The 239,580-nt window shown below is 37.8% G+C and overlaps 6 protein-coding genes and 3 long non-coding RNA genes across 15 annotated transcripts; 4 read left to right on the top strand and 5 right to left on the bottom strand.

Moving 5' to 3' along the window:
• Nucleotides 1-13,056: 13,056 nt before the first annotated feature.
• On the bottom strand, nt 13,057-19,758 carry LOC114253591 (phospholipid scramblase 2). Its single transcript, XM_028188527.2, has 5 exons — nt 19,366-19,758; nt 17,565-17,740; nt 16,443-16,696; nt 14,061-14,196; nt 13,057-13,250 (listed from the first exon to the last, which is right to left on the bottom strand). Exons 1-5 carry the CDS (start codon nt 19,450-19,452, stop codon nt 13,154-13,156), a joined length of 750 nt encoding a protein of 249 aa, XP_028044328.2. The 5' UTR covers nt 19,453-19,758; the 3' UTR covers nt 13,057-13,153.
• Nucleotides 19,759-24,329: 4,571 nt separating this feature from the next.
• On the bottom strand, nt 24,330-194,439 carry Mitf (transcription factor Mitf). Of its 4 annotated transcripts, none has more exons than XM_089739546.1 (14): nt 104,145-104,703; nt 56,633-56,925; nt 38,501-38,600; nt 37,855-37,965; nt 36,872-36,973; nt 35,095-35,226; nt 33,745-33,916; nt 32,363-32,604; nt 31,885-32,007; nt 31,466-31,580; nt 30,499-30,623; nt 29,773-29,878; nt 28,857-28,988; nt 24,330-28,567 (listed from the first exon to the last, which is right to left on the bottom strand). In XM_089739546.1, exons 2-14 carry the CDS (start codon nt 56,686-56,688, stop codon nt 28,404-28,406), a joined length of 1,680 nt encoding a protein of 559 aa, XP_089595672.1. In that variant the 5' UTR covers nt 56,689-56,925; nt 104,145-104,703; the 3' UTR covers nt 24,330-28,403. The 4 variants fall into 4 exon arrangements, with proteins under 4 accessions (XP_089595672.1, XP_089595671.1, XP_089595673.1 ...); XM_089739545.1 differs by having other exon boundaries at nt 104,183-104,703; XM_089739547.1 differs by having other exon boundaries at nt 104,300-104,703.
• On the top strand, nt 111,583-111,977 carry LOC149499502 (uncharacterized). Its single transcript, XR_016325666.1, has 2 exons — nt 111,583-111,703; nt 111,902-111,977. It is a non-coding gene; the product is annotated as an uncharacterized LOC149499502 (long non-coding RNA).
• On the bottom strand, nt 141,406-144,039 carry LOC149499501 (uncharacterized). Its single transcript, XR_016325710.1, has 2 exons — nt 141,977-144,039; nt 141,406-141,868 (listed from the first exon to the last, which is right to left on the bottom strand). It is a non-coding gene; the product is annotated as an uncharacterized LOC149499501 (long non-coding RNA).
• LOC149499500 (uncharacterized) lies at nt 144,080-146,172 on the top strand. Of its 2 annotated transcripts, none has more exons than XM_089739833.1 (2): nt 144,080-144,336; nt 145,459-146,172. In XM_089739833.1, the coding sequence occupies exons 1-2, from the start codon at nt 144,201-144,203 to the stop codon at nt 146,085-146,087; spliced, it is 765 nt and encodes a 254-aa protein (XP_089595959.1). In that variant the 5' UTR covers nt 144,080-144,200; the 3' UTR covers nt 146,088-146,172. The 2 variants fall into 2 exon arrangements, 1 of the variants encoding a protein (XP_089595959.1); XR_016325709.1 differs by lacking the exon at nt 144,080-144,336 and adding an exon at nt 144,664-144,794 and having other exon boundaries at nt 145,459-145,564.
• On the bottom strand, nt 144,329-148,021 carry LOC149499499 (uncharacterized). Its single transcript, XM_089739832.1, has 2 exons — nt 146,909-148,021; nt 144,329-145,240 (listed from the first exon to the last, which is right to left on the bottom strand). Exons 1-2 carry the CDS (start codon nt 147,202-147,204, stop codon nt 144,373-144,375), a joined length of 1,164 nt encoding a protein of 387 aa, XP_089595958.1. The 5' UTR covers nt 147,205-148,021; the 3' UTR covers nt 144,329-144,372.
• Nucleotides 194,440-196,308: 1,869 nt separating the features above from the next.
• SNRPG (small nuclear ribonucleoprotein G) lies at nt 196,309-198,107 on the top strand. The gene is made up of 3 exons (XM_028188430.2): nt 196,309-196,472; nt 196,657-196,804; nt 197,840-198,107. Exons 1-3 carry the CDS (start codon nt 196,441-196,443, stop codon nt 197,888-197,890), a joined length of 231 nt encoding a protein of 76 aa, XP_028044231.1. The 5' UTR covers nt 196,309-196,440; the 3' UTR covers nt 197,891-198,107.
• A 2,928-nt stretch (nt 198,108-201,035) lies between these two features.
• LOC114253488 (solute carrier family 12 member 9) lies at nt 201,036-227,977 on the top strand. Of its 3 annotated transcripts, XM_089739539.1 has the most exons (21): nt 201,077-201,276; nt 201,399-201,453; nt 202,504-202,649; nt 205,110-205,232; nt 206,751-206,885; nt 207,930-208,064; nt 209,256-209,458; nt 211,188-211,392; nt 211,829-212,008; nt 213,143-213,232; nt 214,328-214,529; nt 215,376-215,577; nt 215,962-216,093; nt 216,667-216,774; nt 217,353-217,501; nt 217,924-218,109; nt 223,234-223,403; nt 224,628-224,740; nt 225,309-225,397; nt 226,415-226,523; nt 227,459-227,977. In XM_089739539.1, exons 3-21 carry the CDS (start codon nt 202,529-202,531, stop codon nt 227,537-227,539), a joined length of 2,733 nt encoding a protein of 910 aa, XP_089595665.1. In that variant the 5' UTR covers nt 201,077-201,276; nt 201,399-201,453; nt 202,504-202,528; the 3' UTR covers nt 227,540-227,977. The 3 variants fall into 3 exon arrangements, with proteins under 3 accessions (XP_089595666.1, XP_089595664.1, XP_089595665.1); XM_089739540.1 differs by lacking the exon at nt 201,399-201,453 and having other exon boundaries at nt 201,036-201,276; nt 224,631-224,740; XM_089739538.1 differs by lacking the exon at nt 201,399-201,453 and having other exon boundaries at nt 201,036-201,276.
• Nucleotides 219,595-220,763, bottom strand: LOC149499498 (uncharacterized). The gene is made up of 2 exons (XR_016325667.1): nt 220,551-220,763; nt 219,595-220,352 (listed from the first exon to the last, which is right to left on the bottom strand). It is a non-coding gene; the product is annotated as an uncharacterized LOC149499498 (long non-coding RNA).
• Nucleotides 227,978-239,580: the final 11,603 nt, after the last annotated feature.

Below are 239,580 nucleotides of genomic sequence, written 5' to 3'. Positions count from 1 at the left end.
ATATTCCATTAGGAGGGACATTTCAGAACCACAGCTAGGAGTGAAATGTCCGAAAATTTTTATATTGTCTCGAATTTAGATTTTCACGGAGGTCGCGACCTTTGTATGTAGTCTATTGATTGTGTTCAAATGTTTTTATTTTTAGCTGCATTGTACCTGCAGAGAACGACAGACAAACGTGGCCGCACACGTATCAAATACATTCAGATCTTAATTTTACTGCAAACCTTTATTTGCACCCGCAAATTAAGTTGCTTATATGCTTGCTAGATAATTTGCATTGCTTCGACATCAGGGCTTTTAAGCTACATCAAATTTTAATAATGTTCTAGTGCTATGATATTATATGGACATAAATAATTTTGTTGTAGCTTAAACAGCAATTTGAAAGATACAAATTATAATATTCGTAGACAAAAAAAGAAATCCCTTTTATTGTTGTTTATTATTTTTGATCTAGATGTAGTTTAGTCTAACTTTAAAAGTATCTTGAGGTTTTTACTGTTTTGAAGAATACTAACCCCAAAAGCCCGGTTTCAGGAACTTCACTGCAACCCTGAAATGTATTATTCCGTATTCGAAAAACGCTGCTGATTTCGTTAATAGTTTTGTAAGATTATATTAAAGTTAGACAGCACGACAATAGGTTAAAATGTATTGCAAGATAGTACATTTTTTTTTTTGTAAATGCAAATGTAACTATAACAAAAAAAAACCGATAATCCTAAAAATTTTAATTTAAAAATATTCGATTACCAATAATAAACTAATAACGTATGGGGTGCAGTTTGTTGTGACGTCAGATTTTGTGACAAATTCGCGTTGATATCATCACATAACGTTTATCTCTAAGGCATCGCAAGTCCTGTTCAAAATCGGAGTCAATATTGTTACGGATTCGATAGTCGGGCCTTGTAAAGTATGGGCGCTCCAATTTAAGATTTTATCTTGTCTTTCATAACCGAGACCGCGAAAATGAAATCGTTTGACTTAAAAAAAAAGAAACAATAATATTTTGAATTTTCCATTGTGACATCTATCAATAAAGTGACGACGGGTATCATTACGGATGGACCATAAATCACAATAAAATTATTAGCAAATTGACCAATAAAATTGCCTTTTTATTGGATGATAATTTATCAATGCCGGTCCTATTTCTTTTCATAGACGCGTTCAGTATCGGCCGTAGATTTATTTATTATTTTTTGTAATCGGTGTAAATCCTACATTGTAATTAGTAGTGAACTGTGAGTTTAAGGTTTACGTTATGACGCCATGACGGTTTCAAATTTCAATCCATTAAACAGTAAACTTAATTTAAATGCTTAATGTCATTGAGGTACCAGAATATTTGCATTCGTGCTTGCATTTTTCTGATCTGCTACTTATCAGGCACAAGTGTTTAGCCGCGCTGCCAAAGCCTTTAAATAGGCTAGCCTTATGATCTAGTGTGCGGCCAGAATGAATAGTACAAATTTACCAAAGAGAATTTTAACGGTGTTTGGTATTAAAAAAAATACAGTACAAATTATTGTTAAGTAAGATGATATATATAAAAAATTATAATATATTTGATACACACGGGTACAATGCGTAATACAATAATAACAGTCGCACTGTTTGTTATTTAGTTAATAATTTTATGAATATTATAATGTACATAGACGAAACCGCAACCTGTCTTTCTCACTTGTAGTATATTAATGAGTGAAGGAGACAGAAATAGTTTATTGTTTTGAACACCTATACAAGTATTGTGAATCGAATTTTAATTAGTTATTAAGCTATAAATAGTTTTAGTCTTTAATACTATTGTTCAAAAAAGTTATTTATCAATGAGAAAATTGTCAATAAAATATAATGCTTCCTTATTCAGAACAGCTAAGTGGTTTTGTTGGATAGTTATATCACATTCATAGCATATTATTTTCAATCGTATTGACTCTGCACGTGTATTCAACAAAAGTTAATTTTCAAAATGAATTAAATGTCTGAGAAAGAATTGCCTGACAATAACCATAGATAAATTCATTGTGAAGTGAAATTCACCCTTAGAATCGACTTAATTTACAAGGCCATTTTGGACGAAAGGTAATTAGAAGTAAAATCAGGCGATAGAATCAATTATATTCATCCAATATAAAATTAATTGAAGTGAAAAATACCACCAAACAATGCATGCGACTTAGATACTACTTACTTGCATTATTTTTTTCTAATTTACATTTGACAGTGACAGTTCGTTCTGTCAACGTCATCAGATTCGCGCTATTGCGTGCACGCACGTTTACGATTATTTTATAGAGATATATAGATATTTTAAATGATTCTGCGTTACGTGTAACAGCCGATTTTGTTTGAATAAAACCTTGTTGGAGTCATCTCTGTAATCGAATAAAAAATAATCGATAAAGCGTTATACTTGAGTACGTAATTAAATTAGTTTAAAAGCGTTAAAATTCGATTCACAGTGACCGATTCAATATTTAAATGAAAACATTGAATGGCTGTGTTTCAAGACATTGTTTGTTTGTTGAATTATATTTCCTTGTCTTAGAAAACACAAATTCAAGGATTCATTTAAATAAAGCTTAATATGACATAGCCATGTGTATTCTACAACGTAATATTTCAGTACGAGCTCGGCTGTCTCTCTCTTGCTAGGCGTTATTCGTTCGAGAGCGACAGTGTTAGAAAAATTTATATATTTTTGTGTTAATTTTAAGTCAACGCTAAATTTCAAGCTTCTCGTAATCAGTGTCTAGTCAATGTATAGGTAATTTAATGAAAACGATCTCATTTATATTTTCTGTAGACATTCCAAAGAAATTAAGTTGTCTTTTCACGTGTATTCAATCGAGCGTCCCGCGTGTGCTGTGTCACAATGCTAACACGTCGACTGTCGTGTAGGTCACCGGTGTCCTACGCGGCGCACTGAAGTAATTGTATCGATTCAATCATCTTACTACGCTGGAATATGTAGTAGACTCTAGGAGAGACGAATCCAATGATACCGAGATGAGTCTGTTTCTAAGATACCTAAAAGTCTAAAATATACATTAAAACAAAAGAAGGCAAAGCTAGGCATGCCAGGCGTCAGTGTTGACCGCGGTAACCCCCCTACCTCATCCGGGTTCTGACCTCGGAGGGGATCGGGTAGGGGAGTCGTTTAGTTGACCGGTCGACGGTGTATCGCGTCCCGACCCGGCAGGCTGGTTCTGGTCCAGCGGGGTATTCCGGGACACCAGCGGCACCGTCTGGGCGGCCCGACGGGCTGCCGTACCGAGACGGCCGACGTTTCAGAGCCTTCGATTCGCCTCGAAGGCTCCGTCGGCTGGGCGTCCTTGGGGTGAGCCGCGCTGTCTGGTTGTAGTGTTGACCGCGGTAGCCCCCCTACCTCATCCGGGTTCTGACCTCGGAGGGGATCGGACGTCGGGTGTAAGAGTGCAGGGGAGTCGTTTAGTGGGTGGGCTCTAAAATCCTTGGGCCCGCGGTCTGCTCACAACACCATGCAGATCGTTGAGTCTCACATACCCCGCGCGCCCCTTTTGCGCGGGGACCTCGTAGGAGGTTCGGCCCTCTACCCGAAAAAAAAAAAAAAAAAAAAAAAGGGGAGTCGTTTAGTTGGTAGTGCCCTGAAAACATCCTTGGGCTCGCGGTCTCGCAGTTGCGGTCCAGTCCCACATACCCCGCGCGCCCCCTAGGCGCAGGGACCTCGTAGGACGTTTACAATTAAGTTGTTTATTTTTGTACCGACATATTACTATCGATATTTTCTCTGATCGTAGTAATATTATAGTTTAAGAATAACACACTCATAACGTTGCACGTAGCCTGAAATTTATTTAGGAAAGATTTCGTGAAAAAACTAGATACATATATAAATTGATTTTTTTTAAATAGTTGTTTACTTCGGAAACTTCAAAATGTTGATCGAATCACATTGCAAACTAAGTTTCAACACAGACTAATTATTCACGCAAAATACAATGAGATTTAATTAGATTGCCATAAATTAAAGACATCCTGCTTAAAACATAATTATTGATCAAAAATAATTCTCATTACAACTTCTCCATCGAAAATAGCACCGCTACTTTCATAGCTAATCATTCGTGACGTCAGAAACATAGAATACAAATTAAGAAAAAGTTAAATAAATTCTATCCATAAATCGATACCTGCAATCAAAAACATTGTATCTTATTTTGTTAGAATTAAATATATATAAAAGAATAGGGATACGGGGATCATAAACATTATATTCTTTGTGTTGTTTATAAATCGATTTGATAAAATCAGTTACAATGTTTTTCCTTACAGCTGTTGAAATTGTTCTACGTGTAGTTAAAATGAGTCGACTATTATCAAAGCCGGCAATGTGACTTTTGGACAATTATTGGTAAATCAGAAAAACGAATTATTGACTTTGTATTCCATTGGCAGTCACAAAACTCTTCTGAACGACATCTTAGATAAATAACAGGTTAAGTTAATACTTTTAATGCAGGTTTTGAACCGTATTCTTTGAAGGAGACGATTATATTCAAATCAATCTGTATCGTCATATCAATAACATTTTTTTGTCCCAATTCACAGATTGCCACCTTTGATAATAGACGACTCAAATGCATCCTTATTAAACAATTAGAACATTAGTATAAGTCAGTCTGATGATAAATATTTTATGTTATATGGTATTTTTGAGCTTATAACTAATATAAAGTAAAGGTTTCACCGCTCCGATTATAATTACTGAATGCTCGCTTGAGAAATGAGAACACAGTGAAAAGACGACTTAAAAATAGTATATATAGTTTCTAAATTCTATAGTTTCAAAATAAGTGCGACTGTGAAAAAACAATACGGATTGATTTAAACTTTATTTAATTTCTGTAATGTATTGTTTCTAGTCAAATTATTTTATGTAATTTTACTGATGTGGATGATCAGAAATTTTCAATATGATAGAGGAAGACTATTCAGAATAGAAAATAAAACTCTAAATGTCAAAATCAAATGTTTTGTTTGTGGTTAAAAGTTTAAATTACGAACATTGGATTTTGACGTTTCGAGGTTAAAGGTTTTTTTTTGAGTTTATGGCCTGGTATCTAGACCTTTAGGCCAATGGTTAAAGGTTTTGTTTGTCAATGTTGCTAGAGTTGAAAAATATTTCGCACAGTCTGTCTTGTTATGGTGCATTGTTGTTCGACATTCGTTGTGAAATTAATATATTAATTAGTAATATAGCAATACTGACAAATAATTCAAATGTGTTAATTATGACAGCTACGGAAAGACCATTACGATTTCTGAAAATGAACGAATTTAAATAAAAAAAATCGATTATCACAGTTACAATTGAGTAGATAACATAAATTAATAATTAATGGCCATCCACATCGGTTGAAATGAAAATTAAAATTTATTAAATAAAAGAAATACATTCTGGCTTTAGGAGAGAGCCAAATTTATGCCTCAATACACGTAACAGCACTTTACGATAGAACATCTTTGAAAAATGACATAATTAACAAAAGTAAAAAAAAACACAGTATAAAATTTACGAAAACAGGAAATTTTTTTAGAGAAATACACTAATCCAATTAACGCCCAAAATACATTGATACATTATTCATTATTACCACAATTTCTTCTTAAAGACATTAACTACAATATTATTTTATAATGGTCGTATGGAAATTTAGAAAAAAAGTGTTATTTCCAAGAAAACAATATTATAAACAGGAGTCGGAGGTTCATTTTGTTTTCGTGAAACCTGTTTTTGTTAAAGTGAAGTGTTGTCGCGTGTGTTGTGGTCGGTATATGTTCCTAATTCCGTCTGTTTGTTACGTGTTTGTTTTTCATTGATTGAGCGAAACATTTCTACCATATTCAATAAATTAAATATACAAATATGTCAATGTTTTTCTCGTTAAGCATCCGAATGAATAAGTAATTGGTTTTTTTTTTCTTTGTTTACTTTACTTTTTTTTTCTTTCCTATCTATGCTGATAGCCTTGAGAGGCTATTTCAGCTTCGCTTTGACGTGTAGGTGAGCTCGCGGGGCTCAAACCGGGAGTGTTGCTAACACTGGCCCTAGTAAGAGCAGTGCTTCGCAGAATCTACCACCGGATCGGAAACGCGACCCACTGAGAAGATTCCGCGAGAAACTTAGTGGGCTTTTACTTTACGTTACACATTCTAAGACGCTTGCAACTCTTAAATATTAAGTATTATTTAAGCTTGCAACACGTCGAACTGTCGTGAACTTATTACGTACCTAATAGTGGTAGGACCTCTTGTGAATTCTCACGGATAGGTACCACCGCCCTGCCTATTTCTGCCATAAAGTAGTAATGCGTTTCGGTTTGAAAGGTGGGGCAGCCATTGTATTATGAAAATGAGAAACTTATATCTTAAGGTAGGTAGCAAATTTTACGTTGTAGATGTCTATGGGCTCTGGTAACCACTTAACACCAGGTGGGCCGTGAGCTCGTCCACCTAACCAATAATAATAATAAAAATTTATGTTGTCTGCAGTTGTTGATAGAAACACGACCTTTCTTGGACAACTTCGCCACTGTCAATCCTACGAAAGATTTCAAGCACACCAAATTGTCGTGGCGCTTAGAGATCGCATACACTCTTCGAGAGCTTAAAAGGTTTTACTAACCTCTAAATATGTACGTACTTTCTGTAATTTTGAGGTTTTAGGGCTAGAGAAACAATCACCAACTTCGCCAGTTCAGATGTTTTGTGTCGCATTTGTGTGATACTATTACAGCAATTCAGTTTTCTTTATCATTTCATACAATTTTACGAGATTATTCAACAAAGCTTGGCGCGATAATGAGAAAATACAATAGATCATATATGAAAATAACAGAATTCGAAGGATTCAAATACATTAAATAGTATTATTATTCGCCAATAGATGTCGGGAAGAGTTGATTATTGAAAACACGAATAAAACAACATTTTCTGAAAATAAATCGTAGCTAGATCGATTTATCGCCCTCGAAATCCCCTGTATACTAAATTTTATGAAAATCTTTGGAGCCGTTTCCGAGATTCAGATTATATACATATACCTAGTCAGGTCATAAATTCTGTCACATGTTTAATGTAAAATAATTGAAACAAGTTTATTCATTATGTAACCATTCATATACCAAAATGAACTTAACAAAACATAGATTCTTATGACACTAAAGTTTATTCAAAATGACCTCTGTGATTTTGAATACAGGCCTTCAATCTGCGCGGCCAGTCGTCTATCGCAGCACGAACGAGGTCCATGTCAATATCGGCGGCTGCCTTAATAAAGGATGTCTTGAGTGACTCCAAATTGGGATGAGGCTTTGAGCACGCCTTTTCCTCCAAGTGTTGCCATATCTTGTAATCTAACGGATTCAAATCTGGACTGGAGGAGGGCCAGTCTTCGTGCCGGATGAAGTCGATTTCACGCGCCGCCAGCCAGTCTTGTGTGCTCTTCGCTCTATGAGCTGGCGCCGAATCTTGTTGGAATACCCAGTGCCTGTTATTGAACATGGTATGAGAAACAGGTTCCACAAGGTTCGTCAGGACTGTATTTTGATACACAACTGCATTCGTTTTTACACCTTTCTCACAAAAATGTACCTCTGTTAAGCCCCAATAAGAAACTCCCAACCATACCATGAGCGAGGATGGAAAATGACCTCGTTGGGCACGCGGAATACGGTTGCTCGCTTCTTCACTACTGTGTGCGTACACCTTATCATTTTGTTTGTTGTAGCTCTCTTCTACGGTAAAATTTTTTTCATCCGAAAAAAGAATTTCCCGATTTTTTTTTCCCGCGTACCGCTTCACCAAAGCGCGGCATCTCTTCAGTCTCAGGTCCATTAGACGAGCATTCAAACGATGTCCTGTTTTTCTTCGATATGCCCGAAGCCCTAAGTCTTCATTTAACACCCTTTTCACTGTGGTTCTTCTTAACCCCATCTGAAGGGCCAACAGTTTCTGCTTACGTTTGAGATTTCGTTGAATTCGCGCCTTCACAGCTTTTATCACTGCGGAGTCCTAGCAGACCGAGGGCGACCACTTCTTGACCTGTCATCTACACTGGAGTCTTCATTGTATCGTTTGATGGTACGATAAACGAATCTTTTGGTTATATTCAAATTTTTCAGTATGTTAAAAATTTGAATTTGCGCGTAACCGCAACGACGCAACGCAATAACTGCAACACGGTGTTCTTTAAGCGTCTACTCCATATTTAAAAATAAGTAAAATTCTAAAAGTATACATTTTTATTTTCATGAACAATTCGAAATTCGAATTCAATAAACTTTTTTGTGGCCAGCATTCTAAAAGAAAAGTTTTTACTGTGTGACAATACTTATGACCTGACTAGTTATACTAATTAATATACAAGAATTGCTCGTTTAAAGGTTTAGATTAGTTCTTTTAAATCGTGTCAGGTGATTTTAAAGTTAATAAAATATTTTATATGTACATTAAAAGCTTTTAAAATAATTAATATACGTACTTTAAAGGTAAAAACAAACGCGTTTAAATAGCAAATCGAATTAACGATTAATCATTTTTGATGTGAAACATCTATAGCCGCACGTAAAACCGATTTTTGACGTGGCGACGCATGCCGTGGCGACGCGTCGCCATGCGCAATCGACTGTGCGATTCTCTCCCACTCGATCCGGCGTTAAACCATCTCTCTCGCTACACTGAGCTCGGATACCTATAGTGTATACTCCGTAGTGTATACAGTGTTGTTTACTACAGTACACATAACCTGTGTTTTACTTGGAAACAAATTATTTTTTCGTAATATTTTATTTTATCATTATGACATATTTAGTTCCTATCACAATCTGTTCTTTTCTGCATATTACTTTTACAAAATAATGTCGATGTTTCACATCTGCCAAGCGTCCCGTGACGGCTCACTTTTTTTTTTAGATTCTGTTGGTCAGCATTAAGAGCGAAATTATAAAATAATCGTATTATCATAGGGCCTTAATGCGTGGAAAATTTTCACTTAAAGTTGACGAAAATGACGAAAACGGACGTACGTAAGTACATATCAAGCTACATAAAACCGTGCTAAAAATGGAACCCCATTCAAACTTCAATAAATAAATCAAGTAATAATGTTAAAGTACAAAAAAAAAACATGAAAAACACTCTTAATTAAAGATTATGTACGCGTCAACTGTCGGCTTAGATTGATAACACAGAAAAAACGGGATTCCGAACGAAAATCAGTGGTTTTTTTTAATAAATACAGAAAAAAAAAGCGACATCCATTAAAAATCGCGTGCTGAGGGTTCCGCGTGCGGCGCATCTGTCGCCCGTACCGACGGAAACGCAGTGAAATTTTAGAAAAATGGGTTAAACCGTCAACAGAACAACATCGCAGCGAGGGGTTAAGTTTTGTAACATAAAATGTCAACATTACACGGATGTTAACCCGACGGTCGTGACACGGTCGTGCTTCGTTATTTCGAAAGCTTTTAAAGCGTTTGGGGTTCATAAATATAATAATTCATAAGTTTATATAAATTTTTTTTTGTGTAAGTATGTACAGTTTGCAAAATAATTTCCAGGATTCGGTTGTGTAATGGATAATCAATTTTCAATAGTCTAGATGAACATGTGCTTAAAGACTCTCACATAAGAATCGTCAAGTCATACACTCACACGCAAAGCAAACCTGAAATTTTAAAGCTAATTGTAGCTTTACCACATAAATTTCTAATTACCTTGACTCACTGCCACCAGGAAGACTTTGCGTGTACCGCATTTGTCTTATTAAAGCGAATTATATGGTAACACGATTCCCTTGAGTTTTCATGGCATTAGAAAACAAAACAACAATAACATTTGTCATATAACATAATGACGCTGGTCTGTGGTTTGTTGTATCATTGAATAGATTTTGAAATGCGTCATGTTTCTGCTGTCTGCTTTGACGTAACCGTCAGCATTGGATGATCTATATATTAATACGTGAAGCAAAAACTTTGTATCCCTTTTTACGAAAATTGCGCGGACGGAGGACGTATGAAATTTTCCACACTTATAGAGAATATAGAGAAGAAGTGCACATTGCTAATTTTTTTTTAAATAATGCATAAAAGATACATTAAATCAATAAAGAAAACATTACACACACCACATACCATGTATTTGACGCACACACGCATGCATACTATTTATTGTCAGACTTTTGTTCTTGACATCTGTGGTCAAATTGAGAATAGATTAAATATTGTTTGTCTTTATTAATATTTTTTTATAGTGTAGCCTTGGCGAAATTTGTGATTATAGTATGTGTACAAACTTACAATTCCAATTAATTATACTCGAATTTCGACTACGGTGGGACCTCTAGTACTTATTAAGGGACAAGATGAGATGGCACAACATCGCCACTTCGATAAAGCGGCACGACACGAGAACCCTCTCATCGTGGCCGCCGGTAACTACATTCCCGATCCTGCGGACTGAATGGAAAGCAGTCGACGTGGCCCAAAATACGTCATCTCGGATCCTCCCGATCCACTAACGGTGCTTTTAGGTACTTCAAGCACCGGTCACCGTTCTCGTCGAACCCGTCGCTTGCGACGAAGGGCTCGACGAGTAAATTAACTCTCAGACACAGCCCACTGAGTTTCTCGCCGGATCTTCTCAGTGGGTCGCGTTTCCGATCCGGTGGTAGATTCTGCGAAGCACGACTCTTGCTAGGGTTCGTGTTAGCAACGTCATCAGGTCATTTGTCACGACAAAAGTCATGGATGGAGCTGACCAGGACCTTCAGGCATGAAGAGCACGACGGGAGGTGGAAATCCTTAAACAAGGTAATCTACTGGTGGTAGGGCGTTTTGTGAGCCCGCAATGGGAAGTATCACTACCCTGTCTATTTCTGCCGTGAAGCAGTAATACGTTTTGGTTTGAAGGATGAGGCAGCCGTTGTACTGTAAAAACGGAAACTTTAGATCTCATATCTCTCATATCTCCTTTTTTTATTGCTTAGCTGGCTAGATGAGTTCACGGTCCACCTGGTGTTAAGTGGTTACCGAAGCTCATAGACATCGTTTTCAACATTGTAAACATTGTTTTAGCGCCTATTGTTTTTACATACGAAGCAGTGTCAATTCAAACCTAAATAACTCCATACCAAAAATATTGTTAGCTTGTAAGGCCACTTTTGGGCTGACGGCCTCATATCTAAATTAGTTATGTGTGGGCTTTGAAGATCAGTGGCGTCTTTAGATCACCGAAAAACACATTGAATTCCTGATGCCATAATTCCGGTACTCGGACTGTTGTCTTTTTGTCGTTTGGAATTGCAAACTTAACGTCGCGTATTTCACTAACTTTCTATTTATCAAATTCAGATTCTCTCTAATTCAGATTCTCTGTAATTTACAAGATTTAAATGGGTTTTTTAATTCTGTTTTTTTTATTGGCCTTGTAGGCAGACGAGCAAACGGCCCACCTGATGGTGAGTGGTTACCGTCGCCCATGGACTTCAGCAATGCCAGGGGCAGAGCCAAGCCGCTGCCTACCGCTTAATAATGTCCACAAGCCTCGTTTGAAGAAGGACATGTCACAGCGCTCGGGAAACACCGTGGAGGGGAGCTCATTCCAAAGCACCCGGCTTTGCGTAAGTGGCAAAAAAGACCTCTGGAAACGCACTGTGGATGACCGCAGTGGCTCCAGATAATATGTGGATATAAAGGGCCATGCATTGCCTGGTCGTAAAATCTGTTGTCACCTGTGGAAATCAATGGTACTAGAGGCTAGAGCACACCAAAGCATAAGGACATATCTGATAAAAACTCCCGTAAAGAGCGAGCGATTCTAGTGATGTTTAGATTACAGATTACAAAAAGAACAGTCTTTTTAGAGTTATACAAGTAATGCATTTTGCAAAAACGCCGGCTGAACTTTAATTTTTACCAACAATAGGTTATCAATCACTTGCCAAAATTCCAATCTTGACATTAGCCCTTCTGTTATTTTGTCGAACATTCAACAAAAAATTCAATTTTTTCCCAAAAAATGTAATTTCGCAAATCCCTTTTGAAATAAAAAAAAAACAACTCTAAATCATTTTCTAAACACGTATTGTTGATCTCTTTTTAAACCCTTTTTGTGCAGTGCACGTGACATACGCGCGCCACTTTTTATATTATACGAAAAAATAAAAAAAAACACACACACAAGAAAAAAACTTTAATGCCATAAAGCGTAGCGTACCCACTGACCTACATACACTTAAACCCCATAGCGATTTTCCCGAAATCAGTAAAAAGCACCCCATTATTACAACTTTCAACATAATTGAATTCAATCCTTTGGAAAAAGGGTTCAACGAAATACCTAATATAGGGATTTTTTTGTATTTGCAACATCCGACTGTCATTGTTCGCGCCAAAAATTACACGTTCTGTCAAAATTTCGCGCCATTTAGTTCGGACATCTGCCGTGATGAAAAAAGTTTAAACACAATGCAAATAGGGGTGGTGCGGACGACATTAATTTTTAGGGGGAAAATGACGTTTTTGCGATCAAAATAGTAAAATGCATTTAAAATATAACGAAACGGTATGTCCCCTTATTTCAATATTAATGTCCGAAATGCATTTTTAGTGGAACGTTGGTTGAGCTACTATTAATTTTCCATGCGTTATCCAACGTTATGCGGCAACAATGGCTGCAGATGGTTGCAATTTAAATCTAATGTTTATTATTCCAAATTAATTGCTCACATTTTTTTTTTTATTGCTTAGATAGATGGACGAGCTCACAGCCCACCTGATGTTAAGTGGTCACTGGAGCCTATAGACATCTACAAAGTAGATGCGCCACCCACCTTGAGATATAAGTTCTAAAGTCTCAAGTATCAACAACGGCTACCCCACCCTTCAAACCGAAACGCATTACTGCATCACGGCAGAAGTAGGCAGGGTGGTGGTGCCTACCCGTTCAGACTCACTAGAAGTCCTACCACCGGTGAAATTAAACAAACAAAAGTCAGTATTGAAAAACAGAAATTAAAAACACTTTATTCAGTGAAACATCCGGAATAATCGATCCAATACAATGTACCTATTACGTAATTTCAAAACAATATTAATTAGGCATCATAATACATGTAATCCATTAGCAAAGTGGCAGCGAGTAATAACGCTTTTTCCTCCAGCGTCAGATTCCTCTCGAACGCCACGCCGAATCTGTAAAAATCAACGAACAACACTATAAGACAATATCGGTGACAATCTTTAGTCTTACATTAAAGCTGAATTTGCACTTCCGTAGATATTTGGCCTGGTGTTTTGTTTTTATGTTCGTATATTTTCTTTCTCGGGCTTGTTTAATGCTAAATATTAGAGAGGATAGAGCATATTAGAGAGGATTAATTCAATTAATTTATATCTAACTTGCCGCGTCATTATCAATCGTGCCTTTAGAATTGATGTGGCTTAACTAAAAAAATGAAAAAAAATAGTTTTTTTCTTTGTACGACTTAAATCCTAATGTACCCTATCAGTTCATAAAATTAAACAGTTTGTTTTAGTCTAGAAAAGGACATAGTACTCTTTCTGTCTCTTTCAAATCAAGCTCATACCTTAATTAAAGTATTAAAATCGAAAAACAAATAAAAAAAATACAATTCCTCGATTACATTTTTGGCGTTCTTTACTGGTGTTAGGACCTCCTGGGAGCCCGCACGGGTAGGTACCACCACCCCGCCTATTTCAGCCGTGAAGCAGTAATGCGTTTCGGTTTGAAGGTTGGGGCAGCCGTTGTAACTATACTTGAGACCTAAGAACTTATATCTCAAGGTGGGTGGCGCATTTATGTTGTAGATGTCTATGGGCTGCACTTAACACCAGTTGGGCTTGTGAGCTCGTCCACAAATCTAAGCAATAAAAAAATAAAAACACTAATTTTGTGTGAAGTTATTTCATTTCTTTATGTGCTATTTCATTTATATATCCTTCGTTATGCGCGAATCGTAATAGTTGAAATACTATCTATACCTGTCAGTAACCGGTGCCAGGAACAATGCGTGCGTGACTCCCTGCCAACGTTTGCAGGTGCCGCCAACAGGAGAGCCATCAGCCCTGAAGATGTCGAACTTAATGTCCTTGAAGCAGCTGATTGTTATCAACGGACCTGGCAGGAATGTAGATTTGTCTTTTAGTTATCTATATATTAATACGTGAGGCAAAAACTTTGTATCCCTTTTTTAAGGAAATCGCGCGGAAGGAGAAGTATAAAATTTCCCACACTATAGAGAACGAGTGCACAATGCTAATTTTTTTTAAATAATGCATAAAAAATACATTAAACCGATAAAGAAAATATTACACACACTAACATGTATTTGACACACACACACACACGAATTTATACTATTTTGTTTATTGTTAAAATCTGTGGTAAAGTTGAGACTAGATTACGAGGGCTGCACTAAAAGTATCGGGAATGGAATATTTCCACTGTTCCTGTCATATTAAAATCTTTTTAATTGAAAGCTCCTTGGTTTTAAAAATCGAATACCATTTATTTATTTAAAAAAGGATTCTCGGTCTTGTCACGAGGTTTTGTCAAACTTGTTTAGTCGTTGAGAAAATGGAACTGACTCGAGAAAATTCTAGAGCGATGATTTATTATGACTTTCGAAGTGGTTTAACACAAAAACAGTGTGTTGACCGGATGATTTCTGCATTTGGTGATGAAGCCCCATTCAAAACCACAATTTATCGCTGGTTTGCTGAGTTTCAACGTGGACGTGTCAAGCTCAGTGATGATCCCCGTCAAGGTCGTCCAAAAACTGCAGTCACCCAAGAAAACGTTGATGCTGTGCGTAAGCTGATTGAGGAAGATCGACATGTGACATACCGCGAAATTCAGGCAACTTTAGACATTGGCATGAGTCAAATACAAATAATCTTGCATGAACAATTAGGTGTAAAAAAGTTGTTTTCCCGATGGATACCGCATTCGCTCTGTGAAGAGCAAAAACCGGCTCGCGTTACTTGGTGCGTCAGAACTCTCGAAAGATTCCACGCAGGATCCTCAAATGCTGTATACAACATTGTATCAGGTGACGAATCCTGGATATACGCGTACGAACCCGAAACAAAAAACCAGTCACGAGTTTGGATGTTTGAAAATGAGTTAAAGTCAACAAAAATTGTTCGTTCACGGAGTGTTGCAAAAAAAATGGTGGCCACGTTTGTCTCCAAAACCGGCCATGTTACGACTATTCCTCTTGAGGGACAAAGAACGGTTAATGCAGAATGGTATGCTAGCATTTGTTTGCTACAGGTCGTTTCTGAACTCCGTAAAGAGAACTGCAACCGCCGCATCATCCTCCATCACGACAATGCGAGTTCTCACACCGCGCACAGAACAAAAGAGTTTTTAGAGCAAGAAAACATAGAATTATTAGACCATCCGCCGTACACCCGACCTAAGCCCTAATGATTTCTATACTTTCCCTAAAATAAAGAATAAATTGCGTGGACAGAGATTTTCATCACCTGAAGAAGCTGTGGACGCCTACAAAACGGCCATTTTGGAGACCCCAACTTCCGAATGGAATGGTTGCTTCAATGATTGGTTCCATCGTATGGAAAAATGTGTCAAATTTCGCGGAGAATACTTCGAAAAGCAATAAATACATTTTTAAATAGTAATGTTGTGTCACTTCGTTCATTTCCCAAAATTTTCAGTGCCGCCTATGTAATATTGATTTCTTTAATATTATTTGTCTATAGTGTAGCCTTAGGGAAATCTGTGATGATAGAAGTATGATATAGTCTTTGACAATAGAACCATAATAATGTTCAAACTGATTATTTAAATTAATAATTATTAGTCGAATTTCAACTACCGGGCGACCACTAGTCTTTGGCAATTACCCGTGCGATCCAACAAAACTCCTCACGCTAGTACATCCGAGTGCTTAGTGCGAGTTTTTTAACGTTCTCGATATCGTAAAAGTTAACTCAAATTAGTATGGAGTTGGAACAGCGCCTCTCGCGGCAAACGTTTCAACTCCATACAAATTTCCAGCAGTTTTAAGCAGTTAAAACATTGTGGTTTGTAGGGTTGGACAGCCGTAGACTTAGAACTGAAGGTGAGTGATTCCATTTGCATTATCTATGTCTATGGGCTCTAGTAATCACTTGAAAACAGATAGGCCAATGAGCTGGTACTATCGTACAAGCAATAAAAAAAAGACGAAAGAAGTAAATTAGAATAATTCGGTAGAATGAATATAATATGTTATTACCACGACGAGATGGATGATTAGTAATGTTGCCATGGCGGGAGCCAGGGCCGCAAACCTGCATCTTATTTTTTTTTTTTTTTCAGTCTTTGTATTACTATAGTTTTACACACAAACGTACCCCGTATCCAAAACACCACATCGCGTTCCTTATTCCGGATCACGTACAGAGGTTTGACCGCAGTCCATTGCTGTTCGACTGTGCCGACCAGCTGTCCTGGTGGCGAGAAGACCTGGAGCCGTTGTAGCTGGCAGGGCAGCACCCTGGCCGTGCAGGCGTACGGACGAACGATTCTTATCACTTCGACACCCTGAGCGTTATTGACGCGCAGCTGAAGCGGCCGTAGACCATAGAACAGGTAACCAACCCACCAACTAGGAAATTAAATTATGTTATGGTCTCATTGAAAAAAACAAAAAGAGATTATTTTGTTATTGCTTAGTTAGACACCCTGGGTGTTATTGACGTGCAGCTGAAGCGGACGCAGACCATAGAATAGATAGCAGACCCACCAACTAGGAAATGAAATTATATGGTCTCATTGAAAAAAACAAAAAGAGATTATTTTTGTTTTCTTAGCTAGACACCCTGGGCGTTATTGACACGCAGCTGAAACGGACGTACCATAGAACAAATAGCCGACCCACCAACTAGGAAATGAAATTACGGTCTCTTCAAAAAAACTATTTTTTATTGCTAGGGTGGACGAACTCACGGCCAACCTGGTGCTATCGAAGCCTTTAGACATCGACAGCGTAAATGCCGTCATCCACCTCGAGACATGAGTTCTAAGGCCTCAGTTTTTACAGTACAATTACTTATATTTATTACAGCAGGCTCTCGCAGGCGCTTGCACCACGCCTTTACGGATCCATCAGATCCAATAACCTTTGCATTAGACGCCTTCAGCTCTAACGCTAGGAGCAGGCTTAGGGACCCCGGTAACCGTACTCGTCGAACTCGGCAAAAAGTTCGACGTGCAACTAAACCTACACATCAGCCCGTTGAGTTTCTCGCCGGATCTTATCAGCGATTCCGATCCGGTAGTAGATTCAGTCGCGAAGTTGCTACGCTTGAGTTATTAGGTCTCCTTCGGAGGCGCTCGGGCAGCTATTAGCAAATCCCACCCCTCCTGGCTGAGCCTTTGCTCGTCCACTTGTCCTGGTGAAACTGGAAAGGCCTCCGGGCCACCAGTACTCCATCAATTCTAAAAATAATAATAAAAAAAACCATTAATATTACCTATTTATTTCCTCAATAGAATAAAGCAGCTTTTGATCAGGCGTTCGCACGTAGAACCTGTTCTTCTTGCCTCGAAGAAAGAGCACGTTCTTCACCCGGAGACGTTTTGTGATGAAGAGTCTGTCCACTGAAGCTAAGTCTTGCAGAAGAGACGGCGGTGACGCTACCACCGGTATCTGTGACGTGGAATACTATGTTCTATTAAGCTCGTTGACTAATTTTCGCCAACAAATGCCAATCACTATCTGTCATGTTCCAGAGGCCTTACAGTGTGAATTACGAGATAGAATTAATGATTGATACGCAACGTAGCTTTTGAGATCTAAGTCTGGCAACACGGTCTTAAGAAAAAGAGACTTGGACTTTTTGGCGGGAACGCGAGGAGTGAAGTTGTGTGATTTGTTTTATTTTGTCTAGTTAGTGTTTCTTCAGGTTTAAATGTGTAATAATGGTGGTTTATTAACTGTTTAATATCTGTGAAAGTGCACAAATGTGGGAAAATGAAACAAAGCTGCTGGACGTAACTTCTCGGGTTCCTCCAAAAAGTCCACTGAAAAAATCTCAGTAAATGACCACCATTTTACTGCGATTATATTTCATCCCATATCATCTCATTTCATTAAATTTCATCCCAGTTGATTAATGTCTCAAATTAATCATCTTCATTTCATTTCACTCCATATTATAATTTTTCATAAAATTAAGAAAATAAAGTAAAATAAGACATGACTTAAAAGGTCTTAGTTACCAGGTCATAAAATCTCTTAAAAAAAAAAAAAGAGACTTGTCAAAAAAATGTGAAAGCAACCGGTTATAACTTTTTAGTTTTACTTAAGTTAATATTGTAAATGTGCTAAATACACGGTCATACGGAAGAAAAGGTCGTATTAATCGATAGCAAGTATTCAAGATCCGTCACAATGATATCCAAGATTGCAATGTTTCAAATCGAATACTTTAAATATGTTTATGATTAGTTCTAATGTGTTCAATATATGTATAAACGGAATGGTCTTTGATTCATAATAATCAAAGGTCTCTAAAACGAGATGGATATAAATTATACTAGAATCCGAAAGAGCAATTTTACCAGAGTACATTCGATGCTATAGTTACTCAAGATTTTTTTAATTAGGTCTTCTGAACATCGAGCAAAATCGAGGGACTGCTAAATAAAAGCCTTCGCAGAAGGCACTTGTATAAAAAATTGAAATAAATAGTCAAATTGTTAGGATACTGAAATAAAGATGCATAATAGTAATGATAATTGCTGTGGTCCGAAAGCCTTTCCAGCTTCATCGCCAAGCTTCAGCCGGGAGAGCAGGGCTTTTAATAAACTGCTTGAGCGCCTGCGAAATAGGCCTACCAGTGAAAGGGCAACTGCTTAGCGAGTGCAACTACTATCGCATGGTAATCGCGACCCGCTGAGAAATTGCTGGTAGGACCTCTTGTGAGTCCGCACGGGTAGGTACCACCATCCCATCCATTTCTGCCGTGAAGCAGTAATACGTTTCGGCTTGAAGAGTGGGGTAGCCGTTGTAACTATACTGAGACCTTAGAACTTATATCTCAAGGTGGGTGACGCATTTACGTTATACCAGGTGGGCTGTGAGCTCGTCCAACTATCTAGGCAATAAAGAAAAAAAGAAAAAAAAATGCAACTAAATACCACACCGCGACCAGTTCGACAAATACGGCGACCTATAGTATGGTTGCTGTCAGCGTCAAAACCTGAAGAGTCCATCGTGAGAGCGGCTCTGATGGATCCAACAGGACAAGAAATTTAAGGCCTAATTAATACCTGTAATTGTTCCAAGACGTTCTCGCTGACATCTTTATCCACATCCGGGAACTGTTCGTGGACTGGTATTGGCGCCGCTTGCAACATTTTTCGTGTCAATTATCTTCAATTCATTTTTTTACAATTTTATTTGTAAATCGTTATAAAAGTTCTACGTACTGGGAATGTCAATAAAAGCTTATTGTCAATTATCATAGAGCATAATTCTTTAAGCGTATATTAAGAAATAGTTTTTTAGAACGATAACTCTCGGTTTGTGGTTTTTGTGGCTAAAACATCAGGTTAGTTCTATTGGCATTCATAAAGTTCTGTAGGTTTTTATTTAGAATCAGATCTTTTAGAATACCCCAGGAATTTTCTGTTAGTATTAATTATTTATCTAGATCCGTTATGGCTTTTGTACTTAAGTAAAGGTACCTAACAAATAGAAATACAAAATCGGAATACTTTAAGTGTTAGGTGGCCACGATAAGATGGCTCAAGAGCAGTGCTTCGCGGAATCTACCATCGGATCCGAATTGCAACTCACTGAGAAGATGAGTAAAATATTAAAGCCACGGGGGTATTACGAAAGTACTTACTTCACACGCTTTCTTTATTTTTTTATTATTGCCTAGATGTGTGGACGAGCTCACAGCCCACCTGGTGTTAAGTGGTTACTGGAACCCATAGACATTTACAACGTAAATGCGCCACACACCTTGAGATATAAGTTCAAAGGTCTCAGTATAGTTACAACGGCTGCCCCACCCTTCAAACCGAAACGCATTACTGCTTCACGGCAGAAATAGACAGGGCAGTGGTAACTACCCGTGCGGACTCACAATAGGTCCTACCACCAGTAAGAAATGCGCTAAAAAAACAATAGTTCTCGTAGGGACTTTCTACTCAAAAACAATATTCAATTTAACTGAAATTATTACCATTATTGCCATAAAAATAGACAGTTTATGTGTTTATCTGTGATCCCTTTGTTTCCATTTTATTGTCGAGATTTATTTTGATAATCTTTTGTATGAATTAAACAAAAAATCTCGATGCAATATAAATCACATAGCATTACGCGTATGCATTTTGTAATAGAAGTATGAAACGTTAAAAAGAATGCATTCAATGCAAATCCGCTATTATTATTGAGAATGGGGGAACTCATTTAAATTTGTGTAAAAAAAAATTATTTGTTGGAAACTGTATCGCTTTTATCAATCGAACGCATTATAATATCGGCTAATACAATGGTCGGTCGGGTGACTATGAATCGTTGGGATACTAGACATGTTTAAATATTCAATTATAGTGTTTACAATTCACTGGATGAGTGTTTACGGTCGGTAATGAATTTTTTTTATATGTCTTACTCTGCTAGCCTTGAGAGGCTATTTCAGATTCTCCTTGACGTGTAGGTGAGCTCACGGGGCTCAAACCTGACGACGTTGCTAACACTGGCCCTAGCAAGAGCCGTGCTTCGCGGAATCTACCACCGGATCGGAAACGCAACCCACTGAGAAGATCCGGCGAGAAACTGAGTGAGCATGCCACGTCCAAACCGCTCTTTGTTATAATGAACTCGCCGGAATGAAGCTAACGTCACCTGTCAGATTAGAAGCGTCCTTCTTGCTTTTCCCGCGCTTTCGGGAACTCACAAAACTGTTCCAACGTTACGTTAAATTTGTGCATTCTTTAATTTAGATACTTGTATCGTGTTACAATAATGGTTTAATAAGAAGTTGCGATGTTTTCTTAGTACAACATTACACTATTTTATTACAAACGCTTTTATTTAACGGGTTCCCAACACGTTTTTCCGATCAAAGTAGTCTAGTCTACCTGTGATAGTGTCGCTTGCAACACGCCAAAATATTGAGAACTCCATAAAAATGAAACCGTAGTACTTGGTGGTAGAAACCGATAAATAATGGTGTACCTATCTAATGTAGATAGCCCAGATTTCTTTTTTCTCTATTTGACTGACTCGGTGCTGCAGTAGATAGTGCCCGTAACGGTTGCGCCGAGGGTCGTGAGTACGATTCCCACATCAGGCAAACATTGTATGATGAACAGGTTCGTTTGCTCTTTATCTGGGTGTTTAAACATATATAAGTATTTTTATCAGTCTCTGGTACCTATAACACAGGGAATCCTAAATTGATGATTTATATATTTAATTTATACCTAACTAGCTGACCTGGCAGACTTCGTAGTGCCTCAATCGATAAATAAAATACACATCAAGGGGACACATCAAAGGAAAAACAGAATTGTTTGTTTTTATATAATTCCGAGCTTTTTTATATTTTCTCACCTTTTAAACCTTCCCTGGACTTCCACGAATAATTCAAGATAAAAATTAGTCAAATCGGTCCAGCCGTTCTCGAGTTTTACGGGACAAGCGACCAGCAATTCATTTATATATATATATATAGATTAATAATTAAATTGTTTAAGGAACGAAACAAAAGTTACTGGACAGCTTCACAAAAGTAGTTCCTTATGAAATCCGTACAACAAGGAATTCGTGGTCACACCAGTATCGTAATGCGGCCGCGCACGCGCCGCCCCGCGCTACCATTTTATGCAAAAACGCAAATTTCGTACGAAATTTGAAACGGTCCATTGTGTACGCAGCGTGAATGAATAAAAATAATTGCGAATTTCTATTTTTGAGGGGACCACGATGCGTTTCCGCGGGAGCGTGCCGGAATTAACGACAGTTTTTATGCAAGCGACATAATATCTGAATAAGCGGGGATTTTTACATGATCAGATTGTGCATTGATTATTTGTAGCCGTAGAGATCGGTGGAGTCGTATGCAGATCGAGAGCTAAGGTCGAACGTAATCTCGTTTCAAGTTTTGTGCATTTAATGGGGCGTGTGCGATTATTCTTTGCTTGTAGTGTAACAGAACTATTTCTACTGTATATATTCATGAAATTAGCGTATTGTTGTTATATCTGTACTTCGAATACTTTTTTCAAACAAATAAAATAACGCGGATAAAAACCTTTTTATTGGTATTCAATTATCATACACATGATTTCTCCTCCAATACGTTCTTTTGAATGCAATTAAAAAAAACATTACGTACACGAACATAATGGCTTTGAATGTAACTAGTGGGATTTGCATAGCAGTGTCGTTGTAGCTCACTGCACGGACCTCTACCTTATCTTGACTGACTGCTATACAATTTGAGCTCTAAGCCGATGTAATAGTTTGCGACATTTTGTATTTTTTTTAAGTGACATTGTTTGAGAAAGTTCATGTTGGATATTGTAATTTGGTATGATCATTAAAACTTTTTTTTGGAATTTGGAATTCGCGTTTGATCTCCTTTTTGCCTTTTTCACGGAGTTTCGATTCTAGATCTTAAAGAAAACTTACCGTATATTAATAATTTGAAAGGTGGAAATTAAAAAAAATTGTATTTATGTATTGTGAAGAAGCCAAAAGCTTCAAGCTTAAGAGATCAATAACTTAACTTTTTTTAAAGCCCTTCCAGTTTCACCAGGACATGTGGGCGAGCAAAGGCTCAGCCAGGAGGGATGGGGTTAACAGATACCCGAGCCCCTCCAAAGGAGACCTAACAACTCAAGAGCAGCTGCTTCGCAAATGAATCTACCACTGGATCGGAATCGCCACCCGCTGAGAAGATCCGGCGAGAAACTCAACAGGCTGAAGTTTAACTTAGGTTGCACGTCGAAAACTCTTTGCCGTGTTCGACGAGCACGGTTACGGGAGTCCCCTAAGCCTGCTCATACTTTTAGAGCTGAAGGCGTCTAGTGCTGAGGTTAATGGATCTGATGGATCCGTAAGGACATGAGTAACTTAACTACTGTAGCTTACATACACTTTATTTAGATTGTTCGCGTTTTATTTAGATTGTTGTACATACACTTTATTTAGATTGTTCCATAAATAATGTTCTTTTAGTCTATACGGGTGAAATAATTCACGAATCATCTAGTGTTGAGCTTTGGACACGAGGTAAATCTAATCATCGCATTCTTTTTTTTTATTGTTTAGTTCGATGGATGAGCTCACGATCCACCTGGGGTTAACTGGTTACCGGAGATCATAGACATCGACAAAGTAAACGCCGCCACCAACCTTGACTTAAAACTGGAGCGCGTATTTTGCAGGTTTTCAAACGCTCTATCACTAGTGATAAGGTAAATTTATACATGTCATTCGTGAGCATGACTTGAGTTCGAATTTCCCTTCAAAAAAATTGCACATATTTCAAATCTGGACTGGTAGGACCTCTTGTGAATCCACGCGGATAGGTACCACCACCCTGCCTATTTCTGTCGTGAAGCAGTAATGCGTTTCGGTTTGAAGGGCGGGGCAGCCGTTGTAACTATACTTGAGACCTTAGAACTTATATCTCAAGGTGGGTAGCGCATTTACGTTATAGATGTCTATGGGCTCCAGTAACCACTTAACATCAGGTGGGCTATGAGCTCGTTCACCCATTTAAGCAATAAAAAAAAAAAGACTAAGAGCGTCGTACAACTGCGGGCGTCTTCAAACTGGAACACGGACGATTATGGACGACGATATCATGTTGCGTTGTTGCGTTTGTTAGGAGTCGCTAAAAGCCCGTGGAGCCGTGAAGTACTGCGCCGATCAAAACAACAGAAGATTCGTCGATCTATTAACGGTGCTTTTAGGTACCACAAGCACCTGTTACCGTCCTTGTCAAACCCGTCGCTTGCGACGAAGGGCTCGACGAGCGAATTAACCCATAGACACGGCCCACTGAGTTTCTCGCCGGTTCTTCTCAGCGGGTCGCGTTTCCGATCCGGTCGTAGATTCTGCGAAGCACTGCTCTTGCCCTAGCAAACGGGGCTCACCTACACACGTTAGGGTGAAGCAGAAATAGCCTCCCAAGGCTATCAATCAGCATAGGTAGGAAAAAGAAAAAGAACATTCACTTTTTTTACCCTTCAGCCGGGAACGAACATTTTAAATAAAACACCAATTTTATTCTTGCATTCAATTATTGCATTCAGTTTTTTTTTTTGTACTTCACATTTTTGTATCTTTCTCTTTTTATTTAATCTCATACAATATTAAATAACATTCATAAATAAAACGTGTTTCCCGCGCTCGATTTGACGTGCACTTCGCCATATTGCCATATCAAAAATATAATGATTACATTCACAAAAAAAAAGTAGAAAATATGTTTGTATGTATATGTTATGTAATTTTTTGTAGAATTTATCTATACAACTTTTTCTAATAAAACATTAAAAAATTATTATAATTATTAATAATTTTTAGACGATCATAAAATCGAGCGACACACAACCGCACGCATCATCACCATAAATATTTTGATAACAACAAAAAAAAACGATTGAATTTTTTTATTTAACCTATGGACTAAACATTAAAAATAATTAAATTGATCACTGTTTCATTAAAAATCCTTATAAATATAGATAATACGTTTTGTTCTTGGCTTTCATCATATCCGTACCAGTGTAAGGCTGTATATTTTTATTTTCCTTTATTTTTTGTTTTTTTCATATATCAATTCCATTAAAATATACTTCGAATAAATTACAAAAAAACCTCAAAGAGAACAATTTCTTTTAATTTAAAGCCAATCAGTTGAAAGACGAAAAAAAAAAGCATTAAATTTATTTTTAACTAAATCATTATTGCTAAGTTTGAATTCTCATTCATTCTGTCTATTCAATATCAGTTTTTGTGTGTACTATATTTAGTATTTGTATGACGGATATAGGTAGGTCGTCCATCGGAGCGACAAGGCACCGTCAGACTGGTGCGTGCAGGATGAAGACAGAGTTCCTTGGAGTCGATCATCATATTTTCATCATCATCATACGATTCGAACGTGATAAAAAAAAAATCTTTTACTAACCTACACCTCTAACATTGACATTGACATTAGTTGCCTTTACGGGCGGGCGAGCTCACGGCCCACGCGGTGTTAAGTGGTTCCGTAGTCCATGGACATCACAGTGTGACGCGTCGAGACACGAAGCCACTATCGAGGTTACATAGTCTATACGTAAAAATACATTATAAGCTTTACAGTTTAATCAAGTTTTTTGTATAAAAAAAGAATACATTATACATTGGGGAATACATTGGGGAATAGAGACTACAGTTAGAATAGGACAAATCTGGGATGTCACAATACTTTTGTTGCGTTGTTAAATTTAACTTTGTTGAACTCAAAATGACTTTTATTTTGTATTTAAGAATATTAAATAGTTTAATTTAGTCATCAAAGTTTTGTATCTCATTACAGATATTAAAAAGTTAATTACCTAAAGTTAGGTACCTAACTAACAACTAAACAGTGCCAGCCCTAACGAAAAACTCTATTGTCCCCATACGTGACCCGATTCACCCCAAAGACAAGATGAATCGGGTCAGGCCGATATTTTCAGTTTTTGTGTACATTTTGTAATGAACTATGTATAATAATTATGCAAAGTTTTAACCCTCCGGAACCATTTTAATCTCAATTTTATTAGTTTAAGAAAAACCATTGAAAATTTGTATTAGATTTGGAAAGGGTCCCAATTCCCCCAATCTACGGTATTGTACACGTATTGTTTAAAAAAAATATCATAATTTTCGGAAATTTATTCTCTACACCCTGCACGTGAGATTTATTGTAATTATCGCCGGTCCAATTCAGATTTTAATCGATTTTTTTTGTTTCTATTCGATGACAGCTCTAAATGTCACTGGATCGATTAAATCACGTAACATTACAACAATCGTTTTTATCGGTGACGAGAATCCGCAGAATCCTAGAGTTCGGGATGATCATCATCTCAAAAATTGAGGCCGTCAGCGCAAAAGTGGCCTAACCCACAATTTTTCATAATCACGCTTATAATTATGTATATTGCAATTTATTTAAAATATAATAAACTAGTGACCCGCCCTTGCTTCGTTTCGGAAACATGAAATGTTATTATTGATTATTTACGACATCACATTAGAAACCTCAAAAACAACAGTATTTCTCCACTATTTAATGGACGTTATTATACATATGACCCTTCCTCTTCAATCACTCTATCTATTAAAAAAACCGCAACAAAATCCGTTGCGTAGTTTTAAAGATTTAAGCATACATAGGGACAGACAGATATAGGGAAAGAGAAAGCGCCTTTGTTTTATACTATGTAGTGATTTTGATGGAAAACCGGCCTATCCATAGTTTCACCCATAGATAACAGATGGCTCTGTAAACAGTATTTTTGCGCGTATTGTTTTTTGCCTACTCAAATTCAAATTCATATGAAAACTTAAGCCTCACTGCTTCATAATAACTATGGTAAGCTTGGACCACTTTTGCGCTGACGGCCTCAATTAAATTCTAATTTCACAAAATCTTGCAATCTCTCCAGCCTCCGTAACGTGACGTCACATTTAAAAAAAAAAACATAACAATTCATTTAACTTAAAACGTGTTATATGTAACTAGTGATCCAAGAAAAATATTACTATATATTTACAGAGCGCTTTGTTAAATTCAGCTCAGAAGGCACATAAATACAATGCAAACAGCATTATTAATTTCACGTTAAAATAAATACGTTTGACGTATGACGTACATACATCAATAAACTCCATCTAAAAATATTTATGTGTATATTTATATTATATTTTATTATTTTATCACATTAATACTTATCTGTACATGATTGTGTGTCTTGGTTAAGACACGTGTACATACACACAATTGAAGACATTAGTGGATGAAGGGGTTAAGTACAATTTTTTTAATTTTTGAGTTTTTACAGTGAATGGAGGTGTTATGTGCCTATAAACCATATTAGACCTTAAAACTTCGGGTTCAAAGGCTATTTTTAGAAATTGCATGTGATGAAGGAGTTATGTAAAAAGAAAAAGTACAATTAACAAAAGTTTGCTGCCCGTTTTCTCAAAATTAACAAAAAGTATCATATCGCCTTCATCCACTCGTGTCTTCAATTGCAAAACTTAATGCACGTTTGTACGTATTAACTAACGGTAAATTAAATTCGAAGCGGAATTAATCGGATTTTCAACAAAAAAAAACATTGTAATAATTTGGAAGACTATGACGGATAATAAGATAACTTTTCAAAGTTGAATTTTAATATGCACTAAATAACACGTTGTAATATCAAGCTACAACAAACAGAAATGTGTGCGGTATCAAAAGCACCGTATCTCAAAGCGAGCTTTGGACGAGTTTGGAAAGAAAAAAAACTTAAATACTATAAAAATATATTAATTCTTTTGTGCGTTAATATCACATATTGAGAAGAAGATGCCTTAATTCAGCTTTTATGGCAACACTGATACGATTGACCGATTATGAATCGATTTTTTGTCTCTCTCTAGAATCATAATCATTTAATAGATACAATATGCGGAATAAGATTACATATTTTTAAATAGTTCTTTATACCACTTTATTTTTTTTACTATATTGCATAAATGTTACGTTCATCATATGAACAGTTTATTGTCTTATGTTATTCTTATTTTTTTTTTACTAACTTAGTAGGAAATTCGTATGCTGGTAACTTCGCTTTAAATAATATACTCATGTTTTTCCTTTACGTAATTAAAAACACCTTCAAAAATCCGAAGGCGCCTAAAAATACAATTAATACCAATTTCACATCAAAATTTTCGACTTACTTGAGTTACAATAAAAATTTCATCAATAGCAACACTGAGCTTTTCGATCAACAACAAATATTTAATTAACAAACGACGCATTAACTAATCACATTACTTATATTGAACATTTCTTTATATTATTTAAATAGACAATATATTTCGTATCGAAATAAATGTTGTACAAGGAGATAAAGGAACTTCACGGAAGACATATCGTGTTCACTTCACTTTGGAAGATGATGGCAGCACCGGTTTAGTTCACACCTCGGCCAACAGATGGCGTTGTTCTAAATTTATGTCCCTACTATTATACACTAGTATTCACTTTGATTATGTCCTAAAAGCACCAAAGTCGTGTTCTTTGTTATCATGCCCCGAGGTCCATGTCGAAGCAATGCTGCCGAGGATGCGAGTGGGGCGAGTGCGGGGCGTGGTGGTGGGGACCTCCCATCAGGAAGCTCGGGAGGCAGCCTTCAGTCAGAGCTCCGAGACCTCCGAGGCCTAGTGAGCTTTCGGACATTAAAGACGAACCTAATAGAGACAGGGAATAAGTTAGTTTTCTGATTAGATTTTTATTTTCATGGCCTATAGCAGACCTTATGACTTTATGATGAATTCACAATAGTCGTAAGTGAATCAGGAATCAGATTTTTTTCTATTGCTCTTGTAGGCAGACGAGCTTATGACCCACCAGATGGTGAGTGGTTACCGTCGCCCATGGACTTCAGCAATGCCAAATAGCCATGTACTTAATACTTCTTTAAAGATCAGCAATAGAATTTTATTTGACAATGACTAATTTCTAAGTAGATATACTAACAGTTGCCGGTGTTGTGTGGGAACCCTGCGTGATCGTCGTGTAGCATTGACGATATATTCCGGTCAGCCGCCTCGGCCACTACGTCGCTCAGGCACAGCTGCGAGGTGGGCGACGAACACAGCATCGGGTCACCTTTAACAAGCAATGATAATTATTCGTTAGTATATATAGTTTATAATGGCGCAGTGTATTATGAGAACAAGTCACGCCTAATTTTTAGGGACATTTCCACTATATCTTCAGGTATAAGTAAAGAAGAGAGTTATCGCTCTTTCAGCAGTAGATATGGTTTAATGTGAACAGAAGGCAATTGTGAACGCTTAATAAATTAACTTATTAATAACTTAATAAGTATACTCGGTGTAAAGATGGATTTCAATGTGCATGAAACCAGGCCGACTGTCATGATCAGCAAAAACCCAATGTTACCAATCACAGCGATAAGACCGCCAATTGTAATTGTTTGTGTTTAATGTATCGCACTGTTTATTTGTTTTTGGTGTACAATAAAGAATACTCTCTCTCTCTCACTCTCACAGCATGCTTAATTCAATTTATGTGTCAAAGACGATGGAAATGAAAGTAATGAACAACGCCATTAGGCGTATTCTTGAAAGACGGTAACCGCTGACCATCAGTTTCATCTGCTTTTTTTTCCTACCTATTCGCTGTTAGCCTAAGGGGCTATTTCAGCTACGCCCGGACGGTTAGGTGAGCTCACGAGCTCAACCTGAGAGAATTTGCTAACACTAGCTTTAGCCGGAGCAGTGTTTAGCAGAATCTACCGCTGGATCGAAAACGCGACTTACTGAGAAGATCCAGCGCGAAACTCAGTGGGCTGTGTCTGTGGGTTAATTCATTTGCCTTAGAAAGCAACAAAGAACATATTATAGTTTATTACAAATGTATCGTATACCTTGCGTGACTGGATTGTGTGAGTCGTCATCCATAAGATCTTCTATCTGCGCGAGGTTGAGTGCCGCGCTGCTGTCCTCGGGCCCCAACAGTGGAGACAGACGCATCTGTTTAACATTGAACATATTAATGTCAGGCCAAATATAGATGTATGCGCTATAGCTAGACATTCTTGAGCTAGACTTCTGGACTCATCAAAACTGGTAGGCAAGCCAGTTGGTTGGCGTTCTAAGCAGATGAAACAATAGCTATTGTATTTTCGACGCTAAAAACACGCACAGAAGAATCAATATCGAATAAACGTCCACACATTTTTGTTCACACATATTTATTCCAGTTCTATTAAGAAAATACCTCTACATTAAATGCTGATGGATTTTATATAAAAATTAGAATTTTATCCGAGTTTTATTAAGTAGCATTAATTCAGGCAATGTTTTCTTAAAACAGAATTAGAATTGTTTTACAGTATTTTTTCATTTATTTTTAGAATAAATGATTAAATATGATGTTATCTCTTAAGAATATAATTTGTGATTTTTTTTCTTTTTTTACAGTGCAGGACAGGTAAAGTTACGAAGCCAATCTGACCATAGCATCCATAGACATTACAGTGGACGCGCCCTTGTGGTGATTCCAGAAAAAAACAGCCAACCGGTAGTTTCACAAACACACCCCTAACAACAATGTCCTATTTTTTGAAACCGATATAGCAAAAATTACATACCTTGATATCCTTATGACTAAACAGGTTCTCTGAAACTGGATCTAGGCACAGATCCGGTTCTAGACATCCCAACGAGAGGCCCTCGTCTCGACTCAGAGGCGAACAGGATCCTAACTTCAGACCGTCTGCGAACAACACAAAAAAATCAAAATTAAGAAAATTTATTAATAACGCCATCTGTGTACCAGGGAAGACAGTTTTTTTTATCACATACATTATTATTATATTATGTTGGATCGGGGTAAAACAGAGGGCTCACCGGATCGGAAACGCGACCCACTGAGAAAATATAGCAAGAAACTCAGTGAGCCGTGTCTATGGGAAAGTTCGTCTGGGAAAGTGCCAAAATACACCAATTTCTATCGCAAACCCATTTTGCGTTTCAGTTGTACGCTGGGACATTGTCATGTACGACTGTGCAAGTCTACGGGCTGATATCGAGGGACATATTTTTTTTTGTTTTGGAACGAAGTTCCTTATGTGACGATGCGGAGAGGTACCCTAACCGGGAAAAACGTCCGTAACGTAAGATTTATGTTTGTTACCTCATAACTTTCTTCTTACACTTCTACTTAATATATCTTTTTTTATGATTAAAGTATGACTGGTGGCCCGGAGACCTTTCCAGTTTCACCAGGACAGGTGGGCGAGCAAAGGCTCAGCCAGGAGGGGTGGGATTTGCTAACAGCTGCCCGAGCGCCTTCGAAGGAGACCTAACAACTCAAGAGCAGCTGCTTCGCGAATGAATCTACTACCGGATCGGAATCACGACCCGCTGAGAAGATCCGGCGAGAAACTCAGCGAGCTGATGCATAGACGAGTACGGTTACCGGGATCCCTAAGCTTGCTCCTAGTGTTAGAGCTGAAGGCGTCTAATGCAAATGTTATTGGATCTGATGGATCCGTAAGGACGTGTCTAAGACGGGACATATTACGAATTTCCAAGGACATATCAAGTTTAGCACACCTAAAGCGTCCAAGGCTGAGAGGCATTCCGTTGAGGGCATGTCCCGGAGTAAGTCCGGGGGCTGCTCGTTAAGCTCCATGAGGGGCGCAGGCTCCGTCTTCGGCAGTACCACCTCCTGGATATCATAAAAATTAATTGGTATAGCTAATATTTATTTGACTCCGTTCTGATTTGGAATGAAACGAAAAAGCGACACTTGGTTACTGGAACCCATAGACATCTACAACGTAAATGCGCTACCCACCTTAAGATATAAGTTTTAGGGTCTCAAGTATAGTTACAACGGCTGCCCACCCTTCAAGCCGAAACGCATTACTGCTTCACGGCAGAAATAGGCACCTACCACTAGTAAAAAAAGAGACAACCGTCATACGTCAATAGATTGTCTGTCTCTTTCTAAAGTGAAGTCTAGTACGTACTGGCTGCGTGGGCGGCGGCTCGTCGCGCGGCGCGGCGGGCGCGGCGGGGGGCGCGGCGTGCGGGGGGGAGCCGTCCCCGCCCGACACCGGCAGCCCGTGCACGCGCGCCAGACGCTCCAACTCCTGCAGAACAAACAGTATAAACTAACATAATCGTTTGTCTTCTTTACCTATTCGCTGGTAGCCTAAGGTGCTATTCCAGCTACACCTGGACGAGTATGTGAACTCACTGGATCAACCTGAGAGAATTTGTTAACACTAGCTATAGCGAGAGCAGTGCTTCGCAGAGTCTACCACCGGATCGGAATCCGACCCACAGAGAAGATCCGGCGAGAAACTCAGTGGGTTGTGTCTGTGGGTTATTGCTTAGATGTTTTTTATTGCTAAGATGGGTGGATGAGCTCACAACCCATCTGGAGAAGCGGTTACTGGAGCCCATAGACATCTACAACGTATATAATAAATAAACACAACGGACCTGTATCCTGAGCATCAGCTTCCTGTTGTGGAGTTCGATCTGCTTTCTCCGCTGCTCGCTCTGCTTGAGCCTGTTGACCTCGTCTCGCAGGCACTTGATGTAGTCGACGCTGCTCTTGAGTATGGTCCCCTTGTTCGGCCTCACGTCCCGGATCACTTCGTAGAAGGGGTCATTCGTTTTCGGCAGCAGCGTACCAAGCTCCTTTATCCGGTCATTTATATTGAATCTCCGACGGCGCTCGACTTGAAAAGAGGGGAGTACATTCGTTTGTCGCTCTAGCCACCGATTTTGGGTAGGCTGTTAGGAATAGAGTTAATTACTAGAATTACTACTGCAAAGATGCCTCAATGAGGGTCTCCGCGCTTTAATTTTTGTGGGACCTTTTCCTACCTATGCTGATAGCCTTGAGAGGCTATAAACGCTCACGGGCTCAAGTCGGAGTGTTGCTAACACTGATCCTAGCAAGAGCAGTGCTTCGCAGAATCTACCACCGGATCGGAAACGCGACCCACTGAGAAGATCCGGCGAGAAACTCAGTGGGCTGTGTCTATGGGTTAATTTGCTCATCGAGCCCTTCGTTGCAAGCGACGGGTTTGACAAGGACTGTGACCGGTGCTCGTGGTGCCTAAAAGCACCGTTAATGGATCGGGAGGGTCCGTAATGACGTGCTTTGGGCGACGTCGACTGCTAACCATTCGGTCTACAGGATCGGGTATGTAAAGGGGGCCCTGATAAAGTATATTTACACATTTGCATTTTACTCAATAATCGTTTACAAAACAATAATCATTTTCCAACACTGATGCTGGAGCTGCAATGTAACACATTGGCAGCTCCTCCGACAGACATAGGTCGTTAACCTGACGTGTCAGCTAATTTTAAGTAGCGATCCATTGCGTGCAAAGCATTAATTTTAACTACCGTAGATTGGGGGGAATTTACAATGCTACAATGCTTTTGTGGTATTAAAATTATATGAATTGAAAAGGACTTTTATATACATAATGTGTATGATTATGAACTAATTTAATTTAGTCATCAGATCTTTGTAACTGACTAAAGATATTGAAAAGCAAATTACCTAAAGGTACCTACCTAACAACTAAACAGTGCCAGCCCTATCGAAAAACTCTATTGTCCCCATACGTGACCCGATTCACTCCAAAAGCCAAGGTGGATCAGGTCAAGCTAGTTTTTTAAGTTTTTGTGTATATTTTTCAATGAACTATGAATAATAATGCATCATATATGAAATTTTTAATCTTCGAAACCGTTTTAATCTCAATTTTATTGCTATAACCCTAAGAGAAACCGCTGAAAATTTGTGTTGGAATTGGAAAGCATCCCGATTCCGTCCAATCTCCTGTAATAATAAAACTCACTCATGTTGTGATTGTCTTTTTTCTGTCTGTCTTTAGCGAGCGCGTGCATGTCCGCATCGGAGAGCATCGCGCAGTCCCCTGCCACGGAACTGGCGGCCGAGGGGGGGCCCGACGATGACAGGGGTCCGGCGCCGCTGTCCAGGGATAGTATGTCTTCTAGGAACTCGTCAGCCTGTAGGAAGTGGATAATAGTTAGGTAGTGAAAGCTACTACTGGCCGCTGTGAGGCTTTGATCTCGATCAGGACACCGCACATGTGATTTTAAGTATCACCTAAGCTCATGAGAGTTAAGGAGTGCCACTGCTTTCATTGATATGGTTAGGAGAGGCATTCATGTGACATTCGATGACAGTCAAAGGATTAACAATTGTTACCGATAAACTGCGACCTAGCACGCTGCGAACAGACCCCCCCCCCTCCTCCGCCCTCATCTCGCCCCTGCCCTGCGTGGCAGGGAGCTTCTGCCCGGGTAGCGGGGTTTGCCCCGAGGCCCATCCCATGCCCCCCCGTAAGAGGATACGACGACCCGCATTCACGAACGAAGGAATAAAGTCGTGTTAAAAAAAACTAAGCCCGCAAAACGCGGCATTTGTGTACATTTAAATTATAAGTAAGTGTATTTCATATGTGTAATATTCATCATATTTTCATCCAAAAAACTCAAAATGGAACATGATAAGATAATAAAGATTATTTATAGTCAGTCAGTGTCAGGATATTACCATGTTAAGACATTGAGTAATCATTCTCGTAGGCATGAGATAACCTATCTTAGGAGTAAGGTAGGACAACAAAAATGGAATAGCTTGCTCAGTAAAATATTATTTTCAGTTTCATTATTTTCATTTCATAATTTCATATCAAATTCTCTTAATATGAACTAAAGGATGTGACATCCGGTGCTTTCGTATAGAGCAAGGATGAAAAACCAAGCAAGCCAAGCTTTTTTAAAATTGAATTTATTTTATCGACTTTTTCCCATAAATTCCTTTTTCTGTTATTTTCTTGTTTGTTTTTAATAAAGAAATAAAGTTTCGTATTTTTTTTATTAAATTGGTGGACTAGCTCACAGCCCACCTGGTGTTAAGTGGTTACTGGAGCCCATAGACATCTACAACATAAATGCGCCACCCACGTTGAGATATAAGTTCTAAGATCTCAGTATAGTTACAACGGCTGCCCTACCCTTCAGACCGAAACGCATTACTGCTTCACGGCAGAAATAGGTAAGGCGGTGGTACCTACCCGCGCGGACTCACAAGAGGTCCTACCACCAGTAGAATCGTCCATGAAACACGTTTACGATTGCATCTAACAGCTCCGAACCATTCTCGGACTGAGCGTACTGACCTCCGAGTTATTAGTGCCGACAGAGCACATTCCTGGGCTGAGCAAACTCGAAGACGGTCGGTCTGGCGATGCCGGTGGTTTGGCACCGAGCTCAGGCGCTGACTGCGTGGGCGGACCACGTGTCGTCGCCACCTAGAGACATCGCAACAACAATTATACGTCTGCGTGTTAAAACAAAACACTCCTTCGAAAAATTATCCGATGAAAAATCATCTTTTTATTGCTTAGATGGGCGGACGAGGCTACAGTCCACCTGGTTTTGAGTTGTCACTGGAGTCCATAGACATCTACAACGTCAATGCCACCTTGAGATATGAGTTGTAAGGTCTCAGTATAGTTACAACGGCTGCCCCACCCTTCAAGCCGAACTGCTTCAGGGCAGAAATAGGCAGGGTGGTGGTACCTACCCGTGCGGACTCACAAGAGGTCCTACCACCATTATCGTCGTCATGTGTTAATGTGAGAGAGTTTACTTTGGTAATCACTTCACACTGGACGTGCAGTGAGGAAGCTCACCGCAATGCAATAATATTTTTTTATTATCTATTTATTATATCTATTATCACTATCATTCTTCATCATCAGACCCCAGTCGTCCACTGCTGGGCATAGCCCTCTCCGAATTTACACCTATGAGCCTGGTCTTCGGCTCCCCTCATCCCTTTCCTGCTGGCCACCCTTCACGAATCACAGCATTACTGGCACTAGGGGCACGCCTATACTACGCTTATCGGTCCGCGGTCCTCACTCAAGAAACCTTTTTATTTATTCGCACATAGTATATGTGTATGGTTTTACGAAAAAATTCCGAAATAATACTCTTTACTGACGAAAAACGTCAACATAAATCAATCAAAATTATGACCAAGCTTGTTATTGTGCTTTTTTTCATGACATTATTATCCACTATTTTTAACCAACATCAAAAAAGGAGGTGTGTTACCTCTAAAATTTTGACTGGGTGAATCGATTTTGATGATTCTTTTTTTATTAGAAAGCTGACACTTCCCGTGTGGTCCCATTTAAATTTAGTCCAGTTCTGATAATGGCATTCATGAGAAAACTATAGAAGTCTTAAATTTGCATTAAGTACGTGCGCGACCAATAGATGAATAACTCAATAACTCAATATCACGCGAACCGATTTCGATGATTATTGTTTTTAGTGTATATTAATCTTTTTTGGAATATCTTTCTTTTTCTATTTGAAGTCGGTTTTTGTTAAAGCATGTCTATTTACAATTATACACAATCCGTTCTGAGTTATAACAAAATATATTTTAATAAATTTGAATTAAAAATAGTGTAAGAAAAAATGATTTTATTGTAAAAAAAAAGCGTGGGGTGCATGGTATCAGTAGTTATAAAATTTTTATGAACAGATATGAGTAGAAGGGTTATTTAGATAATATCCTGAAAAGCACCCCACGCTTTTTTACAATAAAATCATTTTTTCTTACACTATTTTTAATCCAAATTTTTAAAATTTATTTAAATTTTTTAGCTTGATTTTCTAGAAAAGCGTATTTTTTTAAACTACATATTATTTATTTTTCATTTTCTACTTTAATTTCAATTTATTCAATTTCTTTTTTAAATATTGATAAATTAAATTTTAATAATTTTCATCGGTACTTAATAAGTATGACAAATTTCTAGTTAATCCGACGTTTTGAAGGGGGGTCAAAATCATGTTCAAAGATTCCGTTACATACTAACATACATACGTCTGAAGCTAATAAAAGCGTATTAAATAAAACAACCAAACTTCACTGACCTGTGTGTGTGGTTGGAAGGACTCGCTGAGGTACTGTCGTACCTGACTCTTCTGCTTCTGTATCACGTGATACCTGGTGGGGTTCTCCAGAACTGTTCGGACCTGCAAACCGTAAATATACTCTGAAGACCTGATTACCTGATTCTTAAATTAATTTCCAGCTAACCATCAAAAGAAGCATGATATAGAGCGTTTGAAAAGCTGACAAAATGACAGAAAGAACGCAATTTACTATTTATATAACAATTTCGTTAATTAGCAAATGTCTTGCAGCTTTAGACATTTTATTCCACTATGTCACATAAGCATATCGAGAGGTAAAAGTAAATCAGTTAGTTATATATTTCATATTATATGTAAACGGTATATATATGTTTATTGTATGTATATATTTTCTATAATAATGTATTGTCTATAGTACACCGCAAACATACCTGCTATATTTGCATACATGTTTTATATTTTCCAGAATTTCTGTAAGTTAAACGGTTGTCTGGAAGAGATCGCTTTTAGCGATAAGGCCGCCTATTGTACAAATGTATTTGCTTTTTGACTGTTTTTTGAATGTAAATTGTGTTTTGGTGTGAAATAAAGTGTATTCTCTCTCTCTCTCTCTAAAATACTATTTGGTTTAAGCGGCATTTATCTTTGCAATTAAAGGTGCGTTTTATTTGTTATTAGCATCAACAGTTCGATGTTTTTAGTTGAACTTCAATTAAGTTGACTCCATTCAAATGGCTGAAGAAGTTTTATTTTTGTTGTAATTTTTTTTCCAGATTTTAAACTTTAAATGGCACTTCTGTAAAGTAGCAAAAATGTCGCTTAAACCAAATAGCAATGTAAGCAGCGGCTCGGCTTTGCCCCTGGCATTGCTGAAGTCCATGGGCGACGGTAACCACTCACCATCAGGTAGGCCGTGTGCTCGTCTGCCTACAAGGGCAAGAAAAAAGAGTCTTTCACCGATCGATAAGTACAGCATTTACCTGTAGGACTTGTGGCGGTAATTCGACGTGTGGCGTAATCCTAGGCACCTCCGTCGGCGAGGACTTCTTTTTATGCTCTTCATTGTCTTTGGATTGTCCAGCTTGTTGGTTCTGAAAATCGTATGATATATATTTTAGTTTGCTCTCCGACCTTAAGTCGTCGTGGCCTAAAGGATAAGACGTACGGTGCATTTGCATGTAGCGATGCATCGGTGTTCGAATCCCGCCGGCAGGTACGAATTTTTTCAATGAAATACGTACTTAACAAATGTTCATGATTGACTCTCACAGCGAAGGAATAACATCGTGTAATAAAAATCAAACCTGCAAAATTATAATTTGCGTAATTTGCGTAGGTACCATCACCCTGCCTATTTCTGCTGTGAAGCAGTAATGCGTTTCGGGTTGAAGGGCGAGGCAGCCTTTGTAGTGTTAAAAGTGAGACCTTACAACTTATGTCTCAAGGTGGGTGGCGGCATTTACGTTGTAGATGTCTATGGGCTCCGGTAGCCACTTAAAGCCAGGTGGGCTGTGAGCTCGTCCACCCATCTAAGCAATAAAAAAATAAGCCTTATGCACACCCGGAAACTCCGAAAGCAATTTTGACTTAATTGCAATCAATTTATGGTTTAAATTCGTTACTCACTTGTGATTCTCTTCGCAGCTGCTCCTGGGCATGTTCTCGCATCAACTGTTGCTTCAGTTGTGTGCGAGATGTAGGCGTCAGGGTCTTAAACGTAGGCGGGCTGGAACAAACGAAAATCAACATTATATTCAACTGCGGAAAGCGGTTCTCCAGGTGCCTAAGACCGGATATACGTCATGTTGGCTTAAGAACTACTTAATGTGCAGAACTCTAATGAACAGGGTGAACATTAATATAATTTATCTATACTAATATTATAAAGCTGAAGAGTTTGTTTGTTTGAACGCGCTAATCTCAGGAACTACTGGTCTGATTTGAAAAATTCTTTCAGCGTCAGATAGGTCATTAATTGAAGAAAGCTATAGGCTATATAACATCACGCTAAGATAAGAAAAAACACCCATAAATAATGTTTCAAATTCTGGGGTTTTTTCCCTTTTGAGAGCTTCCGCTGCGTGCGCTGCGGAAACGGTTAAAGTTTCGCTAAAATAATGTATGACAGAATTGTTCCCCTTCAAAAGATCTAAAAAAAAGTCTGCGACAGCATATGTCTATATGTTAAGGTTGGCTCACTATAACGTTTTTTATGCTAACCAAATTTGTTCTAAAATAAAACATTATTTCTGAAGGTGTTTTTATAAATATGATATTAATCCCTATCCAAATAAATATTCATTACAACATTGAAATACCAAAATCATTTGAAGATAGGCTTTGACAATTATAGATTTTTCTGGATTTCTCCAGGATCCCATCATCAAATCTTGATGATTACAGGATCATTTGGGAAGTCTACCCCATCTAACAAGAAAAAAATTATAATTATCAGAATCGGTTTAAGCATTCTCGATAAATCGGTGAACATACATAGATAAAAAATTATCGAATTAATAACTTCCTCTTTTGAAGTCGGTTAAAAAGCGTGATTTTGGTACCTTAAATACCTCCTTAACATTCTCTAATATTAAAAAATATTTTCACTTTCTACGTAAATGAAGAGGCGGGTAAAATTTAGCGTTATGCCAAAGTAATTATTCCACACGGACGAAGTCGCGGGCAAAAGCTAGTTAAATATAAAAGTTATTATTTTTTTTAATGAATTCGGAACAAATAATAGATTACTCCAAACTAGAACTCCATGTACTATGGAAACCAGAAACAATTTGGCAGAACCAAACAAAGAAATGCATTTAGAATCTAAATAAAATCGACATTCCCAAAAATTATGTATGTACAATAATTAATATACCGTACGACCATATAAATTTTAAAGCACACATTATTAAGAAGCAATATCAATGTTAATATCGAGTACTACAGTCGAAATGTTCAATAGAAGCCGTTCCCACGCAAGATAGTAACCCAAAAATAGTCCATTCAGGTCGCCTAGTAGGGATGGCAGCTGACAGTTACAGGCGAACAATGCTCGATACATATCGGTGACGTGTGTGCGTGCATTTCAATGAGATGGGAAGCTCACCAAAGCGCTGCACGGCACAAGTAAGTCGTCGCGGTATTTTTTTTAGGAAGGTCGTATTACTGGTGGCCCTAAGGCCTTTCCAGTTTCACCAGGATAGGCGGACGAGCAAAAGCTCAGCCAGGAGCGGTGAAATTTGCTAACAACTGTCCGAGCGCCTCCAAAGAAGACCAAGCACCTCAAGAGCATCTTCTTCGTGAAAATGTCTAGGTCATTAGGTTAGGCATGCAAGCGCATTGCACACTTTAACCCACAGACAGAGCCTATTGAATTTCTAGCCGGATATTCTCAATGGGTCGCGTTTCCGATCCGGTGGTAGATTCTGCGGAGCACTGCCCTTGCTAGGGTCAGTGTTAGCAACGTCTTCAGGCTAAAACCCCGTGAGCTCACCTACTCGCTCGGTTAGGCTGGCATAGCCTCTAAAGGCTACCAGATTAGGTAGTAAAGGGAAAATTTTACACTTATTACATTGATGCCTAACGTAAAATATAGTTGTTAACGAAATGATTCCAAGACGCGAAAAATAAAATCGAAAATCGGACTTCAATACCACAATTTCAGGGACTGATTGCTGTCACTAAAGCAATTCAAGCTGCGAAATTCGCTTCTCACGACATCGCAGCTCTGGCAGACGTTTTATCAATTAGCATGCATTCTTTGCTTATTACTAATGTACGTTACCAAAGGGCATAAGTACCATTGCGTTTATAGCGACTTCTTATTGTTGGTATACAATAAATATAAATACATGTAGTATGTATATTTATAAATGTATATAATCCAAGGATTGGTACACCGCGCGTAATTCGTTTCCAAATGATTCTTGTCTGGAAGAGATCGCTCTTAGCGGTAAGACCGCCAATTGTACTTCTTTTTGTATTTAATGTTTCGCAGTTTTTTTTGTTGTACAATAAAGAACCCTCTCTCTCTATCTCTGTCTGTCTGTCTCTCTCTCTCTCCATCTCTCTCTCTCTCTCTCCCTCTCTCCCTATCTCCCTCTCTCTCTCTAAATACATTTTATGACGTTTTCGCTTTGTATCTTTCGCCATCTATTCTACTAAGCCTAAAACTCGAAAATGATTATACGGTATCGGCATCAGTTGTAAAGATCGTTCAAATTGATAACGTTACCAACTGGTATTAATTAGTTTATTTTTATCTATACTAATATTATAAAGAGGAAAGATTTGTTTGTTTGTTTGTATTGAATAGGCTCCGAAACTACTGAACCGAATTGAAAAACTCTTTCACTGTTTGGAAGCTACACTATTCCCGAGTGACATAGGCTATAATCTTTTTTGAAAAAAAAAATTTGGGTTCCTTACTAAAGCTCCAATAATGTAACCCAAGATGTAAAAAAATTACCTAAAATATTCTTTACATCGTGTGCCCTGCGAAAACTATTGATGATAGAATAAAATAATGTACTACGAATTTGTAGAACACATTAAATATTATTTGCAAAAAGTGTCGTGACAGCATATGTCCAACTATTATAGTTATGCTGCAATGAGTGTTCTTTTATTTAAAAGCGGACAGCTAACGAAAAAAAAAAAAAAAAAAAGTTTGTCCGTGAGCTGATCAATCTGTATATAACTATACTATATAACTAATAGCTATTAGAAAATTTCTCTATTTCTATATATTCATACTTAGAATATTTATCTTTAACTATGTTGAAGCTCAATTGATAACCCAAATACTTTAAACTATCTATACTATACTAATATATAACTATAAAGTGGTTTTTACGGATGTTCCGTTATAACTACTGAACCATGCGTCCGATTGACTTGAAACTTTGTATCCATGTAGAAAATACATGTACTTAATGGATAGGATATTTATATGAGTGTTGGACTCGCTAATAATAATGTCAATAAATAATAATGTTAATTTTAAATGCGCATCGAAGCGAGTACGGCTAGTAATCTAATAAAAATAAAAATCTTCAAATATTTCGATGCCACAAACAACAACGTATTTATATGGACAATATTTCCCGATACGCGTTGTAGCCCGCTGTCACTTGAAACCAAACCTTGACCACAGCTATTTCTGGTAAACGAGCCTAAGCTTTTGATTTGTTATATCAATCGAAGTTCAAGTTCACTAATTGCCGGTTAATTGATGCTCAGAAATATCAAAATTACATGAATGGCCTCGACAAATATTTTGCGCGATAATTAATTTTGAACAACGCACGTCTTCTTTTGAAACAAAAGTCGATTGTGACTTGGTAATTTTATTCTTAATATCAAAATAGGTCAATTTAATTTTGAATTAAACAAACAAGAAACTCGAATGTTTGTGGGTTCGTCTTCGTTGGGTTCATGGACTCGATCGAGTTGAAATTTTGTGCAGTTGCTTTTGGCATTTTGCCATTCGAGTGACACGTTCTCGTTTAAGGTAGATAGCCGGAACGTCGCTTCGAGAAATGAACGAAGGCGGTCTGGTTTAGCCATTGAATACTTCATTTGAGGTCTATAAAATCAAAGGCAGCTAAACGCCATAATGTCGTAAAATGGATTAACAATGGCGCTATCTTGTTTAGTTAGTTGAACACGCTTTAGTGCTATCATGTTATAACAAATGCAGCTAAAACTCTAACAAATTCAGTTAAAAAAAAAAATTTTTACTCTGTACTAAGTACTAATAAACGAAGTTTTATCATTTAAAATTCAAATTATTAGTAATATTCTCATTCTTTATAAATCTGCTTTAAAATAAAGAATATCGTGGCTATCCGAACAAAGTTATTTCAGCTTCTCAAACCGGGAGTGTTGCTAACACTGGTCCTAGCAAGAGCAGTACTTCGATGGATCGGGAGGATCCGTAATGACGTGTTTAGGGCCGATTTTTGTAGTTTACCTGAATATTTGATAGACTTGGATGTAGCTGCCTTTAATTTTATAGGCCTCATTTGTTTATTAGCTTTCAATCGAAAAATATAATTAACAATTTTTATAATACAATACGAAATGGTAAGGGAAAATTAGTAATTTGTAGAAAACTTTTAATTCGTTAATAATGGAATACGTTTCATTTTGGCGGGATAAAGTATTGCCTGTGTCAGTTACTCACAAGTTCATTAACTATCGGCCGATCTGTAGATTAATATTTATTATACATAGCAGATATAGCCGGCGTTGCTTGGATCATGTCGCTTGCAATAGAAATCGTATAAGTATCGTACAATATTTGTGCGAAACTACATTCAAATTTTACGCGCGTAATTAGGCTGGGATTTTTCCCTACCTATTCGCTGTTAACCTAAGAGGCCGTTTCAGCTACGCCCGGACGGGTAGGTAAGCTCACGGGCTCAACCTGAGACAATTTGCTAACACTAGCCCTAGCAGGAGCAATGCTTCGCAGAATCTACCTTCGGAAACGCGACCTGCTGAGAACACAAGACAGATTAAACCAAAAATAATTTAGCTATCCATTTAATCATAAAGCGAAACTAAAAAGCAAATGCTTCAAGGGCTCGTAATGTTTGATACAAACAAACTAATAAATTTACCACGCCGTCTTATATTATCTACAGCACGACAAACCGTAATGAGTGACGCGACATGTATCTAAAAGTTCCACTTGACCCCATGACTGTACCAAAACATTTCATCAATTAATATATTATTGGGGACGCGTACGTTCAAAATCGCGAAATGCTACACTTGCCGAATATCAATAAGTTAAAAAATTATAATGTAATAGAGATATCCATGAGTTTCGTTTGCCAATTTCAAGAATAAATCCTTGAAAATATAATAAGAAATTTTCGATTTAAAGTCTTTTTGTTTTGTTTATTCATCAGAGTGAATTCGATAAAGCGAATGAGGAAACAACACTAGTCGATATCAATTGTATCATGAATAACAAAGAAAACAAAAACAAAATGACATCTGTGGTTCACTTGTCTAGTGATTCCAATCTGAGGACTTTTTGGCGGGAACGCGAGGAGTGAAGTTGTGTAATTTGTTTTATTTTGTCTATTTAGTGTTTCTTCGGGTTTAAATGTGTAATAATGGTGGTTTATTAACTGTTTAATATCTGTGAAAGTGCACAAATGTGGGAAAATGAAACAAAGCCGCTGGACGTAACTTCTCGGGATCCTCCAAAAAGTCCACTGAAAAAAATCTCAGTATAGGACAACCATTTACAGAGATTATATTTGATCCCATGTCATCTCATCTCATTTCATTTAATTTCAACACATCTGATTAATGTCTCAAATTAATCATCTTCATTTCATTTTATTCATTTTTCATAAACATAAGAATATAAATTAAAATAAGACATAGCAAACGTCTTAGTTACCAGGTCATAAAATCTCTTAAAAAAATATTTCCAATCTATATTCCTTGCTCGGTACTAACTAATATTTTAATGATTTTATTTCGCACTACTTGTTAGTTTACAGACATATTAACATTTAGCATAAAAGGCTAAGGGTGATTCTTGCTGTTAAGATGATAACCGTAAATTATTGAAAATTTTTTATAATGAAAAATTAGAAATTTGAAACAGTTAAATTTCAAAAAAAATCTAGCATACGAACAATCATGAAGGAACGAGGAGAGTTTGAATTGAAAAAAAATCGCTCACGTAATTGATTGATGGAGCCTAAATATTCTAGCGAGCTTTGTTGAAAGCCCACTTCCGCTGTATGTTGTATGTTTGTCAGCTGATGATAATTAATAAATAACAAAAAAAAAACATTCAAATCTTTAGAAAAACGGCCAACCAATTTGAAAGCGTTGAATGTGGAACCATTGTCTGTTTGTTTGTTGGTTTCGTGTTGAATATTTTTATTGTTTTTTGTCGTGTCGGCTGTCAACTTTTAATGGTTTAAAAACTGACTGTCTACACAGAGATGTTAACGATTTTGCAAAAGTACGCGTTGCCAAATCAAAATCCTAGGCGGGTGCCACAGTAAATGGAACGTCTCAAGCAAACATTTAGAAATACATGTCCTTACGTATGATTTAACAAAAGTTGCACACACCTCAACCGTTCATTGTTAATATGTTTGTGATTTTCATAAACCAGTGTCGTTCGCGTGACAATTGAGTTAACGCGCTACCTCACACGTAAACAGTATATTTGTTGGTGAACTGAGTGGATAATACTATATACCACTTAAGTGAAACTATTAGCTTTGAAAAGTGGCTTCGTTGAGTTTTTTTTTTTTTATTGTTTAGATGGATGGACGAGCTTACAGCCCACCTGATGTTAAGTGGTTACTGGAGCCCGTAGACATCTACAACGTAAATGCGCCACCCACCTTGAGATATAAGTTCTAAGGTCTCAGTATAGTTACAACGGCAACCCCAGCCTTCGAACCGAAACGCATTACTGCTTCACGGCAGAAATAGGCAGGGCGGTGGTACCTACCCGCGCGGACTCACAAGAGGTCCTACCACCAGTATAAAAAGGCCAAAGTTTGATAAGGCACTGCACTGTAAGAAGAATATGGTCTCACCTGTCACTTATCACTGGTAAGTGCTCGAACGAAGATGGTTGCAAATGTAAGCGTCTCAGTAACCATGCGAAGAAGGACTAAATTACTAAAATTATCAAAACGGGTATTTTTCCTCGATTGTTATTACTCTTTATCATATTTAGATAGAACAGTGATAAAAGTGCGTATCACGCGGCGTCTCGACGGCGATTGGATCGCTTCAACTAACGTTACTGATAGGGACAGGAAAGAAATCACTGAGAACTGAAACTAAGAATTTAGCTGCGATAAATTTATTTACTTGTTTCACTTGTGATCATATTTTTTGACAAGAAATAACCGAGATAAATTTTGAGTTCAGGCCTAACAAAATAGTGAAACTGAATCTATAATGTAATAAAGTACACATCAGGACATTTTAATGGTTTAGGTTATCTACTTAAAGACTGCAAAGGTATGGATAAATAATGTACTTTACTCTTAAAATATATTGTAATTTAATTTATTATTTAATATATTATTGTAATTTTAATAGACTATTAGTTAAGTAACAAGTACTGTGAATCGATTCTGTACATTAATCTCTGGGTAACAGATAATTTGTGGAGAATGAGCATCGATATTGTTGCGCCGGTAAGAGTAACGCCATCTACCGCCGAATAGTCGTAGAACGTATATCGAAGGATCTAGTAGCACCTAGAGCGCTCAACAAATACAACGGCATCTATTATCAGGTAGCGGAAACACAATACTCGAAATGTGTGGAATATTTTCGATAATTCTAGAGATGTGGTATCGGCTATAAAAGCGTTGTAGAGATGGCACGCAGTCAGTAATCGGAACTACTCGAAGCGAAACAGCGAACGGATCACCTGAAGCGAAGCGGAAGAAGCGAACTGAGAATTTTAAAGTGTTTGTTGAGTGTTTTAAGGGCGGAAGTTCGGCGATTTCCTCCTGACAAAAAAAAAGTGTTCTAAGTGTTGAATACAGCGTTAACTTGTAATGCGATAGAATTTTATTTATCGCGAACCCCAGCGCGTAACAATATTAATTGACAAATAGGATAAATGTATGGCCTTTTTTCCCAGCACACGAAATGCTACGTGCTGCCTAGAAGCTGATTTTCTGTTAACTCTTCCAAAATATTGATTATACTACAGAGTACGCTACGTTATTACAATTATTTTTCTAAGACTTTAGAAATATAGGATAGGGCCTGATTAGGACCAGATTAACTTAAAGAGGTAAAATGAAGATACACGCTACAGATAAATAAAAAAGACATTTTCCCGCATTCTTGAACAACGTCCCCAAGGGCTCTATTGTCAAAGACTATTTATTATACTTCACAGATTTTGCCAAAACTACACTATAAACAAATAATATTATAGACAAACAATATTAATCTATTCTCAATTTGACCACAGACTTTAAACAATAACAAAAGTTTGACAATAAACAAAGAGTATATATTTATATATGTGTTGTGCCATATACATGGTAGTGTAGTAAAGTAGTGTGTAATGTTTTTTTATTAATGATTTAATGTATTTTTTATACATAATTAAAACAATATTAACCTTCTGGACTCCTTCTCTATATTCTCTATAAGCGTGGGAAATTTCACTCTTCCGTCCGCGCAAATTTCGCGAAAAGGGATACAAAGTTTGTGCTTCAGGTATTAATATATAGATTGAAAACACATCATACAGATGACAGCAGTCGATGACGATGTCCATCAGACTGTAATCAAGCAGGAGACTGTTTAGTTTCGCACCCGGAAACTATTGCCTTCCTGTCATTACGATAATCATTGCTGTGATGTTACGGCATCGTACTATCGTAAACAACTATTTGAAGATCAAGGTTTGAGGTTACGAACGGAAAATAAAATCAAAATGCTATTTCGAATTATGATCTAAACATTGAGCAAATAAGGAATTACGTAAAAAAATTCGAAGTATGTTGTAATGTACAAAAATATTTATGATTAAAAACTAATAAAAGTTTACTAAAGTATTTTACTAAGGTTCAATGAGGAACAAATGATTGCTTCGCAGCCACCAAGTGTTGTTGCTACAAACGAACGTATGGGAAAAAAACGATTCGAGTCGCATAAGCGAGGGAGAAGCAGACAAACTATAATACGTTCTTGATGATGATGATGATTCATCCGACCGATTTCGGCCATGGCGACCACTTTGACTCCTATCCGTCGATTTGGCGCTCGTGTGCTCGAAGATGGCTTATATAGAGGCTTATATCCATACAGTAAGATGGCTTATATCCATACAGAGGAGGGCCGCTCGGATTGTCGATAATCCCATTCTCTCGGATCGTTTGGAGCCTCTGGGTCTGCGGAGGGACTTCGGTTCCCTCTGTATTTTGTACCGTATGTTCCATGGGGAGTGCTCTGAGGAATTGTTCGAGATGATACCAGCATCTCGTTTTTACCATCGCACCGCCCGCCACCGGAGTAGAGTTCATCCATACTACCTGGAGCCACTGCGATCATCCACAGTGCGTTTCCAGAGATCTTTTTTGCCACGTACCATCCGGCTATGGAATGAGCTCCCCTCCACGGTGTTTCCCGAGCGCTATGACATGTCCTTCTTCAAACGAGGCTTGTGGAGAGTATTAAGCGGTAGACAGCGGCTTGGCTCTGCCCCTGGCATTGCTGAGGTCCATGGGCGACGGTAACCACTCACCATCAGGTGGGCCGTATGCCCGTCTGCCTACAAAGGCAATAAAAAAAAAAAAAAAAAAAAAAAATATATATATAGCCCATCTTCGCGGCAAAACTCCTTGCGCATTAAAGGCACGTAAGCACGCCGTTCTTATAATTATAGGTTATGGCAGCAGGTGGGCGGGCCTTCAACTGGTCGCGTTTGTAATCAAGGTCAGCTTTACGCTGATCCTCGAACTCGCGTACTTTGCTGTTCACCATCCTACGCCATTCTGGCCGCTGTGCTGCCAAGCGCTCCCATTGAGAGGGCTCTATATCACATCTCTTCATGTGTCGTTTCACGACATCCTTGTACCGCGAATTAAATAGGTCTCAATATACGTTTTTAATGTTATTTTAATTCTATTACCCTCCCGATGTTACGAGCTAGCACGCATCGCTAATTTGATGATTTGATGATGCTATGATGATACCATAAATTTGTTTTTGGTACAAAATTATTTTAATTTTAGCGTAAGCATTTAGTTTGAATTTCGTGCTTTCATCGCTAATTCTGTACGAGCTGTTTTTGCGTTTCTTATAGTATACTAATTTAGATTTCGCTTATCACGGGCGTTGACTAATTGTTTGATGTCTTTATTACTGCAGAGCCTCAGCTTTAACCGCGTCGACTTAACGCCTGAGTCACAAGTGGGCAGCAATAAAATTTTCGTCGCGAAACCCTAACAATCTTTATTGTCTGTTGGCAAACCTTGCCGGTGTTCGAAATGAATTTAGTGTGCAATACTTTTTATTTATTTATTTTTTGTTGCTTAGATGGATGGACGAGCTCACAGCCCACCTGGTGTTAAGTGGTTACTGGAGCCCATAGACATCTACAACGTAAATGCGCCACCACCTTGAGATATAAATTTTAAGGTCTCAAGTTTAGTTACAACAGCTGCCCCGCCCTTCAAACCGAAACGCAATACTGCTTCACGGCAGAAATAGGCGGGATGGTGGTACCTACCCGTGCGGGCTCACAAGAGGTCCTACCACCAGTAAATAACACATTCGTTTCATGGGTCTTTGATTAGAGACGATCGCCTCATTGGTCTATTCTTCTTCTTCTTCTGAGTCGGTCTCTTCATTGCTGAAGGTCGTGTCTAGTTTTAAATGTTGATCACTCGATGCACTATGCTTCTCCACCTCTTCCTGTCCTCGGCGGTCTTCATACCCTCGGTTATTGGCAGCCCCGTCAGCGTCTTTACCAGATCAGACCAGCGGGTTGATGAGCGTCGGCGTGATCTTCTCCCGTCAATCTGACCTACTACCATCACCTTCTCTAAGTTATACTCTAAATTACCTATTGATCGGTGGCTAACAACACAATGCCACTTTGAGTACATTCATCTATACTAATCTATACTTCTATACTAATATTATAAAGAGGAAAGATTTGTTTGTTTGTTTGTATTGAATAGGCTCCGAAACTACTGAACTGATTTGAAAAATTCTTTCACTGTTTGGAAATTACACTATTCCCGAGTGACATAGACTATAATCTTTTTTGAAAAAATTAGGTATCCTTAGTCCAATAATGTAGCCCAAGCTGTAAAAACATTACCTAAAATATTCTTTACATCGAGTGCCCTGCAAAAACTATTGACGATAGAATAAAATAATGTACTACAACTTTATAGAACACATTATTGTTAACAAAAAGTGTCGCGACAGCATATGTCTAACTATTATAGTTACGCCGCAATAAGTGTTCTTTAAGTAAAAAAAACTTCAGAGGTGTCAAGGGACACCCGGATGGAACGAAGTTCCTTTCGATTAATTAGTGAAGGAATTGTAATTTTTTTTTAAAGTTATAATAATAAATTATGGCATTATGAAGAAGAAAAAAGCAATACTATGAACTAAATTACTATTGTTGAAACGCTATCTCGAGAAACTGTACTCATTACGCGGACCAATCGGATACGAGCAATGTCACGCGATAAGCGCCTACACGTTGATTGGTCAGAATGACGGATTTAAAAAGTGTCGTGACAACTTTTCGTAAGAATTTTTTCCGTCTAGCCCCCTTTCACAACGCGCGATAAGGAACTTCGTTCCAAAAAATAAAACGTCACATATTGTTGAAATTTTTGTTAAAGATCCAAGCGGAGCCGGAGCGGGCCGCTAGTAGCGTGTAAACGAGGAAGAGAACGCGAGAGAAACTAAACAAAGAGCGTTTCGTATGTCGATCCTCTCAATAAACACAATTGTATATTGTAAACAATTCAATTTAAATAAAGGCTATTTGGTTTAAGCGACATTGCGCTTAACACGCAACATACCTACATCTTTGTAATTAAAGGTCCGTTTTATTTGGTATTAGCATAAACAGTTCGATGTTTTGAATTGAACTTCAATTAAGTTTACCCCTATTCAAATACCTAAAGAGGTTTCATATGTTATATTTTTTCTAAATTTTAACCTTTAAATATGTAGCTCTCCAGTAAGGCCCTTGTAGGCAGACGAGCATAACCCTCATGGTGAGTGGTTACCGTCGTCGACTTCAGCAATGCCAGGGGCAGAGCCAAGCCGCTGCCTACCGCAAATAACCTTTCACCCCTAGATATGAAAAAAAAAAAACGATTTACTTAACGTTAGATACAGTTCCCACACACTTGGATGATGACAATTAACACGTTAATTGCGTTGTGGTACAAGCATTAACCGAACTGCGATTTGATTAATAAGTTAATTTTTGAGACCGCCAAAATAAATCTGTATAAGGCAAAAACAAATATTAAATGTATGTAAACAAATATGAAACAAATAATAAATGTAATAATTAAATAATTTGTACTTTTTGAGAAAGCATGTTGCTGATAACTCTATTTCTGTAATCTGACGAATCATGTTGCGGATAATAACATAATATACTTTTAGGTTAGGAATATTGTGTACTTTTTTTTTATAATAAATGTAATAAATTCAAAACAAATAGTACCTCTTACTCATTTGTTTTTCTAATCTATTCCCTTTTATTTTTCTTTGTGTTTAATAATATTTTACTTTCGGTCAGTTTTATTTTTAAAGAAAAATATTATGAATAATATTGAAGAATATGTAAGTCAAATTTAGATAACTACGAAAACCGATTCATATTAAGAGATTGATTAAACAAAATACTATACATATTCTAATAGTAAATTATGTAAAAGATTGTTTAAAATAAATTGTTGAATTATTATTGATAAGATGGATGGACGAGCTCACGGCCCATTTGGTGTTAAGTGGTCATCTGAGCCCATTGACATTAATCAAGCTAATGCCGCCACCCACCTTGGGCCATGAGCTCTAAGTCTCAGTTTATTGTATACACGCTTAAGTATATAGATAACTGGCTGTACCCGCCCGCTTCGCTGGGCATTTAAAATAAAAATTGTTATTTCTCACCCCTACAAAGATTCTCATCATTAACGCCCCCGCAACTGGTATAGGGAGTCCAACACTCATTTAAACATTAGCCTATCCATTAAGTACATGTATTTTCTACATGGATACCAAGTTTCAAGTCAATCGGATGCATGGTTCAGTAGTTATAACGGAACATCCGTAAAAACTACTGTAGATTTATATATTAGTATAGAAGTATAGATAAGCGCCCAGACAAAGAGCAAACAAGCCTGTTCATCACACTCATGTTTGCCTGATGTGGTAATCGAAACCACGACCCTCGGAGCAACCGTCAGGGTCGCTAACTCCTGCACAACCGACTCAGTCTTTAATTAACTTGTTTTATTTACACCAGGGGTTCCCAAACATATTTTGTCTACTGCTCATTTTGAGAATAAATTAATTTTTAGCTACCCCATTTTTTCACCTCCTTAAAACCACTATAACGAGAGCTCAGTAGGTGTCTAGGAGTAATCCTAGATTAAGTTACAAATCGCCTGCCAAACCTCTACTCAACGCCCCCATTTTTTTCTGAGTCAGAAAAAAATTCTGAGTCAGAAAAAAATTCTATCCCGATCTATCGAAATCTAATTACCCTTACCATTTTGCTTATTTCTGCCGTGAAGCAGTAGTGCGTTTCGGTTTGAAGGGTGGGGCAGCCGCTGTAATTATACTTGAGACCTTAGAACTTATATCTCAAGGTAGGTGGCGCATTTACGTTGTAGATGTCTATGGGCACCAGTAACCATTTAACACCAGGAGGGCTGTGAGCTCGTCCACTTATCTAAGCAATAAAAAAATATCTTTACTCTTACCCTTTAGTTAGTTGGTCGTTACCCTTTAGGCCTGCAGCGCTCGCAAGGGGGCGTTATCGCCTACTTTAGGAAAGGCTGATTTACACCTAAGAGTGTGAAGTGACTGTACAATAATAAAACAATAAGCGACAGCGTCAATTTAAAACACATTCGCGTCACAGCGGTCCGCTCGTAACTCGATCCGCACGCCACCGACCTTGAGAGCCGGCGACAAAATGACCCTCTTCCTACGACCAAGGACGTGTCTATGCGTGAGAGTGGTCGCCATCAGCGGTGGTCACGGTGACTTGTTTTAGTGACTTTGCGTTTTCACGTGATAGTTGTATGTACTCAAATTAATAATGCGTTTATGTAATTTACGTGATCGCTGCCGGTGGGGCGTATTGTGAATCTATCGCTTCTACTGCTGCGTAAGATAATATACTATTACAAAATATTATTGAATTTACGATCTTATCATCATTATCATTATCCTGCCCTTCTCCCAGTTAGCTGGGGTCGGCGCAACATGTTTTCTCCTTCCATACTCTTCTATCATATACCATTTCTTCGCTCACTCCCCTCTTACCCTTATCGTCTTTCCAATCCATCCATTTATTTTCAGGTCTACCTCTTCCTCTATATCCTTCCACATTCATAGTTAACATTTTCTTACCAACCTCATTTTCATTTCGTCTCATCACATGTCCATACCATCCCAAACGCGCACTTCTCAGCTTCTCTGCCACAGGTGCCACTTTCAGACTTCCTCTAACATATTCATTCCGTATTTAGACATCTCGGTGTTATCCATTCTTGTTACTCCACACATCCATCGCAACATTCGCATCTCTGCTGCATGCAATCGCCTTTCATCCGAATTTACGATCTTATGTACATACATAATCACATCATCAAAAGTCTAAAAGATAATTAATTTTTTGCTATTATAATTTTATACTCTTACATAGTGTTACTATTTTTATTAATCGATTACATCCCTCCAACTAAGGTCCTCATAGGGTTCTTTTTTATTTATTTTCGACTCCTAAGCTTGTAGTTTGGGTAAATTGTGAGCATTACAGTTTGGTCGTGAGAAATTCTTTAGAGAATTCTTTTTTTTTCACTACCTATTCGCTGGTATCCTAAGCGGATATTACAGTTTCGCACGGACGAGCAGATAGGTCCAGCCTGAGCGAATTTGCTAGCGCCAGCTCTCTCAAGAGGAGTGGTTCGCAAAATCTACAACCGGATCGGAACCGTGACCGACTGAGAAGCTCCGACGAAAAACTCAGTGGGCTGTGTCTATGGGTTAATTCGGTGGCCGGTGCATGAAGAGCCTAAAAGCACCGAGAGTGAATCCAGAGGATTCGATCCGATACGACAAGTTTGAGGGGACGACGGCTTCGGGCTGCCCCTTGGCCTGTTAGACGATATTAGAGAGACTTTGAGGCCATATCGCACTATGGCATGAACACAATATCTTCACCAATCACTTGACTCTCAGATCGCGATCTGGTCTACTCACACACAGCAACTATACATGAGTTAAGTACACAAAAACGTTATATTAAAAATATTTTCTCAACGAAAAAAACCTCATGAATGAACGTCATAACAATTATACCACTTCGATAAAGCGGCACGACACGAGAACCCTCTCATCGTGGCCGCCGGTAACTACATTCCCGATCCTGCGGACAGAATGGAAAGCAGTCGACGTCGCCCAAAACACGTTATTTCGGATCCTCCCGAACCACTAACGGTGCTTCTACCCGTCGTTTGCGAAGAAGGGCTCGACGAGTAAATTAACCCTCAGACACAGCCCACTGAGTTTCTCGCAGGATCTTCTCAGTGGGCCGCGTTTCCGATCCGGTGGTTGATTCTGCGAAGCACGGCTCTTACTAGGGTTCGTCTTAGCAACGTCGTCAGGTTTGAGCCCTGTGAGCTCACCTACTAGTTAAGGTCACGCTGAAATAGCCTCTCGAGGCTATTAGCTTAGGTAGGACTAAAAAAAAAACAATTATATGCAAATGCTATAGGAATATCAGCTTAATTACAACTCGTGACAGGCACAAAACAGCTTGCATCCGGCGTTTCTGAACAGTATCCGACACGTTGACAACGATCTTTTGATTCAATTACAATTATAATAAAATTTATTATTGCCTTGAATTACGTTATTTAACATCAAATCCAAATTATGTAAAACTCAAGGTTTGGCTGATCGTGGTTGAATTGTACAAGACGTTGTGAGTATTTAATCAATCAAATATTTCATAGGAACGACTACATTATATTAATAAGACCGCATAAATATTATAAAAACCAAATAGTTTCTAATGAAACCTGTGGCCTAAAAATACGTCCAGTTTCTACATTTTAACCGATTTATATTAAGAGATTAAAAACTAAAAACTGTTATTAATACTAATAGTAAATTATAATAATTAAAAGGTTTTTTAAAATAAATTCTTTAATTATTTTTTAATTTTTTAGTTGAATTTCAATTTTTTCAATTTATTTTTTAAAATTGAATTGTTTTCAGTCCTTAATAAGTATTCCAAATTTCGAGTTAATCCAACGCTTTGAAGGGGGTCAAAATCATGTTCAAAGATTCCGTTACAAACATACATGCGTCTGAAGCTAATAAAATCGTATTAAAAAAACGTGGGGTGCATGGTATCAGTAGTTATAAATAATTTATGAACAGATATGAGTAGAAAGGTTATTTTGATGATATCCTGAAAAGTATTTAGTTAGTTTTTTAAACTATTATTTATTACTCTTATATTATATGTTTATGTAGAAAAAAAATTGGTAACTGTCAACTTTTTGCTTTGACGGAGTCGCATCTCGCCCGGTGAGTAGAAAAACAATCAACACACGGTTTCTCTTATAGGCATGCTCCGATCTATGTAATGTTTCATTAAGTGTAGCAAAACGAAGCATCTCTAATCTATTTTGAAAACTATTGTGGCGGGTAGCCATCATACAACGCAAGATAATTGACAGATGCCTGAATCTCGCTTACGACATTTTCAAGATAAAGCGCATATATACAAGTTCCGAACAACAACATTCGGACCGTCGGTCTACCGAGCAAATATCACCAGCTCGGTGGAAGGTCTTTCCTTTCTTCGTTAAACATCTCCAAACTATTCATCATAGAAGCCGCCACTCGCCACGCTTGTAGTATCAAACGAATGACATATACGCATAAAAATGTCTCAATTCTCGTTGCTAATGCTGAAACGACACGCTTATTTATACTAATTTGTGACACAATTGATAACAGCATTACGTGTTAATTGTAATCCTGCTACAGTCGACTTTGCACTTACATACATACGTGTACAAAGTCAAACAATTAGGATACTTTTTTTACGACTTTTTAGTTTTAGTACTATCACTTTGAAACAAGCATAATTTTTTTTAAATTGTATTTTAAATCGTCGTGGCCCAAGGGATAGGACGTCCGGCGCACCAGACGGTGTTGAGTGATGCACCGGTGTTCGAATCCCAGGCGGGTACCAATTTTTCTAATTAAATACGTACTACTCAACAAATGTGCACGATTGACTTCCACGGTGAAGGAATAACATCGTGTAATACAAATCAAATCCGCAAAATTATAATTTGCGTAATTACTGGTGGTAAGACCTCTTGTGAGTCCGCGCGGGTAGATACCACCACCCTGTCTATTTCTGTCGTGAAGTAGTAATGCGTTTCGGTTTGAAGGGTGGGGCAGCCGCTGTAACTGTACTTGAGACCTTAGAACTTACTTATATCTCAAGGTGGGTGGAGCATTTTCGTCGTAGATGTCTATGGGCTCCAGTAACCACTTAATACCAGGTGGGCTGTGAGCTCATCACCGCATATAAACAATAAAAAAAATAAACTTTGAATGGTGCTTTTATATTAATTCTCTAGTGCGTTCTGTGTCAAAAAAAAACCAAGTATTCTAGAATTATGTTTTATAGAAAAATAGACGGTAGTTAGCACAAACATCAAATTTTGACGGGTAACAACTTAGTCGTGCGTGACGTTGCGAAATAATACATGCAATGACAATAACAAACGCGAAATTAAACCGTAAAAGCAGTTGTAATTATATCTACGACTCGAGAAAACTCGACCAAAAGCTTTAGTGCTTCTATAGCTATAATGTGTCGGAGTTAGACCCAAACGCGGTCGCACCGCTAGTCGGGCCACGGACGACTCGCATTCGCGTGCAACGGCTTAACAAACTAAGTAGTTAGAAATATATACTCACTCTTTCTTATTGTTGACTACAATGACTAGCTTCACCTTCCGAGGGCCCTTGGTCATTTTGCAGATATCCTTGCTGTTTTCCACCGGGCCCTGGGTCAGAATTTTTAATAGAGGAATGTTTTCGTATGTCTTCACACAGCAGCCGGAGGCCCAGCTCCGTATGTCACCTTTCTGACATCCTAACTAACTATAACCATTCTTTTCTTTAGACATCTCTCTGTATTATCACTTTGCTACATCAATACTGTTCGTTTTAGCACTTTCACTTTTATCACTAATTTAATACTGAAGATACTGTTGAAAAAAAGAAAAACGTAATCACTACACCTCGAGTCGATTCTGTATATTTATTGAAATATAATTACATAATAAATAACGATTTAGATAAAGCGTTGATCGATGCAGTCAATGACGTTCTGTTCGATATTTCGTAATTAGATAATGGAGATTTAAGAATTAGATTTATTCGACACGCGAATTACAGAAAATTTAATTCGTTTGATAAATTCAATAAACAAACACAACAGCGCTAAGAACGTACGGATAAAAATGAAGGTTGATGAATGTTTTATGCGCGCTAGTACCGCGAACGATATTATGTAATGTTTCGTTGAATGTAGGTGATCTTCTCTCCTTGGCGACAATTTTTATCGAAATGGCACAGAAACCGTATACGAAAGAACGCAACGACGTCGAGATTCACCGTGATGTATTATGATGTATGACCCATTCTGGATTGTAAAGATTGTGATAAAGCGCTTCTTGATACGGTCCGTCTACGTGCAGGCTGAATGTTAAATATTTAAGACGACTATGTCAGCTCTTGCGGGATTTATTAATTTTTATTGTTTTTAATGTTACGTGCTTAGTAGAGACTATAGACGTCACAATACGAAATTTAACGACCAATACGCTGACTCAATGGCAACCTTTCGCACTGAAATCACTTGACAACTTCGCATCGAAAACTGGAAAGTGCTGGTCGATATATTGTTCATACCTAATCGTTGGTAGTCTATGTATTTGGGATTGGTATTTAAATGCCAGCATACCCTTGATTCGAGTACATTGGGCGTTTTATCAATTAAGCCACGACGACTTCAATTTTCTCCCGAGAATTTTGAGCCCCCCACCTTAACTGAGCGTTTCTATGCTCGTAATCAACAGCTTACGGAGCCTACAGAGTCTCGAATTCAATAAATTGCGCACAAAGATATATTAAACAACTCAATATAATAATATGTTTTTTTTTGCATTCTTTGTCATCAGACTGCCCACGGCATGTAACGCTATGTTTAGGACACTGCCAGAAATATTCCTGGTAACTTGGAACGGTTAATGGGGATAAGGAAAGTGGAAGGTAAAAGGCCAAGAAATTGGAGCCCCAAAAGGCTCTTTTATTGGACGGATCAGACCCTACACCAAATGGATATCCTTACCAACAACACAGTTCACCAAATGGACGCATACTGTTGAAAGAGTGTTACGGAGTCTCGATCTTCAGCAGTGAAGGAAAATGGACCACACTGATGGCAATATACAATGACGATATACCTTCCGCAAATCCGGAGCTCGTGATAGAAAATAACATTTAAACGACCCCAAAAAATATCAAAAGTGGCGTATACATATTTATCTGACACGCCATAAATTATTATTTAAAAGGAAAATTCTCATGAATGCGTACAAAAAGTATTACGTGGGGATTACTGAAACGTCTCAGATTAAGTATTAGTACAACGGTACTGATTATGATTTTAGAATGTTAATCCTTCCAGTATCATTGATTTTTATTAACGGATAAGACTAACAACAGATAATGCTAATACAGCAAGATTAAAACCTATCATATCTTAGCTAGGCGTCTTTGATTTCTGAACGAGACCTGTTTTGGTATTAAATCTTGCACGTTTCGCTGTTTTCGTAATCAATTTTTCTGTTATTTCATATAAAATTTAAACATAAGTAATTAATCGTGCAATTTATCGAGGCTATTGTTTTATTTTCAAGTCTACGCATCTTGTAAACTGTTCAGATTACAAACAACAACAATTTGCGTTATACACATTGTTATTATCCAATCCCCGCCATTATCCATCCGTATCCATAGTCCATTCTCGCATATTATAAGCTCTAGTTATCACTGCATATACGCTGTGCCACATCTTTCTATGGACTGTTATATCATAATCAGGCGGGTCGTATCCTCTATCTTTTTTATAATGATAAAAAAACCAAATTCGCTTACGCTTACTTGGAAATGAACAAAAAGTTTTCATAAATTACGCGTTACAGAGCTAAATATGACATTAAATTTCTTTATCTATTACGACTATGTGTCGAGGGTCATCTTGGAAACCTGAGCGAGTTAGTACCAGTTTATTTCTCGAAGACAGCTATGACTCTAGTACAATATATCCTGACTTCGATATTTACATTGCGGCCTCTAAATATTGCGGGAACCATTAACACATTTGAAAAAACTTGATGCTATCTGCGATAAATAGCAAATAGTCATACGCAAGAAGAAAATGAGAATAATATAAGAACAGGCCCAACAGCGGATATCGAGAGAAGCATACATTCAGCATTGGACAACATTAAATAAATTTAAAGTACATTACCGGAACGTGATCATAATGATTTCCTTAATAAGGCAACGATAAAACTGTAGTACTTCAATACGCAATATGAAAATACAATGTCCGCACAAAACCGATTTTAATACTGAAGAAATAAATTGATCAATCGAGAACCGAGCAGAACTAGAAACAATGAGACATCGACATTCGTTTGCTGCTACTGAAATGTTATTTATTTCAGTTTACGCACGCTAACAGACGACAGTGGTATTAAACTATGCAATTAACTATGAATTGGTCACAATCTTACGACCGTGAGCATTTATTGTGCTATAGCTAATCCTGGTTAGACGGACATTTAGTTTATGCCATTAGCAGCGACGGATCCCCCCATCTCCCGAAACCTATAATTTCAGCACTATAATTAGACGCAAGCTTATTAGTAAATCCTGCTTTTGCAACACCCAAAACATTCTTTTTCATCGACATTAAAACACTTATATAGGTTATGCCATTAGCAGAGACAGATTCCCTCTATGTGGCGATGCCTATAATTTTGGCACTATAATTAGACGCAAGCTTATTAGTAAATCCTGCTTTTCGACACCCCAAACATCTATATATTAATACGTGAAGCAAAAACTTTGTATCCCTTTTTACGAAAATTGCGCGGACGGAGGAGTATGAAATTTTCCACACTTATAGAGAATATAAAGAAGTGCACAATGCTAATATTTTTTTAAAGTAATGCATAAAAGATACATTAAATCAATAAAGAAAACATTACACACACTACATACCATGTATTTGACGCACACACGCATGCATACTATTTATTGTCAAACTTTGGTTCTTGACGTCTGTTGTCAAATTGAGAATAGATTAAATATTGTTTGACTTTGTTAATATTTTTTATAGCGTAGTCTTGGCGAAATTTGTGATTATAGAAGTATAAAATATAATCATAATAGTGTAAAAACTTACAATTCCAATTAATAATAGTCGAATTTCGACTACTGCGGGACCTCTAGTCCTTTTTAATCGACATTAATACACTTAGGTATATAGTTTATGCCATTAGCAGCGACAGATTCCCTCTATGTCCCGATGTCTATAATTTTTGCACTATAATTAGACGCAAGCTTATTAAGTATATCCTGCTTTTCAACACCCCAAACATCCTTTTTGATCGATATTAAAAAACTTATAAGCACACTTCACAGTGCACATAGCATGTGGTACGGGCCTAGTATCGCAACTTCTTTTATGAGAAGAACCCCAGCTATCACTAGCCTGTGAGAGCCATATAAGGCATAATTTAAAAACGTGATAATCACTTAACCTTGATCTTAAACGCTCAAATCAAATTTATATTGAACTAAGTGTAATAACAAACAAGGATATGGATTAGTCTACGCAGAAAACGTGAAAATAATGTCGAGCGACCTACAGACAAACAAGTTTGGTACAGATGTGGACGACCTCATGGCCTACATGATGTCTCATAAATTAATTATTTCATAAATTAATTAATTATTTTACTGGTGGTAGGACCTCTTGTGAGTCCGCGCGGGGAGGTACCACCACCCTGCTTATTTCTGCCGTGAAGCAGTAATGCGTTTCGGTTTGAAGGGTGGGGCAGCCGTTGTAACTATACTGAGACCTTAGAACTTATATCTCAAGGTGGGTGGCGCATTTACGTTGTGGATGTCTATGGGCTCCAGTAACCACTTAACATCAGGTGGGCTGTGAGCTCGTCCAACCATCTAAGCAATAAAAAATATATATATATTACTTATCGCCCATAACACACAACAACATTAATTCCACTACTAAGTTTCAGAATAAAGGATAAATGAAGCTTCAGTTTTACTGTAAAACTAACTCTTCAAACTATTATGTTGCGGAATTAGACTGGACGGACCGAAAATGGGCACAATAACTACAACTACTTAATTCTGCAGGTTTGGTTTTAATTATAATTTTCTTCACAACAATGAAAGAATAACATTATAATAAAAATCACTTGAATAACCTCATCCTGAAGGATGCCAAGACCGGGTAAAGTTGAGGAGTTTAAGTTGGCGGACCCTGGCATTAGACCGAGAAAACGCTAGGAATGAGAAGTTATTTCTTCACAGTGGAAGCCGTTTGCCAATACATGTTGGTATTTAGGCCACGAGCATTGGTTCCCATAGCTGTGACGTGAAGATTCATTGAGCTGACCCAAAGAAAAAGACACATAAATGGTATTCCCACTATCTGTCAATATAAAATGAAATAATGAATGAATGTAATCAGATCGACTAACATACTTCGATGTACGAGTTATCTTAACATTTCTATGATTTGAAATAATCAAAGTAATTATCATTTTATATTTAAATCATCTAACTCTAAATATTAAAATTATCAAGATTAGAATATTTTTGTTACATACAAATTCCCCAGATTAATAATAATTAACACCCAAAAATTTCTAAACATCAGGTACATTTGCAAAAACATATTATATTACGTTTTTTTATTTTTACTATCACTAACCTGAATTGTGCACTTCCTGTGATATGAAAGAAATTAAAATTTATATTATTTTATCTGATAATTGATATGCATTGCCGTAATCAAGGTACAAAATCATAATAATTAATGATTATTACGACACGCTAGGTAACTAAATTGTTAACGGTGAGTGTTGATTTTGATAAGGATAAAAAAATTAGAAAACATTGCGGTTTTTTTTTCTTTCAAAATCACGTTGACGTAGAAGAATACAGAAATCATCTACTAAATGTGCAAGCACCAATTCGCGACTAAAAGAGAGATTGACTAAGTGTTGAACATAATAATAAATTGTTTTTTTTCTAACAATAGCTTCAAGGGGCTATTCTGGCCTCGCCTTTGTTTATGGGCAAGCTCATAAGGCTTAATTTGAAAGGATTTGCTAACTAACATATGTGCTTCGCTGAATCTACCTGCGGATCGGAATCGCGACCCACTGGAAGATTCACCGACGCTCAGTGGGTTGATAATTACGAAATCAAGAACATCGCTGAAGAATCAGTCTGAGTTCAAGTTTAGGATTCGATGTGTTTGTTTTGATTAAGTTTATGTTATTTTCCTCCTTTTAATATAGACAACGTTATATTAAACGCTAACACTAATATATTTTGAGTGCTTTTATATATGTAGTATGTTTGTATTTTTGTGTATATGCATGTGTTGAATGCCTGTATTTATTGCTTTTATTGTGTATATTCGTGTGTATTTTATTGTGTATGAGTGTGTCCAATTAACTTATCAATGCTTTAAGATTTAAGTCCGCCAACACTTCATATGTGACAGAGAAATAAATAAATAAATTCATTTTTCGTGCGAAGGTTCAAACCTCGGTCCAATAAAATAAAAACGTTGCCCATCTAAAATACGTACATAAAATATGATTGATACCACTATGATTGTTTACATTAAATAAGATAAATTAAGTCAATCAATTTAGACAAGACTACTACCCGCAGACGAGGGATGCCAGGGGCAGAGCCAAAGCCGCTGCCTACCGTTAAGTACTCTCCAAGTATTCCGCTTCACACCATATAAAGTTTTAGTTAGATATTAACAAGTTGATTTGAATACTAGCTGCACCCGTCCGCTTCGCTGGGCATTTAAAATTAACATTATTATTTCTCACCCCCACAAAGATTCTCATCATTAACGCCCCCGCAACTGGTGTAGGGAGTCCAACACTCATATAAATATTAGCCTATCCATTAGGTACATGTATTTTCTACATGGATACCCAGTTTCAAGTCAATCGGATGCATGGTTCAGTAGTTATAACGGAACATCCGTAAAAACCGCTGTAGATTTATATATTAGTATAGATTTTCCTTCAACAAACGTGATGCTTAATAGCATAAAACAATTCTGAATGTAGACATATTCATGACTGTCAAGACTTTAAGCGTAAAATAATCAATCATCGAGATAAACACTGATACGCTGACCTACCTTCCGTAATCAGGAATATTGTAATACTTTAACCGGAGTAGAGAGTTTTTACGATACGAATTCAAATATCTATATATTAATACGTGAAGCAAAAACTTTGTATCCCTTTTTACGAAAATTGCGCAGACGGAGGAGTATGAAATTTTCCACACTTATAGAGAATATAGAGAAGAAGTGCACAATGCTAATATTTTTTTAAAATAATGCATAAAAGATACATTAAATCAATAAAGAAAACATTACACACACTACATACCATGTATTTGACGCACACACGCATGCATACTATTTATTGGCAAACTTTTGTTCTTGACGTCTGTTGTCAAATTGAGATTAAATATTGTATGTCTTTGTTAATATTTTTTATAGTGTAGTCTTGACGAAATTTGTGATTATAGAAATATAAAATACAATCATAATAGTGTACAAACTTACAATTATAATGAATTATAGTCGAATTTCGACTACTGCAGGTCCTCTAGTTCAATAGAAAACTGTTTATTCAATAACGTCTTTAGCTTCATTTTAAACGATAGCTTTTAGTGTTACGATTGATCAGTTTATTTTTTGCGGCTAACAGATATTTTCTGTACAAATATCATGAATCTTTCTTTATGTTTAACCTGTGTGCGTTTCTAAGCCATTCGCCCGATTGATATGAAAATTGGAACAGCTGTCCTTGGCACATCAACGAAGGTATCCGTCATATCACCATCAACATCAGACAGACGGTATGCATAATATAATTCCAACAAATGTATCATATGTTTGTCATATCGTCGCTGTCAAACCAAAATCTGCTATGTGCAAAAACTCTATTTTGAATTAACGAGTAAAAACATTTTCGTATAAAATTTTATATGAAAGTGAATTTTTAAGAACTATATCTAAAGAAAGCTATAGATAAATATTAAAGCTATAGACACATAGCAGTTTTTTTTATACGGTAAATAGAGCTGTGAACTATACGAAAAGGTCAAAAAGTAAAAATCTCAAAAAGTGCACATAGCAGATTTTGGTTTGACAACGACGATACGTCATATGGTTTAAGGAATAATTGATCAAAATTATAACTATACTAGCTGACCCGACAAACGTTGTATTGCCATATACATGGACCACCCTTAACATTTAGGTATGAAAAATAGATGTTGACCATTGCAGAGGAGTTTGGTAACAAAAACCGCGACACAAGAATTTCAAATATTAGATATGTTTACCCTAACTTTTTCCTGATAAGTTCTTATTAGCGTTTCTATGTTTGTGTTGCATTTAAGACTTTATTCCACCCATTAACTGAATTACTTCCCTATTTCATTTACACGGCTATTACCATTTTATAGTTCAAAATGTTGGATGTGATTGAAGTTGTTTAAAATGGTGTCAAATTTTAATCATTAAAATACTTTTGAATCAAATAATATATCTATAAATTTGTTGTTAACAAAAACTAGTAGTTAAATAAACAGAATCTAGCTTAACTAACAGCTATCGCTTAAGACATTAGCAAAACAAGACGCAATGTTAACTCATTATCTATTTTCTAACAACTTTAAGATTGGTTCAAATTTTCCGAAATTACGAACCAATTATTAAAAAAATAAAAATAAAAACACCAAAGCTACCAATGGTTTAACCTCTCAAAGAATACCTTATAGGAACACTGAATGTTTTGAATTAAAATATTTAAACTACCTTCAAGACTAATTAAAGTAATGTTAGTACAATAAGTGCAAGTAAAGTCTTAAAGAAATTGTCAATAAAACCTCTTTGCCTTGAGCCACCTTAGAAGTCGGACTATATTCAAATAGATGAATGACAGATCATATGATCTGCCCTCGTGAGCTAGATAATTGAAAATAAAACAAGTCTTAATGGCGCACGTGACAACAATTTATTTATGAAAGAACTTTACTATCTATTGCATACCAATATTGAACGAAATACGTGAGTAGGACCTAATTTAGAATGAAGCAATATTGTATTATATAAAGAAGCAAAGAAAAATAAATATGTAACAATATTCAATCAACAATGAAAAAAAAAGCCAAACCAGTCCACGAGTATGAGCGGGATGAAGTAGATATTACGAAAGGTTTTGTAATTTATTATATTAACACTTTAGCCTTTTCAAGCTAATTGCAGTTTTTGGAGTTTACTCCTTTAGAATCGATTTACATATATAGGCCCGGGGTATGAAAATTATGGGGACCAAAATCGTACTAGCATGTCACACGAAATGCGTTATGCGCATTTCGTGTGACATGCTAGTACATGCGCCGGCAGTCCGCCACAAAGCCTCGTACTGATCGCGCGTTTCTCTCATTATTGTATTTTCATATATTTGTTAGTCGTTTGTTTTGTGTCTCGTTAATTTGTTAATAATCTGTAGTGTATCGTGTTGTCGTAATATAGAACTATTTCTCGTATTGTTTCGTTTAATTTTTTATATCCAGTAAACTCCAGTCGTGCGTCGGAGCGGACACACACACTTTTTTTTTTTAAATATTTCATTTAAAATCTAAGTTTCGTTTGAATTTTATCCAAATTTTGGAACTAACAATGACGCCAAATAAATCACGTCAATAGACAGCGATTCGGCTCTGCCCCTGGTATTGCTGATGTCCATTGGCGACGCTGACTGATCACCATGAGGTGGGCCGTATGCTCGTTCCGTCTACAATGTCAGTATAAACAAAAATAATAAAAAAGTGTCAGTCACATAGACATTAAACAAAGAATGTAAGAGAATCAATTGCAAATGAGAATTATTGATTCACCGCAACCGTCTGTCTACCAGCGCTTGTACGACAAAAAAATATAATACTTCTGGGAAAACTTTATTACCCTTGCAATTTTATTACAAAATTCTGATAGTTTTACGAAGTCGGTATTTCCTAGTCAATTAAGTTTTTCAATTGCACGTTAGCCTCTAAAACTGTAAAATGATCATTAGCAGTTTTTATGGTCCCATTTTATATTGTACTAGCTGCGCCCGCGGCATCGCTTGCAACAAAATGCTAATGTTATTTTTTTTTTATGATGGAAGTATTACTGGTGGCCCAAAGGCTTTTCCAGTTTCACCAGGACAGGTGGGCGAGCAAAGGCTCAGCCAGGAGGGGTGGGATTTGCTAACAGCTGTCCGAGCCCCTCCGAAGGAGACCTAACAACTCAGGAGCAATTGCTTCGCGAGCTAATGTTCGTCGGAGTTGTCACGTCGCTATTATATGTGTAAAAAGTTTTATATCAATTCGAGGAGTGAAAAGCGATTTGGCTTAAGTGACATTTCGCTTAATACGCGAAATTCATCCTTGTAATTAAAGGTCCGTTTTATTTGGTATTAATATGAGCAATTCGATGTTTTTAATAGAACTTCAATTATGTTACCCCATTCAAATAGCCGAAGAAGTTTTTTTTTATCATGATACTAGCTGACCTGGTAGACTTCGTAGTGCCTCAATTGATAAATAAAACACCTAAAGTTTTGTATAAAATAAACTTAAAACAAACAAAAGGAATCCGTCCGACGGGGGGCGCATGAAAGAAAAAACAAATTTATTATTTTTATTTAATTCCGAATATTTTCATATTTATCCTTTTAAATCTTCTCTGGACTTCCACAAATAATTCAAGACAAAAATTAGCCAAATCGGTTCAGCCGTTCTCGAGTTTTAGCGAGACTAACGAACAGCAATTCATTTTTATTTTATATATTATGTTTTTTTTTTATTGCTTAGATGGGTGGACGAGCTCACAGCCTACCTGGTGTTAAATGGTTACTGGAGCCCATAGACATCCACAACGTAAATGCGCCACCCACCTTGAGATATAAGTTCTAAGGTCTCAAGTATAGTTACAGTTAGTAGATATATAGATTTTTTACAAACTTTAAACTTTGGATAGCTTTGCGGTAAAGTTGCATAAATGTCGTTTAAACAAAATAATACTTTCAACCCTCGAATTCGTTTTCGAGTTTTTAGGTGAACACACATAGACACATACATTTTCTTCTATATAGATGCTGTATTATTTCTGAAACGGCCACCGAGATTACCAGTAAATGCATATTGTGAACATTCAACGTCAGATGCATTTATCTTATCAAACACAAATGGGTCATATTTGTATGTGATTGTTGACATACTGTGTGTTTCATTATCCTTGATTTTAGTATCGATATATTTTCTATATCACGCTTGAGTTTCTTTTACACTTTACCTACTTATTCGCTGATAGTCTAAGAGGCTATTACACGGTAACAACTCACCGTCAGGTGGGCCGTATGCTAGTCTGCCTACAAGGGCAAAAAAAAGAGCAGTGCTTCGCTGAATCTACCACTGGATCTGAATAGCGTCAATGGTCCTTGATGCGAATGCAAATTCTTATCAGACGTCTTGATATCGGTAAAAATTACGTTCAAAGATTACATTACATACAAACGAACATAAATACATACCCAACTAATAAAACAAAATTACAAATAAGCCTACAATTAATATACCAACACTTTGCCTATTTCTGTCGTGAAGCAGTAATGCGTTTCGGTTTGAAGGGTGGGGCAGCCGTTGTAACTATACTTGAGCCCTTAGAACTAATATCTCAAGGTGGGTGGCGGCATTTACGTTGCAGACGTCTATGGGCTCCGGTAACCACTTAAAACCAGGTGGGCCGTGAGCTCGTTCACCTATCTAAGCAAAAATAAAAAATACATTTTTCAATTTTCATTAATCCAAAGAGATACGCGAAATGCGATTAATAATTTGGTTTTCACTTCCCGTGTAATAAACATGCTAATTCTACTATAACACTACGACTAATCCTATGCTATGACTACAGCATAATGATTCATAATAATATTCTGTTTGTTAATTACACAATAGTTTTGATGACGTGATGACGTAATAAGATCAATTTTTGATTCATAATTTGTTATTTCAATTTGTCGTAAATATTTTTTGATTTATCCGCTTAACATCAGATGGGCTGTGAGTTCGTACACTCATATAAGCAAAAAATTATATTAACAAAAGTTACCTTGAACTACAAAACTATTCTAAACTAGCTGACCCCAGCAGACTTCGTAGTGCCTCAATCGATAAATAAAAGACCTAAACTTTCGTCAGACGGGGGACACATCAAAGGAAAAACAAAATTGTTATTTTTATTCAATTCCGAACATTTTCATTCATTTATCTACCTTTTAAACCTTCTCTGGACTTTCACAAATAATTCAAGACCAAAACCAGCCAAATCGGTCCAGCCGTTCTCGAGTTTAGCGAGACTAACGAACAGCGATTCATTTTTATGTATATAGATATTATTTTTACACTATTTACCCAAAAGTAACGTGAATTAAATTTACTTTAATGCGTTACAATATACATATTTTCTAGACATTCCCTGGCGTTATCTATCTCAAACTTTAACACTACTTTAGTTCACAACTTTTAATATAACTAACTCTGTGAATCGTCACCCGTGATAGTTTTATTTTGCAGAATAATGACAGAAAAACTTAAATGGAGAATAGTCGTATTTAGCTTGAAACAGAGCGAGAGCGAGAGATAGCTCTATCCCTTTTCATTGAATCCAGATTTAAAAAAAAATACAACTAAATACTGAGACCCATAACTCCGTCACAATACGAGGGCATACTGGTGATACATCATCGAACATTCAAGCAATCTAATCGTGACGGCTGCCGTCAGAACGCAGATTTTAAAAATGTATGTTATTTATCGTTATCACACAAAGATAAGTGGATTTTGATTTTGACATCCAGTTCCTTACGTAACCGAGAGGTTTGAGAAAACGAACCGAAACATTCGCGGGAGAAGAAGAAAAACGAGACACCCAAGATGTACCCTTTACTGGTGGTGGGACCTCTTGTGAGTCCGCGCGGGTAGGTAACACCGCGCTACCTATTTTCTGTCGTGAAGCAGTAATGCGTTTCGGTTTGAAAGGCGGGGCAGCTGTTGTAACTATACTTGAGACCTTAGAACTTATATCTGAAGGTGGGTGGCGTATTTACGTCGTAGATGTCTATGGGCTCCAGTAAACACTTAATACCAGGTGGGCTGTGAGTTTGTCCACCCATCTAAACTATAAATAATAAAACCCTGCCTATATTTCGATCGGCCACAGCTCGAAATGGGCCCTAACATTCATATATTTAAAGTTTTTTAAATCACACAAAACCTTTAAACATAGACGGCTTGCTTCTAAACAAATTCGAAATAAATAACTAGAAAAATCTCAGTACGTTACAGACATCGCACCGTTTCGATCTCAAAATCCGGATGAAACTGAATATGAACACCACGTAATTGAAACACGTAAGAAAATGCAAAGAGAAAAACTGACGTTTCTCAACCTTTATCATTGACTTGAAGAACGTAAAATTATAACAATGTTTCCCAAACTTCGCTCGCGACATATTTACTATACGATAACAACTCACTAACGTATTTCACGCGAAACGAACAGTTAACGTAAGTTTTAACTTTGAACGTTCTAAATAATATTAAAACATTTTTGCCTATTACATCGTTGTCCTCGTGGAAGACAAAAATGTAACGAGCCAATAGAGTGGTTAAATTGAAAACGATTTGCTTAACAAAAACGTACACGTAAACGTCTACGGTAGAAATTTAACTAATTTGAGTTAAACACCGTGAAGATGAGGACGCAGCGAATAGACAATTCAAAGAGAACCCTCGAAACGTATGCGAGGTGGTGACGGACACGGGCCTCCTTAGTTTGGACTGAATTTAGGCGTTCAGAATGTATGCAAATTGTAGTTAACGAAAAACGAGCTTGTAGCGTTGTGGATTTGCACACACACGCGGATATCGGAACGGAACGTAATGAATATTTAAAAAAAATATAATATTAAAAAAAAAAAAACAATATTTAAAAAAAAAGACATGCCCGCTGAGTTTCTTGCCAATTCTTCTCAGGACGGAGGCTAGTTCTTGTGAATTGGCGATAGTTCTTTTGACGTTCAACAAGTATGCACTTTCATTTATGTTGAATAATTTTTTTTTTATTTGATTTGATTTGATTTGATTTAAGAGAACGATGCATTCTAAGTAAAGACGCTTCGAAAATAATTAACTCAAAGTCATCAAGGAAGATTCAACAAAAAAACCTTGAAGAATAATTCAATTCTCAACGTTCAAATACAAGTTATCATTCCGATAGATAATCTCGTCTTATAACACTACATCTTGTGCGTCTAAGATAATCAAGCAGACAAGATAAACACTAAGACAGACATTTCCTAAGTGGATTAATAAAATCTGATAGCTACGAGGATTAACAATAAAAACTCTCGAAAGATGGTTTTCTAGATAAAAGTACAAGACATTACGAGGAAGTAATTTAACTGGAAAACTAATTAAGCTTATCCGTCAAGTAAAAGATGTAACGAAACGAAAATGAGGTCGCAATTAATTAAGTTTGAGGCTGGAGGCAACCATGAAAAGCAACAAGGCCAGGAGATGAACTAAAAAAAAAACATCTCAAGAGCAAACAATTTTCACAGCGTTCACTTTATCAAATCGACATAGTATTACAGTTACCGTAATTTACATAAGGCTTTTAAAGATTGTTGGGTTGCTAAAATTCAGAGAAGAAACTTACATAAATAGATGTGAATCGTGTCTTTTAATTAAAAAAAAAAACAATTTAAAAACAATTGCGATGAAAACGATAGATCTATTTGACCTATTAACACAGAAGATTCCGATGACGGCTTAGGGAGCCCTATAAGATAATTAATCCCATGGTAATCACGACAGATACGTCCGACGTAACCGAACTTGATTTACTTACGAAAAACATAACAAAATCGACTCGAGTCTTTCACATCACACCGGTATGTTACATACATATGTATATACGGAATACGGCGACGCGTTATGTCACGTCAAAGCACCGACTAAAACTGATTACGATGGATTGTTATCAGGTTAAAAAAAAAAAGAAAAAAAAACATACAAATAAAATACGAACTTGACGATAAATTATACTTTAAGACTAGTCGCGAGCATCGATAGTGAGAATCTTTTGTTGTACGCGGACGCATAATCTTGTAATCTTAATCAATGCCGCTGTCAAATTGCACTTGAAACATTTGAAACGTAATAAAACCGTAAGCGGAGGTGATTGGAGGTTCAGATCCAATCTATTTTTATACATGTCGCTGTTTACGCGACAAGAAATGAAACATCGCGGACTGTTTTGAGTTTTAAATTGACAATATTATATTATTTTTAGTTTGCCGTGCAATCTTATCCTTGTTTTTGGAGTGAGTCTTGAAAAATAAGGATAAGATTGCACACATCTTATCCTTATATTGAGTTAAACTTTGAATGCGCTTGTAGAAAATATTCGAAATGACCGACAAAAATATCAAAACGATATCTTTGGTTATCGTAGCTAGAGGCATTACTATGATTTTAAGACAAGCATCGATTTTAATAAAATCGATAATCCAAATAAATCCGAATAGATCCAAATAAAGGCAAACATTTGTATGTGTTTTAATGAATACATACAAATGTTTGTTTGCCTTTAGAAATAAGTTAAATGAAACTAGTAAACAAATTGACTCAGCAATAGCCCATAAATTTGATGCTATTTAACATATTTATACTGCATTCGTCAACGTCATAATGTACAAGACAATCATGCTCGCCCTAACAATTGATTTCAAACAGCTGCGGTCGGCACGCGAGATCTCTGCAAATAAACCTCATTATGTCTCGCATGCATATACACGAAGCCAGCTAATACTGTGATTGCTGTAAAGAATGCTAACCTAACAACAACAGTGCCAATAATTTAATATTGTACATCAAAAATCGACTTACGAATCCAAAATCAAAGTCGCTATCCACTGCGCAGAATACAGGAATGAATGGAGGAACATAATCCGAACAAAAGTGCTCCGCAAAGGTCACGATCCTTAGCACTGAGGAACACGATGCAAGGAGGAGGATGAGGATCAAAGATATGCAAAACGAAAACAGAACAGTACATGTAAATAGACACGTTTGTTTTATGCTATTGAAACACAGGCTGATACATTGACTCAATGTTTTTCAGAAGGTAGAAGAACTAATAAATATAATCATCAATCAAGGAGAAGCTGAAATAGCCTCTCAAGGCTATTAGCATAGGTAGGAGAAAAAAAAAGAAGATAAGTGAAGGAAACACGCACAGCTAGCTCTGTAACTATGCAAAGCCAATGAAAACAAAGTGCCTGCTCACGATTTATCTGAAAATACAGCCTCAACCCGAATTCCGTGTTGTGTAACATTAAAATATTGTATACGCAAGACGCACGCTTCAGATTTTGTATGCTAAACGTTCAGGATCACGTTATTCATGATTTTAATATTTGCGTTTACAAGTAGATTCTCTCGTTCGACTAGAACGGGCTTGCAAAAAGCATGTACACGATAATTGATGTGAAAGCGTCGCGAATGTTAGGAAAATATTGCGAAAAACGCATAGTCGATTTTTGTTAAGAGCAATTTTTTTTTTTTTTAAATCGTTTCGTTTTTGTTAGCTCATTGGACTCACCCTCAATTATCACTTATGTTTAAGCGATATTCCATGACATCTTTTAGCATTTTAATAAATATGTCTTATAATTATAAAATCTTATAATTATAATTGATTATAATAGTTTGTTCGTGATGTGAAAAAAAAATCTGTTTTATTCTATTTTATATGTAAAATACCATATTTAAATGAGAAGTCGGTGATTTATCGGAAACAATCCTCTTTCGAGGAATCTTTTAAAGTTTTTCAACTTTCAAACTTTACATCTTATCTGAGAATTTATAGAGTTTAGCTATAAACTAAGACAAACTTACATTATTAGTAGGTAAAACAGTAAAATAATAATTTTATGAATATGCTAATATTTAATGGATTTTTAATTTGTCTTTGTGGGCTGACGAGCTTACGGCACACCTGATGATGAGTGGCTCCCGTCGCTCACGATCGTCAACAAAACCAGGGACAGAATCAATTCGCTGTCTACCGCTATGGATTTTTGTGTACACTTATCATTCGAATGTAGGTTTAAATTTAGTTTTATTATTAACATTTCTAGTTCCTACTTTAGTAAGTACCCTATATAGCAACCGAATATTCTTGAAACTAATTTAAAAAAAAACATGTCGAGTGAATAAGTACAATTCATATCTGCCTTTGTTTGTGATAAAAATAAATAAATAATGACACAGAATAAAACAGAATAAGTCTGCTGTAATGTATAGCCAGTGAAGGGATGAAGAAAGAATATATTCTTGAATCAAAGTCTGGTGAAAAAAACTTTAACCTAATCAAGGAATGACTTAGGCTCTGGAATCACTGTAGGTAATCAACGTAATAAACAGTAATAAACTGCTTATAGTCTTGGTATATTTCTCTTTGATACAGACGCCAGATAGCATCATGGCCCATGCTACCTTGCGCCATGAGATTGGAATCTCAATTGTTTCGCATTAGTACTTGTTGGAAATAAGGTAATAAGGAGTTTTGCATTTTATAGTACAAATATAAAAATACGTTAAGATTTTGCGTTTACATCATCCTTTTCGATAGAGGGTCACCGGGTTAGAGATTCGTGAACTCACCTACTCGTCGGGTGAATCTAGCATGACCCCTCGAGGTCACTAGATTAAACAGGAAAAAGAAAAGAAGAAAAAAAGATAGAGGCTTGATGAGTTACTCAAATTTCGTGATCAATATTCGAACAGGACAAGCGCTTCATTTAGCATGTTCAAGATTTCTCGTGGTTAACAAAACAGTTTATTTTTTTTATTGCTATTTATTGACACTGTTATCGTCATAGATGACGACTACGGTCGGAATCGCTTCGCTTGCTTGTTCGCGCGAATGCGTCTCTGACATAACGCCCGAGTCCTAATGAAATATTTTAAATTCGGTCACGATTTTAATGGCGATACGTGAAATGAGTTATCACGAAATCGTATGAAACTCCAGAGATTTGTGCGTGAAAACTAAACGGTACGTGTATGTGTGTCAAGTGAAGATAATTCTGATATCAGATGACACAAACAGTAGGTTGTCGGTTTTACTCATTATTTAAAATAGTTGCTTAGTCCGCTGAGTTTCTCGCCGGATCTTTTCAATGGGTCGCGATTCGGATCCGGTGGTAGATTCAACGAAGCACTGCTCTTGCTAAGGCTAGTGTTAGCAAATCCTCTCAAGTTGAGCCCGTGAGCTCTCTTACCCCTTTTATTTATGCATAAAAATACATTAGATCAATAAATAAATAACATTACACACACTACCATGTATTTAAATATAACACATATACACATATATATACTCTGTGTTTATTGTCACACTTATGTTATTGTTTTAAGTCTGTGGTCAAATTGGGAATAGATTAATATTGTTTGTCTTTAATATTTATTTGTCTATAAGCTAATCTAGACGAAATCTGCTATTAAAGAAGTTTAATAGACTTTGATAATAGAACCAATAATAATTTTCAAACTTCAAATAATTATTATAGTCGAATGTAGACTACCGGGGGACCACTAGTAGGTACCTATAGTTGTTTGTATGCGGAATATTTGAACGTTATTTTCACAAAACTACAATACGTCCGTTTAGTTTGAAAATTAGCACGCGCATCAAGGACCGATGATAATGCAATCATTTTATTCGATCTAATATCCTGACAGTATCGACGTGATAAAAAAAAAACGAAATTATAATTTGCGTAATTACTGGTGGTAGAACCTGTTGTCAGTCCACACGGGTAGGTATCATCACCGTGCCTATTTCTGCCGTGAAGCAGTAACGCGTTTCGATTTGAAGGGTGGGGCAACCATTGTAACTATATTGAGACCTTAGAACTCATATCTCAAGGTGGATGGTGGTATTTACGTGGTAGATATATATGGGCTCCACTTAAGATCAGGTGGGCTGTGAGCTCGTCCACCCATCTCTGCAATAGAAAAAAATAATAAAAAAAATGATTTGTTCGATTTGCTATTTAAAAAAGGTTTTTTTAGACCTAAGATGTAATATATACATGTGTACGTATAGATCATCGCACGTGTTGAAACGCAATTAAACTCGACATTAACGAACCTATTTTGTGGAACAACAATGTCAGTGGTTATATCAGGGAAAATCTGAAAAAACAATATGTTGACAAATCGTGTGTGGCGTCACGACACGCCTCAGACGCACGCTTGCCTCCGAGAGTACCTTACCTTGTAACATATTATAGTTGTTAGATCGAGTGCTAACACAAGATATGACATATTGTAAGAACACGCATAGATATGCATACATACAATGGCAGTGTTGATAAATTTTAGAAATTGATTATAATTTGAATTAATAAATTGAAAATTGAATTGTCTTTTTTTTATTGCTTAGATGGGTGGACGAGCTCTCAGCCCGCCTGGTGTTAAGTGATTACTGGAGCCCATAGACATCTACAACATAAATGCGCCACCCATTTTGAGATATAAGTTCTAAGGTCTCAAGTATAGTTACAACGGCTGCCCCGCCCTACAAACCGAAACGCATTACTGCTTCACGGCAGAAATAGGCGGGGTGGTGGTACCTACCCGCGCGAACTCACAAGGGGTCCTACCACCAGTAAGTAAGTAAGTCTAATCGTCTCTCTTCAAACGAGGTTTGTTTAGAGTACTCGACGGTACGAAGAAAATGTCTTCGAGTACATTTGTAAAATCATTTAAGTATTACGCATGTTTAATTTAAGCATTCTTCGAAATCAGATTGAGTTAATATTTACGCTACTTTGTATGCTGCGTCACTAGGCAATAGTACAATACTTAGAAAAATAAATAAAAAAAACTACTGCGATATATATAAACTATTTTATCACTGACAAACAATATTAATGTTACATTATGAATTACAGAAAAATAAATTCACTGCCTGATAATAATAAGCTTCAAATAAGCCGTTAAGCTTGGCACCGCAAAGTAAACAACGTAAAACACATGTAAACGTCGCTTTAGTAGTTGTTAAATTTCGACAACGATGAATCATATCGAGAAACGCCATGTTTTTTTTTTTTTTATTGCTTAGATGGGTGGACGAGCTCACAGCCCACCCCATGTTAATTATAATAAAAAAAGTGTTCTGTGAATTATTCTGTTGTGGGATATTTTACTTTATGTGCTAGGTTGCCGCTACCTATAAAAGGCGCTACGGAAAAGGTTCGTGGAGCTCTTGCATTTTGTGACACGATTCCCGTAGACAAAACCCACTGAGTTTCTCGTCAGATCTTCTCAGGGTTGCGATCCTATTCGGCGGTAGATTCTGCGAAGCACTGCTCTTGCTAGGGCCAGTGTTGTTAGTAATTCTCTCAGATTGAGCCCGTCAGCTCACCTAACTTCACCCGTCAACGTGGAACTGGTACAGCCAGGCTACCAGCGAATAGGTAGAAAAACAATAACGCGAACACATACAGAAGCTTTCTCGGTTTATTACACCGTATATTTCTTCCGCGAAGACTATATTGAAAGAATATACCCAGTATCACTCTCACGTTTGTCCCAAGTCCCAAATCAAATGACAGGTCATAATATATTGAAATCCGTCAAAAGGTTTAGGCTGTGTGGAGCGTGCCAAAAATTTAGACATACATACGCTTGAAAAACATAACCCTCTTTCCTTCGGCAGTATGGTAAATAAATAATAAAAAAAAATGCCACGATGTCTGCTTTTCTCCAGGATACGTGCTTCGGCAATGACGATGCTTACAAATCGACAACATATCAGAAAACACCTCTTGAACAAACACAAAACTAAAATAATGAACCCAAACAAAAATTTAACAGTTTTTTAAAAAGAAGAAATTCCACAACGACATCCTTGTAAACTAATGTCAGAATGATAGATCATCAGACACAATCTCGCAGCCTCCGCACGAAGATAAGATAAACGAACGACAACTCGTATCTAAAATCGAATTAACCGAAAAAAACAATTCGGCGCTTAGCAACAAACACGCTTGCACTGCGATTACATAAGAGCGTGTTGTTTCGAATGCGGAAAGGATTGTCTTTGCAATGAATTGAATTAGGGAATGCACTGAACGTAGCACGAAACTCGACCGACGATTTCTGTTCGTTATAGAGCCTATGGACATCACAAGGTATCGCAACGTGGAAGGAACGAAACCACGCGGCCGATCACCTAGCCGCCGGTATGACTAAATAACCACCCTAACTGAGCTGCCAGTAGCAACCGTCCTACGAGAAGCTGAGAACCGAGGTGGAAAGAGCTCACACTTCAGCTTCAAAGACACGACCTTCAGTAAGGAAGAAAGCGACGAAGAAGAAGATGGATGTCACGACGTGAATATTCCCGCAACGCACCATAAGACATGAGGTTCGAAGTGTCACCTTCAAAACCGGAACGCATGGCTGATTCGCGGGAGGAATGAGCAAGATGGCGATACTTCCTCTTACTTTACGCATTTTACGCAAATTGACAAATTTCGTGGGATTGTTTTCAATTACGATGAACACGCATGAGTACATTGTTTTTTCCTTAAAAAAATTGGTACCTGTTCGTGGGATCTGAACACCGGCACAGTGGTATCGCCCGATACGGTTAAGCCAAGCGACTTATCTTTTAGACCATGACGATTTCTAAAATTTAATTCTGAATTTTCATCGTCTAATTTACTGCACCTGCACATTAGCATTAGTCTGATCGAATATGTATACCACTACATAGATATCCTGTGACCAGTCGCCTTGACGACCTCTTGAGCGTTATGCAAACACCATGTTCATTCAGATCAATCGCGTGATCTGACATATTCAAAGACATTTACAACTCAACTTAAAATTTTGTCCAAAGACTAATGTATAAATGTCCACTCCTGAATCAGCATATACATATTTATCTAATACATTTTATATATAAAAAATATCCTTCTGAGATAATTAGGTAGTTAAATGATTCGCGCCAGTATTAAGCGTATTTTTTCTTAATAAGTATTTAAATTAATTAATTAAACTTTAATCTTGTGTTTAATTACGAATGGTTTTAAAATGGCAAATAATGCAATAAATAATAGTTTATTTCTGAGACCGTTCGGTTCTGTTTTTAAAGTTTTGCTTTAATTGGTTGTAGTAATTAAGCTGCATATACCTAGACTTGTATCTCTTTATAATTTAAGTTATATTAATTTGAAAATATTCCCATACGCACCCCCTAATGTCACTCGATTTTATCTCAAGCGCCGGTCACCGTCCTCGCCGAACCCGTCGCTTGCGACGAAGGGCTCGGCGAGTAAATTAACCCACAGACACAGCCCACTGAGTTTCTCCTCGGATGTTCTCAGTGGGTCGCGTTTCCGATCCGGTGGTAGACTCTACGAAGCACTGCTCTTGCTAGGGTCAGTGTTAGCAATACTCCCGGTTTGAGCCCCGTAGGCTCACCTACTGTTTCGGTGAATCGAGAATAACCCCTTGAGGTTACTAGAATAGGTAGAGGAAAAAACTTGATTTCAGATATCGTATAATAATTATTTAGGAACTAAGACATCAATGATGTTTCATATAATTAGAAAAGAAAATGCAATATTTAATGTAATAATTCTTTTTCTTTTTTTAATTAATAACTTAAAATGTAACCGTATTTAAAAAAAACGAATGGAAAATCTAATAATAATGCATTGTACATATTGGTGCTTGAAATATGTTCCAGACGCAAAAACTGCAGCTATTTATTCTAACGTAGACCTATTGCTCAGTATTAATATTTGCGATTCTATTATTAAAACTTTATGTAACCTACGTAATATTTATATTATTACAATAATAATAATAAACGTTTATCGAGCAGCACGTGTGCAAACCGCTTTAAGCGACTTACGACGTATTGTTCCGAATCGACCTTCACAAAATGGCTTTCGATCTAGAATAATGTAATAATTTTCCTTGTGGGCATCCTTGTAGTATTTCACGTTTTTAATTTAAGTGGCAATTGAACGAACCTATCCATACTAATATATAAATATACAGTGGTTTTTACGGATGTTCCGTTATAACTATTGAACCATGCATCTGATTGACTTGAAACTTGGTATCCATGTAGAAAATACACATACTTAATGGATAGGCTAATGTTTCTATGAGTGTTAGACTCTCTACACCAGTTGCGGGGGCGTTAATGATGAACATCTTTGTGGGGGTGGGTGAGAAATAATAATGTAAATTTTAAATGCCCAGCGAAGCGGACGGGTACAGCTAGTATTGTAATATATCTTTACGTGATTGTCACTCGCCTCATGTAAATTTCGGTACATAATGAAAGAAGAAAATAAACTAAAACTTATACGTAATCTCTTCGTAACATTTTCTATATATCTTCCTGAGCGCCACAAACGTAATCCCGATCCACTAACGGTGCTTTTAGGCACCTCAAGCACCGGTCATCTTTCTCGTTGAACCCGTCGCTTGCGAAGAAGGGCTCGTCGAGTAAATTAACCCACAGACACAGCCCACTGAGTTTCTCGCCGGATCTTCTCAGTGGGTCGCGTTTTCGATCCGGTGGTAGATTTTGCGAAGCACGGCTCTTGTTAGCAACGTCATCAGGTTTGAGCCCCGTGAGCTCACCTACTAGTTAAGGTTACGCTGAAATAGCCACTAAGGCTATCAGCATAGGTAGGAGAAAACGTACTATATCGGATTTATTTCAAAATTTTCATTTTATACTTTATATTTATTTAATTAACAAATTTATTTAACAAATATTTGGTCGATTGGACCAAATATTATATATAAATATATAAATAAACGCTAAACTAAATTGTCGGCACTGCTCTAATTAACATTAAAAATACCTAACATTGAGGAGACTCCTCAAACCTAATCCCGATGGGGCGAGACAGAGATGTACTTTGTAAATGCAATGAGGCAGGTAGTGCCAGGAAAATTAGACGATACTAATGCCGATGTTCTTTTTAACACATCATACGCCGGTGGCATCTGAGACATTCCAAGACTGACTGCTGGCATGGTATCGACCGCATAAGACCTGAGCCGCGGCGCTTGTTTACAATTAATGAGTACGAAAAGAAAATATAAAAAAAAATGTACATTTACTGCATTTACTTTACTACAAGTACATTTACTGGTGGTAGGACCTCTTGTGAGTCCGTACAGGTACGTACCACCACCCTGCCTATTTCTGGCGTGAAGCAGTAATGCGTTTCGGTTTTAAAGGGTGAGGCAGCCGTTGTAACTATACTGAGACCTTAGAACTTATATCTCAAGCTGGGTGGCGCATTTACGTTGTAGATGTCTATGGGCTCCAGTAACCACTTAACACCAGGTGGGCTGTGAGCTCGTCCACCCATCTAAGCAACAAAAAAAAAACATTTTCGTATAACAATAAAAATGAAGATCGGCGCAATCATGGCTACAGTAAGCAGATTACAAAGCAAAATAAACACGCGTTATATCGCAAGAACTACAATATTTTAAGACGGGTATCAACACGCATCAATGTGTTCTAAATGTCACATAATAAGTGGATTCGACTACATATCTTGGCTAAGAAAAAAGTGCTTTACTCCCGAAGAGGAAAACTATAGAAAATTCATAAATAATCCTCATCTACAGGACTTTTATTAGAGTGAGGCCCTGAAAAGTGAATCAGTATTAACTTAGAAGACATAACGAAACCTTAATCTTCTCAAGTCCGGAAAGATCGAACATAATGCACAAACCCATAAACAATAAGCCACAAATGGAGCGCGAAATCTCCGAATGTTTTTTTTTGTAGATATTTTATTTTAGCTAATAATTGTTACTAATGAGGTCATGACGACCTTAGTTTTTGTATTTCAGTCAACTTTTAACGTTCACGGACACGAAAAACATTATTTCTTCGAGTACAAAGATGTACAACAGTATTATGGGTAGGTTGTGTACAAAAAATGCCTTACAGAAATTGTTCTAAGCGCCTGGGGACGCGCCTGTCAATTTTGAGTTTCTCATCGAGAACCGTTAAAATAGAATTTCCTTGCAACAAATTTGTTAATAGCTCAAAACAAATGGCAAATCCTATATCAACTATGCCCATTTAAAATGTAGTTTTTTTTTAATTGCCTTTGTAGACAGATAGAGGCGAAACAGACGAGACAGATCGGCGGCAGATATAGATGATCCCGAATAAACTCTTGTTGCGAGGAGGTGGTCACGACCCTCAGTATTGAGGAAACCGAAGTAAAAAGAAGAAGACAGACGAGCATGTGGTCCACTTGATGACAAATGGTTACCGTCGCCCATGGATGTCAGTAACGCTAGGGGCAGAGCCTACGCTGCCTACCGTTGCTATAAAACTAACTGTTTAAATTTGTAGTTTCATCTTATGATATAATCTTTCGTAGCAATACATTGTCCATACCTGTATACCGACTTCATTAGGCATAAATAAATATGTATACATAGATTAAAATAAATGGATGTTAAAAATTGAAACTATTAGTTCCACTTTCCAAATATGTATTTTACTCGACATTACAACTGTACCGTAATCAATGTTGTATTATCGTAATTCGAGTCAATGACTTCGGCTGAACACAGTGCGTGCGGTATCTCTAAAACGAATACAATACCATTTTACATATTACTGGTATGTAGTATTGGTTATTTAAAATTTTGGTAACTCCTTTTTTGTTTTCATCCTCATCTCGAATTTTTACGATAAGAGTGTCTTTTTGTTGTTGAGTTACTGCCTCGTTCGAAAGTCCTAGTTCGCTATGGCTTCAGATAGTCGACCCGAATAGAAATTATTGTTTTACGTATTGAAGCACACTACTGAACTGACCTTTGATAAGAGCTCAATAAATGAGTGAGTGAGTGATTGAGTTAGTGAGAGAGAGAGAGAGAGTGAATGAGTAAGTGAGTGATTGAGTGAGTGAGTGAGTGAATGAGTGAGTGAGTGAGTGAGTGAGTGAGTGAGAGAGAGAGAGAGTCTTCTTGTAAACCATGCTTATTTTACGATGCTGATTGAAGAATAGACCCCAGTAAATTTACGTTGTATGATATGAGAACCAGCCCTAGGATTATTGCGGATTCCTTTCCTGAACTGCATTTGCGTTTATATGTGCCTACTTAATTAAAACATAATTTAACGTACCGACACATTATAAAATCGGTACTGCTAGCGGATTCTGTGCTCTGCGTGGATGACAAACAAACCTGAACTTGATGCACACAAGCTCTTGAGTAGACCCAGGGCAATTGGATATCCCAAAGATGCTCCAATAAAAGGATCCATTTCGATAATCTGTAGAGTTCACGAAAGTTATTGCGGAAACACTAGCAGTAGGTGGCGTTATAATAAAATGACCTGATCCTTATTCTAAAGAAAATAAAAATCGCTAAAAATGAAACACGTAGCTATACATAGATGCAGACAAGGGTGAAAGAACAATTAGAGAATAGGAAAATGCTCAAGTTTCGTTTCCCTTCTTTGTATCCCGCAAAAATTTCCTGATCACGATTATAAGTCAAGAAAATTTAGATTAATTACATGAAAAACTTTACGAACAAGTCAATAGACGGAATGATCTGAAACTTTAAAATCAAAATGATAAATATCCAATTTAAAAAGTTACATATCAGTTGTTATCAAAACAGTTGGACACTGTCAAACACGCCCACGGAGCAACGTATGATATATTCCTGTTCATATGCATGATTCATATTCGGTTAAAATGTCTCTGGTTAGACAAAAGAGGGCGCGATTCGGCTAGTATTGAATAGTCATCAGAAGATAAGTACCCACATTAAACTTGCAGTCATCACCGAAACGCAAAAGCTGCAGGAATATGCGGGACATTTAAACAGGCCCATTATCCGCTCTATGACCAGAAAAAGTCAAATGTGTAAAGGTTTAATGGGTTTACGGTTGTTTACGATTGATCTGTTAGTAGCAATGTTAATGTTGGTGGAACTAATATCAATTAAAAGAAATGGCATCAGTCACAGGAAAAGTTGTTTCAATTATGTATTAGACTCACGAAAATGGAAGATGAAAACTATGTTAAAACAGAGTTCGATGAGCTCTTAACAAGTTTTCATTGTTTAATTGATATGTAATTTCGTTTGTATTTCACTATTGAAATAAATAATATTAGAAAAAGACTTTGAAGAAGAAGGAGCAACAAATGTATCAGTTTCAATTTTTATATAGTTAGATAAAACTATTTTTTTATTATAACCAAAAGAACCACAAATGAATTTGGTCTGAAAAGTGGTCACGGACCGCAAATATCTCGGCAAGTTAGATTTAAAAAACTAGTTTAACTATAATCAATTTTTAAATCCTGGTGATCGGATTAAGGCAAGGTCCTTGATACGTGTGCAAATTTTCAAGTAAATCGAAGGTCTCAAAAGTTGATGAAGATTACGTTCATTACTGGTGGTAGGACGTGTTGTGAGTCCCCACGGGTAGGTACCACCACTCTGCCTATTTCTGCCGTGAAGCAGTAATGCGTTTCGGTTTGAAAGGCGTGGCGGCCGTTGCAACTATACTGAGACCTTAAAACTTATATCTCAAGGTGAGTGGCGCATTTGCGTGGTACCTATATGTCTATTGGCTCCAGTAACCACCTAACACCAGGTGGACCGTGAGCTCTTCTACCCATCTAAGCAGCAAAAAAAACAAACAAACGTTGAAAGTTTTAAATTGACAGGCCAAGCCAATAAAAACGTGTTAAAAATCATTGACACATTAACTACTTGATGTTTGTTGTCTATATATTCCATTTTTTTGACTTTACATTTATCCGATTGAGGCACTTTGTATATTGACCACCTTTGTATCTAATCCACTATTGACAATCCAAGAAGGTTTTCTAATACCGTTATCGTACGAGATGGCACGCAAGCATTGTAGATTCAACAAAAGTATTTCACACAAAATTTCGGATTAAGCACAGCGAAGCATGGTCAAGTGTAACACTCAATATTTTCCCCTACATGCTGAGGTTCATGAATTCTTTGAGGCATGCTTTTGAACTCTTAACGTTTTGGCACTTGTCCAATGGAGAGTTGTACTAACATGAAACAGCTCCGATGCCTTATTCGTCCTTAGTTGTGATTGTACGCTTTCTACCCTGGATTGTGCTGGTTAGACGTTCAGGGTCATCGGAAACTTTACGAGCAATATTCCCGAAATCATATTAAGCTCAGTGAAAGCTTGCTACGAAATCTTTGGGAACTGCCCCAAGAGACATTAGCTAGATTCCTCAGAGTTTTTCAAACTAATTCCCGATCCACTAACGGTGCTTTTAGGTACCTCAAGCACCGGTCATCGTTCTCGTCGAACCCGTCGCTTGCGACGAAGGGCTCGACGAGTAAATTAACCCTCAGACACAGCCCACTGAGTTTCTCGCCAGATCTTCTCAGTGGGCCGCGTTTCCGATTCGGTGGTAGATTCTGCGAAGCACGGCTCTTGCTAGGGTTCGTGTTAGTGTTAGCAACGTCATCAGGTTTGAGCCCCGTGAGCTCACGTACTAGTTAAGGTTACGCTGATATAGCCTCTAAGTGTATCAGCTTAGGTAGGAAAAAAAAGCAAGCTAAAAGACATATATTAAAATGACAGTGTATTAACATCTATAAGTCGATTCTCTAGAATAATTCACACGTGTGCTACGTGAATAAATAATGTGTATCGTGTCAAACGTTCCGCGACACCCTAAGGCAATATTGCTTGTTTCATAACATTTGTAATCAAGTTTCTTCTAGAGTTGGCCCTTCGGTCGTGTTTCAAACTCGAGCCTTGAACTTAGATAAAGAGAACAAGGCTGTCTGCTAGTCAATGTCGTTAAATAGACAGTTTTTTAATGATTCAATACAATTTATTAGGTTGCTTTTGGATTTGATTTGTGTAAATGTCTTTGAAATTTATTATGAGTTACTTTTCACATAAACAAGGCCGTCTTGTTTAAAGTATCAACTCTTTATAATAAGACAATTTTGAAAACCAAAAAAGATATTTAGTTCGTTCGAATTTTAATTTCGAGATATTTTCTGATGTCGTATATATAGTTAAAGGTATAGGTAGATATAAGGGTGTGCTCACAGGTGTTTCAGTGTTGCTCTGAGCACATTGCGCTTCAAGACACGAAATGGATGTCTCTATAATGTTTAAAATTATTTATTGTTATACAAGATCTCTGGTTAATTAATAGTCTTACCTACCCGTTATGGTTTACAAAATGATTATTTTTTAGATGAAAACTTCTTTAAAAAGCTACAGTATATCTAGATGAACGTATTGGGCATGCGAGAAAATCAGATGAATATTATGCAAGCGTCCTTTTGCTACAAAACCAATCCATTACAAATGTTTGCTAAAAAAGATTTTTAATTTATTAGTTTCCTCGCTTTTTTATTGCATAGATGGGTGGACGAGCTCACAGCCCACCTGGTGTTAAGTGGTTACCGGAGCCCATAAACATCTGTAACGCAAATACGCCAACCACCTTGAGATATGAGTTCTAAGGTCTCAGTATAGTTACAACGGCTGCTCCACCCTTCAAACCGAAACGCATTACTGCTTCAAGGCAGAAAATAGGCAGGGTGGTGGTACCTACTCGTGCGGACTCACAAGAGGTCCTACCACCGGAAATTTCCCATGTCAGATAGAAAATGGACACAAATCAATGTCGCAATAATATTTATGGACGTCGTCGTTTGACGCGTGACCTGGGAATAGCTACACCCCTTATGTCTGATATATTAGCAGCTGCAAACGGTGTGCTTAGATATCTACACAATGTCAATATCGTCACTCATCTTGAGATCGAATTCTCATTTGTATTGTATAATTGACTGTTTCGCGGCAAAGCTTGATAGGATCTTGGTACCGTGCAAACTTACAATACGCCAACACCTAATTCTTCTTCTTCTTCCAATACCTCTTCAATCCTGAAGGTTGGCCGTTAGCTTTCTATATTCGTTTTTATCTGCAGCCAGCCGGAACAGCTGTTCGACGGAGGCAATACCGGTCCACTCCCGGATATTCCCGAGCCATGACTTCTTTCTTCGCCCAGCACGTCTCTTTCCGTCCACTTTGCCCATAATTATCAACTGCAGTAGCATGTATCTATCGTTCCTGAGCACGTGGCCGAGATATTCTATCTTGCGCTTTTTGATAGAAGGCAACATTTTTCGGGACATATGAACGCGCTGAAGCACTGTTTCATTCCTGCACCACCTAACCTGCATTAACACCTAATTATGAGTCATAATTAGACACCAATAATTAGTGCCGTAGTACCAATCCAATGTTACGACTGAAATCAGTAGGACAGTGCACGTTTTACGACCAGTAGGTACGTAAACAATAAACATTAAATGTTACAAACAGCAAAACACTACTTTCGATGACCTTCCGTTTTTGTCCTCGTTCCGATGAGTTGCACAACCCGCCTTACCGTTGGCATTTTATCAATTGATAATAATGTCCCTTGCTACAAGTGCAGCATGCGTGATTAACATCACACGAATGGGTCTTATTCGTTGACTTTGCCTTTGTAACAACATTCCCGATCCTGCGGACCGAATGGAAAGCAGTCGACATCGCCTAAAACACGTCGTTTCGGATCCTCCCGATCCACTAACGGTGCTTTTAGGCACCTCATGCACCGATGATTGTTTTCGTCGAACCCGTCGTTCGCGACGAAGGACTTGGCGAGTAAAATTAACCCACAGACAAAGCCCACTGAATTTCTCGTAGGATCTTCTCAGTGGGTCGCGTTTCCGATCCGGTGGTAGATTCTGCAAAGCACTGCTCTTGCTAGGGCGATTGTTAGCAACGTCGTCAGGTTTGAGCCCCGTGAGCCCACCTACTTGTTGAGGTTACGCTGAAATGGCCTCTCAAGACCATCAGCTTTGGTAGGAAAAAACCAAAGTTGACTTTGCCGGCCTGCCTGTTCGTGTGTGGTCATCACCGTCGCCTAACTCAGAGGAGTATTTTTTTCCGAAACCCGTTTGAAAGGCAGATCGTAGCGCTCGCCGAAACCCAGTGGAGGGGTGTTCAGTCCAAAGACGCATGGTAGGTATGTGTCAAAAATAACTCTAGAAATGCACTGCGAATGCACCTACGCATTGGTTTCTGGTGGTGGTGTACATGAACTCTGCTACGGTGATAAGCGGTGCGATGAAAAAATAGAGTTTGACAGAATTATATCGAACATTCTCCAGAACCCTCCCCATGGAACATACTATACAAAACACACAGAGAGAACCTCCTACCGTGAAACCGTTCGTTCCAAGATTTGTGAGAACCGGATTATCAAAAATACGTGTGACATTAGTGACAGTAATGACAGGATGGTGGTGTCTATTCACGCGGTACCAACAGTAAAAAAATAATAAATACCAAAATACTCTTATGAAAATTGTATAATTTAATTGTAAGGTTGTAATTGTATTTAATTGTAATTGTAAATTTTAATTTAATTGTAAATTTTATAATTTAATTGTAGGTCTCAATTGTATGTGTTTTTTAATTATAGCTATCAATGTTAGTTAATGCAATGTTTTCAAGTTTACTATCATCAGCTGACGGTGAGAACTCGTTCCGTTTTTGTCATACTAACGTTAACATATTGTATTTGGTTCATCATATTGGATGTTCATCGTTTTCTCTCGTAAATTTTACTTAACTTATTCAATCTCTAAAAACTCACCTGGAACTGCTTAATTATTGTACGTAATACTACTTTGAGGAAAATATAAGATCTTTTTGGGGAATCCCATTTATATATTTCCGTGTACGATCTTTACCATATATGTACGTCAAGACTGCGTGAATATTGAATTTGTTCTCGCTTAACACTAAATTAGCAAATACTATAAAATAATTTATTTACCTTTTGAAAAAAGAACTTTCATATCGTAAACCGTAAATACGTAAATCTTAATAGTCGCAAACCCTAATCACCCGAAACCTCAAGATTGATGATGTTGCCATTTTGAAAACAAAAAAAAACTGACATTGGTAATGAATGTACTTGTAGAGTCGAAAACAGTCGTCAACTATTTTTAGTCTTAGCGTATTTATATTCATTTAACCTTATTATATTGTGGTCAATCGCGAAGTTAAAAACCAACATTGCGAATAATGTTAGTTTACCACGCAACGCGTCTATCATTTACGCGGACCTAGTCGGTAAATTGTTTTAATTGGCTTACACTCAACAATTGAGACCTAGACAGTCATTAGTCTAAAGTAACCCATTTTCTAAAGGGTAGATTGGACGAATCGACCTCTGAGCTGGCTTTAAGTATCAATTCGATTTTTGTCCATACTAACTTGGCACGGCATGCTTGGCCATAGCTTGAACAAAAAAAAAAAAGAAACTATTATATCTATCTGTGTTTCTTTTATCTGTCTTTTTGATGACTGAATTTTTGCATGTTCATACTTGTATGGTATACCATACAATCGATTTTGATAAAACTTGGCAGTATCTCTCATGGCCTGGTTTCAAATCACAATGGTGGTAAAGTTTTACTTCCTACCTAAGTTGGTAACTAAGAGGGTAAGCCAGCGTAACCTGACCAGTAGATGAGCCCACGGGGCTCTAACCTGAGCACGTTAGTAACACCAGCCCCTAACAAAAGTATTGCTTCGCAGAATCTACCACCGGATCGGAAACGGGACCCACTGAGAAGATCACCTTAGATAATAATACTATTATGATAGTCGAAGTTAAAGCGCGGGAAATTTAAATGTAATGAAGGGCCAAGAGAGCTTAATTTACACATATATAAATAAATAAACAACATTTTATTTTTGGCGCCTGCTAGAAACTCCACTCCATACCATGTAACGCAAGTCATTAAACTCAATTAGTACAACAGTCGTCCTGAAAAAAAAACAACACTTTTTTAAAAGTTTTACGACGTAAACGGCAAACACATTCAAGAAGTTATTCATTCAACAAGCTATTGTTATGAAAATTGATCGTATCGCACAACAAGAATTTCAATTAGCAACATCAACAACGCACACGCGTATTTCTAATAACTTTACTGGCGATCGAATCTATATTTAGCATAAAAAATATATAATCAATAAAGCGATACAGATCAATACAAATTTCAGGAGAAACAAATAAAATGGTCGCCGATTCGTCTTATCGATGTTGACGACACACACGCCCTTTACAATAAGTGTCAATAATAATTAATGAAACGTATACCTACGCATTTAGTAATTAATAAATATATTACAATGTACAAAACGCTCCTGGACTCGTGAATACACATCGCGTAGTAACAGATACGGTCAGAAAAACAGAAAAAAAACAGTTTTCATTGAAATATTATTTGTTTGAAAGAAAAAAACTTTTTTAACCCTCTGATTGCAATGTAGGTCATCGGTGCCCTACGCGGCGCACTGAAGTAATTATGTCGATTTCTGTTACTAAGCGCCTTGATTGCCTGACTCTTTGCCTTATTTTATTTGTTTAATGTATATTTTCGTCTTTTAGGTCTCTTGGAAATAGATTAATTCTCAGTATCTTCGGATTCGTCTTTCCTAGAGTCTACTAGATATTCCGGCGCCTTAGTAACAGAAATGGACATAATTACTTCAGTGGGTCGCGTAGGGCACCGGTGACCTACATAGCAGTCAAAGGTTTAAAAGCATTCTAAAGGTTTTTGTTCATATCTCTAATATCCTGAATCGTCTTAAAACCGTAAGTTCACGACAGTTAAAAACAAAAAAAAAAGATTCTGTCCTTACGCCCTTCGATGGAAATTTTCTGTATCGATAAATAATCATGAAACGACTTCCGTTGGAATGCTCAGTGATAATTATCCTGTTTATCTTCTGCACCCCCGTACCCCCGTCAAGTATATTTTTCCTATATTATAAGCCCACAGACGTCCACTGCTGGACATAGGTCTCCCCAAGCCTCGCCACAAAGATCGGTCCTGCGCTGTTTGCATCCAGCGGATCCCGCGAACCTCAATAGGTCAAGAATCTTAGTTAAATACAAGTAGTATTTGAGGGTACTTGTCTCCTTGTAATCCCGACATCAAACAACAAGAATGACTCGGCTAAAACAAACAAACGTTCAATAAGTTTTCAATCTTAATATCACACTATTTAACCTCAACTCATCGAAAAATCACGAATGAACTTACCACAAATCGGTTTTATGAGAAATCTCAGAAGACAATAGCCGGTGAACCAGCCACATTGCGTAGATCCTTCGTGTTGCTTGCTATTAATATTATTTTACGTTCTTTATAATTACGATTTACGACCTGGGCTTTGATGCTGACCAGACACTTGACGCGTGTAGATTAGCACGAAGTAAACAAACACTTTTATTATAAGAGCCATTAGATATTCTCTTGTTGATGTTAAAGCGAGATAGCGCTATGCTCGCCCATTAAGCGTGTTTTTTTTTCCGGCGAAACAGTAAGCGGTTTGAAGAGACAGACAGCCGTTATACAATTGAGATTTAAGCCTCAAGGTGGGTGGTAGCATTCACGTAGTGATGTCTAGGAACTCCGATAGCCACTTAACATACCAAACGAGCCGTCAGGTCGATCGCCTATCTATTTAATAAATAAATAAATAATAATTTTATTAGAGAAGCTGAGAAGTGCGCGTTTGGAATGGTATGGACATGTGATAAGACGAAATGAAGTTGGTAAGAGAGTGTTAACTATGAATGTGGAAGGATATAGAGGAAGAGGTAGACCTAAGAAGAAATGGATGGATTGCGTAAAAGGCGATATGTGTAAGAGGGGAGTGAGCGAAGAAATGGTATATGATAGAGGAGAATGGAAGGAGAAAACATGTTACGCCGACCCCAGGTGACTGGGAAAAGGGCAGGAGAATGATGATGAATGATTGGGATTCGTCTAAGAATACGACCTCGTTTATAAAGATGGGATTATTCTACCAGATTGACCAATGTTATGTAAGTCTCTGTGAGCACACAGGTTGGAGCAACGCGTTGGAGGTTGAACAATTCTAATATGACAATCGTCATAATCATCATTATCATCAGCCTATAGTCGTCCACTGCTGGACATAGGCCTCTCCCAATCCACACCACTGAGATCGGTCTTAGGATCTCCTCATCCACTTCTTGGCGAAAATCCATCCGGAGGTCATCGCACCACCTAGCCAATATGACAATGTTTGAAACGAACAACTAAGTTTTATAGAAAATAAGTGAAAATATTCATAATAAATTTTACAATTACATAATTATTATTATTTTTATCTAGATTTTGTATTTTTAATTTTATGATTAAGTCAAAGAAGTTCAATGAAGACTTCTATTAATTCCTAATAAAACTTGCAAAACAAGACCGATTATTCAAAGAGGATTATCCCGTGGCACCGACAGACGGCCAATCCTAAGTCTGTGAGGGTAATTAAAAAAAACAAAAAACAAGCAAGAGATTATTCACCTCGCGTCATCGAGTCTTATATTGAATTACATTGCGGCGTTTTAAAAAAAAAGTTTGTTACGAAACGGTTTTTACAAAGTCGTTTTTCTACAACTAAGCTTCGTTTTGGGAACCGGATTTCTTATCTCGTAAAAAAAAAAAAACCTTTATGAACACATTTGACATAAAGAGTGGTCGACGTCGCCCTAAACACGTCATTACGGATCCTCCCGATCCATTAACGGTGCTTTTAGGTACCACAAGTACCGGTCACCGTCCCGAATTAACCAATAGATACAGCCCACTGAATTTCTCGCCGGATCTTCTCAGTGGGTCGCGATTCCGATCCGGTGGTAGATTCTGCGAAGCACTGCTCTTGCTAGGACCAGTGTTAGCAACACTCCCGGTTTGAGCCCGTGAGCTCGCCTACACGTCAAGGAGAAGCTGAAATAGCCTCTCAAGGCTATCAGCATAGGTAGAAAAAAAAAATACTAAAGAGTGGTCCCGGGATCGAACCACGACCTGGTCGCGAACCACGAGACCTACTAAACATATCACCATCAAATCTTCAAACCGAGAGGTCGCCATTTCATCCTCCTCAAAAACGATAAAGATCGCAGTCGCGTTAGGCAACAACTTTGTTTCGTAAAAAAAAAACTAGTATTTTGTTTACCATATTTTTTTATCTGATAGAGAAACAGGTCGCATACGTTACCTCCTTACGTTTATCCTCCTAATAATTTGGGTCACGGAAATCCAGTGTCGTGAAATAACACTAATGGATACTTGCACTTGCTGTACGTATGTGTGTATGTAAATGAAAGCGTCGCGTGCATACGAAATTATATAGCTCGACGGTACGCGATTCGGTACGGAAACCTTCATTATTTATGACTAGCTGACCCGGCAGACTTCGTAGTGCCTCAATCGATAAATAAAAGACCTAAGCTTTTGTATAAAATAAACTTAAAACAAACAAAAGGAATCCGTCCGATGGGGGACACATCAAAGGGAAAACAAAATTGTTATTTTTATTTAATTCATATTTATCTACCTTTTAAACCTTCTCTGGACTTCCACAAATAATTCAAGACCAAAATTAGTCAAATCGGTCCAGCCGTTCTCGAGTTTTAGCGAGACTGACGAACAGCAATTCATTTTTATATATGTATAGATATATAGATATAGATTTATTTAAATGGGCAGACCAATCTCACGATGTTCAGAGAGTTAGTTGATCATCATAGAATGAGTGTCGCCTTGAAATTTGGTCCTTGGCCGAACTGGTGATAGGACCTCTTGTGAGTCCGCACTGGTAGGTACCACCACCCTGCCTATATCTGCTATGATGCAACGCGTTTCGGTTTTAAGGCAGGGGCAGCCGTTGTAACTATACTGAGACCTTAGAACTTATATCTCAAGGTGGGTGACGACATTTACGTTGTAGATGTCTATGGGCTCCGGTAACCACTTAACACCAGATGGGCTGTGAGTTTGGTCCACCCACCCATCTATGCAATAAAAAAAAAACATAATATCCGCCTTCACATCTGTATATAAAAAACACAAATTAAAAGTAATCCCAGTTCTTGTTTTACTAAAGAATTATGCCAGAGTGCTGGTACCTACACTGTCCAGACTAACAACAAGTCCGTTTACGCGAAGCGGAGATTGTATTCTTCCATCGTAGAAATTCAAGAACACCTATTACGTATTCACTCATAAAAATGTTCACTAACCCTCTGGGATTGAACGAGCCACACAACAGTCCAATCACTGTATACATGAGCCGAATATTTGAGAGGAATTTCTATATCGGAGGATCGTGAACAAGCTCAAAGGCTCGTTCGAGAAATTGGGGGAGCAAGATCCTGCACGCGTTCCTATGAGACCTTGTTAGGTAGCAAAGCTGTTGCTTGAAGCCGGCTGCTTACAGACTATACCTACAAAAGATTGAGATTTGAGCGAAGTAAATTCGGCTTATAAATTATATCTTTCCTAAAACATAACGCGCAATTTGACGATTGCAAGCAACGACCGCGCTTGATTTCGTTCGAAAAGAAGAAAAAAAAGTTCAACAACGCCCTTGACCAAGAAGACGGAGCGACGAGAACGGTGTTTAATTAACAAAAGCAAAAAAATTGCTTTGTTGTCACGTTCGATAACTTGAACGGAGTTATTTTGAGTGTCTCTACGTATTCAAGTTGATGAGTTGGTTCAGATTGTAACTGAATGCGCAAAAAAGAACCGAATATGCTATGCGAATATTAAGATTATTAGCGATAAGGGCTATTGTAAGGCCAAACGTTTCTACCTATGCCCACCATCCCGCCTTTATCTAGCTCGTAGCTTCATGCGTTTGGGTTGGATGGGTGGAATCACCGTCATACAATACAGTATTCGAACAGTGGGGACTGGAGCAAGTCATGCCTATGAACTCCGGTAACCCCTTAACATCAGGGTCTAATCGAGACGTACAGCAAATATCACCAGTACCTCTCTTTTTAAACTACCTCCTTAACGCATCGCCATAATTCACAAATATACCTGGGAGCATTTACAAACATTGAACTCGCACGAAAATAACGCAACAAATAGATCAGAAAGTGGATAATCTTGAACCGGCCAAAAGTCCAATTAGCCAATTGACAGTTCAAAGAACCTGTAATATGTATTTAATCATGTTTACGAGTTCGAGGTGGAATGAAATGAAGAAGGAAAAAAAAAACAAGTTTTATTGGCCCGTCCTGTCGCACGTCCGACGTAATCCCGAGTGTGGAGATGCCGTGTGACAGCTAATAACGGTGCCACATCGACAGACCGTTAAGGTTGCCATTACAATTCGCAGATACATATTCAGAGTGTACGCTCTGTTGCACGGCTAAACATGAAAACATATTGAAAATCAATCAGAAGACAAACAAATTTACAACGGACACTGTCTTTAAAAGAGCTCATTCCTTGAGAAAAACCTTGAGCGCATTGAAGAATTACGGAAAATATATCTAGAGAAACGTCATTCATTTTTGTATAGTTCTTTTTTTTTTGGTAAAATACGCACACGTCCTAGTCTACTTGATGTTTATGTTTGTCAGAGACTGAGCAATAACGCGAATACCGCTACTTACCTTGATACCTAAGTCAATGTCGCAGTTTTACGCTGAATGTAGACTGCCTGGTGGAAGTTTTACGCAGGATAACGTTGCCTTTCTTAAACCAAACGATTTAAATTCATTATTATAACGCCCGCAGACAAAAAAAGCATTGACATTCCACTCGTCAATAGAACTAACAAAATGCCAAATTCTGGTAAATGTGACACACTATTGTTTTCGATGAGAACAAGAAATAATTGTTCATTCAAGAAACGCAGGCCGTAAGATGTTTATGATGCGGTGCCGCTGTATCAGCAAATGTTTCGAGCATGCTCTCAACACGTTACAAAGGAAATGTTCAATCTTCGCGTGAATATAACCGGTGGTTATCTCATGATTCATTGTTAAATGTTTCCCAAATTCTGAGGCTTGATTAAAAAAAAAAACTATAATGAAACATGTATCTATGATTCTTGTGAATAGCCATGTAGGGACACACGGTATCCCTATCAGCGAAGCGGATGGCAATGCAATGCAAGCAATGAAAGCAAGCTATAAAAGTTATATTTTAACTGGTGGTAGGACTTCTTGTGAGTTTGCGCGGGTAGGTACCACCGCCCTGCCTATTTCTGCCGTGAAGCAGTAATGCGTTTCGGTTTTAAGGGTGGGGCAGCCGTTGTAACTATACTGAGATCTTAGAACTTATATCTCAAGGTGGGTGGCGCATGTACGTTGTAGATGTCTATGGGCTCTAATAACCACTTAACACTAGGTGGGCTGTGAGCTCATCCACCCATCTAAGCAATAAAAAAAAAGAACTCTTTTATTTGCTGATCCATGAACAAATAAAACATTGAGATGTTTGATCGAAATCGTTCAGATGTAAAGTGTTGGGCTAGTTGTACATTCTAATGCCATTGCGCTAAACTGTACCTCGTGTATGTTTTGCTAGTGATTCATAATCAGTGTAACGTCAATTGTGCTATTTTCAAATATTCCATGTTATTATAATATTAAAATTACCAATGACTTGTCTAATACGTAATAAAGCTGTATTGGACAGACTCCACAATCGTCGGCGAGCCAATTTGGATGAACCTGTATGTGGAAAGCCATTAGTCAAAGGAAATGTATACTATCCCATTATGCTGTGTGTACTGATGCTTAATGCACTATTTATGGAGTACAGCAAAGCATTCTTAACTTAACTAGTAGCAGTTTCCCGTACAGCTGACAAAATAAAAAGTATAGTCGAGAAACAAAAACCAATTAACATATTTTTTTCTAATTAAAGCCTATTCAAATTTACTATCGATTACAATTTATTCATCCATTTCATAATCTTTAGGCACTCTATCTAATAGGATATATAAAAAAGTATATACCGTTTGCGAGATTTTATTGGATGACTCCTTTAAATAGTATGGTCTAAATGTCTTCTTACTACAGTAAAATATGATATTATTCCAACGGTTTAAATGTAGCATTGTAAATTATTCAAAACTTTATTCAACGAACGACACCAGAGCGCATCCAAAGATGGTGAGTATCTATAGTATATGCGTGATACGGCTGCCACATCCGAAGCGCAACACATACAAACTTTGCAACTAATGAAATAATAGTTAAGTCAGATGCGATTCCTAAATTACACTATACCAACAGTGTATGATAGAAAATTTTAATCCCATATCCAACTGCGCAATTAGCGCCATTCGGACCTTCAAAAGAGAAAACGATCGCGTCGTAAAAGCGTGTTTTTGAAATGTGCCCTTCATTATCATCCTTCATAGATATCCCGCGAGTAAAGCGGCCCGTATCCAACATACTTCGGGCTTGTATATGTGTATTAATATGAAATTTTTCCTCCACAAAATCAAGTTCCACATACACACGGCATATGCACGACAAAACGACCTACATAAAGGACAGCGCGATGTAATTACCGACATTCACGTTAATAATTAGTATTAATATCTATCAAACTGTTTACTTTGTAGGCGCGTGTTTCCGTTTATATTTACATCTATATATATTTTAGTGTACTAATAATCACTGAAATGACGAATCCTATTCTAAACATGAGTACACTAAGAGACAAACGAATCTTATAACATAGGTTCTTAATAATTTGGTTTACAACAACACTAAATAGGAAGAACGATTAAAATGTAATATTTTTATTAATTTTAGTAATTGAAAGTCTAAATTTTAGTGTAATTGTTTATAGTAATAAAATGCAAATGATGGAACCTAAAACAAATGAAGTAAATGAAACAATAAGAGATGGAACAGCAAAGGTTCCTTCCTATGAAACTCTGGAATAGATATACGGATATATAACCCAAGAAGAGTTGTCATTGGGCAGGCTGACGATCGTAAATCTCATGGTCTAATCCCTATGCAGCATTATAAGATAACATATTGCGCCAACCACAGTTAACGTGATAAAAAAGCAAGAAGAAAAAGAATACTATATTGAATACAAATAAATTATATCGATGGCAAGGTTAGTTTATCTCATATAACGTTAAACACTCAAAGCTTTTTAAGCAAGTTTGAGATAATACTATCAGCATTAAAATGTCGTCTATCGTCGCAAGCTAATTACACATTTAAAACTAAATGGTATTTCCAAATTGTAACACTAACGAAATTCGTTTATTGACCAATATTTGTTTGTATTTTTCTTTATGTATTATTTTTATGGGAATTTACCCGTCAATGACGATGGAACCGCCCCGTTACCGTCACGCTAAATGTTATCAACACAATGATTCAGAGCGCAATATTCAACGAATATAATAAATTGATATTGTAATTAATTAATTTACTGGTGGTAGGACCTCTTGTGAACCCGCACGGGTAGGTACTACCACCTTGCTTATTTCTGCCGTGAAGCAGTAGTGCGTTTCGGTTTGAAGAAAGGGGCAGCCGTTGTAACTATACTGAGATCTTAGAACTTATATCTCAAGGTGGGTGGCGCATTTACGTTGTAGATGTCTAGGGGCCGCAGTAACCACTTAACACAAGGTGGGCTGTGAGCTCGTCCACCCATCTAAGCAATAAAAGAATAAAAAATCTTTTGTGTTTCGCATTCTTAGCGCTGAAAGCGAAACTGTTGCAATCAATAGATTTTTTTCGTTTTTTTTTTTTACAGATAAAGCAGGTACCTATATTCTACGCAAAATGTTAGATGTGATGGCAATGAGATCATTGCGCCATTACCTGCTCTCGGGTTTTGTTTAGACGGAACCAGACTATCAATTTACAAGCGATAAGAGCTCTTAATGAATTCCTTCACTAAGGGCTGCTATCTCATGCACAAAAAAAACAGTTTGAAGGACGGAATAAAACTTAGACTTCTTCGACGATTCTGGCTTAGTACCTCACTGGGTCTCCGATACCCGTAAACCAGTTAACTACACATTTACACAAAAACCCCTAACGTAATTTCAATAACAATGAAAAACAGGTACAATCAAGTTCGGTACTGATTTCAAAACCAATTACTTTTCCACTGCGTATTTTTTTTCCTATTCCATACATACATTTTCATCGGGGTCAGCGTTGATTTTAGCAAAAATTAACCTTGATAAATCATTTACGTTTATCGATACGAAGCTCCATTTTTTTAATGCAAATTTTGTGTTTCAAATGTTCTCTAACGTTTCCATTACAAGAAACGCTAAAGCAAATGTCACCAGCACTTTTAAATGTTCTTTTTAAACTCGCAATAAGGCATGGCCAAACATCGTACACGCCAGCATTGATCGAAACCATTACACATTACAATGAAGGTCGTTTTGTGGATGTGTGGCCGGAGGCACACATCGAGATCCTTTCTCCGGTCAACTAGATCATTTACCGATCCGGTATATATATATACACATCATCATACGAATTATCATCTATATACTAATATTATAAAGCTGAAGAGTTTGTTTGTTTGAACGCGCCAATCTCAGGAACTACTGGTCCGATTTGAAAAATTATTTCAGTGTTAGATAACTCATTTATTGAGGAAGGCTATAGGCTATATAACGGTAAGGCCAATACAAGTGGAGCACCAATAAAGAATGTTTCTAAATAGGGATTTAAATAGCTCCTTAACATTCTAGAATTCAAAAATTATTTTCACTTTCTACGTAAATGAAGTGGAGGTAAAATTTAGCGTAATGCCAAAGTAACTATCACACGCGAACCGCGTCGCGGGCAAAAGCTAGTTAATAATATTTATAATGTATTTTAATAGTTTCGTTATTAGTAGTCACTTCTATTAATGATATAATTTTGTTTGGTCCTTCATTTTATTTATTCATTACAATAAAAGATTTATTTATTGCCGATTGCTTTGTAGGCCAGTGCGGGTTGTTGTTACTTATTTTACCGTTACGTGGATCACTGTGTACGAGATGGTACGGTACGTTTTACCTTACGTACCGTTTTGTTTCACTTTGAAGGATTAGGTGTTGGGGCTTCCAAATCATCTATACTTTATTAAATCTATATATTAATACGTGAAGGAAAAACTTTGTATCCCTTTTTACGAAAATTGCGCTGACGGAGGAGTATGAAATTTCTTACACTTATAGAGAATATAGAGAAGGAGTGCACAATGATAATTTTTTTTTTAAATATTGCATAAAAATACATTAAAACAGTAAAGAAAACATTACACACACTACAATGTATTTGACACACACAAAAGCAATATGCATACTATGTGTATATTGTTAAACTTTTCTTATTGCTTTTGGTCTGTGGTCTAATTGAGAATAGATTAAATATTGTTTGTTTTTATTAATATTTGTCTAAACTGTAGAATAGTTTTTGACAATAGAATCTTAACAGTGTTTATACAAACTTATAATTTCATTTAATTATAGTCGAATTTTGGAAAATTTTCAATTTTCAATTTTCAAATTTGTTCTAAAATAAAGCATTATTTGTGAACTATTCGACGCGGACGAAGGCGCAGGCAAAAGCTAGTAATTTATATATGTGGATCTAGGAGGATAGAATTCCGAGTGTGCACGATAGTGACAGAGCGTATACATATGCAATTGTAATAAATAACGAAAGGGCCTAGCGTCTGCACCGTTGTGATAAATATCTCGTTCCTATAAAATAGTAACTTAAATTCCATCATCTATTTATTACTGTCCATCGAAGCATAAACAACAGACGATATTCTAATCTAATTCTCACTTAAACATTTTATCACAATGTAATCACTGAGCCACCATTTCATGCCGTAATAAAATTTAGCACGAAACTAAGTAAACAAATTGGATATAATTCTATCAATGCAATTGACGCACAGGATAACTGATAAGGACGGGCAAATGTAGTCAATTACAGTATCGTTACAAAAGCTGAGTCACACTCGTGAGTTTACAAGGAAAATAACTTCACTTTTCATTGCAAGCGGACCGCATTAATCGTTTATTTTTTAATTGTTTTTTTTTAATGATGGATTTTATGGCCTATGGTAACTGGACCTATAAGCCAAATCTAATAATTTCATCTCATTCTGTTATGATATGAAAAATTATATGAAACAAGATGAAGTTGTTCAATTTGAAACAATAATCAATTTGGGTGACATTAAATTAAATGAGATGAGATGAAACAAAGTCACAGTGAAATGGAATTTTTTTACTGAAACTTTTTCAGTGGACTTTTTGGAAGAACCCGAGAAGCTACATCTAGCTTTATTTCATTTTCCGTTTCCTTCTACATTTGTGCGCTTTCACAGATTCTAATCATTACTATTAAACATGTAAACCTGAATAAACACTAATTTTATAACAAAAATTTTATATCGTACATACATTTTCCTATCTATCTGTAAATTCGCCAAATTACATACTTATTTGTAGTTTTAAAAGTATTTTGAGTACAAACGTATTGTTTTTAAGACTAGATGGAACCGTAACGAAAACAAAACCTTTTGTTTCTATGTAGCGATAGTTATGAAAGTTTCGGTTAAGGTGATTGTTTTTATTGCTAGCACAAGACGTCTCTGCTGTTAAGTGGTTACCAATACATCTCGTGAGTCGAGACCAGCGACGGCTTTCGCAACCTATCCTATCCTATCCGTAACACACGACTGCTGCTCGGCGGCAGAAGTTATCAGAATCACGTACCTACCCTTGTGGGTATCATGAGCCATCATTGGCTCACAATACAATTTACCTCCCCCACAATTATCCGTAACGAAAGCCCGTTAGAACGGTCAATGATTCAATCACCTTTTACACGAAACTTTTTTGTGTGTGCTTTTTTCATGTATACCAACCAAACCTATTTCTTGAGAAGAGTAGATTTTCTGGATTTTTTTGAAAGTCTTCTAACTTCTATAACCTTGACCGACATGTTCACAAAAATCGTTTGTATACAGTCCAGTATTTAAACGGTGAAAGCGTAATAAACAAACAAACTTGTTTTCGCATTTACGGTTTCAACGTGGACGCTATACACATGTACATATGCCGCGTCAGTATGTGGTGTTTCTTTAGGGGGTCGTCTGGAGACGTCCTTTGGAATCTCACTTGTATCTTATTGAAACTCATTATTTTTGTCTACTTAAACAAATTAAGTATATTATGACAAGGAAGCGCGCTCGACCCTAAGAGTATGTATCCAAATGCGGTTTCCAATAAATCAAGTTTTCCAGGCGGACCTAGGCAACTTTGTGGGTCTTAGGAAAATCCAAAAAAAAAAAAAAAAGGTTGCTGAGTTTATTTCGCCGGTTCTTCTCAGGACTGTGGCTTTTTCTGGAACCGGTGGTAGAGTTAACATTTTCTTTTACAGTTTGACATTCAACAAGTGTGTTTTTGATGACATCCAAGTTGAAATAAATGATTTTGAATTTGAATTTGAATTTGAATTAGGATCTGCATGAATACTTCGGCGCCAAGCAGAATGTCTATTTGAGCAGGTTTATTAAAGTGCGGGTCCGCAAGCTGTATATGACATGAAGTCCCCTTTCGGAGGCTTTTTTCTCATAATTTTATCATTGACCTTTTTTTTCCTACCAATTTGCGGGTAGCCTAAGGGGCTATTCCAGCTACGGCCGGACGGGTAGGAGAGCTCACGGCCTCAACCTGAGAGAATTTGCTAACACTAGCCTTAGCAAGAGCAGTGCTTCGCAGAGTCTACCACCGAATCGGAATCGCGACCAACTGAGAAGATCCGACGAGAAACTCAGTCGGCTGTGTCTATAGGAATATCTTTGACCGTTTCTCAGTACCAGACTATGAGTATTGTTGAAAGGCGGTTATTTACTAAAGTAGATTATAGTAAATGCCTAAATATCTTACTTGTATTTCCTGATTATTGTTAACTCCTGAGAATAATTTAACACATCGATATAATTTGGCAAGCACTGAATTACATTGAGAGGCGGGCGTCGAACAATTTTGCGATGGTAGGTATCATGGCCCATCTGATGTTAAATGGTTACCGGAGCTCATAGACATTTATGACGTAATATGCGCTACCCACCTTGAAATATGAGTTCTAAAGTCTCAGTATAGTTACAACGGCTGCTCTACCCTTCAAACCGAAACGCATTACTGCTTCACGGCAGAAATGGGCAGGGGGGTGGTACCTACCCGTGCGGACTCACAAGAGGTCTTACCACCAGTAATTACGCAAATTATAATTTTGCGGGTTTGATTTTTACTACACGATGTTATTCCTTCACCGTGGAAGTCAATCGTGAACATTTGTTAAGTATGTATTACATTAGAAAAATTGTTACCCGCCAGCGAGATTCGAACACCGGTGCATCGCAAGATACGAATGCACCGAACGTCTTATCCTTTAGGCCACGACGACTTCAACCATATTTATCAGCTAGGATGTTTATACGTAAGTCCTTATTGGAAGCCAAAATATCATGCCTATATCTGCTCCGGAGAAGACATTCATTCCACAATACAGTATTCAAATCTAATGAATTCTAAAAGAATGCTGAACGCATAACTAATTTTAAAACTAACCTAATTGTCCTAGACGTCCTTTACAATATAATTAAACACATGTGGATGCTATTGTATGATATCACAACGTCACGTATGAAATAATTATTCTTAAAGATTTTCTATGTCATTTGTGTTGATATGATGAAACCGAATTGCGAACACAAATAGGTCGGACATTAATTAAATTACCAAAATTTAAAATCGATTTTGTCATTTCGATTCAAAATACCACCATTTCTGGGACACCGTGTAATCAATATTACATTTATGGGTGTTTTTGCCTTATTGTTTTAGCGAGAAAGTTGTTTTTGCTATAAAAATAAATAAATAATAACGTTATTTTGCTATACGTTTTTTTTTGTGTCAATTTCATCAATTATTACGTAGCGGACTCGACAAGCGACATTTTAACTTGCTAATTAAGCTCGTTTAGATAATTAACTGTTCTGTCTTTTAGTTTCATTTTAATCATTCGGTTCTAAACGAGAATAACTAAAAAGAACTGAACTGTTTAACTTACTACTACATACTTAATTTACTCCGGCTATGGAATGAGCTCCCCTCTATGGTGTTTCCCGAGCGCTATGACATGTCCTTCTTCAAACGAGGCTTGTGGAGAGTATTAAATGGTAGGCAGCGGCTTGGCTCTGCCCCTGGCATTGCTGAAGTCCATGGGCGACGGTAACCACTCACCATCAGGTGGGCCGTATGCTCGTCTGCCTACAAGGGCAATAAAAAAATAAAAAATAAATAATAATAGATGAACTAATAACAACAGGGTAGATGATGAAATGTTTGATTTACTAATTACACTAACGAAAGCCTCTGTGTGTGTGTGTATACAGACGAACTAGGCAGTGAGTAAGCTAACAATAAAAAAACGGATGCCCAAAAAGCCGACGCACGATAATGTAATAACATACTTTATATTACAACGATAGTAATATCACACGGCAGGTTATATTTCGAAATGTTTGTACACACGTACACAGAAAGTACTGATATAAAAATTTAAACAAGAAAATGTTAAGTGGAACGCCCAGCAGGCTAATCATTCATCGGCAAATACTCGTACTATGGAGCCGGCGTTCTTAATAACGCAATGTCAACTGTAGAAATAACCAAGCCACTTGTAGGCTTGCCTTAAAACAATATAGATCCATAGACCGTTGATATAAGATTCAGGATTGATGTTCAGCACTCCATTTAATCTACTTCATTGACTGCCTCGATACAATTAAATGATTTGACAGAACTGATTCGTTTTTATTACTGATAATTGTTATTCGTTGTATGAAAAAACATCGACGTATGTTATTGTTAGGTGTTCCTAACATAAATAAACAAAAGCAACTCGGCGTATCCAATCGAACCGTGAAGTCGGACGCTGCAGACACGTCTCTCGGGCAATCCAATTGTTGAAACACGGTATGCACTATTAAAAACAACACGACCGTTCAATTGACTCGATACACTGATTATTTACTCACAAAAACACGTGGATGCGAATTGATAATGAACGCGCTAGTTTTGGGACGTGCGTCCGACGCGACGTGCGCAATGACACTGAGCAATGATCGCTTGAGCTTGCCTCGGCCCGTCTTTCGGTGATACGGTAGATATATCAACAGAGATCCGGCGGCGCCCGCGCGTGTTTATCATGTATGTAACAGGTAAATTGCCTCTGAAAATACACACGTACGTATGTGATGCAATCGACACCTTGCGGTTGCTTTACCTTACGTGATACGGCGACGGTGTTCGTAATGGTTTATAAAGAAGTTGATTTAAATGAGAACTGACTCGGGAAGGCGATGCAGAAATGACAGGTAATATGACGTGTTCTCGTTATTGAGCTTAAAAGTTATTGGCGGGACTAGGTTTAGTGTTCGTTGTAATATTTCTTTCAGCGCGCCGTTAACTAAAGTGACTTAACTAAACATTTTAAGAAAATGAATTTTATACTTCGAATCGCTTATAAAGATGTAGTCTTTTTTTTCTCCACCTTATCCCACTAGGTGAGGCTGGCACAGCTAATTTTTCTCTTCCATTCTCTTCTATCAGCCGTCATCTTAACACTCACTCCTCTCTCTCTCTCATATCGTCATTCACACACTCCATCCATGTCTTCGTCAGTCGACTTTTTCCCACCTCTACCTTGCACTACCATTTCCATACATCTCCTAGTCACATGCATCTTCTCTCTACGCATCACATGTCCATACCACGCTAACCGTCCGCTCTTTAATTTGTTGATTACCGGGGCTACTTTCACACTTCCTCTGATATACTCATTCCTTATCTTGTCCATTCTTGTTACTCCACACATCCATCTCAACATTCGTATCTCTGCCGCATGCGTTCCTTTTTCATGCTTTACTTTCGTCGCCCAGCATTCAGATCCATATTCAGTCTATCGGTTTACAAAAATAAGCAGTCTCTTTTAGTTCAGAAAAGGACAAACGTACTCTTTCCATCTATTTTAGACCAAGCGACAGCCAAAAAGTATTAAAATAGAAAAACAAAAAATTACAACTCTTCAATTACATTTTTGGCTTTATCAAAAAAACAAGAATTCTGGATTAGGCCACTTAGATTCTAAGGGTGCAAATTATAGCTTTGTATAAAACCCACTTTAAGCAGAAGGGGGGTATTTATGTCCTTTATGTAGACCTACGGTTTTAGAACAAACCAGTGGTCCCCCGATAGTCGAAATTCGACTATAATTAATTGAAATTATACTAACACTATTATGATTCTTTTGTCAAAGACTATTATACTTCTATAATCACAGATTTCGCGACTGTCAACCCTATTGAATGTTTTCGGAACTCCAAATCATCATGGCGTTTAGAGAAGACCATATTATTCTAAAAGTAAAAAAAAACGAAATATAATCAATCTGATTAAGGTTGGAACTAGACGACGACAAGAGTTCAGCTCTGATGAAATCAGAAACATTCCTTTTCAGGAACGTTTATATGGGGCTTAGCTATAGGGCATTCAACAGATAAGAAGCACAAAGACACCAAAACCTTTAATCACCATAAATGTATTTTCATTTTGAATAGCTTAGATTTCATGGCATCCACACAGTCGAGGATAGGCAGGGCTGGCGCAGGATAAGAGGAGAAAGTTATTAAAAGAGGCCATGAACCTCAGCTTTGTTTTTCCTACCTATTCGCTGTTAGCCTAAGGGGCTATTCTAGCTACGCCCGGACGGGTAGGTGAGCTCATGGGCGCAAAGTGAGTGGATTTTCTAACAATAGCCCTAGCAAGAGCAGTGCTTCATAGAATTTACCATTGGATCGGAATCGCGACCCACTGAGAAGATCCCACGAGAAACTCAGTGGGCTGTGTCTATGGTTTAGTTTGTCGAACTCGTCGTCGTTATCGAGGAGTTAGACGAGGACGGTGACCGGTGCTTGAGGGGCCTAAAAGCACCGAAAGTGGATGCGATGGATCCAACAAGATAGCCCTCGGCATTGAGAATTTTCGACGCAGAAAGAGGAGATACTACCAACTTATGCCATACCTGGTGTTAAGTTCAGCAATCACCAGAGCCTACAGACGTCAACAACAACTCGAGATTTTTACAGTACAACGGCTGAAGAAAAGAAAATTGGCCTAACTTTTGACTCGCCGTATTTTATTTATTTATTTATTTAGACACATCAACAGCAATACACACAAAACATTCAAGCTTAAAATTAACATGTATAAAATTAAGTACTGGTATGTAAGCCAGTTACAGGCATGTACAGCAATCTCTTATGACACACTACGACATGTTACAGCAACTTTACAAATAGCGGAAAAATAGGCTAAATTTAAATGTTAACAGTACGACAAAAAAAAAACTTCTTAACATTCTCTCATCAATTAATTATAAACAAAGGAACTTGGATACTAGTTTGTTTTTGAGACCAGGACACGTGTCGTTAAAAATGTCGATTCCCGAATTCCCTTTGCGTAATATGTTTTGATTTCACCAAACTACACATTCATTAATTGATCGGTAAACTAAGCGTCTCTTATAAGAAGCAACTCGTTTTAAAAAGTATTTTTAAAACACGCGAGTGTTTACACTTAGTTCCGAGTGATATTTTATATTTCGCATTTTTATTTAAATACATTTTGCATCTTTTTTTGCGTTCGAAAAGGATTCTTTAGGATTCGTATCCTCACTGCTTCAATCGCCTGTTTATTTTGTATTTTTGTGACCTTAAAATTGGATTGGGACGATAAAGATAACCGAATTGCTGTTACTAGAGGTCCCGTAGCAGTCGAAATTCGAATATAATTAATTAGCATTGTAAGTTTGTACACTATTATGATTGTATTTTATACTTCTATAATCACAAATTTCGCTAAGGCCACTATATAAAAAATATTAATAAAGACAAACAATATTTAATTTTAATATTTTCTCAATTTGACCATAGACTTCAAGAACAAAAGTTTGACAATAAATAGTATGCATGCGTGTGTGCGTCAAATACATGGAATGTAGTGTGTGTAATGTTTTCTTTATTGATATAATGTATGTTTTTTGCATTACTTAAAAAAATATTAGCATTGTGCACTTCTTCTCTATATTCTCTATAAGTGTGGAAAATGTCATACTTCTCCGTCCGCGCAATTTTCGTAAAAAGGGATACAAAGTTTTTGCTTCGCGTATTAATATATAGATAACCAATGTTGTAAGCGCTAAGACCGTCATAAAACAATAGAAATGTTAAAACAGTACAATATCAACACAAGCGTTGTGTCTCCGTCGGGTACCATCTCGTACACAGTGACATAACTAAACATCCATTAACTAAATTGCTTCAAGCAGTCAATGGTGCTCACGAGATCTCTTGCGTGCCGATTCACTTCACCGCGTGACATGTAAATACATGTCATTCCATACTTTAATAAGCTTTCTTGGTAATGCAAAACGTAAATCGTTCGTATACTATTTAGCATGTGTAAATACGACTTATGGAAAATTTATTTTCGAGAATTTAATTGTTGTCGCAAGCATGTTTTGTGATCAAATATAATTTTCTTAAAGACTTAAAATGACGTTAATAATAATTGAATTGTTAATAAAGCTACGGCTATTAAAACATATCCTAACTAGTTATGGGGTTAATGGCCATAGCTTTTCTAGGCATTTGTGGACATTAGGAATGACATTTGTGTGTTATGGCAACTGGAAGGGTTGAAGTTGTGTATAACCGGTTTTTTTTTTAATAATCTCGAAGGGTTATACTAGACTTACCGAACATGTAAGCGAGCTCACGGGGCTGGCAAATTTGCTAACACTAACCTTTAAAATTGGCTAACTGGCAAGGGCAGTGCTACGCTGAATCTACCAGCGGATCGGAATCGCGACTTACTAACAAGATCCGATATACGATTCAGTAATGTCGAGATATCGTAGCTTATTTCAGTAGCTCTAGAGAGAGCAAGTTCTTCAAAAAAAATTCTCTCTAAGCACCTGTCATTTTTGTACATACTTTGACTTTGGAAATATCAATGCCAAAGGCGTTGGAGCCAAATTCTTATTTAAAAAAAAAGAAAACATAATTAACAATTGGTCAAGCGCGAACCTGACAGCGCACAGAGGCAGCATCAAGACAGCAAAAGGTTTTTATAGATCACTTACCAAATAATATTATACTATATTACTAATATTATACCATATTAATAATATTCGCCAATCGCTGCCAAAGTAAATTGAGTATGGCTTTTCATTTTTGTTTAATTCCAAGTAGACACATTATTGTTTTTGTAGCTGCAGCAGAGTTTGAAGAAATGCGATAAAAACCAGAAACGTCAATTTTTTTTATTGCTTAGGTGGGTGGACGAGCTCACGGCCCACCTGATGTTAAGTACCTTGAGACATAAGTTCTAAGGTCTCAAGTTATAACAGTACAACGGTTGCCCCGCCCTTCAAACCGAAACGCATTACTGCTTAACGGCAGAAATAGGCAGGGTGGTGGTACCTACCCGTACGGACACACAAGACGTCCTACCACCAGTACTAATGACATCCGAACAGCTATATTCACAGGGTCACTACTTTTACCATTCATTTTACACAAAGAACGCAACACAATAAAATAGCTTACATAATGACGCACATTAGGTTTTAGTGTGTTTACCAAAAGTTATTTTTTATAAATTGCGTAAATAGATAAACGGAATCACGGCCCACTTGATGAAAAGCAATTACCGGAGACCGTAGAATGGCCAACGTAAATGCTGCCACCTCATCTTGAGGTTCGAAGTCAAAGTCTATTCTCCTATTTTAGTCTAAAGTTCTACTCCCCTACCTCCCTTCCTCTTTTTTTGGATAAAGTAAAAGAAACACGAAAGAAACCAAAAAGTAAACACGTACATTCCTATGGTACGTCGCAGTGGATATACAACTGAACATACAACCCAAGTCGGGTTGACGACAGTTGACGTCAAACAAACGACCAGTTGTCAAACTCATCCCAAGTTCCTATGCAGCTTGATAATAAGACATACTGCTCCGACCCCGCAATAATAAGCGTAAGAAGTAAAAGATTCGCTTTCCACTGCGACAAGACCACGACATAATCTTTAATCTGTAGCAGCGGCGGCGGTGAAATTACAAAAATTACACGCACGTCATTTCGGATCCTGCCGATCCACTAACGGTGCTTTTAGATACCTCAAGCACCGGTCAACGTTCTCGTCGAAACCGTCGCTTGCGACGAAAGGCTCGACGAGTAAATTAACCCTCAGACACAGCCCACTGAGTTTCTCGCCGGATCTTCTCAGTGGGTCGCGTTTCCGATCCAGTGGTAGATTCTGCGAAGCACGGCTCTTGCTAGGGTTCGTGTTAGCAACGTCATCAGGTTTGAGCCCCGGAGCTCACCTACTAGTTAGGGCGACGCTGATATAGCCTCTCAAGGCTATCAGCTTAGGTAGGAAAAAAAATTTAACTAACTAATGTAAAAAAAAAACTATAGAAAAGACCTTGATCCGTTTAAGCCGTTATCACTATCCATCATTTTCACGTAGCACGCCTGATTGATGCAGACGTGAATGACAATGGAATATTTTTTTCTGTAACAAGCTTAACGAAAAACTTTTAGATAAGATTATGAATCTAACACTACGTAGGTACGAGGTAACGTTGTTGTAGAAAACGTATTGTATAAGACACGAACGTAAATAGGAAGTGTATAATAATTATCTTGTCGTATAATAATTACCAGACGGCCATCTGGTGTAGTGGTAAGTGCCATGGTCACTACACAAGGGGGTCGCGGGTTCGAATCCCGCTAAGGGAAGATATTTGTATGATAAATATAAATGTATTTTCCAGGGTTATGGATGTATCTTAAATATATGAATGTGTATAATAAAAATCTTACATTTATTTCCGCTATCTGGCACCTGTAACACAAGTTCTTTACGAACTTACCACGGGACCAGTTAACGTGGCGTGATTGTTAGTAAATATTTATATTTATATTTACTTGTTGTTATTACAAACTAAAACTGAATCATTTATGGACGTGACTCGTGTAATTATATGGACTAGAGGTCCCGCAGTAGTCGAAATTCGACTATAATTAACTGGAAATGTAAGTTTGTACACTGTTATGATTGTATTTTATACTTCTATAATTACAAATTTCACCAAGACTACACTATAAAAAATATTAACAAAGACAAACAATATTTAATCTCAATTTGACCACAGACGTCAAGAACAAAAGTTTGACAATAAATAGTATGTATGCGTGTGTGCGTCAAATACATGGTATGTAGTGTGTGTAATGTTTTCTTTATTGATTTAATGTATCTTTTATGAATTATTTTTTAAAAAAATATTAGCATTGTGCACTTCTTCTCTATATTCTGTATAAGTGTGGAAAAATTCATACTCCTCCGTCCGCCCAATTTTCGTAAAAAGGGATACAAAGTTTTTGCTTCACGTATTTATATATAGATATTATTTACGACTACCGACCCGTCCTCACGTCGCTTCGGGAACTATAAGTTATGATTGATCATGAAAATAAGATGGCAGATTTTTTTCCTACTTACCTGACACTACTGGTGGTAGGACATCTTGTGTTTTACCGGTGGTGGTTTATTTTTAATGGTGGTAGAACCTCTTGTGAGTCCGCACGCACCACCACCCTGCCTGTATCTGCCGTGAAGCAGTACTGCGTTTCGGTTTGAGGGGTGGGGCAGCCGTTGTAACTATACTGAGACCTTTGAACTTATATGTCAAGGTGGGTGGCGTATTTACGTTGTAGATGTCTATGGGCTCCAGTAACCACTTAACACCACGTGGGCTGTGAGCTCGCCCACTCATCTAAACAATATAAAATAAAAACTTATGGTTATATTTTGGGAATCGGGATAGTCATTAGCCATTACCCGACACAGTAGAGACTTCGAGCTCATGTTTCAAGGCAGGGGGCGATATTCACGTTGTGTTGCCCTTGGGATTCGGTACTCACTTTTTTTATTGCTGAGATGTGTGGACTAGCTCACAACCCACCTGGTGTTAAGTGGTTACTGGAGCCCATAGACATCTATAACGTAAATGCGCCACACACCTTGAGATATAGTTCTAAGGTCTCATTATTGTCACAACGGCTATCCCACCCTTCAAACCGAAACGCATTACTGCTTCACGGCAGAAATAGGCGGGGCGGTGTTACGGGTGGTACCTACCCGCTCGGACTCACAACGGACTCACAACGGACCACAAATAAATTTGTGGTCTTATTTCAAATTAGTATGGTCCAATCATAGCCAACACTAAGACGTCAAAACGCTGCAATGCGCGTTCAAAAACTGAGTAAAAAACCACCGTAACACCAAGGTTTTGGAAGGAATATCTTTTTTTGGTAAATTTATATTATTAAGTGTTTTTCATAAAATAATAAACACAATTATATTGTAAATAAAACACAATTTACGAATATTGTAATTGTTTGGACAATGTTTGCAACAAGGCACCAACTATTGTAACAAACATCACCAATTCTTGAACAGGGAATGCATAGAGTAGTTTTGTTATTTTATAATGTTATTTTTGTTTGTAGATTTCCTAGTAGCCCCTTGTCGCTGTGCACAATGGATATATATTGTCGCGAAAGAAAGAGGAGAAGAAATATAGAACCCTTATAAAAATTCTAGAATTGATCAATGGTGGTGGCAAATCAATGCAAAAACGTATTAAAAAAACTTTATATGTATGTGTAAATATTTTAAGCGTATATGCTGAAAAGGATTTGTTTTCTGGGGGAAACGAACACAGCCATAAAATAAGCCTAAATTAAACTGATTATAGAAAAATTCATTGATATAAGATTACATTATATTTGTAAAAAAGAAACCGCTCATATAAAAATGACTTCTAAAAGACAGCTTTATAACAAACTGAATCTGTTTAAAGGTAATTAAACCTACATTATTGTTTTAATTACTTCTGTATAAAGAATACGTGGAAAACATGTTTCGTGTTTCCTTTCATATTTTTTTTACTTTATTCAATTTTATTTTTTATCACCTATTTGTTGTAATAGCGGCAATGTAAAATATTATCTACTACTTTTTTGAATCGGTCAAAAATAGTTGCAACCATACAAAACAAACCTAAAACAAATATGTATATTCTGCAACTCTATGTCTTTCAATACTTACTGTGTTCTGAGCATTGAAATGTAATACCAAGAACTATATCTAGTTCCACAATACAATAAGCACGAAATTTTAAACAAATATTTTTAACCTTATAAATTAGGCTTTAAGTATCATTTTAGAATAAATATTTTTGTACTGATGACTTTTTATCTTCAAGTGACATTTTAAATTTATTCCATAATATTCTTTTTCTGACGAAAGGACCTAAATACATATATTTTGCAATGGTAATTAAACTTTATGTTGAAGTATTAAGGTTTATAATAAACTGAAGTCGTTAACATTATTAAACTTTTTTCTAAGAAATGAAGATGTTTTCGTGTCTGCAAACGTGGCCACTGGAGCGTCTTATTTTTGTTCCTGATCCTTAATCTAGTATTATTATTGATCGAAGACTATTAACCCAATCGTGTAAGACGAAAATATTCTTAGTCTATACTGAAAAAAAAAAAAAACTTTTGATAAATATTCGGCAAGGAAACGTGAGTAGAAGAAAGAAGATAACCCTTATCCTTGTGTGAACAGGATGCGACATTTGTGTGACCTTTTTGGCAATCCAACTTAAGTAAAAACAATTGACTTATCAACAATTCAACGTTATCTGTTCATTCATGATAAAACAGCCTATCTCCCGATTTGCGTTTTGGTACAAAAGCGACCGTATGGTTAATAATTGTGGCGCTATGCGCAAAATTCATAGCAAAACCGGCCTATCCCTATTTTGACCCCTAGATAACAGATGGCTTTGTGAACATTATTTTGCGCGTATTGTTTTTGCCTACGAAGCAGTGTCGAACCTCATTATCTCCATAATATGGTAAGATTAGGCCACTTTTGCGCTGACAGACTCAATTACAATTACGATGCGATTTAGATACGATAGATCACCGATATATCGAATGCAACAATATTTAAATTCCTTTACAAATTCGTTCCATACTTTATGTATTTTCTAAATTAATACCGAACTTCGATGCCAAGTAACAAATTATTCTAACAAATTTATTTGGGAAATAAATTCGTCACAATACGTAATAATTGAGATATATATATCTGTATGTATCTAATGTTTGAAATGGAAAGTTTGTTTTCGTTTTGTTGCCACTGTTATTTCAAAAGATGGCGCTGTTAACTCTTCATACAGCTTTATATCGTACTTTTGAGATTTTCGTGATTTACATTAAACGCATGCTAATATTAATAAAACCGAATCTGTTTTATTATTAATTAATAACTAATCAAACGATACTCATATATTTTAACTCCCTACAACACATTGTTGTACAATGTTTAAACGATAACCTCCTTTTGGGCTTATGACGGGGTATATCACCTGTTGATATAAAATAATCATGATGTTTGTCCACTGATTATACATAAGGCTTCATCATCGTAACCAAGCGAGATACCACGAGTGGATCCCGCCTGTGAAACTGTTCCTATTGGCAAGCGAGAAATCGGCATTTATATTTCGATGCCGACGGACTCCGACCGTACATTTATCTATGAATCTAGCGGAATACGAAAAAGATATATAAAAAAACCGCGAAAACGCTAGCCAAGATTCGCCGCTCCACTTACCCTAGCCCGAAAACATCCCGGACTATATTTACCACAAATTCCACTCTACAACGTGTTTACGCTGTAACAGATACAACTAATGCATACTCTAATTGACTCATCGAAGTAAGAATCAGGAATCGTACAAAACAATTCCGAAAACTTTATACAAAACAAACATACGCCGCGGCCACGCATCGGTCAGTCACGAGCGACCGCGAGCTTGAACATTGGCACTGTCAAAACACACGATTTCACTGGCACAGCGTGACGTCACAGCCATAACAAAAAAGAAACGCATTCACGATGCGTTATTTTACGCGCATCTCGCGCGGTTCTCCGTAGCGGTTACGGCTTTTCGAGCGCCCGCCGCGTTCTGCACGAAAATAGACTGACTAATTGAGAAGCCGTCGCCGGACCATCACATTAGTTAGGGTTGCGGCTAAAATAACGGCTTCGCGTTGTGATAAACATCAGGTAGCTCGCGATTTCCACGTAAGCCCTAAAAATAATTCGGCGAGTGGAACGAATGCGTTATCCGATTCGTCTGAAATCTGCTTTCAATCATTTTCTTCATTCAATTGACTTTATAATCTTGTTGTTGTTGTTGATGAAAAAATTATATCCCCAACGGGTATATTCGATTTAATACACAACACGATTCAAAGATTGGTGCATATATTGAATTATCGAAATTCAATTAAAAAGTATACTATACCCTGTCTTTATTGTACTATATTCTAGGCGGCAACGTGTCAGAACCACTGCTTGCTTGCTGCTGTTATTATAGATACTCTACTGGTGGTAGGGGCGTCTCGTGAGTCCACACGGATAGGTACCACCACCCTGCTTAGTGCTGCCGTGAAGCAGTAATGGTTTGAAGAGTAAGGCAGCTGTTGAACTGTAAAAACTGAGACTTAGTACTCACGTCTCAAGGTAAGTGGCAGCATTTATGTTGTTAATGTCGAAGATTTCGGTCCGGTCCGGTAACCACTTAAAATCGGAAACAATGGGAAAAAAACTTCAATGATGATTCAAGTTTCGGTGTCTTCATAAGTGTTCAACTCCCTACAGCTACGAGCTCGTCTCTAGATCTACGTTACCAATATACTAATTCTAAGCTTAACATTTATTAACAACGTGAATTCAAAATACATATATTTGTTAAAATGAAGGAATTTAATATTAAAACCGCGTGGTACGTGGCAAAAATCATCTCCGAAAACGCACTTTGAATGCCAAATAGAAACGCGTTGCATTTAGAAAGAGATAGCCGCCAACCCAATGAAAATGCGCCTTAGCCTCACACGTTGATCCGTAGTGCCTGCGATTTATTCTAAAACGCATAGCACGTCTGTAAAAAAAACAAAAGCAAACACGTTCAATGAACCAATAGTTCTTTGAAGTACTAGATGAGTCCTTGCGGTGTTTATGAACGGATGAGACGATCGGTTTGCATCAGACCGTCTGGCGAATTGCGATTTATTTTTAGCTGATCGTTACATCGTAGCATCTTATTCATTGTTTCAGTCGTGCCTGGTGTTAAGGAACCATGGCCAAAAAACGAAGGCAACATTGACGTTTGGTAATCTTAACACTAAACATACCATAACGGATAAAATGACCCAATTTTGAACTTTTGCATTGAAAATGCACGTATCATCTTATTGCTTTCGCACATTTGACATCATGGCTTTCCGGTCACCGTCTTCGTCGAACCCGTAGCTTGCGCCGAAGGGGTCGACGAGCGAATTAACCCATAGACACAGCCCACTAAGTTTCTCGCCGGTTCTTCTCAGTGGGTGGCGTTTCCGATCCGGCGGTAGATTCTGCGAAGCACTACTCTTGCTAGGGCCACTCCGGTTTGAGTGCCCGGTTTGAGGGCCGTGAGCTCACCTACACGTTAGGGCGAAGCTGATATAGCCTCTTAAGACTATCAGCATAGGTAGGGAAAAAAAAGTATTTTTCTTACCAGTTAATCTGCATTTATTAGGTATACTTTTTTTTGTTTTATTTAGTTTATTTTGAGTAATACTTGCCGTATGCCCGCTATCTACCCGCTATGGTAGAAATAGGTACTAGTAAATGTTGGTATGATTAGTGTTAAAATGACGCATTTTTTAAGTAATGATTTTCGTCATTTTCCAACAAAATGAATGAATGTGGTCTGACGTGGGACGAAGCCCAACGATTCGTGTGTCGAATGTTCCCGAAAACGAATACTTTGTTTTTATTGGCCTTATAGGCCATACAACCTACCTGATGGTGAGTCGTTACCGTCGCCCATGGACGTCACCAATGCCAGGGGCAGAACCGAGCCGCGGCCTACAGTTAAGTACTCTCCACAAATCTCATTAATACTTAATGCTAATCAGTTCTTATTACATAGCGTTAATTAAAAAATAATCTACTTTTAGCAACGGCTTAATAATTTGAATAAATAAAAAATATAAAAGTGGGTTGGAACGATCGACACGGAATATTAAATCTAAGACAAGTGAACGCTGCGCGCGCTTCCAGCAAAAGTGATCCGAGGTGGCGTGATGTCCCCGCTGGTCGGTCGGTTGCCCCTCCAGATGACGAGTTGCCCCTCCAGATGACGTCACGAGTCCACGTGAGTGCTCGTCGTCAATGGCTCCGCCCATCGACTTTGACTTAAGAGGAAGTCGCCTCTAATACGGCCTCTCCTGACTGGTGGACGTCCACGTTCACCTCGATGTCATGACCGTCTTCAATCTCTGACGATGCAGGACTCACTGTGTGCACAGCGTTGCTATCGGGGTGTTCTATGATATCGTCATAGAAATAGATTGTTTGCATTACAATCATGATTTTGGTACCATGAACCATTAGTAAAAGTTAGTAGTTCTTGTGAGCATTTTACATCACATTTCAGTGTGTTCATGTATAGTAGGCTCTTGTTGAGTTACGTTAGATGTACTGACGACACGGCACTGTTACCATATCGGGTGTATAATATACTGTGAGAGTAAAGTCTGGTTGACATGGCCAAGTTAACATGTCAAGCTAATAAACTCGTAACGTGAACTGCGTTACCACGTCACACCTTTACGTGAACTTTGTTACCACGTCATAACATATACGTGAACTAGGTTACCACGGTACAACATCTACGTGAACTATGTTACCACGTAAATCTCTGCGTGAACTATGTTACCACGTTACAACATCTACGTGAACTATGTTACCACGTAAATCTCTGCGTGAACTATGTTACCACGTTACAACATCTACGTGAACTATGTTACCACGTAAATCTCTGCGTGAACTATGTTACCACGTTACAACATCTACGTGAACTATGTTACCACGTAAATCTCTGCGTGAACTATGTTACCACGTTACAACATCTACGTGAACTATGTTACCACGTAAATCTCTGCGTGAACTATGTTACCACGTTACAACATCTACGTGAACTATTTTACCACGTAAATCTCTGGAAGCATGCAGTCAACCCCAAGAATGTTTGACATTACGCGTCACTGGTGACTCAACTAGTGCCTGAACCCTACGAGGACTCGGCCTAACCTGACCTCCACCAAAAATTAAATCAACTCGTGAATCTGTAGACTAGCGTTCGCGAGTCAACCAGAGGGCCCATTATGCCCCGTATCATTATTAAAGTTCCGAGTTTGTCAGTCAGACCTCTGACCATCTTAATACAGAGCAACGATCTCCTGGCGCACTCGACGTATGAGGCAAAGCAATCTGATGCTAATTGCATAGCATTATAAAGAATATTGGCATACTCTAACTTTCGCGGACACAACGGCTTAAAGTCTTTTACGAAGTTACCCCACGTCCGGTCACTAGACAATCACACGTGTAACCAAGTACGCTCATCACTCTTAAGACAGCCCAAAACTCGTGACAAATACTCAGTGCCTTCCCAGTTAAGGATCTAGTCCATTCTACTTCCTTACACAGTGTGTCTATGTATTGCACGGCAGGGTAAAACTTAGAAATAAAGTAACCATGAGCTCGATCTGAATTTACGAATCTAATGGATTCGGTTAACTTCCGTGCTGATGTGGTAGTTGCCTTTTTATTGTCACAACGCGTGGTGGAACTATTTTACATCTATTCTCAAACGCGGGTACAATCGACACGGCGATGGAACAACACGGCGTCCCGTTTGCATGATCACCGACCTGGACAGTCGGACTGTTGTCTAATTGACGTATTGATGGAGTGTGCCGACTAGTAACATTTTGAACCCTTCGAATGTTATTTCCACCCATCGAAACTGAGCATTCAGTCTCCAGCATGTTTTATCGCGTCAATAAAAATAGACCGTAAGGTCGGTTGTGATAAAGTCGTTGAGCTAGTTACTTGGTGATTTATTACATTTCATAAGAGGGTATCCGACAAAAAAAAACTACTTCGCACCAAGAATCGATATCATTAACGCTGGGGTCAAAATTAGAAATATAAAAATGGTTCGACCTTACTTTGGACAGTGCACTTAATGCTCCGATGATCCTGTCTGTAGCGTCGTACGCGCGGGACTCTGACGGCGGCAGTGATGTGATTCCCAACGCCACCACGGGTCCGGCGCCACCACCGTCCGCGGTCGAGGGACGTGCGTCTTCTATCTGCGACCCTAGCGGGCTCGACTCACGCGCAACGTTCACATTTGAGTTTTAAGCAATTAAACGCGCCAATATTATTCTCCAATATTGGTCTCGAACATTCGGCGAATGCGAGCGTCCTCCTACCCTGCTTCCAGTTACACGTATATCGGTCATTACGTTGTTAATTTAATGCAAATTTTAAAAATAAACTGTACGCCAGGATAACCCAAAAGCGGATAGGGCACAAGCCCTATCCCACTTCTGATTTTAGCAACGGCTTAATAATTTGAATAAATAAAAAATATAAAAGTGGGTTGGAACGATCGACACGGAATATTAAATCTAAGACAAGTGAACGCTGCGCGCGCTTCCAGCAAAAGTGATCCGAGGTGGCGTGATGTCCCCGCTGGTCGGTCGGTTGCCCCTCCAGATGACGAGTTGCCCCTCCAGATGACGTCACGAGTCCACGTGAGTGCTCGTCGTCAATGGCTCCGCCCATCGACTTTGACTTAAGAGGAAGTCGCCTCTAATACTACTATTATTCGTACCTACTGCACGTTTTTTTTTTTTTTTATTGCTTAGATGGGTGGACGAGCTCACAGCCCACCTGATGTTAAGTGGTTACTGGAGCCCATAGACATCTACAACGTAAATGCGCCACCCACCTTGAGATATAAGTTGTAAGGTCTCAGTATAGTTACAACGGCTGCCCCACCCTTCAAACCGAAACGCATTACTGCTTCACGGCAGAAATAGGCAGGGCGGTGGTACCTACCCGCGCGGACTCACAACAGGTCCTACCACCAGTAATTACGCAAATTATAATTTTGCGGGTTTCACTTTTATTACACGATGTTATTCCTTCACCGTGGAAGTCAATCGTGAACATTTGTTGAGTACGTATTTCATTAGAAAAATTGGTACCCGCCTGCGGGATTCGAACATCGGTGCAACGCTTCAACACTATTGCACCGGACGTCTTATCTTTTAGGCCACGACGACTTCAAACTAATAGAACGTGGGCGAAAATTATCATAGTTAAGTTGTAAATGGCATGTACGTTGCTTTAGAGTTCCTCTTATATACACCACTATAATCCCATAATTCCTTTGGCTGTCCCACGACTAAGTATCTCATCAACAAAGGACAGATCATTTGTCATGAAATCAAAATCGGTTATAAACATTTCAAGATCCAGCATCTTCTGAATGAGTCGTAAAAATAAATTGTTTGAAGCTACACGTGCTGTAGGTACTTCCTTTGTAATTGCATGTCGTGTTTACTGTTGCTTCTTGTGTATGAAGGCACGTGTCAGACTTAGCGTGTTAGATACCAATAATGATGCCGAGATCCAAGGTGACGAAGAATCTTACATATTATACTGTCAGATCGGTAATTAATCAGCAGATAAGGATACGTATGTACGTAATATAAGCCGAAGGTCGTGCTTAGTCCTCGTCGGTACTCGGCCTCGACGAGTAAATTAACCCACAGACACAGCCCACTGAGTTTCTCGCCGGGTCTTCTCAGTTGGTCGCGTTTCCGATCCGGTGGTAGATTCTGCGAAGCACAGCTCTTGCTAGGGTTCGTGTTAGCAACGTCGTCAGGTTTGAGCCACGTGACCTCACCTACAAGCTGTGCCAATTTAGAATAACCCCTTGATGTTACTAGAATAGGTAGGAAAAAAAAAGCTGAACGCAGTGTCTTCAGGTAGTATGGATGAACTCTACTGCGGTGACGGGCAGTGTAATTTTTTTTTTTTCGCGCAGGCAGACTTAAATTCACACATTGCACGGTGCAATCAATTTGCGATTGAACCAAGTAGATATATCATGTAGGTGGGTACGGCTTTGATGATATTGACGAAAAAATCGAAACACTTGTAACATTAGTACGTGTGCAATCTTAACTTGATTCTCTCAAAACTGCATATACACTTATAGAGTTGAAGCTATGGTATAGTTTATTTTGGCTGTTCGTAAACGGATAAGATCTGTCAACTGATGAACGCATGGGGCTTCGTTATTATATATTATAATTAGCTGTACCCGTCCGCTTCGCTGGGCATTTAAAATTAATATTATTATTTCTCACCCCAACAAAGATTCTCATCATTAACGCCCCCGCAACTGGTGTTGGCAGTCCAATACTCATATAAATATTAGCCTATCCATTAAGTATGTGTATTTTCTTCATAGATACCAAGTTCAAACCACTGTAGATTTATATATTAGTATAGATAGTAATTTGATTTCATGACGTTTTGGGTTCGTAAGACTCGATAGTATTTATTATTGAGCCTGTCTTCGAGACGATGACTTGAAGGCTGTTTATATTTTTTAAGGCAGACGCACTTGCTGTCTCTAGAGTTACAGAACTAAGCTACGAAGTCTCGACATTATTGAATCGTATATTGGATCTTCTCAGTGGGTCGCCGATCCGATCCGGTGGTAGATTCTGCAAAGCACTGCTCTTGCTAAGCCTGGTGCAAATTCGTCAAGTTAGAGCCCCGTCACTTACTCACCCGGTTAAGCCAACATAACCCTGTAGGTTACGAGCATAGGAAGAAAAAAAATACACACACAACCCCTTTTTTACCTATGCTGATAGCCTTAAGAGGCTATTTCAGATTCTCCTTGACATGTAGGTGAGCTCACGGGGCTCAAGCCGGAGTGTTGCTAACACTGACCCTAGCAAGGGTAGTGCTTCGCAGAATTTACCACCGGATCGGAAACGCGAACCACTGAGAAAGTCCGGCGAGAAACTCAGCGGACTACACGCCCCCAAAACCATATTCGCGTTTAGCAGATGGATAAAAACCATTTACAGGATATAAAAAAAAAAAAAAAACAATATCAACACATATTTATCCAGTACCAACAAAAATTCCTAAGTACGAACGTGTTTGATACGAAATAATTGTAACTAATTATCAGAATATACCTAACACATTTTCTCGTCGTAAACCAAACACCTGTTTAAGATTAAAAAGAACAATGCAAATACAATGCCAATGCACATAGAATTGCAAAAAAAAAACAACCTAAACATTAATATGTATTTATCTAACACCAGTTATTTCTGCGAACGTGTTACATTTCAAATAGTTCTAAAAAAATTAAAATGTGGTGTCGTCGGACACCAGGTAGGAACGAAGTTCCTTCGGCTAATATAGAATCGACACAATTTGCAAAAAAAAATCGTGCTCAATTTTATGTAGGTTTTCTTGATTTTTCTCTTAAATTTTGCTGATTAGTTTTTATTTAAGTATAGGAAAGTATTTAGGAAATTCAGTATTTTAGGAAATAATAAATTACGTAAAATAGAAAGAGAATGGATGAGAGAACGAAAAGAAAGAGGGAGAAAGAGAAAGGTATTATACACTACTCGCTTGTGTATGCGACTGTCGCGCCTGCGCACGTCTTATTTAACGGTTTTATTCCACGCACTTTTTTCCACGGATTTTTTCTTACGGTTTTACTATCACATTTTTTTCAGTTCGGTCGCGCAGCAAAATCCCTATCCCCTCCAAGCCTGCCGTAAGGAACTTCGTTCCAATAATTAACAAAACGTAAATTACATATTAACGCGTCCTAGATCGAGCATGTGTTTATAATAAAGGAACAATGCAAATGCAATGCCAATATAATCAGCCGACGTTGGATGTTGAACGAATGTATTTCTTGCTACGCATTTGGGAGTACAAGTGCGTAATAGTCGTATAATTAGATCGGGTTCAGTGACGTCACGGGCTCCGTGTGGCGTCACAGCCTTGCGGTTAGACTGGTCGGTTCCGCTCAGGGCTCGGGTGTTTAATTCGGATTGAATAATTCAAAATTTATTCAAACGAAATTTAAAACGCTCAGATGAGTCATGTTTATCTAGCACTAGCTGACCCGGCAGACTTTGTAGTGCCTCAATCAATAAATAAAAGACCTAAGCTTTTGTATAAAATAAACTTAAACCAAACAAAAGAAATCCGTCCGACGGGGGACACATCAAAGGGAAAACAAAATTGTTATTTTTATTTAATTCCGAGCAATTTCATATTTATCTACCTTTTAAACCTTCTCTGGACTTCCACATATAATTCAACATCAAAATTAGCCAAATCGCTCCAGCCGTTCTCGAGTTTTAGCGAGACTAACGAACAGTAATTCATGTTTATATATATAAGATAGATAGATAGATTAGCATCAACGATTCGATGTTTTAAATCGAACTTCAATTCAGTTTACACCATTCAAATAACTGAAGAAGTTTTTTGTCATCATATATTTTTCAAAACTTTAGATTTTAAATTGCTCTCGTGTAAAATTACAACAAGTTCGCTTAAACCAAATAACTTTTCACTCCTCGATATGTACCTATATTATAATACGGAGTGATAATTGTAGCCCGGCAAATTTCATATACCCGTACGAGTAGTTACTGCGATCCTGCCCATTTTTTTAAAAGGATTAGGCTTCTCTCCTCCTTGCGTCGATAATCTGAGGGTCGTGGTCTCCTCTGACAACTTTCTCCTGGATTATCCTGCGCCATTCCTGCCTATCCTCGCCTGTGTGAATAGCAAGGTAGAGGATAGCAACGAGATGAGATTTTGGTAGGTATATGTCTCAAACCACCCAACACCAGATGTACCGTGATATAGTTTATTACATAACACCAATAACAATTCGAAATTATTTGTAATGACACCGTCTTTCATACAGTCACACAATTTCATACTTTATTTCAAAGCGTTAAGCTTAATAATAAGCTGAATCACGTAATCTGGGAACAAATCACGCAGGGTCATCCTGCCCCTAGATAGGTAGGGTTTACGGTATACCAGAGACTGTAATACATAATTACATACGTTTATATATATATATATATATATATATATATATACAGATGATAAACACCCAGACAAAAAGCAAACAAACCTGTTCATCACACGATGTGGGCATCGAATCCACGATCCTAGCCGTGACAGTCAGAGCGATTAACTACTGCACCGTTAACAACTAACACCGACTCAGTCTGATTACTGAAAAGTTAGACAAAAATAACTTTCAACAGAGGCAAAGGTGTCTATTCAATTCATAAAACAATCCCCGCCACGTTTCGTTGCTTAAAAATAAAAATAAAAAAGAACTAAGCGTACAAATAACTGGGCACAAGTGCAACGTAGCTTTTCAAAGACATTCCGAACACACATGGTGCAGATGAATGACGTTAACTTCGTTCGTTGTGTGCAAACGAGAATAATTATTATCAATCACTATCATTTAAAATGTACGTGTATAATATTACTTTAAATAAATAATTAACGTGTGATTATTATCATGTCTGTCAATTTTAGGGTCCTACCGCACTAAACGACTCCCCTGCACTCTTACACCCGACGTCCGATCTCCGTCCGGGGTCAGAACCCGGTCAGAGTAGGGGGGTTCCCGCGGTCAACACTACAACCAGACACGCGGCGCCACCCCGAGGACGCCCGACCGACGGGTCGTCGAGGCGATAGTCGAAGACCAATGACGCCGATCTCCGCGGTACGGCGCCGCGGCGGTGTCTACAAGCTACGATAATCACTTGAAATAAAAAATTAAAAAATCATGTGTGCAATTCACACGTGTTAAAAGTGAAACCTTCAAAAATGTTGGCTTTAAGATAATGAGACGAATGTCAAATTGCGGGAAGAAGATAATTGTAGTTTTAAGTAATGATTATACGAGGGCGGCACTGAAAATTTCGGGAATTAACGAAGTGACACAACATTACTATTTAAAAATGTATTTATTGCTTTTCGAAGTATTCTCCGCGAAATTTGACAAATTTTTCCATACGATGGAACCAATCATTAAAGCAACCATTCCATTCGGAAGTTGGGGTCTCCAAAATGGCCGTTTTGTAGGCGTCCACAGCTTCTTCAGGTGATGAAAATCTCTGTCCACGCAATTTATTCTTTATTTTAGGGAAAGTATAGAAATCATTAGGGCTTAGGTCGGGGCTGTACGGCGGATGGTCTAATAATTCTATGTTTTCTTGCTCTAAAAACTCTTTTGTTCTGTGCGCGGTGTGAGAACTCGCATTGTCGTGATGGAGGATGATGCGGCGGTTGCAGTTCTCTTTACGGAGTTCAGAAACGACCTGTGGCAAACAAATGCTAGCATACCATTCTGCGTTAACCGTTCTTTGTCCCTCAAGAGGAATAGTCGTAACATGGCCGGTTTCGGAGACAAACGTGGCCACCATTTTTTTTGCAACACTCCGTGAACGAACAATTTTTGTTGGCTTTAACTCATTTTCGAACACCCAAACTCGTGACTGGTTTTTTGTTTCGGGTTCGTACGCGTATATCCAGGATTCGTCACCTGATACAATGTTGTATACAGCATTTGAGGATCCTGCGTGGAATCTTTCGAGAGTTCTGACGCACCAAGTAACGCGAGCCGCTCTTTGCTCTTCACAGAGCGAATGCGGTATCCATCGGGAAAACAACATTTTTACACCTAATTGTTCATGCAAGATTATTTGTATTTGACTCATGCCAATGTCTAAAGTTTCCTGAATTTCGCGGTATGTCACATATCGATCTTCCTCAATCAGCTTACGCACAGCATCAACGTTTTCTTGGGTGACTGCAGTTTTTGGACGACCCTGACGGGGATCATCACTGAGCTTAACACGTCCACGTTGAAACTCAGCAAACCAGCGATAAATTGTGGTTTTGGATGGGGCTTCATCACCAAATGCAGAAATCATCCGGTCGACACACTGTTTTTGTGTTAAACCACTTCGAAAGTCATAATAAATCATCGCTCTTGAATTTTCTCGAGTCAATTCCATTTTCTCAACGACTAAACAAGTTTGACAAAACCTCGTGACAAGACCGAGAATCTTTTTTAAAATAAATAAATGGTATTCGATTTTTAAAACCAAGGAGTTTTCAATTAAAAAGATTTTAATATGACAGGAACAGTGGAAATATTCCATTCCCGATACTTTTAGTGCAGCCTAGTAGTGATGACAAAGTTTGATAATTATTTTACATGTTATTCGTATATATTACGTAGATTTATTCAGAATGTATTAAGTCCGAATATTAGGCACGAAGCAGAGCACAAAGAGAACCACGAATATAAGACACACTGTATAATGGTTCCTATCTCATTTCCGTTCCCACGTTAAATCTTATGAATTTACTAGCGACCCGCCCTCGCTTCGCTTCGGAAACTGTAATTTATTATTGATTTCTCCACTATTTAATGGATGATATTATACATATAAACCTTCCTCTTCAATCACTCTATCTATTAAAAAAAACCGCATCAAAATCCGTTGCGTAGTATTAAATATTTAAGCATACATAGAGACAGACAGATATAGGGACAGAGAAAGCGACTTTGTTTTATACTATGTAGTGGTGTGTCTGTCTCTTTTTACTGTCACTTTTTCGTTTCATCGACTTTCAAATCACAACGAAGCTGTAGTGAAGTGTATTAACGCGGCCAAGTCAGATCAGGATATCACGATTACGACACCACTGAGATTCCTACCTTACGCCTCAAAGCGCACAGCGGTATTTACTTTGCCATACCTGTGAGCTTCCTAAGCGTTAATCGAATCGACAAGGGCTTCGAAGTTGATGGTATTCAGGGTTCCCAGATACTACACCAACTTTGGTAAGAACGCGCCTCTCAGCAGACTAGTTGCGGAATTAAAATAATTTGCATAACAAGTATTTTCTGGACGTTTTTGCTGACACTGTTGACAGTTTTAGACGAGAAGTCTACAACCTTGCCTAATGAGTTTTTTCAATTAAGTAATAGCGTATTTGGTAGGAAATGTGTAACAATATGAGGTCTTCATGTAATGTTACATATAGTTTTTTTATACAACGAACCGCTTTTTTTTCAATGCATGCAGTCGGTACGTGTAATTGTGTTAGCATTTAGTGTGAAATCAATGTATATGATACCTGTAATATTCTGTGCTGATGTATAACATGTTCTTTTTTTTCTCTACCTTATCCCACTAGGTGGGGTCGGCACAGCTAATTTTTCTCTTCCATTCTCTTCTATCAGCCGTCATCTCAACACTCACTCCTCTCTCTCATATTGTCATTCACACACTCCATCCATGTCTTCTTCGGTCGACCTCTTCCCCCTCTACCTTGCACTACCATTTACATACATCTCCTGGTATCCAATAAATAAAATAAAATAAAAAATAAAAACACGTTCAGTAACCCCAAATCAGTTCTAGACTATACAAAAACCGAAAAACGTGATATGAGGCTTTCGAGATACCAAGAAACAACGAAAAAACAAATCACATCGTCGTATTTGTAGACGAATACCGCTTGTTAGCGTAGAACTGATAACAGCATGACAGTTGATAAGGAATGTTGACGCTCACGTCCGAGATACGAAGCCTGTGCGTGCTGCGTGAAAACTTCAGGAACCAAGATCAAACAGATCTGTGTGATTGACGCACGTTTTTAATGCTGAAGTACTTAATCCAAGTGGAATAGACAATACCATGATAGGAACGATAGGGTTAGTTCTCATATCTATACTATAATATATAAATCTACAGTGGTTTTACGGATGTTCCGTTATAACTATTGAACCATACATCCGATTGACTTGAAACTTGGTATCCATGTAGAAAATACATGTACTTAATGGATAGGCTAATATTTATATGAGTGTTAGACTCCCTACAGCAGTTGCGGGCGCGTTAATGATGAAAATCTTTTTGGGGGTGAGAAATAGTAATGTTAATTTAAATGCGATCATTAACAGCGAAGCGGGCGGGTACAGTTAGTATTATATAATAACGAAGCCCCATGCGCTCATCAGTTGACAGATCTTACTAAAACCCTTAACGAACCTCAGTTCGCAAACCATGGAGAACATCTGTCAAGGCTTTAATAAACAAGAATTCCACATGACCACGACTGCTCTGCCTAGAGTAACCGAATATAATGATGAATGGAATTATTACCAAGAGAAATAGAATTAAAACAAAATTTAGCTCGTCAGATAGATCTATAGGGGACAGGAATCTATGGGAGCAGGGTAGAGAGGTATTGGCTTTGAACTTCTGGAAACGTTCAAATATGTAAACTGTTGTGTTCACTGTGCACTATTTTAATTGCAGAGACACTTAAATTATTTAAACGAGAATAATTAGTGATTTAGAGTCAACGGGTTTGTGTATAACCACTCCGTGACCATCACTTGATAGCGCGTAGCTAGAAAATAATTAGGAAAGCAAAATTTTAATAGAAAAGAAATACGAAAGTCGTCGTGGCCTAAAGGATAAGACATCCGGTGCATTCGTGTTGAGCGATAGGCACCGGTGTTCGAATCCCGCAGCGGGTACCAATTTTTCTAATGAAATACGTACTTAACAAGTGTTCACAATTGATTTTCACGATGAAGGAATAATAACATCCTGTAATAAAAATCAAACCCGCAAAATTATAATTTGTGTAATTACTGGTGGTAGGACCTCTTGTGAGTCCGCACGGGTAGGTACCACCTCCCTGCCTATTTCAGCCGTGAAGCAGTAATGCGTTTCGGTATGAAGGGTGGGGCAGCCGTTGTAACTATACTGAGACCTTAGAACTTATATCTCAAGGTGGGTGGCGCATTTACGTCGTAGATCTCTATGGGCTCCAGTAACCACTTAACACCAGGTGGGCTGTGAGGTCATCCACTCATCTAAGCAATAAAAAATAAAAAACACTTGATAGCGCGTAGCTAGAAAATAATTAGGAAGGCAAAATTTTAATACAAAAAAAATACGAAATGAGTTCTTTTTTTTGATACGAAATCTTGTGTAGTGAACGCGCAAACAAACCGAATCCTAATGTTTATTCGTTACAGTTAAGTTTTCCACCTACTAAACAAACTGGGATCGTTGATTATAAACAATCTGGGACACAACGCGTCACATGATATTTGCATAGCGTCACGGTCATCTTGATTTCTTGACACCGTGTTTGTGTTGTGTCGTGATCCTTTACATATTTCGAATGCTTACTTACCGACCGGACAAGAATGTGCTTACCTGTAAATAAAAAAAACATTTTTTTTTTATAACAATATTATTTTTTATTGTTTTCCTACCTATGCTGATAGCGTTGAGAGGTTATTTTAGCTTCGCCTTGACGTGTAGGTAAGCTCACGGGGCTCAAACCGGAAGTGTTGCTAACATTGGCCCTAGCAAGAGCAGTGCTACGCAGACTCTACCACCGGATCGGAAACGCAACCCACTGAGAAGATCCCGCGAGAAACTCAGTGGGCTGTGTCTGTGGGTTAATTTACTCGTCGAGCCCTTCGTCGCAAGCGACGGGTCCGGCGAGAACGGTGACCGGTGGAGGGACTTCGATTCCCTCTGTATTTTGTACCGTATGTTCCATGGGGAATGCTCTGAGGAATTGTTTGAGATGATCCCCTCATCTCCTTTTTATCGTCGCACCTCCCGCCTTCAGAGCAGAGTTCATCCCTATTACCTGGAACAGCTGCGTTCATCGACAGTGCGTTTCCAGAGGTCTTTTTTGCCACATACCATCCGAATATGGAATGAGCTCCCCTCCACGGTGTTTCCCGAGCGCTATGACATGTCCTTCTTTAAAAGAGGCTTATGGAGAGTATTAAACGGTAGGCAGCGGCTTGGCTCTGCCCCTGGCATTGCTGAAGTCCACGGGCGACGGTAACCACTCACCATCAGGCGGGCCGTAAGCTCGTCTGCCTAAAAGGGCAATAAAAAAAATAGGTACCTAAAAGCACCGTTAATGGATCGGGAGGTTCCGTAATGACATGAGTATTATTATTATTGCTTCGACAACTAGTCGTTGGCGAAGTGTCATGTCAATTTCAAATCGGAATTACGTTCGTCAAAGTTATATCTATGTCCATAGGGGAGGTCAATTAATGTGTATCGTTTTAATATTGGGGCGATATTCCAATCATCATCTGCCCGCACTTTTTTATTGCTTAAGTGGGTGGAAGAGCTCACGACCCATGTTGTTCGGTTACCAGAGCCCAGAGACATCAACAACGTAAATGCTGTCATGCCAGCTTGATACATGAGTTCAAAGTCTCGGTTTTTACAGTACAACGGCTGCTTCACGGCTGAACAAATTGGTGCTTATTGGTGCGATCTCAATGCACCTCACCACCAATAAATCCTGTTCACTGAGTCGGATTTTCCTCGTCCACATCCAGCGATTTATTGAGAAACGATACGGACCTGGGGGTAGCTACGATACGAACGAACTCAATTTTCGTATATTTTAATTAATGTATCCGTGTTGACCTCTTTATTAATCTAAAGGAGTCGGATGTTTTGATGTCAAGTCGTCCTAATTCCCGTGCCTATGGGAGTGGAATGTTAGCGACCATCAACGTACTATAACAATTAACATCAATGGGAGACACGCGAGGACGCTGACCGAGAAACGTTTTGTTGTAAACACGTTTCAAAATCATGAAAAAAACCACGCGAGGCTACGAAATTAATACGGAATTATAACACTTTTAAAACAACATTAATACTCTCCTCGATTATTACTTTTACCGATTTATTTTTCAATCTGAACTAACCACGTCCTTTGTATTAAGTAGTTCAATAAAAAAATATAAGAAAACACGGCGAAAATATCACACCAAACCAATAATTAAAATAATAATAGTTTTATCGTAGTCAGAATATAATTACGTAGTAGTAAATTTAACTTTTCAAGTTAATCAGGCGTATCGAAGTTGGCGAATATCACGTTGAAAGATTCTGGTGGTGGTGACAACAGTACCAGATCACAGTTCCTCAACCACCACGAATATAACATAGTCATAGAAGAATCGCATAAGCCCGGAACCTCTACCTCTTAATCCAGGGAAACGCGAACCAATGATGTAAGAAGTCATGATATTTGTATTGCTCTAATTTAATTCCCATTGAAATATACTCTAAGAGAATTAATAACCACATAAAATTAACACATTATGTAAATTTGTAAAGTACGGAATATCATTGTGATAAATAAAACTGCATTAGAATTTATCTATTAGTATTTTTAGAAACAATATATCGACACGAAAAGAACAACTTTGGACTGTTTGTTATCTATTTAAAACACCCGTATATTATTACATGTGTATTTAAAAACGTTGAACACTAACTAAAGTCACAGAAAGATGGGCGCTCTAGTGAAATTCGTATTGATTAAGGTTTTTTTAGCAATACATTTTTTGATGGCTTAGCAACCAAATGATGAGCGGTCACCGGCGCTTATAGACAATAGAAATACAAGGTGTCCCAGAAAGAATGAATAACCCTGAAATACCTCATAGAAGAGCTATTGGGGACTCAAAAAAAAAATTAAAAAAAAAGTAATCTTAGGTAGTACCCAAATTAGAAATAAACAAAAAATATCAAATTTCATAATTAAAATTTAGGTTCAGATAAACTTTTACAAAAAACCCTGTACCCGTAGCTGCACCCGTCCGCTTCGCTGGGCATTTAAAATTTAAATTATTATGTATTGTCATTATTAATAGGGTTTTTTTTTTCCTACCTAAGCTGATAGCCTTGAGAGGCTATTACCTTAACTAGTAGGTGAGCTCGCGGGGCTCAAACCTGATGACGTTGCTAACACGAACCCTAGCAAGAGACGTGCTTCGCAGAATCTACCATCGGATCGGAAACGCGACCCACTGAGAAGATCCGGCGAGAAACTCAGTGGGCTGTGTCTGAGGAATTATTAGGGAGTCCAGCAGTCAACACTTATATAAATATTAGCAAGTACATGTATTTTCTACATGGATACCATGTTTCAAGTCAATCGGATGCGAGGTTCAGTAGTTATAACGGAACATCCGTAAATACCACTGTAGATTTATATATTAGTATAGATTACACCAGCTGCTCATACAATTTCCTGCATATTCTTTACTATAGTCCATGTAGATTATATAACAACAAAAAACCTATGGATTTCATTTATCTGTAGCTGTTGTATATTCCAGAAAGGCAAAACAGTATGGAAAATATCAACTCTTTTTTAAATACGTAAATTGGGTACTACCTGTGATTCTTTTTTTTGTGTTCCCAATAGTTCTACTGTGAGGTGTTTCAGGATTATCCATTCTTTCTGGGACACTCTGTTTATCTGCCACTAACAGGATGTGCCGTTAAAAACAGACGAAACAAACTCTCCTTTCGATTTGTGGTTCGTGACAGCTGTTACACTATACAATTGAAGCTTCGACCTCATGTCTCAATGTGGGTAGCAGTGTTCACGTTGAAATATGGACTCTGAGCGCTTAGTGCGAGTTTTTTAACGCTCTCGATAGCGTGAAAGCGTTAGCTCATATCTAATGTTATCCTAACTTACACCTTTAAACGAGCAATTCTTGTATATATATAATCTGAATCTCGGAAACGGCTCCAACGATTTTCATAAAATTTAGTATACAGGAGATTTCGGGGGCGATAAATCGATCTAGCTACGTTTTATTTTCAGAAAATGTTGTTGTATTCGTGTTTTCAATAATCAACTCTTCCCGACATCTATTGGCGAATAATAATACTATTTTTCTTAATTGAGGGCAACACTAACCGCTTTAAAGACACAACAAGATGGCGTTATCAAAAAAATATCATCAATCATCAATTTGTATGGAACGGGATCGTTTGCGTACGTTTGCCGCTAGGGGCGCTGTTCCAACTGCATACAAAATTGGCTTAGCTTTTACGCTATCGAGAACGTTATGAAACTCGCACTAAGCACACTGATAACCTTAAAGAAACTCGTTCAAAACATATATAAGTATAGCGAAAAATGTTAACGCGCATTATATAATTTTTTTTTCTATATATGAGTCGTCTATTATCAAAGCCGGCAATCTGACTTTTGAATAGTATTGGTAAATCAGAAAAACGAATTATTGACTTTGTATTCCATTGGCAGTCACAAAACTCTTCGGAACGACATCTTAGATAAATAACAGGTTAACTATTAACCTTTATTTAATGCAGGTTTTGAACCGTATTCTTTGAAGGAGACGATTATATTCAAATCAATCTGTATTGACATATCAAAAACATTTTTTTGTCCAAATGCACAGATTGCCACCTTTGATAATAGACGACTCATATGTTCCATGAACAATGCACAGTATTACGTTCAATTCTAGAATACGCCTCACTTGGTCGACGCATGGTTAAGGTTACAGCATTGAGGTCAAGACGAGAGCCGCCGTCACATACTAATGCAGACGACTGGTTTTGTTTCGATGACGTTATCTATTATTATACTAAGGGGTGAAAAGATATTTGGTTAAGCGATATTCCGCTTAATACACGACATTTATGTTTGTAATTAAAGGTTCGTTTTGTTTGATATTCTTCTTAATTTTTTTATCTTTATTGCTTAGATGGTTGGACGAGCTCAGAGCCCACCTGGTGTTAAGTGGTTATTGGAGCCCATAGACATCTACAACGTAAATGCGCCACCCACCTTGAGATATAAGTTCTAAGGTCTCAGTATAGTTACCCCAACCTTCAAACCGAAACGCATAAACGCAAAACTATTCACAATCACCTTTTTTTTATTATTTAAATCTACTTTTACCTGTTAAGCTCGCCTTACACATTTGCACACGCATCAAGGACCGATGGACATGTAAATAGTCTTTAGTTTCGCTCTAATGTCCTGGCCAGTATCGACAGAATTAAAAAAAAGATCAAATTTTGATATCTATATCTATACTAATATTATAAAGAGGAAAGATTTGGTTGGTTGGTTTGTTTCGAATAGGCTCCGAAACTACTGGACCGATTTGAAAAATTCTTTTTCCGTTAGAAGCCGACATTATCCCTGATGAACATAGGCTACTTTTTTTGAATTTTTTTTTATTTTTTTTTTTTGTTTCATGTGTGTTTTAATGTTTCCGAAGCGAAGCGAGGGCGGGTCGCTAGTTTTAAATAACTTGGTTCGGTTTGATATTTCAAAGTTTTCTTTTTTGTTCTGTTTAATATACTACATATTTTTATTTCACTATAAGTATATCGTGAAGTTAGTAGTACGATGTGAAAATTGTCTATTTGGGTCCTCATGTCTCAAGGTGGGCAGCGGCGTTCACATTGCTATGTCCATGGACTGCAGTACATAAATAATTAACAAAAATGTTTTTTTCGATTTGACTTTCCGATTTACCAAACAACCAAACCAATATGCGATTATATGATACATCTGAATCTTTAGTAACTTTATATAAAAAAAAGTTATTTATTAAAATTTCTATAAAATGGAACCTCCAACAGTGCCTTAGTAAAAATGAAAACCGAAAGAAAAAATCTGGTTGCGACAACACGCGCTCAGTACGCGACGCGAACAACGCCATCTAGCGGTATTTCCCAGAACCAAGAAGTTGAGAGAAGACAATGTTGTTATATTACGTCAATAGATAGTGCCACTGGTCGCGGCAACAATTAATTTATTAATCTGCAAGTCAAACAAACTTTCACTGAGTTTTTTTTTTTGCACAATGCAGTTAGATAACCTTCGTTGCTACCGAAATACTTTTCCTAGCTTCAAAATATTGGGCACAGGTAGCATGAATACATATATGGGGCGAATTTCAAAGCAAAAGTAGACTTATTGACCGCAAAAATGAGTGATATTTTTTACTCTAGATTGACCTAGTCGCTCAGTACTCACTCGATGTTAAGCGGGCACCGAATACGATATACATGACAAATTTAATGCCACCATTTAATCGAACTCAAAGATTGTATTTAGCAACTATCCCACGCTTCTAATCGGAACCCATAAATGCTTAGCGGCAGAAAGAGGCGGGATTTGAGTTTATCTCATACAAAATCATCCAACAATTTATAAAAGCAGCCTGACATACATATTGCAAAGTCTTGTACCAAACATAATGATATAAGTGAAGTTTATTATTTATTGCTTAGGTGGGTGGACGAGATCATAGCCGACCTAGTGTTAAGTGGTTACCCATAGAAATCTACAACGTAAATGCCGCCACCCACCTTGAGATATGAGTTCTAAGGTCTCGGTTACAGTTACAGCGGCTGCCCCACCCTTTAAATCGAAACGCATTACTGCTTCACGGCAGAATTAGACGGGGTGGTGATACCTACCCGTGCGGACTCACAAGAGGTCCTAGCACCAGTAAATTTGATTTATTTGATCTTAGCATCAACGGTTCGATATTTTTTATTGAACTTCAATTAAATTTACTCCACTCACAAATAGCTGAAGAAGTTTTTTTCATATTTTTTCCGATTTTTAAACTTTAAACGGCTCTGGTGTAAAGTTGCAAAAATGTCGCTTAAACCAAATAAATAGCCTTTCACTTCTCGATATGATATGCCAAAATATATTTAGATCGGATGTCGATTTGTACTCCAATGAATATGTTAGAGGAAGTCTGAAAGTGGCACCTGTGACAGAGAAGCTGAGAAGTGCACGTTTGGGATGGCATGGACATGTGATGAGACGAAATGAAAATGATGTTGGTAAGAAAATCTTAACTATGAATGTGGAAGGATATAGAGGAAGAGGTAAACTTAAGAAGAAATGGATGGATTGCGTTAAAGACGATATGGGTAAGAGGGGAGTGAGCGAAGAAATGGTATATGATAGAAGAGTATGGAAAGAGAAAACATGTTGCGCCAAGCCCAGGTGACTGGGAGAAGGGCAGGATAATGATGATGTCGATTTGTACTCTAAGCGCTGAAGCAATAACACACAATTACGTACAATACAATCTCGTCTCATTGAATCATCGATTGCACGAGGAATTAACGCCATTAAAGCAATAAGTCGATAGAGAGCATTGTTCCTCGATAAGGAATCGATCGTGATCGGACTAGTAGCTGGTGATTGTAACCAAACATTGATCGAATTTGGTCCGAAGATTAGATGAATACGTCGGCGCAGTTTACTGCCCAAGCTTTTCAATTTTGATATTTTTGTTTACATATTCACCAATCGGGACAGAGACAATGAAGCAGGTCATCGTACGAAAAGCAAACCTGTCTGGTTCCAACAAAAAGTTGAACTGTCCGGAACTTAGTAATTTTCTATGGTTAGTTTCCGATTTGGAGCCCCTACCATGATGATGAATACTTTACAATTTTCATAGTCTACAACCGCGAAAATCTCAAAAAAAAAAGTAAAAGAATAAAAAAACGTTAATTTACTCATCTTTAATCTTACATTAATCTTAATCACAATTGTCGTGTTTCCTTTAAATTAAAAAAGGTATAAATCACGTTTTTTTTTTACTGTCTTAAGTACCTACTATTTTCAAATCATCGAAATACTTTACAATTTTCGTAGTCTATCAATGCAAAAAAAAATACGATTGATTGCCAAAATAAAAAAAAAACGTATATTTACTTCTATTAATAATAATCTTAAATTACAATGGTCGTGATCACGAAGCGGTGTGTGAATGCACTTCTGTCGGAGTCAACGTCGGTGGTGTGACGTCACGAGACGCTGACGAGCCTCTCTAAAATACCGAGAAACTTCGCGAACAACGTCCGCATACATTCGAAGCATTCTTATTCGAGTTTTGATCCGAAACGACGCCGCCGGTATAATCGGCCCGTACTTACGCAAGACCCGTACTAACAGCCTGGCCACGGAACATTCGCCGATACGAATATTCGCGCGGTGCGAACGGCGAAGCGTCTAGCGACTAACAGCCTGGCCACGGGACATTCGCGGATACGAATATTCGCGCGGTGCGAACGGCGAAGCGTCTAGCGACTAAAACAAGCGCATAGAAATGTACCTAACAAGCCACGCGCACCGGCGCACAGTGGGTCGATTCTATGATTTTAGTGACTTAGGGACCAACTTTGTTTTTTTATAAAAAAATTTATGTAGATAGATAGAGCTCGTTAATCTCAATAATAATTGTTTTGGGCAAAAATTACAAAAACTTTATAGTTTGGTCAGAAAAATGTGTTTTGTGATTTTTTTGTATGGAGTGGGTCACATTAAATTAAATTCCTGCTAAGTACCGCGAGGTCCCGCTTTGAAACTTTATTTTCCTTATACCTTGTCTAGTCTACTATCATTTGATGCTTTGAACATGTGCATAAAGTTGCAACTCTGCCAAATAAATGGATCGAAAAAAATTAATAAATACATAGAATAAAAACCTTTATATTTTTTTTCGTAAGTGCTTTTAAGTTAAATTTGATATGGATTAGTAAGTAAAAGCACGTAATGATACCCATAATTACATAATACCTAACAACAATACATTTAGTAGGTCTCTAATTATGCAATCTCTCTAAATATTATATATTTTGTTTCACCTTTCGATCTTTGGGTCAGAAGACGAAAGAAGATTGTGTAAAATATCCTCATTAGTCGACGTTCTACTTCTCATTCTTGAATAACATCTCTCTGTATATTTCCGAAAATCTTTATTGCGAGCTTCCGCTGCCTCTTCCGAGAGTTTACCTATACGAATGGCACCAAAGTTCTTGATTATTATATATCACTGCCATGTGCCAACAATTTATGGATACTGGAAGGCATATATAATACCAGGGATATACATTAACATACAATTCTGCAGTATATCTAAAAAATTCCGAAAAATTGGAAACGCGCTCTCCAGATGCAACAGAGTGAAGAATCACGTGAAGCCTCTCTATTAAATCTTTACGTATTCCTGTTATGCGGGCTGTTTCTTCTGCATCCCTGAAAAATCTTCTGGCAGTATTGCCATCATTGGTTGTTCCTACTCCTTGCTTGACAAAATCTATAAGTAAACCGCATTCCTTTTTAAACGCTTGCTGTATAGCGCTCTTTCTGATTGATATTTTTCCTTTGTCATCCCCCGTCGCAACCCCATTTCTTGAAGTCCAAACGATAAGACGCAAACAAAAAAGTGTCATATAAAAAATAATCTCACAGGAAACTACATACGATGAAAAAATTGTGAAGTAATAAAATTATATTTACCGATATGAAGTAAGCACTCCATGCATCTTATCCAGGCATGTAAAGATGGCATTCCATACTGGAATATTTCTTCATTATTTTCTCTTTGATAAGCAAGTCACTCCAAAAACTCTGACGGTTTTGCTTTGCAAATATCACAGACAGCAGAAAATGTTTCTGAAAAATATGAGGTTATTTTGCCGTCTATCATCATCATGTGCAATTGATGCTTAACTTCAACTTGTTTGATTTTTGATGGCTGATGTCTTTCTATTTCTTCTGTTATGCTAGCTTTTATAATTGTCACTGTTGACTGCGTTTCTTTTGTAAATTTAAACATTATTGGACGGCAATAAAAAGTTGATGAGGTCGTTTTCCCAAACAATTGTTCCATCAAATTTCTGAAGCCTTATAGGAACTAGACTGACCATGAAAATAGATGAATCATCAAACTCTGTTTCAGTTTTTTGTTTATAATTACTTTGACCTGGGGCTCTATCAAAGCCTATTTGCTTATAAGCAGTAGCTCTCTTGCAGAGGTCAAATCCGAAGTAATCACATCTAAAAGCCTATATAGCGCCAAGTTTAGTAATGCTTGCATTTTAATAGCATCTCCTTCTTCAGTAATAATTACCTCGTCTTTCCCTGGATAACACTTGGTCTTTTCTTGCTTAATTTTATATTAAGAAGGGTATAAATCAGACCCATTTTCACTTGCTGCTTCTCTTAGGTTTATATACTGCCACTTAATTTAAGTGAAACTAATATTGCCTTATCGGGAGAATATGTACTACTTTTCACTTTACTTGTAATTAAATACTCATTAACTTTTTCTAGATCTTCGGGGTGATTTGACAAGTGGTTCATTATTTCTCCTACATCTTCATTTCTAGTGTTTCTCAAACTAGCAATTGTAGTAGCTTTCATTTCATCCGGGGATAACGAAAGCGATTGGTAAATTTGTTCAATGCGTCTTCGTTTTTGCCTGGATCCCAATTCTTCAAAAGGTTTTCGAGGTGCAAAAATAGATGTCGAGGCTTCTGTAGTACATTTGAGGGTGGTACATTTTCAACATCTTCAGTATTAGAAATCTCGAGTCTTTCATGTGCAGTGTTGATAGCTTCAGGTATCATTCCTTCGGGCCAGTTTATTGCACATTCTAACCAATCACATTTTTTTCTTATAGACTGTGCTAACATGCGACTACTTCGTTTCCATATTGCACTTATATTTGAACAAAATTGCGTACTGAATTTTTGGAGCTCAAAATTTTTCTCTTCGGTCACGTTTAGTTGATTTTGTAGGAATTGAAAGAGTTTTTTATTATCAGACAGCGACTGTAGTTGCTCTCTTAAAATCATAAATAATCCTAAATTGTTAACAAAATTATCAATTATAACGGAAACAGCAAGATCACAACGACAATCACGAGATGTTAGTAGTAGTACCAATAAACGAACACTAGTTAGTATATAATAAACATGGTCACTTTATACTTCCAGAGACAAACAAATGTTTACTATATTTTCTACTACCCAGTAATGGCTACTTAACTAATTATCCTCATTAAATAATGTTAACTATCTTAATAATTAGAGAGATTGCTTAATTAGAGACCTACTAAATGTATTGTTGTTAGGTATTATGTAATTATGGGTATCATTACGTGCTTTTACTTACTAATCCATATCAAATTTAACTTAAAAGCACTTACGAAAAAAAATATAAAGGTTTTTATTCTATGTATTTATTAATTTTTTTCGATCCATTTATTTGGCAGAGTTGCAACTTTATGCACATGTTCAAAGCATCAAATGATAGTAAACTAGACAAGGTATAAGGAAAATAAAGTTTCAAAGCGGGACCTCGCGGTACTTAGCAGGAATTTAATTTAATGTGACCCACTCCATACAAAAAAATCACAAAACACATTTTTCTGACCAAACTATAAAGTTTTTGTAATTTTTGCCCAAAACAATTATTATTGAGATTAACGAGCTCTATCTATCTACATAATTTTTTTTATAAAAAAACAAAGTTGGTCCCTAAGTCACTAAAATCACAGTATCGACCCACTGTGCGGCGACCGGCGAAGCGACCGGCGGAATGTACCGAGCGAATCGCGCGGGCGACTTACGATGCGGCGGGCGAGCAAAACAAATGCATGAATAAGGACGGCGCAAGCCACGGAGTCGAGCGGTAGTCGCGGCGAATAGTGCAGTGATTAAATGAGTTTAGTTGTTTTCGCCGCGAAAAATGAACGCCGAAATTTTTTTATTTTATATTTTTTATTAAATTTTTTTTTAATATTTTTAAACTCGTCGTGGCCGAACGGATAAGACGTCCGGTGTTGAGCGATGCACCGGTAGTCGAATATCAGGCGGGTACCAATTTTTGTAATGAAATACGTACTCAACAAATTTTAATGTTCACGATTGATTTCCACGGTGAAGGAATAACATCGTGTAATAAAAATGAAACCCTCAAAATTATAATTTGCGTAATAACTGGGGGTATGACCTCTTGTGAGTCCGCGCGGGTGGGTACCACCACCCTGCCTGTTTCTGCCGTGAAGTAGTAATGCGTTTCGGTTTGAAGGGTGGGGCAGCCATTGTAACTATACTTGAGACCTTAGAACTTATATATCAAGGTGGGTGGCGCATTTACGTTGTGGATGTCTATGGGCTTCAGTAACCACTTAACACAAGGTGGACTGTGAGCTCATCCACCCATCTAAGCAATAAAAAAAAAATATAGCTGAAATACTAGCTAGACCAGCTATTTGGAAGTCTAGCCACTCAAAGTATTTCTCGTACTTCTTGTGGAATTCTCCATCTATAGGTATACTCCGATTCTTATTCAAATCATGTACTTCACAATCTTTTCCAAATAATAGGTCCTGAACCAAAAAAATATTAATTTGTAAGCAATATCGAGATAATTTCAATATAGACATTTCGCTGTCGGACTTCCTTACTAGTCGCGGCGGCGAACGTGAGTACCCGTGGCCTGCAAACGGTGCTGCGCGAATGGTCGCCTCGCCCACCGCTTCGCTGTTCGCACCGCCGATCCCCGTGGCCAGGCCGTAAAATAAGAGCATAGAAATGTACCTAACAAGCCACGCGCACCGGCGACCGGCGCACAGTGGGTCGATACTATGATTTGAGTGACTTAGGGACCAACTTTGTTTTTTAACAAAAATTTTTACGTAGATAGATAGAGCTCGTTAATCTCAATAATAATTGTTTTGGGCAAAAATTACAAAAACTTTATAGTTTGGTCAGAAAAATGTGTTTTGTGTTTTTTTTGTATGGAGCGGGTCACATTAAATTAAATTCCTGCTAAGTACCGTGAGGTCCCGCTTTGAAACTTTATTTTTCTTACACCTTGTCTAGTCTACTATCATTTGATGCTATGAACATGTGCATAAAGTTGCAACTCTGCCAAATAAATGGATCGAAAAAAATGAAAAAATACATAGAGTAAAAACCTTTATTTTTATTTTCGTAAGTCCTTTTAAGTTAAATTTGATATGGATTAGTAAGTACAAGCACGCAACAATACCCATAATTACATAATACCTAACAAAAATACATTTAGTAGGTCTTAATTAATCAATCTCTCTAAGTATTATATATTTTGTTTCACCATTCGATCTTTAGATCAGAAGACAAAAGAAGATTGTGTAAAATATCCTCATTAGTCGGCAGTCTACTTATCTTTCTAAAATAACAACTCTCTGTATATTTCCGAAAATCTTTATTGCGAGCTTCCGCTGCCTCTTCCGACAGTTTACCTATAGGAATGGCACGAAAGGCAAAGCTTTTTATTATTGTATATCACTACCATGTGCCAACAATTTATGGATACTGGAAGGCATATAATACTAGGGATATAAATTAATATATAATTCTGCAGTATATCTACAAAACTCGGAAAAATTGGAAAGGTCCACGCGCTCTCCAGATGCAACAGTCTGAAGAATCACGTGAAACCTCTCTATTAAATCTTTACGTATTCCTGTTATGCGGGCTGTTCCATCTGTATTCCTGAAAAATCTTCTGGCAGTATTGCCATCATTGGTTGTTCCTGCTTCTTGCTTGACAACATCTATAAGTAAACCGTATTCCTTTTTAAACGCTTAAGGTATAGCGCTCTTTCTGATTGATATTTTTTCTTAGTCATCTCCCCTTGCAACTCCATTTCTTGAAGTCCAAACGAAAAGACGCAAACAAAAAAATGTCATTTAAAAAATAATCTCACAGGAAACTACATAGGATGAAAAAATTGTGAAGTAATAAAATTATATTTACCGATTTGAAGTAAGCACTCCATGCGTCTTATCCAGGCATGTAAAGATGGCATTCCATACTGGAATATTCCTTCATTATTTTCTCTTTGATAAGCAAGTGACTCCAAAAAAGTCTGACGGTTTTGCTTTGCAAATATCACAGACAGCAGAAAATGTTTCTGACAAATATGAGGTTATTTTGCCGTCTATCATCGTCATGTGCAATTGATGCTTAACTTCAACTTGTTTGATTTTTGATGGCTGAAGTCTTTCTATTTCTTCTGTTATGCTAGCTTTTATAATTGCCACTGTTGACTGCGTTTCTTTTATAAATTTAAACATTATTGGACGGCAACAAAAAGTTGATGAGGGTAGGTCGTTTTCCCAAACAATTGTTCCATCAAATTTCTGAAGCCTTATAGGAACTAGACTGGTCAAGAAAATAGATGAATCATCAAACTCTGTTTCAGTCTTTTGTTTATAATTACTTTGACCTGGGGCTCTATCAAAGCCTATTTGCTTATAAGCAGTAGCTCTCTTGCCGAGTCGAAATCCGAAGTAATCACATCTAAAAGCCTATATACCGCCAAGCTTAGTAATGCTTGCATTTTAATAGCAGCTCTTTCTTCATTAATAACTACCTCGTCTTTCCCTGGATAACATTTGGTCTTTTCTTGCTTAATTTTATATTAAGAAGGGTATAAATCGGACCCATTTTCATTTGCTGCTTCTCTTAGATTTATATACTGCCACTTACTTAATTTAAGTGAAACTAATAGTGCCTTATCGGGAGAATATGTACTACTTTTCACTTTACTTGTACTTAAACACTCCTTAACTTTTTCTAGATCTTCGGGGTGATTTGACAAATGGTTCATTATTTCTCCTACATCTTCATTTCCAGTGTTTCTCAAACTAGCAACTGTAGTAGCTTTCATTTAATCCGGGGTTAACGAAAGCGATTGGTAAATTTGTTCAATGTGCCTGGATCCCAATTCTTCAAAAGGTTTTCGAGGTGTAAAAGTAGATGTCGAGGCTTCTGTAGTACATTAGAGCGTGGTACATTTTCAACATCTTCAGTATTAGAAATCTCGAGCCTTTCGTGTACAGTGTTGATATCTTCAGGTATCATGCCTTCGGGCCAGTTTATTGCACATTCGAACTAATCACATTTTTTTCTTATAAACTGTGCTAACATGCGACTACTTCGTTTCCATATTGCACTTATATTTGAACAAAAGTGCGTACAGAATTTTTGGGGCTCAACACTTTTCTCTTCGGTCACGTTCATTTGATTTTGTAGGAATTGAAAGTTTTTTATTATCAGACAGCGACTGTAGTTGCTCTCTTAAAATCATAAATAATCCTAAATTGTTAATAAAATTATCCATTATAACGGAAAAAGGAAGATCACGACGACAATCACAAGATGTTAGTAGTAGTACGAATAAACGAACACTAGTTAGTATATAATAAATATGGTCACTTTATACTTCCAGAGAGACACAAATGTGTACTATATTTTCTACTACCCAGTAATGGCTGCTTAACTAATTATCCTCAGTAACTAATGTTAACTATCCTAATAATTACAGAGATTGATTAATTAGAGACCTACTAAATGTATTTTTGTTAGGTATTATGTAATTATGGGTATTGTTGCGTGCTTGTACTTACTAATCCATATCAAATTTAACTTAAAAGCACTTACGAAAATAAAAATAAAGGTTTTTATTCTATGTATTTATTCATTTTTTTCGATCCATTTATTTGGCAGAGTTGCAACTTTATGCACATGTTCATAGCACCAAATGATAGTAGACTAGACAAGGTGTAAGAAAAATAAAGTTTCAAAGCGGGACCTCACGGTACTTAGCAGGAATTTAATTTAATGTGACCCGCTCCATACAAAAAAATCATAAAACACATTTTTCTGACCAAACTATAAAGTTTTTTTAATTTTTGCCCAAAACAATTATTATTGAGATTAACGAGCTCTATCTATCTACGTGAAGAAAAATCTTAAAAAACAAAGTTGGTCCCTAAGTCACTAAAATCATAGTATCGACCCACTGTGCGGCGAAGCGACCGGCGAAATGTACCGAGCGAATCGCGCGGGCGACTTGAGACGCGGCGGGCGAGTGAAACAAAGCCATGAATCAGTACGGCACGAGCCACGGAGTCCAGCGGTAGTCGCGGCGAATAGTGCAGTGATTAAATAAGTTTAGTTGTTTTCGCCGCGAAAAATGAACACCGAATTTTTTATTGCTGAAATACTAGCTAGACCAGCTATTTGGAAGTCTAGCCACCCACAGCATAAATTTAAACATATAGTGAAGAGATTCTGGGAAGAAATAAAAAAAAAAATTCCAGATTCTGAAGGTAAGTAGTATTTTTTTTATTTATAGTTACAAATAATTAATAGTTTGCAAAGTAGTCTTTAAATTGATTTCTTATGTCTATAGCACGTAACGTGGCTCTATTGTTCCGCCGAGACGTTATAACTTGATTAGGGGTAGATCTAGAATGCATGTACCGTCTAAAATCGGGATCATTATTTCCATCTTTTTCTCTTACAATATTATGCAGTAGACATCCAACTTTAATAATTAGTTTTGCATGTTTGGTGTCTGTTTCTATTGCTTTGAGGAAAATTCGCCACTTATTAGTCATAATACCATAAGCACACTCAATTGTCACTCGAGCTCTTGACAATCTTTTATTAAAAATTCTTCTTGAATCATCTAAATTAGTCGACGGAAAGGGTCGCATTAGATACGTCTTCAGTGGATAGGCTTCGTCGCCAACTAGAACGTGTGGCAGTAAAATATTTGACCCAGGTAATATTTTTGGCGGTGGCATATTAAATCGATTGTTAGTAAGCAATTCATTAAATTTTGAAAAATGAAACGTTCCTCCGTCACTTTGCCTTCCTTTCCCACCAATCTCGATTACAGAAAATTTATAATCTGCATCAGAAACTGCTTGTAGAACCAATGAAAAATTTTTTTTATAATTATAATATTGACTACCGCTCCGTGGTGGCTTCTGAATTCGAAAATGTTTACCATCTATGGCTCCTACGCAATTAGGGAATTGCCATCTAGAGAAATACTCTTCTGAGATTTTCCTTAAATCTTCACTCATTAATTTTGGTGACATATGCTGAAAAACCATTTTTTTCCAAATTGCCTTGCAAGTTTGATATATCGTTTTGGCCACAGTGCTTCGGCCTAGGGAGTATGATTGAGCCAGAGATTTAAAAGTCATCCCAACGGAGAGAAATCTGAAACATAAATTGTTTTTTCTGTATTTTATAATTTATTTATTTTATTTTATTTTTACGATATTTGCGGGGCTAACAGCTGTTGCTTAGAAATATCAATGGAGTAAATAATAAAAACCATTCACAATATGCATATACATTTACCATTTTCATTATTTCTGTTTGTTAGTATCTACCCTAACTTAAAAATTGTAGATTAATTTAGTCATTTTTTTCAGTTGGTGATCTCAAAAAGAAATGGAAGAACCTGAGGGACACATATAGTAAAGAGCTAAAGAAAATACCTAAACCTCGTTCGGGTGGTTCGCCCTCAAATTATGAACCGACCTGGAAATACTTCACGCTATTAGGATTTTTGAAAGATGAGTACATGCCTTTAACTGCCGAATCAAACTTAGATGAAGGAGACAGTGTAATAATAGATTACGAAGACAATGATGATATATCCATTGAAGCTATAAATGAAGTAAGGTCACCACCTTCTCCGACTCGACCATCTTCACCGATTGAACCCTCTACATCTAGTTTTCAAAATTCAAGAAAAAAACGACAAAATATACAAGATATTCGATCACAGTATTTAGAGATTGAGAAAAAAAAACTGAAACTTTTAGAAAACGATATCTCTAAAAATACACCAGTCGACAATGAAAAAAAATCAGATGACTACCATTTTTTAATGAGTATTTTGCCGGAAATAGAAAAACTACCTATTATCCAAAAGATAAGGTTAAGAAATAAAATAAACCAAGCTCTTTTAGACGAAATAAATGTCACGATGTACGGTGAACCTTATGGGCATGGTTACTCTACTCAATCAAACAATAATAATTTTAATAAGAAATAGAGACATAATTATCATAGAAAAGATTATCTGAATAATTCATAACTATTGAAATTAACATAAAATACTGATTAAAAGTAACAAGATGTTGTTTGTTTGTTTTAATTACACGAAGAATTAATATTTAATTTAGATTTTTTCAATAAACAACAGAATTATTTAAAAGTATTTTATTTTATGAAATATATATACAGGGTGACATTTAATTAGCTGGTCATATTTTGAGTAAAAGTAGTTCCAAATTCTGATCGCGCGCCGCGACCAATCAGGGGCTCTCGTTGTCGGCTCCCGGTGCGACTCAAAGAGTAGCGACCGAGGGGCTTTCCTTTTAGCAAGCCGCGCGTGCGCCTTTACTGGCGCCGACGATTCTCTGAAACCACCGAAGCATACACACGAGAATACGTCCGCACCTCGCTCGCTACCATTCCTTTTCGAACTTGTTTGTGGGACCCTCTGGAGTATTCATACCCAGTGCTCCAGCTGGACAACTCAAAAAGTTATAAAAAAATCCGTTTGCGAAAGGTTCTTGGGAAAAGATGTTCACATTCATGGATACTATAGATACCTACCTAATTCTTCAAATTATGATCAGCTAATTAAATGTCACTTTTATATATAGGTATATAGACAGATTAATGTAGCTCACTGAGTTTCTCGCCGTATCTTCTCAGTGAGTAGCGTTTCCGATCTGATGGTACCTAGATGGTTAGCAACACTCCCGGTTTGAGCCCCGTGAGCTCACCTACACGTCAAGGAGAAGCTGAAATAGCCTCTCACAAAAAATAAGTAAAAAAATTTATATGTATATAATATGATATACTTACCTTAATGTCAAAAACAATTTTTCAGCGGCACTTAAAACTCTATTTGCATTGACTTTTTTTTCCAATTCTGGTTGAATATTCATAAGGACATAATCGAAGGTTTCAACACTCATTCTGGTATACTCGAAAAAATTTTCAGGATACTTTCTGTATTTCTCGTACTTCTTGTGAAATTCTCCATCTATACCCCGATTCTTATTCAAATCATGTACTCCACAATCTCTTCCAAATAATATGTCTTGAACGAAAAAACTGTTACTTTCTAAGCAATATCGAGATAATTTCGTTAGAGACATTTCGCTGTCGGACTTCCTTACTAGTCGCGGCGGCGAACGTAAGTACCCGTGGCCTGCAAACGGTGCTGCGCGAATGGTCGCCGCATCCACCGCTTCGCTGTTCGCACCGCCGATCCCCGTGGCCAGGCCGTAACAGCCTGGCCACGGGACATTCGCCGATACGAATATTCGCGCGGTGCGAACGGCGAAGCGTCTAGCGACTAAAATAAGCGCATAGAAATGTACCTAACAAGCCACGCGCACCGGCGACCGGCGAAATGTACCGAGCGAATCGCGCGGGCGACTTACGATGCGGCGGGCGAGCAAAACAAATGCACGAATAAGGACGGCGCAAGCCACGGAGTCGAGCGGTAGTCGCGGCGACTAGTACAGTGATTAAATGAATTTAGTTGTTTTCGCCGCGAAAAATGAACGCCGAAATTTTTATATTTTATATTTATTTTTTATTTTATATTTTTAAAGTCGTCGTGGCCTAACGGATAAGACGTCCGGTGCAATCGTGTTGAGCGATGCACCGGTAGTCGAATATCAGGCGGGTACCAATTTTTGTAATGAAATACGTACTCAACAAATTTTAATGTTCACGATTGATTTCCACGGTGAAGGAATAATATCGTGTAATAAAAATGAAACCCTCAAAATTGTAATTTGCGTAATTACTGGTGGTAGGACCTCTTGTGAGTCCGCGCGGGTAGGTACCACCACCCTGCCTATTTCTGCAGTGAAGTAGTAATGCGTTTCGGTTTGAAGGGTGTGGCAGCCATTGTAACTATACTTGAGACCTTAGAACTTATATCTCAAGGTGGGTGGCGCATTTACGTTGTGGATGTCTATGGACTTCAGTAACCACTTAACACAAGGTGGGCTGTGAGCTCATCCACCCATCTAAGCAATAAAAAAAAATATAGCTGAAATACTAGCTAGACCAACTATTTGGAAGTCTAGCCACCCACAGTATTTCTCGTACTTCTTGTGGAATTCTCCATCTATAGGTATACTCCGATTCTTATTTAAATCGTGTACTTCACAATCTTTTCCAAATAATAGGTCCTGAACCAAAAAACTATTAATTTGTAAGCAATATCGAGATAATTTCGATATAGACATTTCGCTGTCGGACTTCCTTACTAGTCGCGGCGGCGAACGTGAGTACCCGTGGCCTGCAAACAGTGCTACGCGAATGGTCGCCTCATCTACCGCTTCGTCGTTCGCACCGCCGCGGCGCCGATCCCCGTGGCCAGGCCGTAAGTGTGTAATGGCGTTTAAGCGCGCCCCCATCGGCTAGGCTCTGTCGTAGCACGAAGGTAGTCAAATTCCGACGACATCGCGATCGTGTTGTCACCTCTCGGGTATCTTGCCGCGTTTCGTTTTATTACCAAACTAATGACCGTCTCCGCTCTCCGCTCTAATAAACTCCCAGACGAAGAGCAAACAAATCTGTTCATCACACAAAGGTTTGCCGGACGTGGGAATCGAACCCACGACTTTCAAGAGCGCTAACTACAGAGCCACCGAGTCAGTACATTACGGGACCATCGTTGGTTTTAAAACGATTAATTATATTGCATCTCAATTATTACAACACTAATCGCGTGTGACGAAATGTTTAGACTATTGCGACATGGACTCCGAATGACAGCGTGCCTTTTCCATTTTCTCAATAAAATCTTTTCCTATTACGGTTTATATGCGACATCTCAAGACATCGTTCCCTGGGATATGTTTTACGTTGCATGAACAATTGCTGCCGTGAAGCAGTAATGCGTTTCGGTCCGAAGGGTCGGGCAGGCGTTGTACTTTAAAAACTGAGACATTAGAACTCACATCTCAAGATGTATTTTTTTTATTGCTTAGATGGTTAACGAGTTCACAGCCCACCTGGTGTTAAGTGGTTAAATGCGCCACCCACCTTGAGATATAAGTTCTAAGATCTCAGCACAGTTACAACGACTGCCCCACCCTTCAAGCCGAAACACATTACTGCTTCACGGCAGAAATAGGCAGGGCGGTGGTACCTACCCGTGCGGACTCACAACCACCAGTAAGAGGGTGTGTGTGGGGCAATTTACGTTGCGGATATGGGCTGCGGTAGCCACTTAACGCCAGGTAGGCTCGTCCACCGATCTAAGCAATAAAATAAATAATAATAATAATAAAACGTTAAACCAATCTGAGCGGTGTACGGTGAGTTCATATTTCAAGGACGCACTATCTATCCGGAGACAGAGGTGCGCCACAAGCATTGGGGCATTAGGTGATGGGCGTACATATTTCTCTAATTCGTATGTACCATCAGCCTGCGGAACTTCGAACAACGATATAAGCGCATCGTATAGTCGCAACTTATCCTTTAGGCCAAGACGACTTCACATATGCAACGAATGTAGCTCACGGCTAATATAAAGGCAGACAGCGTTACTTTTAGATATTGAATCATTACAGAAATAACTTACATTAAAAGGTAGAGATGCACAATTATATCTATTATCTTGATTAAAGGTTTTTACAGTTCGCATTGTCACGGACGCTTAAGGCGTTTTGAAGACAAACAATATAGCAGAATTATATCAATGGGTCGCGATTCCGATCCCGTAGTACATTCAGCGAAGCAGTATTCTTGCCAGGATTAGCTGTCTCCACGGTGAGCCCCGTGAGCTCCCAGTGAAGCTAGCATAACCGCTCAATTATTATTATTATTTTTTCTACCTAAGCTGATAGTCTAGTCTAGAGAGACCATGTCAGCGTCACCGGGCTGAGGGTAGGGGAGCTCACGGGGCTCAAACCTGACGATTTTGCTAACATAAACTCTAGCAAGAGCCGTGCTTCGCAGAATCTACCACCGGATCGGAAAGGCGACCCACTGAGAAGATTCGGCGAGAAACTCAGTGGGCTGTGTCTGTGGGTTAATTTACTCGCCGGGTCCTTCGTCGCAAGCGACGGGTTCAACGAGAAAGATGACCGGTGCTTGGGGTACCTAAAAATAACTCGAGGTTACTACTAGCTATAGCTAGGCTAAAAATAATAGTAATAATAAACGCGATATTAAACTGTCAAAATATGTAGTTTAGATGAAGTCAACGGTCCGCTTAATCCAAAGCAAAACTATAGACCAATACGCGTTATATTGTAAATTGCAAGTATGACAAATAACAACAATAAATTGAATACGAAACGCTTTCAATCGCTCCAATTAAATTGTAAATCAAACAACAACGATACAGCCGAACATAAATCAATAGATAGTGACTCATAAACTTGGCGGTATCCTTTGATCGAAAATATTAATTGAGCAGTACAAATGACTGATTGTGCGTGAAGAGTCATTTACATTTCATTTTGTGCGTAACGTTATTGAACTAGATAAAGATAAGTGGCCTAGTGGGAACTAAGGGTTCCGTATTTCGGAAAATTTTCGAAGAAAGAAATTTCGTTTTTAAATTTTGTTTATTTTCTTTCGATTTTCGTGAATTGTAGACATAATTAAAACTAGAGACGAAACAAATAGTGGTTTAGCCGGATACCGGATACCGAATATTCGGCAAGTTGTGAGACCGGATCGCCGGATATTCGGCTACCGGATATTCGCCCTTTCGGAAATTTTCGTGCGCGTTCGGGTGTTGTCGCACGTGAACGGAGATCGCGACGACTCGGTACGACAACGATTTGGTATTAATTCACCACGATTTGCCACTTGTTAATTTTAAGTACTAAACAAACTAATTTCAAATTAAACAAACTAATTAACAAATTAATTACAGTAATAAAACAATCACTTTTAAGGTGCGATTATAAAAATAAAAGTTGTCCATAACCTATTGTGGTATTATTTGCCTTTTGTAAAACCATGAGATTTTCTTAAATTTTACTATCTGAAATCCGGCCGGATACTGATGTACTATCCGGTATCCGGCCGGTTAGTGAAAACATGGCCGGATAGGCCGGATACCGTATAGTTACAGGATATGCGTTTCATCTCTAATTAAAACTAGTTTTGCGGTGTGATCTTGCGTTTTTTTTTTATCAACTTCATTTAAAAAGTATGGAAAGACTTTATGTATTGTATGGAGAGAATTTATTTCAGGAAATGATGTTGTGACGAAAGGTTGGAGATATTCGAAGGATCCACAGTCCAACGGTCCAAATATCTATAAGTTATCCGTGTATCTAAACTTTTCTTTAAAATTTCATGTTTTTTTTAAATAAACCACCTCATATTTTGTGATAGTTACACCTCCACCAAGAGCGCTACCTATTGATTTCCTTTTGAGCTAGGATTACTGTATTCAGTGTATTAACGTTACACACGATTATGCTTCGAGCATCGCCAATGTCTATGGCAATGTCTACCGGCGAGGCCAATCACCACGTGCCAGCTAGCACGCACACTGCAGCAATAAGAAATACAGACACGCGGAATGGACCTGTGTAACTATAAATGTACTGTTTTTCTATTTCTTTACGGTACTCTCATGATATTAAGATACGAATGTGCGATATACCAAAACAACGGATGTAAACAAGCATAGTGTGTTTGTTTTAGCTTTGTTGATTTACGATTCATTTACCGGTGGTAGGACCTCTTGTGAGTCCGCACGGGTAGGTACCACCACCCCGCCTATTTCTGCTGTGAAGCAGTAATGTGTTTCGGTTTGAAGGGTGGGGCAGCCGTTGTAACTATACTGAGACCTTAGAACTTATATCTCAAGGTAGGTGGCGCATTTACCTTGCAGATGTCTATGGGCTCCAGTAACTACTTAACACCAAATGGGCTGTGAGCTCGTCCACCCATTTAAGCAATAAAAAATAAACATACATGAACTTATTTATTGTTCATTTATAATCCAACGCTTCGATACTTAACAGGGCTCATGCTCACCGGAGACCGAACGAGATGATGATGATGGTAATTAGTATCGAAATCGGACCCAGTGGTGGCGTTCGTAGCCGAAGGGGATATGCCAAATACGCGCAGACCGGTAGGTAAGCTCACGGGCTCAACCTGAGAGAACTTTCTAACAATACCCCTAGTAAGAGCAGTGCTTCGTTGTCTCGATCTACCACTGCATCCGCTCGCAACCCACTGAGAAGATCCGATGAGAAGCTCAGTGGGCTGTGTTTATGGGTTAGTTCGCTCGTCGAACTCTTCGTCAAATCGAAGAGTTCAATGAGGGTTGTGACTAGTGCTTGAGGGGTCTAAATTCTTATCTTATCATTAGTAGCCTAAGGGGATACTTCAAATACGCAGAAACCGGTAGTTAAGCTCACGGACTCAACCTGAACGAACTTGCTAACACCAGCCTCAGTGAGAGCAGTGCTTTGCTGAATCTACCACTGCATCCTATTGCGAACCACTGAGAAAATTCGGCGAGAAACTCAGTGGACTATGTCTATGGGTTAGTTCGCTCGTCGAACTCTTCATAGTCATCGACGAGTTCCATGAGGATTGTGACCGGTAGAGGCCTAAACTCCTATCTTATAGTTAGTAGCCTATGAGGATACTCCAAATCAGAATGCGGAAATCGCTAGTTGGGCTCACGGGCTCAACCTTAAAGAATTTGTTAACAAGCAAGACCATTAAACCAACATCAAGGCGTTAAGTGTGAAGTATTTCGTCCAGGGCAGCCTTTCCCAAAGTGGGCGATATCGCCTCCCCGTGGGTGCTACAGACCTAAAGGGGGGGCGGTAAGAGACTCAGAAAAAAAAATGGGGGCGTTGTGTAGAGGCTTGGGAGGCGATTTGTAATTTAATCTAGGAGGACTCCTAGACACCGACTGAGCTCTCACTGTAGTGGTTTTTAAGTAGGTGAAAAAATATAATAATTTATTCTCAAAGTGGGCAGTAGACAAAATAAGTTTGGGAGCCCCTGGTAACCCACATTGATATATTTTACGAATAAAGCGATCCCAAAAACCCTCCGTGTCCTAATGTGTATGACGTCCAGAGCACATGTAGTCATGTCTAGTCAATTGTTAACTCAATTGAATCGATTAGTTCTCAATTTAAAATGATTAAGTAATATTTTAAGGTTTAATTTTATTCATGATGTTATTGGTTCTTCATCGTGGAAATAATTCCGAAACATGTTTGTTTGAAATAATTATGTAAACATAATGAAATGAAAATGCAACAGAATTTAGCTAATATCCATGCATTATGAGCATGCAATCGGAACGAATAGAATTAACTACAAAATCATAGCATTTATTTTGAGTTCACAGAACGATTGTTCTTATATGATACTAACCGTACTCGCCCGCTTCGCTGGGCATTTAAAATTAACATTATTATTTATTGTCATTATTATTAGGGAGTCCAACACTCATATCAATATTAGCCTATCCATTAAGTACATGTATTTTCTACATGGATACCAAGTTTCAAGTCAATCGGATGCATGGTTCAGTAGTTATAACGGAACATCCGTAAAAACCACTGTAGATTTATATTTTAGTATAGATATAGATTTGTTAGTAAATAGACAATAATTTGTTTGAAGAAGCACGGGAGACGTCTTGTGATTCGTTGCTCTCCATCGTAATTTAATATGCACTAGCACGTGGGTATTCGGGCGAAGCGGTAAAATAACTCTGTTACGTTTTCAATTACACTATGTTTCCTCAATCACCGATTACAATTATCACTTTTGACGATCTGTTTTTTTTTTATTGCTTAGATGTGTGGACGAGCTCACAGCCCACCTGGTGTTAAGTGGTTACTGAAGCCCATAAATACCTACAACGTAAATGCCGCCACTCACCTTGAGATATGAGTTCTAAGGTCTCAGTATAGTATAACGGCTGCCCCACCCTTCAAACTGAAATGCATTAATGCTTCACGGCAGAAATAGGCAAGGCGGTGGTACCTACCCGTGCGGACTCACAAGAGGTCCTACCACCAGTAATTACGCAAATTATAATTTTGTGGGTTTAATTTTTATTACACGACGTTATTCCTTACCCGTGGAAGTCAATCTTGATTATTTGTTAAGTACGTATTTCATTAGAAAAATGGTACCCGCCTGCGGGATTCGAACACCGGTGCATCGCAAGGTACGAATGCACCGGACGTCTTATCCTTTAGGCCACGACGACTTCAGTTTGAAACCACGGACGTTCTACAAAACACGTGGTGCTCGGGGCCCTGCAAACAGATATTCTTAACCACGACTGCTTTAAGTCAGTTGTCCACTATCAGTCCCAATGAAAGAGTGACGTTTTTCCCGGCTGTCAAATCGATTATTCATCGAATGACAACCACCCATAGATCACCAGCGTTCTACCTAGTCAGGTCATAAGTATTGTCACACAGTAAAAACTTTTCTTTTAGAATGCTGGCCACAAAAAAGTTTATTGAATTCGAATTTCGAATTGTTCATGAAAATAAAAATGTATACTTTTAGAATTTTACTCATTTTTAAATATGGAGTGTACGCTTAAAGAAGACCGTGTTGCAGTTATTGCGTTGCATCGTTGCGGTTACGCGCCAATTAAAATTTTTAACATACTGAAAAATTTGAATATAACCAAAAGATTCGTTTATCGTACCATCAAACGATACAATGAAGACTCTAGTGTAGATGACAGGTCAAGAAGTGGTCGCTCTCGGTCTGTTAGGACTCCAGCAGTGATAAAAGCTGTGAAGGCGCGAATTCAAAGAAATCCCAAACGTAAGCAGAAACTGTTGGCCCTTCAGATGGGGTTAAGCAGAACCACGGTAAAAGGGTGTTAAATGAAGACTTAGGGCTTCGGGCATATCGAAGAAAAACAGGACATCGTTTGAATGCTCGTCTAATGGACCTGAGACTGAAGAGATGCCGCGCTTTGTTGAAGCGGTACGCGGGAAAAAAATATCGGGAAATTCTTTTTTTGGATGAAAAAATTTTTACCGTAGAAGAGAGCTACAACAAACAAAATGATAAGGTGTACGCACACAGTAGTGAAGAAGCTAGCAACCGTATTCCGCGTGTCCAACGAGGTCATTTTCCATCCTCGCTCATGGTATGGTTGGGAGTTTCTTATTGGGGCTTAACAGAGGTACATTTTTGTGAGAAAGATGTAAAAACGAATGCAGTTGTGTATCAAAATACAGTCCTGACGAACCTTGTGGAACCTGTTTCTCATACCATGTTCAATAACAGGCACTGGGTATTCCAACAAGATTCGGCGCCAGCTCATAGAGTGAAGAGCACACAAGACTGGCTGGCGGCGCGTGAAATCGACTTCATCCGGCACGAAGACTGGCCCTCCTCCAGTCCAGATTTGAATCCGTTAGATTACAAGATATGGCAACACTTGGAGGAAAAGGCGTGCTCAAAGCCTCATCCCAATTTGGAGTCACTCAAGACATCCTTGATTAAGGCAGCCGCCGATATTGACATGGACCTCGTTCGTGCTGCGATAGACGACTGGCCGCGCAGATTGAAGGCCTGTATTCAAAATCACGGAGGTCATTTTGAATAAACTTTAGTGTCATAAGAATCTATGTTTTGTTAAGTTCATTTTGGTATATGAATGGTTACATAATGAATAAACTTGTTTCAATGATTTTACATTAAACATGTGACAGAATTTATGACCTGACTAGGTATATTACGTCATAATGAATATAACTCACTCTAAGCCACAGAACACTATTACTTCTAGCGAAGCTCTAAGCACACGACACAATATTCTAATAGACACGCCGTCATGTTTTTATATTAAATTCAATACAACCTTAATGTTTACATAATTCGTTCGATCGGAACTCGTTCTTTTAGCGACCGTACATTCTGTTTTATAATCATTCGATCAATAATAAATCGTTATCGATAATAAACACCTATTATTCATTCAACACTTCATTAGGTAGGTACTACATTATATTGTTTTATGCAAAAAAAAAAAAATATGTAATAAAGCATTTTACATAACTACTAGCCGACCCGGCAAACGTTGTTTTGCCATATATAAGATTTCTAGGGAATTTCTAGTGTAGAAAAAAAAACCTAACTTATTGTAAGTGTGTAAGGATGTGGTAAATGAGTGAAAGAGGCATGTAGCGCTGTGAACGATGAAGGAATATAAAAATAACAAAACCTCATTCAACCACATAATGCCTCATCACCACATAGTATAAAACAAAGTCGCTTTCTCTGTCCTTATATCCCTACGTATGCTTAAATCTTTAAAACTACGCAACGGATTTTGATGCGGTTTTGTTTAATAGATAGAGTGATTGAAGAGGAAGGTTTATATGTATAATAGCATCCAATAAATAGTAGAGAAATCAATAATAAATTACAGTTTCCGAAGAGAAGTGAGGGCGGGTCGCCAATATGTAATAAACCGTTTTACATAACTATTATATTATTGTGGGTTCTATAATCACGTTTACGTAGTAAACATAAATTCCGGATTTAAGGGTGTGTGATAGCCGATACAGAATTCAAATGAAACTACAATCGTCATCACAGTATTTTTAGGTTAAAACGTGGCGTTCTGGTGGTCTTTCGCCAGGTTCGAGCCTCGTGAGCTCACCTACTAGTTCGGCGAACCTAACATGACCCCTCGATGTCACTAGTATAGGTATAAAAAGGTTGGCCGCTAGCTCATTCACGCATCTAAAAAATCCACATAAAATAATAATAGAACGTTTAAAAAAAAACACCGCCAATTCAAAGATTAGATACATAGAAATCTCGGCAACTGATAATGTTCGACAACTTGGTTACGAATGAAGAGATAACGACATTTTCTTTAAATAATTGTAAATAGACATGCTTTAACAAAAACCGACTACAAATAGAAAAAGAAAAAGATATTCCAAAACGAATTAATAGACACTAAAGACAATAATCATCGAAATCGGTTCGCGTGATATTGAGTTATTCATCTATTTGTCGCGCACATACTTAATGCAAATTTAAGACTTATATGGTTTTCTCATGGATACCATTATCAGAACCGGACTAAGCTGGACCACACGGGAAGCGTCAGCTTTCTAATAAAAAAAAAAGAATCATCAAAATCAATGCCCCAGTCAAAAGTAATGAGGTAATAAACAAAAAAAAAAAACATACAGCCGAATTGAGAACGTCCTTTTTTGAAGTCGGCTAAAAAATTAAATCCAACTAAACGTAGACTGAGTCTTGATGTATTAATTCGCGAGACACGTTCTCATTACACACGTGTGCGGTAATAATTCGTAATGGCACGCTAATAAGCCTAATTGTTCGTAATTGGCCGCGTATTTCACCCGTGTCGAATTTTCGCAGACCTTTTTTTCGTTTACTTCTTCCTATTTATTATTTTACACATTTATTAAACGTCATGCTCCGGCGTGTCATGCCCGACGTGGCATTTTCGTCTTCTCGTGCCTCGCAAATATCAAAATGATAGGAAATGGGTTTGTCACAGACAAGGACTTTTCTACTGGACTAACCCGCCTATTTCTGGCGTGAAACAGTGATGCGTTTCAGTTTGATGGGTGGGGTAGACAGAAGTGGTATCGTAAAAACTGAGATCTTAGAACTCAAGCCTCTAGGAGGATGGCGGCGTTTAAGTTGTAAATGTCTATGGACTCCGGTAACCACAAGGTGGGCCGTGAGCTCATACACCCATCTAAGCAATAAAAAAAATTGCGATGGTGATTCAAGATTCTGTATTTTCTTATGTGTTCAAACTCCCTCCAGCCACGAGCTCGTCTCTGGATCTACGCTACTAATATACTAATTGTAAGCTTAACAATTATTAACAACATGGATTATAAAAGCAAGGTTAATTTTAAATGAAGGGATTTTAAAACCGGGTGTTACGTGCCAAAAATCATCTCCGAAAAGAATACAGCCGAGCTGTTAGCCACTTCACAAGAGGTACCATCAGTAATTACGCAAATTATAATTTTGCGGGTTTCATTTTTATTACACGATGTTATTCCTTAACCGTGGAAATCAATCGTGAGCATTTGTTGAGTACGTTTTTCATTAGAAAAAATGGTACCCGCCTGAGATTCGAACACCGGTGCATCGCTCAACACGAATGCACCGGTAGACTTATCCGTTAGGCCACGACGACTTCTAAAATATTATATTGTTAGATGTTGAACTATTTTTGAAATTTTTATATCAGGGTAGGTAGCCGCTGCCTATAAAAAGCAGTACCGAAATGGGTCTCGAAGGGTTCGGCGAGTAAAGTAACCCATAGACACAGCCAACTGAGTTTCTCGCCGGATCTTCTCAGTGGATCGCGATCCGGTGGTAGATTCAGCGAAGCATTGCTCTTCCTAAGGCTAGTGTCAGCAACGCCTCCTGGTTTGAGCCCCGTGAGCTCACCTATACGTTAGGGTTACGCTGATATAGCCTCTCAAGCCTATCAGCATAGGTAGGGGAAAAAAAATCGATGCCATTACATTGTGACGCGGTCACGTACGGAAGCTCTGTCAGTTGACTCGATGTGATTTGTAAGTCCGTTCCATTTTACTGTTCTATTGGTTCCTTGAGTTGTACTTTAATTGTCATAAAGCCATACTTAGAGCATACGATCTGGATGTAAATAAATTTGATTGTTAAATATTGTGTTACTTAAGATCCCCTTTGAGAGGTTAACTGTTATTTTTTTTAACAATATTTCACTTCTTGTCGATAAAAAAATATATTCAATTTTTGGCAGCAAAATTAAAAAAAAACATACTCCCTAATACAAAAAGAATTTAATGTCAACGAATACTTTTTGTTTCATCAATTAAATCTTCATTGCGTTCGATTGAGTGGCCGCCGTCTGGAATCTAAAATGATCATGCGCCTAACATGTGATCCCATTTGCCACGTCATTTTATTCATACGCACTTTTATTAACACAACTATCGTATTTCTATAACAATATTTCTATAGCCTCGTCGATACATTGGATATTAATTATAGAAAATAAATAACAAAAATAGTATTAACATTACAGGGTCACAATCTAGAACAACTGATGGTGACAGAAAAGGTAGATGGCAAACGTCCTAGAGGACGCAGTCCCACGAGATGGTCGGACCAAATACGATCTTCTCTAAACATCAACTTCCACAATGCCCTTCATGAAGCTAAGGATCGCAGCAGATGGAGGGAAATCGTACGGGAGAAACTGATGCAGCGGGGGAGTCACGACCCTCAGTAATGAGGACAACGACGCGAGGAGGAGGAGTATTAACATAGTGACCACTATAAAAGATTTAATGTACAGAAGAATTAGCAAAAAACTATGCTGTTGTCGAGGATTCCAGCTATACGTTGTAGAACAATCAGGTTACAGACGAGAATCCAGCCATAATCAGCTTTCAAGCAAACTAGCTAACTCCTTGAGCTATTTATCCAACGTAATTCGTGCTCAGCTGTAGTTTCCATTGAATATTTATCCAACCAAATTGGTCTAATTTATTTATCTATACTCCGATCCTTCATAAAAAGGAAAATTTATTATGGAATAATATCGTGATTGATGGGATTTTAAAACACACCTTGTGGATAGTACCTACTCGTTAAAACAAATTTAATAAAGGATATTTTGATGAATTTAATAATAAATTTAAGGAGGGGTACTCCTAAAAAAGCTTTTAATGGCTTGTGTGAAAGAGGATTTGCGTGTTAGCGAGGATTTGGATGTTAGTACCAACATGATGTAGGCCTGAATAGAAAAAAAGGACACTCCACGCTGACCCCACACATCAGGATAAGGACAACAAGAACCTTTCAATGAATTTAAATGAAGCCATTAAAAATGGAGTATCTTTCACATCATCACTAATAACCTCGAACATATTGTCTTCAGTAAACACAGTATTTCATAGTTAAACATCAAACATAATATTACATATCACAATCATATATACAGATGAATAAATCGTGTAAAACTTCAAAAATAAAACGCATTAACTATTTACACTAAAAGCTTTTGAGTAACATTATATGTACATAGTCGAAACACGTTAAACAGTTTTTTTAAGTCTTACCGTTTTTAAATATTCGGACGGATTGTAAACCTCCATTTTAAATTTCGTCAAACCAAATTAGTTTGCAATATTTTACAGCTGTGATTTCATAGGAGAAGAAAAAACACCCTATACATCTTTTAACAAACATTCCTTTGAGAGCCATTATTCAATCTACCTTCAAATTGCTGCGTGCCCGCTGTGAATCTATTATTTTGTTAAAAATTCCCAACATCACTACGATAAATCCTTAGTATCTGGCTAATTGCCATGACAAGTCAAAACAAAAACTAAACGAAATATAATTGCCAATTTAAACACACACAAGACGAGAACATCAAAAGAAATCGTGATCGAGAGATATTTCTTTGGAGTCGCTGACAGACTAATCCAGTACACATGAATGTAAATGGTTACTTTTTTTTCCTATTTATTCGCTGGTAGCCTAAGGGACTATTCAAGCTTCTCGCGAACGGGTGAGTTCATGGGCTCAACCTGAAAGAATTTGCTAACACTGGCCTTAGCAAGAGCAGTGCTTCACTGAATCTACCACCGGCTCGAAATCGCGACCCATTGAGCAGATCCGGCAGGAAACTCAGTGAGTTTAAAATTGGTATCATCGCCGGCGGTCGTCAGGATAACAAGTTAATTGGAAACGAATATAGAAGGACGTGACGGCGGTCTACGTAAGCCATTTTGAACCGTAAAGCCCCCCAATTAAGCCATGAAATAGCATGAGTGCCAGTTTAAAAACTTCAAAGGGCCAGAGAGCAATTATTGGGTGGTGCTATTCACGCTTTAGTAAATTGTAAAGCAATTGTGAAGTATAAGAAGCCCCATGTGGTTTATTTATGTGAGAGAGATTACTGGTGGCCCGGAGGATTTTAAAGGATAAGATGCACCGGTGTTCGAACCCCAGGCGGGTACCAATTTTTCTAATGAAATACGTACTCAACAAATGTTCACGATTGACTTCCACGGTGAAGGAATAACATCGTGTAATAAAAATCAAACCCGCAAAAATTATAAGTTGCGTAATTACTGGTGTTAGGACCTCTTGTGAGTCCGCACGGGTAGGTACCACCACCCTGCCTATTTCTGCCGTGAAGCAGTAATGCGTTTCGGTTTGAAGGGTGGGGCAGCCGTTGTAACTATACTTGAGACCTTAGAAGGTATATCTCAAGGTGGGTGACGCATTTAATTTATAGATGTCTATGGGCTCCAGTAACCACTTAACACCAGGTGGGCTGTGAGCTCGTCCACCCATCTAAGCAATAAAAAAAAAGGCCTTTCCAGTTTTACCAGGGCAGGTAGGCGAGCAAGGGCTCAGCCAGGAGGAGTGGGATTTGCTAACAGCTACCCGAGCGCCTCCAAAAGAGACCTAACAACTCAAGAGTAGCTGCTTCGTGAATGAATCTACTGCCGGATCGGAATCGCGACCCGCTGAAAAGATCCGGCACTCAGTGGGCACCCGGTGTGGTATGGAGCGATGTAACTGTGCTGATTTTAAATTTCATTCGAGACCAGAACGTAGGTATTATTGCTACGCGGCATTTATAAAACACGATACAATGATATTTCCTTATTAAATTATTTCTTACTAGCTGACCCGGCAGACTTCGTTGTGCCTCAATCGATAAATAAAAGACCTAAACTTAAAGCAAACAAAAGGAATCCGTCCGACGGGGGACACATCAAAGGGAAAACAAAATTGTTATTTTTATTTAATTCCGAGCATTTTCATATTTATCTAAACCTTTTTTTTAAAGCTTCTCTGGACTTCTACAAATAATTCAACATCAAAATTAGCCAAATCGGTCCAGCCTTCTCGAGTTTTAGCGAGACTAACGAACAGAAATTCATTTTTATATATATATAGATAGATATCATTTCTATGTATTTCTATTTATAACTATTTTATTCAGCAATTAGACGAAACTCCATGCGCTGGATTGATCAGATAAAAAACCTTACCAAAACCTCACTTAACGAGTGCGTGCGCCAAGCCTCAGTTCACGAATTATGGAGAACAGCTGTCAAGGTTTTCATAAACAAGGATTCCACATGACCACGACTGGACTGCCAATAGTAACCGACTATGATGATGATGATTCAGCAATTTACATGCACACTTTATTTTATCTCGAATCGAATTTAATTATTCAAACAAAAGCGAAACGTAATTAGTTTTATAGCGGTTAATTTTAGATGAGGTTTATCAAAAATCATGATTTAATTGACACAAAATTAGAACCCAGATAAAAGTTTGCACGTTTACTTCTGTGTGTACAGGAATTTTGTTATGAAATCAATTTAACCTTTAAACTCCACGACCGAACTTATCAACGTACCGTATTAAAATTAATAATAATTAAACGTATAATAAGACTTTGTAATAAATTGTCGAGTAATAGTAAAGCTGCGTTCATGGCCTAGTTTCGTATTACGTGCCACACCTTCAGTAGGCACGCGTGACTTAAGACTGGTAGGCAGCGACTTGGCTCTGCCACCACTATAACCACTCACCATCAGGTGGGCCGTACGCACGTCTGCCTACTAGGGCAATAACAAAAAAAAACATACATTTTCTATTTTTCTAATACAGGCAGATGATCGGTCTACACCAGCGGCTCCCAAACTTATTTTGTCTACTGCCCACTTTGAGAATAAATTATTTTTTAACGCCCCCATTTTTTCACCTACTTACAAATCACTATAGGAAGAGCTCAGTCGGTGTCTAAGAGTCCTCCTAGATGATATTACAAATCGCTTCTCAAGCCTCTACACAACGGCTCCCTTTTTTTTCTGGGTCTCTTACCGCCCCCCTTGAGGCCTGCATTGCCCACAAGGGGGCGTTATCGCCCACTTTGGCAAAGGCTGGTCTACAGATAGTCGCTGTTGCCCTAACCATTGAGTTCCATGACGAATTTCCTCAGTTGGTCGCGATTCCCATGCGGTGGTAGATTCTACTTTTGCTTAGGGTTAGTGTTAACAAATTCTGTCAGGTTGAACCCGTGTGCTCACCTACCTATCTGAATATAGCTGGAATAACTCCTCGATGCTACTAGCACAAGGTAGACAAAAAAGAACAAGAAAACAAAACTGCGTGAAAATCCTCAGGCTCAAACGTTCTGAGCGAGAGTGTACTACCGCCATTAAAGTAAAAATTACGTAACATGAACTCTGTACTCATGAGTGCTCACGATTGAGACATTTTACATTGTTAACAGCCCTGTTGAAGTATGAAATTAAACAGCTTTTCTGTATGGTTAATCTAGTAAAAATGTTTCTATAATCTGTATTGTATCATGTAGTTGATAGTATTAACAATATCAGTCTGATTTATTAGCTTTTAATATCGAGATAGAGCATCCATATAAACACATAATATTCAGGCGTTGTCGACGCCCAATTTTCAAAGTACAACGACAATCATAGAATAAACACATTCTTGCCATTACTAAAAAAATCATAAGCGAAATCAGAGGACGTTGCATGGCGAATCGTAACATCATATAAATAAGGATCAAAAGATAATTTATAAAAAAATTAAATAAACACAAAAACAGTACTCATTATAATACGTAAGGTACATAAATTTGACCTCATAAAACGTCCGTGCCACAAACAAGGCATTATTACGTTCTCGGCCATGTCATAATTATTTATCACCATTTAAGCAAGTGGTAAGCGGAATTATTTCGGTGGATTACGCTTTAGGAAAAATAGTATAGGAAAAGTTGCTATTAATTTTTCCTAGCTCAGAAGGTAAGCCTTCCAACAAGTCGTAGACATTGTGATGTGAAAGCCGCCACCCACCTCAAGACATGAGGTGAAAGACACTGTTGTATTATATGACGGCTATCTTACCCTATGCAACTGTTTCAAAATCGTCATGGCCTAAAGAATAAGAGGTCCGGTGCATTCGTATCTAGCGATGCATCTGTGTTTACATCCCGCTGGCAAGTAACATCTAATGAAATGCCGACGTACTTAACAAATGTTCACGATTGACATCCACGGTGAAGGAATAACATCGTGTAATAAAAATGGAATCCGCAAAGTTATTATATAATTAGCGTAATTACTGGTGGTAGGACTCTTGTGAATCCGCACGAGATATATGGAAATGCTAGTGCAAGGTAGAGGGGGAAGAGGTCGGCCGAAGAAGACATGGATTGAATCTGTGAATGACGATATGGTAGAGAGAAGAGTGAGTGTTAAAATGACGGCTGATAGAAGAGAATGGAAGAGGAAAATTAGCTGTAGCAATCCCACCTAGTGGGATCAGGTGAAGAAGAAGAAGAAGAATTAATAAGTGGTAAAGTAAAATAGTATTCTCTCAAACAGTAACAGCATTCGGTCCTTGAACTTGTGCCTACGGGATTATAAATAGATTGCAATAAACACGGCGGTTTTGGCAGACGGCTAGTGTGCGCCAACTGTTCCACGCTATACCATTCCTCTATGTACCATATCTCACATTTATTTATAGATATATAACACAGATAGGGAATGTTGCAAGACCATCTGTTATCAATACTTCTGCGGCCGTTTTCAAAAGCCGCTGTATTAAATCAATTAATACTTTAATCAGAAGGTCAGAAGACGACGTTCGCGGTGAAGATCACGTCCTGATATCCAGGGGCGGCATGAGCTACGATAACTGTACTCCCAAAAATACATTGCAACTAAAATTGAGTCTATTTTCTCTCATATTAATAAAAATTTTGTATATAAGTAAACTAGGCCAATATTACCTTTTACAATTAATAAAAAATACTATACAGAATCACATGGGAACTCATCATAAGGTAAATATTTGCAATTGCTTTTTTTTATTGTTCAACACGTGATATCGTTTCAATGTAAATTTACGAAAAGAAATCATTGTGAGTACGTTACGCACATACGAGATTGTATCTTATTTGAAATACTTAGTAATCAGGTACGGCGAACCGGTACCACGGAATTCATGTTTTTATTGTATTGTGAAATAATAAGACCATCATGCAACTAACTGAGTTTCTTGCCGGATCTTTTCAGCAAAACGCGATTCCAATCCGGTGGTAGATTCTGCGAAGCACTGTTCTTGCTAGGGCTAGTGTTGGCAAATTCTCTCAGGTTTAACATTCGGTAGATATTGCGCTTTTTCTTCCTCCCGATGAAGGTTACGGGGCGACCTAAGAGAGCGAGGCTGCGCGGCACGCTTCTTACAACTATAGTCGTCTAGTTGGGTGACAGAGTGCAAGGGGGGTCGTTTGGTAGGTAGGACCCTAAAACATCCTTGGGTCTGCGGTCTGCTCCCAACATCTGACCAGATGAGACAGACCGTCCAGTCCCACATACCCCACGCGCCCCCTAGGCGCGGACACCTCGTACGGGATTGACCTCCTGCCCGAGGAAACAAAAAAAAAGTTACTGCGCTTGTTTCGTCCATCGATATGCCTTTGCTGATACTGGTTAGTTCTAGAGTTATGACAAAGGGGCTCTTGCGAGGCAAATTTTATTGATATATGATTGAGAGTTAGGGTCAGGAGTATGCGAAAACCCACGTGATTTAGTACTGTTTTAAGTGAAGACAAGATATTATTATGTATAATAAATATCTTGAACATTTCTGATAATTAATTGCTTTAGGTGTTCCGATAAAAGGTGTTCCAAGTTTACCCAACGACACGTTCTTATGAATTGTTACGAAAATCAAAATTGGTGATAAGACATTAGAATTTTTGTCTTATTACATTATTTTTATCTCAAACAAATATTTGTGGGACCGAATTCAGTTTTTACGTGAACTGAAAAATTTTCCGCGTCAACATAAATTCGTTTTGGGAATTTTGTTTTCACACAATGATAGTTAATTGTTTGAATCGTGATTATGAAAATCAGAAGTACACTGTGCAGACGAATCTGTCACTTTAGTGCGTGAATAATAAATATTATGACGGCCGTCTGGTGTAGTGGTAAGTGACATGGTCACTACACAAGGGGGTCGCGGGTTCGAATCCCGCCAAGGCAAGATATTTGTATGATACATATAAATGTCTTTTCCAGGGTTATGTATGTATATTAAATATGTGTATGTGTATAATAAAAATCTTATATTTATTTCCGTTATTTAGTGCCTGTAACACAAGTTCTTTACGAACTTATTACGGGACCAGTTAACGTGGCGTGACTGTTAGTAAATATTTATTTATTATTATTATGAGAAATAGCCCACTGAGTTTCTCGTTGGATCTTCTCAGAACTACTGTCAGGGGCAATGTTAGCAAATTCTCCTAGGTTCAGCCCGTAAGGGTGTACCTGGAATAACCTCTTAGGCTACCAGGGAATAGCTAGGGAAAAAAATAAAAAAAATCAATTGTTGTGTTTCAGTAAATTGAAAACCAATAATCACTTAAAAAAATACTATATAGTAGTAGTATATAAACATTTCATTAATATGGCCAACGTGTATAGACCGTTTATTACATACAAACTTAAAGTTACCGATTGCTTTTTTGTCACTATTTGTTTGCAACTTTGATGGTCACGCGCACAGCATCACGCGAAAGCTACCGGACCAATTGAACTTTTTGTGTGCAAAAACTTATGACTAGACTTACAAGCAGTGGTGGATCAAATACGAATATTCCTAAAAAAATGTTGTGGAGCGGAATGCGTCCATAGTTTTAGTTATGTTTTCAAAAAGTCATCAAAGTCATCTTTCATTAATAAAAAAAAAACAACCAAGTCGGAAAAAATCAATATCTAAATTTGTTTACTTTAAAAATATTTTTTCTTTAGTCAGGCATCAATGCTTTAAAACCCCGTTGGGAATATTTTGAAGCGAATGGAGTTTATTATGACTAAACAAACAGCTTGTAAAAAAAGATACACATTTTTACAAATTCACTTGAAACTCCCACATTTTATAAGCACCAATCTAATAGTACCTAGTCAGGTCATAAGTATTGTCACACAGTAAAAACTTTTCTTTTAGAATGCTGGCCACAAAAAAGTTTATTGAATTCGAATTTCGAATTGTTCATGAAATTAAAAATGTATACTTTTAGAATTTTACGCATTTTTAAATATGGAGTGGACGCTTAAAGAAGACCGTGTTGCAGTTATTGCGTTGCATCGTTGCGGTTACGCGCCAATTCAAATTTTTAACATACTGAAAAATTTGAATATAACCAAAAGATTCGTTTATCGTACCATCAAACGATACAATGAAGACTCTAGTGTAGATGACAGGTCAAGAAGTGGTCGCCCTCGGTCTGTTAGGACTCCAGCAGTGATAAAAGCTGTGAAGACGCGAATTCAAAGAAATCCCAAACGTAAGCAGAAACTGTTGGCCCTTCAGATGGGGTTATGCAGAACCACGGTGAAAAGGGTGTTAAATGAAGACTTAGGGCTTCGGGCATATCGAAGAAAAACAGGACATCGTTTGAATGCTCGTCTAATGGACCTGAGACTGAAGAGATGCCGCGCTTTGTTGAAGCGGTACGCGGGAAAAAAATATCGGGAAATTCTTTTTTCGGATGAAAAAATTTTTACCGTAGAAGAGAGCTACAACAAACAAAATGATAAGGTGTACGCACACAGTAGTGAAGAAGCGAGCAACCGTATTCCGCGTATCCAACGAGGTCATTTTCCATCCTCGCTCATGGTATGGTTGGGAGTTTCTTATTGGGGCTTAACAGAGGTACATTTTTGTGAGAAAGGTGTAAAAACGAATGCAGTTGTGTATCAAAATACAGTCCTGACGAACCTTGTGGAACCTGTTTCTCATACCATGTTCAATAACAGGCACTGGGTATTCCAACAAGATTCGGCGCCAGCTCATAGAGCGAAGAGCACACAAGACTGGCTGGCGGCGCGTGAAATCGACTTCATCCGGCACGAAGACTGGCCCTCCTCCAGTCCAGATTTGAATCCGTTAGATTACAAGATATGGCAACACTTGGAGGAAAAGGCGTGCTCAAAGCCTCATCCCAATTTGGAGTCACTCAAGACATCCTTGATTAAGGCAGCCACCGATATTGACATGGATCTCGTTCGTGCTGCGATAGACGACTGGCCGCGCAGATTGAAGGCCTTTATTCAAAATCACGGAGGTCATTTTGAATAAACTTTAGTGTCATAAGAATCTATGTTTTGTTAAGTTCATTTTGGTATATGAATGGTTACATAATGAATAAACTTGTTTCAATTATTTTACATTAAACATGTGACAGAAATTATGACATGACTAGGTATATAGTAATGATGCGTTTAGTAACATCTATATCTGTTTTCTATTTTCATATGTAATGAAGATTGACAATATAAACTTTCCAACAATTCGATTTCCACTTTATATTATCGTTTTCCTAAGCTTTACTTAATCATATTAAATTAACTAAGCATGTTTAACTTCATCCCCTATAGTAACAAATTATTTGAATGCTCATTAGGCCAATACATATTTATGATTAAGTACAAAAACCTTTCAAAGCAAACGGTTCGTTTTTGTTTGATCTAGTTTTCAATATCAAAGGTACATTGAAATTGCAGCAATTGACACAGTACAGTGCGCGCCCTCGTCCGTAACCCTGAATCAACAAAAGAACTCAAACACAGACTTTTGATCACGAAATCATAGCGTTTTTGTACACTAACCGGATACAAACTTCACTGTTTCCTGTTATGTTGTTTTTTTTTTAAATATCGTTTGCCAAAACAAATTTTTCAAGAGCTCTCGTTCAAGGGACATATCCGTATGACTTTCTCGCCGGATCTTCTCAGTGGGTCGCGATTCCGATCGGGTAGTAGATTCAGCGAAGCACTGCTGCTCTTGCTCGGGGAGATATTAGCAGTCTCTCAAACTGAGCCCCGTGAGCCCGCCCGCGCATCCGTTGAAGCCAGAATAGCTGCCACTCAAGGCTTGGTATTGGATGCATTCTTCCGAATTTTAGATGGTTACGTCATCGGTGAATGCTATACTGTTTAAGTTTCACTTCGCCAACAAGCTATACTAGAAATTAAATAATATACTCAATACTTATATCATAGTTTGCTCACTCGAGAACATACCTGTATATGCATTTATACCAAACCAACAAATCATAGCTCAGTGTTTACAAACAAACCTTAGTTGACATTTGCCTTCTGTGAAAATTGTTTTGTTATTCTAAATAGATCACAAAGTCACGACGCCTGTTATTTGATCTTACTCCGTATTCCTAGAAGGACGGTATAAATTGTACGGCTCTGTAATAACTTTTTGATACGCTGTTAAATCAAAACGGCTCTTATATATTTCAATAAAATTATTTAGTTATTATTGAAGACGTCGTGGCCTAAAGGATAAGATGTCCGGTGCATTCGTATATAGCGATGCAACGGTGTTCGGATCCCGCAAGGGGGTCCCAATTTTTTTAATGAAGTACGTACTTAACAAATAAATGTTCACGATTGACTTCCACGGTGAAGGAATAACATCGTGTAATAAAAATCAAACCCGAAAAATTATAATTTACGTAATTACTGGTGGTAGGACCTCTTGTGAGTCCGAACGGGTAGATGCCACCACCCTGCCCATTTCTGCCGTGAAGCAGTAATGTGTTTCGGTTTGAAGGGTGGAGAAGCCGTTCTACTATTAAAACGGAGACCTTACAACTCATGTGTCGAGGTGGGTGCCGGCTTTTACGTTGTAGACGTCTTTGGGCTCCGGTTACCACTTAACACCAGGTGGACCGTGAGCTCGTCCACCTATCTAAGCTACAACAAAAACAAAAAAATATAAACATCATATTTCGCTATCCGTAAATGAAATAGTCATAATTTCGATTTTACGATCATTTAATGTTTGAAAGCGCAGTCGACACAAAAAACATACATTATTTAAACTATTCAATAACACCCTATGATATACAACAAATAGCAGCATAAAGATTGGCATACGAATATGTATGTTCCGGATGTCTAGGCATGCGATATGAAAAATATCCAGGCATGCAGCCAAAACTTCAAATACGCACATGTATTATTCATGAGAGTCTTTGTTGGATGTTGATGACAGCTCGGGAGCTTTTTTTGTTAAGCCCGGACGAGAAGATTAGCTAAGGCGTAGTTAGAATTGAGGGCGTTGTGGGCCAATCGTTATTGCGTTGTTCGGGGTATCAGAAAGCAACGAAGCTCAAAAATACGTAAAAACACAGAGGGCCGGGCAACCCATCTGAGACACATTGCGTTTCTTTCGACATCCATTCTGTACGATTTTTTTTTATTGCCTTTGCAGGCAGGAAGATGGTTAGTAACACCAAAGGTACAGCCAAGTTCCTGTCTACAGCAGAGGACTCGCCGCTAACCTCGATTGAAGAAGAACATGTCATGGCACTAGGGAAACGCCGTGAATGTCCCTTCGAGATTATTCCAAAGCCGGATGGTTGATAGCAAAAATTAACTCTGGAAACGCACTGTGGATGAACGCAAAAAGATTCCAAATAATATGGATGAAACTGGTGGTAAAGAGAAGATGAAGAGATCATCTCGAACATTTTCTGAGAGAACTCTCCACTACGGCACAAAACACAGAGTAAACCGAAGTCCCACCGCAAACCCAGAGGTTCCAAACGATCCGTGGTTTATCCACAATCAAAATGGCTCTCTCCTGGTTGAAGTCAAATGAGAGCAGTCTACTCCGCATGAGGCCAACCCTATGCTTTATAAAACGCAAGTCTTGTGCTGCTCAGTTCTGATTCCCCCTTTTAATAAAACGAACGATCTTCCACGTCCCAAAAAAACTTCCATTGGTTTAATATTTTTAAACCGACTTGATCCTTTAAATCTTTCTCTTTTAATAGAAAGAAATACTTACGCTGTTTTACAGTAGAAATAGCTAAGTACTAACAATGAGTAATATCAAATCTAAAAAATCTTTGAACAATTTAAGTAGCCGATACCGGTAAGATAAACGTTTTTTTTTTCATAACACAGAGCGTGTGTTTGAACAATTTTCCGCATAACACGCGATAAGCTACTGCAGACAAATAATAAGCGTTATCAACGACATTGTGAATTCTATGAATCGCCCAGTTTTGGAACGAAATGAGAAATGTCTCAAGTATGATTTTTCCAGATTTTTTTCAGATTCAACACCATTATTTTATCAACAACCGAAACGACATAAGTGGGGCGATTAGATGGAAGGGATAAGATTCGAAAGACTTATATACTTGGGTCATATATTGAGCAATAGAGAAAACCGGTTTTGCGAAGGCTAATATCTGTCTAATATCTGACAAGGGTCAAATTATCAAGTATTTTCCGAAGTTAATGCTATGCTATGTTACGAAGCCGCCCGACGGAGAATTATCCTGCCCGTATCTGTGGCAAAGCAATTAAATGTTACAGTTCAAAAGCCAGACCATTTGTATAAACGTAAAAGTCGAATTGAGACTCAGACATCCTAATTACGTGACTGCCGTTACCGACCTGGAGTTATAAGTTTCAAATTGTATAGTGTGACAGTTGTCGCCCCCTTCTTAAACCGGAACGCATGACTGCTTGGGAGCGAAAATAGGCCAATTGGAGCTACCTACGAGTGCGCGCATCTACCGCCATTGTATACGCAAATTTAAATATTTTGCAAGTTTATAGCACGACGCTATTCCTTCATCGTGGAAGTCAGCTTGATTAGATAAATTTAGCACCTGCCTACGGGATTTCAGAAGCGGCGTAGTCACATTGCAAGACCTTCACCGCTATTCTTCTTCGTCACAAAATGATCACAGATTTCTGTATGAAAGATCGGGACATCCGTCGGACTAATCCAACTGTGAAATCTACTTTACGGTTCCGAACTGGCCAGGAAAATTAACGTTATTGTTTATACAAACCCCCCGATCGTGATCTCCATATTTGCCTAAATTAATCAAAAAATTGACAAAGACAAAACAAAATAATAGTCTAGATATCGAAACACCCGACATTGAATGGTCAATAAACTAGTCGCGAAATATTCTGCTCGTTTCCGTTTTTTTTTACTCAATTATAATTGGTAATTTATTTGGACAAGTGTTTAACAGGGTCACTTACACTGTCAATGGCTATCACGATAGCATTAATTTATAATAGTTTATTATAAACCTTTTCTAAATATAGCTATGTAATATGTAATTCCACAGAATATCAAAAAAACTACTGTACATTTTTTTATTGTATAGACGAGTGAACGAAATTGCGGAGCATCTTGTTTTAAGCGATGACTACAAGAAAGCCGTAACACATGAGGTCTGTCTCATGTTGTATTGTACGATGGAAAGCTGATGCTTTCGTAGCAGAAATGAACAAGGCGATGTTACGGATACCTGTGAGCTTACACTACACAATTAAGTGAATTATGACTATGCCGATTTTATGTGAACCTTTACGCAGATTTCGATTCGATTCCTATCTTATCCTTTAGGCCAGGATGACTTCATAAAAGCGGCCAAGAAGCGGCTCGGTTGTTTCGCGACTGTTGCTGATGTCCATTATCTAACAACATACCAAAAAGTAGATAGTAAAGTCCTTGGATATACTATGGCAATACTATGCTCTTTCACCCAGCGAAGTTGGGTAAATTGTTTTACTTAGTCAATTTAGTATTTCTTGAGGTTTAAAATGTAATAAAAGTGGCTTATCAACTCTTTAGTACCTGTGAAAGTGCACGAGTGTGGGAGAATCAAACAAAGCGGCTAGACGTGACTTTCTCGGGTTCCTCCAAAAACTCCACTGAAGTCTCAGTAAATAACAAACATTTTAGGTTTTATTTGATCAAATCTCATTACGATTCACTTAATTTTAATCTGAATTAATTGCAGTCTCAAATAAAGCGACTTCACCTAATTTTGCTCTATTTCATTTTTCGGAAAAACAGAATACGTATGTATTTTATAATTGAAGATTTTTATAAATTCGAAATTGGCAACAACGACATTTAAAATAGCCAATACATAAAAATGCAGAAGAATAAATTTAAATAATATTAATTTCTAATTTAAATAATATTAACTAAAATCTGATTCTACATGTCAAATGGACATTCCGAGTTCTGTTTCGTCAGGATTCAGAAGATTGAATGGAAATGCGATAGTAAGCTTTTGAGTCGATTTGGTTTAGTGCAGCTAACCCACAACACCGGATTCCAACGCGTGGGATGATGATTGAACATTACGCCAAAAAGAGAAAGGAGGTTCTAAAACGACTTTTATCACAGTCTAAATTGTTTCTTTGAGAGCGTTGACGCTTGTATGTGTTTGTAATAAAAAGCTATGATTTTCTCCAATTTTACGAATACCAGAAATGCAGATACAAAACATACTATGAAAATGCGATAAACTTTAATCCTTTCTCAAAAGCCTCACAGCAATGAGTTTGTGTTACGCTACCATCGTCAATGACACAACACGTAGATTAGATAATGCTCATCTGTTATTGCTAACTTCTACTTTTTTGTAGCTGCTTCGCGAATGAATCTACTAGCGGATCAGAATCCCGACCTGTTAAGAAGATCCGTCGAGAAACTCAACGATCTGATGTTTAGGTTAGGTTGCATGTCGAAATCCTTGCCGAGTTCGACGAGTACGGTTACCGGGGTTCTTACTCCTAGTATTAGAGCTAAAGGTATCTAATGCAAGGGGATCTGATAGATCAGTAAGGACGTGTTTAGGGCAGGACTCAAAAGCATTCTATCTATTAGCCCACAGAGGTTCACTGCTGGACATAAGCCTCGCCACAACAATCGGTCCTGCGCCGCTTCCATCCAGCATTACCTATTATTCATTCATATATAAGGTTGGGGAAATTTTCTTCGCATTTTTTAAGAAAATGCATAACATTTTTTAATATACTTTATTCACATTTAACTAAAGTATGTAGGTATCATTTTGTTCGATAACTTTTTGCCATCTTGTAGGTAGGGACGTGATCCCATTGCTATAGAAATTTTGGGGCTTCTGGTCAAAATACCGCGACAATTGGTTTTGGCAGTCCTCTCGTGATGTTAACCTGACACTGCCTAAAGAATTCTGAAGAGACCGAAACAGGTGGAAATCTGAAGGTGCAAGGTCAGGACTATACGGCGGATGCATTAACACCTCCCAGCCAAGCTCACTTAATTTTTGCTGAGTGACTAAAGATGTATGAGGTCTAGCGTTATCGTGATGAAAAACCGCACCCCTTCTGTTGATTAATTCCGGCTGCTTTCTATCAACATCTTGCTTTAATCTCATCAGTTGTTCGCAGTAGAGTTCAGAATCGATGTTCCTGTTTGGCGGTAACAGCTCATAATGAATAATGCCCTTACAATCCCACCGCACACACAGCATCAACTTGTTGCGAGTTAACCCGGGTTTCGCCACACTCTGTGAAGCCTGACCGGCCTTTGACCACGACCTTTTTCGTACGTTCTTGTCGTACGTGATCCACTTTTCATCACCAGTTATCAGCTTCTTCAAAAATGGTTCGGTTTCATTACGTCGTAATAAAAAATCACAAATGAGTACACGGTTCATTAGGTTTCTTTCAGTGAGCTCGTGAGGGGTACCTCACTGACAGAAATATCGAGCTTTTTTGTGGACCCCGTTTTTTTCAAATGCGCCAAAACTGTTTTGTGGTCAATTCCCAGTTCTTCAGCTACGTCGTAACTACTGATATGCCGATCTTGCTCCACTTTTTCTAAAATGGCATCCATTTTAACCGTAATAAGGTGACTAGAGCGACGTGCATTCTTGATATCAAAATTTCCGGATTGAAAACGCTTAAACCAAATTTGTGCTACTCTCACAGACACTGCACTAGGTCCATAAACATCGCAAATTTTTTTCGCGGCCTCCGTTGCATTTTTACCTTTTTTGTAGTAAAATTTTAAAAGTATCGAATTTGTTCATTAGCTTCACTCATCTTAACAGTACGAAAAATAATTAAAAATCACACATTTCCTAAATTGAATTTGGAATTATCTTCTTTAAAATTTAAACTTTTAATGATACCAAAACCAAACCAGATACAAATAGTATAGCCAAAGAGATTTTATTACAAGTTCATAGTTACTATAATACGAAAAGACTTTTTCCCCAACCTATTATTATACGAAATTATTCATAGATTGGTTAGATTTTAACATTCGATTTCTAAATATTTAGCACACAGTTAATATGTTAAACGAATCCGGTTCACGATTTCTGCTTAGAAACATTATACTATATAAGCTGCCTAGGACTGGTTTTAGTAAATATATGATTGTACAAAAAATACATGCATCTAAAACCGATCGGCAGGTAATATAGCACGATATTATTCGTTATAATTCTTACATTAAAATTCGTATCGTTCGTATAAAATTAACATTGTTTGTTATATATGCGTTGATGCGCTGTTTATACTATTGAATTTCTTTGTACAGTTGTCACGTCATGAAAGCTTTTTTGCATAATACACAGTTGTTATGGTAACGTAAGTATTAGGCGACTGCCTACTGAATTTCTCGCCGGATCTTCTCAGTGGGTCGCGTTTTTGATCCGGTGTTAGATTCTGCGGAGCACTGCTCTTGCTAGGGCCAGTGTTAGCAACACTCCCGGTTTGAGCCCCGTGATCTCACCTACACGTCAAGGAGAACCTGAAATAGCCTGTCAAAGCTATCAGCAAAGGTAGGAAAAAAAAATTAGGCCTAAACCTAGCCTAAACCAATTTTAAATACATACATACGTTTTACGACGCAGAAAAGTGTGGTTTTAACATAGAAAAGAACAGAAGTAATATTCTAATGATTCCGTTTGGGAGTTGCATATAGGTACTTCCGGATATCTGAATTTGTGAAAAACTCAGTTTTTTTTTGCAACAATAAGCAGATATCCCTGCGGGCTTTCATCATGAATAGCATTAATAGATCATTCTCGCAACAGAACACGCAAACATTGATGATTTATAACCTAGAGTGTAAACGAATTCTAAGATTATTGATTTCACAGACTAGGAGCTCAGTAGCAACGAAACGCATTTAAATTTCTGATTTCTAATGGTTGTTTACATTACATTCCAAGGTTAAAGTGGGTCAGTATCTATGACCAATGGAATTACCACCAAATTATCGTCTTTTTTTCTTTTTTAAATTCAAAATTATTAATTTATACGTGACACGTTATGTTTTTTTTTTTCATTGCTTAATGGGTGGACGAGCTCACAGCCCACCTGGTGTTAAGTGGCAAACCACTGTTCACTGTCAAATTCCATTTAAAACAAAGAATATTTCGGAAATAAAAAACGACTCGCTCGGTAATCCATAAGCATACCTCATTAACAATTGTATCATATCAATGATTTAAGAGATTACATCATATTTCTTGTGTATATTACAATTATCTTGCCCGAAAGGACACAAATAAACAAAACAAACATTCACACTTGTCGTCATTCGCATAATAAACTTTATTAGGTGATAAAAACATTGTCTTTTGAATAAAACTTGAATGAACTAGATGAGAACTTTTCTGCATATTTTTTAATATACAAATCTATTTGTGGCAGGATGTTTGGCGATCACGCACCGAGACGTATCCATGAGTTTTTGTTCTGACGCTTTTTTCCCTACCTAAGCTGATAGCCTTGAGAAGATATATCAGCGTTACCCTAGCGTGTAGGTGAGCTCTCGGGGCTCAAACCAAGTGTTGCTAACAATGGCCCTAGCAAGAGCAGTGCTTCGCGGAATCTACCACCGGATCAGAAACGCGACCCGCTGAGAAGTTCCGGCGAGAAACTCGGTGGGCTGATCTGTCGCCATAACACTGATTTGAAAGTCAGTATAGGTACTTAATATTGAGGAAAAATGCCAAAAAAAAAAAAAAAAATTCCCGTTGAACCCTAGTGCTCGAAATTCTTTAAAATGAGTCCGTCACCACATTTTTGCTAAGTACCGTCGGAATCAGAAGCAGGGATCAACCCTGCTAACTAGGAACAGATAGAAACAGTGTCATAATTTTTACCAACCAACATGACCTTTTGCATAACACTATTTTGGTTACATTTCAAACGAGGCTTGTGTAGAGTATTAAGCAGTAGGCAGCGGCTTGGTCCTGCTCCTGACATTGCCGAAGTCCATAGGCGACGGTAACCACTCATCATCGGGTGGGCCGTATGTTAGTCTGCCTACAAGGACAAAAAAAAACATTTTCCATAGCCGTAGGTACACTACAATTAGGCCTCAGTAGTGGTCCATGCAGAGCGTCGACTGACGACTTCCACGGGAACCCATATCCATACCCATTTTGGCTATCTAGCCCGAGACCACTACGCATGATTAATAAGTTCACCAACACTAATAATAATAATAATAATAATAATGTTTTTATTTCAAGTATCCATGACTCATATAAATTGTTAATAAAACTTGACCTATGTTAGTAGTTATATTTAGATCACAATGAATTACTGTGGTAACATCCCATGGGCGATGGCACCACAGCGACCCATGTATATACAGTCCAGCCTGCTTGCGATCATGCTCAGGATACTGTTGGAGCTGGCCCTCACTCTGTTTACCAGAGATGCACACCTCTTACGCATGGTAGCGTAAAAACAATCTATGTGCGCGTCTGCAAACATCCCTGATGCGCTACAAAAGCGGGGCAGCACCACCAGCACCCTAAACGCGTTATTGTATTGAACACGGAGAGCATTGTACGATCTTTGAGTATATCCAGCCCACAAGCTGCACGTGTAAAAGTTAGTACAGTAGGCCCTAAAGAGGGTGACCTTGACTTTAAGTGAACACCGTGCAAACCTGCGAGCTATCATGTTTGCTCTAACCGACAACGCTCTCCGCTCTCGTTCAATATCTTCATCATCTTTGAGATCAGGGGTCAACACATGGCCGAGATATTTAAATTTATAAACTCTTGTCAATGGCGTTCCGTTGAGTACTACGGGAGGTATTTTATCATGCGTCCCACCCCTGGTCTCAAAGACCATGATCTCCGACTTTTTACAGTTGTACACCAAACCGTGTGATTTGGCGTATCCCTCACACAAAGAAACAAGTTGCCTTAGGCCACAGATAGACGCGCTCAGCAGCACCATATCGTCTGCGTAGCTGATGTTGTTTACGCACACCCCGTCTATGAAACAACCAATCCTGGTCCTACTGAGCTCGCCGATCAGCTCATTCATATACAGGTTGAAGAGCGTAGGCGAACTCAACCCGCCTTGTCTCACCCCGCACTCCAACCTATACGGAAGAGACAAAGCCCCAGCCCATCGCACATTGTTGATCTGGTTCCCATACCAAAACTTTAGAATGTTATTTATTTCCGTGGGTAGTTTAATATTTTCCAACTTTTTCCACAAGACGTCATAGGAAACCAAATCAAACGCCTTGGACAGATCAAGAAAGCAGGCATAAACAGGTGTTCCTCGCCGCGTGTAGTATTTGACAGCATGCTTAAGACTTAAGATTGCACTCTCTGTCGACAAACCTGAACGGAATCCGAATTGGTTATCATGAAGATTTACATATTTATTTAGTTTAAAGTTAAGCATGCTGTCCAACACTTTGGATATAACAGTAGCTAGTGAGATAGGCCTATAGTTACTGCTATCTGCAAGGTCTCCAGTCTTATTTTTAGCTATTGGTACAACTATTGTTCGTATCATTTCCCTTGGCAAATAATTTAAAGTAATTGACTTTTTAAGCATGAAAGTGTGAGGAAATCGATTCACTCCTTCGCGAAGTTAATAAACCCGCCGACCCGACTGTTACTGGTAACACGACTGCTCCGTGCAAATTGAAGTTTATCGTCACGCAGCGTAGACGTGTCTAAGAAATAAATGGTTAAATTTGATGGACATTTTTAAGTTTACACGACAAAAATCCTTAAGAATTTCACCAAAAAAATGTACCAAAAGACCGATGGCAACAGATCATTAATATTATTATTTGTTCCTAATATCCTGACCAGGATAAACAAGGCAATTGTTTTTTTTTTTCAATCGGTTGAATCATCTTTTTTTACGTACATTCTTCTAAAGGACAACACATAGGATGTTTTGAGGAGATAACCTTACTTAAGTACAGTTAGCGTATTTAGAGACTAGAATTAATCTCCGATATCATAACGTTTATGACTTCGATTCATAAGCTGCTGCAATCTCCTTGTTTAATATAATTTAAGATAAAATGCCATGCAAATGCCCAGACAATTACACAATGTTTGTCTGGGTATTATGTCAGGCCCTTCAATGCTACTGATAAGGAGTTGTGTGTTTATAACTCCTTATTACAATACATCTGTTCTTTTTTAATTGCCATTGTGAGTAAGCGAGCATAAGGCCCACGTGATGGTGAGTGGTTACCGTCGCTCATCGACAGGGCCGGATTTAGAGGTCTGGAGGCCTCGGGGCAGCAGGGGAGCGGAGGCCACCTGGCCGCAAATTATTTTCCAAATAAAATGAACACTTTTTTCAGTCGAGTTTTCCAATAAATAATTTATTGTGAAACCCCGTAGATTCTCTTAGTATTTAATACTCTTAGTATGTAATACAAACATACATAAATACAATCGGAGACAGTAATTATCTGAAATTAAATTTTAATGTTAACTTTAAGGTTAAGTAAAACGACGAAAAAAAGAATAGGTATCGAAAGAGAAGGAAAAGATATTAACTACTGTTTACTTGTCGGAATTTGAAAGGTTTTTATTCCAAAGTCCTATAATGGCCCCCAGGTTGCCATCCCCTAAGTGCGGTCCTGCTCATCGGACTCAGGAAGAAACCGATAAAAAATCAATTTTACAATATACAAAGGAATTAGGCTCTTCGTTTAGCTCGGTCTTTTATACTTTAACCGACTGCCAGAGTTGGATCATACTTTTCGAGTGTATTTATATGTAATACAAGCAAAGAAATTAAACATATTTGTGTGTAATGTAAACTGCAACCCCATAATTAACATTCAAGTTTTTTTTAATGATACAGTTTATTAGAGATGACTCGAGATGAGAGATATATAAATACATATTTTAGACTTTTTCCGTCTGCGACGACTGGCTTGCAACGATGTATTGAACACGTTTAAGGATCCTTCAAGGTTGCGAGCGAACGGAACGTTCTGTATTGGATTTAGATTATTTTATCGGCTTAAAGAATATTCCGGCTTGTTGCCTCTAATGCAAACGCTTCAAAAGCTAGTTCGTTAAAAACGCAAAATTGTAACCGTAAATTATTTAACTAGCAAATACAAGTTAAGCGCTTGTGATGCGAGTTTAAAGATTTTAATTAGTGCCTTCTATGTATTTGTGTTTTGGCTATTTTTTATTGCATATGCATACGAATGAGCCCACGACTGGCTTAGTACGTATTAAGTGGTTACACAACGTTAATGTCGCTACTGGCTTTGATACATGAGGTGTTATTTTAAATGTATAGTATAATAGTTTTGACAAATAGGCAGTTGTAATAGTCCAAGATCCCAGGGGGCGTCTGGGGGCGTCACGTATCTTCTGACGAACGAAATGTTCGGCCGACGGACAGTGTCTGGGAGTATTGGCGACTTACTTTTAAGGATATTACCTAAAATATACGCAAAAATCAGCTGTCAGAATTTACGTGAAGTTCGTAATGATTTTATGTACCTTGAGTACCTGATACCTGAAAATTGGCCGTCTAAGCAAGGTAGCAGGCAGGCATGCGTTTTTAGTACATACTAACACTACGCAATCGGCCACATTTCGTTCGTCAGAAAATACGTGACGTCTGGGGGCCCTGGGATCTTACTCTAGAAGTCGTCATGCAACGCAATTTTCTTTTCCACGAACTTGGGTTTCATTTTCATTCGTACATTATCTTATGTATTCAGATTACGAGCACCGGGCAGGCGACATAATAACGTTGTTTTGGGAACAGCAATTAGTTAGCAACACAGATAAATTGAAATTAATTCGATACCGCGTCCTGCCGGGCCAATAAATCTAGAAGGAGCGTCATTGACCAATCACGATGCAGATTTAAATGACGACAACGCACATAGGTTAAGTGAATACGTGAACTTGATTGAAACAGAATCGTTACTGATTCAAAACACATGACCGAATGAGAGACTGTCGATTGTGTGACAGCGAGACAGTGATTTAAACATAACTAAAATAATTAAGTAATATTTTAAGGTTGAATATTATTCAAGATGTTATTGGTTCTTCATCGTGGAAATAATTCGGAAACATGTTTGTTTGAAATAATTATGTAAACATAATGAAATGAAAATGCAACAGAATTTAGAGCTAATATCCGTGCATTATGAGCATGCAATCGGAACGAATAGAATTAACTACAAAATCATAGCATTTATTTTGAGTTGACAGAACGATTGTTCTTATACTAGAGATCCCGCAGTAGTCGAAATTCGACTATAATTAATTAGAATTGTAAGTTTGTACACTATTATGATTGTATTTTATACTTCTATAATCACAATTTTCGCCAAGACTACACTATAAAAATATTAACAAAGACAAACAATATTTAATCTATTCTCAATTTGACAACAGATGTCAAAAACAATAGATTGACAATAAATAGTATGCATGCGTTTGTGCGTCGAATACATGGTATGTACTGTATGTAATGTTTTCTTTATTGATTTAATGTATCTTTTATGCATTATTTTAAAAAAATATTAGCATTGTGCACTTCTTCTCTATATTCTCTATAAGTGTGGAAAATGTCATACTCCTCCGTCCGCGCAATTTTCGTAAAAAGGGATACAACGTTTTTGCTTCACGTATTAATATATTGATAAGATTTATATCTCATTTAATTTCATTTCATTCCAATTGATTAAAGTATCAAATAAATCAACTTCATTTCATTTCGCTCCAATAAAGGAGAATAAAAATAATTTTACTGAACAACATAAATTACTTGGGGTGTCTGTGTATTCTTTTTTTTGTAGGAAGGAAATATTACTGGTGGCTCGGAGGCCTTTCCAGTTTCACCGGGACATGTCGCCTTTTCGCATTAAAAGTGTACAATTTCCAAAAATATTCGAAATAAATAGATACATTTGCTATCACCAGTATTTTTCACATAAATACATAAGAAAGCGTACGTGAGAAGAGTGAAAAAAAGAGCATAGTTTAGTTTTAGTTTTTTTTTTAGTTTACCTATGTTTTGACTACTATGAAAAATATTAATATATCTTGTATCTTACTTCAAAAGACAGATAATGTAACTGGTAAAAAATAAATGTTGTAAATATAATTAATATTAGAAATATTACATGTTAAACCTTTAAAACACTCTCATGTAAAATTAGTAAGTTTTACGATTATATAGTTTTAATGCGAGAAGACGATGTGGGCTCAGTTAGGGGTGGTATTTGCTAACAGCTGCCCGGGCGCCGAAGGAGACCTAACAACTCAAGAGCAACTGCTTCGCGAATGAATATACATACTACCGGATCGGAATCGCGACCCGCTGAGAGGATCCGGCGAGAAACTCAGCGGGCGGTTCTTTATGTACTTAATAAATTTTGAAATTCAAAAGACTTTCTTTTCTTCTTCGCTATCGTCGTGCAGTGTTGGAGGGCCAGTCAAAATACATAAGCATATATAAAATTTAAACGTATGGAATTGACATGACTGTCAAATTATAGTAGGCAGCGGCTTGGCTCTGCCCCTGGCATTGCTGACGTCCATAAGCGACGGTGACCATCAGGTGGGCCGTATGCTCGTCTGCCTACAAAGGCAATAATAAAAAAAATAATAATAAATAAAAAACTCTATGGGCACAGTTAATCACCGAGTACATAACAAGACTTTCTTGTTTACCGCATTTTATATACGAGAACATAGGTCGGACACAAATATGTTTACGAACATAGTAAATTGGTGTAGCAGCTTATATTTTGTTTATTTAGGTCGTGCGAAAGCAAATACTTTTATATTTCGTGTAGATGTTTGACACGAGTACCTTGTTAGTACACGAGTGGTGTTGAGCGGTTAATCAAATATTAATTTTTTACTAGCTGACCCGGCAGACTTCGTAGTGCCTCAATGGAGCTATAAAATACCTAAAATTTTGTATAAAATAAACTTAACAAAAGGAATCCGCCCTTGCACATCAAAGGAAAACAAATTTGTTATTTTTATTTAATTCCGAGCATTTTCATATTTATCTACCTTTTAAACCTTCCCTGGACTTCCACAAATGATTCAAGACCAAAATTAGCTAAATCGGTACAGCCGTTCTCGAGTTTTAGCGAGACTAACGAACAGCAATTCATTTTTATATATACAGATTTAACAGTAGAGTCGATTGCTTTTTTTGTTTTTTTTTTGTTTATTACGCTACACAATTACAATAGCTATTCTAATAAGATCAACTATAACTATATGAAGTGTTAAGTATCTCCATTTTTTTTGCTACTACGTAAAATTTATTAAAGCAGATTCTACTAATTAATTACAGTGAGTTTACGTATGTGTATACATTTTATCAGTGTCGCAACTAGGTTATATTTAAATAAGTTGTTGGTGAAATGTTCTGATAATAATATAATTACAGAGATAGAAAGCGTTTGTTTGATATGTAAATAATGGGTTTGTTTGTGATTTATTGTTTGGTAACATACGTGAATGTAATTGGTGTTAAGTTTAGAAGACAATTGTTTTAAGTGTTGTTGTAAGAACCGCTTGGAAAAATAAGAGCAGCTGCGATAGTAGTAGGGTAGTTGATAATCATTACGATAACAATACGTACGAAATCTATCTTCAATCTATATCTCTATATATAAAAATGAATTACTGTTCGTTAGTCTCGCTAAAACTCGAGAACGGCTGGACCGATTGAGCTAATTTTGGTCTTGAATCATTTGTGGAAGTCCAGAGAAGTTTTAAAAGGTAGATAAATATGAAAACGCTCGGAATTAAATCAAAATAACAATTTTGTTCTCCCTTTGATGTATCCCCCGTCGGACGGATTCCGTTTGTTTGTTTTAAGTTTATTTTATACAAAAGTTTACGTCTTTTATTTGTCGATTGAGGCACTACTATGTCTGCCGGGTCAGCTAGTAAACAATAAAATCACATCTTTCATGACTTTTGCGCTAAACGCGTTAGGATGACGCACGAGGTAAATGACCTTGCACGGCGGGAGCACGTTCACAAGTTTCGTTATAGATTGCGGCTTCTCGAATTACGTACTCACTAAATAGCAGTGCATTATTAAAATTTATTCTTTGGCAACGGTACTTTAAGCCACGTAAGTTTTCTCTCAATCTCGCGAATTACGTACATATTATCTTTTTTTTTAATAAATTTACTGTGTTATAGTAAAAATAAGGTGAATTGCAAGGTAGAAAATAAAAATATACATGTGCTTTCTTTACAAGTGATTCAATATAGACTTTAAGATTTTAATGTCATTTCAAAAACGCCTTCCAAATAAACCAATGGGTTGACAATACCTACTCGTGATTACAAAAAAGTTACCAACAGGATACGCGTATTGTATTCAACCGAATTGGCAACCAACCATTACGTTCAATCATACAAGATTGTCGCATCATGATCGTACGATAACAGGCGAACCTGGTACGCATTATATTGATCAAAGTCCGTTTGACACTTTCATTTTAAACGTTCAATTGGTAACTTCGACGGCATAATAGTTTGGCATAGCAAATAATAAATAACATAACAAATATCTACATATCTCAAAGGAGAATGAGTTAGCATTCCTGACTACTGGACCGAAGTTTGTAGCTTCGATTACCAATTTGGGCAAACATTCGTGTGATGAACAGGTTTGTTTGCTCGTTGTCTGGGTGTTTAATATCTATATACGTATATATTTCAACCTATATAAGTATGTATTAGTGCAGACTTTCTCAAAGTGGGTGATAACGCCTACTTGTGGGCGCAGCAGGCCTAAAGGGGGGCGGTAAGAAACCTAGATAAAAATGGGGGCGTTGTGTAGAGTCTTTGGTGGCGATTTGTAATTTCATTTAGGAGGACTCTTAGACACCGACTAAGCTCTCGCTATAGTGGTTTTTAAATAGATGAAAAAATGGGGGCGTTACAAAATAATTTATACTCAAAGTGGGCAGTAGAAGTTTGGGAACTCCTGTATGCCTAGTAGTGCCTAGTAGTGCCTAGTTCACATAGTACTAGGAATCTTAGTTTAAAGCCGTAATAATGATCGTGTATGATCACTTCCAATTAAAATCATTTATATTCCCTTTATTCTGTTACAGAGACTTTTATGGATTGCGTTTCATCAAAGAAGAAAGGTTCTAATAAAGCATGTTTTAAATATAATGCGTTCCTACAGCCAATTGCGTAACATAAAATGCTGTAATAACTTCGGGCGGCATCTCGATGAACCGTTAAAATATTCAACAAGGGCACACAGCGGAAAAAGCGTTTATCACCAGCCCGTTTTATATTCATGTAATACAAACTTTTCCACGACACGATTACATACTGTCATTCGGCAAACATTCGTTTTTATCACGGAACTGCACAATTGTCACACGTGAAAAACACCATAATAAAATCATAATTAAAACGGAAAATTAAGAAACAAACAAAATCGTTCTTTGGAAACCATATTATATAATTACCGCTCCTCTCTCGTAAGGCGTGGAACTGTATAATTAAGCTGATCTCGGAGTCACCGATAAACGTGATTTTCTTGATTCATAGAGTCAACATGTCTGGACAATTCCACTTTCACCTGTGATAGTGGAATGTTTTTTTTGTTTTTAATAAAACAGTTGCTTGAACATACTCATGGTTGACCTCGTGTAAACGGTTACCGGAGACCGTAGACACCTCGTGAATACCGCCACCTCCCTTGAGATATGTGGTCGAATTATTATTTGTATTGTATACCCTTTAAGCCGGAATGCATTAACAACAGTTCGCATTCTCGGTGCTTTTAAGCATTCTAAGCATCGGTCATCGTTCTCAACGAACTTGGAACGAAGAGTTCGAAGTGCACTTAATTCACAGAGACAACCCCCCGAGTTTCTCGCCGGAACTTCTCAGTGGGTCGCGATTTCGATCCGGTAGTAGATTCAGTGAAGCACTGCTCTTGCTAGGGCAGATGTTAGCAGTCTCTCAAACTGAGCCCCGTGAGCTCGCCTACGCAGCCGGTGAAGCCAGAATTCGGCACGGCATGGCGGCACACGGAACACGGCAGATATTCGCAATTCTCAAGCTGCGGCCCGCGAACCTGCGTACTCTTCCCAATAGTCCAATAGTTCCCAATAAGAATAGTCGCTCGAGTCTATTGGCGATTAGGTACGAAAATAAAAGGATCGCTGACTTAGGATGCGCCGTACCATAAAACTATTATTACAGTTAAATGTTAGGTAAAGTTTGAAATGTGGACACCAAAGCGAAATGAAATGAAAAATGTTACAAATAGTAACGTAAACTTTCAGAAACATATTTAACCTTGAGACTAGATAACATTGCAAGGGTAATTAACCCGACGTTTTCAATTTATCTGACGTCTTGACCGATCAAGCGACCGCGCTCACTTAGAACTTGAGACATTATCTAACTGCGATTTTACTAAGTCTTCGTGGCCTAAAGAATAAGACGTCCGGTGCATTCGTATCTAGCGATGCATCGGTGTTCGGATCCCGCCGGCAGGTACCAATTTTTCTAATGAAATTCGTACTTAACAAAATGTTCACGATTGACTTCCACGGTGAAGGAATAACATCGTGTAATGAAAATCAAACCCGCAAAATTGTAATTTGCGTAATTATTGCTGATAGGACCTCTTGTGAGTCCGCACGCTTAGGTACCACCACCCCGCCTATTTCTGCCGTGAAGCGGTAATGCGTTTTGGATTGAAGGGTGGGGTAACGTTGTAACTATACTGAGATCTTAGAACTTATATCTCAAGGTGAGTGGCGCATTTACGTTGTCTATGGGCTAGATATCTATGGGCTCCAGTGACCAGTTAACACCAGGTGGGCTGTGAGCTCGTCCACACATCTAAGCAATAAAAAAAACATTACATCTGCACTCTCACCTTATTACAAAGTTAAAAATCGCATTATCGCAGTAATTCATTATTCCCACTAAAATTATATAAGAGAAAATTATAAGATTAAGATCTCTCTGAGTCGTGTTACGGCGTCAACAGAAAACAGTAAACTAAACCTTTTGAAAATTCTCTTCTTACATTGGATTTTAGAACTACTCACATGATCATATTGTTTTGTTTATTGCTGAAATTAGACAGAAGAGAAGCACAAAAAAAGTCAGAAATAATTAAAATGACTTCAATTAATTAATCTCTTCATTTCATAAATTCCGACGTTTCAGATAGATACTTTACAGTTTTGTCTGGTCACGGACGATCAAGGCGATGATAACCTAGGACATTTGAATATTGTGCCAACTACCGTCAAATTTTTTATAAAAAGTTTTATTGATATAATTTCAGTTTCTTTGCACAGAAAAAGAACTAAGACTTCGAATATAAGAACTATCTTTTTTCTATTACGCTTGTAGGCAGATGAGCATACGACCTACTTGATGGTGAATGGTTAGCGTCGCCCATGGACTTCAACAAAGCTAGAGGCAGAGCCAAGCCGCTGCCTACCGTTATGTATACTCCACAAGCCTCGTTTGAAGAAGGATATCTCATAGTGCTCGGGAAACACCGTGAAGGGGAGCTCATTCGATAGCCAGATGGTGCGTGACAAAAAAGATCTCTGGAAACGCACTGTGGATGAACGCAGTGGCTCCAGGTAGTTGTGGTCTGATAGTTTGTTTGACGTAAGGTTTCATTTGCATTTCTTCATGCTGTACGGTACTCTGTAAAGTATTCAAAATGTCGGTAGTAGTAATAAGCCTATTACATATATGTTAAGTAGGTAACGGGGTGGTGGAGTGTTTATCTTCAGGTCGATGTCGGAATTGTACTTTTTTATTGCGATTCTAGGTGGTCGACAGGGGAACAGCCAGGCCGCTGTCTACTGCTGAGAAGTAAAAGCTTATAAAAATAAAGATTATTGTGGCGCAAAAATATTTCTGGAACCGCACTGCGGATAGACTCTGCTCCGGTGGCGGTCTATACGATAGTAAAAAGTAAATGAAGCAATCATTTCCGACAATTCCTCAGAGATCTCCGTTAATAACAGCTATTTTAAAAATATAGGGTACTTATGTTAGGGCGGCACTTTTCCGTTACAACTCCCAGCATTTACGCTGTATGAGATGTTCAGTAGATTTGATTTTTGTTATACCACGTTATTGCGTCATTGTGAAATTCACCCGAGAACTTACTATATGAATTAGAGCCCAGCGTAATCACATCACCAGATATATGCAGACAGGTCACAGTGTTCGAAGTGCACTAATGCTATTGTGATTGCGGGCGCAATAAAACATTTTACAAACATAAGTGTCATCAAAACAGTCACCGATAACAAAACGTAGGTACTTATTTAGAAGAAAAAAATATATATGATAAATTGAAATATGTTATCTAAAGCCACGACACTTAATATGTTAAAAGACGAGATTATTTATAGAAACTTCATCTATACATATAAATAAAATTAGAGTGTCTGTTTGTAATATTGAAATAACCGCTTTTTACTACATGCATATGAATATAATACGGTACATAACCAAAATAACACTTTTTACAATATTTGTCTGTCTGTTTGTTCCGGTTAATCTCTGGAACGGCTAGACCGATTTTGATGAGACTTTCACTAATAGGTAGCTGATGATATAAGGAGTAACTTAGGCTACTTTTTTTAGACTAGCTTCGCCCTGCGGCGTCACCTGCAGTTATTGTCGTACCACGCGCAACATAGCGGGCTTCGCCTATCAATAATAATATTTAATGTTTCCGAAGCGAAGCGAGGGCGGGTCGCTAGTCTTAAATATATTTGAATTCACTTCTTAAAGGAAACCTCTTAAAGGAAGCCTTGCTGATACGATGACTTTGACACGCGTTATCGTACGCCACTAAAACTTTGGTCGACAAATATAATTAGACGATGCTTAAGCGTATATATACTTTAGTGATAGAGCGTATTCTATGTCCGCATTGTGAATACCGCCGATATGAAGGGAATGACAATAGTCTCACGGTAAGTGACAGAAATCAAGTTTGTTGTAATCTATTGACTTCGGGAATCACTTATGTGTTGGGATGTGAAATATTTTTGTATTAAACTAATTATTGACCGAATAGAAGTCTTAATTGTATAGTATTACGGCTGTCATTCCCTTCAAATCAACTGCTTCGTGGCAGGTGTATATTTAAAATTATGGTGGAACGTGTGTTATCAATACGTTTTGCGACTATCGACAGGATTGATTGACAACCAAAAACAAGTCTTTTAAAATATGATTCAATGACTCGGTGGTGTAATAGTTAGCATCCCTTGCTGTACGCGCCGGGAGTTATAGGTTCGATCCCCACATCGGGCAAACACTGCGTGATGAACAGGTTTGTTTGCGCTTTTGTTGGATGTTTATTATCTTTATAAACATATATATTTAAACGTATATAAGTATGTATGTCAGCCTCTAGTACATATAATACAAGAAATGCTAAATTAGGGCCGAATAACCAAACGTACTTTGTACCCAGTATTTTTTTTTTATCTGTAGACTTGTATCCTATTCTTTTACAAAAGGATTTGGTAAATGAATTAATTGTATGTTTAATTTGGTAATATCAACTACTCCAACACAGTTTATTATATAAAGGCATTGAGGTCAACCACTCTCACATTTAATTTAGGCTCTTTGAATCGTTTCTATAGTTTTAGAGTTGCATTTTAAAAATTATCCAAGGTTAGATATCCCTTAGGTTCTCACGAATTTTCGCCATTACACGCTTAATATAAACATAAGTCCTACCGACGGAGGCTCTGCCCATTCGCGCACATTTGGGAGGTTAAATGATATAAGGAAGATCTTCCACCGAGCTGGTGAAATTGCTCAGTAGATCGACGGTCCGAATGTTGTTGTTCGGAACTTATGTGCAAGCTTATCTTGAAAATGTCGTAAATGAGATTCGGGCATCATTCAAATATCTTGTATTGCATGGATAGCTATCGCCACACAAACTTATTTTGTTGAATTATAATAATTAATATGCATACTGGTGGCAGGAACTCTTGCGAGTCCGCACGAGTTGGTACCACCACCCCGCCTAATTCTGCCGTAAAGCAGTAATGCCTTTCAGTTTGATTGGGCAGCCATTGTAACTATATTGAGATTTTCTGAGTTCTAGAATTCTAGGTACCAATCCGTAATTTTTTTCAAATTTTATCTACATCTATAGTAGCAATGTTCTCGGATAGCTGTGACGTTTTGGCAGACATTCATGCCGATATTATGAGGACTTCTTTTTTTTTTATTTGGCAATAGAACGCCATTACCGAAATCGACAAACATTACTATGATTCCCAATAAGCTAAAAAGTGCGTCCAGACATAGCATGTCATCAAGTATCTTGATAGTTCAAGGCAGGATAAACTGGGACTCCCACGCCAGCTACGCGTTGAGATTTTGTTGTTTAAAAAACGTAATGATGATGAATGATGCGAAGTCTTCCCGGATTTTTTTCTGTTGTCGTCTATTTTCTCACTGTTTCCAGGTTCAGAGAGGAATGTGTAAAACATTTCAGTTTAAATAGACTTTTGTATTGTAGTTTTCTTGCATCTGGCGGTGTCTAACGTAAAAAATAGCCTATTGAGTTTTTCGCCGGATGTTCTCAGTGGGTCGCATTTCCGATCCGGTGGTAGATTCTGCGAAGCACTGCTCTTGTTAGCTAGTGTTAGCAACGACCTCAGGTTATTAGAGCCCCGTGAGCTCACTACTCGCTCGGTGAATCTAAAATGACCTCTCGAGGTCACTAGAATAGATAAGAAAAAAACGTACAAATTATACAAATAAAAAAAAATTTAGCACAAGTTAAATATGTACATAATAACGTAATTAATTACCAATTCAATTGCTCAACTAATATATCATTTACATTTCCACGTTTCGTGTTTTATAATAAAAATTACCACTAAATTGATACTACTTTGTTACAGTGTTGGACTTACTAGGAACACTACACAAAGCCGCGATAGAGAAATTTTCAATGGTGGAAATATGATGCATTGAAATAAGATGTCTGTCTTATCAACAAAGCACTGATGTTTAAATGTACCTACGCATTACTCCCCTTTAAAAAAATTTGACCATAACCGTTATATATTTTTCCGAAATCAATCTACGCACCGCGACTTATATAACACATAGATATTGGGACAACATTATTAGGAAACGGTGCCCTGAATTCGTAAAACTGTTCATGATCGAATATGATGCGCAATTTTCAGCGATACGTGATCAAAGCTCAATACAAATCCTGATCGGACAAACTTCTTAAATATTTTTTTGTGGAGTATTAAATAATGACTAGCAAATTCAAAGAAATGTTAACATTTTCAGGTATTTCACCAATATTGGCGGAGTCGTCAAGACAATGAAATAAAGCGGCGCGACACGAGAACCCTCATCGTGGCCGCCGGTAACTACATAGCTGATCCTGCAAACCAAATGGTAAACAGTCGACGTCGCCCAAAAGACGTCATTACGGATGCTGCCGATTCACTAACGGTGCTTTTAGGTACCCCAAGCACCGGTTATCGTTCTCGTCGAACCCGTCGCTTGCGACGAAGGGCTCGGCGAGTAAATTAACCCACAGACACAGCCCACTGAGTTTATCGTCGGATCTTCTCAGTGGGTCGCGTTTCCGATCCGGTGGTAGATTCTGCGAAGCACGACTCTTGCTAGGGTTCGTGTTAGCTCACCTACTAGCCCGGCGACGCTGACATGGTCTCTCTAGACCATCAGCTTAGGTAGGAAAAAAAAAAAATGCTTTTTTGACAAAGAAAGGTGGTTGGTTAGGACTATGGTTAAAAACCACAACACTGGTGCATGCAATTCCAGTACCCGCGAGCTACTAATCATCTTAAACTTGTTTAAGTGAGTTTTCTTGAAATTGTCGTTAGCGCAATCTCTTTGCTGGCTTAAACTCCTATACGTTATTTCCGTAACTACGTTCTCTTCAGAAAGATCAGTAGTAACTGCTTAAATGATCTTTGCTATGACGTAATATGGAGCTTTAATCTGAATACAAGAATGGGGAATTTTCGAATGCAAATAGCAGTTGCAAGCTGAGGGATGCGGTTCTAGGGTCCATACCACATTAACAATATGTAAGTTCCTTACAAATTCATCTATGTTAATAAAGCTTTTAAATTTGTATTTTTTAGTCAAATATAATAAGGGTGCTGACTAAACAAAAAGTTTGGATAAGTTGAAACTTATAAATTATATAACTAAATTATTCTCAAGTGTTAATTAAGATACAAATAAAAAGTCATAACAAACAATTTTAAGGATACATATTTATTATACACACATGAATGATTGTTTTTTTTTTGTCTCAGTCTCACAATTTAAAATAAGTTCATAAGAATAAGTCCTCCTTCAGATGTAACATATCCGACAGTACAGTCTTAGTCTAGTACCAACCATCCATACCACCATAAAATAATATATTTAATAGCTAATTTGATGCTATGAATATTTATTTGGAATAAAGCAAACCTTAAGTATTTTGTTGATTCTTCTCAGTAATGGTTGTTGGACAGCTAAGACTTGTCTGCCCGCCTGGTATTTCTGAGTTTTTCATTTTAATTTGTTATAATTGCATTCTAAGACTTGTCTAAGGTCATTGACCTGACATAAATTAATTTCCAAATAAAGCAATTTGTATCTGTACATATATTTTAATTTTACCTTCAAATTTCATTAAAATTTCTGAGTATTAATAAATATTTCTGATCATTTCCACTTTTTTTTCACATTTGGATCATGTTAATAATTTCAATGCCTTTCAAACTACTCAAGAATAATCAGCACCAATTTTATAGTCATAAGATAACAAACTAATAAAATTTATGCATGCATCTAGGACTAAGTAGGTCAATTTTGAAAGTCGACCTCTTGAACTAATAATGTCAGCCGACATTGGTTTGAAGAAGATAGTAATACAAAAAGTTTATTGGATTCAAGTGTTCTTGCTGGTTCAGCTCATATGGACACTCTGTTATGAAGTCACAAAGACATCATGAGTCAAAGAATTGGTTTTTACAGGAATGCAAAATATCATCCTTCTACACTCCTATGTGTCTATAGTAATTTTATTAGTTTGTGCCAAAACAGTATTACAAACATATTAAATTAAGAATACACTGATGATTAGTTTTTATCTGATATACAAATTTTATTACATTTTTTCTTTCTCTCTTACGGTTCTGGAAATGAATTTATTTTAATTATTGCATGGGCATAATCTAACATTGCATATTTATTTAGGTGTACAAACAAACAAATAGAGAATACTACTTTGTATGTAAAGTCGGTAGGTCAAAAAATAAGTTACGACTATGAAAATTTCGAGTGGCGGGAAAACTATTTATGGAAACAAATTCGAATTTTAAGGAAATATAAGTATTTCGATAACATGTTAAAGTTCAAATTAGCACTATAAATTAATGAACTAGGTATATTTCATTAATATATTAAACATTTTGTCTTACTTAAACTTGGTAGGCGAATAAATTTAACAATAAGACGTTTGCGAATATTATGGTACGAAGATAAACAAGATTTGCAAAAACTGGGGGCTTTGCCAAGTCCAGTTTTCAGGGTCGCGGACGTAAGGTGTTCGGTGAAATTATTCCTCATAATAATGTGCTAAAAATATTCGCGCAACGTTCGCCACAACGCAATCTTACGTCTAAACATGTTTTGCAATGTATTTCACTCACCTTTCAGTTATAGGTACTGCCTTCGATTTCAATTCGTAGAACATGAAGTCCTGGTGCTGCTGGGCAGCAGTCATATCTTCCAAAATTCTTTGATCAACACTGAAATCGTTTGTTAGGAAAGACGCGAGATCAAATCCCATATCAATTCCGGACTCATCCATTATTGCACGTAAACACAACACAATTTTTCACACTAAAAACAAATTTAAAACTAAACCGACATCATTTTGATAGTCAAAATAATGAGACTATTTTATTGAGATGAAGATGAATATCCCCACAGCATCCATTCTGCCAGCTGTGTACTTGTTGCTGGTTGTATTTTGGTTGGTTATTTGGCTATACATACATATTACAGCTGTATCTGTTGTGTGATAAAGGAATGACTATAATACCACTAAATTATATACACAATGAATATGATGAAACCCAGTATTCTAATGTGGCATCTTTAAATTAATCGCATACTACTTTTTGCTTATGGCAATATAAAATTTCTATCACAAACTATTGAACACTCCATGACTCCACGAGACATTAAATTTAAAATTTCTTATTTTAGTTTTCTAATGCATATTACTGAATTTCTTACAATTTTTAATTTTAATATTATACAATTTTATTTCAGCCAGCTATAATTTGGTTTAATCTATAGGAACATATCTCCCATAATTACTTTTCTTCTGGCAGTGGGAGGTGAGGTGACATTCAACCCTTAAATTAAATAAGCATTTATACGTGCAATTATAAATTAAAAACATAGTTACGTGCATACACTTTATGCGAATAAAATTCAAGATGATTGACCATTAAATTCAGTGATGAATTTGTTTTATTAGGTAAATTATCTTTTCTTTTTTTAATTTAATTTCTAAACGAAATTTGAGTTAAAGTTGCCAACTTACAATATTTATGTTTTTGTTAGTATAAAAATAAAGGTTTGCATATTACGAAATAAATATGAGTTTTCACTGCCATTGAAGTAGCTTCTTGCAGTGCATTATTAATAAAATAGAAGCACAGATATTAATATTTTTATTAAGTTTTATTAAATATTACTTGGCAAAAAATTTGTTAAATTCGTTTAATGGATCGATGTTTTTCGATTTCAAATCGATGACATTCGTACGATGCTTAAATACATTAAAAATGTATGATATATTGTATAGACGTTTATTAACAGTCTTTTTGTAAAAGTTTTCACTTTATCTGTTGGCTCGGTCTTGTTTTTACTTTACAGAGTTTTTAATAATTTTTATAATTCGGTTTTGGCAAGCGGTTAGCGGTTAGGCATGCCTAATAGCTTAATCTTATACAATATGATGGTATACATTAATACAACCACAGTGATTCATATTTTTTTGGATTGTTATACCATAAACTGCGTTTATTTGTGATCTAGGACTGTATAAAGTAGCACGCACGGATGGAAGTAAAACATTTTGAACAAAGGGGTAACCCAGATACTTTAAGAGTCGGTGCACGAAAGTGTTAAATTTATAAATTCAGAAACCACCAACTAGAGCAGCAACCAGATAGACCCTGAGTTCACAATCACTAGAATTCTGTACAGCGCTAGAATAGATTTATTTATGTATTTTCCCTAACAGCCAGTAATTGCCTTATTTTTGTTTTTTTTCTATTGGCTACTGCCAGAAGTTACGTTGGAAGGCTTGATGAGCTTATCTTTACAAACTCAACCATTGTGATCATCTATAATATATTTCCAGACATTTTGCCAAAGACCATCAAACACCCCAACAATCTAGCACCCCACTAGATGCTTCCTTTTCTATTTGTTCTGAGTGTCCTTTTAAGCTTCTGTTTTTACGTTTCGTATGAATGATGCATTATGATATTCTTATACAAATTCAAAAAATTTCATAAAACGTGATATTTTGTATTTAAAAATCTAACTTATAATGTATCTTCCCATGGTACGCTGCCATGGATATACTACTAGCCCAAGAAAGATTCATGTCAGACAGACGGCCAAACGTAAAACTCATGCTAAAATCTCTTTCAGCAAGTTATGAGGACTTTATTACTACCATAAATAACGTAGATTTATTATGGCCGGGAAAAAAGAAGCTCGGTCAAAGCTGTCAAGTTTCTGACAAGGTTTAAGAAGAACTCTGCAATAGGCAGTAGCTTGACCGTACCTCTGATATTGTTGATGTCCAAGATCTATAATTTCCAAAATTTTAATCGTAATATCGCCGTGTCAAAGGTTCTTATTTAATTTTGGAAGTGGCAGCACTGTCTCAGACGGTAGAATATAGTAGAAAAGTTAAATTCATTGACAAAATTCGATGGGTTGGAAATTCATCTAATATACAAAAATCCACGACAATAACATTAATTCCGTATTATAATATTTTAAAAAGCACATTACAATGTCAAAAGCACATCCACCAGAATTGAAAAAGTAAGTAATATTGGAAGTTTGTTTGTTTCACTCGCAAACAAAGCTGGCGTCCTTGTTATAACCTAAAATTAAAAGAACAGCGTAAATTCTTTAAAATCCCAAATTAGTCCGTAGAAATTCGCATATTTGATGTTTATACACAAAAAAGAATATGTACTTTAAATGGCACTTTTATATATTTCAGATTCATGGACAAAAAATTGTCAATAAAGCTGAATGCGGGTCGCGCTGTTACCGGTGTGTTGCGCGGTTTTGATCCATTCATGAATTTAGTTCTTGATGAATCAGTCGAGGAGTGTAAAGACGGTCAGCGTAACAATGTTGGGATGGTGGTTAGTATATTTTCAAGAACACTGAAGATAGCTTTTGTCCGCGACGCCGTCCGCGTGGAATAGTTACTTTGGCATAACGCTATATTTTACCCCCCACTTCATTTACGTAGAAAGTGAAAGTATTTTTGAATTATAGAATGTTAAGGAGCTGTTTAAATCCCCTATTTTGAAACATTCTTTATTGGTGCTTCACTTGTATTGGTTTTACTGTGATGTTATATAGCCCATAGCCTTCCTCAATAAATGGGCTATCTAACTGAAAGAATTTTTCAAATTGGCCCAGTAGCTCCTGAGATTAATGCGTTCAAACAAACAAACTCTTCAGCTTTATAATATTAATATAGTATAGATTATAATAGGGCAAGTTTGGTTATTAGAGCCGAAAAAGGTTGCCACTATTGGTGGCGCACTATAAAAAATTTAATACTTTGCATTTTATTTTTTACAGTAGAGAACTTTCACAAACATTTGATGAGTTCTGAAAGAGATTGTTGCTTTAATGTGTGTAAGTGGTTGGTTACTGGAGCCCAATGACATCAACAACTTAAATGCCATCACCTAACTTGAAACATGAGTTCTAAGTCTCAATTTTATTGTACAACAGGTGTCCTACCCTTCATACTAAAGCGCATAATTGCTTCATGGCAGAAGTAGACTGGGACATTGTATCTACATGTGCTCGCTAAAAAGATACTCTACCACCAGTAATTATGCAAATAATAATTTTTGGGGGTTTGATTTACATTACACAATTCATTCAGTATGGAGATAATTCATAAATACTCATTAAGTATTATGTCACTACAACAATTCTTGATGTTTGAAGTGTATTTAGTATAGATAGTGTATTTGATATTAAAAAATAGTTGTTAGTTACATACAACTATTTTGTTTAGCTGTAAGCATTAGTTTTGCTGTGTCCTTCACATGGTATTTTAGAAATCACTACTATTGCTCAGCAGTAGCTCATGATTTTTTACGACAAAAAATATTTGACTAAAGTAACTGAATAAAACAATTTAATCTTTCTTTCAGGTAATTCGTGGCAACAGTATTATAATGCTGGAATCTTTAGACAGACTTTAGTAGACTTACAGTGGGCAAGAAATATCACCAATGCTGTAAATGTGCTTCACGTTTCATCAATAAATAAATATAAAACTCGGATCTAAAACATAGTTTCTACAGCAACAGCAGCAACAGTAAAAGGAAAAAAAAGGAAAACTGATAATTTTATATCTAAACTTCACTATTTAAATTTAATGTGATGTTAGGTTAAGTTAATAAATAATAAAACACCTCAGATTTGTGTTTGTTTTGAATTCTACTCTAGATGATGCAGCTACTGCTGTTGGTCATTGTGGTAATGCAATTGGCACAGCTAAGCATCAAACTGAATATACCTTTGAAGAAATGAATTCCTACTCTAGAAGTTCTGGTGGGAAAAGCAGTATTTTGGTATTGGGCAGGTTTTTCAGGTGTTCACTTGTTAAGGCAAGTAAATAGATAGATGTTATTTAAATCTTATCGAAGATACGCTATTCTTCTTCTTTGTCGTTTCCTTATTACTGAGGGTCGTGACCACCTTAGTCCAGTTTTTGCACCAGCTTCCTCCAATGTTGCCTGCATTCGGCCTGCTTAATGGCGCCCGGGACGCTGGTGTTTGTGGCCTCCTTGCTAATGTCCGTCCACCTGGTTGGCAATCTTCCTCGATTTCTCTTTCCTTCCATGTGACCTACAACTATTAATTTTTCCAAGTTCTCAGGATTTTGACGGGCCACGTATCCGAAGTACTTGAGGAGACGCTGCGTACAGATTGTAGATAGACGGGTCTTGACGTTTAGCTCCTCGAGAATTGACACATTTTTTCGGCGCTCCGTCCATGATACGCCCAACATTTTGCGCCAACACCACATTTCAAATGCGTCAATTCTCGATCGGGTACGGGTTATGAGGGTCCACGTCTCTGAAGCGTACAAGAATATGGAGAAGATAAGGGTTCTCATTCACGCTATAGACAAAGAAATAGTCCATGTATGTGCTCGTAAGTTCACCGTTGTTGTAGCTGTGAATGACCTCAATTTGGACTGGCACAACAAAGTGATAAGGTGCATAAATTTCGTATGAGTACCGAAACAAAGTCGTGCACTCTACATCCCCATCCTATTTCTTTAATTACTAAGTATGGTGAGGATAGGTCCCATCACCACCATGTCACATGTGGTCACAATAAAATTCATACAAATTCCTAGGTGTATCTTTAATTTTGCTTGCGATTAGTTTCGTTTAGTATTGGAGATCTTGAATAGTTAAGGCATCGGCTAAAGCCGTAGAATAGAACTAGGCCTTCGTTGTGAATCTTAATCCCACTGGCCCCAGTTAGGCCCCCCGCCGGTTTAGTAATATGGCTCTTCTACGAAGCCCTTGAGGAATTATGCAAGTGTATTGTTAGCGTTTTGGATAAATGGAGCACCAAAGTCGTCGTTAACGGTTGCTGTTTGGATTACATGAGCATTAACAAAGGGATTCCACAAGGTTTGGTGCTGTTCCCTATGGTTTTCATCGAACATTTGTTAATTAGAAACATTAATAAGCGACAACACAGGACGCTCTTACATGTCCAACATGAAAATCTCGGAGCGTGGGTGACGGAAAGAGTCTGAAGCGAAGAGCCAGAGGGTACAGGTATTCGAATGGCGTAATTAGAATTTAGATTTATTCAACTCAATAAAACAAACTGTAGATTTTCACGTTCGTTGCATTTTTTATATTGCGCTCGAAATGTAAAGAGTAGTCTCGCAGAGTTCTGGGAGTTTTTTAAGGCCGGCGCGGCGGCGTTTTGAGTTGTCTTTAATGTCGGAATAATGCGGGTAAAGCTACGAATAAATTATTCGTAGGGGTAAAGCCAGTTTGAATTGTTGGGAGTACCTACTCAACAAGATTTCATCTAAACTAGTGCTCATAGTGATATCAGTGATCATTTTTGTTAGGTTTTTTTTTTTTTTTTTTATTGGTTAGATGGATGGACGAGCTCACAGCCCACCTGGTGTTAAGTGGTTACTGGAGCCCATAGACATCTACAACGTAAATGCGCCACCCACCTCGAGATATAAGTTCTAAGATCTCAGTATAGTTACAACGGCTACCCCACCCTTCGAACCGAAACGCATTATTGCTTCACGGCGGAAATAGGCGGGGTGGTGGTACCTACCCGTGCGGACTCCCAAGAGCTCCTACCACCAGTAATTACGCAAATTATAATTTTGCGGGTTTCATTTTTATTACACGATGTTATTCCTTCACCGTGGAAGTCAATCATGAACATTTGTTGAGTACGTATTTCATTAGAAAAATTGGTACCCGCCTGCGGGATTCGAACACCGGTGCATCGCTTCAACACGAATGCACCGGACGTCTTATCCGTTAGGCCACGATGACTATAAATAAAGTTTTAAGAATGAACTTTCATTTGAGACTATTATTAATGTATAACTGTGATTTCAGTTTGTTGCACCCAATTACCTAGTTTATCTATGACTCCGCCAACTTCAGCCAAGTAATACTTACTGGTAATACAAAACTTAAGTAGGTACTCACGTTACCAGACCATTAAATATTTGAAAAAATATCTTTATATTTGCAAGTGCCTATCATCTTAGAAAATATACTTATTTTATTTAGGCTTGGAATCCACCCACGATAGAATATCTATCATAGATAATTACCTATTAACTACACTTTATAACCAAATGTTTAAATAATTGTAGTCTGTGGTGTTACCCTTTCTTGTCAATTTTGTGGACTTTTTTTGGCGGGAACGCGAGGAGTGAAGTTGTCTGATTTGTTTTATTTTGTCTATTTAGTGTTTCTTCAGGTTTAAATGTGTAATAATGGTGGTTTATTAACTGTTTGATATCTGTGAAAGTGCACAAATGTGGGAAAATGAAACAAAGCCGCTGGACGTAACTTCTCGGGTTCCTCCAAAAAGTCCACTGAAAAAATCTCAGTAAATGACCACCATTTTACTGCGATTATATTTCATCCCATATCATGTCATTTCATTAAATTTCATCCCAGTTGGTTAATGTCTCAAATTAATCATCTTTATTTCATTTCACTCCATATTATCATTTTTCATAAAATTAAGAATATAAAGTAAAATAAGACATGACTTAAAGGTCTTAGTTACCAGGTCATAAAATCTCGTAAAAAAAATATGTCAATTTTGTGTCTGACGGACTCTAATATATTAAGTGTATAATCTATGCTGACGGAGATAAACATTGTTTGTGTTTTGTGATGACATTGTGGAAAACATACAGTTATTACAGTAGTAAATTAGTGATTTGATTGAATTTTATGGTACGCCAATAACCACACAATATAATGACGGTTTTACAGGAAATATAATGTGTGCAAGTCGTTTTTAAAATAAATAAATACCTCCCAGAACTCAACAAGACCTCCTCAAGGTTAGTAAATTTAACAAAAACAATATTGAACTCTTTTGTTCTAATTTCGCGATCACTCTAATGTGGATTATAATAACTCCATCGTTTTCTTATTAGAAAATACAATACAGACATTTTTTTAGATAATCAATGGGTGTATACTATGACTGGAAATCACTTATGAGGTCATCGCAACTGGTAGATAGTTACTTTATCTGTAGCATAGAATTTTAATTTCAATAGTTTTGACAATAGTCTGGCTTTTAATTCAATTACCACTTATACTTCCTAATCATTTCCATAAAAAGAGTTTAATATACTTACTTTCTGTACAGAGATACTAGACTAGACTAGAGTATTATTTTATAACTTATGTAGTTATGATAGGGTCTACTTGCACTTGTGTAGGTTGTTATTGCATTCACATTTCAGCTGAAAAAATATTTTTTTAATTATTTTTAAAAATTCAAATGAATTGATGACCTACAAATAAAATAAGTACATACTGAAGTAAATAAACATAAATTTATGCTGCTGCTCGCCTTGAGATATGAAGTGTATGTCCTAACATTACAAAAGCTGCTCTGCTCTTTCAAATACAATGTGCAAATACTTTGCCTCCAAAACGAGCATAAAACTCTCATGACCTAAAACTGTAATTTAATTTGATTTTTTACTATGGTATTCCCTGAATTAATACTTCAACATGTGTTAACGAAGGCTCCAGTTGTGGTGTAGTGCCTGTGAGCTTCATTGACTGCTGCATTGTTATTTTCTTGTTAATCTATAAGCAGTGTCTTTTCATTGTTTTCTGTTCAATAGTTGGGCTGCATTCCTTGGAACACAGAGTTATGACTTAAGTAATAAAGAAAACTTCTTTGTAGGTTTTAGAAGTATTGTAGTGTAAAATAGGCAGGATACTGATACTTACTTGTGTGAGCTATGAATAAGTTCTAAATACAGCTTAGAAATCTAGATTTGCTTGTGAGATAAATAATCCTCTGAGATAAATACTACCTCTTTTGATAAAACTTTTAATATCCTTTTATGACTGCCATGGGAAGATATCGACGCTTGAAAGGCAAACGTGACTAAGCAACAATGCGTCGATATGGAATCAAACTTTTCTAGATCTAAGCTATTAATTATCATTCATTGATTAAAAAGAGAGTTAATTTTTTGAGTAAAACTAAAACTGAATCTTTGTGATAAGGTAACAAATAATTAAATATAAAAATTCCAATACAGATACAATTAGACAAAGCCAGGAAACATGGCAGAAACCCTTGACCCGCTGTCACCGGCTGTGAATATTTCGCCAAGGATTGGAATCCTACAAAAACTAAGGACAAGATTTGGTAGAAATGTACCTATTAATCGAAATAACAGTGAAGGTATGTTTAGTTGATTTTATTATTGGTTATACAATATTACGAAATTCTATTAGATATATTACTAATGCACTCGAGAGATGTTGTACTGTACACACATCTAGAATCCAAAAAGTTCAGTCTTTTTATGCAAAACAACATTAAATCGTATGGCTCTAACACCCTTTGTCTCACGTGTATCTGTGAGAGTTAAATGTAGTTCTGATTCCGACCACCTCAAGCGCACGCTACGAGTCTGTTTTCAATTTTTTAATTATAATATCATGTAATACTCTGCATTACTTAATAAACAATTCCCTAACACAGTCAAAAAAATAATTAAAAAACATTGTATAGTAGATACAGAATTTACAATCTAAACTATTCTCGGATCAACTTGAATACACAAAATATCAAAACAAAACTGATGTAACCATTTCGTTGTTCGGTCAAATAAGAATTACATATAAATACATATATGCTGACATTACTCAAGGTATTGCTATTTTTTTTAAGTATGATTAATTTAATAGTATATTTAATGAAATAGAAATAGACACATTATATTTACAGGCAAAACAATTGTGTTGAAAAGTGACTAACAGTTGCTAGTAGTGTTCTATACTATAGGGTTAATTGCTAAAATCTTGTTATATTTATTTATTTCTTAGACCCGTGATCGAGCTCACGGTCCACCTGGTGTTAAGTGGTAATCTGTGCCCATAGATACCTATAACGTAAATGCTGCCACCCGCCTTGAAACATGACTTCCGTGTCTCAGTTTCACAGTACAACATCCGTTGTAACTATACTCGAGACCTTAGAACTTATATCTCAAGGTGGGTGGCGCATTTACGTCGTAGATGTCTATGGGCTCCAGTAACCACTTAACACCAGGTGGGCTGTGAGATCGTCCACCCATCTAAGCAATAAAAAAAAAAAAACAGCAGCTGCCCCGCCTTTCAAACCGAAACGCATTACTGCTTCTCGGCTGAAATAAGCAGAGCTGTGGTACCTACATGTGGGGGCTGATAAAACGCCCTGTCACCAGTAATTATGGAAATTATAGCTTTATAGGTTTCATATTTATAAAAGGATGATATTCTTTCACCATGGAAGTTGTTCGTGAAAATTTATCAAGTACATATTTCATCAGAAAAATTGGTATCCACTTGCGGGATTCGAACGTCGGCACGATCGTATCGCTCGATACGAATGTACCGGTCGTCTTATCCTGTATGACTGGGAACAAATCACGCATCCGGCCCAAAACCACGATTCCCTGTGTTATGGATACCAGAGTCTGACATACATACTTTATATGTTTAAATTATTATTTTTTTAAAATATTTTTTTAAAAAAAAATATTTATTTATTTATTTATTTTTCTTATTATGGATAACAACGGTACAAAAACCATATATTATATTTATAAAACAGCTAACCAAAAACCAAACTTGTTTTCACCGTCAAAATCACATATTAGTAGAAAGTGAACGGCAAAATAAAAATAAATTATATGTGTACATCCACCTCTATTTTGTGTATATATATATGCATATTTTAAAACTTAATAATATACATCGGACCTAATTCACCTGGATAATAAACACTCAGACAATTAGCAAACAAACCTGTTCATCACACAAACGTGATCAGCCTGATGTGGGAATCGAACCCATGACCCTAGTCATGCAACAGTCAGGGTTGTATAACAGTTATGTATTATTATAAACTGATTGGTGGTTCCTTCTGGTGGTCCCTATTATTATAGGGTTCACGGCTAAAACTTTGTCAAAGGAAACTGAACCTAATTAACCATTAGTCTCGTACATTGGTCAATTATCTTTGTTCTCCACCGAGGTCATAGCCGACAATTGTTGATTTCTCCTGTAAAGTCAGGCGTGACACCGTTTGTTAAAATCATTTCATGCCGACACCTCGTCGTGCACGTATCGATTTTATTATGTCCGATGAAAAATGCAGTTACGGTGAATTTTATATTAACGATACTTAATTTTTCTTGTCCTTTCCGAAACATAACATAGTGATATCTTCATCGTAATGTTCTAGAAGAAACTGGGTAGTAATGAGATAGACTAATGCAGTCTTTTATGGGAATTGAAATTTGCTTGTGTTTCATTAACTGTCCCATTAATTTACGAAGATTTAACTCTTGTTTTCCAAAAAGTGCTTTTGGAATTTGTCTGTCGATAGGCCTTTTGCGATCATCGTTCTTATTGAGTGTTTAATAAGCCTTGTACAAGTCAAATGATTCCCTCAGTTAACATAGTTTTAGGCAGCGGCTTGGCTCTGCCCCTGGCATTTCTGACGTCCATGAGCGACGGTAACCACTCACCGTCAGGTGGGCCGTATGCTCTTCTGTGTGCAATGTATGAAATTTAGCTGACCACATCAAACTTTAACCGGTCACACGAGAAACGTGTGGGTCTTTTTTGATGCGAAGTGATTTTCAAATTTCAGGATACGTGGAATTCGGGGAGTTCCGGGTCGAACGTCCCGGAATTAAGAAGGTCGGGACATTCGCCGGCGTCTTCTGTCCCGTCGTGCTATCTATGTTTAGCGCTCTCGTGTTTATACGAATGGGTGAGTAAGAGTACAACAGACCAGAGTACTTTCAGGCACGTTTTTTTTTATCAGCCCACAGACGTCCACTGCTGGACGTTTAGGTCGAATAGAATTAACAAACAAACAGACGATAAGATCAACCGTAATTGAATACATCATCATTCTCGTGCCCTTCTCCCACTCACCTGGGGTCAGCGCAACATGTTTTCTTCTTCCATACTCCTCTATCATATACCATTTCTTCACTCACTCCCCTCTTACACATATCGTCTTTAACGCAATCCATTCATTTCTTCTTAGGTCTACCTCTTCCTCTATATCCTTCCACATTCATAGTTAACACTCTCTTACCAACCTCATTTTCATTTCGTCTTATCACATGTCCATACCATCCCAAACGCGCACTTCTCAGCTTCTCTGTCACAGGTACCACTTTCAGACTTCCTCTAACACCGTAATTGAATACAGTGCTCTAAAACTTCCAGCGATTTTTTTTATTTGCAAAAAATCACATCCCGGTATAAAAATATTGTATTCATTTTGGAATTTTGTCACAAATACACTTCGGCAACTGCGAATCAAGGACCACAGTATGACCCTGCGATGGATCGGGAAATTAAAAATTATTTACTTCCCATTGTTACAGATCAGCAAAGGGAGTTAGATTTTCCTAGTTCATAGGTATTTTATTCCTGATTCTCCAAAAGCAATGTATGTCGGTTCGAAAACTAAATGCATCAATTTCGTTGCGATATTCTGTTTTTTATATATTTGAGTCTACTTATAAATACATAATTTTTCAATCTGTCAATGACAATATAACATGCCCGCATGATTAATTAAGCGAATTACGATGCAATGATATCCCTTATCGCATGCATTGCGTGTCATGTGGTTCTATATTATCGGACATAAGCAACAAATGATTTGTTATGAAAATTTCTCCCCAAGTTCGAGTTTATTTTGAAAGACATGTTTATCTTTACGTGATGTGAAAGATTAATTATTGAACTCCGAATAAATGGCGTTAAAACGTTTGTTATTCGTTAAACTAACTACCTTTGGAGAGTGTTTCGTCTTCGAGAATAACCGAGATGCAGCGGTTACAGTCAAAAGCGAACGCTATATCGACATGATTGATACTTTTTTTGTACCCCAGCTGAAAGAAGTGGATGTTGACGAGTCAGGTGTATGGTTTCAGCAAGATGGGGCCACAGCCCACACAGCTAGGGTCACCATGGACTCACTAATTGCGTTGTTTCCGGGACTGATGGTAGGACTTCTTGTGAGTCCGCGCGGGTAGGTACCACCGCCCTGCCTATTTCTGCCGTGAAGCAATAATGCGTTTCGGTTTGAAGGGTGGGGCAGCCGTTGTAATTATACCGATATCTTAGAACTTATATCTCAAGGTGGATGGCGCATTTACGTTGTAGATGTCTATGGGCTCCAGCAACCACTTAACACCAGATGGGCTGTGAGCTCGTCCACCCATCTAAGCAATAATAAATAAATAAAACATTTGTATTCGATTGACAGGTTATTTAGTAGGTAATGCCGGTCTTCTGGTGACGTTAGCGCAATTCGCCGTGGCGTACCTCATAGTGCTGTTCACGGTGACCTCAATATGTGCGATATCGACAAACGGGGCGGTCGAAGGAGGCGGCGTGTATTGTATCCTTTTTAATACACTTCAGCCCACATATACAGTCTATTGAGTTTCTCGGTTCTTTTTTATTAACCTTGTAGGCAGACGAGAATACGGCCCACCTGATGGTGATTAGTTACTGTGAGTAAGGCCAGGGGCAAAGCCAAGCCGCTGCCTACCATTAAGTACTCTCCACAAGCCTCGTTTGAAGAAGGACATGTCATAGCGTTCGGGAAACACGGAAACACCTTAGTTCATTCTAAAGCCGGATGGTACGTGGCGGAAAAGATCTCTGGAAGCGCACTGTGGATGAACGCAGTGGTTCTAGGTAGTATGGATGAACTCTACTCCGGTGGCGGGCGGTGTTTTGGTAAACTCAGTGGGTGGCGTTTCCGATCCGGTAGGGGATTCTGCAAAGCACTGCTCTTGCTAGGGCAGATGTTAGCAAAGTCCGTGTGCTTGTTTAAAGGTTCGGTGAAGCTAGCATCATAACCCGTCGAGGTTACTACTAGGCAAAAAAAAACAAGTCTTTATTAGTTTGGTGTGTATGAACGTCCTTTTCAGTGACCTCAAGACATCCAGCTACCTTTAGAAATTGCACAAGCGCCGATGACGGTGCAATAATTTTGACATCCTAATAAATAATAGTTTAAAAAAACAAAAAAACACGCTTTATATAAAATTCAACTAAAAAATAGAAAATAAATTTTAATAAATTTAAATTGAAAATAGTGTAAAAAAAAAATATTTTATTGTAAAAAAAGCGTGTTCATTTTTTAGTTGGATTTCAATTTTTTTATTTTTTTTTAATATTGAACTGTCGTCGATCCTCGATAAATCTACAAAGTTTGAATGAAATCTGGCCGTTTAAAGTGGGTTAAAATCGCGTCTAAAGGAGTCAGTTACAAACATACATACAAGTGAAGCTAATATAAAGCGTGTAAAAATCCTGACCAGTATCAATAGGACGTGTTTTTTAAAAACCTAAATACATTTAACATGAATACGGTTGGGATACCAACGAATGCTTATTTCGGTGTGTCCGGTGTTTCCTTGACCCGAAGACGCAGTCATGTTGAGCAGAACCTTAGGTCCCGAGTTCGGAGGTGCAATAGGGACGTTGTTCTTCTTCGCGAATGTGGTGTCCAGTGCTTTGTGCATATCAGCGTGCACAGAGGCCTTGGTTGAAAACTTCGGAACCAATGGTAAGCATCGTTTATATATACAGAAGTATTGGTAAGACTGTAATGTTGTACTTTGGGAGGTGTTAAAGGACTTCTTGCGTGTATTCCATGTTTAATAACCATCTTAATCCTAGTTTAAAAACATAGGCTTCTTGCCTATGTTTCTGGGTGGTCCGCCTTATTAGGGGGACATACGAGATTACACCTATTAAATATGTTACATACTAAATGCTATGCTAATACTATGCTATGCTATAATAAGATATACATATAAGTATACACACTTCAATACGATGTGTCCTGGGATCAGAATCTTGCGTCCACAATCCATGCTGAGGAGGTGTTGAGGGTAGAGCGTATCTGGTCTGATCAGCGCATTATTCAGGATCAGATGGAAAGGATGAAATGCTAAAAAATGTTTCCCTCTGAATTTATTTATGATCGAACGTTGATAGGATCTGAGAATTTTAAGAAATGGGCTTTTTTCTAAAATTAGGTTTTGGATGATTATGACGAAATAAATAAATAAAAATGTTTGAATATCAGCTGTGTCCGACGTAAGGTAATAATTCGTGTTGGTTTGAGGGATCCTACAGTTGTTATTTTATACAATTGATCCTTCAGCCTCATGTCCGAAGATGGGTGGCGGTTTTCACGTTGTCACATCTCTGGGTTTCGCTCCAACCTTTTAAGTTTTTTTTTGTTGTAGCTTAGATATGTGGACGAGCTCACAGCCCATCTGGTGTTAAGTGGTTACTGGAGCCCATAGACATCTACAACGTAAATGCCGTGGCGGTACATAACATTTATTAAGTACGTATTTCATTAGAAAAAATTGTACCCGTTTGCGGGATTCGAACACCGGTGCATCATCGCTAGATACGAATGCACCGGACGACTTATCCCTTAGGCCACGACGACTTCAAAATAGTCTAATAGGCTAATAAATAAAATACTTTCAAAGTATAAGTTAGCAATAGCAGACGAGCACTAGCTATTGCAAACTTCACGTTTTGTCGTTGACGATGTGAACATAACATAAAACTCATTGCTGTGAGGCTTTTGAGAATGAATTAAATTTTATCGCATCAACATAGTTTGTTTTGTATCTGCATTTCTGGTATTCGTAAAAATTGGAGAAAATCATAGAGCTCAGGACCTTTTTATTGCAAACACATACAAGCGTCAACTTATTTCGTCGCATATCTCCAGGGTACTTAGTGGGTGAGAGTGGTGGTATCCCGGACAGCTGGTGGTACCGCTTCCTGTACCGCTCCGTGCTGAATGCGGTCGGGCTGGGCGTGTCCCTCGCGGGCGCCTCGCTGTTCGCCAGGACCAGCCTCGCCATCTGGGTCACGATGCTGGTCTGCTTGGCCAGCGCCTTCTTGAGCTTCTTCATCACGAGTCCTGCGCAGGTAACCGGGGGTCTTTAGTCAATTAACTTTCTTTTTTTTTATCCTACCTATGCTGATAGCCTTGAGAGGCTATTTCAGCTTCGCCCTAACGTGTGTAGGTGAGCTTACGGGGTTCAAAGCGGAGTGTTGCTAACACTGACCCAAGCAAGAGCAGTGCTTCGCAGAATCTATCACCGGATCGGAAACGCGACCTACTGAGAAGATCCGGTGAGAAACTCAGTGGGCTGTGTCTGTGGATTAATTCGCTCGTCGAGCCCTTCGTCGTAAGCGACGGGTTCGACGAGGACGGTGACCGGTGCTTGAGGTACCTAAAAGCATCGTTAATGGATCGGGAGGATCCGTAATGACGTGTTTAGGGCGACTTCGACTGTTTACCATTCGGTCTACAGGATCGGGTATGATTAACTAGTAATTAATTACTAATTAATTAGTAATTTAACGGCCGTCTGGTGTAGTGGTAAGTGACATGGTTACTACACAAGGGGATCACGGGTTCGAATCCCGCCAAGGGAAGATATTTGTATGATAGATATAAAATGTCTTTTCCAGCGTTATGGATGTATATTAAATATATGTTTGTGTATCATAAAAATCTTACATTTATTTCCGTTATCTGGTAACTGTAACACAAGGTCTTTACGATCTTAGCACGGGACCAGTTAACGTGGCGTAATTGATAAAATAATAATAATAATAATATGACGTTATTAGTATGTTCCGGTTTGAAGAATGGAACAGTCGTTATATTGTATACAGGAGACTAAAACCCCAAGTTTCTAGACGTGGTGATGAAGTCTATGGGGTTAAGTAAACACTTTTATCAGCCCACAGACGTCCACTGCTGGACATAGGCCTCCCACACACCTCGTCATAAAGACCGGTCCTGCGCTGCTTGCATTTAGCGGGTTCCCGCGAACTTCAATAGATCGTTGGTCCATCTTGTGAGACGCACGCTACGTCTTCCGGTACGCGGTCGCCACTGAAGAACTTTCTGGTCCCAACGGCCATCGGTTTTACGAGCAATGTACCCTAGCTACTGCCACTTCTATGTCGTAGTCCTTTAGGCTATGTCGGTTACCATGGTTTTTCTGCGAATCTCCTCAGTTCTGATCTGATCTCGCAGGGAAACCCCGAGCATAGTATTTCTCCATTGCTCTTTGGGTGAACTCGAGCCTTCTCATAAGGTCCATTATAAAATAAATAAAAAATAAAAAAGACCTTTACTCCATGAAATTAAATTTTTTTTTGTATATTTTTTGTTACATGCATGGACCCCTCTCAGGTAAAGACCTCCTCCAAAGGTTTCCATTTTGTTTTGTCTCTGGCGACATAAATCCAATGTGGTCCAGCAACTTTTATACTGGTGGTAGGACCTCTTGTGAGTCCGCACGCGTAGGTACCACCACCCTGCCTATTTCTGTCGTGAAGCAGTAATGCGTTTCGGTTTGAAGGGTGGGGCAGCCGTTGCAACAACTATACTTGAGACCTTAGAACTTATATCTCAAGGTGCATTTACGTTGTAGATGTCTATGGGCTCCAGTAACCACTTAACACCAGGTAGGCTGAGAGCTCGTCCACCCATCTAAGCAATAAATAAATAAACTTTTCTAATGTCGTCCTCCCAACGCGTGTACGGTCTACCGACGCGCCGCTTGCCCTGTAGACCGTCCCATGCAGTTACTATAGATGTCCAGCTCCCATTAACACTACCTAATCGTCGTGTTTCCAGATCGAGAAGCCAGATTCGAATCACTTAATAAACACGACGTATCTGAACTACACCGGGCTGAGCGTGTCGACGCTGGCTTCGAACCTGTACCCGCAGTACGGGCGCGACTACACGACGGCGAGCGGCCAGCTCGTGGACTTCGCATCGGTGCTGGGCGTGCTGTTCACCGGCGTCACCGGCGTCATGGCCGGCGCCAACATGAGCGGTGAGTGGCCGAGTGCTTCACGGCAGAAATGAAAACATTAGATTTTTATTAGAAATAAATAAAAGTTTAAAAAAAAACTAAAAAAACACGCTTTATATAAAATTCAACTAAAAAATAGAAAATAAATTTTAATAAATTTAAAGGATCGTGCTCAGTGGCGAACAATTGGAGAGGCCTATGTCTAGCAGTGGACTGCTATAAGCTGATGATGATGAAATTTAAATTGAAAATAGTATAAAAAATCTATATATGTATATATATTATTTAAAAAAAAGGAAATTTTCAAGGTCAATCCAGACGCCCTGAAGTTCGTAAAAATGGCATTGAAAGGTCGTGCCCATAAAATTAATCCTTTACCTTCAAAGGGTTAAAAGAAGAGGCTTATCGAAAACCACACCCTGTATACGGTGCGCTCACAGCCGATCTTGTTCCGTAGGGGAATTAAAGCACCCGTCGCGCAGCATCCCGCGCGGCACGCTCGCGGCGCTGCTGTTCACGGCCGCGTCCTACGCCGCGCTGAGCCTGCTGACGGCCGCCACGTGCTCCAGGGAGCTGCTGCAGAACAACTACGTGTACCTGCTGCCCATCAACGTGTGGCCACCGTTCATAGCCGTCGGTACGTTTTGTTTAAGGGATTTTAGAAGGGTAACTAAGACCTTTAAGTCACGGTTATTTTTATGAAAAATGTTAATATTGAGTGATTTTTTTTTCCTACCTAAGCTGATAGCCTTGAGAGGCTATATCAGCGTAGCCTTAAGTAGGTGAGCTTACGGGGCTCAAATCTGATGACGTTGCTAAGCAAGAGCAGTGCTTCGCAGAATCTACCACCGGATCGGAAACGCGACCCACTGAGAAGATCCGGCGAGAAACTCAGTGGGTTATGTCTGAGGGTTACTGAGGGTTACTGTCTGAGGGCTAGTGACGGGTTCGACGAGAACGATGACCGGATACATCACCGCGTTCGAGTCAGTAAATGATTTCTATTTCATTCTATTTCATTTCTATTTCAGTAAATATTTGATACTTGATACACGATATATACAGGTAAAGCCAAAACAGTGGAGTTCTAATTTTTTTTAAATACAGAAGCTATGGACAATTTTTAGAATTATAAAAAAAAAAGTATTAAATACTGCAAATAACTTATTGTTACAAATATTGTCAATAGATGGCGTTGAACGTTTTCTGAATCGCGTTTCGATGAGATTATTATTCAAAGTCAAAATACTAACTCAGGAATTATACTATAATGCTTTGTATGTTTCATCGTAAAAAACTTTTACGTATTTGTTATGGAGTAATTAATAGTTGTTTATAACGGTAAACTAAATTAAACACCTAACGTATTCCATATCGACGCTTGAAAGGCAAACGTGACTAAGCGACAATAACTGATTTGTACATAAATGATAGCCAATAACCATATTCGATGCCCAAAAATATATATTTCTAGGTCTATTAAAATCATTTCAATCCTACAGCTAGATTCGTTAAAATAGAATTTTTTTCAGGTATTTCTCATGTATATTTCAAATTAATTTCAACTTTAAATTAGTCTACTGTAAAGTTCACGCATTGTCGCTTAGTCACTTTTGCCTTTCAAGCGTCGATATCATTACGTTCACTAATTTATTTAAGATTAACCTTCAGAATAAATGTTGTGATAATTCACAAAAAATGATAATTTTAAATGCTTGTTTACTATAAAAAAAAGTTAATATTAATTTCGTGAAAAATGGCGGTATTTCAGGCATGATAGTGGCTACATTTTCGGCCGCACTCTCCAACCTGATCGGCGCTTCTAGAGTGTTGGAAGCGTTGGCCAAAGATGACATATTTGGTGAGTTAATAAAATTGTGCCTAAAATTATTTAATGCTTTTGTATAGAGACGAACATATGGCCCACCTGATGGTGACCGTCGCCCATGGACTTCAGCAATCCTAGGGTTAGAGCAAAGCCGCTGCCTACAAAGATGCGCAGATAGGTATTAAGTCACGATTCGTTTGGTGTTAAGTGGTCACCGACCTGCTTTGAGACACAAACTATCTCAGCTGTACTGTATCAGCGAGCCCCACCCTTCAAATCGGGAAGTCATTATTGTTTAAGCGGCCTTCAGCACCAGCAATTACAAAAATTTATAAAATTTTCATTTTTTTTTCTGAGATTAACTAGTTAGCGGGATTCGAACCCTGGCATGGTTGCATCGCTCGTTACGAGTGCATGAGGCGTTTTATCCTCTAGCACGCGACGGCTCCCTATTATGGTCCGGTGCAAGTCAAAAGCGATTATTCGATCCCTTTTTCACTATGTTATTACCGCAATATTTGTTGTTTACGTATAGACCGGGTCTACGGAGGGACTTCGGTTCTCTGTGTGTTTTGTACCGTATGTTCCATGGAGAATGCTCTGAGGAATTATTCGAGATGGTCCACTTATCTCCTTTTTATCATCGCACCTCCCACCATCGGAGCAGAGTTCATCCATATTATCTGGAACCGCTGCGTTCATCGACAGTAGCATCCGGCTTTGGAATGAGCTCCCCTCCACGGTGTCTTCCGAGCGCTATGACTTGTCCTACTCCAAACGAGGCTTGCGGAGAGTACTTTATGGTAGGCAGCGGCTTGGCTCTGCCCCTGGCATTGCTGACGTCCATGGGCGACGGTAACCCCTCACCATCAGGTGGACCGTATGCTCGCGTGCATACAAGGGCCATAAAAAAAACCTTAAAATCACTTTTAATTATACATAGCAGCTAATAATGGAAATTCAATAAAACAAACGTATGTTTGTAGTTTATTAGTTTCTAATCAATATATGTATTGAATTGTATTGAAGTTCTGCATAGTTTTCCTTTAAACAATCGTCAATAGTCATAGTTAAACATAGCCGGGTAGTACTAATTGTACTACTATAAAGGCAATTGTAATGTTGAAGGTTTCCTACTTCGTCCGATGGTGTCGCGTTCCGGGAACCCGGTGCTGGCGGTGGTGGTGTCCTGGGCGCTGGTGCAGGTGGGCGTGGCGGCAGACTCCCTCAACGCCATAGCGCAAGTGAACTCGGTCCTCTTCATGACGAGCTATTTCGCCATCAATCTGGCTTGCTTGGGACTGGAGCTTGCGTCGGCTCCTAACTTCAGGTGAGTGTTGTTTGTTGAAGCCGCACGACCCTATTAAGGCTTATAGTATTTTTTTTACTAGTGGACCCTCTGTAGTCGAAATTCGACTATAATTAATTGAGATTATAATTTTGCACACTATTATGGGAAATTTGGGAAATTTCATACTCCTCCGTCCGCGCAATTTTCGTAAAAAGGGGTACAAAGTTTCTGCTTCACGTATTAAGAGAGAAGAAGAGTATAGAAGAGAGTGTCTTTGGTTGTCTATTACAAAAAAAAAAATATTGCATAGATAAATGGTTATTGGAGCCCATAGACATCTACAACGTAAATGCCGCCACTTAACTTGAGATATGAGTTCTAAGGTCTCAGTATAATTACAACGGCTGCCCCGCCCTTCAAACCGAAACGCATTACTGCTTCGCGGCAGAAATAGGCAGGGCGTTGGTACCAATAAAAAAAAAAAGGATGCGTGTACTTATGTACGCGCGTAAGAAGTTATACTTTATTTTTATTAAATTTATTTCTTTTTTTTAATATTAAATAATAAATATTTAACGTTAATAATTTAATAATATTTAGTATGAATTATATTAAATAATAATTTTGTCATTTATATTAGTAAAAAATGAATGCTAATAACACTTTTTTTTACGAGTGTATATGCGCGAAAGTTCACCTGCGGCTATATTCAGACTCGCCAAGTTACGTCGTCGTATTGTAATGAGCGATTTAGTGGGCAACTTCATTCTGTTAATTTTGTGTCACGGTGCGCGCGCATCGTAAAACTTCACTGTCATCAATTTTTCATAAGGCGCCTAAAGAAGTATAACTTAAAAAAATATATATATGTGAGTGCGTGCGCAGGCCGACGTTCCGTCAGTTCTCGTGGGCGACGTCGCTGGCGGGGCTGTGCGGCAGCGCGGCGCTGATGTTCTCGCTGCGCGCGCTGTACGCGGCGGGCGGCGCGCTGGCGGCCGCGGGGCTGGTGCTGGCGCTGCACCTGCTGTCGCCCGCCGCCGCCGAGCCCAAGTGGGGCAGCCTCAGCCAGGCGCTCATCTTCCACCAGGTGCGCCCATACACCTGTTCACACTATATCACCTGTTTGGTAATCAATTGGACTTTTTGGCAGGAACGCGAAGAGCCGAAGTGAAATTGTTCTATTTTGTTAGGTTTTTATTTGTCAAGATTTAAATATGTAATGATGATAGTTTAATTTTACATAAATAGTTCAATAGTCAGGTCTCACTTAAAAAATAAAACTGTGTTCAACATTCATTCGCCGTCTCTCTTACTTCCTAACACGACATTTCCTATCTCTCTCACTCAGTCTTGTTCCATATCTGTCATTCATCCATACCGTCCCGTTCCGTACCTACATAAATAGCAAAAGAAAGGAAGGAATATTAAGTACCATTCCACCATTATGTACCATTCTCACTGATCGTTCCAGGTCCGCAAGTACCTGCTGCTTCTGGACCCGCGGCGGGAGCACGTCAAATTCTGGAGGCCGCAGATGCTGCTGTTGGTGGCCTCGCCGAGACAGTCGGCGCCGCTCATAGACTTCGTCAACGATCAGAAGAAGGTAGGAACCAGAGGAACTCATTACTCAACTCTAGGGTCAACAAGTAGAATGTACGTCAGCACCGGTCACCGTCCTGTAAATGAACCCACAGACACAGCCCATTGAGTTTCTCGCCGGATCTTCTGAGTGGGTCGTGTTTCCGATCTGGTTCTAGATTCTGGGAAGCACTGCTCTTGTTGGGGCTGGTGTTAGCAACACGCCCGATTTGAGCCTTGTGAGCTGTTCACGATTGACTTCCACGGTGAAGGAATAACATCGTGTAATAAAAATCAAATCCGCAAAATTATAATTTGCGTAATTACTTGCGGTAAGACCTCTTGTACCACCGCCCCGCCTATTTCTGCCGTGAAGCAGAAATGCGTTTCGGTTTGAAGGGTGGGGCAGCCGTTGTAACTATACTGAGACCTTAGAACTTGTCTCAAGGTGGGTGGCGCGTTTACATTGTAGATGTCTATGGGCTCCAGTAACCATTTAAATACCCAAGTGTGAGCTTGTCACCCGTCTAAGCAATAAAACCTACACGTCACCAGAAGCTGAAATAGCCTCTCAAGCCTAGTCTGTCGTTGGTCCCAGGGCGGGCTGTTCGTGCTGGGTCACGTGCGCGTGGGGCGGCTGGACGGCGCGGGGGATCCTCTCGCGGAGGAGCACCAGTACTGGCTGAAGCTCATCGACCATCTCAAGGCGAGTTCAAACAAACACATACACACATACGTCACGCATGCTGTCATTGAACGGGTCCTTAGCACAATTTTCACTTGTATTGAGTTCTCGCTGTATCTCTCCATTTAGGGGGGGGGGGGGGGGGGGGGGGGGGGGGGTCGTACCAAGGTATTTGCAGCGTCACTGGTGGTGAGCTCGCGACCGCGTTCTGTCCTTTTAGTGTTGAGTGAATCGTAAACACGTCGGATGGGAGAGCGCAGACCAAGGATTCACTCTCGGTGCTTTTAGGCCTCTCAAGCACCGGTCACCGTCCTCGTCGAACTCTTGCGAACTAACCCATAGATACAGCCCACTGAGTTTCGCGCCGGATCTTCTCAGTGGCTCACGATTCCGATCCGGAGGTTGACTGCGAAGCACGGCTCCTGCTAGGGTTCGTGTTAGCAACGTCGTCAGGTTTGAGCCCCGTGAGCTCACCTACTAATTAGGGTTACGCTGAAATAGGTTTTCAAGGCTTATCAGCTTAGGTAGGGAAAAAAAAGCCCGCGTGGGCTGGTGTTGTCGGCGGTGCGTGTAATGAGCGGACCAGTGGTGTGGTGCAGGTGAAGGCGTTCGTGGAGCTGTGCCTGGCGGAGTCGGTGCGCAGCGGCGCCGCCCACCTGGCGCGCCTGTCCGGCCTGGGCGCCATGAAGCCCGACACCGTGCTGCTCGGCTTCTGGGACGACGCGCAGCCGCGGGACTTCTTCAGGGAGTGAGTTCGGCTTGTGATGATGCGGGGATTCCCTTGCTTATTGAAATTTCTACTATATCCTCCCAATTGCCTTTTTACTATTTTATTTTTATATTCTGAACTTTGCATGTCCCGCTATCTGGACGCTTTTGTATTTTATCTATAAATAAATCTGTATCGAAGTGTTCGATCTCGACAATACACGTGCACCCTACACAAAAACGCGCGATCAGATGTGCAGCAAATGGCGGCGCATGTACTTACAAGCGCGCAGCTGACGCCCGCGTAACGCGCGTTCCAACAATATTCTGATAGCACGCGTCCGACGCGCGTTTGCATGTGTACACTTCAATAAGAACTTTTGGATCTCAAAACGTTAGTAAATCGCACGTTTCCAAGCGTCCAATGTGTACCGGCTGTAATCCCGCAACCCGGCGTTGCAGACCGGAGTCCCCGTACCGCACGGAGCTGTTCGACGCGGGCGGCGGCGCGTTCCCCGCCCGCCGCGCCGGCGCCGCGCGTCTGCCGCCCGCCGAGTACGTGCGCATACTGTCCGACGTGCTCTGCGTCAACAAGAACGTGTGCATATGCAGGCACTTCCATCTGCTGGACATGGCGGCGGTCGAACGGTAATTTTAACTTCAATCAAATCAATACTGATGTAATTTTTTTTTTAGTATGGCAATTAAATTTTTGTGACGCCACTGTTGCCAGAATAAAAATACATGTGTGCAATTCACACGTGGCAGAAGTGAAACCTTCAAAAATTTAAATACAATGATATTTCTAAGTATATGTAAAATTTTGTCATTAGAAGTAAATAATTGGAAAACGTCTTTTACAGTATGAGCTAGCACCCTGTGTGAATTGTTATTTTAACTTTACGTATAACTCCAAATTAACATTCATTACTATCAAGGTGGGTGGCGCATTTACGTTGTAGATGTCCATGGGCTCCAGTAACCACTTAACACCAGGTGGGCTGTGAGCTCGTCCACTCACCTGAGCAATAAAATATAAAAATATAAAAACTAAAGGATTCATACATAAGTGAGTATTGAAAAATCTCATAGATGGCGCAATATTAAAAATTCAACAATCAACACACTTATACTAAAACTTTCTAATATGCAGGCGCAAACACATGCATTAAACACATACTAACATAACACGTAGAACGCTCGGACTTGGTTCTATCTCATTCTCTCGCCGGCTGAATCCGATACATCTATGTGTTTGTGTCTCTATGGACTTATTTTTTCGTTTCATCGAGTTTGAAATCACAACGATTCTAAAGAAGTTACACTTCAGAAAAATATTAAAATCTTCACTCGTTAAATACATACATAAACTTTACTGTTATATGAAAGAGGATACGGAGTGGAATGAAATTCAATTATTTTTTTAAACTTTTATCAATTGGGATGTTATAAAGTCATTTAGTGTGCACTTCAGTGAACTTTTTGGAAGAACTCTAGAAACCACGTCCGGCGACTCTGTTTCATTATCCCGCATGTGTGCACTTTGACAGGTTCTAAACCCGAAGAAACACTAAATTAACAAAATAAAGCAATTCACATAACTTCGCTGTTCGCGTTCACGCTAAAATGTCCGATGCGAAGTTATATAATTTTAGGATTGGCAAGAACGGAATGTATGAAAAAAGATGTGAATGAGACAAAACGGTGAGAAAGGGAAAAGAGAGTGACAGAGAAAAGCAAGATGGCGACGACGATTGAATGAGCAAGGCATAAAGGTGTCAGATAATTATAATTTTTAATTATTACAATACAGCAGATTTGAGAAAAGAACAATAAAGGTGCAAAAATGGAAAAGTTTATTTTATGTGCCACGATCTCAATTGTAGATAGAATTGCTTCGATCAATAATAGTACTAGATTAAAGACCAGGAACAAAAATAAGACGCTCCAGTGGCCACGTTTGCAGACACGAAAACATCTTCATTTCTTAGAAAAAAGTTTAATAATGTTAACGACTTCAGTTTATTCTAAACCTTAATACCTAAACATAAAGTTTAATTACCATTGCAAAATATATGTATTTAGGTCCTTTCGTCAGAAAAAGAATATTATGGAATAAATTTAAAATGTCACTTGAACATAAAAAGACATCAGTACAAAAATATTTATTCTAAAATGATACTTAAAGCCTAATTTATAAGGTTAAAAATATTTGTTTAAAATTTCGTGCTTATTGTATTGTGGAACTAGATGTAGTTCTTGGTATTACATTTCAATGCTCAGAACACAGTAAGTATTGAAAGACATAAAGTTGCAGAATATACATATTTGTTTTAGGTTTGTTTTGTATGGTCGCAACTATTTTTGACCGATTCATAAAAGTAGTAGATAATATTTTACATTGCCGCTATTACAACAAATAGGTGATAAAAAATAAAATTGAATAAAGTAAAAAAAAAAATGAAAGGAAACACGATACATGTTTTCCACGTATTCTTTATACAGAAGTAATTAAAACAATAATGTAGGTTTAATTACCTTTAAACAGATTCAGTTTGTTATAAAGCTGTCTTTTAGAAGTCATTTTTATATGAGCGGTTTCTTTTTTACAAATATAATGTAATCTTATATCAATGAATTTGTCTATAATCAGTTTAATTTAGGCTTATTTTATGGCTGTGTTCGTTTCCCCCAGAAAACAAATCCTTTTCAGCATATACGCTTAAAATATTTACACATACATATAAAGTTTTTTTAATACTTTTTTGCATTGATTTGCCACCACCATTGAACAATTCTAGAATTTCTATAAGGGTTCTATATTTCTTCTCCTCTTTCTTTCGCGACAATATATATCCATTGTGCACAGCGACAAGGGGCTACTAGGAAATCTACAAACAAAAATAACATTATAAAATAACAAAACTACTCTATGCATTCCCTGTTCAAGAATTGGTGATGTTTGTTACAATAGTTGGTGCCTTGTTGCAAACATTGGCCAAACAATTACAATATTCTTAAATTGTGTTTTATTTACAATATAATTGTGTTTATTATTTTATGAAAAACACTTAATAATATAAATTTACCAAAAAAAGATATTCCTTCCAAAACCTTGGTGTTACGGTGGTTTTTTACTCAGTTTTTGAACGCGCATTGCAGCGTTTTGACGTCTTAGTGTTGGCTATGATTGGACCATACTAATTTGAAATAAGACCACAAATTTATTTGTGGTCTTATTTTTCGGGCCGTTTTTGAAGCGCTAATCGCGAATCTAGTAGTATTATTGATCGAAGTAGAATTGTCAATATAATAGTAGGCAGCGGCTTGGCTCTGCCCCTGGCATTGCTGAAGTCCACGGGCGACGGTAACCACTCACCATCAGGTGGGTCGGGTCAGTGGTATGCTCGTCTGCCTACAAGAGCAATAAAAAAAAACCTACTTGGTCTTCTATACTAATATTATAAAGAGGAAAGATTTGTTTGTTTGTTTGTTTCGAATAGGCTCCGAAACTACTGGACCGATTTGAAAAATTCTTTTTCCATTAGAAGCCGACATTGTCCCTGATGAACATAGGCTACTTTTTTTTTATTTTTATTTTTTGGTTTCATGTGTGTTTTAATGTTTCCGAAGCGAAGCGAGGGCGGGTCGCTAGTGAGTTATAAAAACCCAGCGCTGTTCCATGCATCCACAGCAACAGCTGTGAGCAACATACATTTGCCTTTCTTTTACTTATTTATCTGTAATAAACTAAATCTGTGCTAAACGCAACCAATGATATTAATAATATTTATTATCAATCTGGAAACAGACGGCCTTATCAAAAACCCAATAGGTTCGTATTTTAAATCAATGTAAATTGAAGACATGAGTGTGGATGAAGATGTATGATACAATTTGTTAATTTTTAAGAAAACGGCCAACAAACTTTTGTCAGGTGTACTTTTTCTTCGTACATAACTCCTTCATCACATGCAATTTCTAAAAATAGCCTTTAAACCCGGAGACTTAAGGTCTAAATATGGTTTATATGCTCAATCAGGCTCATAACACCTTCATTTAATGTAAAAACTCAAAAATTTAAAAAGTGGTACTTTATCCCTTCATTTATCCACTCATGTCTTGAATTGTCTTGTCTTCAATCACTGTTGTCTTTAATTGAAAATTATTGATAAATTATGGTTTGGCAACAACATTAACAACAATTGACAACGACAGTTAACGACACAGTCCGCAAATGTTTTTAGAGCTGAATTTGAAGGCTGAAGCAAGACTGATTGGATTACTCCAATTGCCTTCTTTATGTTTGATAGAGGATTTATGATCACCTCCAGCAACTGTTTACACAGTTACCTAGGTAGATTCTAAAAAAATGACATGTCTTCAAGAGACATAAGTCTCTGCCTATTTCTGCAACTAAAAAATAGTATCAGCGTCCTCTTATACTACAGTTACATATTACGATGGCGCGATTCAGGAAATGTTCAACGCCATCTATTGACGACAGTGGTTAACTTTGGTACTGCGAATCAAACAATCATTTATTTTGATGCATAGTTTTAATGGAATTTACTATGTAATAAAAGTGATTAGTGAATAAATATTTATAAATTTTTTTTTTTAATTTGAGTAATTTTTCTTATATTCGAAGAAAAAATTAAAACGGTAGGAATATTGGAGTTTTTTATTAATTCAATTATTTATGGGTGGCTAATTACTGGCAAGTTACAAAGAATGAATATTTTCAATTGCTTTTCTTTTTGGATTATACGTCATGTGGATGGGTTCACGGCTCACTTGGTGTTAAGTGGTTACCTGATCACGCTCAGATCAGTTAATCACGCTATAATTGCTGCCACCCAATCCGAATCTTAATTTCGAATTCTCAATTTATTAACGGCTGTCCCAAATTTCGCTTCGCGGCAGAAGTAGGGGGTTGAGAAGTAGGGGGTTGTACGAGTCATCTTGAGTATTCGAGCTGCGACTGCTTTGTGAGCTAATTAAAAAAAAAAGCAACCTAATATTTGAAGATATGAGTGGATGAAGGGGATATGATACAATTTGTTAATTTTGAGAAAACTGGCAACAAACTTTTGCTTTTACTTGTGCTTTTTCTTCTATATAAATCTACAGTGGTTTTTACGGATGTTTTGTTATAACTACTGAACCATGCATCCGATTGACTTGAAACTTGGTATCCGTGTAGAAAATACATGTATTTAATGGATAGGATTTATATGAGTGTTGGACTCTCTACACCAGTTGCGGGGGCGTTAATGATGAGACTCTTTGTGGGGGTGAGAAATAATAATGTTAATTTTAAATGCTCAGCGAAGCGGACGGGTACAGCTAGTCGTACATAAAACTCCTTCATCAAAGGCAATGTCTAAAAATAACCACATAACCAGGGACGACTTAAACTAGGCTGGGGCCCTTGGGCACACAAGAATTTGAGGCCCATTTGGAAAGTAAAAAAAAGCGAATTATAATAACATTTTTTTACTAAGTATGCATCGCTCACTCAAGTAGGAGAGAGACAGGTGTCGAATGCTGCCGAACGCGGAGACCGATTGTGCCTCTTTGTCGCTAGTTGCGCGCTCTCGCTTGCACTTCAAGCCTTAAATGGAACGCCTCAATGAGTCATGTTTTTTCGTGCGTGCAGCTGGCTCCATCGAATTATCCATCGGTTTTTTCCTTTCTTCAATTTACAAAACCTTTATTCAATGTAAAAACTCAAAAATCTTAATGTCTCCGTTCGTGTGTGTGTTTCAGTAAGTCTCCGAGCTTGAAATACATCGACGTGTGGCTGGTGGATCTGCTGGCGCCGAGCCGCGAGGAGGCGTTCTCGGTGCGGGGGCTGTTCGCGCTGCAGCTGGCGGCCGTGGTGCGGTCCGCGCGCGGCTGGCAACACCTGCAACTCCGCGTGCACACCACCAGACACGGTCAGTCCAACACTCAACACTTGAATGAAAGAAGTGTGGTGTAGTGGGACACCGGATAGGAACGAAGTTCCTTATTATAAAAATGTTAACTTTATGTTCTATATTCGAGGTATAAAGAAAATAAAACTGGAGGTTTCGCAACAACCCACGGTCATTCGGTAACGTGCGAACTTATTGTGGTACACTTCATTCACGGTTGTTTGCATAAGAGTTAGTGTATTGCGCAAACGAATGCTCTGAGATCGTGGTCAATGAATGATAAAAAAATATGTTATTTTTTGTACGTTATTACAAAGTTAAGTCGTACACTGTGTGCATTACTAATAAAAATCTTACGTTACGGACGTTTTTTCCCGGTTAGGGTACCCCTCCGCATCGTCCCATAAGGAACTTCGTTCCAACAAGATTGTATAATATAAACTAGTGGTCCCGGTTGTCGAAATTCGACTATAATTAATTGAAATTATAAGAACACTATTGTTTTACTCCCTATAATCACAGATTTCGCCAAGGCTACATTATAGACAAATAATATTAATCAATTCTCAAAAAATAATTTGTGTTAGATTTGGAAATGTTCCCGATTCCCACCAATCTAAGGTTTAAACAATAAAGTCTCTGGTCAAACTGAGAATAGATTAATATTGTTTGTCTATAATATTATTTATCTTAAATGTAGATAGTTTTGCCGAAATCTGTGATTATATTATAAAAGTATAATAGTGACAATTGTACCATAATAATGTTTAAACTTATGATTTTAATTAATTATATTCGAATTTCGACTACTGCGGGACCACTAGTTTAGATAAAAGCCGCAAAATTTGTAATTTGCGTAACTATACAACTGAGATATAGACCTCAAGTCTCAAGTGGGCCAGTTTCGACTACGACCCCTTCGGTACATAGAGAATTTTTGCAACCCCTAGTTAGAGAGGGAAAATAGAGGGGCTAAATAAAGCCCCCAGATGAGGAGTCGCCGTGTACCACACTCACAGACCAAGACCCTCACGTGTCATAGCATAAGTGCGACTAACTATAATGAGACCTTAGAACTTATATCTCAAGGCGGGTGGCGCATTTACGTTGTAGATGTCTATGGGCTCCAGTAACCACTTAACACCAGGTGGGTTGTGAGCTCGTCCACCCATCTAAGCAATAAAAAAATAATAAATAAAAAAAAGTAACTGTTGTCTGTGTATTGAACCCGTGCGTTTGTTTCAGAAGCGAGCCTGACGGTGGGCTCCGGCGACAGTCCGGCGCCGGACGGGCCGCCGCTGCTGCAGCGCCTCGAGGAGCTCCTAAAGCTGCTGCGGATCAATGCCACTACGCACATCGTGAGTGCCCTCATTGTAGTCCAGGAACTCTCTTAAATTAACGGTTGTCAAATTGTAGTCTAAGAGCTCTTTTAAAGAATGTTTATTATATTGTAGTCAGAGCTCTTTTTAAACTTTTTAGTGCTGAGCTTATTTTCACATATTTTGCAGAAATTGTTAAAGGATTTTAGAAATATATTACCTAATAAAAAGAATTAACTAAAAAAATATGCTAAATTCACAGTAAAATAATTTTAAATGGTTATTTATATATGTTTGTTAGCTTATTGAAAGACAAGTTCGTATAGATCGTACGGTCTATACGGACGTGATATAGATCGTACGATCGTATTCCGACGCTCCGTACCTTAATGCGTTAATAGAGAGTCGATCTATAGACGTTTCGCGCTTGAAGGGTTAAAGAACTATTCTAAAAATTGTAATGTAAGAGCTCAAAGCCCTAAGAGAAATTCAATAATAAACCGTACCAATACAGACAGACAATATGAAGGTATTTTTTTGTATGTCTATAATATGTCACACATACACGCTTTCACATTTATAATACTAGTATGGATAACATTTCCAGATCTCAGATTGGCCGAAGCTGGACCTGAGCAGGTGGTCCGATACGGACGAGGACCTGTACCAGCGGGTCCCCGCCACCTACCTCAAGACGTAAGACACTTATCTATACTAATATATAAATCTACAGTGGTTATTATGGATGTTCCGTTATAACTACTGAACCATGCATTCGATTGACTTGAAACTTGGTATCCATGTAGAAAATACACGTACTTAATGGATAGGCTAATATTTATATGAGTGTTGGACTCCCTAATAATAATGAGAATAAATAATAATGTTCATTTTAAATGCCCAGTGAAGTGGGCGATTACGGCTAGCCCATTAAATACTATTTAAAGATTCAAAAATCTCTCACGGCTTGCTTTGGCGTTCAGAGGGGATCGACAGCCCGTGGACATGTCGACGGCAGTGACGTCACCCATCTCGAGGCATGAGGTCGTTACAGGTTGTACGTCGCTTGCTCGAACGCCAAACTGTTTCTTTCTAATAGAGGGGGGTTGGGGGACATTAATGATGAAAACAAGATTATGACACAAGAAAAATGTAATACGTAAATGATTCGAAATCTTGAGATCTCAGTGATAAGGGTCGAATTTCGGATGGATAAGACATCTTCAGAGCTTGTCCGGATAGGGACCACTACCTTGTCTATTTCTGCCTTGAAGCTGGAACGACGGCTGGGGCAGGCGTTGTCCTGCTTAAATTGAGACGTTAGAATTCATGTCTCAAGGTAGGTGGCGGCATTTACGTTGTTGATGTCTATGGGCTTCTTTGACCATTTAATATCAGGGTCGTTAGCTCGTCCATCGACTTAAGAAATTAAAATAATTTTGACATACACCTTTATTTTTATTTTTATTGCGTAGATGTGTGGACGAGCTCATAGCTCACCTGGTGTTAAGTGGTTACTAACGCCCATAGACATTTACAACGTAAATGCCGCCATCCACTTCGAGACATGAGTTCTAAGGTCTCAGTATAGTTACAACGGCCCCATCCTTCATTACTGCTTCACGGCAGAAATAGGCAGGGTGGTGGCACCTACCCGTGCGGACTCACAAGAGGTCCTACGACCAGTAAACCGAAACATAATTAATATTTCAGCGTGAACAGTATAGTCCGGGAGCGCTGCGAGCAGGGCACCGCCGTGACCTTCGTCCAGCTCAGCGCCCCGCCCCGCGAGGCCGACGAGCTGTGCGAGCAGTACCTGCAGGTACCACGAGGGACACTGGTCGAGACGACTTCGCTATTAATAAAACTCAACGTTTAAGGCTTCGTCAAACAGAGTAGAGTTCATCCATACTACCTGGAGCCACTGCGGTCATCCACAGAGCGTTTCCAGAGATCTTTTTTGCCACATACCATCCGGCTTTGGAATGAGCTCCCCTCCACGGTGTTTCCCGAGCGTCATGACATGTCCTTCTTCAAACGAAGCTTGTGGAGGGTATTAAGGGGTAAGCAGCGGTTTGGCTCTGCCCCTGGCGTTGCTGAAGTCCATGGGTGATGTTTACCACTCACCATCAGGTGGGCCATGTGCTCGTCTGCCTACAAAGATAATAAAAAAAAAGAATGTGTACTTAGCGTCGCGCTCTTTTCATGTCACACAAATTGACTAGACGAGCCCAACGCTACTTGACGCGACGTAACATCCGCCAAATCATAGTGCCTTTCGATAGCACTGTGAAAATTTAAAAGTATCATTTGTAAGTTTCGCTCATCTCAAGATTGGTGGCGCATTTACGTCTTTACGTTGTGGATTTCTATGGGCTCCAGTAACCACTTAACACCAGGTGGCCTGTGAGCTCGTCCAACCATCCAAGCAATAAAAAAATAAAAAACCCTATTCGCCCCTACGTAGTCTGACGATGGTGTTAATAATTGTGGCTTCTCCGACATAATATGTATATATATATATATATATATATTATATATTTTTAAATACTTAAAATATTGGACGCTACTGGTTGCTAATGCTCGCGCCGTAACAGATATACTACGCGCATGCGTTCGAGTGCCACGCATTCACTCTCGCGCTGTCTCTTTCTATTCCCCCTCCCCGGGAGCGTTGAACGCTTAACGCTACCTTGTTGGAAGTCGCATCAGAAGTTTCGCTTCAATAAAAACTGACCTCTCTACATTTGTCCGCAGGTGCTAGACGAATTCACGAAGGATTTATCGCCGACGATTCTAGTGAGGGGCCTAAAGTCGGTCACGTCCACTTCTCTGTAATGGCGTCGGTGCGCTAGTGAAAACAAACGGAATCTGAATGGTGTCTTAATTAACTTGTAACTGGGAGCTTGAAGTCAGATGGCTTGTGGAGAGTAGTCAAGGGTAGGCAGCGGCTTCGCTCTGACATTGCTGATGTCCATGGGCGACGGTAACCACTCACCATCAGGTGGACCAATAAAGGCAATACAAAACGAGGACTGGAGGAACATGGAGTCTGGTCTACCCTCGCCACGCCAGGACTTCCGCAGGGCTCTGTAATTTTTATCATTAAATATTCGTTAAATTTTAAGAGGACTTATGATAGGCTTTTTTAAATCGAAACTTTCATTTTCATATTAGCGCGCTTTATGACTAAGGCACCTTCTACCAGTAAATCAATGGCGATGCGAAATGTCTTAGATGATAATAAATAAATAAATAAATAAATAAATAAATAAATTTTATAAAAATTAATATCACACGATATACGATAATTATTAAAAAATAAATAATAGTTTAAAAAACTAACAAAATAAGCTTTTATAGAAAAAGCTTTTTTTACAATAAAAGAATTTTTTCTTACACTATTTTTAATTCAAATTTATTAAAATTTATGTTCTATTTTTTAGTTCGATTTTCTATAAAAGCGTATTTTGTTAGTTTTTTCAAACTAATTTTTTATTTTTTAGTTGAATTTCAATTTTTTCAATATATTTTTTTCATTTTTCATCGGTCATTCGACGTTTTGAAGGGGATCAAAATCATGTTCAAAGATTTCGTTACACACTAACATACTTAAGTCTAAATCTAATAAAAGCGTATTAAAAAAAATACATCACACAACTTAATAACGAAACAGAAAAAAGGAAATCTATATTAAATCGGGATACATTTTCCGTCACTGAGAAGAATGTACCATGCCATGCACAAGTATGTACTACATCGCTATATAACTTTTATATAGCGATTTTATTATTTATATATCTTATATACCAATAAATAAATAATAAATTAATCAAATTGTAAACAGTAAGCGTGAGCAGTGTGCTTAGTGCGAGCTAACTCAAATTTGTATGGAGTCGAAAGAGCTTACCTACATTTGCCGCTAGGGGCGCTGTTCCGACTCCATACAAACTCGAGTTAACTTTTACGCTATCGAGAACGTTAAAAAACTCGCACTTAGCACAACCGAGCTAGTTATACATTACTCTGCGTTGATCGAACGTTTAGGGCGAAGCTGAAATAGTCTCTCAAGGCTATCAGCATAGGGATCGAACGTATCTCCAGTAAAATCGTCTCTAGCCTGTGCAGCGGTCGTATGTATTTAATACCCCAGCGCCCTCTGATAGCAGCCTTTTTTCTCCCTACCTAATCGTTGGTAGCCTAAGGGGTTATTCTAACTTAGCGCAAATGGGTAGGTAAGCTCACGGGTTCAACCTCAGAGAGAATTTTCTAACACTAGCCCTAGAAAGAACAGTGCTTCGCTGAATCTATTACCGGATCGCAATCGTGACCCACTCAGAAGATTGACGAGAAACTCGGTGGGCAATTAAGCAATCTACTTGAACCATTACATATCAGTTTCGTTAAACAGAACATAGATGGCGCTGTAACGGATGACGTCACAAGCACAGATTAAACCTTCGACGTTTCTGTAATGAGTTCCCGTATATTGTAACAATTCTAGACTTTAAGTTTGAAATATTGTATTTTTATATGTGATTTTCAATTAATCCTTTTGTTATTAATCAATTTTTTTTATGTAAGTTATTAATTTTAAAACTGACTTTTTTTTTGTATATTTTACTCCGTTTGCGCTCAAAGATTTAGTTAAAACTGTTCATATTCTCAAGTATACATTGCAGATAGGAAATATCATTAGTAAAAAAATATTTTATTCTCTTCGTTAGTAAGTACTGTTTACTATTAGTATAATAGCCGGCAAACTTCTTGAGCATTTGTCGACGTAGTGGGGGTAAGTTCGCGCATGGTACACTCACGTGCAAAAACATTATTTACTCTGCGTCATAATGCTATTAAATTATGAAAATCAACATATTATGTATTTATTTATATATTTATTAGAACATCAACAAAAAATATAGGTTAATAATTGTAATAATTTAATCTTGAGGTAAAATAGATATTCCTTCTATTAAGTCAAAACTAGAGCTGTTGCCAGGTATTGGTTCAGTTGAAGCGAAGCTGGTATTTGTAATTTTTTTTTCGTTATCCTAATCTTGACCATCATCATCATCACTGTTTTCATCACCCGAGTCGCTATCATCGTGATGAGTCGACATAGGGCTCATTGGTGTAGTTTACAACTCGGTCGGTTCGGTCTTCTTTTTTGTCTATAATTAATGATTTTTTGGAGATATTCGATTCGTAGTAATCGAATGTTACTTTTTTCAATTACCAGCTTCCGATTACTTTCTGTTTTTTTTTCCATCTGAAGCCTAGCTCTTTCATAATTCGTCGTAAGCTTCATTCCGAGCCACTCACTACTCACTGATATTTTTCTTGCTTCCGAAGTCTGTTTTACTTTTTCCATATCATTCTTCCCCTGTTTTATAATGAAGCAATATACGTCGTACACAAATTTTTACCCTTTCTTTTGAATACTACACCAGTTTGTCGTGGCATAGTGTATTTTTTATAAAAAATCAACAAACACTCAACATATAGCAATGGCAACAAAGTCAACAAGCAATTATAACAAATAACTTAACGATGAATAACGATAGACTTTTCACTGTACGCAAGCGTACTTTTGGGAGCAAGCGGAACGAGGGCGCGGTGCGGGGCGCAAGGTTCGATTGATCTACCAATAACGCGCTCGATACGATTTCCCCTGCCGTCGCGCCTCACCCTCACCACCAAAGTGATCTAAAATTCGGTTCTGCGCAGTCAAGGTCATTTGCTCAAGAAGTTTGCCGGTTACTATATGTTTTGTTAATATGGCGTTTTGGCATAGTTTTCGCATTTATTCAGTCAACTTTTTAGAAGACCTACGAGCTATTATTCCAATTGTATGTGTTGTAATTTTGAATACAATCAACGTAGGTAGACGAGCCTACATCTCACGTTTGGACATCAGCATAGTCAGGGACGTCTTAAACTAGGATGGGGCCCTTGGGCATACAAGTATTTGAGGCCCTTTCGGAAAGTAAAAAAAGCGAATTATAATAACATTTTTTTACTGAGCATGAGACCATTTATTATAGGTAATCAAATACAGTATGATATAATATGTCATTAATGATATTAGAATGCTGCTGGTTTTTTGGTTACGATTTCGATAACGGTTTCTTTCGGGATTTCTGTTGAGCAAAATCTTCTATTATAGGCATAGCATATGCCTTGTGAAAAAAGCCTCCCTTGTGAAAGAAACCTTCTGATTACTGATTTGTGAAAAAAGTATAATGTGCCCGACAAAAATGTTTTGAGAATAAACGTGTGAGAGAAATTGTCGGTCTTTCGAGACCCCCTGAGAACGGGGGCCTGGGCACGGGCCCCGTGTGCCCTTATAGTAAAGACGATATTGAGCATAGTATAGCCGTCGCTGTTACAAAAGCTCTTTCTGAATTCCTCTCGGAGGCTACGGCTTGTCTCTACATCGAATGCGATAAAAAATTTCAACCCATAAGTGGTCTACCAGGTAGTGCTGTTGTTCCTGAGCACTTGTGGTCCATTAGGTGTGCCATACGCCCGTCTGCGTTCAAAGGTAGTAAAATAATTTGGATTCCATTGTTTGACGTCATAGCAGTTTAGGTGCGTATTGAAATAGCTTATTAAATCCATATTATTTACTTATATTAACTAGGTAATACTTAATTAGCTTATAAAATACACATTTCCCTTCGATTGTGGCTTTAAATAAATAACAAGGAACATGTGAAATCAAATTTCTTAACTGAAAATCTTTTTCTGTTTATTGAGTAAGATCAACTGCCCTCATTCTTATTTGTATCAACGTGTAGTTGTTACTGCTAAGGCAAAACTCAATATAGTTGATGATAAAAAGTGATATATTTTCTTACTGTTATATCATAACCGAATTCAAGTGATAATTTACAGAGAAACAATGTCAATTTAGTTTTTGTCATATCATCTCCTGTCACCTCTCTATTATGAATAGTTTTAATTAATTGTATATTTATATTAGAAAAATAATTAACCTGATGAGCTCACAGCCCACCTGATGTTAAGTGGTTACTGGAGCCCATAGACATCTACAACGTAAATGCGCCACCCACCTTGAGATATAAGTTCTAAGGTCTCAAGTATAGTTACAACGGCTGCCGCGCCCTTCAAACCGAAACGCATTAGTGCTTCACGGCAGAAACAGGCAGGGTGGTGGTACCTACCCGCGCGGACTCACAAGAGGTCCTACCACCAGTAATTACGCAAGTTATAATTTTGCGGGCTTCATTTTTATTACACGATGTTATTCCTTCACCGTGGAAGTCAATCGTGAACGTTTGTTGAGTACGTAATTCATTAGAAAAATTGGTACCCGCCTGGGATTCGGATACCGTTGTATCGCTCAACACGAATGCACCGGATGTCTTATCCCTTAGGCCACGACGACTTCGTTTTCTGTTACTAAGCGCCTGAATTGTGTAACTTAACTTTATCTTCCTTTGTTTGTTAATGTACCGTTTTAGTCTTTTAGGTTGCTTAGAAATAGATCACTCTCAGCATCTACGGATCCGTTGTTCCCAGAATCCATTAGATATTCCGGCGCCTTAGTAAGAAGATCGAAGAGAGAAAACGATATACTTACTTCAGTGCGTCGCGTAGGGCACCGGTGACCTATATTAAGGACCAAAGGGTTAAGTGTCCTAAATGTTTATCAACACCTTGTACAGTGTTGTTTTAATACTAAGAACTGTCAATCGTAATTTTGGTGCTTCATGAAATAAAATTTTATTTATGTCAATTTTGACGTCATAAGGTTTATTAATGAACGCCGGCTGCACGCACGAAAAAGTGTCACGTTCCGCCTGAGCCTGAGCGTGCAAGCGAGAGCGCGGAACAAGCGATAGAGAGGCACGATCGACTCAAGCGTTGGCTTGTGACACATTTACCTCTCTTCTCGCGTGACGTCAGATCTAGCAGTTCGAATAGTTCCGCTACTGACGTTATCACGCAAAACTATCATCCGTAAACCGACTTTACAGTGTGCTTAGTGCGAATTTCTTAACGTTCTCGATAGCGCAAAAGTTAACCCAATTTTGTATGCAGTTGGAACAGCGCCCCTAGCGGCAAACGTACGCAAACGTACCAACTCCATAAGAATTTGAATTAACTGTTAAGCTAATTAACTGTTAATCGAGGGCGTTAAAGAACTCGCACTGAGCACACTGATAGCTTACTGTTTATTTAATAGAATATCAGACGATAATTCGTGTAATAAACACCCCGACGATCATCACCTTAGTAGTGTATGATTACGAAATCTTTATAATACTCGTAGGGTCGGATTTAGTAAATAATTGAAAGCGAGATTCAATCGCTAAATTAGTGTCAATTATATGGAGTTTTTTTTTCTCTTAATTCACTTTGATTGTACAATGACCATGCTTATTCTTAATTACTTTTATTCTTTGATAATAGTTTGTGATTTTCATTATAATCGAAACATGTTTGGATTCTGTTTTACAGATCAATTACGGCTTTAGTTTATATTAATACAATATAAATACTAGTAGTGCTATTATTATCTTAATTAGATTTTTACGGTATTAAAAATTATGTCCATCTTCAAATTTATATCATGTCCACTCCAATGTTATAGTATAATATCATATTTTTTTATAGTATTATAAATACAAAATCATTCAACATTGTATGCTTAAAGGATTTGTTTACTTTTCATATTATATATTATATTAATATGTTTATGTAAATTTATTTTGTTAAGATTGAAATTTCAATAATTAAAAATTCTCGATTGAATTACAAATTGTGTTAATTTAATGGGGAAACAAGACAGTAGGGAAGTTTCCGCATATTTTAAAAATGTTTGGTTTAGTAATTCTTTTCGTTAAAGAATTTTTAATGTTAGATAAGATTTGTTGGATGCAAAACACGATCTCTTTATTTAAGTGTCACATCGTTTGAACATAAATAAACGAAGAGTATTATTATTGTGTATCTTATTGATAGGTATGGATAATCATCACGGCATTTTCATCATTAGACTATTAATAGATAGTAGAATATTAATAGATTTCATCATTAGATATTGTTTATAAAAGTAGACATTATTAACATGTCAATACATCTTCATCTACATGATGTTTATCTACCTTAATAAATGTTTTGTGTAGGTATATAATTATGTTAAGAAAATGGTTTTATCATTTCCACAATGCATACTTAAAGTATTATTTTAATCATATTTTATGTCGCCCACTCTTTTCACTCATACATACAATGTTTTGCTCATCTTTGTACATATTTGATTTTATTTCAAAATCTATTTGTTTTTAAATTATTTTGTAAAGTAATAAATTACAGTAATACCACAGAGTATATTAATCGTTAAATATTATTATTGTGGAATATTATGTTATACCACAGAGTCATATCTAATATCTAATGATTTTAATCACATAAGATATCATTCGTTGTAATTGACATGAAAGTTTACCATAAGTGTGTATATTTTTTGTACAATTATTTCATTACAATTGTGATTCAAAATAAAAATTAACAAATATTCCACAAAAATTGTGATTAAATTTTAATATATTGACATCTCATTAAACGTCTTTTGATTTTTTTAATTTATGTCTTAATGTATCTTTTGTTATTCGCACTAATATAATTGTAATAGTCAATCATGCTCTTTATGTGATATTGTATCCCAAGAATAACTTTTAACTGAAAATTTTAAGATTAGCATCAGTATTAAGATGAAATTTTATTATTTCAGTGTTTTCAGTTGGATGGAAATCGATCGAATTTTTTAATATTATCATATTAGATCTTATATCGAGGGGTGAAAATATATTTGGTTTAGAGCCGTTAAAATTTTGGACAAAATATCATGACGTGAATCTTCAACTATTTGGAGTAAACTTAATTGAAGTTCGATTAAAAACATCGAACTATTGATGCTAATACCAAATAAAATGCACCTTTAATTGCAAAGACAAATATCGCGTATTAAGCGAAATGTCGCCTAAACCACTCGATAATAATATATAAATACAATATATTATGTTTAATTACAGACGCATTCCAAGCAAGCTGAACTTATTTTTGACTTATTTTTGAAAATTTATAATATTCACAATAAGATCGCTTACAGTTGCAACAACTTTGAATTGGTTACACAGATTATACAAATGTTGAATGATTTTGATTTTTATAAGTACGTTATGAGACCGAATGACTCGGGGAACGAAAGAAAGTAATTTTTAGTGTATATTTTTTTAAATTTACATGTCCAATAAATAATACTCTGTATTAAATTATTTTATTAAAATTTAGCAAAATTGTGGCCTTAATAGTGTTTATAAAGTTTGATTTGAAATAACAAATATTGTATTAAAAAAAAAAAAGTTTGAATGCTCTTGATATGTCTGTATGTAATATACCTATTGTAAGTAGGCTAATTAAGTGGCAATTTTCACTTTGTATATTCGATTAAAATTGATATTTTTAATAAATGTTTGTTTTGTTTTTCGACCTTTTCACGAAAATTTAATAGAACTAATAAATACAACACCTTTGTCACTGCATCATCAGTGGCGTAGCTAGGTAACCAAGGGCCTTGGAAAATATAGGGCTCCACTGCTATGTAAGCTGATTAGGTTTTATCAAATAAAGATATGAAATATACAAATACTTTAAAAATGTTAAGCTACTTAAGCTCTTTTTTTGTGCACTGCCGGGCCGGTTAAACAGTAACAACATAACAGGTTGGGGAAAAAGTCTTTTCGCATTATAGTATGTATGAACTTGTAAATAAAATCTCTTTGGCTATACTATTTGTATCTGGCTGGTTTCGGTATCATTAAAAGTTTAAATTTTAAAGAAGATAATTCCAAATTCAAATTAGGATAATGTGTGATTTTTATTTATTTATTTTTCGTACCGTCAAGAGCGAGCTACATGGTAGGCGGAGAGGTGTTAGGTTGTTTTCGTTACGGAATTTCTTGATTCGGTCGCCGCGCTCAAAGACCGCGATAAAATCTATCCAATAGCTTAATAATTTAATATTAAAACAACAATAAAATAAGACCATGGTATATTTATAAACATTAACAAAAGCTAAACATTAACTGTCTCCACACTCATAACCTAGACCGTGCGAGGGAGAGATGGGCAGACTTTTCATGATGTGCATACGGCAGTGCGACGTCACGCCGCACGCTTATTCACAAACACTACACAAGCGCAACGTGTGAATGTGTTGAACGCGAGCTACATAGTAGACGTAGTAGGGGTATCCGGTTATTTTCGTTACGGAATTTCTAGATTCAATCGCCGCGCTCAAGGCCCGCGATAGAAGCTATGCAATACCTTAAAAAAAACATTCGTGTTCACACTATGGTCCACCCGGATAAAAGCAATATTGAGGTCTATGAGAATCGTATAGCTCCTTTATGACATCGAACTCAGCAAAGCGACAGCGTTATTAAGCTCCTGAAAGATGAGAATCGTGTCTTCTATATTTTATTCAAATAGCCCTTTGTAGGTAATTAGTAAAACGGTTGTGTTTCGTCACAGGCGAGTCACGTTTAGACTGTTTATATAAATTATCGAGTTAATATTACGCGCTCCGACGCCTGTGCCTCATTGTAAGTGCTGAATTATATGGGCCTTTGTATATATATATATATTGGCTACGTGTTTTGTGTTGGGTAGTTCGTAATTTTCTATCTGACTATCTTGAATTTATACTGTTGTGTAAAGAAAATTATATTGTTTACTAGCGACCCGCCCTCGCTTCGCTTCGGAACATTAAATTTTATTATTGATAGCCGAGTCCCGCGATGTTACCCGCGGTTATTGTCGTACCGCGAGTGAAGCTGCGGGGCGAAGCTAGTCTAAAAAGTGCCTAGTAGCCTAAGCTACTCCTTATATCATCAGCTACCTATCAGTGAAAGTCCCGTCAAAAACGGTCCAGCCGTTGCAGAGATTAGCCGGAACAAACAAACAGACAGACAGACAGACAAAAATTGTAAAAAAATGTTATTTTGGTTTATGTACTGCATATATAATATATATTCATATGCATGTAGTACAAAGGGGCTATTTCAATATTACAAACAGACACTCCAATTTTATTTATATGTATAGAAAATATCCGCAACTGAAGCAACCGGCTAACGATCGGTGAATATTCTAGTAAATTTATCGTAAAACAAAACACTTCACTTAATACAGCCTTGTGCTAATTAGAGAGTAGCAATCGATACGAGTTTACTTGAATTATTTACTCCTGTCCACGATCTTATATTCACGTGTTATGAAACGTTGAGTATGCTCTGATATTGCATAAGGATTACTCTCCACATACACATATTTAAGACGATTTTTTTTTTTCCTACCTATGCTGATAGCCTTTAGAGGCTATTTCAGCTTCGCCCTAACGTTTGTAGGTGAGCTCACGGGGCTCAAACCTGACGACGATGCTAACACGAACCCTAGCATGAGCCGTGCTTCGCAGAATCTACCACCGCATCGGAAACGCGACCCACTAAGAAGATCCGGCGAGAAACTCAGTGGGCTAAGACGATTATAATACGTACGTAAGATTGTTACGGTTGATTTAATCTATACATCTATACATATAAATAAAATTGGAGTGTCTGTTTGTAATATTGAAATAACCGCTTTTTACTATATGCATATGAATATACATATATACGGTACATACACCAAATAAACATTTTTACAATTTTTGTCTGTCTGTCTGTTTGTTTCGGCTAATCTCTGGAACGGCTTGACCGATTTTGACGGGACTTTCACTGATAGCTGATAATACAAGGAGTAACTTAGGCTAGGCAACTTAGACTATATTCGCCCCACGGCGTCACTCGCAGTACGACAATAACCGCGGGTAACATCGCGGGACTCAACTATCAATAGTAAAATTTAATGTTTCCGAGGCGAAGCGAGGGCGGGTCGCTAGTCTATACTAATATTATAAAGAGGAAAGATTTGTTTGTTTGTTTGTTTCGAATAGGCTCCGAAACTACTGGACCGATTTGAAAAATTCTTTTTCCATTAGAAGCCGACATTGTCCCTGATGAACATAGGCTACTTTTTTAATTTTTTATTTTATTTTCTTTTTTTTTGGTTTCATGTGTGTTTTAATGTTTCCGAAGCGAAGCGAGGGCGGGTCGCTAGTTTAAAATAAAACTTAAGAATCGCGCTATTTTAATTTCTGTGAGTTATTACATTTATTTGCGAAGCGATTTTTAAAGCTTCATCTAAATCAGCCTTTATACAGCTGCGACTCGTATTTTGTTTTACAAATCTATTTTATTTATTTATTTATTTTATTTATTAGGCACACAATACACATCACAAGCTAAAAAGATACATAAAAAAACACAATTAAAAAGAAACTAAATCTGGCTTGCAACATAAGCCCACGTGCGCACGACTAAGCAAGACAAAGTGCTAAGTTTGTACACAATGGTCCTTACAACAAAACAACACGATAACGAAAACTAATCTAACTTATAATTGTAAGGAAATAATTTTATTCACAATATACAAATAAACAATTACACTACTTAACCTGTTATTAATAAATCGATTTTTATCACGCGTGAATATTTCATATATCGATGTTATGTCTGGTATAAGGACTTTGGTAGCTGCTCTCGTGGAACTCGTGAAGAGTTCGACCTGAAACCTAAAGCATTACATCAGTCTACTGAATTTCTGATCTAGCAGTAGATACAGACGCTCGGGCAGCTGTGAACGCAAATCCCATCCCTGCTGGCTGAGCCCAAGCTTGCCCACCTGTCCTCGTGAAACTGTAATGGTCTCCAAGCCACCAGTAATTCTTCTCTCGCAAAAAAAGCAGAAGGTACTGAAGAACTACCATCGTGCCTACTAACATTCGGTCACGTCTATTATTTATGCGTTTTAACTTGGAGTGTAGGTCGGCCGCTATACAATACAACCTAGATTTTGATTCGATGTTTCATTATGGCTTGCGATATTAAGCCTTGGGTCTAGAGTCCTAAGTGCTAAGTCCAGAGGTCTACAGTCTATACGTATCGGCCATATAGTTTTGTCTTATATTAGTCACAGGATCGCAAAGGGTTAAAATCATTATGTCTATTGGTAACAGCCGGTAGTAAATTTAGCAACAAATTAAGTAGCTACAGTATTAATAAAAGTCGCAGAAACTCACAACCGTCAGAATTCAGATAGAATTATTTATCGCGTTTTTTTTACCACGATTCTCACATTTAATGAGTTCTCGATCTTTCGGCGTACACAAGCAACTTGCTACAGCAAGTGCCGTGACCAAGGCCAAAAAGTCGCGAAAGTGACAATTCACGACAGACAGAAGCTCCGTTTTTTTTTTTTTCCTAACTATGCTGATAGCCTTAAGAGGCTATTTCAGCTTCGCCCTAACGTTTGTAGGTGAGCTCGCGGCGCTCAACCGGAGAGTTGCTAACACTGACCCTAGCAAGAGCAGTGCTTCGCAGAATCTACCACCGGATCGGAAACGCGACCCACTGAGAAGATCCGGCGAGAAACTCAGTGGGCTGTGTCTATGGGTTAGTTCGCTCGTCGAGCCCTTCGTCGCAAGCGACGGGTTCGACGAGGACGGTGACCGGTGCTTGTGGTGCCTAAAAGCACCGTTAATGGATCAGGAGGATCCGTAATGACATGCTTTGGGAGACGTCGACGGTTTACCATTCGGTCTACTGGGTCGGGTATGTAATTTCCAGCGGCTACGATGAGAGGGTTCTCATGTCGTGCCGCCTTCTCAAAATGGCGCAGCGATGCCGACTGTAGATACTTACTAAATGAGTCGAGCTCCAGGTCATCGTGGAGATCCACATTCCTAA

This window comes from Bombyx mandarina, chromosome A1 (assembly GCF_030267445.1).
Source record: "Bombyx mandarina strain Sakado chromosome A1, ASM3026744v2".
Lineage (NCBI taxonomy): Eukaryota > Metazoa > Arthropoda > Insecta > Lepidoptera > Bombycidae > Bombyx > Bombyx mandarina.
The sequence above is the reverse complement of the archived record's forward strand: the minus strand, read 5'-3'. Positions and strand labels throughout refer to the sequence as shown.

What these genes read in the sequence shown, in the direction of transcription:
- Mitf (XM_028188294.2), bottom strand. Translation starts at nt 194,205, where the DNA reads ATGGATGAGTCCGGAATTGATATGGGATTTGATCTCGCGTCTTTCCTA. An exon ending in AGCCGCCGCCCACGCAGCCA is followed by an intron (nt 31,581 to 31,884) that starts GTACGTACTAGA and finishes TATGATATCCAG; the next exon opens with GAGGTGGTACTGCCGAAGAC. An exon ending in CCCACACAACACCGGCAACT is followed by an intron (nt 28,568 to 28,856) that starts GTTAGTATATCT and finishes TGTCTCTATTAG; the next exon opens with GTTCGTCTTTAATGTCCGAA.
- LOC149499499 (XM_089739832.1), bottom strand. Translation starts at nt 147,204, where the DNA reads ATGTCTCTAACGAAATTATCTCGATATTGCTTAGAAAGTAACAGTTTT. An exon ending in AAATTGTTTTTGACATTAAG is followed by an intron (nt 145,241 to 146,908) that starts GTAAGTATATCA and finishes TTTATGTTTCAG; the next exon opens with ATTTCTCTCCGTTGGGATGA.
- LOC149499500 (XM_089739833.1), top strand. Translation starts at nt 144,201, where the DNA reads ATGAACACCGAATTTTTTATTGCTGAAATACTAGCTAGACCAGCTATT. An exon ending in AAAAATTCCAGATTCTGAAG is followed by an intron (nt 144,337 to 145,458) that starts GTAAGTAGTATT and finishes CATTTTTTTCAG; the next exon opens with TTGGTGATCTCAAAAAGAAA.
- SNRPG (XM_028188430.2), top strand. Translation starts at nt 196,441, where the DNA reads ATGTCAAAAGCACATCCACCAGAATTGAAAAA. An exon ending in CATCCACCAGAATTGAAAAA is followed by an intron (nt 196,473 to 196,656) that starts GTAAGTAATATT and finishes TATATATTTCAG; the next exon opens with ATTCATGGACAAAAAATTGT. An exon ending in GTAACAATGTTGGGATGGTG is followed by an intron (nt 196,805 to 197,839) that starts GTTAGTATATTT and finishes TCTTTCTTTCAG; the next exon opens with GTAATTCGTGGCAACAGTAT.
- LOC114253591 (XM_028188527.2), bottom strand. Translation starts at nt 19,452, where the DNA reads ATGTTGCAAGCGGCGCCAATACCAGTCCACGAACAGTTCCCGGATGTG. An exon ending in ACGTCTTGGAACAATTACAG is followed by an intron (nt 17,741 to 19,365) that starts GTATTAATTAGG and finishes TCCACGTCACAG; the next exon opens with ATACCGGTGGTAGCGTCACC. An exon ending in TCTATTGAGGAAATAAATAG is followed by an intron (nt 16,697 to 17,564) that starts GTAATATTAATG and finishes TTAATTTCCTAG; the next exon opens with TTGGTGGGTTGGTTACCTGT.
- LOC114253488 (XM_089739538.1), top strand. Translation starts at nt 202,529, where the DNA reads ATGGCAGAAACCCTTGACCCGCTGTCACCGGCTGTGAATATTTCGCCA. An exon ending in TCAATGCCACTACGCACATC is followed by an intron (nt 224,741 to 225,308) that starts GTGAGTGCCCTC and finishes TAACATTTCCAG; the next exon opens with ATCTCAGATTGGCCGAAGCT. An exon ending in CCCGCCACCTACCTCAAGAC is followed by an intron (nt 225,398 to 226,414) that starts GTAAGACACTTA and finishes TTAATATTTCAG; the next exon opens with CGTGAACAGTATAGTCCGGG.